The sequence below is a fragment of the Anabrus simplex genome, chromosome 1 (genome assembly GCF_040414725.1).
Source record: "Anabrus simplex isolate iqAnaSimp1 chromosome 1, ASM4041472v1, whole genome shotgun sequence".
NCBI lineage: Eukaryota > Metazoa > Arthropoda > Insecta > Orthoptera > Tettigoniidae > Anabrus > Anabrus simplex.
The window spans coordinates 345,084,205-345,372,562 of NC_090265.1; the positions used below are offsets into that span (position 1 = coordinate 345,084,205).

General features: G+C 38.7%; 1 protein-coding gene across 2 annotated transcripts; it reads left to right on the top strand.

Annotated features, from left to right (window-relative positions):
- The first annotated feature begins 45,142 nt into the window (after positions 1-45,142).
- Positions 45,143-188,270, top strand: LOC136865981 (general odorant-binding protein 19d). 2 transcript variants are annotated; one of them, XM_068226377.1, is made up of 7 exons: positions 45,143-45,244; positions 109,364-109,454; positions 132,799-132,863; positions 145,237-145,272; positions 163,777-163,891; positions 176,842-176,909; positions 188,173-188,270. In XM_068226377.1, exons 2-7 carry the CDS (start codon positions 109,373-109,375, stop codon positions 188,212-188,214), a joined length of 408 nt encoding a protein of 135 aa, XP_068082478.1. In that variant the 5' UTR covers positions 45,143-45,244; positions 109,364-109,372; the 3' UTR covers positions 188,215-188,270. The 2 variants fall into 2 exon arrangements, with proteins under 2 accessions (XP_068082478.1, XP_066998671.2); XM_067142570.2 differs by lacking the exon at positions 45,143-45,244 and adding an exon at positions 75,104-75,188.
- Positions 188,271-288,358: the final 100,088 nt, after the last annotated feature.

Consider the following 288,358-nt stretch of genomic DNA (forward strand, 5'->3'; position numbering starts at 1 on the left):
ATTTGACCAAAACAACAAAAGAAAATTTACATAATGGGGATAAGAACTCCCATCTCGAAATAAATCAGTCAAAGATTTCCGACCCATAGGTCTCATAAATTTTTTTAAAAAAAATATTGCTGAGAGAAAATAGAGGCTATATAGTTCAGGGAAAGAAGCCATAGCTTCTAGAACAAATTTACATCAGACGGGTCTCAAACAACTGAAGTCCAGTTTACAAGTTACAAAAGCCCTTTATTGGGCCAGGAGATTACCTTAATCTTAAATGTCTAATATCACCAACACTTGAAGCACCAAAAGCATACTGCTTTAAGAATAATGTAATACCTTCACCACCCTTATCTTATGGGGAAGCCACACATAAAAAATTAATAGAGGCCGAAGTCCATATTACAGTCATGAAAAGAAAAAGTTGTATATGTAAAGAAAGGCCGAGAACAAAGTATGGGAAATGGAGGCTGAGGCACTTAAGTGCTCCAGAATGAAGTCCGAAGAAAGCACCTAAATGGGCATAAGGCCTGATGACACAGAGGCTAAGTCATAATACTAGGTGACTAAGAGAAATGAAATTTGAAGTCCTAAGAGAAGGTAGATGAATTTAAAAAAATAGAAAAAGTCACCCGTAAACAAAATTTGAAGAAGGAAAATGAGGTGCGTCCTTGCATTTTTAAAATCGCCATTAGGGGTGATACCTTTAACTCCAGAGACTGTCTAGGAAACCTACATTTACATTAAAATCAAAAGAGAAAGCCCTGCATTAAAATTGAAGTAAACGCTGGTTGATTAGACAAAAGTTTACCTTTACCTTGTAGAAACCGCCTTCTTACACCAGCCCCTGCTTTTACATCTTCCCAGGGGAGAGCTGCTTAGTACATAGCACCCTCAACAATTCATAGTAGTCACACCCCTGGCTCAAGAAGCGCACAGCTTTTATAGGGGGCTGGCAGGTACCAGTAGTTTGAGAACGATGTCGTCGTGTCTTTTCTAATAGGTGATAGGCCAATGACCTAGCTGTTAACCCCCTTTAAACAACAAGCATCATCATATTCTAATAGGTGGAATAGAATTTGAGAATGCGGATTTTGATAGCTGAAAAAAGTAAACAACAGTGATGAAAACACCAGAATATTAAATAAACAATTGAAACACAATTAGGTTATCCAACCTTCAGACACAAATATTCTCAATAATTAGCTATAGTCTCTCGGCGCAAGGTAGCACTAGAAAATTTATGTTAGAGACATCCGGTCCCGAAAGGTAAAACTTCTAGGATATAAAATAGTTCAGTCAGTTCAGAAAAGATAACAGCACAATCAGAAATATGACGGCAATATAAATTTATGGAGAGGCCTAACTTATGGCACAGTTTTCATGGGCTTAAAAGTTTCCTGAAATTCCAAATTAAGTTTTAACATCAAACCCCAAGAAAATTTTGACTGAAAGTTTAGAGATATTAAGGACTTATTATAATAAATGGAACTTGATGTGAAGCAATGTAGACATAAAGGTTTAAAAATGAAAATAGACATGAATTAATAAAGCACTTTAAGGCATCCTACAAACTCAAAACTTGGTACTAGAGAAGTTGATGCCCTGAGGATCCCTACAGAAATCGAAAGGAGCAAGGCTGGGTGGGGTTTCAAAATTGGGGCTCAGAATGCAAGTGTTAAGCAATTCTTTCATGCAGTCAGATATATTTTTCCAAAGCAATGACCTAAAGTTTTCAAAGGCTTAAAAGTTTCTGAAAGTCCAAGTTAAGTTTTAACATCAACCTTGAGAAAATGCTCAACCCTCCGTAGCGGTTATTAATCATATTTATATGTACGTGGTTCTTCTAAGAACATTAAGATAAATAAACGTCCTTATACACACCAACTTCCATTTATCATCCTTAATATCTCAAAAATGTCCCTCAACACTTTCCTGGGGTTCAATCTTAAACATCAATTTGGGCTTTCAAAAAACTTATAAATCAAACCCAAACCCCACGGCACTTGCGCCCTTGAAAGGGCTCTGGCCTGCTCAGTCCATAAGCCCATGAAAACTACAGGTCATCCATCGCTTTGGAGAGAAAGATCTGACAGGGTGAAAAAATGCTTTCACTTGTGTACTTATGCTGAGCCCCAAATTTGAAACAATGCAGCCTGGCCTGCTTGGAGAATTTTTTATGAATTTTATGAGTTTGTAGGATGCCTGAAAGTGCCTCATTAATTCATGTTTATTAATGTTTTTAAACCATTATATGTAGATCGCTTCACATTCCATTTATTCCATTTATTAGTATCCTTAATATCTCACCTTCTTGGGGTAACGATGTTAAAACTTAAGAGTTTCCTGAAAGTCCAAATGAAGCGCATGAAATGTATACATCATTGCTTTGGATAAATATATCCGACTGGGTGAAAGAAACACTGACACTTGCGTTCTTACACTGCAGCCCAATTTTGAAACCCCCACTCAACCTGGCCCCTTCAGGGAATTCTGCCAATTTTTCTAGGGATCCTAAGGGCATCAACTTCTCTGTTATCAAGTTTTAAGTTTCTAAAATGCCTGGATATACTTCAATAATTCATGTGTATTTTCATTCTTATACTTTTGTACAGATCGCTTCACATTGAGTTCCATTTATTAGTAACCTTAAACTATGACTGACAGTAGGCAAGGGAGGCTAATAATTTCCACATCACTGTAGGAGTTCACCACGGAAAGCATATAACTATGAATGAGAACTGTTTTGAATCAGGGAAAAAAATATGGTTTATTATTGTAAGACAAAGAAGTACTCAAATCATCAAAGTAAATGTAATTCATTGTACACATACCAAACAAAGCACGGGTTCACGTCCCCTTGTCATTACTATATTACTACTTCTTGTTTCATGGAAGCTGGGATACGTTAGATCGTTGATGCAAGTAACAGACAAACCTTCTCTTTGGTCCAGAGATTGTTAATCTTCAAAATGTTATATAAGAGAAAGAAGAATTTTTGCAACTACAGGAACTTCTTCTGGCTATTACAGTAGGGCAAATTACGAGGGAGGATCAAATATAAATGGGATTTTATTTTTTATTTAAACTCATTTATTGAAAAACACAAGGCAATTACAATTTATTTTTCCACATAATTTCCTGCTTTGGAAATACATTTGTCCCAGCGTATGGGCATCTTTTTGATGCCCTCATCATAGAAAGAACGGAGTCGTGTTGAGCCCTTATTGAAGTGCTCATTGAATTAATCAGTCATTTACTCGAATGTACAGAGAATATTCCATTTTTATTAAGTGCTAGTAACTGGCAGGAAACATCTACATTCAGCAGCACATGTCGCAATTTCTGCAGGGAGCTTGGAGCTCGGATTTGTTTGCTAGCCAGCTAAGTTTGGAAGGTGGAATTTCAACATGACGCACACAAAGCCGAACAAGGGAACAATAGAATTCCAACGGACAACATTTCTGATACCCGGGCGAGAGGCTAGGGTCACTTATGAGAAATGTTTGAAGCAAGCGTCAGGTACACGATGCGTCGAGCCAGTGAAACGATAGAGCCACCGTCGATATGGCGAGGCATTGGTCTACGGGAGATGTGGCCCCAATCGAGGATTCATCGGCGTCTTCGAGGACGAGTTAATAAAAACGATGACCGCATCAGTTAGTTACCCTATTCGGCGAGATTCTGCGCAGGTAACATCGTAAGAAGAAGGGTTTTTTTTTATTTATGCGAGTGATGGTGTGGGGACTCGTAAGATTTTGTTGGAAGACGCTCAGTCTGCATTTGATACACTCAAGTTTTCTAATACTGGGAGAATGGCATTTAACTTACGATTACCAAAGGGAGAGAACAGTTCAATATAATCATTTCAAAACGCATAGTAGCCTGCCTGTGTAATAGTTTTCCGAATGCGTAAACTTTAACAAATTTCCATTCTAGGCCTTCTATAAATGGGAAATACTTGACCTAGTTACGGGAGTAGATAAGAGAAGCGGTTCCGCGACCGAATGGGAGCTGGTTTTACGGTCGGTAGAATTTACCCCGGCTGTAGTATTCTCGTAACCGGCCGGTTGATCTTGATATAGTTTCTACATCGTGAACGAGGGGATGTTTTAGACGACATCCAGAAGCAGAAGCAGCAACGGAAAATACGGCATCACCTTTCTACCCCTCGATGGAGACAAAAGGACTGATCCAAGTCTTTTCTGAAGGCAACCTTATCATCGATATGGCGGGCTAAAAGCTAGATGGGGTCGGCTGTCTCCCGAGGACGAGCGGCCATCAGTTAACATAACAGATGAGTACAGTGTTTAAATGTAATTATGTGAGTGTGGACGTGTTTAATGTTGCAAAAGGGGATAGGTTAGTTTGATATTTATTACCTGTGGATGTAGCTTTGTTTGGAAGGAGTGCGTCCCATTTAAAGTAAATGATAGGAAGCTTGTTAATGTAAATATAATTGTAACATAAATGTGGACCGTTTGCATGAGGTCGCAGCTTGCTTTCTTACATTTTATTCTGATTTATTTTGCTGAGTGGTTAGCGACATTTCTTTTACGAGTCAGTCTTTTTTTGCCTTATATATTTTTTGATTTGTTTGTTTCGATATTTGAGATGCAGTGTACGTCTCGGGGCTTAATTGTAAATGTAAATAAGGATTCAAGTCAGGAAGGACTAGATTAATATATTATTAATGGGAGCTCAAAGTGTACGGAAACATGCCGTCACGTTTTCTGGGATTTATTGCATGATGTATGAATGAGAGTGTGTAATACGGTGGAGTGTGGATCCACGAAGTTGTTAGCGTCATCTTCACGACTATTTTGTATATCTAGGTGGTAAATTAATTATTGATTCACGAATTCCACGAACGCAGTTTCGTATTTCGAGTTCCGAACATTGGAATAAAAATTCTGTAAAATATATTATTATTATTAATATTATTATTCATATGAGTTTCGCGCGATGTTGGATTGAGATATTTCAGTAACTTTCCGATGTTCAGACATGATCGATTGTCAATGTGGCAATTTCTTAGTTTCAGTTCATCATATTTATTACAGGGTTGGCCACTTTATTATTCATGTTTACTTTGTGCGCGAGTGCTTTACTTGTGACCAGCGCGGTGTTGTTTCTTTTCATGCGAGCGAATGTTAGACGACGTCCTCCATATTTCTTCAGTTTTACGCAACTTTAGGACATGAGAGATTATTTGTGTGAGTTTGAGTAAGAGGACGCGTTCCTCATCTGAAAGACCTGCATTTTCTTGATTGTGTGACTTGCCTCGCGTAGACTGTTGAGCAGCGTGTGTAAAGGGTTGGATCCTGTGGTTTGGGTATTGCTGCTTTATTTTGGGAGACGTCGATCTCCACTTTGAGTCATTCCGCCGTGTGTTGGCGAGGGTGATATGTTTGTCTACCGAGGAGAGTTTTATTGGAGCGGCCTATATTTCGTGATTTTATTGTTTCTGTCCATATCCCTACGGTTGATGTAGTTGACGAGAGTTTTATATCGCGACGTTTGTTTCGAATTTTCTTTTACGATATAACCGCGGAGGTATATTTTGTGTCATGTCATCTCTTCCAGGTTACAACGTTGAAATAGGTGTTGGAAGGTAAAGTCTACTCTGTCACTTTTTTTATTATTTTTTTAATTGATTTTGTATCATGTAATTTTCAGGAACCTGCGTTGAATAGGAAGTGTTGCTTAAAGTGTAATTAGGTTTCCTTTTATTTTCGTCGAGGCTTTAAGTGGATGCGAGTTGCGTGAATGCCGCATGCTTTCCTTGGTGAACCCTGGAAAATATAATATCATGGTTTTGTTTCTTTGAATATATACATTGCCATTTACATGTTTTGTTTGGCGTGGTTCCTATCCACATTGTTTGCTGTGCTCATGAGATCGCTCATAACTCCAGGATGTATATATGTTGTGCGTTGGATGTTTTACCACTCAGCGTGTTATATATTGTACAGTTAGGTAGTTCCCCTCACCCCTTTTGGGCATTAGATCACGTCTTCCTTAAGGTTAGTGACCCCACTGCAATGTCAAGTGTGCAGAATAGGGGAACGTACTCATCTAAAGGTGTTAACAAAAAATAAAGCCAGGAGCGTGGTGCGCGCACGCAAGCCCGTGTGTTAAAATTAATAAAATAAAATAAAATAAAATAAAATAAAATAAAAATTCAAGTATTGATTTGATATGTTCAGTATGTGTGTCGGCATACACTCTAAATTTGTTATATTTCCTGAATCTCAAGATGGACTTTATCCAGCTGGAAAGAAAAACCCCCATCTGAGTCATGTGATTATTTGATGCTTTAGTATTTTTTAAAATATTTATTTGTTTATTTTTAATAAACAGATTTTCCTCCAACACTGACGTCATGCTTCGCCTTGCTTTATCTGTAGTTTAACTGACCTCACCGTGTCCGTATTTAGTTATATGTTCCCCATCAAAATCCAGGTTGTATGCATTTTTAGGGCATTATTTTTATCATATTTCGGACTGAGCACATCTGGGATCGGCTGACTAGTCTGGGGCAAGTTATCTTGATGGTAAAAACGGGGACAGTGTCACCGGCCTGTTGCGCACGAAGTCTTCCACACTCTCGTCATCTTCAAATCATTGCTCTCTTAGAGCTTCTTTATGCGGTCCGAACAAATGGAAATCGCAGGGCGATAAGTCCGGGTGTAAGGAGGATGATCAAATGTAGTCCAGTGCATTTCCTGTAGCTTGGAGACTGAGCTATAGTATGGGGCCGCACATTGTCCTGGAGGAGGATGACGCCGAATCGGTTGGTCTTGTCTTTTGCAGCAATATGCAACCCTCGCCTTGTTCAACAGCTTGCAGTAGTAAGCAGCATTGATTGTTCGTCGCTCATGCAAACAATCAATCAGCAAGATGCCTCGCTGATTGAAAAAAATGGTTTCAAGAACCTTGCCAGCACGCAGTCTGGTCTTGGCTTTCACTGGTGCTGCCTCCCCTTTCCTTCGCCACTCCTTAGTGGCTTGTTTGGATTCAGGAATGTAGTGGTAGACCTATGTTTCATTGCAGGTGATGAGCCGACTCAAAAATGTATCACCTTATTCTGCAAACCTTTCTGTAAGCCTCTGACAGACCTCCAAATGTCTCAACTTCAGATTTTTGGTCAAAAGGCGAGAAACCCATCTGGAACACACTTTATAGAACTGTTTGTCGTTTGTGATGATTGCTTGACAGCTCCCATAACTGATTCCGACTTGTTCTGCAATTTTTGATACTCTCGCATGTCGATTGTCGTCAATAATTCCTTTAACACAAATGTTTTCGTCTGTAATGCTAGTCCAAGGGCGGCGATTGTGTTGCTGATTTTCCACATGTTCTCATCCTTCCTTGAACTTTTTATGTCAGGCAAATACGCGTCCTTGACAATGTTTGATCACCGAACTGTGCAGTCAATCTCTGGCAAATTTCCGCCGCTGTAACACCTTCACGAGCAAGAAATTTTATAATTATGCATTGCGCAGTGGAGGGGTGCACCTGTTGCTCCGACATCGTGAGCATTAGGGCTGGGACAGATACAACGCAACCGTTTCCGGAACACAACCGTTGTCGAATGAAACCGTTGCGAGAAAATAATAGTTGCAGTTGCGCTCTGCTGCTGCGTTCTTCGCCAGCACCGATCAAGTGGCGTTTCAAGTTTCACAACCGATACGTATACAAAACTGCCTTCCGCAATCATTGCGTTTCTTGACACTGGAGTTTTCCAGTGTAACTCACAGGTGAGATAGGCCGTTCTGGAGGGCTGCCCTGTTATTGAATGATGCGCCTGACGTCACCGAGAGCCATAATAGACAGTGCTACCCCAGATCTATGACTTGAGTGTTGTAAGGTGCAGTTAGTTGAGTATTTTTAGAGTTCATCTTGTTAGTTATGCTAACTAGCCTCCATTCAGTCATGAAATACAGAACTAGTGGATCTTTAGATGCCGTGACATTTATCATTTAAAACTAATACTAAAACATAACATGACTTCAAATTCGACTCTGTAATGACAGGCACACTCATAAGGGCGATCGTGAGTTGAGAATCAGCCTTTTACGAACAACTAAAAACATAGGTTTTAATAAAGGCATAATACTGCCCCAGTTTAAAGAAGGAAGAGAACTACGAGCATTATTCCACCTCTAGGTCGCAGAAAGTACAGTAATTTAAGATTATTTTGTTATGGATTTGTAAATTTTATTGATATTCGGATACATGTATTTGAATTTCTGTTATGTACGGTAGTAGATTTTCAAGCACACGGTAATTCTAAATTCTTCTAACCCACATTTCCAGTAGTCTGAATATATAACAATGTACTGTATAGTAGTAGGTTAGAAGAGTGTTAGAAACAAGAAAGTTATATTACTACTGTCGACCAAACTATTATGCTCATTCAAATGTTGTTTATGATATAACCAGTAAGCCTATAAAAGTCCAATTACACCATAATTTTCCTCGTTTTATTTTACGTTAGTCACGAACGTTTGTAATTTTAAACTTGTCCTTAAGTAATTTTTATGGAAAATGGAACGCAGGAAGTGCCCGTCTTTAAACGTGTTTCAACAATACAAGTTTAAAAAATTATTTCTCGAAACACGTCATCAGATCGAATCCAAATTTTAACATAATATACAATGTAATGTTTTATAGAGTAACTTTTTTATAAATTTAAGAATTGTATGTTGCCAAGGAAAAAACTGTCATCAATTTTCTAAGACAACTTTTTTCTCGCCTCAGGGTGGTTGGAAAACTACATTCTTGGTCGCGTTGTAATCTTTATATGTCCAATGGTTATGCTGTATGACTGTGAAATTCGTAAATGAATTAAAATCATTTATGCCAGTTTGTACTTATATTGGATATAATGATGTACATCACTGACTGACCGGTACAAGGGAAGACGTGAGGCGTTGCCGCGCACTCCCTCACTTGTTTGGTAGGAGTACGTTATTTTGCAACCGTTTTATACAACGGTTGTCTGCGCGCAACGATTTCGGCGACAACCGTTGTCTGAGCGCAACTGTTTTGCCCAGCACTACTCTCTGGTAACTGTATTGGTGGTGATCCGTGATCTCATTCCTACTCGTTCAATGTCCAGAAAATGTCTCCCATGGAAGAAGAGTGATACTAAAAGTACTGAACTAAAAGCAATGACTTTGCAGATATTTAGCGTGCCCTCAAATTTCATCAGGGGAAGGGAGGGTAGGGGGAGGGAGGGGAGGAGTGTCTAAGGTGGGGCTGAAGGATGCAGAAAGAAAGACTGCTGCTGAAAGGGGAATTTAAAAAGATTATAAAAGAAAGAATTATTTTTATCTGATACATGATTACTAAAGATGGAATTAAAAGGTCAAATAAAATGTTTGATTTCTCTGAAATTTCTTTCAGATTGAAGTTAGGATTGAAAAACTGTTCCAGATGGATAAAATTTTCCATAATAATGAACAGGGGGCCTTTTTATATAACTTTGAGAATTTTCATGTCTTGGTTGATATTAGTGAACTTATGGTTAGTATCACCCATATGCTGTCCGAATCCTTCAGCCCCACCTTAGACACGCCTTTTCTCCTTCCTCCCCTCTTTACCCCCACCCCTCCTCTCCTTATTTACTCCTTTAAATGGCGGTGAGTGAATGTCTCAGAATGGGTATTCTCTGTGGTATTTTAGTAATATGTGTGGTGTGGTTAATCAAGGGTTTGCTGTCTCGAACTGTGTTGGAATTTCTTCCGAGGAATTTAGTGGTGATATGGAGTATAGTGAATTTGCAATCTGTGATGACATAATGGCAAAATCAGTGAGATTGTGTTTGTGCACTACGTGGTCGGGCTGTGACCAGTTTACGCACACTACGGGGCCGGCTTCTTAAACTGCTGCGAGTGATCCACCTTCAGGTACGCAATGGAACTAAAAAAAAAAAAAAAAAAAAAAAAAGAAGAACTGATCGTGTATCAGGAAAGAGATGTCCGTGGTTGCAAGATAAACTGGCAAAATCATTCTTATTACCTGTCCAGTGTTTTGTATGAATTTATGGGAACAAATACTTTAGTCATATTTTCTGTTCCTGTTCTTTTCGACTGAGATAAGTAATTAAAAATTTTATACTTTCTTTCAGAATCAATCACTTTATTTTTCTTGGAATAACGTAATCGTAACCACATATACCAGCCTTCATATCCTTTACTTAGCTTAAGGGACTGCCATTCTGATGATGATGATGATGATGATGATGATGATGATGACAATGCTTTTTAAAAGGGGCCTAACATCTAGGTCAATGTCCCTGAATGGTATGAGTAACTGCCATTCTACTTAGCAACCCATTTGTGTCTAAAGCAGAACAAAACTTACCCATAGGCTTGAAAATATCACATCATTACTGTACTCTCAGAACATAATAGGCCTACCGTGAAGGAAAATCCATAAATAACTAGGCATTGTATAGACTACAATGGCTCACTTCTTACCAATTGTATTTGACTCAGATCAGTTGAAATTTGTCAAATCAGTAAGTGGTTAGAGCAATGATTTTAGGGAATAGCTCCCCTTCTAGAGTTTCTCCACCGGGCGAGTTGGCCGTGTGCGTAGAGGCGCGCGGCTGTGAGCTTGCATCCGGGAGATAGTAGGTTCGAATCCCACTATCGGCAGCCCTGAAAATGGTTTTCCGTGGTTTCCCATTTTCACACCAGGCAAATGCTGGGGCTGTACCTTAATAAGGCCACGGCCGCTTCCTTCCAACTCCTACCCCATCGTCGCCATAAGACCTATCTGTGCCGGCGCGACGTAAAGCCCCTAGAAAAAAAAAAAGAGAGTTTCTCCATCTAAAACTTGAATAATGTGCCGGAGTTGTGGCGCGGCTCACAATGGTTCAAGCACTTAGCGCAGGAGGAGATTCAGGTTTTAATCACGACTGCGGTCACATATTTTCTTGAAGTCTTACTCAGTAGATACTCAACAGTAAGGGGTTGTTGGTGTAGCATTGTGATGCATTATTCGCACATGAGAAATACATACCTTAAATTGCATCAGTAGAATAAGCGCCACATATATTTTTTTTCGAGAAAATCTGTTAACTGTGAGTATAAAAATGTTGAAATTTGGTGAGAAGGTACAATCTATTATCCTACAACACCAGGAATACCATGTTTAACTCAATTATGTTTGCTCAAATTTACACATAAACCTAAAGTTAAACGCGAATATCTCAAAACCAACTTTTGGCGCTTGGTCTAATAATGCATAACAGCATCCAATCAGTGCTACCCAAGTCGACTGTGACTGGCAATAAGACAGTGTCCTTCCATTATAATGAAAATATCCCAACTCAACTGTGACTGGCAGTAGGAAAGGGGGCCTATCATTTTAATGAAAACTCCCCAGCTCGACTGACTGGCGGTACAAAAGGGGATCTACCATTGTAATGAAAAACTCCCAACTCTGACTGGCAGTAGGCGAGGGGGCCTGTTATAATCAGAACTTGCCTCTTACTGACAGTGAGAATTATGACCTGTTGTTATAATGAGAAATCCCAACTCAGCTGTGCATGGAAGTACGAAAGAGTGCCTCTCATTATAATGAAGACACGCCAGTTCATATGTGACTGACAATATGTAAGGGAGCCTGCTATTATAATGAAAGCACCCCCAACTCGATTGTGACTGACAACAGGCAAGGAGACCTGACATTATAATCAAAACTCCCCAACTCAAATATGACTGGCATTAGGCAAGCGGGCCTGCCATTATAATGAAAACAACTCAACTTTGGCTGGTAGTAGGGAAGGGGGCTACCATTATAATGAAAACTGGTCAACTGGAATGTGACTGGAAGTAGGAAAGGGTAGTGATGGGCAACGCTCTCGCTCGAGACTCTCGAGACTCTCACGAGAATCTCGAGACCGATCCTCCTGTAGTGCAAGCTGTGCGACGTACCAGTAACTACGACTGTAAACTTGATAGTGTATCATTGGCAGTTATTGCGTGAAATAACGTTCTCACATAAAAACGTGTGAGCGAATACATCTTGTCAAAAGCCTGGAAAAGTACTGCGTGTTCAACTATGAACCCCTTAATACCATTAACGAAAGTGAAAACAGAATGTCAGTATCTTAAACTGTTCACGACTTATTTGGGGTGGGCATCTTAGCTGAATAACTATGCATAATTTGTGAATAACTGTAGATAGGATGTATGTACACCTACTTGGATACTAGAGGCGTGCATTATTCGAACCTGAGACGGGGAAGATGTGCTTTGCTACATATGCAACCCCCATTACACATGAGTGGAACGTGTAATCTAAAATGCTCGACTTCGCTCCAATTCTTTCAGCAGAGGTGACGGCAACGCTCTCGAGACCGATTCTTGTGTGCTGCGAGCTGTGTGACGTCCCAGTAACTACGAGTGTAAGCTTGATAGTTATCATCAGCAGTTCTCATGTGGAAACGTGTGTGACGATAAATTTTGTCAAAAGCCTAGGAAAGCACTGCATGTTGAACTATGAGCTCCTTAATACCATTAACGAAAGTGAAGACAGAATGCCAGTATCTTAAACTGTTCACGAATTATGTCAGGTGGACTTCTTAACTGAATAACCCATATAATTTGTTAATAACTATTATTAGGATGTAAACCTATCTGGATGCCTCAAAATCATTGTCGGCAGGGTAGCTTCTTGTGATTCAAACCGGGCCGGAGGTGTTCTGTGACGATTTCTCTTCATTGATATGATGCGTTTGTAAGTGCTGGATCAACCCAGAAGTATTTCTAGCGACGTATTTTACTTCTTTTGAATAAGCAACACAGCAGGCTGTGCTATGTGGCATCTCTTCAAAATAACCGACATCCACGACTTACGTTGCGTTTCGGACATCGTCTTCAAGTTGTCGCGTACAACGAGACACAATTTCACATTGCACCGTCATATATCGAAGTACTTAATTATGACGCAAATACTCTATAACATTGTAAGGAATTATTTCCTTCGTCACCAAAATATCGGTAAACACAAGCAGTGGTCATATGTTATTGAATGTGGGGTCTGATAACGATGTACAACTACCTGTCGAAAGAATTGGAGCAAACTGAAGCATTTTAGATTACACATTCCACTCATGCGTAATGGTGGTTGCATATGCAGCAAGGCGCATCTTGCCTCGTCTCGAGTTCGAATAATGCACGCCTCTAATATCCAGGTACATGTACCTAGAGTAGCAGTCGTGTACCTACCAGTGCATACAATGCCAGAATGCGTTTCCTTTATAATTATGTTATACTGCGTCAAAATAGACCTCGGTAGAAACGATCGCCCTAGTCGCTTGTTGACATGTATTTACGAAACTGAGAAGACCCGTGGTTGGCTATTTGCCTACTCGGCACAAACAACATTCAGCTTCGACTACCTGTAGGCCTACGACACGCTGCTCGCCGCACAATGCGGCGACAACGCTCTCGAGATCTCTCGAAATTTCTCGCGAGAAATAGTGCCTGCGCTAGTCTCGAGACGTCGTCCCAGACTGCCCATCACTAGGAAGGTGAGCCTGTCATTGTAATGAAATCTCCCCAAATTGATTGTGACAGGGAGCAGGCAACGGGGCCTCTGTTATAATCAAAACTCCTCATCTTGATTGGGACTGGCACTAGGCAAGGGGTCCTGCCATTATAAAGAAAACTCCCCAACTGGATTGTTAATGGCAGTAGGCAAGGGACCTGCCCTTATGGTTAAACTCCCCAGCATGTACTTTACATGAGAAACAACATGGGGGAAACTGCCTGTGGTGTTTCATAAAATCTTACTCAATATGTATATACTAATTTATCTAGAATTGCATAGTGAAACACAGGTACATGACCATATTTGTATCATGGGTTACTCCTTAAAGAATAGACTATCAAATACATTAATCCAATGATGGAATAATATGAGATGGGATCCCAAGATTAACTATTCTTCACGCAATTTGTAAGTGTTGACTAGAATTCCAAATGAAAAAAGACTAAACTTTTCTCTAGTTTGGCAAATGGGATAGAAGTACAAGTCTTTCCATTTCAATTACAATGGTGATAAAGATTATTTTGAATCAAATCATTATTTTTCTGACACCTTAAAAAAGAAGCCAGTATAGAGTTTGAAACTGGTGAATATCCGCCAGTCTACCTAATGTTACCATGGAAAATAATGTTAGAGGATCACCTGAGCAATGTACAGAAGAATGAGCATTCAGAGTTGAAGAGTATTGTACAGAGCACAAAATTTTTACATGAATGACAAATTTGTTCCAGATATAATACCTAGCCTCGGTGCCTCAGGTGGCAGCACGCCAGCCTCTCACCACTGGATACTGTGGTTCAAATCCCAGTCACTCCATGTGAGATTTGTGCTGGACAAAGCAGAGGCAGGACAGGTTTTTCTCTGGGTACTCTGGTTTTCCCTATCATCTTTCACTCCAGCAACACTCTCCACTAACATTTTATTTCATCTGTCAGTCAGTTATCATTGCCCCAGAGGAGTGCAACAGGCTTTGGCAGCCGGCACATTTCTTATCCTCACCGCTAGATTGGGGCTTCATTCATTCTATTCCTGACGCGGTTGAATGACTGGAAACAGGCTGTGGCTGTGGATATAATACTTAATATGTGACCCGCTGCGCGGAGAGGAACCCAAAGTCGGCAATGGAAATTTTACAGCAGAGCTGAACAAAAGTGTCTGTGGTGTAAAAATTGCATTTCTATGTTTTGACTACCTATGGGTCTTCTTAACAAACTAAATTATGCAGCAGTTCTAGTTTTTGCCACTTGTTGTCATGAAAACTTTATATAATTGGTAAGAAAATTAGTGAAAACTGTAATTGCGTCTTTCTCCAAATATAATTTTCTTAATAGCAACAGTCAGTAATTAATATCTTCTAAAGTATTGCATCTAGAAGCATGAACTTTTTTTTAATTACTCAATATCTTATCGTAATTTTAGAACCAAAAAAATCTCAAAAATGAAAAATCTGACTTCCACGCAGCCGGCCACATATAGCAACATTTCTGCAGCCAAAGGTTTGACAGCTCCAGATGCTTCATGAAAATTATATCCAAGAAGTTCATAATGAGGTAAGTTCATTTATAACTTAAATATGAATGGATGAAAACCATAACGGTATAAGTAGCATTTTGGTCATTCAGAGAAAAAGACATTTAAACATCGTCACCACTCATATAAAGCATGCTATTTGTAGTTATAGGCTACCACCCATCACTAGAGCACAGAATATTACCGCTATCACTTGTATCTCTTTGCTGGTGAAAGGATACATCCTCCCGGAGTTACATCCTGCACTCAACTAATTTTTTTTTTTAATGTCACTTATACAGTTATGGTTTTCATTCATTCATATGTCCTATGTTTACAATTAAAATATGAAAGTATTAATTTGTCTACCTTGTTCAGTACTATGCATTACAATTTACAAGATTGATTGAATATTTAAAAAATAGTGTATACGTGTTTCGGCTCTGTTGAGCCTTCATCAATACATGGTTATAAACATAAAATAATTATCAACTTGTTGGGATAAAATGTCTCTTTTGAAGGATTCCAGTGTTGATATTTAAAATTATATGTTTAAATATGATCCTGACATACACAGTTAAGATATGATGATAATAAAATGGGCTGCTTATATTGTTCATTGTCCTACCCAAATTCTTTTAAAATTGAAAACAACCTTCTTGTTTTGACAATATCCATTAGTTTCTACTGTCAAATACAGGATGAATTGTTATTTGGTAAATGATCTTCTTAATGGTAGACAGAGAATGAGTCTTGGAAAATATCAGACCTAGGAATGAATGAATTATGATAATTAGATTCTGAGGATAAAAGAAAATTCACAAGATGTGTAATATGTAATTAATAAACAAACTCACCTCATGGACCGGTGGAGCAACATGTATGAAGACCCAGTACATGCTGTAGTTTGGCACTACCTGAGAGTTTGGAAGCGGAGCGCACAATACCAGTTGCTTGGGTCCAACTTTTCTGAGCTCTCGGATGTACAGAACTGTGTTTCATAACATTGCTTGTTTAAGTAGGTTTACGATAAATGTCATAAGTGAGCTTTCCATTGGACTTTTGATTGTTAATTCTATATAATTAATGGTAAGATTAGATTCTGTTTCTGCTGTAAATTTAATGTATGGGTCTACTGTGTTCTGGTGGTCAAGTATAGTAGAACTGTTTCAAATTTGTTGGTCTATGATAGCAAAGGGATTGTCAACATAATATACCCAGAAATAAATGCCTTTGATTTTGTTATTGATCTTAGTGTATTCAAGGTTATTCATAAAAATTTCTGCCAACACTGGAATCCTTCAAAAGAGACTTTTATCCCAACAAGTTGATCTCTGCACATGGTAATGAGGGTATTTAGGGTTTGTAGTAAAAATGTAAAGGAGAGGGCATATAAGTCTCTACTAACACCCCTACTAGAGTATGGTTTCAGTGTATGGGACTCTCACCAGGATTACCTGATTCGAAAACTGGAAAAAAATCTGAAGGAAAGCAGCTCAATTTGTTCTGGCTGATTTCCGACGAAAGAGTAGTGTTACAAAAATGTTGCAAAGTTTGGGCTGGGAAGACTTGGGAGAAAGGAGACGAGCTGTTTAACTAAGTGGTATATTACATGTTTTAAATCTCATTTTTGGTCCGTATTGAAAATTTACAGTTCAAAAATAATAAAGGTGTTCTTTAATCCACCATCCGAGCTGTCAGTGGAGAGATGGTGTGGAATGACGTTAATAGACGAATATGTTTGAGTGGTGTCTTTAAAAGTAGGAAAGATCACAATATGAAGATAAAGTTGAAATTCAAGAGGTCAGATTGGGGCAAATATTAATTTATAGGAAGGGGAGTTAGGGATTTGAATAACTTACCTAGGGAGATATTAAATAAATTTCCAATTTCTGTGTTATCATTTAAGAAAAGGCTAGGAAAACAACAGATAGGGAATCTGCCACGTGGGCATCTGCCCTAAATGCAGATTAGGATGGACGGAAGGACAGACAGATGGATTTTTTTAAAACTATGTACTGATGATGGCTCAATAGAGCAAAACATGTATACAACATTTCTGTTATATTTCATCAATCTTGTAGATTGTATTGAACAAGGTGGACAAATTAATACTTTCATATTGTGATACTACAGTCAATATGGATCCCTAAGGCAAATTTTAACTCTTGTAATTATGTTTTCAGCTTGTACGTCCCCTGCAGGTGCTTTGTTGAGAGATAACCCTAGAGCATTTCAGTTCTAGTTTTCACACCCATTTACTTCATAATTACCATCTATAAAATTACATTTTAACATTTTTCTGTATCATAGGTAATAAGAGGCAATAAGATCATGTGCACTGCATGATGCTACTCCTTGCATGTAAGGATATATTGTTGATTTTTAAATACAATATTTAGAAGAATATATTTATATTAGTCTACCTGTTCAATACAACTCTGATGTAAACAACTTAAAACTAAATGGTTCATACACTCATAAAAATTAGTGAGACTTGGGCATGTTTCAACCCCGTATTGGTCATCTTCAGTTAATATACATGGAAACAAGACAACTTAAAATATCCGGAGTGAGAAATATGGACAAAATAACATGATTGATGAAAAAATGAAACATTTTTAAAAACATCATGCATTGTTTTACAGCTTTGCCTTGCTTTTGCAGATGATGTAGTCCTAATTGGTACTGCCCACTCAGCATTTGGACATTTATCCAATCATGTCTTCATGAATAAAAACCTTACAGTGCATACCAAGATCGTGGATTACCGTGCACTGCTTTACGGTTGTGTATCTTGAAACCTCTACCATCAGAAAAGCTACAGCACTTCCATCTGAAAAAACTTTGATCCATCTGAACATCAGATAGGAGGACTGTGTCACCAAGCTAGCAGTTCTTGAGAAAGCACATGCTATAAGCATTGAGGCTACCATCATTGGCCATCATCTCAGATGGATAGGGCACATCCGTCGCATGAGTGATACCAGGCTTCCTCATCAACTCAACTCCTGTGTGGTGAATTCTGCTCTGGCGCCACAAGTCTTTATGGCGCCCGTTTGAGGAATTTCAAGGGTCAACTAAAGCATACTATGAAAAGAGCTGGAATTGTCACTCAATCCTGGGATACGGTTGCTCAGAATTGTACACTTTGGCGCCATACTGTTTCTACGTCAGTTACTGTGTTTGAAGAGGAATGACGTAGACATGAAGAGGTTAAACGACAAGAACAGAAGCGCCGTCAAGCTCAGCCCTGTCTTTCCCCAGCCATTCCATGTGATTTGTGTGGATGTATGTTTCATGCTAAGATTGGGCTACTAAGTCATATGAAACATATTTACAAAGTGTGGTGAGTGTGAAAATGTAAACTGCTGAAGAATATGTTTACTCGGATACAAATTGCAGCCTACAAAGTATCCCAACAGCAGATGACCTCAGCGTTACCCATCTCTAGGATGAAACATTTCAAGAAGTAGCTGAAGCTGTAGTTCTCCAGATTTTCTGTGAAAAACGTGAAGTTATGATGTCTGGCTGTTACAATACCACTGCATTTCTCGATACCAAATTTGAAAAATCAAACATTGAGTTAATTTTTAAGTATCAAGGAGAGATTATTTTCACTTATCAATCCATCGATCTTATAGCAGGCCAAACCAAATACCACCACTACACTGCAGTATTATATCCTGAAACCCTATATGCTGCTGAGTGCTAGGCCCTCACTATCCATGGTGAGAGAGAGGAATCAAGTAAAAGAGAGGGAGTTACTTGACAGATCCTCAGCTCACATCAAAATTCTGAGGGCCACATATTGCCCAAAGTCTAATGTAGAGCTGTACTCTAAATTTGAAAAGCTCTTGCTTGTTTTGAAGAAGCACCAGCTCATGTTTTACGGTCATCTCTCTTGAATGCCTAACACCAGAATGTCACACAGAATTCTTGATCTTCTCATGACTTGGAAATATATCACTCTATGAGCAGCTGCAGTGAAGGAGGATCTGGCCAATGCCTCTGAGATATTGATTCAAGAAAGAAGTGAGTTCAAGATTTGGGTACACACCATGAAGAAGGAGTACTAGAAATCTTGCAAGGCACCATGTGTTAACTGTGGACATAATGGGCTGAGACAATGTTGTGCTTTTTGTTTTTTTTTAAATGTATAGTAACCTAGACTTATATATACCTTACATCGAAAGTTTTCAGTACCGGTAATGGTTACATTTTGTTATATTCATAAAGTCTCACGATTAAACATACTGAACATTAATTCTACAATAATATTTATAACTTGTCCATATTGAAGCAAATAATAACTGAGAAAATAGCCAGTAATGAATTTCTAATGTTTTCTTTCAAGAATAAATTCCAACTATCCCTGAGCAAATGGAAATTGCAACACCATGAAGAAGTGAGCATGCAATGCCTTAAGTGTGCTGGGTGGAAGATGTGAGGAAGTGATGCAGTGATAATACATTCAGGTACTACTGTTTGCAGATATGAAGACAGGGCAGTATAAGGTGTACCCTCCTCGAGCTGCAGTAGGTTACATTGCCGAGTCCTGCATGGTATTGTCAATAAGACCCTGAAACGTCCTGATGTACGAGGTTGAAATTTCACATGACGGTCACTCCTCAGGGTCTCTGATTTTGAATACGAAGTGATCTTAAAACAATATACCCCTAAGGGTATTGACTTGGTGGGGGGGAGGGCTATAAACATAAATATTCATATCTCTGAAACTGTTTGTTTGACATAACGAAATTGAAATTTCACATGATGGTTTCCCCTCTACAGTATGCCTTAGATTTTTCAAATAGGAAGTTTTCTTAAAATAATATTCATATTATGCTTGCTCCTGTATGTCTTAGATTTTAAATAAGAAGTGGTCTTAAAACAATACACCCCCTAAGGGGTTTTGACTGGGGGTTGAGGCCTGATGACAAAAATATTAATTTCTCTGAAATTATTTCAGTTACAAAGTTAAAATTTGACATAAGTCACAATGTCCTAGATTTTAAATAAGAAGTGAACCCCTAAGAGGTTTTAACTGAGGGCGTGGATACTGATGACAAAATTATTCATCCCTCTAAACCGTTTGACATATGATGTAATTTTACAAGATGATTATTTTTTATGTCGTAGGTGTCAAATATGTTATAATTCTAAATATTTCCCATATTTAAGAATTGTGATCATGCAGAAGTTGTTGAAGTTCTAAAACTAATCAAGGCTTCACCTTAGCTAAGACATTGGACCAAATTTCTGACTCTTTTTCATCATTTCCAACAAAATCCATTTGTACAACAGAGATACTGAAATAATCTTAAACTTAGTACATGACTGGAGGCAAAATTTTCAAGACTCCATACCATTAATGAAACCTATGTATCCTTGCCTGCGTTTAATGTCTATATTTTGAAAGATGTAAACCTCTCAAATTACTAATCTTACTTCCACAACGTTTATGCATAATATAGTAAATATTAAACAAAGTTTAATCGCGATTATTATCAGAGTAATTGCTGCTGCCCTCTATAGACACAAAATAATGCCTTAGATTTTAAATAAGAGGCCTTAAAACAATACACCCACTATGGGTTTTTGACTGGGACGTGAGGCCTGATGACAAAAATATTTGTATCTCTGAAACAGTTTGATTTTATGAAATTAAAATTTCAAATGATATCCTTGGTGTTAAATAACAGAAAGTTTAAAAAAATAACCTCTCAGGGAGTGAAATGGAGATTAAGATATGAAAACCAAACATATTCATCTCTCCAGAATCGTTTAACATACAAAGACAGAATTCCAAATGGTGGTATATATTTTAAATCCTAGGTGTGAAATCGAAAATATTTTGAAACTTTCCCCTTCTAAGTGTTTAAATAGGGTTAGATCTGGAAACAAAATTATTCATCCCATGTACAAATTTAATATTTTACTTGAAAATTAGTCTTCTGTGACTTGGAAATATTTTAAAAGCATTCTGCCCCTAAAACCAAACATGAATTCTTCCATTACTGTTATGATCTAAAACTTGAAGATGAAAGAACAAGAGGGCGACCAAGACTCAGGTACAAGGTCATGGTAAGGATTGACATTCAACAGTGAGGACATACTTTGGAAAGCATCGAAGAAGGAGAGAAGTTCAGAGACCGCAACTGGTGGAGAAGCCTCGTTCGCCGACCCATCGCTTAAGATGGAACGACGTGGGATATACGATACTGTTCGATGTATAAAGTCAACATTTCAAAGGTTGGCTGCTTCTACGTTACGTCCAAAATAAATAAAATAGGGTTTAAAAACATTCCAATTTTTTTGGGTTCAAGTGAGTTGGATTCTAAAATAAATTAAATCATTTTTCCAAAACCATTTAACTTACAAACTGAGGGTGTATTTTACAGGCTCGGCCAACAGTAGACGCTCCAAAATTAGAAACGTTGAAAGATAACGTTCGGTATAAATTGTATCTTGTTAGTATAGTCTAAATTAATTGTACTGTGCTATTTTGTTGTTTGGTTGTTGGCTGAGATAGACAATATCATCATTTTCATTTCTCCATGTACAGCTCCTGCTAGGTTGGGGTGTTGATGGTAATCCTCCACCGTTGCCGCTCCTTCCACCGCTCCTCTTCAGTAATTGTATTCCAGTCCAATCTTCTTTTTTCTTATACTGTTCTTGACAGAGTTGATCTATCTTGCTCTGGACCTCCCTCTTGCCCTCTTTCCCTTTATCTTAGCGTCTAACACTTGTTTTGGTATCCTTCCCTCCTTCATCCTCATAACATGTCCAGACCATCTCAACTTATTCTTCTCAACCCTGTCACTCAGTTTTTCTATCCCTATCTCTTTTCTGACCTCAACATTTCTTACTCTGTCTCTCCTTGTCTTCCCTACCATACTTCTCAGGAACTTCATCTCACTGGCCTGAATTTTACTCTCATCTCTAGCTGTCAGTGTCCAAGTCTCTGATTCATACGTTGATATAGGAGTATAGTACATCTTATCTCTTTACATTTCATAGGAACTGTTCTGTTCCACATTAAGTTCCTTACACTCTGGTTGAACGTATTTCCCACTTGTACCCTTCTGCTGATCTCCTTATCCAACCTTGCATCTTGCATTATTTCATTTCCCAAACATTTGAAGCCTTCAACAACTTCAAGGTTTTGTCCCCTGATACTAACGATTCCTTCTCTTTCTCCTCTTGTCATCACCACTGTTTTGCTATTCTCCACACTGATTTTCATACCGTATTTCTCAATATTATCATTTAAAGCCTCTAGTTGGATTTGCATTTTATATTGTTGACTCCACAGATCACTATGTCATCCACAAATAACAATATTTTCATATCCCCTCTGTATGTTGTCTTTGTTTCCTTTAAAATTTCATTTATAACCATTATAAACGTAAGTGGAGACAATACACTTCCATGTCTTAGTCCAGTTTGGTTTGTAAACCAATCTGTTCTTCCCACTGGAGTCTGGACACAACTGGAACAGTTTTTATACATTGCTTTTACTAGTTCCCTTGATTGCTTTCCACATCCTTTTCTTTCCAGGGTTTTTCACAGCTTTTCTCAATTAACACTTGTATGCTTTCACTTATCAAGCAATACCATAACTAGATCTTTTCGATATTCTCACTGTTTATCCATCAGTTGTTATTCGCAATTACTTGTTTCTGAGTTTAGAGTTTTCCTGGCTAATAGCTCACTTCAATTCACAGCAGTTTGTGTTTAACCTTTTCACTGCCAAGTTTTGGTGACTTGACAAACCCTCTGTGCTGCTTTTCTTTTTTTTAATAAGGAAGATGCACTTTTAGAGATAAATTTTTACTGATACTATTAATGGAATGCATGTCGTCCCCTTAGCCCTGCAGCCCAATACGGTATCGGGGATGAATTGAGATTATATTATACAGCATATTTTTACGGCTGGATGCCCTTCTTGATCGAAACCTCAGTTGAGAAGATAATGAATATAAAATTAATGATGGTGAATGAAACTGGGTAAGGAAGTGGAAGGAATCGGCTCTGGCTTATGAATAGGAACTGTCCCAGCATTTGCTTGGGAGTGCAAAAGGGATATCACAAACAAAAAACAATTAAAAATCTCAGGACAGCTGACGGTGTGGTTCGAACTCACTCACCTGCCGAATGCAGAGTTTGGCTCCATAGCCGTAGCACTCCACTCAGTGATATTATAACTGAAATATAATATAAAATTGTTGATCCAAGAACTTATATTATCAAAATCATTAACATTTGGGGAGAAATGAATTTATCTGAGGAGGGGTGACAATTCCGCATGAGATTCATCATTACTACTTTGTCTCGCACTTCCTTGTAGTTCAGTATCACCTCCTATATATTTTCCATCTTCATTATCAAGATATAGCTTTCCAGAAACACTATTTATGAGGAAACATTCCATTTCTTCGATAACAAGAGATGAATGTATACTTCAAGACGCCATGATGGCTACACATTAGCGGGAAAGATGTTCCACTCCAACAAAGCTGAAATAACATCAGATTGCTTTCAAAACACGCAAAATGGAGTGGTATATCTACCGTACAGAACTTCTTTGAGCATTTCTATGGAATTTCAAAGCATGACACTATATCCCGCTCATTTATGAGATTGGCGGAGGAGGCACGGCATTCAGTAACGTATATATACAGGTTTGGCGTTGAATGGGTTGCATAGAAAATATGTCCACACACCATGCAGCATAGGGAAAGGGATATCTTGGCTGGTTTTGACGAAGTTGTAGTCCTGTCACTTAATTTCTTCATGTCTGCGGAATTCTCGTTCAGAATATTGAACTGAAGCACAAGCAGTTTGCCGCCAAGTAAACGGTCCTCGGCAAATGTTTCCCAGATTTGTGGGTTTATTTCTGTCATCTTTAAGGTTTGTTTCAGTTGGTCTTTGAAGCATCTCAAGGGGACACCCTGTGGTCTCGAACTGGAGCCAAGTTCACCATAGAGGAACAAGATGTGGAAAACAGGCTTTGTGCTGCCCATGTGGCCTTTGGCCGATTATCCCAAAGAGTATTCGGGAATAAAGACTTTACAATTCATACAAAACACTAATGGTGTACCAGGTTGTAGTCATCTCTATACTTCTCTATGGCTGTGAAACATGGACCTTATACTACCATGACCTCAAAAAGCTAGAACATTTTCACCAGCAAAAACTACGCTCCAACATGAATATCAAGTGGGAGAACTACGCTTTCAGTGTTGAAGTTCTTGAGAAAGAATATGTTAAGAGTGTAGAAGCATTAATCATAGGCCATCATAGACAGCACGAAGCCTGTTTTCCACATCTTGTTCTGAAATACAGCTCTTAGACAAGATACTGCCAAGGTATGTGAAGTGGTCTACTTGTTCTGATGTCATTCATATGAGGACGGTTTGAAAAGTTCTCGGAATCACCGCTAGATGTCAGTGCTAGAGCAACGAGGTTCCCGCGCAATAATCACACATCCTTTGTGAGTGGACACGTGGTGCATCAGTGCTCTAGCTGCAGGAGTGTAGTAGTGACGACTCTTTGTTGTTGTTCCCGCGTAGTGATTTGTGACAATGGAAAAAACTGAGATTCGAGCAGTGATTAAATACTTTGTAAAGAAAGGTATGAAAGCAAAGGAAATTCATGCCGACTTTCAGAACACACTGGGGGCTCTGCTCCCTCATTTTCAACTGTTGCCAAGTGGACCAGCAAGTTTAAAGTTGGTCGGGAGAGCTTGGATGATGATTCGCGTAGTGGATGGCCAAAAAGTGTTACGACCCCAGAATTTATCGCAAAAGTGCATAAAATGGTCATGGAGGATCGTCGACTGAAAGTGCAGGAGATTGCTGAAGCTGTAGGGATGTCTTCTGAATGGGTATATTATATTTTAACTGAAGAATTGGGTATGAAAAAATTATCCGCAAGATGGGTGCCGGGGCTCTTGACATTGGACAATAAACACACCAGATTGGAAATGTCTGAACAAAGTCTGGCCCATTTTCAGTGCAACCAACAAGATTTTTTGCACTGGTTTGTGACTACAGATAAAACTTGGGTCCACTACTATACCCCAGAGACAAAACAGCAGTCAAAGCAGTGGAAACATGCTGATTCACCACCACCAAAGAAAGCAAAGGCAGTGCGTTCGGCCGGAAAGGTCATGGCCTCAGTTTTCTGGGATGCAAAAGGCATTCTGCTGATAGATTATCTTCCTACTGGCCAAACAATTAGGGGGCAATACTATGCAAACCTCCTAGACCAACTACAGGAAAAGATACGCGAAACAAGGCCTGGTTTGGCAAGGAAAAAGGTCATCTTTCATTAGGACAATGCTCCGCTGCACACAAGTGTTATTGCCATGGCAAAACTTCATGAACTGGGGTACGAATTGTTGCCACATACACCTTATTCACCTGATTTGGCACCATCAGACCTTCATCTATTCTTCAACATTAGATATATGGAACATTTCAATGCAGTCAGATATAACAAATTCTCAGCTATCGGCCAATACATGGTCGACTATAACCACAAATTCACGAATATCAAAACAGACATGGACATTCTCGAAATAGCTAAGAAAGGACCTCTAGTCAATATAATTGAGAACTTTTACATTCATTTGGATCAATACTTTAATGCCAACTACAATTTTAACGAAATAACTGAGAAACCCAATATTTTATTTGACCTTTTCATTACTTATTACAGAAAAAACAAATCGGCCGTTCAAAACTCTTTCTTTAAGTCAATTAAGGGTCCCCCGTCAGTACAAACACCATCACTTCCTCTCCCGTCCACTCCGTCTTGAACCTTTCCCAACCCTCCCACCTTCCACCACTTACGTCATTCCTCCCCTCCGTATTCACCTACCCCCTCTCCCGCTGATCTACTCCGCGCTACGCTCACTCCGTAAGTTGCATTCAATACAGCAAGTTTGTTCCACGCAGCGCAAGGTGAGTCATCGTTTATATTTTCCCGTGCCTCGCTCGTTCTCTATTTGATTACTCGCGTTAATACTAACTTCTTTCCCCAGGTTCATTGGGGTTCCGATTGAACTGAGACTACTTCTGTTTAACACAGCAAGCTTTTCATTCCACCATAGAACATGTCCAACTTTGTCAACTTTTAATCTTATGCTGGTCTCATCGGACAACTCTTCCCTCTACGCTAAAGTGGAACTCACATCTAGAACCTTCTAGAAGCATATAATTAGTTATAAATTTTAATTGTGCAACACAGGAGTAACTGTCAACCAAAGACTATCTCATCAAGAGTTTTTACGTGACTTCACAAAGATTTTACTTGTCAATGTGAACACTTCTGCTACTTTTATCATAATTCGCATATACGGTTTTTCACTTTTGTCTGTCATTCCACCACCATCCCATCCTTCTAGATCCTCTCTCATTTCTCCACATTATTTTACTTTATTTTATCACTATGTCTTTTACTGTTGTAATTTGGCTAGGCTGATGATGGTCCACAGTGGACCGAAACTAGTACCTGTTAATATCATTGTAATGTTTTTGTAAAACATCAAATGATTTTTTAGTATTGAGAAGGTGGAATATTACAATTTTGTATTTACTTTAAGCATAGTCTTAACTTAATACGGAACCTAACAATGAAGTTTATTACTTTGAACTTCATCTATTCCCCAAGCTGAAAATTTTCCTCGGTGGACGGAGATTTTCTACAAGAGAAGAACTGACAGCCGAATTGGAGAAGTATTTTGCAGGCCTGGAGGAATCTCATTTTTGAGATGGGATCAAGACATTGGAACATTGCTGGACCAAATGCATTAGTCTACAGAGAGACTAGGTTGAAAAATGAAAGCAGTTCCACCGAGATAAGATACTTAATTCTAGTTAAACGTAAGGAACTTCATCTTTTGGTCCGTATTGAACTGAGATCACAATTAAATTAGAATCTAGCGGGTTCCACCTTTTCAATACTAAATACAATGTTGTTGGATGGTATTTACAACATTATTTATTACAGAACATGTTTCGGTGTTCAACTTTTGACACCATCATCAGCTGTTCAGAAAGTGCAAAAAAACTTGGCAATCTAAACATTAAACAACATATTGTCATACGTAACTCCTTAATATACATATATACAAACAATAGAATATTACACTAGTTAAATCCTAAAACATCTACAGACATTAAGGAATGTGAAGACAACTCATCAAACAGACGAGAAATTTTATATATATGACTTACAAGAATTCTCTTGTTACATATTAGAGTTTTAATATAGCATAATTTACTGTAGATGTTTTAGGATTTAACTAGTGCAATATTCTATTGTTTGTATATATGTATATTAAGGAGTTACATATGACAATATGTTGTTTAATGTTTAGATTGCCAAGTTTTTTTCGCACTTTCTGAACAGCTGATGATGGTGTCAAAAGTTGAACACCGAAACATGTTCTGTAAGAAATAATGTTGTAAATACCATCCAACAACATTGTATTTAGTATTGAAAAGGTGGAACCCGCTAGATTCTAACTTAATTCTAGTACATTCCGAGAACTTTTCAAACCACCTACGTACAATGCACGTGCCCTGCCTATCTACGTTGATGGCCTATGACCAATGCTTCTACACTCTTAACACATTCTTTCTCAAGAACTTCAACTTCGAAGTCATAGTTCTCCCACTTGATATTCATGTTGGAGTGTAGTTTTTGCTGGTGAAAATCTTCCAGCTTTTTGATGTCATGGTGGTATAAGGTCCATGTTTCACAACCATAGAGAAGTATAGAGATGACTACAGCCTGGTACACCATTAGGGTTTTGTATGAATTATATAGTCTTTATTTCCGAATACTCTTTGGGATAATCGGCCAAAGGCCACATGAGCAGCACGAAGCCTGTTTTCCACATCTTGTTCTGAAATACACCTCTTTGACAAGATACTGCCAAGGTATGTGAAGAAGTCTACTTGTTCTATTTTAATTTTTGAGAAGGTAATGTTAAATTCTGGGGTGTTAGTCGCTGGTGCAGGCTGAGCAAATACCTTGGATTTTTGGCATTGATGGTGAGGCCAAAATGATCATATGACTGACTGTTGCAGTTCCTCCGATGTAAGAGCCAGTGATGTATCATCAGCATACTGCATTTCAGTTACCCTAGTAACACTGGTCTGTCTACATGAGTAAAGTCTGGCCAAAGTTGAAGAGGCCACCGTCAAAGCAGTATTTAATATCTACTCCAGGGTTGTTTGTTGTTTTATAAAGCATGACCACCAGATACAAGGCTAACAGAGTTGGAGCAGGTACACAACCCTGCTTCAATCAATGTGTGATTGGGAATGGTTCAGAAAAGTTGTTTGGATGGAGAATCTGTCCAGTCATACCATGATGCAGTGCTTGCACCAGGCCCACAAAATGCTCAGGACAGCCAAAGCGTCTCAGAACCACCCTCATAGAGAGTCTTTGAACCTATTGAAGGCATTTCCCAGGTTATAAAACACAAAATAGTGAGACTTCTGTTGTTCTCTGCATTTTTCTTGCAGTTGCCTTGTATATAAGATCATGTCAACAGTACATCTGGAGGCTCGGAAACCATATTGAGACTCTGGTAGTGTCCTATCAGAGATGACTTGCAGGCAGCTAAGCAGGATCCTTGCAAGAAGTTTACCTACAATATATAACTGAGAAATGCCTTGAATGTTGTCACATATACATTGTTCTGTTTTTTTCTTCTTGAAAATGGTGATGATATTGGCATTTTTGAGATCACTGGGTACTTTTTGGGTTTCCCAAATTGAGAGGATGAGGGGTAAGCCTCCACCTTGAATTAGTTCCAGAGAGATGTTGCCTGGCCCGGGTGCTTTCCTAGGTTTCAGCCTATCAAGTGCCACACAGAATTCCTGATCAGTTGGTGGCATCGCCATTTACGGGTGAGGGGAAGTTGTGGCACATCCCATAGAAAGTCATTGGCAGCAGTGGAACTTTGGTTTAAAAGAGTGGCTAAGTGTTCCTTCTTATGCTCCAGGATGTCTCTATAATTGGTAAGGGTATTAGCACCATCAACTCTTTTCAGAGTTCCAATTGAAGACCGAGATGGACTGTAGATCTCCTGTATTCCTATGTAGACCTTCCATAGGTTTCTGGCATCAGATATTCTTTGAACAATTATATTCTCAGCTGAATCAATGATAGTCCTTTGAAGTGTTCACCATTCTTGCTTAACGTCATTTGTGCATACTAGAATGCTCACCAATGATCGCATTTTGGAAGTCTGACGATGTGGATTTTTTGACAATTTAAAAGTGGCAAATTTATGTTAGGGCTTGCTTGGGTAATGCATAGTTGGTTTCTGATGGAAGGAAATTCTGAGTCGACAGATCAGAAGTTTGTGATCTGTCCAACAGTCATCAATACTCCTTGTAGTCTTGGTGATGAGAATATCTTTCTTGTCTTGCTGGCAGGTGATGATGTAGTCGAGGATGTGCCAGTGCTTAGATCATGGGTGCATCCGTGTGGTCTTGTAACTGTTAGGCTCAGTTTCTTCAATGAATGTCCGGCTCCATGGCTAAATGGTTAGCGTGCTGGCCTTTGGTCACAGGGGTCCCCGGTTCGATTCCCGGGAGGGTCGTGAATTTTAACCTTAATTGGTTAATTTTGCTGGCACGGGGGCTGGGTGTAAGTGTCGTCTTCATCATCATTTCATTCTCATCATGACGCACAGGTTGCCTACGGACGTCAAATCAAAATACCTTCATCTGGCGAGCCGAACTTGTCTTCGGATCCTCCCGGCACTAAAAGCCATACGCCATTTCATTTTTCTTCAACGAATGTTAAGTGTTAATACTGTTGTTAAGGAGACTTAACACACAATTTAACAAAATGGCCATCTCATGTTAACTCTAACAAATTGTTAATACTTGTGTTAAATTAACATTGCAGCAGCCCTGTGTTAAACCACTTTACAGCTACTAACATTTCAAAATGGAGCTTCACTGCTGTATGAAGACTTTTTATAAACTGAAGAAGGCATAGGATGACCCATACTTAAAAAAAAAAAGAAAAAAAAACTTTTTAGAGTTGTCAGAAGAAATATGTCTACAAAGATCTAATTACCAAAGCCGTAATGAACAAGGTACTAGAAGAAATTGAAAAGAGGTTAGAATTTCCAACAGATTCAAACTTATCAGTGTCTACCATGCAGCAGTTGGTTATAGTTTTTACAAGGAGAGGTCAAACCCTGTGTTCAATCGATTACAATGAGCTAATTAACGTACCTGTTGGGGGACACTCAGCAGTAACTCGTGTGTAAGGTTTTAGGTCAATACGCTTTTGTTTTTGAAAAAATTGAGGACAAATGTCATGAGGCAGGATCTGTTTTGGACCAAGTGGAGGTGATAGAACACTAAAAGGCAAACACATTTTACTTAAACATGTCAGATGATATAGATGTTGATTCCCATAAGGACCCTGAAATACTTGTTCCGAATGAGTAAATTCATAATACCAATATAGTTGGTCTGTTATTGGACATAATAAATTTTCCACCTAAATCATTCCTGGTTGGCAGCATTTCGCCCCAGTGTGCTAAGTTGGGCTCATCAGTTGGTAAATAGCACACCTACCAAGACACACGGCTAGTGCATACCGTGGAGGCCACTGCGTAGGCTACCTGGAGCCACCGGCAGTGCCAATGCACTATTAGAGACTTTATCTCTTTTTCAAAAATTGATGCCTGCCTAGCTATCAGATGATATAGATGTTGATTCCCATAAGGAGCCTGAAATACTTGTTCTGAATGAGTAAATTTATAATACCAGTATTGTTGGTCTGTTATTGGACATTATAAATTTTCCAGCTAACTCATTCCTGGTTGCCAGCGTTTCGCCCCAGTGTCCTAAGTTCAGCTGATCAATTGGTAAATAGGACACCTACCAAGGCGCATGGCTAGTGCATACCGTGGAGGCCACTGTGTAGGCTACCTGGAGTTTCTCATTTTAAGTACCTCGGAAGCACAATCTCCAAAGACAGCACTGTCAAGCAGCAGATACTCAGCAGGACACAGAAAGTGTCAGTTTTTTACAATCAAGTCAGAAATCTACTCTGGGACTGCAAAATACCACAAAAAGCAAAAACAACCCTGTATCACCTACTTCGTACAGATTCTCACATGTGGTTTTGAGGCATGTTCTTTACAGAACAATGACTTCAGCAGAATTCAGGCAACAGGAATGAGATTCAATAGAACTAAGAATCAAACTACTCAAAAGGACAAAATTTGGAATCAAGTAAACAGGAAGGTAACTGGCACTGAGACCCCTATTACCAGTGTAATAAAGAAGTGTAGACTTCAGTGATATTGGCACTTTATGACAATGAAGAGCGAGAGACCTGCTGGAAAATACTTCAAACTTACTGTCCAAGGAAAAAACAAAGGAAACACTGGATAGACACAGTGAAATCAGAGGTCTCAAATGGGAAGATGTCCCAGAACAGAAGATGTATGTAGACAGGAAAAGATGGTGAGCACTTGTACACTGCAACCCAGAAACTGGAGTTGGAATATGATGATGATGATGATGATGATGTTGATGATGATGAGTGAAAAACACTGAATAATTTAAAAGGAATGTTATACAAACATGTTGTCAGATAAATATTAAAATTATTGTTGAAAGTCACTTTATTTAACAGACAGTTAAAATCTTCATTGAGAAGTGAAAATATAGTCTAAATTTATAGTGCTGTACTATAATTCTTACCTGGTGGCCCCAGGTCAATCCCCATCCAGGTCAGGGATTTTTACCTGGATTTGAGGGCTGGTTTGAGGTCCACTCAGCCTACGCGATTACAATTGAGATGCTATCTGATGGTGAGATTGCGGTCCTGGTCTAGAAACCCAAGAATAACGACCGAGAGAATTCATTGTGCTGACCACATGACACTTCGTAATCTGCAGTCCTTTGGGCTAAGCAACAGTCGCTTGGTAGGCCATGTCCCTTCAGGGCTGTTGCACCATGGGATTTGGTTTGGTACTATAATTATGCTGTTTGGTTGTTGGCTGTGATAAATTATAGTGTACTCTCCTTACAGGTGGATAACATGAAGTACAATGTGGAACTTGAATGTTGATGTAGCCTGCATGCTCAGTCTTTTCTTATCTTTCAGATTCTGTTGTAAACCAGAGTACATCCTTTGCACATATACCTAAACATTCAAGTTCTGTATTGTACTTCACATTCTCCACTTCTAAGGAGAGTATATTTAACTTTATATATTGCTGATATTATGAATATTAAGATGGTGGGAATAATAAATGTTATGACTCTGTCAGGAAAGTCAGAAGAGTTGACTGACATGGAGAAAGTGAATGTTGCATGATGGGACTGAGTGAGGTCAAGTGAAAGGGAAAGGGAGTGAAAAAGTTGAGTAGAGCGTACACCCTATATCAGAGTGGAGGAGGTGAGGCAAAGAATGGAGTAGGAGTGATTGCTACCAAAACCCTAGATGAAATGTGGATGAAGTATACTGCGTTAGCGTCAGAATAATCAGAGTATGACTGAGGATGGAAGAAGGAGTGAAATATTTCATCCCAATTTATGCACTCCAAACTGCAAACAGGGAGGAAAATATAGAGGAATTGTTGGAAGAACTTGAGAAAGTAATTGCCGATGTGGAAGTAATAGTTGTGGAAGACCTCAATGAGCAGACTGGAAATAATGGAATTGGGGGGAAGAAGAAGTGATTGGTTTATTTAAATATGGAAAAAGAAACGGCGAGGGAGATAAGTTGATTTATTTTTGTGAAAGAAATGGAATTATTGTGGGTAACATTGGTTTAGAAACAAGAACTAGGCAAATGCCGGGGCTGTACCTTAATTAAGGCCACAAGCACTTCCTTCCCACTCCTTGTCCTTCCCTATCTCATCATCGCCATAAGACCTATCTGTGTCGGTGCGACGTAAAAAGACAAGTTCTTGAGAAAGAAGAATAGTAGAATGATCACTAAATATGGTTGGTGCGAAAGAAGGACATAAACAGTTATTGATTATTTTTTGCTTGAGAAAAAAATCATAAATATTTAATCGGTGTAACAGCACTACCAGGTGAGGCATCTGATGGAGACCTCAGAGTAGTGATAGCAAAACTGAAAATTGGTAAAATTATGAGAGTAAAAGAAATAAGACAGAAGAAAATAAAAGTATGTACATTAAAAGATAAAGGAACTCAGGAGAAATTTCTGGAGGAATTAAAACATCACATCCCTGTATCTGAAATGGAAAGTGTAGAAGAAGAATGGACCAAATTTAAAAATGCATTTGTACGCTGTTGGGAAAGATTCACACAAGAGTTAGAAAAGGATGTAAATGATGGGAAAAGGATGTTGTATGGATTGATAAAAAAATAAGAGAAAAGAAAAATCTACACAAAACAAGTAAACACTTTGGGTGCCATGTGCTGCCTTATGGCATCATGCTAGTCTTCAAATCTGAGATGGCGTGACGCCATATGGTGGCACACCGTTCTTGAAATCAGATTTAGTGTGACACCATGTGGTAGTTTCAGGCGATGCGCCGTAGAAAATCAGCTGTGACATCTATGCGCGTAAAATTGGTACTACTTGAAGAGCGAACTTCAGGGTGTATTCCAGCTATGTATTTCTACTGTGTGCCACCATATGGCACCACAGTATTCTTCCGAAGTCACTGACTGGCCAGTGGTCATTGTCACAAGTGAAAGTGCACCAGGCATTGTTTATTCCTCGTTTACGTATGAATTATCACTCAGTTTGTATAGTTGTGCAAAAATATAAAAAATAGAAGATATTGGTAATAATCTTGGTAGAAATGGTAAGTGACTTGCAAAGAAGAGAATTAGTGAAGTGGATATTTGTAAATTACTGATGGATTCTGATGGAGAGGAAGATGTAAGTGCTAATGGCAGTGAATATAATGATAGTGATGATGAGCGCAGTGACAGTGACAGCATGATGGATGTATCGAGTGATGCAGAAGATGATGGCGATACTAATAGTGATATTATAGTTGGGGATGGTGCTGGTGCAAATGGTGTAGACAATCATGTGAACAATGATGCCTGGGATCCTCGTGTAGGGGCACAGAAAAATATTCCATTTACAAGCCAGGAACATCTAAATCTTCAAATTGATACCAGTTTTCCTGACTGGTCCTAACAGACAAAGTTCTTGATTTGATGGTACTACAAACTAATCTCATTGCAAATCAAACACTAGCATCTATGCATATTAAGCGGTCTGATCGTTTGAAGGAGTGAGTAGATACTACAAAGGAGGAAATGAAAGTTTTTATAGGTTTGAGATTGTGCATGGGTCTTGTAAGAATGCCTTCATTATCAAATAGTGTAGCTGGTAAGGCAATGCCAAGAAATCACTTTCAGTTACTACTTCGATTCTGGCACTTTGCTCCCAATGATGTTTTAGCTGGACAGTTGCACAAGATTCAGCCACTGTTAGATATAATGCAAATGAACTTCAAAAGTGTCAAAACTCCAGGTAAAAACCTCGCAGTTGATGAATCAATGATTCCATGGAGAGGTGGTGGTGGTGATGATTATTGTTTCAAGAGTAAGTACAACTAGGCAACCATCCTCTCCGTGGAGAGGTCGTTTATCATTCTGGCAATTTATGCATGGTAAGGCACACAGGTACAGTGTTAAACAATTTAAGCTGTGCGACAACACGGGCTACACCTACAGAACTGAAGTATACGCTGGTAAGGGTACCTTGAATGCTCAGAATGCACTGAGCATGGCTACTCAAGTTGTAATGCAACTTATGGACCCATATCTGGACAGTGGTTGCTTTCTCTGCACCGACAATTATTACCCATCAATTGAGTTACCTGAGGTGCTACTGGATCGTAAGACACATTTTATTGGCACACTTAGGAAAAATCAAAAAGGTTTAGCAAAGGATGTTGTAAGTGCAAAACTTAAGAAGGGAGAACTCATTGCAATGGAGAATGGAAATGGATTGACAGTGATAAAGGGGAGAGATCAGAGGGACGTGCTGATTATGTCAACCAAATGTTCTAATGATGTAATTGCTACAGGCAAAGAGGACATGAAACATGAAGATGTGGTTAAACCAAAAGTGGTAATAACATACAATAAAATGAAAGGAGGAGTAGATATTGCAGACACACTTTCTTCATATCACACTGCAATGAGGAAAAGCATCTGATGGTACCACAAAGTTGCAGATGACATTCTTTTTGGTACTGCTGTTGTAAATGCACTGCTTCTCTACAATAAGACGTGGGCTACTGGACATCAAGAAATGTCTCTTGCGGAGTTTCGAAGGAACGTGGTCAGCACTCTGCTTTGTCTAACAAACTATCCTGTTTGACGTACTCCGAAGAGAGAGAACCACTACCTTGGGGAACCGAACAAGACGGAAGGACAGAAAAGTACCAGGTAAGTGTTATCAAGTTCAACATTATTGCACTTCTGAAGGATGTTAATACAAATTATAAAATTATTTTTTATTTCTTCCTTTCAATATTGCAGGAAAGCTTGAGGTTGGTGTCGAAGCTGTTATCAACAACTCCGGTATGGGCAGAAAGTCTAATGCTTATGTTGCAATGCAGGTATCACCGCCTGTCAATCGTGCCAAGACTCACTTTTCAGTGTTTCGATTTATCAGGAAACTGTTCATAGCAATATGTAATGTAATAATATAAGTACTTGTTTTTCATTTTACTGGGTTTTCATAAATATTGTGTTAGTTTGAATTAGCAAATAAATCTCCCGTATTTGAAATTTGTGTTGCACATTCCATATCAAAAAAATTCTGTGACACCATATGGCATCACACATAACTTTGGTATGGTGAGATAAAGTTTACTTAGTACATCATATACATATATCCCAAGATTATATAAACAGCCTACAATGCATACAATTGCTTTGGCGCCAGTGGAATAGTTAATTAATACTTTATTAATGGTAATACCATTTTACATAACAGTAGAGAAGAATAAACAAAACAAAACACACTAAAAAGAAACTTCAATGGAGTATAAGTAGAAAAATATGTACAGATATATACACAGGTTATATTACAAGTAATCACAGGAAAGTAATAGTCAATTCTGGAGATTATGTAAGAGATTTCTCAATTTTGACAATGAGCAGTTAAATATATTAATATCCACTTTGTTTAGAGATCTTGACATTCGTTCAATTGGCCCATTGAATGCGCAGTTTGTAGACAATGTATTCTTGAACCTTGTGCGTCTGTCTGGTACATGTACGTTAATTTTTGCAAGGAGTTGTGGACAATTCACCAAGGAATGAAGCAATTTAAAAGTGAAGAGTGCATCCAATAATTCACGGCATTGTGACAGGCTATGCAGATTTAAGGACTGTTGTAGGGATGTATAATCAACATTATCATATGAGAATCCTGCTCTAAATGAATATAAATGAAGAAATTTATGTTGTACTGAATCTAATTGAAAATTCTCTAGAATATCTAGTAATGCAACCCAATCTTTGAAATGCTTTCTTACAAATATTTTCAATATGTTCGTTAAATGATAGGTTATAACTGAATAAAACACCAAGGTCATCAACTTGTGAAACAGGAGTGCTACAATCAGCTCGGCACTCAAAGTGTTAAGGAGGAGAGTGGAAATGTACCGTATTTCTCGGAATCCAAGACAACCCTGAATGCAAGACGACCCCCACTTATTCCTTCAAAAATATTAAATCAGGCTTAAAAAGTTCTTTGTGAAAACAAGCGAACACTTCATATGCACCTCACAGACTATGTGTCATTTAACCAAGGTGGTTAATCTGTAACCAGTTGTAATTCTACTGACTTATACCACCAGTCATCAAACCTTCATGTACACCTATAACTATTACTATAAATGCTCAAAGTGTCTACTATTACTCAATGAGGTTTGTTGATCAAGGGATTCACTGTAGAAGTTACTCAAGACATTTCAGTTTTCTCCCCCTTTTTGCTACCAGCATAACTGTTATTCTGTCAAATATACTATATCTTCCAGGATTTCCCATAAGTAAGAGCTAGGTTCTCGTATGTCAGTAATAGAGCAGTAGCATGCGATTTCGTTGAAATAAATGAGTTCAACCTCGTTGACTGCAAGAATGGCAGGTAAATGGATAAGTAAATCTTGTTGAAGTTTCCAAGGCCAGTTGTACCTTCAAAAGAATGGACCCATGGAGTGACTCAGTGACAGTATATACATTAAATTCTGGTAAATTGTCATTCTTTTCCTTTTTATTGTGCAGAATTTTTGTATCCCAGAAAATTATGCTGACTCGTCAGACTGTTGATGTTTAATTACTTCATCAGACTTAAACATTCCCAAAAAAGAATAATTTTTCTCGATGTATACCATATGCTGAAACCTTCCATAAACCACATTCATTGAAGGTTGTCCTCATTCATGATGTGCTCTATTCTTGAAGTATAAATAATAAATCATTTTACATTGGAGGCATGATAGATGAGTGGCTTAGTCATTGCTTCTCACCAAGGCATTGGAATTTTGAATCCCGGCCAATGCATGTGGGATTTTTGAATTTAACAGTCACATAAAAGTACGAGCTTCTTTTAATATTACATTCTAAATGTATTATTCACCTGAAACAGCAAATTCCTATCTTGTATGCATGCTGTTTTAATGAATTCTGTAGTGTACGTATTACAGTAACTATATCACAATAGTCAAAGAAGTCAGACTTGGTGCTGTATGAGGCAAATTAACCAACTAGAGGGAAAAATATTGTAGATATGGTGCTGAACAAACCAGATGAGCTCTACAGGGAAACTGAAGTGATAGATGTTAGAAGTAATCACGGAGCAGTTTTGTCATAGTTAAAAATAAAGGTGATACAAAAGAAGGTCATAAAAGTAGGAATATTAGGCAATACCATATGGTTGATAAAAGAGGCATGGTGGAAATTTTAAAACGTAACTATGATCAGTGGGAAATGGCAAATAAAAATATAAAACAGCCTATGGGATGGGTTTAGAGACAACATAATAGGCAGCTTGATGTCTTTGGAGTGTACAGACTGGGAAAAGGTAGTGCTGACGGTGATTCAAAATTATTTGATAAGATAATCAGCTATGTGGAAAACGATAAGGAAAGGAATGTGATCGTAGTGAGTGATCTCAATTTACCAAATGTCAATTGGGAAGGTAATGCGAACGACAGGAAACATCACCAACAAATGGCAAATAAGTTAATATGGGAAAGGCATCTGATTCAGAAAGTGATGGAACCAACTAGAGGAAGAATATTCTGGATGTGGTGCTGGTAAAACCAGATGAGCTCTATAGAGAAACCAAAGTAATAGATGGTATTAGTGATCACAAAGCTGTTTTGGTGGTAGTTAAAAATAAATATGAAAGAAAGGAAGGTATTAAAATTAGGACTCTTAGGCAGTACCATATGGCTGATAAAACAGACATGAGGGAGTTTTTAAAAAGTAACTATGATCAGTGGAAAATGGTAAATAAAAATGTAAGCAGACTCTGGGATGGGTTTAAAGCAATTGTTGAGGAATGTGAAAATAGGATTGCACCTTTAAAGGTGTTAAGGAATAGTAAAGATCCACTATATTATAACAGGGAAGTAAAGAGACTAAGGAGGAGGTGGAGGTTGGAAAGAAATAGAGTTAGAAATGGCTGTGGAAGTAAGGAAAAATTGAAGGAAGTCACTAGGAATCTAGCAAAGAAGGCAGCTAAAGATAACATGATGGCAAGCATAATTGGCAGTCATACAAATTTTAGTGAAAAATGGAAAAGTAGTCTATGTATAGGTACTTTAGGGCAGAAACAGATTCCAAGAAGGACATTCCAGGAATCATTAATGAACAAGGGGAGTGTGTATGTGATGATCTTCAAAAGGTAGAAGTATTCAGTCAGCAGTATGTAAAGATTGTTGGTTACAAGGATAATGTCCAGATAGAGGAGGTGTCTAATACTAAAGCAGTATTAAAATTTACCGATGACAACAATGACATTAATTTACAGTAAGATACAAAAGTTGAAAACTAGAAAAGCAGCTGGAATTGATAAAGTTTTAGGGGATATACTAAACTAAAGACAATGGGTTGGATTTTAGTACCAGATCTGAAGTACTTATTTGATTATTGTTTGCATGAAGGAGCTATACCAGATGGATGGAGAGTTGCTGTAGTAGCCCCTGAGGAAAGGGTGATAGACATAAAGCTGATTTTTTTTTTTCTTTCTTTTTTTTGCTTTACGTCACACCAACACAGATAGGTCTTATGGCGACGATGGGACAGGAAAGGCCTAGGAATTGGATAGAAGCGGCCGTGGCCTTAATTAAGGTACAGCCCGGCATTTGCCTGGTGTAAAAATGGGAAACCACGGAAAACCATCTTCAGGGCTATCGACAGTGGGGCTCGAACCCACTATCTTCCGATTACTGGATACTGGCTGCACTTAAGCGACTGCAGCTATCGAGCTCAGTAAAGCTGAAAATTACAGGGCAGTCACTTTGACATCATTGCATGTAAGCTTTGGGAAAGCATTCTTTCTGATTATATTAGACATGTTTGCAAAATTAATAACTGGTTTGTTACAAGGCAGTTTGGGTTTAGGAAAGCTTATTCCACTTGAAGCTCAACTTGTAGGATTCCAGCAGGATATAGCAGATATCCTGGATTCAGGAGGTCAAATGGACTCTATCGTGATGTACATATCTAAAGCATTCGATAGGGTAGATCATGAGAGACTACTGGCAAAAATGAGTGTAATTGGACTTGACAGAAGAGTAACTGAATGGGTGGCTATGTTTCTAGAAAATAGAACTCAGAGAATTAGAGTAGGTGAAGCCTTATCTGAATTGTAATCATTAAGAGGGGAATTCCTCAAGGCAGTATTATTGGACCTTTATGTTTTCTTATATATATATATATATATATATATATATATATATATATATATATATATATATATATATATATATCAATGATATGTGTAAAGAAGTAGAATCAGAGATAAGGCTTTTTGCAGATGATGTACAGAGTAATAAATAAGTTGCAAGATTGTGGGCAACTGCAAAATGACCTCAATAGTGTTGTGAGATGGACGGTGGGCAATGGTATGATGATAAACAGGGTTAAAAGTCAGGTTGTGAGCTTCACAAATAGGAAAAGTTCTCTCAGTTTTAATTATTGCGTTGATGGGGTGAACTTTCTTTTGGGGATCATTTTAAGTACCTAGGTGTTAATACAAGTAAAAAGCTTCATTGGGGTAATCACATAAATATGATTGTAAATAAAAGGTACAGATCTCTGCACATGGTTATGAAGGTATTTAGGGGTTGTAGTAAGGATGTAAAGGAGAGGGCATTTAAGTCTCTGGTAAGACCCCAACTAGACTATGGTTCCAGTGTATGGAACCCTCACCAGGATTACTTGATTCAAGAACTGAAAAAAATCCAAATAAAAGCAGTTTGATTTGTTCTGGGTGATTTCCGACAAAAGAGTACCGTTACAAAAATGTTGCGAAGTTTGGGCTGAGAAAACTTGGGAGGAAGGAAATGAGCTGCTCGATTAATTGGTATGTTCCAAGCTGTCAAGCTGACATCAGTAGATGAATAAATTTGAGTGGTGTCTTTAAAAGTAGGAAGGATCACAATATGAAGATAAAGTTGGAATTCAAGAGGACAAATTGGGGAAATTATTCGTTTATAGGAAGGGGAGTTAGGGAATGGAATAACTTATCAAGGGAGATGTTCAATAAATTTCCAATTTCTTTGCAATCATTTCAGAAAAGGCTAGGAAAACAACAGATAGGGAATCTGCCACCTGGGCGACTGCCCTAAATTTAGATCAGTAGTGACTGAAATAATATTTTCAGCAAAGCGATAAGTGCACAGTACAATCTTCTATAATAGATATGTTCAGAAGTTCCTACTTCATCATTGGAATGCATATTTTATGTTATTCGTGTAACCATGTTCAAGTATTTAAGCTTTTTCTCTCTCCTGAAAAAAAGTGTTGTCCTGGTGTTGGGACGTTCTTGAACTCACAAGTTCATATGGAATCAATGAAAAAAAAAACCATGGTTTTTGAACCCACGAACATCAGAAAAATTATACTACTTTGCAGATACACATCGCCTCTTGAAACTAATTAGAACTCAAATCCCACTGTCGGGAGCACTGAAGATAGTTTTCCATGGTTTCCCATTTTCACGTGGGCAAATACTGGGGCTGTACCTTTATTAAGACTATGATAGGTACCTTCCCAATCCTACCCCTTTCCCACCCTTCTGTCGCTGAAAACAATAATAATGTTATTGGTTTTTACGTCCCACTAACTATTTTTGTGGTTTTCAGAGATGCCAAGGTGCTGGAATTTTTCCCACCGGTGTTCTTTTACATGTCAGTAAATCTACCAACATGTGGCTGACATATTTGAGCACCTTCAAATACCACCCGAGTGAGCCAGGATCGAACCTGTCAAGTTGGGCTCAGAAGGCCAGCGCTCTACCATCTGAGCAACTCTCTCTTGTGCCAAAACATTTGATATGATGTGTTAAACAAGTTGAAAGATCTAATTAGAACTGGTTTCTTGACACCGGCTTCTAATTTTCTGTTGTAGAGTTGTCTCGAAAGAACCTGTGGAAACTCTGAATTATTTGCCAGCATGTCAGAGATCATGTTGTGGAAATTCACAGCAGTGGATCCATCTCTAAGTTTAGATGTATCAAATTTCTGTCTGGATGGGGTTTGAAGATGCGTGGATGGTTTACAGCGAAGACTAATCCTAAGTCGAGAGAATAGTAGCTTGTTATCTGTCCAGCAATCTTCAACATTTTGGCTGTCCTGGTGATAAAGATATCCTTTGTATGGGCTTTAGTTAAAACAACAAGATAAAATTGTAAATACAATGTGTGGCTTTATTAACAGTAAACCCTGCAAGGTGAAAAAAGTTAAGCAAGTGTTCCAGGAAGCTATCCTAGTGACTATCTTGTCCTTGAAATATCTGATCTCAGAAGTTCAGAATCTAGAAATGAAGTACATTTTCTGTACTTGATGGTGGAGGAATAAAATATCTAAAATATCTAAAATATTTTACCCACTGACTGAACCAAGATTCACTTGAAAGTTTGTTTTACCATATCCGTTCTCGAAGAGGATTATGTGACCACCCTACCCTGCTGAATGTTCTTTATTGCCTTCAGTTTATTATTCTTGGAAATAATGCTGGTAAAGTATGGAAACAAAAAGAACACGCTAATAGAAACCAGCGATGAATATCTCTCATCACAAATGCTATGGAAGTATGAAGTAATGTGTTGTGAGTTAAAGATTCTTCTGTTGAAAACTACTTAGAAAAACGCACATATACTGTGCCAATAATTTTAGGTGAAACTAACACTGAAATGGAGGTTGAAAGTTTGAATTGCATTGCAGCTTAGATGGCTAAAGAAACACAAAATCACTCATTCACACATACATCTCCAAACAGACGTAGGAGGAACAGATCACAGTACATATTGTTTGGGGTCCTGGATTCAAAGTCTATCATGGTGGTCTTACAGAGTCAACACCTCCGTGGTCACAAACTGTATGAGATATAGAGAAATGTTTCTGATCTTATCACAAACTTACTCTCTGAAGAGGGTCAGGAGTAATACAAAACCTGGTTTCTTTAATTTGTGCAAGTGATCCTGTATTAAGTAGTGATCTGCTCATATAAAATTTTTAAACAAACATGAGGGAAAAGAGGAAGCAATCGTCTTTACATTAAGGAAGATAAAGTCAAGAAGATAAAAGGGATGAAAAACTTATCAGCTAAGGTAAGACTCATTTTATCATAATAGCACCGTTTGTTCGTTCTTTCATTTACTTGATTATTTATTGATAATATTTAAGACCCAGTTTTTGTTTCACTCAGAATGTCTTATTGGTTTTCAGTCGCGCAGTGTGTCCACTAAAATCCTATTAGCAATAACCATGATCTTACGATATGATTAACGGTATTGTATTGTATTGCATTGTACATTATTGTTTGTTATCCACTATTTCCAAAGTCAGTTTAAGCAGGTGTAGGAGACACATGACTGATATATGACTTTTCCAATTTGCCTTGAGAGCAATTTTCATTTTCTTATCCAGCTACAGCTGTTGCTCTCACCAGTAAGTAAATTTGTGTCCTCATCCTGGGGTGATGCATCTCTTTTCATGTACACCCCAGTTGAGTTGAGCTGTATGTATTATTTAAACCACATACCAGCCCTCCTGTCATTCTTAAATTTCTGACAGCACCGGGAATAAATCCCGGGTTTCCGGGGACGGCAGCGAATAGCGCTAACTCCTGTCAATCTTAAATTTCTGACAGCACCGGGAATAAATCCCGGGTTTCCGGGGATGGCAGCGAATGCGCTAACTGTTATGCTATAGAGGTGGATGTTGCTCTCACTGGGTGAATGCAGTGAGTATATTTCCTAAAATATAATGTCAATTGCAGATGAAGATATAATGTGTGGAATGATCATCACCATAAAATGAAATCTTGATAGAAGTCAAAGAAATATAGTAATTGGAAGTTACAACCTTTCAGAAGTTACCTCTGATTAAAAAATAAGAGGAAGTTGTAACAATGGTTGGAATATTGATCAGATCAGTATGGTGCAATTCAGTATTCAGGAAGTGAGTGGATTCAAACCCTACTGTCAGCTAATCTGAGAATGGTTTTCTATGGTTTCCCATACTCACTTCCAAGCAAATGGCAGGATAGTTCCTTTTGTAAGCCACAGATGCTGCTTTCCCACCCTTCACACACCTCAAATCACTGCAATTCATCTCCTGGCCTCAAAGAAGGCATTACCCTCTAGGAGGCCCACTGTACCAGGTCAGGGATACATACTACATTAATTTAGTTAATATACATTCATAAGTGCAGTCCCTTCATGCCATCATGACACCCAGATTTAAAATCTTTGTGACTCAAAGTGAAATTTGTGCTGGAAAAAGCAGACGGGAATATTTTCTCCTGAACCTTAGGTTTCATCTTTCATTTGTATTCCTCTAATACTCCATATCACTCCAGGCTTGTGCTGCAGGCCTCATCCACTGGCAAGTTCTTATACCTTGGTGGTAGTTGGGGTTCATCTCTTGTCTGGCACCAGGTTTAGTGAATTCCTTTTTATACTCATAGGTTGTAATTTGAGAGAGATGCATGGTGATATATGATTCAGATTTTGGCAGCAAGCAGTAATTACAAGAGGCCTGTACTGCACTTGTGCATAAAAGTTTGTAATCTTGTTTCTTGTGTATTACTGCTGCCATAATCCGTAACGATACTCAGTGATGTGATGGGATGAAAAGAGGAGAAATGAAAGAGTCCTAATCTAATAGATACACTAGGCTGATAATGCTAGTTATATCTATTTAGTTTGTGCTTTTATACCTAGTTGTTCTGTTACAATTATTCTTGATGTTATTCAGTACGGTACCTCGTCAGGGTCAACTTATGAAGAAAAACTGGGCGAGTTGGCCATGTGGTTAGGGGCATACAGCTATGAGCTTGCATTTGGAAGGTAGTGGTTTCGAACCCCACTGTCGGTAGCCCTGAAGATGGTTTTCCATGGTTTCCCCATTTTCACACCAGGCAAATGCTGGGACTGTACCTTAATTAAGGCCATGGCTGCTTCCTTCCCACTCTTAGCCCTTTCCTATCCCTTCATAACCATAAGACCTATCTGTTTTGGTTAAATGGAAAGCATGTTGTAAAAAAATATGAAGAAAAATTTGTGACTTTGAAATTCATGTTCCTACTACGGAAATAGAAGCCTAATTAAAATGTTAATGAGCCTCTTAATAGATGAAAATGCTGACAGGAAATCATGTCATTTTATTACCTGTATTCCAAAACCTGTTTGTAAAATAAGCTGAGGAAAGAAAAAAGAAAAAACACCTCTACAATTTATTGATTCTAAAGCATATCAAGACCTTGGCCTGTTTGGTAACTTCCTGTGAATATTACCCTGTGGGCACTCTACTGGAACCTACAGGAAGTTGGTGGTGTCACTTCAAGGCTAGAAACAAATTCAGTTACATAACTTAAATATTGCAAAGTTGGTTGTCTTTAAAAAGCACATAGGCCAGTTGAGAGTATTGTTGGAATTCCTGTCTCTGTATTCTAATGTTCTTAACAAGGGTATAAAGGGTATTTAAGAATTGGATAGAAGGGGTTATGTTTGTCAACTGTTTATGAAAGAGAAGTATTACAGATATTTCTGTTTTATTTATTTATTTATTTATTTATTTATTTATTTATTTATTTATTTATTTATTTATTTATTTATTTATTTATTTATTTATTTATTTATTTATTTATTTTTAAACATTTTTATTCATGATGAATACCTTACATATACATGCAGAGGTAGTAAAAGAGTGTGAATCCCACATAAGGTAAACTTGTGTGTGGGCTTCAAAAATACAATAGCTAGATTATGTACATCATGGCATCTAGTGAATATCATTTACTCCATTATCATTTTGGTGATATTGTACTACAGTAATTTTATGAACTGTTTTTCTGCATTTGGTGTAATAAACAGGAAGCTGGAAATGAGAGACATGGGTTAAGGAGAAGGTTGGTTTCTTAGTAGAGAGGAATAGTGTGCTATAGTTGATTTAAATATTATAATGGAAATTTATAAGTTGATCTACTTTGTAATAACTGATCACGTTCACAGGTAATGCATTGTATATCCATGGCCCTAGACAACTTTGTCCAGTTAAGTGTTCCGGCGTGGTATACTTATTCCAGTTCCGCCTTGCAGCCTGAGCATGGATCAAACATTTTCATTATTTTTCTTGAAAGTATTGAAATATTCTTTCATTTTTCTCTTAGAAGTTTTCTATTAAATATTTTAAATATAACTTGAGAGCAGTTGATCTCCATTTTCAGATGACTTAACATTTTTTTCAAAGACTTTGTACTGCTAACAGGACCTAATATATCAGCCTTCAATGAAATATTGTGAGTAAATGTTTTTTTATATTAACCAAAAAGTCTTCTGAAGCAAAATGATTCAATATTGTGATGAGTTCAGTATAATTTATGCTATTCAGCTGGTTAAGCATTAATTCAGAAGCTAAATTGCTTTGGGAAGGTAATTAGATCATTGATATGACTTTTCCTTATAGATAGATTTTTCTTTCTGAACTGTTTTCAAATGGACATGATAGTATTATAGTTTATGTCACGTAAAGTGAGATGAACAAAGGATACCTTCATATTTCAGGATGACTTAGTTCTGCTTCCCCATGACTATTATAATGATGCTGAAAGGTTTGAATTAAATTTTATCATTTATCTGTTAATTTTTCAAGAGATGGTGTGTGTTATATGGAGAACTACATCATTTTATCAATCTTACATTTGTATACTAATGCCTGTTGCTCACGGTAAAATTTTCTGTCAAACATATTGTACAATAACTTAATTTTGTAAAATTTCTGTTGCTCACGGTCAAATTCAAGTTTTATAAAACCTTTGATAAAACTTTTCATAAAATAGGACATGTTCTATTCCGTAAAATTAATTTTACGAAACAAACCAATCAGCGAAGCTGACATCACGATGATGCTGGCGCTACGTCGTGAGAAGATTGTGAAGCTTGATTGTAAACAAACACTTCTTTCTAAAATGACAGGATCCAGGTGGACTAAGGAAGCTGTTAGTGTTTTACTGGACGAATACCAGGAATATCCATGTTTGTATGAGGTTAAAACACCACTTTACCACAACAGAAATGCAAGGAGAGAGGCAAAAAGCACAATCGCCAAATTCCTATATGAATGGTCTTTTAACCTCAACTAATTTTCAACCAAGGACAGCAATCTTCTACCTTCTTCTCTTCTTTTGATCCAATTCCGAGTCCAGGATTTCCTGGCATTTCTTTTCTTCCTTTTTACCACTGTACAACATAAAATTGCAGCTAAAGCAGCAAGTTTTGTTTGTTGGAGCCATACTCTCAAACACACCATAGGTTGTTCTTGGTATAAAAGTTTATCGATAGATGGTAGCACATACACATTTAATTCAGAAGTGATTCATAGATGGCCATCGTGATGCTTCCACGGATTTTATAAAATAATTTTACCATGAGCAACACAACTTGTTTTCACCAAATTTTTATAAAATTAATTGTACAACAAATTTTACGAAACATTTTACCGTGAGCAATAGGCATAAGGGTTACCAGACATTTGGGTTTTCCTATACATGTCCAGTTGTTTATGAATCCAGAAGCATTTTCTAAACTGCTGAGGTATCAAATTAAAATTGCATTTTTAAACACACACACTTCCAGGCATTTTTATAACAAAGAATTTATTGCGGCCGAATGGCCATAATGATGAATGGCCATAATGATACATATATGTCATATTCTTTTTAGAATTTGATCTACATAGTAATACAGCATATTTCCTAGTTCTAGGCTGTCATGTCACTCCTTGCTATATTCCACTATTGACCTAGTTTGGTTTGGGCACGTGGTTACGTGGCAAGTTCCACATTTATTGTTACATAGTTCACTCACACGCAATTTTTATCTGGATCATGAAACTCTTTTCAGGAGCAAATCTTGTGGTGGAAACCATGAAAACCATGATAAAGATGGTGGTTTTTCTACAGAAGGAGAAATTGGTGTCAATGAAATGTTTCCAATGATCACAGGTATCTTACGACTTTAAAATATCAAAACAGACGATTGAATGATTTTTGGGTGATGTAGGTGATGTGATGATAATGTTCACATAATTTTTAAATTCATTATAACTGACAGTAATAAGGTAAGTGGGTAATTATTTTTACTTTTTATAATTATGAAAGGTGAGGAGCCTCCGTGGCTCAGACGGCAGCGCATCGGCCTCTCACCGCTGGATACTGTGGTTCAAATCCCGGTCACTCCATGTGAGATTTGTGCTGGACAAAGTGGAGACGGGTCAGGTTTTTCTCCGGGTACTCCAGTTTTCCCTGTCATCTTTCATTCCAGCAACACTCTCCATTACCATTTCATAGCATTTATCAGTCATTAATAAATCACCTTGGGAGTGGCGACCCCATCGTACTAATAGCCTATATATGATTCATTCATTACATCCCCGACCCGGTCAATGACTGGAAAACATGTTGTAGGTTTTCATTCATTTTCATAATTATGAAAGGTAAGGATTTTCATAACTATCTTCAAGGAAATGTAAAACTTATTGGAAAGGTTAAAATGGCAGGCATGTCAAAAATAGTACAGAAGCAATTAAATGTTAAATTTGCTATCATTCTTATTGTTAATATGAAATATTTAATTCGATACATGTATACAATGAATTATTTTATATCATATGACATGTTTCTCTTATTTAATCTTGATGTCCTAGTTTGTTCTAGTTTTCAGTCCAAGATGTGCTCGGTCCTAAGGATTCCACCTGATAACCTGCCTGTATATTGTATTTTAAAATATATCTCCTTCTTGATTTAATTCTTCTTGGTCTTTCTTCACTTGTTTTTCATTGTTCTTGATTTTTTAAATAATAAATAATCAGTGTTGTTGTTTTCTGTTTTCCTTTCATTGAGAAATCATCAAACATCCTTACACGTATGGCAACATGGATTTATTTTCCTTATGGTATATTTTGGTGCTTAATAAGCTATCTGGTGATACCATTTCATCAACAGTAAAATTAAATTCAATCCTTTCAACATTAATAGAACAGTCTGGTTTACTTTTGAGGAAGCAGAGTGAGGTCTTTGCAAAACACAGAGTTTTCCTACAGAATATCTCATACAGCATAAATCTGAAACACTATCATATCTATTATTCTAGTCTGTAAAAACTTCAATTTAAATATTTTCAAATGGCTGTAATGTGGATGTGATGATCACATTTGAAAGCTTATTCTGTCAATTATTATTGATAAATCATACATACATCTTCATTATAGACTGATATGTCTTTCAGTGTTCAGTCTGCAAGCCTCTGTGGATTAACTCGATGCCTCTACTATCCTCCAATACTTGAAAAGCTCTACTCAAGCTTATTCATCTATTAATGTCATTCCATAACATCTCTCCACTGACATCTTGGAACATATCACTTAATCAAGCAGCTTGCCGCCTTACTCCCAAGTCTTCCCACCCCAAAGTTTGCAACATTTTTGTAACACTTCTCTTTTGTCGGAAATCACCCAGAACAAATTGTGCTGCTTTCCTTTGGATACAATTCTCTTCTTTCATTTAAAATTTGGTACCATACGTTTCTAATGTACATACATTGTGTTTATCCTGCAGTTGCCATGTAGGTAAGGTTTGTCTTTTTTTTGACATGACATCTATAAAATGAGGTTACATACATTTGAATCTTATTGAAACAAAATTGTGAGCTCACACCAGGGGTTACAGCTCCAGAACAAAAATCCAGTCTGAATGGTTGAGGCATCGTTTGTTTGAAATTGTGGATAATGAGACGCTCTCACACTCGGAGGGCCTTGGTTAAAAATGTGGAGCAGAAGTGTGGGGGTGATTATTTTGAGGAATACAGTTTGGTGTATGATTAACAACTCCAAAACCAAAAGACATATAAAGGTGGTAAAGATGTGTAAATATAGACCATTTGATGCCTTATGTTTGCATATCAAAATTGTCTGAACCCCAAAAGAAAAGCATTGTAAGGAAAGGACCCAAAATATAAAGTTGGAATTTATTTTTAAAAATCAATGATTTGACCATCTAAGTATCAATTCTGACTCCTCATGTAAGATACTATTGAAAAGCTCTTTCTGAGCCTGAGACAATGGTACCACAACAGGGACCCCATGACTCTTGAGGAAAAAGTTGTGTGTGGGTCAAATATGTGAGAATTTCTTAGACTGTTTCATATTACCTTCTAAACATAAATTCCAACCCATAACATGTGTATTATCGAGTAGAAAATCATATGCCTGATCTAACAGTACAATTGTGATAAATGTAGGACAATTAGTGCAGAAGTTACATGGTGTATGAAATTTCAAAAATGACCAAATATTTTGAACATTATCATGTTTGGTATCATTGGAAGGAGGAATTCGATTAGGATTGAACTGTGCATCATAACACTGTACTTCTCAGATTTCAACTTCACAAATTATAATTGCACAGAATTATACAATTTACAGAAGCAAATGCCAGCTCATTGCATTAGTACAGAATGATGAAGTGTGGCATAGTTCATACATGCTTGAACTATATATACTAAGCTATCTGTGTCACTAGGTGACCAGCCCGATAAGTTATTTTGCAATAAATACCATTAATAACATAAGAGGTATAAAGATATAATCACTCTCCTACAGTTCCCAAGTCAAAGGAATTAATCAGTTGTAGCTAATCGCCAACTTGACCAGGCATTGAACCCAGGACCCTTTGAACTGAATGCTGCAACACTGACTGTTCAGTCAAGAGCTGGATGAACTCTAGCTATAGCACTATTCTGAAATGTTGGGATGTTTAAGCTGAGCAGCCAAACTCAGAAATACAATAGGATGTTACCAATAAGGGTAACATATGAACAGATGATACACAAGCCTAACAGACTATAACTATGAAATGTATAATTGAGCTGCCTAATATCAAACATGGAGATGCGCCACCTATATCAAAATTGGGTTAAGGATTGATCCTTATAGCATTTTTAATGCTCTCTCTGAATTAGTGGTCCGTGTCTTTCATAAACGAATATTTGTATGTAATTTTAACATGGAAATATGCAGTTTCTTTCATAATCGAACACCTCCAAACGTAGTTTATATCAAAAACGGACATGACCATTTCAGCCAATCATTACTACAAGTGACATCAAACTGTCATGGCGACCAGAGAATTTTTATCGACATCTTAAGGAAAAAAGAGGAGGACTTCTTTTTAATGTCCTATGATTGCCAAAAGAACCTCTTTTTGCCAAAATTAAGTGATCAGTCGGCTTATTATTCCAGACAACTCTACTATTACAATCTATCTATTGTAATAGGCACATCTCAAAGCAAACTGTGCCCTGATAATGTGTCTGTTTATACATGGCTGGAGAATGAGGGAAAGAAATCTTCAAACGAAATAGCATCAGCGGTTGTCAATGAGTTACGATCTGATGATTTACAAGGCATCACTTCAGTCAAGTTGATTGCTGATGGCTGCTCCGGCCAAAATAAAAACAGTAATATGTTGGCAATGTGTACAAAGTGGCTTACAAAGTATGCACCATCCTCTGTTGACAAATTAAAACTGGTATTTCCAGTTACTGGACACTCATATTTGCCTCCAGATAGGATTTTTGGACTCATTGAGAAAAGCCTTAAGAAGATGACAACCATAGTAAGTCCTCATGAATATCTTAAGGTGTTCAAAATGTACGGCACAGTAAAAGTGATTGGACAAATCTTGGAACCACTGAATTGGAAAGAACAAACACAGATTTATCTGAAACCTGCTAGTCAACTTCATTTCAAGATTTCACAGAGAATTGTACTCACGAGCACAAAAAGAGGCAATGTTGTAGTTAAAGGTGAGGTAGGCTACTATTTGGAAACAGGTATTGAGCGTAAGATCACGAAAGCATGACAGGTAAATCTAATGTTAATGAATCCTTTACTTCTGATATTGATATGAATGTAAACCCACAGAAACTTAAAGATGTTGACAAATTACTAGGAAAGCACTTCGAAAGTGATTGAAAATTAATGCCTCTCTTAAGTTGTATGTCGAAGTCATCAATAAGAACATTTGTAGTGAAAATGAACATGCTGTTATATTTATGAATGTGATTGTTTTGAAGACCCTTGTGATGAACCAGAGGTTATTTGCCCAGAAATACAGTGAAGCAAGAACTGAAATGAATGTTAAAAATGTTAACAAAGTATAAGAATAGCCTTATTTCTTTCATATTTTAATTATATTTCTTTTAAAATGGAAGTTTACTTTCGTGTCATCCTGCACCTTTTTTCCAAATATTGGGATAGCTCGTTTCAAAAATGGACAGTTACATGGATGTTTGTATCAAAAATGGACAAAAGCCAATCTCGGTTTCAAAAATGGACATCGTCATATTTGAACGTGTTTTACATTGACTTAGACTGAAATTCCTAAGTGCCGACCATGATTTTCTTGTTCATAGGGCTGGAAATATGGTACACACAAATTTTCACACATATAACGGGGGTTTAACATAGAGAAACAAAAATGTGGCTCTACTGAAAAATTAACAAAATGGCTTTTGTCCATGTTTGATACTAGGCACCTCAATTGATTATTTATACAGTAGAATGAGATGTAGAATAGTATACCAAATTATAAAATGTATTTTCTTTTACAAGGTGAAACAATATAACTCACACTTTAAAAGGCTCAGTTCACATGTTCACCTGTGCAAGATATATCAATAAAATGAAATTACTTACTTACTAGTGGGCACTACAGTCCACGTTAGTTATCTGTCTCCATTCATCTCAATCTTCGGCTATTCTTATCCACTTGAATGCCAAATTCTGGTGGTCTTCCACATCATCAGTCCACAATTTCCTGGGTCTGCTTCTTCTCATCCTGTCAAGCTTTCCTGTAAATATTCTCTTGACGATCCAACCATCAGGCATTCGCTATATATGCTTAGGCCCCCTTATTCTCCCTTGCTTAACTTTCAGCACAATGTTTATCTACCCAAACAGTTCTTGCAGTCCCGTTCTGTATTTGTTCTCATTCTCCAGCCATCTTCATCTCTCACTTCTCCAAGTATCTTCCCTTCTTCCTGTCCCACCTTAATAGCCAACCAACACCTCTTGCAGTTATACCCAACACTGTGAACCATACAAAACTATACAGTAGTTGTATATATTTTAATCTTGGTATTCATGCTAACATATCTAAATTTAAACATATTTTGCAAGGCGTAATAGAATCAATTTCCACTTATTTTTTAAAAATATATATTTTTTAAATTTCTACTGAAGTTTTGTCATCTGCGGGTATTAATGATCCTAAGTATTTAAGAATTTCAGCTTTTTTATATTTGCTTCCATTCAAACTTATAGCACATTTTCTTCATTCTGAGAAATTAAGAGATTGTAAATCATCCAGTATTTATATCATGTTGAAGTCAAACTAGAAAGGCTGCACATAACACTGCATATTCAAAGGAAAGAAAGAATACAGCTTTTAACTAAAAAGTGTCTGCTACCATAAATATCTAATCCAATGCTGCTTGTAACGAAGATTAATGTTTTGTATATTAATTCTTTGCACATTGTGCACGTTAAATAAATGATTATAGTAAACAGGCTAATATGGATAACTGGAGGAATACAAATAACAATAAATGATGTGCATTTAATACAATGTACACAATGGCTGATAAGCAAGCAACTGTACACTATCATCACATGGGTATGCAGCATAACTAAATGTAGGCAACTTATATGATGGAAGGGAACAAACAAGTGAAAAATTAAGTTATGTTGTTGTTGTTTAAGTCATCAGTCCATAAACTGGTTTGATGCAGCGCTCCATGCCACCCTACCCTGTGCTAACCTTTTCATTTCTACATAACTACTGCATCCTACATCTGCTCTAATCTGCTTGGTCTACCCCTACCGTTCTTACCACCTACACTTCCTTCAGAAACCAACTGAACAAGTCCTGGGTGTCTTAAGATGTGTCCTATCATTCTATCTCTTCTTCTCATCAAATTTAGCCAATTTGATTCAGTATCTCTTCATTTGTGATTCGATCTATCCATCTCACCTTCAGCATTCTTCTGTAACACCACATTTCAAAAGCTTCTATTCTCTTTCTTTCTGAGCAAGTTATCATCCATGTTTCACTTCCCTACAATGCCACACTCCACACAGAAATCCTTATCAGCATTTCTCGAAGTTTAGAAATGAATGCAAGTCTGAATCTAAATCTTGCTATACAATGTATGTCTCCAACTGTGAACGAAGTATTACTTCCAATCCACAGAAATTCTGGCAATATCTAAGTTCTAAAAGGTCATGTAAATATATTCCTTCAACAATGCATCTTAATGAAGTTACAGCAGATACTGTAGAAAATATTGTCAATCTTTTTGCTAGCCACTTTTCATCTGTTTATTCTTCTTATCAGAATAGTAGTAGTATGTGATATGATTATCCTTTCTCTGTTAATGTATCAGTTATAAACATTAGTAAAGCAGAAATTTACAACAAACTGATATCTCTGGAATTAAAGACAACTCTAGAACTTGATGATGTTTCAACTTACCTACTCAAGTACTGCTCATTTATTTTATGTAAAGCACTGTTTTATCTGTTCAACTTATCATTTTCCAGTGGAATGGAAGAAAGGATTTGTTAGTCCAGTTTGCAAAAATGGTGATAAAACTGACATAAAACAATATAGACCAGTTATAATTTCTTTTCATATTTCCAAAATTTTTAACTCAATAATTGTTGACAAAAATCACACCTCTCTTTAGAAACATCATCATTGATGAGCAACATGGATTCTTTTCAGGACAGTAAACCTGAAGTAATCTTCTTTTATTCTATCAGTTCCTCTTGGATGCAATAGAGAATCACTCCCAAGTACACTGCATTTATACAGATTTATCAAAAGCTTTTTGACACTGTCGACCACGATATCTTGCTGCAAAAACTAACAGGCCACGGAATTAATGGGCCTCTCCTCTCATGGTTTGAATCGTATCTTAAAAATCGCCTGCAGATTGTTAAAATAAGGAATCATTTTTCTGTGCCTATTATTGTTACCAGTGGAGTTCCTCAAGGGTCTCACCTTGTGCCCTTACTTTTTACTCTCTACATAAATGACATTAAAAATATACTTAAGAATTCTGAATTGCTTTTGTTTGCTGACGATGCAAACATTTTTATGCAAATTAATTGTCTGCTTGATTGTTTAAAACTTCAAGATTTACATCATCTGGAAAAGTACTGTATTCAAAATGGGTTGAAACTTAATCATGAGAAATGTAAAATAATATTGTTTTTTTAAAAACAAGAAGAAAATAACATTTCGGTAGAAATTTAGTAATAACAACATTCTAACTCCTGTCTCACAAGTTAATGACCTTGGTGTTTTATTCAGTTATAACCTATCGTTTAATGAACATATTGAAGATATTTGTAAGGAAGCATTTCAAAGATTGGGTTGCATTACTAGATATTCTAGAGAATTTTCAAACTTAGCTACCTATCGATTGCTGTATGTGTCTATGGTAAGCCCTATACTAGAATACTGTACACCTGTTTGGAACCCTTCTCATCAGACCTCTATCCATAGATTAGATTCAGTACAACATAAATTTCTTTGTCTATATTCATTTAGAGCAGGATTCTCATATGATAATGTTGATTATACATCCCTACAACACTCCTTAAATCTGCATAGCCTGTCACAACGCCGTGAATAATCGGATACACTCTTCATTTTTAAATTGCTTCATTTCTTGGTGAATTGTCCACAACTCCTTGCAAAAATTAACGTACATGTACCAGACAGACGCACAAGGTTCAAGAATACATTGTCTACAAATTGGCATAGAACTAACTACGCATTCAATGGGCCAATTGAACGAATGTCAAGATCTCTAAACAAAAGTGGATATTGATATATTTAACTGCTCATTGTCAAAATTTAGAAGTCACTTACATAACCCTCCAGAACTGACTATTACTTTCCTGTGATTACTTGTAATATAACCTGTGCATATATCTGTACATATTTTTCTACTTATACTCAATTGAACATTCTTTTTAGTGTGTTTTGTTTTGTTTATTCTTCTCTACTGTTATGTAAAATGATATTACCGTTAATAAAGTATTCTTCTTCTTATTATTATTATTATCTTGACGACAGTAATTCTTTCACTATGCTGGTCGTAGTAGCTTACCCGCTGCCCTATTTTCTTATTCGTTAGTAAACCAACTCCTGCATTTCCTCTGTTTGATTTTATGTTGATAATTCGGTAGTCGCCTGACCAAAAATCCTGTTCTTCCTGCCTACATACTTCATTTACACGAACTACATCTAACTTTAGTCTATCCATCTCCCTGTTCAGATTCTCTAATCTACCACAACGTTTCAAACTTCTAACATTCCACGATCCGACTCGCAGAATGTCAGTATCCATCTTTCTGATGATTGCCCCCTCTCGTATGCGGGACTAGTTTACCTCCAGACTATTTTACCCAGGAGGAAGCCATCATCAGTTCATCATTGATACAGAGAGAGCTGCATGTCCTCGGGAGTTAGTTACGGCTCCACTTTCCCGTTGCTTTCAGCCGTGTAGCAGTCTCAACACAGCTAAGCCATGTTGAGTATTATTACAAGGCCATATCAGTCAATCATCTAGACTGCCGCCCTTGCATCCCCCTTTCGATGAACCATTTGTTAGTCTGGTCTCTCAACAGATACCCATCCATTATGGTTGCACCTGCGGCTCGGCTATCTGCTTCATTGAGACACACAAGCCTCCCCACCGCGGCAAGGTCACATGGTTCACAGGGGAGGAATTAATAGATATATATAAAGAAAAGAACATGAAAAGGAGCATTATAGGATAAATACAATGAGAGAACTTCACATGCCCTGATGAAGGCCAATGTAATTTGGCGGGAAGTTCGACTTTGTTTCATAATAAATAGGCTTTGTTTTAGTAATAAATAAGTGGTTTTAATCCAGATAATTTTATATATATTTATATTAATTTATTAACTTGAGAAACCACAGTGGTTTCATCAACTGTATCTTGTTATCCTTCCAAGTGGTAAATGCATGATATCAGGCGTTTTATGCTTGTGCCTAATGGCAATGCGCGATTTCAGGCGTTTTGACAGGCTCTTTATTTTATTTCGTTATTCAAATGATTATTTTTCAAAATGTGCTAATTACGAGTCAAACAAAGGAGAAATATTCGTACATTATCATGAAATAGTTTGTATATTAGCATGTTACAATAATCAAATGTAAAACGTTGCCAGAGTAGCGTCATAATCCCATTGTCTTGTGCTAGCTGCTACATACTCATGTCAGCAATACTGAATCATTTCCTCGCTCTTCTGGCGGACTGAATAGCTGGCTAGCGAGATACATTTCATGTCAGACGTTAGAGAGAAATCTTGTTGTCGAAAGGGAAATGAAGGGTTGAAACCACTGCTCATTCATAAGTACAATATCTTCATGGGAGGTGTAGTTAACAAAGATAAGTGCATTTACCATGCCACTTGTTCCTGACCAACCGGAAGGTACTGGAAGCAACTTTTTTCAAATGTCCTAGATATGACATTATTTTATGCATACATCCTGTACATAAAGAACACTGATAAGCCTTTAGCAGGACGAGACTTCATACTCAGTATCGTTAGGGGATTGCTAAATAAACAGTTCCCAATTCGAGTTGCAAAACCAACAGGTCATACAGGATGTCCCTCTCATGCTCTCGAAAAACTGCCACAGAATAACAATCGCGTATGTGTTGTGTGCTTGCAAAAGTAGAAGAGGGAGAAGAAGAAGTCTACACTTTGGTGTCCAGGATGTAACGATGGTTTTCACCAGGGGTGTTACCATAAACTAGTACACTTCTGGAGGCCTGACAATCGTGGAATAAAAAGAAAGACCCATCTAAGTGACTCTGAGTGAAATGTACAAGTGGTAGCGTACAATTGTTTTACACATTGTTGAATATTTTTTCCAGCTAAGAACAGTATTACGAACTATATACTAGTCTCAGCTATTTACTATCAACTGGTGCTCATTTTGTATGTCATTTTTAAAATTTACTTAGATATAAACATATTATATATAGCAAAACGTTCGCGAAAATAAATAATATAAACAAATTCAATATATTTTTGGTCTTACATTTTTTGGATGATAAATAACTGCTTTAATATAATCATCTGCTTATTCCTTGTACTTAGTACTTAGTACGTATAACATGTCAACGAGTTTTAGCACAATTTATATTAAGAGTCTGCAACACCGGTAAAATATCTCTGCCACTACAGGGTAAACGACCACCACTTCGAGGGTTAAAGGGGGAATATTGTAAGTTGCATAATTAAATAATTATTGTAACTAATTTAAAATTGATAATATAAAACGCTGGTATATAGAGCCTATAAAAATGACCTAAGAAGAAAAGGAACCCAATGGGACCATATAAGTAATGGAAAAGAAGTGCAAATCAAGCCGTCTGTGTTTGTCCTGTGTTCTTAGTCTTTCACCACTGGTATTTATCTTTATATTTTCTTGTCTCTTCCATTTCCCTGCATTTATCTGACTTTCTTCTTATCCTACCCTTTCCACATCAAAACTGAAGTTCTGTCAAGATGGTACCCCCAGTGATTGTTGAAGTCTGCCTTTCTGATGAAGCTGAGTATCTTAAATGAGCTGGTCAGGGGCTGAGAAGAACAGGAATCGATAAGGAAAGAGAAAGAATTTAGAGATGGCAGTTTATGAAAACGTGGAGATTATCTTAGTTGATTTGTGATATCATTCCATTTCTCCCTGTTCCTAAACTGATCTGTCATTGTGTTTTTCTTGTTATGAGTTCCTTTCATTGTTCCTGTATATGACTTGCCATTGTGTTTATCCTGTTTCCTTTCTATATTCTTGTCCTTCTGTGTTCATAGTCTTTAAAAAAAATTCTTTATCTTTTTTGTCTCTTCCATTTCCCTGTGTTTATCTGGCTTTCTTCTTCAAAATAATCCCCTATACAGGGTGAGTCAGCTATGCCTGATGTTTTATGCTGTTAGGCATCCCACTGAACGATACTGGTGTCATTATGGTCTATTCTCCTTTGCCATATACCAAGCAACAATCGCCTTTAATTACTCACTACATCATTATCATTGCAAAAATATGTACCGTATGCGACAGACATTTACACAATACATATATACGGTTATGTAAAAAGTATGTGCCAACTATGAGCTTTCAGTATGGTATGAAATGAATGCTAAAAGCGATGGCATACTGATAGAAAAACGCGTGTACATTTCTGGAAACCTACTCACTGGAGTCGCTGTGGTGTCATAGGTTAAGTGCAGTGCTGTTAATACAGCTGCGTTTGGTGGGTGGGTTCGAATCCCACTTGATCCGGTAAATTTTTATCGCATTTTGTACTTCGAGAATCATCCACAGAGCCAATGCATCCGAATGCCCTCATGTCGTGGGTTATTTAATTAATTAATTAATTAATTTATTTGTCTGCCTCTGTGGTGTAGTGGTTAGCGTGATTAGCTGCCAACCCCGGAGGCCTGGAGGCCCGGGAGTTCAGTTCTCGGCTCTGCCACAAAATTTGAAAAGTGGTATGAGAGCTGGAACGGGGTCCACTCAGCCTCAGGAGGTCAACTGAGCAGAGGTGGGTTCGATTCAAACCTTAGCCATCCTCAACGTGGTTTTCCACTTCTCCTCCAGGCAAATACCGGGATGGTACCTAACTTAAGGCCACGGCAGCTTCCTTCCTTCTTACTTGCCTGTCCCTTTCAATCTTCCCATTCCCCTACAAGGCCCCTGTTCAGCATAGCAGGTGAGGCTGCCTGGACAAGGTACTGGTCCTCCTCCCCGGTTGTATCCCCTGACCCAATGTGTCTCGTGCTCCAGGACATTGCCTCTGAGGCGGTAGAGGTGGGATACCTCGCTGAGTCCAAGCGAAAAACTCACTCACTCACTCACTCACTCACTCACTCACTCACTCACTCACTCACTCACTCACTCACTCACTCACTCACTCACTCACTCACTCACTCACTCACTCACTCACTCACTCACTCACTCACTCACTCACTCACTCACTCACTCACTCACTCACTCACTCACTCACTCACTCACTCACTCACTCACTCACTCACTCACTCACTCACTCACTCACTCACTCACTCACTCACTCACTCACTCACTCACTCACTCACTCACTCACTCACTCACTCACTCACTCACTCACTCACTCACTCACTCACTCACTCACTCACTCACTCACTCACTCACTCACTCACTCACTCACTCACTCACTCACTCACTCACTCACTCACTCACTCACTCACTCACTCACTCACTCACTCACTCACTCACTCACTCACTCACTCACTCACTCACTCACTCACTCACTCACTCACTCACTCACTCACTCACTCACTCACTCACTCACTCACTCACTCACTCACTCACTCACTCACTCACTCACTCACTCACTCACTCACTCACTCACTCACTCACTCACTCACTCACTCACTCACTCACTCACTCACTCACTCACTCACTCACTCACTCACTCACTCACTCACTCACTCACTCACTCACTCACTCACTCACTCACTCACTCACTCACTCACTCACTCACTCACTCACTCACTCACTCACTCACTCACTCACTCACTCACTCACTCACTCACTCACTCACTCACTCACTCACTCACTCACTCACTCACTCACTCACTCACTCACTCACTCACTCACTCACTCACTCACTCACTCACTCACTCACTCACTCACTCACTCACTCACTCACTCACTCACTCACTCACTCACTCACTCACTCACTCACTCACTCACTCACTCACTCACTCACTCACTCACTCACTCACTCACTCACTCACTCACTCACTCACTCACTCACTCACTCACTCACTCACTCACTCACTCACTCACTCACTCACTCACTCACTCACTCACTCACTCACTCACTCACTCACTCACTCACTCACTCACTCACTCACTCACTCACTCACTCACTCACTCACTCACTCACTCACTCACTCACTCACTCACTCACTCACTCACTCACTCACTCACTCACTCACTCACTCACTCACTCACTCACTCACTCACTCACTCACTCACTCACTCACTCACTCACTCACTCACTCACTCACTCACTCACTCACTCACTCACTCACTCACTCACTCACTCACTCACTCACTCACTCACTCACTCACTCACTCACTCACTCACTCACTCACTCACTCACTCACTCACTCACTCACTCACTCACTCACTCACTCACTCACTCACTCACTCACTCACTCACTCACTCACTCACTCACTCACTCACTCACTCACTCACTCACTCACTCACTCACTCACTCACTCACTCACTCACTCACTCACTCACTCACTCACTCACTCACTCACTCACTCACTCACTCACTCACTCACTCACTCACTCACTCACTCACTCACTCACTCACTCACTCACTCACTCACTCACTCACTCACTCACTCACTCACTCACTCACTCACTCACTCACTCACTCACTCACTCACTCACTCACTCACTCACTCACTCACTCACTCACTCACTCACTCACTCACTCACTCACTCACTCACTCACTCACTCACTCACTCACTCACTCACTCACTCACTCACTCACTCACTCACTCACTCACTCACTCACTCACTCACTCACTCACTCACTCACTCACTCACTCACTCACTCACTCACTCACTCACTCACTCACTCACTCACTCACTCACTCACTCACTCACTCACTCACTCACTCACTCACTCACTCACTCACTCACTCACTCACTCACTCACTCACTCACTCACTCACTCACTCACTCACTCACTCACTCACTCACTCACTCACTCACTCACTCACTCACTCACTCACTCACTCACTCACTCACTCACTCACTCACTCACTCACTCACTCACTCACTCACTCACTCACTCACTCACTCACTCACTCACTCACTCACTCACTCACTCACTCACTCACTCACTCACTCACTCACTCACTCACTCACTCACTCACTCACTCACTCACTCACTCACTCACTCACTCACTCACTCACTCACTCACTCACTCACTCACTCACTCACTCACTCACTCACTCACTCACTCACTCACTCACTCACTCACTCACTCACTCACTCACTCACTCACTCACTCACTCACTCACTCACTCACTCACTCACTCACTCACTCACTCACTCACTCACTCACTCACTCACTCACTCACTCACTCACTCACTCACTCACTCACTCACTCACTCACTCACTCACTCACTCACTCACTCACTCACTCACTCACTCACTCACTCACTCACTCACTCACTCACTCACTCACTCACTCACTCACTCACTCACTCACTCACTCACTCACTCACTCACTCACTCACTCACTCACTCACTCACTCACTCACTCACTCACTCACTCACTCACTCACTCACTCACTCACTCACTCACTCACTCACTCACTCACTCACTCACTCACTCACTCACTCACTCACTCACTTTTTTTTTTTACTGTTCTAAGCCATTAGGGCTGCAGCACAGTAAGTGTTAGGATAGATGGCCTTCTGCAGTAATGCATGTTTCAACATGCCATTGAACTGCCATTTGGGCTCTTTGTAGCATTGTAGGTGTTACGGATTCACAGGCTTCCGTAATTAGGTTTTGAAGGCTTTCTGGTTTTACGGCTGCTGAGCGTACACTACATCCTTCAAATAGCCCCATAGGAAGAAATCCAGTGGCATCAAATTGGCCGATCTAGCAGGCCAGGTGACAGGTCTTCTCCTTCCAATCCATCGACTGGGATGTGTAACGTTCAGGTAGTTGCGAACATCTGCTGAGATGTAAGAGGGAGCTCCGTTGTATTGATACCATATGGTTACACACTCACCCAGGGGCACATCCTCTATCAGCAATGGTAGTTTGTCTTGAAGAAACTGTAGGTACCGGGCTCCTGTCAAATGATCCTCGAAGAAATATGGTCCAATTAGGTGATCACCCTATATACTACACCAGACATTTACTCCCCATTGTGCCTGAAATGCTGCCTGGCTTAGCCAGTGGGGATTTTCAACACTCCAGTAGTACATATTATGACGAATCACAGAGCCATTATTATGAAATCATGCCTCATCCGAAAAAACAATTTGAGATACAAACACTGGATCTTTTGCCATTTTCATCAGTATCCATGCACAGAAATCAACATGAGTTTTGAAATCTCGACCGTGGAGTTCTTGATGTAGTTGCGGGTGATATGGACAACAAAACTGGAATGCAATGTCCTTACAACAGATGACTGGCTGATGTTGGCCTGTTCTGCTACTGCCCAGATACTTGTGTGAAGATTCTCCTGGAAAGTGTCCAAAACCGTCTCAGCAGTTTCACTGGACGTAACTGGTACCTCTCTCACAGGACCTGTTCGGGAAAGTGATGAAGTTATACGCAAACATCTCTCCACCCTCCTAAAAGTATTTGTGTTTGGTTGTTGTCTGTGAGGAAATCTTTGCTGATACAGGCTCTGTGCTTCCTATGCATTCTGTCTTGCTTCACCATAGAAGAGGAGCATGTCAACGCGTACTCATCTGTTGAATACATAGCAAAGAAATGACCAGGACTGCTAGGCTACACCGTTGCCTACGAGATACACAAGGCCGAGAAATACAGCACACTAGACTCATCCTCGAGATACTTCGGGCAAGTGCTGCTTGAGTTCTCTTTACTGATCTGTTTCGCCCGCTCATTGCAACACATTCGAATATGATAAACTATAAAAATTCATTAAAACTAGTAATTTCAGAAGGCAGCAAACAGATATGAGATCAAAGATAGACCAAGAGCAATTGTTTGACTTATTTTCTACAACGTATTTCTTACAACATGCTTAAACGAAATAAGTAATTCACGAAAGAAGCACAGAAATCTGATAGCGGGTTTGTCACTTCTTACCTATTCCTTTAATTGTGCCTCAGAGTATCCGATAAGCAGATCGAGATTGCGGTCATAAATAACTTTGGGTTTAATCGCCCTTTCACCAATTATCAGCGATCCAATCTTTTCCTCCGCACATCTGATATTTTCACATTCGTATTGAAGCCGCTGTTTGGTGAGCGATATTATGCCCGTTACGCAAATATTTAGCTTCGTTTCACCGTATTTCTCTTTTTTCTTCCCGTAAAATTAAATTTGTGTTCACCTCTGTGGTCTAGTGGTTAGTGTGATTAGCTGTCACCCCCGGAGGCCCAGGTTCGATTCCCGGCCCTGCCACGAAATTTGAAAAGTGGTACGAGGGCTGGGATGGGATCCACTCAGCCTCGGAAGGTCAACTGACTAGAGGTGGGTTCGATTCCACCTCAGCCATCCTCGAAGTGGTTTTCCGTGGTTTCCCACTTCTCCTCCAGTCAAATGCCAGGATGGTAGGCCTACCTAACTTAAGGCCACGGCCGCTTCCTTCCCTCTTCCCTGCCTGTCCTTTTCAATCTTCCCCTCCCTCCACAAGGCCTCTGTTCAGCATAGCAGGTGAGGCTGCCTGGGCGAGGTACTAGTCATCCTCCCCAGTTTTATCCCTGACCCAGAGTCTGAAGCTCCAGGACACTGCCCTTGAGGCGGTAGAGGTGGGATCCCTCGCTGAGTCCGAGGGAAAAACCAATCCTGGAGGGTAAACGGATGAAGAAGAAGAAAATTAAATTCGTTCTAACAGGAATAAAGCTCCTAAATGACCAATTTTAGCATGCTTTTCAATTTGGTTTGCTTTTGGTCAAGTTCAGATACCGTAAAACTTTTTTTCTGATTTCATTACCCGTATGCTTCTTCTCAATTTACAGATTGTTTTCTGTAATCTGATATTTAATTTTCTCATCCGTATATTTTTTAGATTTAACAGAGATACTCGTAGACTTTCCTTGATATAGAAACGAGACTTGTACTCCTTTTTTGTTTGTGGCTGACGTATGAAGATATGGTATGTTTATCGTTATCTGAATCGGAACTTTACTAAATTTTGATGGCAATACATCATTTTGGGAGCTGGACGCTTCCTGCGTTTGACATTTTCCTGTTTGTGAACAGGATACACAATGAAAACAGAAGGAAGTTTGATTGATGTGCTTACACTGAAATCTATTTTATGAGAAGAATTGCTAGGAACCTAAAGAGATCCTACTATATCACCTTGCCTAGAAATAGTTTGCTTCCATTTCTCCCTTAAACCGCACTCGGAAGGGAAACTATGGAACGTCAATTTTCATGCTTTTTTAGTGTAATCCGAAACACAGAGAGGTACACAACAGTGCACCTTCTTCTCAACCTCAGAGACACTCACTGACAGAAACAATATTCGCAATAAATTGCACAAAATCAACACAGCATCATAATTACTCCGCATATCACAATGTTAAAGTCCGCCAAGAACAGAACGGAAACCTGACATCTAGCGGCCAAACCGTGAACACAGTCGGGCCGCTTTTTCAGCGACAAATCAGTAGCTATGTCCCGGCCTTGTATATCTCGTAGGCAACGGCTACACCAAGTGTCAGGCCACTACACATTCAACATGCATGCTATTGGTCGAATGTGGCACGAATGGCCTCTTATTTGATCCTCAAAGTTTAAAATGTGAATACAAATAATTATCACTCGTGGGATTCGAACCCACCTACCATGCAACATGCATCAACACGTCTGTGGTTAGATCACTACACCACGATGACTGTTGCCTCCAGTTTATCAGAAAACTTACTTGATGTCAAACTACCTCCCGCTTCATAAACTCACACACGTTTTCTATCAGTAGCCATTGCTTTTAGCGATAATTTCATATCCAATTGAAAGCTTATAATTGGCACATACATTTTACATAACTGTATGACAGTTTGATGTATTGTGTAAATACCCATTGCATACATGTTTTTGCAAAAGTCGTGCAGTGATGACGCAGTAAGTGCTTTAAAGGCGACTGTAGCTTGGTATGCGGCAAAGGAAAATCGACCATCACCCCACTGTGTGATGCCTAACAGCATGAAATGTCAGGCGCCGCTGACCTACCCGGTATTGTCCACAAAACATTGCCAATGATGTGAGAGACATCGGATACAAGTCACCTCACCATGTGTGAATTTTGCAGTCCCATGTTTCACAGCGTTGGTAATATCCTCTTTTGTCCCAAACCATCTCCCACTCAATAGTAGTCTCACCTTGGGGATGAAGTCAAAATCACACAAACAGGTCCAGCGAGTATGGTGGGTGATCCATTACTTCCCACCCTCAGCACTGAAGTTGCCTCCATACAACCTCTGCTGTATGCAGTCTGATGTTGACGTGGAGAAGGATGATATTGTTGAATAGATCCAGACATTCGTCCATGTTGGTGTGACATAGCTATCTCTGCAGGAGAGTTCTGTAATACATTGCTGTCACCGTTGTGCATGTGGAATGAAGTGACATGCTATTACGCCTCTGTCATCATAAGCCACAATAACCATCAGCTTTACAATAGAAGGGTTTTGCTGGAACTTCTGTCTTTGTGGTGATCCTGCATGTTGCCATTCTGCAGACTGGCGTTTGAACTCTGGTTCATATGCCCTGGCCCAAAATTTATTTGTCACATCCATTCTCTTATTCACGTTAATTCTTACAACGAGGTTTAAAAAAGAAAAAAAAAAGCCTTTCTTGACATTTTTTTTATTTGTTTCAGGTCCTAATTTGAACTGAGAACATCGTTCAGTACCCTGGAAACACGGCGTCCGCCAATTTTTCATTAAAAAGATCTTGTTATTTAATACTTAAAGAACGCGGCTGGATTCAGTCTGCTAAGTTAGAGAAGACATATGTTTTATTACGCAAAACACTGTCTGAAGTTCTCTCATGTTCTTTTTTAGTACTGGAAGTTGTTAAGTCTTTTGACTGGTTACGTTATTTTAATGACAGCCATTTTTAACCAATAGTAAAATGGTTTCTTAATTCTTGCACCGGTTACTCTAATACTCAGTGAATGTTCAGCAAGAAAAACCTTTCATACATATGTTCTTACAAAATTAAAATTATGCTCTTGGACTTTTATGATAGTGAAGCATTGGTTTCTGTCCTCGGCTTAATTTAATCTGCTCGCACATGGTTTAATGTTTTTAGATTCAGAGGACTTTTATCAAGAGGACGTATATTCAAAGTTTTAAGACAGTTGGTGCTATTTTTTAGGTTTAAGTCATAGGTTAATGTTTTATGGATCTTTATTTTTTAATTAGGTCTTGCCAGTTTTGTAAAATTTGTGTATACTTTATGCATTGTTTATTGTAACCTTGTCTATGTATATTTTTCTTATTTTTGGCTGATGATGATGATGCACACCAGCATCGAAACCGGTACCGAGTATAATAAAATGTTACAATTTTTCTTATAACTTTATATGGTGTTGAATAGGTGGACCTCTCTTGTTTCCATTAGATACATCCATTCTGCATGGAACCTGGCAGTCTCATTGCCCTGTGCATGTTACCTGTCCAGCGCACTGCTATCTAATGCTGTATCTATGTACAATGAGTGTCATGCTTTCCAGGATATATGACCATTGTATGGTAGCACCATGCAAATGTGAGGAAAAAGATAGTTGTCCTGACTTATGCTCTATTGCCTGTAAAAACTTAAATTCATAATTATCGCTGTGATAGCTTGTACAGATTAGAGCTTTATCAGACGTAAAAGACTGAAAAAATGTAATAATCGCAAATATCACGATTACTCATTGTGCATAAAATGGGCATGAAACATACGTTTATTATGTACAGTTTTCCTATGCAGCTACAGTAATATTGATGGAACACTTTGACATTTCCTGTTCTGGTCCACTTAATATTTATGTACCCCTATAGGTACATTAATCGAATAGTATAAAAGCCTAGAAGCACTTTCTGAATATCCCTGAACTTAAATACTACATTTCAAGAAATTCTGTCAAGATATTTTCCCATGATGTTTAAACAAACATACAGCAGACAGACAGACAAAAATTGAACTGAACCTATTTGCGACTTCTGTATATCTAATCCGAGATAAATACAAGGCCAGAATTTAATATCTATACAAAATAATTTTATTTATAAAGATAAAAAGTTGAAAATGTTTACTTCTTATTTGGAGGGTTCAGGTATTAGATTCATAATGACCTTCTCAAAATTGACTTGTGTTCAGGAAATCTGTAAGAAATGAAATGGTATTCAGAGAAATTTTTGATTGTGTGGGAGCTTCATATCTAAGATTTTTTGATTATACTGACCACATTCTGAACTGCAATAAACTATTACTAGGCCTAAATGCTATTTTCATAAAAACCCTGGAGGGATAGAGTGGTTAGCTCTATTCTCAGAGGTAACCTTGTCCTTATTTCTGTCCCAGGGTGAGTAAATTTCATGGCATCTTCAGAAGTAGGAAACTCATTCTGAATTTCCCATTTGACATTAATCCCATGTCCTTGTGAATGAACCAAATAAACCTTAACTGCTTTGGTCAGGTAGCCCTTGTATTGACCTAAAATACAGTGCAGTCTGTCTGCAATTGAATAAGAGTGGAAAAAATTCAGGATAATGAAATTAGTGACATGAGCAATGGACATTTCCAAAGAATAGACAGTAAGCAGATCCAGAAAAGTGAAAGAGAATGTGAGGTGTGTTGTACTAAAAACAGCAAGGGAGTATCTTGCAAAAGAGAGAGAGAAAAAAGGAAAACATACCTAATGCTGGTGGAATAAAGAAATTATCTTGTAAATGTCAAAGTGGCTTCAATCAAGAAATGCTACCATAGTCATTCAACCAGAGTGTTCTGGAATGATTGTTCAAAAGAAAACTGGATGATAATTGGAACCTAAAGGAATAATGTAAAAGGTCTCACAATTCTATGTCCATTTTTCTAGAATCTACAGATCCTCTTGGACATTGTACTGTTTTATATTGTGCAACCACACCTCTGTGTTCACCGGGTGGCATTGCTACCAATCTATCGACCAGAACCTCTGTAGGGGTCAGTCAGTCATTTGTATTTTTGTTACTGGTATAACACCATTGTTGACGGGGCTGAGACAACTTTTAGAAGGAGGTGCATTCAGTACTGTACAATACAGTGGTTATACTCTATTTATGCATCATGAAACTGCATCGTAAGTTACTTTTATGTATGTTCCTCTGTGTGAATACTGTTATTTTGAATGCTAAGTGTTCTCCCATTTTACTGGCCAACATACTGTTCATGACAGAGGATGTTCCTGGGATGTGTATACTGTTGACTTTGAGGAGACTGTGCTAGATAAGATTGAACAAAATGCTTCAAGTAGCACACAAGCCTTTGTAATTCAACTGTTTGAGAGGATCTCCATGAAAATCATTAATTCTGTAGGCAATGGGTGCAGGCAATAGGGCCCGATGACTATCCTGCTCATGTGCGTCTCACTCAATAGTTATTGCAGTGCTCATTAGATGAACATGATTTTGCATCACTTGTTTAATTTACCGATGAAACTACATTTACTCAGGAGGGAATGTACAATATTTGCAATGATCAAGTCTGGATCTTTAAGAATCAGTATGCTACTATTGTACATGGCAATCATTAAAAAATCTCTATTAATGTGTAGGCAGGTGTTATTGGGAATGACTTTACCATACCTTCTACCAAATCACCTGGACAGTAGAGTGTATAGGATATTTCTTGTGGAAATTGTTCTTGAATTACTGCAAGAGTGTCTCTTGCAATAAGACAGCAAATGTAGTTTGAAGATGATTGGGCTCCAGGTCATTACTTAAATACTGCATTTCAGAACAGGAGGATAGATTGGGGAAGACCCATTACCTGGCTAGCCCAATCTCCAGACTTGAATCATCTTGATATTTCTTTTGGGGTCACACAAAAAGCTCTGTTTATGCAATGCCCATTGAAGGTAAACAAGAATTGGTAACAAGGGTCCCTGTCATAGCTAGTGAGTTTCGCTCAATGCCAGATATTTTTGTACAAGTTAATCCATAGCACTGATATAGGAGGAAGACATTTTGAATATTTGTTGAGATTAAGAAAATTATTTGTAAGGAAGTACAATGCCCCATGTTGAGGGTCTGTAAATCCTAGAAGAAGGGACGCAGAACCATGCATCCTTTTTTAAGTCATTCCTTTAGGTCCCTACTATTGTCCAATTTTTTTGGGAAAACATTTTTAGAACACTCTGTATAATTGAGTATTTAAATAGAAACCATAGAATGATTGGAAAAACCGGGAAATTCTAGCTTTAATGGGCTGTCATAGAGAATCTTAGAAAGGGAACAAAAGGGAACATTTCTAAAATACTATATATTGTGATAATGCAACAGGAGTGGGTAAAATTAGGTCAGACATGATAAATATAGTGGCAAGCCAGAGATAAGTGATAGTATTAGCGTGGGATTTTGTAAAGGTACCTTCTGATAGGACAAAAGCAATATTTTCACCTATGAAAAGGAAGGAAGTTGTAACTCCTCCTTTTCACAGAAAGAGAGCACAATACAAGGTACATATAAAACAAGTAATGATTTAATAATCCAAAATAACAAACCTGAAAGAACGTCAACCGACGGTATACCAGGAAAACATTTTAAATTTCAACACCACATGGCTATGCAGGATAACCAACATGACAACTAGAGAAAGGATGTATGGGAAGCAGGCCGGGAAACCCTACAGAGGACAATATCTTACGTGACGTTGTAGGGAAAGAAACGTGAGAGCATTAACCCTTTTGTCTGACTTTACTGAACATATAGAATTTAAACCATGTATAAAGAACACCATTTAAAAGGATAACATGATCAATTAAGAAAAAGGTTAAATCGAACCACGAGGTTCCTATCAATGGTTCTTCAGAAAAGTAAATATCTACACAAAATTACAATTACATTTAAAAGGTGAGCATAACTTTGATGTTAAAATTTACAATGAAAATTTAACAGGGAGTATGACATAATTATAAACATCTTACAAGGCAAGTTGAAAAATGTTACAAGGAAAGGAAACAACAGAAATAAATTTAGCGCAGAGACCTATAGAGGGGCAGTCCTCTCCTAATACACATCAGTGAGGGACGCATAGCTCAACAGGAGTACACTAAATTGACGCGGAATTACTGGAGGCAACTCGGAAGAAAAATATTAAAGTTTACATTTACACAAAAGATTAACAAAAGGAATTGCCTCCAAAACAAAGGATATGCCTAGCTGACAAACTAAGGCATTACAAAATCAAAACGGTGAAAACCAGGGTCTAAGGTAAACTCCGAACAATGAATTTACATTTTAATTTAACACTTGAGAAAAGAAAACATGCTTACCCCGAGATGGCTGGAGTCGCTGAGCGGACCACCTTACAAGGTGCGTCCGATCGTTAAGACATATAAAAACCAAAGACACTGAACAGAGCCTTGCTCCTGCTGAGGAGCCAAAAGGCGGGAAATTGGGAAATACTCAAACAGCCAATCAGGGAAGCTACCTGTGTTTCGACCTGAAGTTTCACCAATACAATTTAGCGTTATTTTCGCCAATGGCATTACAGCACCATATATGGTAATGTGGAAAATATATTCTTGAGGTTTCGATTGCAAAACTCGGCGATTTCGTGATCGAAGCCTCCATGTGGCAACTACAGGGTACTACAGGGTGATGCAAAAAATGAGTTACAACAAACATATTACTGGAGATCTCCAATATCAGTGTCTTCCAACACTCATAATGATTATTAAATATCAATAGTTAAATATCAACAGTCTTTCCTGTAAGTCCTGAAAATTCTTTAAATCCACAAATTTCACAAAAATTAAAACATAAAAATTTACATGAATTTACACCAAAAAAAAAAAAAATCAATTGACTTCTTCAAAAATGTCAGTTCCTTAGTTTCTTTCAATGACTGTTTCATGACAAATCCAGAATTAAATGATTCCACCGATTCTATCAACTCACCACCGGCGACAGAAGTATGACTGAAACAACTTCTGAGGTACTTCTTTGATCAGTTTACTAGGCTAAATGTTAACATTTATTTATGCTTTAAGATAAATAAATGGTTATGATCGTATGTCTAAGGAGGGCATACAGTAGAGCATCAAAGGAAAATATTTTGACCATTCTGATGGATTATGGGATCAAGATTTGGTTGGTTGTTGTTTGGTTGTTATAAATAATCAAAGGCATATATACTGACAAACAGGCTGCAGTGAGAGCTGATAAGTACTTGATCCAAAATAATTGTGGGCTCAAACAAAACTGTAAAGTTTTAAATTATTATTCAAAAGATATAAAATAGCATTAATCAAGTTGGCTGAAAGTAAGTACCATAGTTTAGCTTGTGCCAATGATTACTGAATGCCAGGAATATGGAAATCTTACAATCTAATGTGTTGGAAATGGAAAAGAAATACAGGTACTAATGACATGGAAATCAGCATTTCCAAGTCAGTTTCAGTTAAGAAGAAATCTGAGAAGATTGAGTGTCAGGTATGGAATACAAAATTGGAGTAGGTGGGCCATTTTTTAGTAGTTATCAATCAATCAATCAATCAATCAATCAATCAATCAATCAATCAATCAATCAATCAATCAATCATGCAAATGGTGTATTTTTCCCAGTGGTAAATTCTTAAGAAATTATAAAATAATTGGAAAATACAGTATATAACTTGCACAGATATTCACATAAACCATAAAATCGAAAATTACTCATACTCTGGTCTCCTTCCCTGACAAAATCTCATTCTACCTTTGAAAGAATGCACATCTTTCCAAAAATAAATATTTTCTTCAATTATAGTGCCAATGACTTAACATTATTTTTGACTTGATTAAACCTACCCTTATAAACCCCTTTAGTCTTCTTCTAGTATCCTCCCAAGCACTTTCCCCAGTATATGCCAAGTACATGTCCCTCATTCTTGCTCTCAACCTCCTTGCTGATAAACGTCACATCTGAGTTTCCTTTCAATTCTACTGATACTGCTAGTATTTCTGTAGTCCTCCATCACATAACTAGCTGCTTTCCTCTGTACCCCATCCAGTTCATTAATCAAGTAACTTTGATATAAATCCCACACCCCTGAAGGATACTCCTGTTCAGATCTTATTAAATATACAGTACTATCTCTTTTATTCGCCCACTTGAACTGATTAACATCTGCTTTACTTGACTGCCTTTTTAACCATATCCCCTGTACGACTCCCCCAGTGAAATTTACCACCCACTGATGTGACTCTTAAATATCTAAAATTATCCTCAAAATTGCTTTTTTCCCCAGCCATTAGTAACTGCCCACTATTCTGCATGTCTTCTCCCCAAAGCTCCAATTTTTCTGAATTCAAATTTGTACTTTATCCAGATATCCTTATAATATTTTACACTCATCTGCACTGTTTACTTTTCTGCACCCAACTAAAGTCTTGATTTGTGAGGTCACTCCCTCTCATATAACATTTACATAAGTAAAGGTGCCAGTACGTCCCTTGCTACTCTCTGAGGTTCAGATAACGAACCTTCTACCCCTATCCACCATTTCCTGTCCTTTGTTCTTCACAAAACCTTTCACCTAATGTACTCTTATCCAGTTCTATTCATAACATTTTCTTAATAAATATCTTATGGTTTACCCAATCAAAGCCCTTAGACAAGCCTATTTTTTACACAAAACAGCTTATTTTTTATTTAGCATATGGCTTTTAGAGCTGGGAGTGTCCAAGGACATGTTTGGCTTGTCTGGTGCAGGTCTTTCTATTTGACGCCCATGGACAAACTGCATGTCTGGATGAGAGATGATGATGATTTAGAGAGGTGGTGAAACTCAGTGTTGGCACATAGCCTACTCCTGTCGAATGAGACCAAGGAATCTGCTCAAGGTTTTAATGTCCACCGGGCGAGTTGGCCATGCGGCTGTGAGCTTGCATCCGGGAGATAGTAGGTTCGAATCCCACTATCGGCAGCCCTGAAAATGGTTTTCCGTGGTTTCCCATTTTCACACCAGGCAAATGCTGGGGCTGTACCTTCATTAAGGCCACGGTCGCTTCCTTCCAACTCCTAGGCCTTTCCTATCCCATCGTCGCCATAAGACCTATCTGTGTTGGTGCGACGTAAAGCCCTAGCAAAAGCTTTAATGTCCCCAGCCAATGGATGAATCACCATAACAGCCTTGTTGGTGAATTTTTTTTTTCTTTTCACCAACAAGACTTGAACTGGCTAACCACGGTATCAGTCCATAGAAACTTGATGCCTTAACAATTATGGCCAGCAGTTGGGCTACAGTCCAGCTATTCAGGCATATTAGAGCTGGAAACCAGCAAGCTGGGGTTCACAAGAGTATCCTGTCCTGAAATCAAACTGCCCAGTGTTCATTCTCCCAGAATTGTGATATAGCAAGAGAAATTGTATCAAGACAGTAAAGTGAGTTCCCAATTGTGATATATATTTTCTTAACAGGAAGTTACTTGCAGAAGAAATTATCCTTACATTGTTCTTAACGGGGTGAAAGCTGGGTAAACCTGGGATATCATTCATATGATGGAGATAAAAAAATGAGATGATTGCTGGAACAAATGCGTTGAACAATGACAGATGTACATTTTAATGAAATGAAGAAAAATAAGATAGGAATTAGTAATGTCTTTGATTAAATTGTGCATATGAACCAGGTTTTGTGGTGTGATCATGTCAGATGAATGGAAGAGGATAGGTTATAATGTACTCATCCATTAGGACTAAGAGAAAGTTAAAGAGGTTAAAGAAGTTAACAGAAAGTTAAAGAGATTATAAAGGCAGATGAGGCTACAGTGGTAGTTACAAATAGAGGAGTGTGGAAGTGCTTAGTTCATTCACAGAGGCTTGCAGACTGGAAGCTTCACTGCATATATGATCTAGATATGTATCCATGATAATTTTCTTCCTAATATTTCTCTAAAAACATTTTTATTTTATTTGCTGCTGTAATTTTTATGATAGTATCCCTTACATATATTTCATGCTGAAAATAATTTCCTTTTTGTAGTGGCTATCAGAAGGTCGTGCCGTCTGAATAATAGCCTTACAACATATATACTGTGCTGATGTGTGAGAATGATATCCCTTATCTAGTGCCTTTGTTAACATCAGATTTTGATCCACACTGGTGAGTATATATAAAGTCACAGGATGAGGTTCCGCTTCCCATCTTTCAAAATGAAGACCTGCACTACGGGTGTGATTCTTGTTGTCCTTATAGGTGTCTGGTTTCTTGCTGATGTAAGCTATGGTGTAAGTAGAAGGATTAAGATAATTCATGTAGTATTAGCACTTATACTGGTGAAAGAAGAGAGTGAATTATTTGAACTAAAGAGCATTGTATACTTTTTTTAAAAATATTCTGACATTTTTACATAATAATGGGTACGGTAATACTAATGTAATTTATGTTGCATGACAAGCTGATTTTTAATAGAGATAGGTTTCTTGCATATTGACACATTTATTTTTTAATTGGCATTGCTGTTGTTGCATCATCAGTCGATAGACTGGTGTGATGCAGTTCTCTAAATTTTTCATTTCTACAGAACTACTTCATTCTACATCTGCTCTAATCTGCTTGTCATATTCATACCTTGGCCTACTCTTACTGTTCATATCACCTACACTTCCCTCTAAAATCAACTGAACAAGTTCTGGGTGTCTTAAGATGTGTCCTATCATTCTATCACTTGTCATCAAATTTAGCCAAATGGATCTCCTCTCACCAGTTTGATTCAGTATCTCTTCACTTGTGATTCGATCTACCTGTCTCAACTTGAGCATTCATCTGTAGCGCCACATTTCAGGAACTTCTATTCTCTTTCTTTCTGAGCTAGTTTTCATCCATGTTTTACCTCCATACAATGCCGTGCTCCAGATGAAAGTCTTCAAAAACATCTTTCAAATTCCTTTATCAGTGTTCAAAGTAAGCAAAATTCTTTTCTTAAGAAAGGCCTTCCTTGCTTGTGCTAATTAGCATTTTATGTCCTCCTTGCTTCTGCCATTGTTAGTTATTTTACTATCCTAGTAACAATATTCATATACTTCCTTTAAGACATTTTCCTAATCTAATATTACCTGCATCACCTGACTTCATTTGACTACACTCCAGTACTTTTGTTTTGGACTTATTTACTTTCATCTTGCACTCCTTCCCCAAGACTCTGTCCGTACCATTCAGCAATTTCTCCATATCTTCTGCAGACTCAGATGAAATAGCAATATCATATGCAAATTTCAGAGTTTTTATTTCTTCTCCTTAGATTGTGATTCCATTTCTAAATTCCTCTTTGATTTATTTTACCACCTGTTCTATATAACCATCAGAAAGGAGAGGGGACAAACTACAGCCTTGCCTCACTCCTTTCTGTATTTCTGCTTCTTTTTCAAAACATGTGATTTTTATCTCTACAGAGTGATTTTTGTACAGATTGAACATAATTCTTCTTTCTTGGTATCTGATTCTGATCACTTTGAGAATCTCAAATAGCTTGGTCCAGTCAGCATTATTGAATGTCTTTTCTAGATCTATGAACGCCATGTACATGGGCTTGTCCTACTAATTTGATACTCTAAGATCAGACATAAAGTCAGGTTTTCTTCATGTGTTCTAACATTTCTTTTGAAGCCAAACTGATTTTCTCCTAACTCAGTTTCAACTTGTCTCTCCTTTCTTCTGTAAATAATACATGTTAAAATTTTTGCAGGCATGAGAAACTAAACTAATGTTTCAGTGATTTTCATATTTGTCAACACTTGCTTTCTTTGGAATGGGCATAACAACATTTTGCCTAAAATTAGATGGCACTTCCCCTGTATCATACATCTTACACACTAAATGGAAAAACCTTGCCATGCTGGTTTTTCCTAAGGCAGTCAGTAATTCTGAGGGTATGTTAACAATTTCAGATGGCTTGTTTCTATTTAGATCTCTTAAAGCTGTGTTGAATTCTGACCTCAAAATTGGGTCTTCTATTTCATAAGCATCAACAGCCTCTTCTTGTTCCAGAATCTTATCATCTACTTCTTTCCCTTGATACAACTGTTGGATTTGTTCCTGCCATCTTTCCGCCTTGTCTACTTTCTCTAGAAGTGGTTTTCCATCTGAGCTCTTAATATTCATATACCTAGTTTTCTTTTATCTAAAAGTTTCCTTGATTTTCCTGTAAGGAGCATCTACCTTTCCTAGGACCATACAACTTTCAACATCGTTGCACTTAACTTTCAGCCATTCTTTCTTAGCTGTCCTGTATTTCGTATCTACTTCATTCTTTAATCACCTGCATTCTTTTCTGCTCTCCTCATTTTTTTGCATTCTTGTACCTTTGCTGTTCATCAATTAGGTCTAATATCTCCTGAGTTATCCATTGAGTCTTACTTGATTTTTCCTTTCTTCCTAACATTTCTTCAACAGCCCTACTGATCTCATTCTTCACGACTATCCATTTTTCACCTGTTGTGTTTCCCTTGTGCAATATGTTCCTTGAAACAATCCCTCACACTCTTTTCTTTCAACTTGCCTAGATTCCATCTCCTTAAATTCCTTGCACTTCTTCTTTTCTTCAATTTCTTCAACTTCAAAGAGCATTTCATGACCAACAAGTTGTTGTCAGGTCCCATGTCTGCTCCAGGAAAAGCCTTGCAATCCAACACCTGGTTTCTGAATCTCTACCCAATCATAATGATACTTGATACTTTCCAGTGTCTCCAGGTCTCATCCACATATACAACCATTGTTTGTGGTGTTTGAACAAGTATTAGCAAGAATTAAATTATGATCAGTGCAGAATGCTACCAGCCAACTTCCTCTTGTCCCAATCTTAATTCTCCTACTGCATTACTATTTTTACCCTTGGCCTATCACTGCATTCCAGTCTCCCATCACAATTAGATTCTCATCACCTTTTACAAAATACATTAGATCTTCTCTCTAATGAGGGTGGGGTTGAGGCTCTGGTCATGGGTGACTCACTGTTCATAAACTTAACCATAATAGCTATTGATCCTGAATTTGACTTGTCTGAACCTATTACAGAACTATTTAAAATAGGTAGACATTTTCTCACAGAACTGGAGTCTTTATCGTAGTGACAGGTTAGGAATAATGGGAGGGGGAGTATTCATACTGATGAAAGAAGAATTTGTAAGTACGAAAAAGTTAAGGATAAGGAACATGAAATTCTTGGTGTAAGACTCATCTTTAAAGATGATAGGCAACTTGATGTTTTTTTGGGGTGTACAGACCTGGTAAGGCAGGTGCTGAGGCTGATGTAGAATTCTTTGATAAGATAATCAGCTATGTGGTGAACGACACAGAAAGGAACGTTACTGTAGCGGGTGATCTCAACTTGCCAAATGTTAACTGGGAAGGGAGTGTGAACGACAGACTGGTGAATAAGTTATTATGGGAAGAACAGCTGAATCAGAAAATGATGAAACCATTTAGAGGGAAAAATATTCTAGACCTGATGCTGATAAAACCAGATGAGCTCTATAAGAAAACTGAAGTGATAGATGATATACTTGATCATGAAGCTATCTCTGTCAGATTTAAAAATAAATGTGTTAGAAAGGAAAGTATTTAAAGTTGGTCTGTTAGGCAATACCATATGGCTGAAAAGAGGGAAATAAAGAAATATTTAAGAAGTAATTATAATGAATGGAAAATGGTAAATAAAAATGTTAACAGCCTATGGGATGGATATGAAAACAGATATGTACCTTTAAAAGTGCTAAGGAATAGTAAAGACCTGTTATATTATAACAGGGAAATTAGATTAAGAAGGAAGAACAGATTGGAAAGAAATAGAGTTAGGAATGGTTGCAGGAATAAGAAAAGACTGAAGGAACTTAATAGGAAATTGAATTTAGTGAAAAAAATCAGCTAAGGATAACAAGATGGCAAACCCAATGGTCAGCCATGTGAATTTTAGGGAGCAATGGAAGGATATGTATAGATACTTTAAGGCAGAAACAGTTTCCAGGAAGGACATTCCAGGGATCATTAATGAACAAGAGGAGTTCATATGTGAGGACTTACAGAAGGCAGAGATATTCAGTCAGCAATAATATCATAACAGATCAGTACATGAAAACTCATTTTTAATTGAATTCATTTAGAATTTTAGTCACCAATATCACTGAAAAAAAAAGAACAAGTACAAATGTGTTCCTAGAAATGAATATTTATTTTATCCAAGGCTTTTTTGAAGACTGAAAAGGTACCAGGATTGAAATAGTATATTCTGGATGACACATCCAAGTTTAGAAATGATGGGCTTTTAGACTTCGTTCCAGTGAATGATCCTGAATAGAAGTCATGTCATGTGAAGGACATTGTTGTTCTATTGTGAAATACCACCAGATAACTAACATGATAGCATTACATCACCCAGGATTGTACTACACACTGCTCTCCTGCCAATAAATTTTGTTTGAAGGGATAAACTAGAATATTGCTAGTGTTTGACTGGACCCATGGAAAAGAGAGAAAATCTAGAACCTCTGATTCTGTAGGGAAATGTGGGAGTCATTTCTGATCCAGTATTCATTGATAGAAGAATATTGATATTTCTCAACCTTCATCACCACTGGTTTACAATTCCAGTATACCTGGCACTGTTGATAAGCCTCTTCCACTCTCCTCTGTATATAATGTTTTGTTCTTTATGAATGAATGAATGAATGAATGAATGAATGAATGAATGAATGAATGAATGAATGAATGAATGAATCAATCAATCAATCAATCAATCAATCAATCAATCAATCAATCAATCAATCAATCAATCAATCAATCAATCAATCAATCAATCAATCAATCAATCAATCAATCAATCAATCAATCAATCAATCAATCAATCAATCAATCAATCAATCAATCAATCAATCAATCAATCAATCAATCAATCAATCAATCAATCAATCAATCAATCAATCAATCAATCAATCAATCAATCAATCAATCAATCAATCAATCAATCAATCAATCAATCAATCAATCAATCAATCAATCAATCAATCAATCAATCAATCAATCAATCAATCAATCAATCAATCAATCAATCAATCAATCAATCAATCAATCAATCAATCAATCAATCAATCAATCAATCAATCAATCAATCAATCAATCAATCAATCAATCAATCAATCAATCAATCAATCAATCAATCAAATCTTGTAAGATAGGTGCTGCCGGAACAGACAGGTCCACCTAGTATGAAATGAACAAATGATCTTAAGATCCCTCCCAAAGACCAAGCAATACATCAACGGGAATGATATTCATACAAGACTGTATCAAGTATCTAGGATGTTCCTTCCTCAATTAAGCAGCAGCCTAAAACTAAGAAACAGCCTAATATTGTACTCTTTACAATTCCTTGTTGTTACATAAGACCCGAAGTCAAGACGCTTCCAGTTTCATTCAAAACAACGTTCTTGACCAGTCTATATATAACAATCAGGTTTAAATCTCCACTAGTGTTTGACAACACATTTCAACATTAGTTATGTCAAGAACTGAAAATGAAATATGTGGGTCAAATAAGCCCCGGTATCAAAATCCTTTTTTCTCAAGACTTATGTTAGAGGAAGAAGATCCATGTTAGTTTTAGACATATGTTAAGTTAGATAGAATAGGACTGACAAGTTTTAATTGTGTTAAAACACCATTAATTTGTTACCCACAGTTATGTTTTGTTCACATTAAAAAAATTGTTATCCTGGCATGTTAGTCTTAAGAAATTATTAACGTTTGTGTACTATACTATATATGGTTAAAAAGGTCCCAAACCTTGACCTAAAGGTTGTCTACAGGCTGAAGATGCCCAAATAATGGGTGAAACATGTACGTGACCTGGTAAGTCTACATAAATTCATATAGATTCAAATCACATTAAAAGTGGAAAGTATTGAATAGGTGGTTTTATTATATTATCCTTGAGATTCTATGCCTAAGTGGTATGTTCAACAACAATAAAGGTGTTTTGATTTAATCCACCTATTCAGTACTTTTATTTTCACTTATAGTGGATACATAAACAGACTATCAGTGAAATGGGACATGTTTCGCCTTCAATTAAGGGCATCTTCAGCCTAAAAACAATCATCAAGAGTACAACTAATATTAAAAGTGGAAGCTAAAAGTTTAGCCAGTTATTAAAATTCGGGACATAAAAATGTGAAAAACAGTTGTTTTAATTGGAATTTTAATGGAAGAAGTTTTAGTCTTCGACAAGATTATAGTCTAATCATTGACAGTGTTTCCATTAGCATCTTTATATATTGTATCATTTTTCACATTTTTATGTCCCGAATTTTAATAACTGGCTAAACTTTTAGCTTCCACTTTTAATATTGGTTGTACTCTTGATGATTGTTTTTAGGCTGAAGATGCCCTTAATTGAAGGCGAAACATGTCTCATTTAACTGATAGTCTATTTATGTAACCACTATAAGTAAAAATAAAAGTATTGAATAGATGTATTAAAATAGATAAACTTGATATTTCCACCTATTCAATACAATTTTAATGCTGTTATTCAATTACAACATATTAAATTTCACAGGACTAGTTTCGACGCGGACTTGCGTCATCTTCAGCTTTTTCGGAAAATAGGCAACCTTAAAATTCATGACATGTCTTAAAATGTTTGGCATGAAATCCAGTTAAATCTATCATGTTAAATAATGCAAACCTGCTCAGAGCCTTCATTGTTCATTGAGCGCGGCTAGTAATAGCATTGTCTCATGGCATTTTGAGGTGAGTCCTACATACAATCACTTTTCATTTTGCTGATTAGAGCCACAACACATTCAACACTGGATCGTTAACTGCCTTTTAATATATTTACAGGTTCCGCATTGAACCAGGAAACATTGGTTTCACAAACATCACAAGAAACTACTTTAATGTTTCCACCTCATAGGCCTAAGACATAGAAGATTTTATGCAGAAAATTCCATATGACCAACCTTCACGTTTTTCGAGATGGTTCAGCAGTATACAAGTTGTAGTGAAATGGAACACAATATTTTATCTATCGCTCAACAAATTTAAGGACTCCACAACTGCTTGATCATAAGAATATCATTTAACCAATGAACTTTTATCATACGACTGACTTGTCATAATAGTTTTTAATGAGTTAAGATTTTAATTATAGATTTAACTGGATTTCATGCCAAACATTTTAAGACATGTCATGAATTTTAAGGTTGCCTATTTTCCAAAAAAGCTGAAGATGACGCAAGTCCGCGTCGAAACTAGTCCTGTGAAATTTAATATGTTATAATTGAATAACAGCATTAAAATTGTATTGATTAGGTGGAAATATCAAGTTTATCTATTGTAATTCTTGGTTCAATACGGAAAAATGAAATTTCTTACGTTAACTAGATGTATTAAATTAAAACACCTTTATTGTTGTTGAACTGTAAATTTTCAATATAGACCAAAAATGAGATTTATAACATGAAATAAGTGGTATGTTTCGAGCTGTCAGTGGAGAGATGGCATGGAATGACATTAGTAGATGAATAAGTTTGAGTGGCATCTTTAAAAGTAGGAACGATCACAATATGAAGATAAAGTTGGAATTCAAGAGGACAAATTGGGGCAAATATTCATTTATAGGAAGGGGACTTAGGGATTGGAATAACTTAAAAAGGGAGATGTTCAATAAATTTCCAATTTCTTCGAAATCATTTAAGAAAAGGCTAGGAAAACAACAGATATCAGTATTGATTGATTGATTGATTGATTGATTGATTGATTGATTGATTGATTGATTGATTGATTGATTGATTGATTGATTTCAGATTTGGCACACTATCCCAACCCATAGCTTTTAACATATCCCCAGAATCTTATGAATTCCAGCTGCTTTTCTAGCTTTCAAGTTGTGTATCTTTTTGTAAATGTCTTTATTATCATAGGTATATTTCAAGGAAATCAACAGTATTAGGCACCTCCTCAATCTGGATATCACCCTGATATCCAACTACCTTTACGTAGTGCTGACTGAATACTCCTGTCTTCTGTAAGTCCTCACATATATACTCCCCTTGTTCTTTAATGATCCTTGGAATGTCCTTCCGGGAGCCTGCTCCTGCCTTAAAGTATCTATACATATCCTTCCATTCCTCTCTAAAATTCATATGGCTGCCAATTATGTTTCCCACCATGTTATCCTTAGCTGACTTTTTTGCTATATTCAATTTTCTAGTAATCTCCTTCAATTTCTCCTTACTCCTGCAACCATTCCTAACTGCATTTCTTTCTAATCTGCACCTCCACCTTAATTCTTTATTTTCATGTTATGATAGAGGGAGTATAATTTAAGAGAAGTCTCTGTGGCTCAGGTGGCAGCACGCTGGCCTCTCACCTCTGGGTTCCGTGGTTCAAATCCCGGTCACTCCATATGAGATTTGAGCTGGGCAAAGCAGAGGCGGTACAGAATTTTCTCTGGGTACTCCGGTTTTTTCAGTCATCTTTCATTCCAGCAGTACTCTCCAATATCATTTCTTTTCATTTGTCAGTCATTAATCATTGCCCCCAACAACTGCAACAGGCTTTGGCAGCTGGCACAATTCCTATCCTTGCTGCTAAATGGGGACTTCATTCATTCCATTCCTGACCCGGTCGCATGACTGAAAATAGTCTGTGGATATTATTATTTTTTATAATTTAAGACTTCCCACTTCTGCTCATAGGCTGCAGGAATTCCCAAGGGAGTGCCATATGGCTTATTTCAAGGTTGGCATGATAAGAAATCTTGAGAGTTGACGCAGCAGTTCGCTAGTGACTGTTGGACTTTTAAGGTGTATTGCTAGGTTATTATCGCGATGGTTAAGTGCACCGCAGTGCAGAGAATATTTTTGGTTGAGTGCTGTTTGCTCAAGAAGAAGAAACTAGTTAAAGGGTGCCTTCAAAAATTCTGTAGACAGTTTCCCAGTTCTACAGTACCATCAAAATGTTACATGCAACAACTCGTTCACAAGTGCCGTAGTACTGATTCTGTAACTAATAAGAAAAATACGTAGAAAAAGAACAGATCTTACACAGGAGAGGTTAGAAGATGTGCAGGCACGACTGCAAGTCAGTCCACATAAGTTGCTTCAGAGAGTGTTCAGGAAACTGGTATTTCACATTCGTCAGAAAAAAAAAAAAAAAAAAAAAAAAAAAAAAAAATCTTATTGGACTCATTCAGTGGTGAGTTCTATTTCATTTACTAGTTTATTTGTACTGAGCATGTATATAGCTGGTGAGTTCAGTTTCATTTAGTTTCTATAGGTGTTTCTTTTCCTTTGAGATGATTACGTTCGCTCGCCATTGCGGGCACTGTGCTCATTGTCACCACTTCACTGGCAAACTGAAACCAGCTGGGACGTGATTTGGATTAAAGAGGCTTGGCCATTCCGGAGCTGTATGAAACCATTGCTCTTTCCATTCCTCATAAATAACTCATTTTGACAACACACTCATGTGGAATTAAATATTTAAATTTTAACACTGATGATGGACCTTAGTGTCCAAAAACCAGTTATGAATTAAAATGAGTGTGCTGATACGACTGTATATGATTAATTATAATAAAAGTACTACTACTAAGAAATGGCTTTGATATTTTATAATCATTATAATTTGTTATACAATTTTACCGCCCAGAGATATTCATAATTTAGTCTTTTGTTGATTAGTCCATGTCAGTGTTGAGCACTGCTAACATGGAAATATTGCTCAGTTGTGTTAAATGGCAATGATGGTGTTTTTGTCATGATTGTCTTAAGGTGAAAAACCGCATGCTCTTCATCTCATATCGACAAGGAAAATTGTAAAGATGATTATCGAAATGAGAAAAAGTGAAGGAACATCATGAAATGGTGAAGAAGAACTCCCTTTACTTTGGTTGCCCTAACATAACAGTCAGAAAAAATATATATGTAAAGGCCTACAATATTGAAATTCCATAAAATTGATTACATTGGCAGTTTGTTGTAATGTGCTTTGTCTCTTCTGCTACCACTGATCTCTAATAGACCGTATTACTGTTGCGTGCTGATTAGAACAGCCTGCCTGTACGTTGGTGGGAAGTAGGTGGAGAGTTAGATAATTTTCTTTTTTTTAGTATGCTATTCCTCTGATTTATACATGTTGTGATGACTACTGGTACATAACAATCTGGTTCATCAGAGTGTTCCAGCTATTCGATCCCTCCTATGAAGCTCTAATAGGAATGTACAGTGTGCATCATTCATGGAAAATGACAGAGCAATGCTCACTGGTATCTGTGGCCAGGTCATTCCAGCTCTGGAACTTAGCAGTGTTAGAACGCCAGCATAGTACTCTTCGTGAAAAGTCAGAAACTGTGCCATTTTTTATTTGATTAAGCATTTTGTTTGATAGTATATCTTTTAAATGTGACACTCCAATCTGATAATATTGTATTCTGACAAGAATACTGGCATCATTGTAATGACCTATATCGAGTTCAGTTTAATATCTGTCTGTGTCTGTCACAGCATCAGGAGAAAATGGATGGGTGCATCTTTATGAAACTTGATATTTCATTTTAGAATAAGGTTGAGTCTGATCTTAGCTATAAGTTCTTCAAAATATTTCAAGAGACAGGATGCGGGGTATGCTTCAGAAGGTGCCGAAGGCATGAAAATTGATGCATCACTCTTACGGTTGGTTTTACAAGAAAATAGGTCATGTCATTTATTTTTGTTCTATACCTTTTTAATATACAGCCGAAACTAAGGGAAATATCAGAGGCAGTCATGTGAAAGATTAAGTCCAAGAGATGGTAACTAACTCTATAAACTGTAAAGAGGGTTGCTATGGAGATAATTATGGCAACATTTTAAAGGCTGTGTACGTCAGTATTTTTTTTTTTGGTAAATTAATACAGTACTTGGCTTTCTTTTATACAAAATAGTCCTGATCTCTCCCCATGTGATTATCAGCTTTTGGTCTCCTCAAAAATGCCCTGAAGGGTCGATGCTTCCTGTCAGACAAGAATGTGCAGTAGGATGCAGCAGGACACGGTGTAATACAAAACAATATAAAACAGCCAAGGATCACAAACAGCAAGGAAGTGAGTACATCATGACAAGCTGCTGACAGGAAGAGGCATGGCCACTTACGTGTTTCAGAATCGGGAGGAAGAATATGAGGGTTGAAAAGCTGCTGACAGGGAGAGGCATGGCCACTTATATATTTCAAAGTCTGGGAGGGGGGGCATATGAGGGGTGGATAAAAATGTAATCATGCATGGCAAGTACTACAGCTAGTATTATCATAAGCCTTTTCTATATTAAGGAATGTTAAGAACACTTCTTTTCCTTTTCCCCCAGTGCTTCACCATTGTTGGAAATATTAGATCTGTTATTGCTCTATTTCTAAAACAATATTGCTGGTCTTCAAGTTGTAGCTCAGTAATAGCTCTTAGTCTGCTCTGCTGTTCTCTGCATATAAATGTTTACTAAAGAAATTTAGCAAACACTCCCTCCCCCCCTCCTACTTGAGAGTTGCCTAAATGATGAAGTATAACAAAACAATAATAATATTCAAGAATGTCCAAAAGATTAGAAAGAAATCAACAATGACAAAGTGTGTCAATGAAGGTAGTTGCATAAAATGCTGATTGATGACCTTCAATCACTTCATTCATCAGTGAGTTGGAAAGTAAAAAAAAGCATGTCAGAATGTAAGAAATTTCCTTGGTGTTATGACCCTGTCCATGTGACAGTAGTTACTGGATTCTCATCCACTCTCTTTCTTAAAAGATGAAACTATTACACCTTTAGTTCTGCTATCTGGTATTTTCTTCTTCTTTCCAAATCGTGTTTATGACTTTGAACAATCACTGCAGTTCTTACAATTCAGATGCCTTGATGATGTTGGCATATACTGTACATCATCTATGACTGTTGCCTGACCTTTGGTCATGTTCTTTAGGATATTTTCTGTTTTTGCCCATGTAAGAAGGGGTTTCCTATCTTGAATATTTTCATTTGTGTTGCTTTTCTGTTGGTTGCACAAATTGAGCAAATTGGCAGTGTGGTTCAGGCCGTGTAGCTGTTTACTTCCATTCAGGAGATGGTGGGTTCAGACCCCACAGTTGGCAGTACTCATGATGGTTTTCCATGGTTTCCCATTTTTACACCAGAAAAATGCTGAGACTGTATACATTAATTATCATGGTCACTTCTTCCCAGTCCTATCCCATCATCACCATAAGGCCTGTCTGCATCGGTGCGCAATAGAAAACAGTGGAAAAAAACTTTCTATGCTGCTGACTGAGTTCTTTTTTCTTTGTTTATTTCCACATATTCTCTCTCTCTTCTCCTTTACATCTCATATGAGTCTTCTAGCCTCTTTGTCTAAGGTGACATAGTCAGTAGTAAGGGATTTTTGTTCTCCATTTCATCTGTACCTTGTGATCTTATCACTCAGTTGTTTTAAAAATAATGTTTGACAAGCATGTTGTTTTGTAAACAGAAGTAAAGGAAACATTCACCTTTGTGGTATTTACTTCCATACCCATGAGGACCAATCACTACTTTATACCCAGTCTTTTCCATTCTGATCTGAGCACAAAGATATCCCATTACAATGGTATTATCTTCTTCAACATGCCCTTCCAATTCTTCAAGGAAAATATTTCTCATCTTGTCCACATCCACTTAAACATTAATCATTTCCTCATATAAATATTAAACTACTAAGCAAAATATTAAACTATTCAATAATTAAAATATGAATAAAATCCTTTTTAATATATAAATGCAGGAAAAGATGACAAATAATTCAGAAGTCTAATCCTAAAATTGAATTCCTACTTCTTTGAGAACTGCCTTCAAATATGCTAGACAGCCAGGATAGGTTGATCAACAGAGGAAAGGTGTATTATTCACAAAATTAGTTTAAAATTATGAGAAATGAGTATATTAATACATACTAAGGTGGAGGTATGCACTTGTACACAAACTAAAAATTGTGCCATGTCCATGTTTTCTTCTTTTCCATGCCATCTGCCAGCTGACAACTTGGAACATACCACTTACTAGAGCAAGCCTTTAATGCAAGCCTTCCCAGCTCAAAATTGCAATATCTTTCTAATATAAGGGGTGATCAAGAAGTTTTTGTTCGACAGCCGTACATTCCTGAATTGGGATGCCAATCAGGCAAAATTGCCATGAGCATTGAGACACTCATCCCATTGATGCACCAGGTTGAAGATCCCTGTGTGGTAGAACACCGTGTCCTGTTGTGTGATGAAGTCCATAACTGCCTACTGCACATCCACATCAGACAGGAAGCACCGACACTTCAAGGCGTTTTTGAGGGGACCGAAGGCGTGATAATCACGTGGGGAGAAATCAGGACTATAGGGCGAGTGCTCGAGTGTCTTCCACTTGAGTTGGTGTAATGGATGACGCTGGCCTCCCAGATCAACCAGCGTCTTGTGTCAAAACGTGACTCACGCGGACCTTGGTGCACCATACCACAACGGTGATTTTTGACAGACATGCTACCCCATACACAGTCTTCATTCTTCGATGGATGTTCACTGTTATTTGTCCTTCAGAAGCCAAGAAGAGAATAACAGCTCAGTGGTCCTGTTTGGACACACCTTATAATAACATTGCCATAGTTCACATGGCCGCATTTAATGCAGTCACCTTGGCACGACATGACTGCCACACTAATCCCTTTGCCTATATGTCCATGCCAGGATTGATCGATAGTGGGAGGGAAAGTATAGTTACAAAATGATGACAGAACATAATGATGGTGCTTGTGAGTGTGTGGTGTGCGCATGCATGAGTGTCTTTATGAGGGCACTGATACAAGTGAATTCAGATTGCAGTACACTACAAAATCTTACATTAAAATACAGAACAAGAACAATGTGATCAAGTTCACCAGTTTTACAGTGAATGGTATGTTTAGATTACAATCTAAAATCCAACTTTCTAGGCTTCTTAGAAAATAGATTCAAGAGATCTGTTGGTTTTAAAATTATGTCTCTCTGAATGTTCAAAAGAGCCAACACTTTGAGTTTACTTTCACTAGTTTATTGTCAGTTTTCATTTATTTTCTTTTGTAAAACTTCCATGAAGGGGGGGGGGGGGGGTTCTAACCCCCAGTAACATCCCCCTTGGCTACGCCCCTGTGTGCATGCTTATATAGCTGTATCGGTGTCACACTATGTTGAATGTCTGCTGCAGCAATGTCCTCAAACGGAAACTTTTGTTCGCACCTTATATTGCTCTTTGTCAGAACAAATCATGCTGCTTTCCTTTGGATCTTTCCTGGTCTTTGAATCAGTCCTGGTGAGGGTTCTAACTGGAATCATACTGTAATTGGAGTCTTACCAATGATTTATATATCATCTCCTTTACATCCTTACTACTGAATCCTTGAACGTACCGTTCCATCGTTGGCCGCCTGCCTCGGCTGCTTTGGTAGAGCAATGTCATACATACTCTTGGATCTTGGGGTCGTTACAAGTTTTCTCTGTCACTTAATTGACCAAATGATAGGGTTCAGAGGAGAGCATAACTTCTTCAAATGAGGAGCAAAAATGTGATTACTAAAAATTGTATTCAAAGTAATCATGATAATTTGTTTATTAAATAGGCAAGAAATGTCAGTTAAATTTGTCACAACATGTTATAACACAGTCATGATGCGTAACGTGAGTGGTAAAGTTATCTTGAAATTGTTTATTATTGTCTACCGAAGAATGAAATGCAATGGAAGATTCGTGGACAGAATAGAAAAAGAATAGCAAACCTGAAAATTGGGCAACATTGATCCAAACAATAACTGAGAGTTAATCCATACAATCTGTGGAAAATCTGACATTCGACAAGTAGAATTTCAGATTTACATTTAATTAAGGTTATCCACCAGCCGACTATCCTATCAGATTGGTCCCCTGAATTGATCCTTAATCAAATCAAATTGACTATCAGTTGCTTTGGACAGGTTACAAAATATTACTTGAAAGTATGGTGTTCATTACAAGTTAACAGCAACTGTCGCAATCAAAAATAGAATTCCACCCTGCATTGTCATCTCATGACACCTTTAAGTTACAGAGGAATCCCAATGCTGAAACATGCATCGCCTCAAACAGATGTTCAGAAGGAACCAATAACACTTGATCTGATGGGATCTTATGTTAAATTGTTCTGAAGGACCTAAACTGTGAAATGCATGAAAACATTAATTCATTATGCTATTAGAAGAAATGCCAAACACTGAAGTTAAAGAAAAGTGATAAATCACTTGAAAATATTTTTACAAAACCAACTTTCTGGTTACGACACATTTAAGTTGTAAAATTAGTTCAAATACAAGTCCACAATATAAAACAAACAGGAAATCTTTCCAATTTTCTATAACTATGACTAAAATAAAAAATCTGTCTACATACACTTTTCCCATTAAACCAAACTACAAGTGATCGGTAGATCTACGTCTCACATAAATAATGTGAATAACGAAAAATGAAAATAAAATTTACTAACAGCCGACGAATCAAAACCGCATTCGTAGTGTAAATCCTATAAAAATCAACTAAGTGCCAACACATGGCACTATCATAATATACTGTATACCTGAACAATAAATCTTGTAAAGTGAAAGAAACAAATAGAAACGAAAGTTCATCGAACTTGAACGCACGCGGCTAAGCAGTAGGGATCAATTACCATTAGCCAAGTTTCCACATGGGACAACCCTTACATTCAATCAATCAATCAATACTGATCTGCATTTAGGGCAGTCGCCCAGGTGGCAGATTCCCTATCTGTTGCTTTCCTAGCTTTTTCCGAAATGATTTCAAAGAAATTGGAAATTTATTGAACATCTCCCTTGGTAAGTTATTCCAATCCCTAACTCCCCTTCCTATAAATGAATATTTGCCCCAGTTTGTCCTCTTGAATTCCAACTTTATCTTCATATCGTGATCTTTCCTACTTTTATAAACGCCATTCAAACCTATTCGTCTACTAATGTCATTCCACGCCATCTCTCCGCTGACAGCTCGGAACATACCACTTAGTCGAGCAGCTATTCTTCTTTCTCTCAATTCTTCCCAACCCAAAATTCATGCCACTACTGATTCAACACTCTTATGGGAGCACCTTCCAGCTAGTAAGAATTATGCCAAAACATGGCAAATAGCACCTGCTAATATCTTCTACACTCGTATCCACTACTGCAAACACTGACATCGTTCAAGTCGATTCGCAAAAATGCCTAACCTATGACTTGCCCATGTACAGACGGCATCCTAATTCTGTTGTCGAGTCAACGTTACTGTGTCTACTCATCATTAATGATAATTATAATACACGCAGCATCCTAAATCTATCATTGAGCGAACATTACGGTATCTACACATCACTCATACTGCCAGGTGAAATCGAAACTTTAACACAATGTCCGGATATTTAAATCTGATCCTCGTTGAAACTCTAACACATGAAGTGAAATTTGCTATAGAAATTAAATCTAATCTGGAAATATTACTGTGTCTATTTCCTGTGATAAAGCATGAAATTCAAATCAAACAACAGGTCCAAATAGTTTAATCCATTCCTCATTACAATTTAACCACATGTGGTGAAGTTTTCTAAATAAAAATAAAATAAAATCTCATTTGATATTACATAATATCACTGAAAACAATTATCACAACAATCATGATATTCACGGCATAACTCGAGTGTGAGGCTCCAACTGACCTGCCATGTCAATACTCCAAACATGTATCATCATAAACTGGCCAGTGAAGTAACTTCTTATCAACCTACCCAGGCTAAACTCTCATTCTAATAAAATTAATTTTCACACCCGCAATGTTTCTAGTCAGCGATGTTTTCATCTCGTAAAATACAGAATAGAATTCACTTTACAATAATTAAGTATTATCTTGACCGTGTGTCCGAATGTATTTTGTTCGTGAGGTTGGCTATCACAATATGCACTTCACTGGTATCAAATAGAACCGTCACCTAGACTTAACTGCTGTTACCTACAGTCTTACATAAAATAGTAATAATGAGAGAACATCAACTTGTACTTAAAATAGGCATTACAACACACTCTCTTGGATTTGACAACCCTTACATTATTCACGTTAAAAATTAAATAATTGAAAAAGAGGTTCAACCTATTCAATACATCCCTATGTATCCCCTACCTTCAATACGGAACAATGAAATTTTTATCTTTAAACTTACATTATTCAGTCGTTCTGGATTGCTACAGGACATCGCCTGTCTCAGAAATATTACACATCAACTTACACACCATGTCACAAAAATTCCTCTCCATCAAACTACAGGGCCTCTTATTCTTGGCATCCTGCTTATTCTATATCACACATAAACTACAGGCATACTCTGCCTTTAGCATCTTCCTAATTATTCTCATAATCCATTACAATCCATTTTCTTCTTGCTTGAAACTTTTTAAATACAAGTGATCCCATGACCAAACAACTTTATAATGATCTCACAGTTAACTTCTCAAAATTTTTCCAGACCTTAGGAGCAAAATAACATGCTGTGATTTTCTATATCACAAATACACGGTCACAAAATTTAAATTTCCCCAAAATGCCAAACTTTATTATACTTCACTGGATTTTGATATAAACCACAAATCTCGCTTACCTAACTGCTGAACGCATTTTTATTATAATCTCAATTTAATCCTGATGTGATTATTATTATTATTATTATTATTATTGCCGGCCCCATGGTGTAGGGGTAGCGTACCTGCCTCTTACCCGGAGGCCCTGGGTTCGATTCCCGGCCAGATCATGGATTTTTACCTGGACCTGAGGGCTGGTTTGAGGTCCACTCAGCCTACGTGATAAGAATTGAGGAGCTATCTGAAGGTGAGATAGCGGCCCCGGTCTAGAAAGCCAAGAATAACGGCCGAGTTGATTCGTCGTGCTAACCACACGACACCTTGTAATCTGCAGGCCTTCGGGCTGAGCAGCGGTCGCTTGGTAGGCCAAGGCCCTTCAAGGTCTGTAGTGCCATGGGGTTGGGAGGGTTATTATTATTATTATTATTATTATTATTATTATTATTATTATTATTATTATTATTATTGTTGTTGTTGTTGTTGTTGTTGTTGTTCCGAGGTATCTGTGGAACAGCAGAGGTGAAAGAAGGTGCTGGGATGAATAGGTCTCAACTTACGAAATTAAAGTTAATTTAAAATTTAACAAAGGTTATATTTTCTTTTCGAGATCAAGAAATAACAAGTACAACAGGAACTCAGTTATATATATATCAACAAGATAAGAATGAACAATTACAGTTTATTAATGTATTTTGGGCTTCGAGCCCCAGATTCACAATCCCTGGGCAATGAGCCCAACTTTACTTATGAACAAGGTTCAACAAAAGGGGCAGGACCCCAATCATGCCAAGGAGCACTAGCTCCCAATTACCAGTTAAGCCTGCTCGAGGCACAAAAACCAAATTTAAGAAAGAGCAACCCTCTCTCAAAGTTCAAGCCAATTCAAAGGCCACGCCAAACTCGACTTTCAAGCTGCCTTCCAGGCACACAATAACAGGGGTAAAAATACCCAACCTACTGAGGCCTATTCCATAAAGAAACAGTTCAATTACATGGCCCCAAAATACTAATTTGAGTGGAGGCGTAACATGCACTCCTAATACACCTTTTTTTTTTTAAACCTATTTGGCTCTAGGCCGCATACACAAGGGCTAATCCCATACTAAAGAGGTGACTTGTATGAGAAGACTTAATTACAATAAGAGAGGAAGAAATGGTTGTGAAAACAAGGTCACCTCAAAACAATAGGAGTGGGAGCTCGAGAGGGTTTAGCACTCTCTATCCCAATTTATAGTTAAAGAGACGGAATATTATACCAAGTGTCTTTTACATTTTAAAGGAAGGTTACATGATAAAAGTTTCAAACCTGCCCCGAGGGTTAAACTGCTGAGCTAGCAAGTAAAGAAGTTGTTAAAAGGCCATTACCTGATGGATGAACTGCTGCCTGAAGAAAGAGGCGCTTCCCACCCCCTGCTACATAATCACACTAAGAAAGATGTTACTGAAGTGGCCAGGAGACAAGAAAATCAGCAGTTTATATATCCTCGCGGAAAATTCAAGACGTTTCAAGAATGAGAACCCACACCCCCCTCAACTTTATTGGCTAGGGTCAAGCAACATATCCACATCGGAGAAGACACACATTATTGGTTAAAAATTAATTAAAGAAATTTGGGATTGGCTAAATTCAAAACAAGCGGAAAGAGAAGGGTTATACTGCCAACCCAAAAAACTGACTGAAAGAAATTTAACAAAGAACAAACTTATGAACACAAAATTTCTCAAAAAACAGTTCCTTCACTTCGCACCAGGGTGCACAATTGTAGTTCTTCCGTAGTGCCATCTAGAAGAGAATGCTCACACTTCTCACTACAGAGAAAACAAATATAAATCGAAAAAGACACAGTTCAGAACTCTTCAAAATTTACCATAGTGACATCTTCTGAGAAACTTTAGAATTAACATGGTTGTTAAAGTTCAGGCTTCCTCCAGTAGAGGAGTTCCAACTGGCACAATGTCTGAATTAGCGGCGTGGAGGTGTACCGCCCGGTACAGACCTCCCCCCCCCCCAAAAGTCCTTCCAAGGGGTAACACAGAAGAACACCAGATTTTGTTTTAAAACAAGGTCCAAGTTATGATGTTGATATAGAAATTAATTGCAGGAGGATTTACAAACAAGTTTCTTAAATTGGTTGGATCCAGTTTCAAAATTCTTTGTAGTAACTTTTGATGTAATGTCTTTATGCTTGTAGTAGTTGAATTCAGAAGGAAAACTTTTAATTCTTGAATGGAAAATTTTTTTTCTTTTAAAGTCCACCAAATATTGCAGTTGAATTCAAAAATGTAGTAATTGTTGATATGAAATGTCCATTTAGCTGATTAAGTACTTTAAATGTTGATTAAGTTTGACGGCCAGACCAGCCGCCGCTGCTTGTGTCCAGAGGAGGCCGCTCGGACTCCTCAAGTACCCTGAGATACCGCTCGCCCGCACCATGAGAGGGGTAGTGGTGCTGAAGCATGCCGCACACGCGGCGAGCGATTACAGGCCGCGGGCAAGTTGCAGAAGGTGCGCCGCACATCAGCCTTGGCCGGGAGGAGGGCTCTGGCTCGCCGTACACTGGTTGACCTCACTGAAGTAGATCGGGCCCGTGCTCTACTCCAGTAGCAGCACGGCGCCGCACGGCTGCGGGGGCACTGAAACATTAAGATCTCGGCGGCAGAATTTGTTGGACCATAATGATTTTCGGGTACAGTACTTGTGGTGGAGCTGAGGGGCCAGCGGCGTGGAAATCTTTATTTCATTTTAATTAGCCACTGGTGTGTGGTTGAGCAGGAGACGGGAGCGTGGTAATGGGCATGGCAAGGGCAGGATAGCAGTTTAACTGTTCGGGGGAGGTTGTACAATGAACATTAGGAAACAAAGAACATAATTCCAAGGGCAGAAGGCCTCAAAATGAAATAAAAAATATAACCTTCAGATTTCTTTCAAAATGTAACCAGAAATAAAACGAGCTATGTTAGTGCGGAAATTACACAGGTTTCACCTGGGACGTGAACGGCGTGAGAAAATCTACAATTATGCACGGCCCATGAAATCTGGGGGCAAGCTAGCCCGCGGGAACAAAGTTCTTGACCATCACCTGGTCACGTACCTTTAAATGGGTGGGTCTCCGTCCACGATCATATCTTTCCCTAACCTTTTCATGAGACACTTTAAGATTGGCTTTAGCCTTCTTCCAAAGATCTTTAATATTATCTGGATCTATTGTCTCAGGTAGAATATCACTAAGAGACCAAAGGTTAGAGAGCGGCGTGTTGGGAACAAATTTGAACATCAAAGAAGCTGGAGTAAACTTATGAGATTCATGAACCGCCGAATTCAAAGCAAAAGCTAACCAATGGAAGGACGTGTCCCACCTAGAATGATCGTCGTGATGATAGGCAATAAGGGCCGACCTCAGATTGCGATTGACCCGTTCAGCTAGAGATGGTTGAGGATAATAAGCCGAAGTAGTCACATGAGATATGGACAGATCAAAACAGAATTTACGAAAGAGATTGGATGTGAAATCTTTAGCATTATCAGACACAATATATTGACATGGACCAAAAGAAGCAAAAATGGAATTTAAACAAGTAATGGTGGACTGAGCGGTAGCCAGCTTAGTCGGGAATAACCAAGAAAATCTAGTAAAACCATCTACACATACAAGGATGAACTTGTTGGCGTTCCCCTTTGACTGGGGGAAGGGTCCTACGTAATCGATGTAGAGACGTTCCATTGGGCGTGATGCTTGCTGAGAAGACAGTAGACCTACCTTGGTGGACATAGTGGGTTTACTAAGCCAACATGATTTACAAGATTTTACCAATTCATGGATTTCTCCGTCCATACCCTTCCAGATGAACATTTCACGAATCTTTTCTCGGGTTTTGAAGATGCCTAAATGCCCCCCTAATGGGGTCTCATGGTAGTACTTGAAGATCATTGGTACAAGAACAGCTGGAACTACAACTTTCATTTTTTGATCATGCCTCGACGGGCACCATAAAACACCATTCCTCAGTGCATAAGGGACGACATGTTCCCCAGAAGAAAGGGTTTCCATGATCGGAGCCAGCGTCGGATCTTCACGTTGATATTTCCCAATATCCCTAAAGAGCATGGGAGCATCTGTTAAGATGGCATTAACCTCAGATAGTATGGACACGGGAGGTGAAGAACTATCATCCAGATCAGGCGTCTCTACATCATTAGAAAACATACGGCTTAGTCCGTCAGCAACCACGTTTTCAGTATTTCTGATATGCCTAACATCAAATTGGAAGGCCGAAATTCGGATGGCCCACCGGGCTATACGACCAGTACGACGCGGCCTACCTAAGACCCAACTTGAGGCTTGGTTATCAGTTTCCAAGTCGAACTTGACATGTTCCAGATAGAGACGGAACTTTTCTAAAGCAAATAAGACTGCCAAACCTTCGAGCTCATAGATGGAATATTTGGCTTCTTGAGCCGATAGAGTCCTAGATGCATAGGCGATGGGTCACCTCCCTAGTTCAGTCTGTTGAAGAAGGACTGCAGCTACCGCCGACGACGACGCGTCGGTTTGGACGATGAATTTCTTGGAGAAATCTGGCATGGCCAGAACAGGGGCGTTACACAGAGCTAATTTGAGATCTTCGAAAACGGCTTGTTGAGAAGGTCCCCACTCAAATTTGACGCCTTTCCTACGAAGTAAGTTCAAGGGCGCCGCTCTATTGGCGAAATTTGGAATAAATTTCCTGAAGAAATTCACCATACCAATGAACCTAGCAATACCTTTGATGTCCTTGGGAGGCTTGAAATCACGGATGGCCTGTGTTCTAGAGTGATCGACTGCAACACCATCGGGCGACACAATATGCCCTAGGAATGACATGGAGGGCTTAGCGAAGGCAACCTTGGACAACTTCACAGTTAACCCAGCCTTACGGAGGCGATTGAGGACTTCTTTCAAATGATCTAGATGTTCTTCGAAGGTCTCCGAAAATACGACGACATCATCAAGATAGTGGTACAAGTACTCGAATTTGATGTCAGAGAAGACCCTATCTAGCAGTCTAGTGAGTACAGCTGCTCCTGTGGGGAGCCCGAAAGGCACGCGGTTGTATTCATACAAATTCCAATCCGTGGCAAACGCTGTAAGATGTTTAGATTCTTCAGCCAGAGGAATTTGATTCTAGGCCTGATTCAGATCCAATATGGTAAAGAACTTAGCCTTCCGAAACCATGAAAAACAAGAGTGAAGGTCTGGAAGGGGCACAGATTGTAACACCACCTTCCAATTGAGAGCCCTATAATCAATCACAGGCCTGAAGCCACCTTGGGGTTTCGGGACTAGAAAAATAGGCGAAGAATACGCCGACTTAGAGGGCCGAATAATACCGTCCTTCAGTATCTGATCAATGATTTCTTTCAGCGCCTTCATTTTAGGTGGAGATAGCCTATAAGGTGGAAAACGGACAGGAATCGAATCCGTAACCTCAATCTTGTATTCAATAAGGTCAGTAACACCAAGAGTATCCGAGAAAACCTCTGGAAACGACTGACACAGCTTACGAATACTATCAGCCTGCTCCTCAGGTAGATGTCTAAGATCTAACAACATCTCATCCTGGGTAGGCGAAATAGATGAACATGATACAGAATTACATTTCAATAAGGGGATTTTACAATTAGAAGCAAATTTGAATGTGCACGACTTACTTTGTAGATCGAGCACTAGACCATTATGAGACATGAAGTCTGCTCCCAATATAATGGGGCAAGATAAGTGCTTTGCCACAAACAATTTAACTTTCCAACTAAATTTAGAAATCCGAATTTTGGCATACAGAAAACCCAAAGTTTCTAATGGAGAGTAATTTGCGGAAACATATTGAACCGAAGTCGAACAAAAATCAGGAAGACTACAAACAGTTTTCAATTTGGAGTACCATTCAGCCGAAATAATAGAACAAACACTGCCTGAATCTAATAAAGCTGTTACCGGTTCATTATTTAATTCAATTTTGAGAAAAGGCACAGGTGCGGGGGTATCTGCCGCTATCCTAAGACATTCTTCAGGACCTTCGAAAGATAAATTTGAAGACAGAGTTTTCCCTGGTAATTCGGCCGTTTTACTTGGGGCTGAGCCTCAGAATGAAGGATTGATCGACTCAGCCGAAGCCCCTAGTCACTTTTGATTGTTGTTCGAAGTTGAGCAGGAGGGAGTGCTGTTAGCATTAGGGCAGTTCTTGGCAATATGTGAAAACGCGCCGCATTTAAAGCAGCCTTGGGATGAATCTGCTCCATTATTAGTCCTACTAGATTTGATCAATGGACATTTATTGCGAAGATGGTCAGGCGACCCGCAAGCGTAACATTTACGGGGTGTGATGGGTCGGCGAGGTGGAGGCCGAAAATTACCAGATGATGGAGGGGGTTCTTGCGTATCTGACTCCTTCGGGTGAGACAGCCATAGCTTCTAACTCAGCGAAAGTTTGCAAAACACAAGTATGAGCGGTATGATGGGGAAATACCTTCCACTATGGCCTGAACAATTTGATCTTCAGGAAAATGAAGGGCAAATACCCTAGTGTAAAACTTAATGTCTTGGATGAAGTCTGCTAAATTTTCATCCAACCGTTTTACTCGATAGTAGTACTTTTGAATGAGCGAAGACCGAGCTCGGGCGGGGATAAAATTTGCCAACAGATGGGCATGGAAGTCTTCTATGGATGACTGTTCCGCAATTGCCCTAACTATTTTGTCGGAGAGAACACCCATTGCATAGGGATAGATGATTTGCAAAATCTGACAAGCAGAAAGAGAAAAAACAAGGGCATGATCCTGAAACTCAACTAAAAACCTTAAGAATGAAATTACGTCACTGGTAGAGTTAACCAAAAACTTAGAAATACCTCTGAGCAACATTGCTAAAGGATGGGGCAAACTGCTGAAACCCGGAGACGTAGTAGGAAGGGGCCTAAGTGGCGGAGAAGCAGATTCAGAAGGAGCATTATTTAACACAAAGGGTGGAATGGACGTGCGACGGTCGGACTCAGTTCCTAATGGGGCAGATGTTCGTTGTGTAGTCACCTCAGTACTACTTCCTTCCTCTTTAGAGGAATCCTCCACATTTACAATATTTACTACCATAGGTTGGTCGACTTTAGGGATAGCAGGTCCAGATAAAAACTGACTAACTTTACTAGACATTTGGGACAAGTTTTCGGCAAGGGCAGTAGCTTCCTTACCCTGAAGGTCATTTAACTTCAGAGACAATAGATCACACACCCTAGTATAAAAATGGTACAACCTGGCCTGTACTCTTTTGAGTTGATTAGGAGATGGATCACTTACTTCAAAAAAACTAACTACAGATGCTAGCTCAGTAGTATTATCATTGATCGTGGAGAGAGCGTCGTCAATCTCTTTCTCTCCCAAAGTCGGGATGGTAATAGACAAATCAAGGGAATCTTTTAGCTTATTGGAGTTGACTGCAACCGTGCCTCCAGATTGAACGTTTCTGAGAGATAGTTCATAAATTAATTCCTCTTTACGCAAATAGAAAGGATGGAGAACCTCGCAAGGGCCGGACATGATGACAGAAAATTTTTGAGAAAGAAAAATTTTAAAAAAATCCAGCAACTGAGAAAATTGTTAGAGTTCGAATCAAAGCAATGTTTAGCCATCAAAAGGGGCTAAATTGAGACCCATTCAACCACGCTCTGCTACCACTTGTTCCGAGGTATCTGTGGAACAGCAGAGGTGAAAGAAGGTGCTGGGATGAATAGGTCTCAACTTACGAAATTAAAGTTAATTTAAAATTTAACAAAGGTTATATTTTCTTTTCGAGATCAAGAAATAACAAGTACAACAGGAACTCAGTTATATATATATCAACAAGATTAGAATGAACAGTTACAGTTTATTAATGTATTTTGGGCTTCGAGCCCCAGATTCACAATCCCTGGGCAATGAGCCCAACTTTACTTATGAACAAGGTTCAACAAAAGGGGCAGGACCCCAATCATGCCAAGGAGCACTAGCTCCCAATTACCAGTTAAGCCTGCTCGAGGCACAAAAACCAAATTTAAGAAAGAACAACCCTCTCTCAAAGTTCAAGCCAATTCAAAGGCCACTCCAAACTCAACTTTCAAGCTGCCTTCCAGGCACACAATAACAGGGGTAAAAATACCCAACCTACTGAGGCCTATTCCATAAAGAAATAGTTCAATTACATGGCACCAAAATACTAATTTGAGTGGAGGCGTAACATGCACTCCTAATACACCTTTTTTTTTTTAAACCTATTTGGCTCTAGGCCGCATACACAAGGGCTAATCCCATACTAAAGAGGTGACTTGTATGAGAAGACTTAATTACAATAAGAGAGGAAGAAATGGTTGTGAAAACAAGGTCACCTCAAAACAATAGGAGTGGGAGCTCGAGAGGGTTTAGCACTCTCTATCCCAATTTATAGTTAAAGAGACGGAATATTATACCAAGTGTCTTTTACATTTTAAAGGAAGGTTACATGATAAAAGTTTCAAACCTGCCCCGAGGGTTAAACTGCTGAGCTAGCAAGTAAAGAAGTTGTTAAAAGGCCATTACCTGATGGATGAACTGCTGCCTGAAGAAAGAGGTGCTTCCCGCCCCCTGCTACATAATCACACTAAGAAAGATGTTACTGAAGTGGCCAGGAGACAAGAAAATCAGCAGTTTATATATCCTCGCGGAAAATTCAAGACGTTTCAAGAATGAGAACCCACACCCCCCTCAACTTTATTGGCTAGGGTCAAGGAACATATCCACATCGGAGAAGACACACATTATTGGTTAAAAATTAATTAAAGAAATTCAGGATTGGCTAAATTCAAAACAAGCGGAAAGAGAAGGGTTATACTGCCAACCCAAAAAACTGACTGAAAGAAATTTAACAAAGAACAAACTTATGAACACAAAATTTCTCAAAAAACAGTTCCTTCACTTCGCACCAGGGTGCACAATTGTAGTTATTCCGTAGTGCCATCTAGAAGAGAATGTTCACACTTCTCACTACAGAGAAAACAAATATAAATCAAAAAAGACACAGTTCAGAACTCTTCAAAATTTACCATAGTGACATCTTCTGAGAAACTTTAGAATTAACATGGTTGTTAAAGTTCAGGCTTCCTCCAGTAGAGGAGTTCCAACTGGCACAATGTTTGAATTAGCGGCGTGGAGGTGTACCGCCTGGTACAATTATTATTATTATTATTATTATTATTATTATTATTATTATTATTATTATTATTATTATTATTATTATTATTATTATTATTATTATTATTATTATTATTATTTCAAGTTGCAAGATATTAGACTGCATGCTTTCGACACAATCTGCCATTAAGACCAAGTCGTCAATCAAGTTTTATCAATCACTCACTACTGATCTACATTTAGGGCAGTTGTCCAAGTGGCAGATTCCCTATCTGTTGTTTTCCTAGCTTTTTCTTAAATGATTGCAAAGAAATTGGAAATTTATTGAACTTCTCTCTCTATTTCCAATCGAACCCCTTGAGTTAAAAACAAATTAAACCAAATAAGAGCGTCAATAATTTGTCCTAAATGAGCATTGTATCAGAATTCCAGTAAGTACAATTCTCAAAGTCCGCCTCTGTGGTGTAGTGGTTAGTGTGATTAGCTACCATCCCAGGAGGCCCGGGTTCAATTCCCGGCTCTGCCACGAAATTTGAAAAGTGGTACGAGGGCTGGAACAGGGTCCACTCAGCCTCGGGAGGTCAACTGAGTAGAGTTGGTTTCGATTCCAACCTCAGCCATCCTGGAAGAGGTTTTCCGTGGTTTCGCACTTCTCCTCAAAGGCAAATGCCGGGATGGTACCTAACTCAAGGCCACAGCCGTTTCCTTCCCTCTTCCTTGTCTATCCCTTCCAATCTTCTCATCCCCTTGCAAGGCCGCTGTTCAGCATAGCAGGCGAGGCCACCTGGGCGAGGTACGAGTCATCCTACCCAGTTGTATCCCACGACCCAATGTCTGAAACTCCAGGACACTGCCTTTGAGGCGGTAGAGGTGGGATCCCTCGCTGAGTCCGAGGGAAAAACCAACCCTGGAGTGTAAGCTGATAAAGAAGGAGAAGAACAAAGAGAAGAAGAAGACAATTGTCAAAATCTGTTCCTTTGCCATGATCAGGATTTGAATCTTTGTTATTGCGACCACAAAGCAATGTCCTAACCACTAGATGATCACGGCTACGGAGGACACATTTTTTCTCGGCTAGTCTTAGAAAATATAAGTGTTTTGCTTGCTCCACTTAGCAGTTCCGCTGGATTCTGTAGGGACAGCTACAGTTACTTCTCTTACTGTATGTTATGTCCCATGCTCTGATACTTTAAATATAAACAAATATTTGCCCCAATTTGTCCTCTTGACTTCCAGCTTTATCTTCGTATTGTGAACTGGCATAGGCCAGACTGCTTACTACATTTCCACCTTCCTGAATCCCTCCCTGCCACTTTATACCTTTCAGCAGATGATCCATGTCAACTACAAACAGCAAAGGTGAAAGATCACAGCCTGATCCAACCCCTGTAAGTACCCTGAACCAAGAACTTACTTTACTTTACTTTACTTTACTTTACTTATCCTGCGCTGCAGCCCTGTGTGAGCCTTGGCCTCTTCTACGATAGTCCGCCATCTACTTTGTTCCTGAGCGGCTGGTCTCCATGGGCGGATGTTCATTGCCCTCAAGTCGGCTTCAACTTCATCACTCCATCTATTACGGGGCCTTCCTTGTCAACGTCTTTTATCTACTCGGGATTTAACTACTTTTCTTGGCATTTGATCTTCCTCCATTCTTTCCACATGGCCAAGCCATCGCAGTCTCTGTGCCTTAATAAATCTAACTATATCCTTCTGGTCTAATATGTTCTGTATTTCAGCATTCGTCCTTATCCTCCAACCATTCTGGTCTTGAATTGGGCCATATATTTGTCTAATAATCTTTCTTTCAAATATTCTTAATTTATTTGTGTCATCAACTAAAAGGTTCCAGGCTTCTGAGCCACATGTCACTACAGATCTAATATTTTGAATTTTGTAGGTTTAGACAATAGACGAGATTTAAATAATGTAAGATTTGCATAATAGGCCCTGTTTCCAGCTATTATTCTACGATGTATCTCCTCACTTATTCTATTATTGTTTGTCAACATGGTTCCCAAATACTCAAAACTTTGTACATTCTCAAAATTATGCCCATTTATTGTCAGATTATCTTGACTTCTTCTGCCCTCTATAACAGTCACATGCATATACTTGGATTTACTGTCATTCACCTCCAATCCCATCCCTTTTCCTGCTTCCTCCATTTCAAGAAACATTTCCTTCAAATATCTATCATTCCTGGCCATTAACACTACATCATCTGCATATTTCTGGTATCCATTATTTTTTCAAGGACTTGGTTAATTGCCAGATTAAACAAAGTAGCTGACTCCTGTATCAAGAGCAAACTCATTTCCAATTCTTCCATCCACCATCACCTTTGTCCTTTCTTCTCCTAAAGTGATTCTGAACATCCTAATAAGTTTCTGTGGTATTCCTATTGTCTCCATATATTCATGTAGCTTATCCTTGTATATACTGTCAAATGCTTGTCTAAAATCTACAAACAACATATGTAGATCTATATTATGCTCATAGCATTTTTCCATCGTTTGACGTATCATGAATATTTGATCTGCTGTGCTCCTATTTCGCCTGAAGCCACACTGTACTTCATCCAATCTTTCTTCAGCATATGGAGTCAGATATTGTAGTAGGATATTTGAAAATACTTTATAGATGATATTCAGTAATGTAATTCCCCTATAATTAGTGGATTTGTATTTATTTTTCTTCTTATATATTGGGAAAATTATTCCTGTATTCCACTCATCAGGTATCCATTCTTCCTCCCAAATCTTAATAATCAGTTCATGTATCTCTCATAGCATGTCTTTGCTACTATTTTTAATCAGTTCACTTGTTATTCCGTCTTCTCCTGCTGCTTTATGGTTATTTAATTTTGCAATAGCATTTTCTACATCTTTCAATGTGGGGGCATTTATCCATTGTTCTGGTCCATTCTGCTCCATATGCCTTTCACTTTCTTCCACATCTTCTCTTTCCTTGTTAAGGAGCTCTCGGAAGTATTCGGTATATCTTTAATTTATTTCCTCTTCATTCTGTAATAGCTTACCTTCTTTATTCTTACAACCATTCAATCTTGGCTTATACCCCTTCCTTAAATAATTAATTTCATTATAGAATTCCTTTGTCCTCTTATGTAACCTTTCTGTCTCTATACTCTCTAGTTTCTTCTTAATCATCTCTCTTTTCTTCTTCTTACAGATGTTATTAGCTTCACATCTGCATTTTTCATAATTTTCCCTATTTGACCTTGTATCTCTTTGTAACATTTTTGCACTTGCTGCATTATTCTTTCCAATCGCTTCCTCACACTCCATATCAAACCAAATATTTCCTTCTAGCTATACCCAGTGTTTCTTGTGCCGCATTTTGTATGCACCTTTGAACTTTTGCCCACCTTTCCTCTATTCCAGATACTTGTCCAATCGTCTGTAAAGTATTATTCTTTTTTGACTGGAATTCATATTTTCTTTCTGGTTGTTGTAGTTATTCCAAATTCCATTTCCTTCTTTCCGTAGGTTGTCTCCTCTGTCCTGTTGCCAATTTTTGTCTCAGTATTGCTTTTACTAAATAATGATCAGAATCACAGTTTGGCCCTCTGCATGTCCTTACGTCAATAATGGATGTTGCATGCCTCGTCGTCACTAGTACATGATCTATTTGATTTACCAATGTGCTTCCTGGCATCTTCCACGTTCCTTTATGTATTTTCTCATGATCAAAGCAGGTGCTTTTAGTTATAAGACCACTCATAGTTGCAAACTGTCCCAAGTAAAAACCATTCTCATTTGATTCTTCATGTAGTGTATATTTCCCGACTATTGGTCTCATACACTCTTCCTTTCCCACTTTGGCATTAAAATCTCCTAAAATAATAATCATGTCATATCTTCGTTCCTCTTCAACGGTTTGTACTAACTCATCATAAAACTGTTCCTTCCTTTCCTCATCCGCATCTTCAATTGGTGCATGTGCTGATATTACAGTTATGCTCATAAACTTCCCCTTAATCCGAAGCTTACATATTCTATCTGAGATCAGTTCAAATCCTATTACACTCTTCTTCAATTTCCCATGTACTATAAATTCCGTCCTGTTCTTTCTTCCGGCCCACTGTAATATAGGTTATAATCTTTCTTTTCAATACATCCTTGCCCTTTCCGTCTTATTTCCTGAATCGCTACTAAGTCGTATCCAAATCTTTTTGTTTCATTTACAATTTCTTGCATTTTTCCAGTTTCAACATTGTTCTTACATTCCATGTCGCCATGTTTATATCCGCTTTCCTTACTCGTGTCTTCTTAAGCTTTTGTCATCTTTGTTTTCCATCCAGTTTTCTCTTAGAAGTCTTCTGAACAATGCCTTTTTTACAAGGTGAGGCCGTTAACCCCACGTTCAACCCTATCCACTGGCTGGGGACATCGATTTTGGAGCATCCAACTCCTAGACAGGTTGTCTTCACCACGGCTAAGGAGTCCCGTCTACCCTGTCTTACGTCCTCAACTAATTAACTGCAGTGAGGATGGGTTGCCTCTTCCGCCTTTTCCACCATTCTGAAGGTCTCTTTCTCTGCTGGATCTGCCGTTAAGTTCTTCACCCGTAACCCTGGGCATGGGTTCCACGTTATACCCTGTGGGACTGGGTGCCTACCTGAACTTAGCCATCCTTTTACACCGGCCTACTGGAGTAGAGGATGCCCACCCCTGCAATGTGGATGCGCCAGGCAGGAATTACTCTTGAGTCGGGTTAATGGTTGTGTATGGTACCACAACCAAAGGCACCAAGAACTTATTCTACCATCAATTCTCACTGCAGCCCAATTGTCAACATAAATACCTTTGATTGATTTTAACAATCTACCCTTAATTCCATACTCTCCCAGTATGGCAAACGTCTTTTCTCTCAGTACCCTGTCATATGCTTTCTCTAGATCTACGAAACATAAACACAACTGTCTATTCCTCTCGTAACATTTTTCAATTACCTGGTGCATACTGAAAATCTGATCCTGATAGCCCCTCTGTGGTCTGAAATCACACTGGTTTTCATCCAACTTCCTCTCAACCACTGATTGCACCCTCCCTTCCAAGATGACAGTGAATACTTTGCCTGGTATACTAATCAATGAGATACCTCGATAGTTGTTGCAATACTTCCTGTTTCCTTGCTTATAGATAGCTGCAATTACTGCTTTTGTCCAATCTAAACAACAACAACGACAACGACAACGACAACAACAACGACAACAACAACGACAACGACAACGACAACGACAACGACAACAACTACTACTACTACTATTACTACTACTCCCCCTCCTCCTCCTCCTACTACTACTATTACTACTCCTCCCCCTCCTCCCCCTCCTCCTCCTCCTCCTCCTACTACTACTACTACTACTACTGAGAGAGCAGATGGCTGTCAACTCTGCACAATTTACCCTGTCTTTTAAACATTACCACGTATTCACAATGAGAATGGAAATTCTCAGGTTCTGTTAACTGCTGCTTTCTGTACTTCCATTCATTGAAGCCAGTTGTTGCAAATTGGGATGTCCCTCTAAAAAGTTTACAAGGAGCACAAAAACAGATTGTTGGCTGCAGGAATAGACCAGATATTCACATTTCATAATGTCTTCATTTAAAAGCTTTCTTTCAAAGAGCACTTTTGTCAGAAGTCACTAATTGTCTAGATACATCCGCACAGAATCACAGAAATTGTCTTGATTTTGTCCACTTTTAGCATAGTAGTCTCTAGTAACATTATTCATAAGCCGAAAATAAGGGCAATCATTAGATTTAAAAATACCTTTCCTTGGTATTAGATCATCTTCATGATTTTCACTGACAGTTCTAGAGCAGACCAATGAAAATGCAACTTAAAGTAGGCGTACACTCATCAAAGTTTCCTTTGCCGGTACCATCATTGCATGGGAAGTTGTTTCCATTATAGTTTAGATGTTGTGGAAAAGAAGTCTAATTTTTATTTTTGTGAGAACAATTTACTTCTCTTCTTTTCTGCTAATCTGCGATAATTTGTGCCACTTACTGTAATCGTTCATGACCATTCATACTGTGTATGTAACATGAAAAATGCTTAATTGAAATCTAAAAAAATTGAATAAAAATGGCTTTCACAGACTTCTCTAGAACTCGTGGTATTATGGGTTATCCCTAGGTGTCATTGATTCACTGCCCGCTTGACTGTGTTGCAGCCTGAAATCTCCTTAATACCTGTATGCAGAACTGAAGGGGCTGTGTTTCATCATTGTGGTCGTATTTATAATATTATTACTGACAGCTTTCACATAAGCAGAACAAACATTCCCTTATTCATGCCAGGAGCCTTTGAATACATCAAAAGTGCGTGCATTCTAAAAACTTGTTTTCAAACGATTAGTTAGACCTCTTCATTTTTGCTGCCCCATAAATTTGCTGCCCTGTTCTCGGGCCCATACGGTCCATGCCTAAATAAGACTCTGATGATGACTATAGCAAGAATTTATTAACACAAAGTAATTAATTAAACCGATTGCAACTCTTTTATCTATATCATGCTTGCTTGGTGGCCATGATCACTAAGGCATCAAGTCTACTTGGATTGACACTGTGGTTAGCCAGTTTGAGTTCCATTGGTAGAAAAAATGTTCAGCACCAGAGTGTTGGCTGGCAGGGTAGGAGAGGAGGTGGTATAAAATTTATAATCACTAGATTGCGTGCCAAAAGCCTGTATTCAATTCCAAACCTTTCCAAAGTGTTATATGGAGTGAGGACATGACGCTGTTGGTAGTGATTTGTCCGTTCGATGGAGATATTAAGCATTGAGCAGACCCCTTGGTGTTATTCGACACAAGTAGGCTGAACTTGTCCTTGGACACTCCTGGCACTAGAAGCCATACACTAAATAAATAAATAATCTTTATTATAGGACCTTGAATTGATAATTGGCATTATGTTGCAGACAAAACCTTCCAAGTCCAAAATTAAATTTTTATTTACTTAGAAAATAACAACTTCACTTTTATTTTCAGTTATTCAATGCCCAGATCCTTCACATATTATAAGTTTTAAAAACCTAATATTATGTAACATTCATATTATAAATACAATATGGAAAGCATAGGTACATTTTTCCTTTCCTGACTTTTTTGTTGATTTGCGCTTGGCAGAATTTGCATCTAAATACCTGATATTTGCGAGCTTCAGATACAGCCATTGTCTAACTACAATGAGGTGTGCAACCAGGAACTTAGAACTACTGATTTTATCTGAATTTTGTGCTGCCACTTACCTTGTAAACACTGAACATCATTTTATTGTGACAAGTTCAAGTCCCTAACTTGTCATCAGATTTTTCAAATTCTTTGTCATAAATCCACTGTAGCGCATGATGAGAGGATACTAAATTTAACTGAACAGTTGTGGAGTTGAATGTATTCTGTATACCTTGTTCAATAAATTTGCAGCTCATGATATTGCAAGGTCAGGTGAGAGAGTCTTTCAAGCTGTTCTATCTACCCATCTGGATGAAAAGCTCTTCATTAGCAAATCCTTTTTAATCAATATTTCTTTTCAGGGAGAGGAAATGACAGAAAAAGAAAGTGAAATGGCAAACAAAGGAACCACATATGCAATGGAATGCATGCAAGAAACTGAAGCTGATATTGGTAAGTTGTATTATTTACTTTCTGTCATGCTATTGCAAGACAGACTTGTGGGTATTCCACACATAGTACCTCAATATTTTGAGGTATAGCCATCTCTTAAGCAATATATGCAAAGACATTACAGTATATTATAAGAAAAGTACGGTACCTTAATTGTATGGCTTGAAACTTGAAGCTTTAAAACTTCTAGCAACTATCTTATGAATAGCTTCCTTTCTTATATTTGTCCCCATTACTGATAGTTACACATTCTATAGAAATACAGGATTGCCTTAACAGAAAAATTTCTCACATATACATGGGTTTAATAATAATGAGTTTCTTTGTTTCTAAATGAAATAATAAGTACTCTTTAAACATGTATTTACTTGTATATTTAACAGTGTGGTCTTACGTATTGGTGCCAGTCACTTTTATCCTTTCCTTAGACTGCACCTATGCAAATATGTTAATATAACCTTTGTAAGACATACCCTAACATTTTGATGCTGTTATCCTTCACAACTGGTAATTTACAGCCAACAGCTGATATGTTGGTATCCATATTATCACTGAACATTTTTTTTCTCATTGACTATCCCTACTGTAATATGCCAATATTATTTCTTAGTAATTATAATTTAAATACAAATCAGGCACCTGATTTATGCCTTCAGGTAGTACTGTGACTGAAGATGCCTTCAATGAAAGGTGAAACATGTCTCATAAGGAAATAAAGATAAATTCCTAATTATTTAAAATTTTAATGTATTGAATAGGTGATATTATAAACTAATTAGCATCCTACGTAAGTGGTATGTTCCAAGCTGTCAGCAGAGAAATGGTGTGGAATGACATTAGTAGATGAATAAGTTTGAGTGGTGTCTTTAAAAGTAGGAAAGATCACAATATGAAGGTAAAGTTGGAATTCAAGAGGACAAATTGGGGCTTATATTCATTTATAGGATGGGGAGTTAGGGATTGGAATAACTTACCAAGGGAGATGTTCAATAAATTTCCAGTATCATTACAATCATTTAAGGAAAGACTAGGAAAACAACAGATAGGGAATTTGCCACCTGGGTGACTGCCCTAAATCCAGATCAGTACTGATTGATTGATTGATTGATTGATTGATTGATTGATTGATTGATTGATTGATTGATTGATTGATTGATTGATTGATTGATTGATTGATTGATTCTTTAGAATATGACATTAACTTATTCATTCGACTTTATGTGGTCAATAACAGCCTTGAGATCAGGGTTATCTTCTTGATGTTTAGAGATATCTTTGAAGAGGAAAGGAGAATCAGTTAACACAACATTAATGAAAGGTTCAATTGCACTAGAGGAAGGAAAATTAGTAGAATCGGCTTGATCATCAGACTCCTCAGAATAGACCATCTGCCATAACATTTTTAATTCCATGAATGTGGCGAGCTTGGAGCCGAGATGCAGATATCTCAACAGCCCGACGTGCAATGTGACCAATACATCTTGGTTTGGCTAAGACCCAACTCAACACCTGGTTATCGGTTTCAAGATCAAAAGGGGGATGTTCGAGGTACAAGGGAATTTCTCTAATGAAAAGACAAACAACTGCTAGTGCTTCTAATTCATATAATGAATAATTTTTCTGAGAAGAATTAAGGCTACATGAAGCATATGCCGCCGGCCCCATGGTGTAGAGATAGCGTGCCTGCCTCTTACCTGGAGAACTTGGGTTTGACTCCTGGCCAGGTCAGGGATTTTTACCTGGATCTGAGGGCTGGTTCGAGGTCCACTAAGCCTATATGATTAGAATTGAGGAGGTATCTGATTGTGAGATAGCGGCCCCGGTCTAAAAAGCCAAGAATAACGGCCGAGAGGATTCGTCATGCTGACCACATCATCTCATAATCTGCAGGCCTTTGGGCTGAACAGCAGTCGTTTGGTAGGCCAAGGCCCTTCAGGGCTGTAGTGCTATGGGGTTAGATTAGAAGCATATGGTATGGATCGACATCCATCTTCAAATTCCTGAAGAAGAACATCTGATGCACCCATAGAAGAAGCATCAGGTTGCAAGACAAAACGTTTGGAAAAATCTGGAATTGCCAGGACAGGAGCATTACACAGAGCAAACTTTAAATCAATGAACTTGGCATCTTTCTTTCGTAAATCATTTAAGAGTTCGGTGCAACGTAAAGAAAGAAAAAAAAAAAAAATCATTTAAAGGTGCAGTCCTGCTTTGCACAGTGTTTCAATAATTCGTTAAGATGCAGAAGGTGATCATCGAAAGATTCAGTAAACTCAACTACATTGTCTAAATAATGTAACACAAATTTAAATTCGACGTCAGACAAAATGCTGTCTAACATGCAAGTTAGAACAGCCGCACCAGTGGAAAGGACAAATGGCATACGTGTTAATTCATACAGTTTCCAATTTGTTTGCAAAAGCAGTCAGGGGTTTTGACTCTTCAGAATGTGGAATCTGGTAGCAAGCCTGGTTCATGTCCAGGGTTGCAAAAATCTTAGCATTAGCAAACCAAAAGAAACAAAACAAGAATTCAAGTCTGGTAAAGGCACAGATTGCAGAATAATCTTCTTGTTCAAAGCCCAGTAATCAACAATTGGTCCAAAACCACCTTGCAGTTTAGGAACAAGAGGAATCAGAGAAGAATATGATGACTTTGAAGGACATACGACACCATCTTTGAGCATTTTGTTGATGATAGCTGTAAGGCAGAGCTAAATGTATGGAGGGGAATGTACAGGAATGTGATCAGTGATCTTAATTTTGTACTCCAATACATTAGTAACACCTAATTTATTAGTGAAAATTTTAGAAAATTTATCGCACAAACTCTTCAGTCTACCAGCTTGTTCAACAGGCAAAGTATTAAAATTAAAGGTACATGAGTCGCATCCCCTACTCTGAATAGCACTGACATAAAGAAACGGAAAGGCAGGGGAATGTTTGCACAAATGGTGGATGATTCTAGAAAATTTTAAATAAAAGGCATTGTATTGCAGATCCAAAATCAAACCAGACTTAGTGATAAAATTTGCAACCGAAATGAATGGATGTGATAACTCTTGTAGAAACCAAGACATGTACTTTCCTTGTAAAATTACAAACTCAGATTCTCACCTTAATAGAACTCAGGATGTTCAGAACATTGGAATTAGCAGTGTAACATAATAATGAAACCAAGTAAGGAGGTAATATACACACAGCCTTCACGATATGAAACCATTCCTTATTCATTAACTTTACACTATTACTGGAATCTAACAAAGTACAAAGCAGTTCATTATTTACTTCAATACATGCATAAATTAAATGAATGGTGGCACAGAAGAAATACCACATGATTGAAGGAAACTTTCTTCTGAACTGAAAGGGTTACACTGTGACATACAATTTACATCAAAATTGGAAGAAACACTTGAGAAACAATTAGCACAAAGGCTGGAAGAAACACAATCTGATGTACACTAGGCATCAGAAATATAAGAGATATAGCCTGAAATACAATCAGCATCAGGAATTGAAGAATTACCTTTTGAAACAAATGTTAAACAGTAACAACTCAGGAACCACATGTAAGCTAACAGATATCAAGGGGATTCTAAGGACATTACCATGTAACTGAAAAGTTATTTTGAAATTGAAGATTCCCTTAATGCAGTGGGCTAGCCCATTCTACCAGAGACAGGAAAACAAGAAAATTATAGTGTCATGGGTTATTCTGCAAGTAATATGTTAAGGTTGTCAATTAAATTATATTGTTGAAGATGCAAGACTGCCCCACCAAATTCCTGCAACTGAAAAAGTTAAGACATGTTAAAGAAAATAAAACTTACATTATCCCATTACCTAGGCGAGAACTACCCTTCAAAGTGAGAGCTAGGGACTGACATGGCCACTTTCACAGAGGATCAAGATGAGAATCAGCAACGCTAGCTTTGCATGTACCCCACCCCACCCCACAGTTTGCATGTGTCCCCTTCCAGAATATGGGAAGCAACCAACCAATCATGTGCAGGATTCAACTGGAGCAGACTTTGCATATTCTTACCCCAAGGGTGGAATGTTCTCATACCCTCTGACAATTGCCAGAACACAGTTAAATTGAAATAATAAATATGGTAGTTCAACCTATTCAATACAAGTAAATAAAAGATGTAGAGGTTACATTCTTATTTAATTAAAAGTGGAAATGGTACCGGTTTTGACCCCAGTCTGGGTCATCATCAGCCGATTATAACTCTAAAAACAATGCATAAGTAAGAAAGAAGTTAACGGTCAAGTCCACACAATATCATTTGAAGAGGCGATATAAAAATGACAGGGGTAGGCACTGTAAAATTCAGACGAAGTGGAATGTAAGTCACTTAAAAGAAGTAATATGTAATCTTCCGAGCATTAGCACGGCACACGCAATGTTTGGCACTGTCTCACAATGTTCATGAAAAGCAGAGAACAGTTAAATGAGCCAGACTGCATATACCATCAGGCACAAAGTCACAACACAATCCAAATATGAACATCTAAAGTCATGAAGAAGCCGAAGACGAGCAGCTCAACCGAAGTAACTTGCAAGCTCCAGAAGATCGGTGCGGTGTTTACAACGTCAAGTGCTGTAGTTTCATATGCTGACGGAGATTGAAGGGTAGATTAATGATCAAGTATTTGCTTAGTTCACGAAAATGTACATATATATATATATACTTATAATAAGATTCAATATAATTGAATACGTAATTATGATCTTGAAGATTTTTAGAACAGTTGACGTGAAAAAACAATAGTGAATAGAAAAAATGGTAAAAAGTGCAATACCGGAAACAAATGAAAACGTGTATGCACAGTACGCTATTTCTTGAATATAAAAAAAATTCAGGTCGTGATTGAAGTAGTCAAAGTTGGCGGACGCAAGGCATGAGTTTAAATTTGAAAGTGAGGGCCCAAAATGAAGGTGGCAATTTTTTTTTTTTAGGTGAAAAGAAAAATAGGATAAGTTAATAAAGAAAGACGATTAGTGGATAAGAAAAGATTAAAAGGGTTTAAAGTTAAAAGGTGGTGAGAAAGAATAAGATAGGGATGAAGGAGGGGTAGTTTAGGGTGGGTTAGGAGGGTGGGTTACTAGAGGTAGAAAATGTGGGTAGGAACTTTGTAAGGCATGGAAAATTGAATTCAGGTTTTGAAATTTAGAATTTTTGAGAAGAAGAATTAGGAAGTCAAATAGGATGTTGGGTTTTTCAGAAATGTCGTTTAAGTTGAAATTTGAATTGAAGTATTGGTCAAGGTGAATAAAACAATTTTCAGTAGTGTTTAAGAGGGGGCCTTTGTTAATGATTTTAAGTATTTTCATGTCTTTTTCAATATTGGTGAAATTGTGCTTGGAGTCATGTATGTGTTGTCCTATGGCGGAGAATCTGTTGTATTTAATGGCGTTGATATGTTCGGAGTATCTGATGTTGAAGTTGCGGCCAGTTTGACTGATGTACGAGGAGCTGCAGTTGTTACTGTGATACTTTTCAATACGGAACAATGAAATTTTTATCTTTAATTGCCAGAACACTCTAACACTTTCCAGAGCACCTGAACCCAGTGGTCATCTTGAAGTAACATACGCTTGTGGCTCCTAAATCCAACTAATAAAATTAAAGCTGAATTCTGATCTTAATAAAATACCTCAAAATTAATTAATTAATTAAATGTTGAAATAATTTTTCTGTTAGATTGTGTTACAGTATTTAACAAATACGTCTTGATCAATTATTTGATTGAAAAGAAGTAAATCCTTTTGATTAGACATAATTAAATTATTTTGATTTTAGTCATATATAAATCCCCTTGGTTAAATCCACTTTATAAAACACAATTAAATCTTGTAACGTAAAAATACTATGCTACTATCTTGTCTTAATTTCTCTCAACAAATTTAAAATTAACACTTCAGAAGATAAAGTAACTCAAACCTGGAATTCCACAATGCTGGCAACATATATCAAATATTCTTAATAGTCATTGCAGAAAGTTACCAATCAAATACAACCAAAGATGACACACAATCAACAATGTTCAGGGAAAAGAATACAAGTCACAAAATTACAAAAATGTCAAACATGTAACAAAATATGGTGCATGCTACTTACAGACTCATTGTCCAGCGTGCTGGCCTTTGGTCACAGGGGTGCAGGGTTCGATTCCTGACCAGGTCGGAGATTTTAATCTTAAATGGTAAATTTCCTTGGTTCAGGGACTGGGTATTTGTGCTGTCCCCAACATCCCTGCAACTCACACACCACACATAACACTATCCTCCACCGCAGTAACACACAGTTACCTACACATAGCAGATGCCGCCCACGCTCATCGGAGGGTCCGCCTTACAAAAGCTGCATCCGGCTAGAAATAGCCACACAAAGTTATTATTACAGGCTCATTTAAATCAAATCTACTCAATTATTATTCATATTATTTTTAAGTTGGAGAGAATAAATCAAAGTACACACATATCAAGTGAAGAACATTCAAAATCATGCTTTTTCAATGTAACAAAGCTGAATTAATCATGACTGAAATTTAAATAGGTCACTTAAAGGATCTGATTCAATCATAACCCTAGTAATATTCACACTGTTGGAATGTGTTTATTTTCTCATAAAAGAATAATATATACACAGTACTGCCATAAGTTCTGTAAGTACTTTCAATGCATATACTGTAACTTCTTATTCTTCTTAATCTGTTTACCCTCCAGGGTCGGTTTTTCCCTCGGACTCAGCGAGGGATCCCACCACCACCGCCTCAGGGGCAGTGTCCTGGAGTTTCAGACTTTGGGTCGGGGGATACAACTGAGGAGAATGACCAGTACCTCGCCCAGGCGGCCTCACCTGCTATGCTGAACAGGGACCTTGTGGGGGATGGGAAAGTTGGATGGGATAGGCAAGGATGAGGGAAGGAAGCAGCCGTGACCTTAAGTTAGGTACCATCCTGGCATTTGCCTGGAGGAGAAGTGGGAAACCACGGAAAACCACTTCCAGGATGGCTGAGGTGGGAATCGAACCCATCTCTACTCAGTTGACCTCCCGAGGCTGAGTGGACCCCGTTCCAGCCCTCGTACCACTTTGCAAATTTCGTGGCAGAGCCGGGAATCAAACCCGGACCTCCGGGGGTGGCAGCTAATCATGCTAACCACTACACCACGGAGGCGGACTATACTGTAACTACTAAATAAAATTACGCAAATCCATTAATATACATATATTCTGAAAAAAAAAAAAAAAAAAGCTACTGGATGAACATATTCTTATTCAAAATGATCACCTTGTGCAGCAACACAACAGCGAAGACATTGAGGCCACTCATAAATAGCTTCATGAATCGTGTCCAATGGAATCTTTCTGGCAGCTGACGTGATTGATTTTTTAACATCTCAATATTGTGGAGCCAACGGCCATAGCCATGTTGAAACACCGGATCCCGTGAGATCTCCGAAGTTAAGCAACATTGGGCATGGTCAGGAGTTGGATGGGTTGCCACGCGCTGTTGGTGGGGGGTAAGGGAATGGAGGAGCGGAAAGGAACTGGCCACCCTACCGCACGTAAACTCCGGCTCAGGAACACCTCTGCAGAGGTTCGGACCTGCCTTCGGGCAGAACAACCCTTATCTAATATTGTGGAGCCATTTTTGACATGCTATTGCCTTGAGTTTCTGCCACAGAGAATAATCCAATTGATTGACATCCGAACTTCCACTAGGCCAGTCAGCAGCAGTGATGAACCATGAGACATTGGATGCCAATCACTGCTGCATCGTTTTTGCTTTGTGTGCAGGAGTGCTATCCTGCTGAAGAATCTACAATTTCTCTTCACTCAGCTTTGAATTGATATGAGGTATCACCTTTTCCAACATTGTCTGGTAGATAGCTGTAGAAGTCTTTACTCCACCTTTGCAAAAATGCATCTCCAATGCTCCATGCCAGGAAAGTACCCACCATATCATGACAGAAGCAGGGTGATGTCTGCTCTGCACACATGCACTTTCTCTCTTGCTTCCTCAGAGAACCATGCGTACACACGATCGTTTTGTTTGTTAAATGACTCTTCCACAGTGAATATTTTTTCATCTGCGAATAGGATGTTGCGATTCTGGCTCTCTTCATATGTCGTTAACAAAACTTGGGGTTGAACCCGGCATATCTCCTTTAATTTTTCAGTTAGTAAATGCCATGTGTATCTTTTATGTGCACCAACACGTAAATCATCCTTCAAAATACGTGTCATAATTCATGGAGATATATTCATTTCATGAGACAAAATTGCTTGTTTACACAAAGGATTGCGTTGAATCCTTGCATGAACAGCAATCACAACTTCTTTTCTGCATACACACCTAGGACGGCCCAATGTGACGCGGTCAACAAATGCACCCATTTGTTGAAACCGTGTTATTGTCCAAAACATAAATCATTCATTGACACAGAGAGGTTTCAGTGTAGAAAAAAATTCCTTAGCTCGCTTTCCGCAGTGAAATAACACCAATACAGCGATACGATTCTCATACACTCCTCACTCCATCTTTCACTGCTGCCTGCTGTTGGCACACTGCAAGCTGGTTACTGGTGGAGTCATGAAGGTGAACTTGCGGATGACACACACACACACACACACACACGCACGCATGCACGCACGCACACACATATAGTTGCAAGAAATCTATATCAAGTTTACATGTTGGTAACTAGTGTTCATGTGTATTATTCTTTGGAGTAATCAAGAGTCTTCTTTTCTTGCATTTTTTCTTTTTTGTACTGGTAACTGTGTAGACTGTAGACCTTGAGTGACAATCATAATAATAAAATATGTGTGAAGAAGCTATGGTGTTGTCATAATTTTTAGCCTGGAACCAGTATTATGTTGTAAAAATGAATAGAAATCAACACACATGAATAAAATCAACTTGATATAGTAGAAAAAGATAAATATTTCTATCATTTAAATATAAGCAAGTTCCATCTCTAACATGGGCAGGCATAATTCCACTAACATCCTCTTCAATCAAGTGCATAAAGCAGTTACATGAATAGTCCACAAACACATCACATTATGATCACTCCAAACTCCACAAATTGTTCCATATTACAGTAATCAAGGCTCAACGACCTATGTATCTTCCATCATTGTAGAACAAAAAAAAATAATATGAACACATGTCATGAAACTTTGCACACAAACACATGACTCCACTTTATAGGTATTATTATAAAATCATCTGTACTCCATGTTAGGAGTGGCCTAGTATAATTTCTCCTTTCTGAATAACATTCAGAATTGTAATTCAAGAATTTATCCTCTTCTCAAGGTGACACCTTAGACACTCAACCATGAAAGGTCTTTTGAAGAAGAATTCCACCAATTGCAACAAAAAATTGCAGAGAAGACAGCATTCGGATTTGGTGGGTTGTCATTCAGAAGATTGAGAAAATTACAATATGAATGATTGAAAAAGTACTGGGCAGTTCAGAGGAACCAAATAATACAACCTTCAAAAACAAAGTGAATATGCAACAACTCAAGTGGTCCAATGTGACCCATGAAGTTAATAATAATAATAATAATAATAATAATAATAATAATAATAATAATAATAATAATAATAATAATAATAATAATAATAAAGGATGAATCTATTTTTTATTAAATAGTAATTATTATTATTATCATCATCATCATCATCATCAAGATCCTATATTCTGCCCTACCAATATCTAAAGAAAATAATTTATAACTGTTATATTCTTTGTTCTGTCAGAACTAATAAATAAATAAATAAATAAATAAATAAATAAATAAATAAATAAATAAATAAATAAATAAATAAATAAATAAATAAATAAATAAATAAATAAATAAATAAATAAATAAATAAATAAATTCCGAAACTACCTGAAAAAAAAAGCAAACATGTAACAGAATTATACCTCAAAAAGAAACAACTTAATTAAAAATAAAATGACATGTTTCGTTTTTGAAAGAACATCATCAGATGTTTTAAACGTAAATGTTCATATATTTATAAATATTTTAAAGTCTGATTTGATAAAATGTAATGTTCTTTCAAGAATGAAACATATCATTCTACTTTTAATTGTTTCTTTTTCAGTTATAGTTATATCATACATTTTATTTATTAGATACTATCAAATGGAGTGATTTCAGTCACAGTATGGTTGATTTACCGTTTTTTGTTGCATAGCAATGAGTCGTCACTGCTTTGCCCTTCTGGGTGCATTTTAGTTTGCACTTGAGGTTATTTCTCTCACGTTCTGCACTTTTTATTACGAGCCAATTTTATACCTTGGAAATTGTACAGTGTGCGAAGTTCATGCATTATCATTAAGTGGATACTTTCGATTGTCACGACTGGAAGGAATGCATTATAACTACGGTTCTTAATTGAATCAACTGACTGAAGTGTTCATAAATGATTGCTGTGGCATTCTGGTGTAATTTAGTAAAAGTAGTGTTTTACTCACATTTTATTGAAAACTGATAGTAGTCTGGGTGATTTCAGACAATGCCTAGAAATTATTAGAGGCCGAAAGGAGCTACATGAACGTGTAACTATGGACCAAATATATCAGGAAAAGCCGTACATCATATTAAAAGTGGCAAGTTGTCTTATAAGAAAGTGTGTGATTTGTGTCATATACCTAGGTCCACCCTACAAAATAAAGTGCAGAAGATACATTTGAAAAAATTTGGGAGGACAACCAGTGCTAAATGAGGAAGAAGAGGAAATACTGAAACAAGGTGTTATCAGGGCTGCACACTGGGGATTTCCTCTCACTAAACTGGACATTAGATATTTAGTGAATGGTTACCTTGATAAATCTGGTCAAAAAGGGAAGAGATTTTCAAATAGTCTACCAGGAGAAGAATGGGTTCAATTATTTCTCAGGAAGCATTCAGAAGATCTCTCTGTTCGCCTTAGCAAAAATATAAAAAGAGCTCACGCGAAAGTGAACAAACAGCTGTTGAAATGTATTTTGCCAACATAAAGCCAATGCTGGAAAATCCCCCCCCCCGCCCCCCCCTCCCCCTTCCAGCAATATCACCAACTTCAATGAAACCAACATGTGAGATGACCCAGACAAGCAACAGATAATTGTAAAACAAGGGACTAATCTTGCTGAAAAAGTGATGGATTCATCAAAATCTAGTGTTTCTGTAATGATGGCAGTAAGTGGAGATGGGAAACTGCTCCCTCCATAAGTTCTTTATAAATTTGAGCATTTGTGGGACATGTAGCAAGAAGGTGGTCCACAAGATACCCATTTCAATAGAAATGAAAGTGGGTGGTTCGTTCTGCCAATATTCAAAGACCGGCTTTTCACATTGCTTTAGTCTATTTAAAGAAGATAAATATACGAACAGTGATGATCGGAGACAACCTATCGAGTCATGTGTCTTTCCAGGTCATCCAAAAGTGTGAAACAAACAATATCTCTTTCATTCTTCTCCCATCAAACAGCACCCACCTTCTCCAACCACTAAATGTAAGCTTCTTCAGACCTATGAAAGCAGCATGGCATATTAACTGAATAGAAGAAGTACACTCACGAGACCATTTCTAAGAATGCTTTCCCATCTCTGCTGAACCAGACATTATGTAAGATATCAGCAAATTCTGCTGATAACATAAAGGAGCAGGTTTTGAGCCACAGGCCTAGTTCCATTTGATCCAGCTCATGTCTTAAACAAACTACCAGATAATGAAGATGTTCAGCAATGCAGCACGGGGGCATGGACTTCCAGTTTCAAGCAAATGCTCAAAGAAGCTCATTACCCTCCAATAAAATCTGCTACTTCCCGCCACCTCAAATTGAATGTTCTTCCTGGGAAGTCGATTTTGAGCTGTGACTTCCGCCGAGATGAAAGCAGAGCAGAAACAAGTGATAGTGCTGGCAGCAGCAGTGAAAGTGAGTGCGATGAAACATACAGTGAAGGTAATGACCAACATTCTGGTGTTGCAATAAGAGGCTTTTCTAATTGCAGATTGTAAATACAAGTTGAACAACAAAGAACATACGGAATGTTGGCATGGCCACAAATGTTCGTTGAAGGGATATGGATGTCAAATTCTTGCACCTAACATCCCTCATGAGGATACAATAGCTAAAGAAAAAATTTGAAAATACTTCCAGCCCCAGTACAGAAGAGAGGAATGTTTATTTTCAGGGAAAATGTATTTTAGATTTATAGGCCATAACGGGCTACATGTTCATTGTATCAAGTTTTTTGCATTACCATTTGTATTGTGTGTAAGAAAAATGATTAAGAACTTTCAGTAGGATTTCTGTGCAGTTTATAGCTATTAATATTTCAATTTAGACCAGAAAATTTTACATTTATCTTCTTAGAAAATAAAGATGGCTCAGTAACATATTACATTAATCATTACAGTAATGTTAACCAGTTAATCATATTTTGGTCACCCCTAGAACACTTTAAATATCACTACACACAAGTAAAAAGGACATAGAATAAAAAAAGGACTATCTGTGTCTGAAATCACCTAATATGCTTTGAAACTTCGGACAGCGGTTTAAATAGCATGTGTGCCTGAAATCACCCTGATGTATATTTTTTGTTTTCAGGGTATTGTATTAATTGGATATATATTTCATTATTTGGGTGATAAACAATACGATTTAAAATTCCCTTCATGAGTTAAGATGATGAAAACCTCAAAACCATCCCATTTGACTGTAGTTTCTAAATTTATTTATAAATAAGTTTCAACAGACTGAAAAACCTAACAGTTATAAATTAACTGAGTTGAAATTGAAAAGAAATGGCTTCAGATATCACAAAGAAGATAAGTCGGGATAAATAAAAATTATTGTAGGGGCTTATGGTTATTATCTTTACCCTTTATAATGTTGACCTAAAAGAATAATTCTGATGAAAGACTTCACTCACAAAATGTTACAACATGTCATATGCAATCAGACAAATGGTTCCCAATTCCACGACCAAAACTACGGAAAAAATTTGAAATAGAAAAACTCTATAGACCTTGTGAGGCTAATTATTTACTTCTATGAGAGAGATATAGAAGAAGGAGAGATAGTAACTAGTTTATAGAGCACTTCAAATTTAGCCATCTCGTTCAGTCCTCTTGGTCACCTCACTGTTGCTCGCAGAACTTCATTATTGGGGTCAGGGCTCCATGTCCATATTTAGCCCTGCAAGATGTCCATTCAAATGAAGTAAAAGTCCACATTCAACTCCAATGTCCCATGTTAAAAATTCATTTTGTTGAAAATTATGATCAGCCGAAGTATAGCTTTTAGCTCCACCCTGCAAACTAAAATACACATGTAAGTAATGTGCTTCCACTATGTATAATTCAAAGTCCAATCCGACATGGATAAGACTTAACTTGTCTCTCTGAAGAACATTAAGGTTGTAAGAGTGAAACTTACACCTCAAGCACTTTTACTAACTCATCACATAATGACGTGCAACGGAATTGAACTGTCGTTGGTTGTTAATGACATCATATCAAACCTTCAAGAACAATGTGCAATATTTCCTTTTACATTCTCTTATAAAGCACTGAAATTTAAGAGAAAGACGCTTATTTCTACTTGCTACAAAAAAAAAAAGACTCACAAGATTTTTTTAAACAGGATGTAACATGTGGAAGTTGGCCATGACTCTCATCAGAGTGTGCAGCTATTGGCTGAAAGCAACTTCGCTTGCCAAGAGCTGTCGTTGGACACATGTACAGTGTTGGACCTGAACTTCTGAAAATAGCTGGTCACAATTTTGTGGCCGAAATGGAAGGATGCTCTCATGATATATGAGAATCAGAAACTATTCCCAAGGACTGGCAATCAACTCTTATACATTCTCTCCATAAAAAAATACAGTAAACTACAGATGTGTATCTCTTCATTTGGTTACCTATAAAATCTTGTCAAAAGTACTTCAAAGTCACATTGAACCTATTCTTGATCCACAGATTGGTGAATATGACAGTTTCCATAAAACATGTTCCTGCAGTGAACAGTTCTTTTCACTGAAGAGTATAATCAAAATCAGATTCTTCATGCCAAACGACTTATATTGACTTTTGTTGATTTCATGAATCAAATATATAAGATCAAATTCCACATCAGCATCAGCGCTACCCTTTCTAGGTGTGCACACCCCAAAAATATCAAGTTACCTATTATTTTTAGAAATGAGCCTTGCACTTAGAATTTCAAGTGATTCATCCCTAACTTTTCTCTAGAGTGCAAATTCTTCTTTCACAAGTAGGAAAACTCCCCCTCCTACCATTCCTCTCCTATGATAAACATTCCAGTTCCATGAGAAAATTTCTGCATCCATAATGTTGCTTCCAAGTCATGATTCAACTCTTATTACAGTATCAGGTAACTCTCACTTGACCTTGTGTAGTCCCTGGGACCTGTGACGTTTGTTATATCTCAGTGAGTGGAATGCTTTCTCACCAATTTACTCCCCCCACCCACTACCTTCCTACAGTCATGCCAGTCAGACTATGGTGAGAAGACGTGCACGTGCGGTTGCTTGGTGGGTGAGTATTTAAATACTCATGGTTCATGGGACCACACGAGATCAGTTACATAACTATCTTTATATTTTAATTATCTTATTCTTTTTTTATTAGTGAAATTTGTTATAATGGACCATTCCAAACCTGGACCCAGCTGGATAAATGTACGATCCATGGATTTTGAGAATGTTGTTGCTGATTGACTGCGAGCGGATGAAGTTATCCAACAAAATGTGTTAGACTCCAAAGAACAGATAGGTATCCACGTGCAACATGCTTCAGAAGAAGAGTTTTCAGACCAAGATGATGCCATTACATACCCAGTGATCACAAAACAGCTACTGAGGTAAGTGCTTCAGAAAATGAAGGCACAGAGGCTGAAGATAGTGACATGGCAAGTGAAGAACGTAACCAAAGAGGACAGTGTTTCTATTATGGTAAGAATAGATTCAGGTGGGCTCAAGCTGAACCAGCTAGAAATGTTAGGATGCCGTTGCATAATATTTTGAGACTGCTGACTGTTCGAAGTTCAGCACGGCGTAAAAATCTACTCAGTCCAAAAGAAGCTTTTGACCTGATTTTTGATGAGCGTATGCTTACAATCATTATGACAGCGACAAGTAGAAAGCTCGACCTGATGCAACAAACATTTTTCATAGCGATCACAGAGGTGATATGAGTAAGGTACGACCTCTCACTTTGATAGAACTTAAGGCTTTCCTTGGTCTACTAATTTTTAGTTCTGCTTTCAAATCAAACCATGAAAGCATTCTGTCCTTATTCCTTATTTTTGTGATTTGATGACTTTGCGACTAGTCACTTGCATAAACAAGAGATCCGGGTTGTGCTATCTCTGAAATTTTGAAGTTGTTTAACCAAAAAAAAAAAAAAAAAAAGACATTACCGACCTACGGTTCTGCAAGCTGTACTTGCACCTTGCAGTATGTACCCATGGCCAGTAGGTAGTAATGTTCGGTCTTTGAATGTTAAAAGCTTAGCATAAAATCGTGAAAAATCTTATATATATTCAACTATGGCAGTCCACATCACATATGAGTGTTAAGCTATTAGCCCCAGTTAAGAATTGCCGGTACATCTAATACACTGAACGTATGTTGAACATTAAAGCTTGAAATTTTCTTCACCAAACGAAAATGAAAAATAATTCATGCAGTAGAGGGTTAATAAGGACATAGATCCTGTTACTTAGAAGCCTATTATGATTATGGACTACAACAACACCAAAGGAGGAGTTGACTCAGTACACCAGAAAACATCTATATACAGCAGTAATTGGCGTACAAGAAGATGGCCGATGGCTGTGTGGAACTGAGTGTTGGACATTAGTGCTGTCAATGGTTTTATGATACACAAAAGCCAAGCAGGATTGAAAAAGATGTCACACCTTGATTTTCTGAAGCATTTAGCTAGAGACTTATGCGAGCTACACTTGAGAGAGAGAATGTACAACAAATATGTGGTGAGAGAAACATGTCTAACCATTGTCTGTAATCTAAAACTAAATCTAGATCCCGACAATGAGGCATCAGAGGAAAAACTGATCACAACAAATGTAAACATTGCTCAGTGTGTCCGGTGAAGAAGAGAACAAAAAACCGCTTACCTCTGTCACAATAATGTAAGTTACCGATCTGCTCAGAGCACAGCAAGAATGTTTGCAATGGCTGCGTCAGTGAAAAGAATGAGGACATACTAACCCTTTGCAGGATTTTCTTCTTTGTGTCTGATATCATTTAGAATTTCACTGTCATTTAGATCATACTTTTTTGTGTTAAAATGCATTACTTTAAGTTACCAAATATGAAAGATGGTATTTTTTTTCTAAAGCAAAGACTGAAACCTCACAATTTTAGTAGCTTGAATAATGTATAATTTTTTAAACTATTGCTTTATATTGCAATAATATGGATGTATTTACAGTTATTTAAATCAATAAAAAAAAAGTCCGCCTCTGTGATGTAGTGGTTAGCGTGATTAGATGCCACCCCCGGAGGCCCGGGTTCGATTCCCGGCTCTGCCACGAAATTTGAAAAGTGGTACGAGGGCTGGAACGGGGTCCACTCAGCCTCGGGAGGTCAACTGAGTAGAGGTGGGTTCGATTCCCACCTCAGCCATACTGGAAGTGGTTTTCCGTGGTTTCCCGCTTCTCCTCCAGGCAAATGCCGGGATGGTACCTAACTTAAGGCCACGTCCGCTTCCTTCCCTCTTCCGTGTCTATCCCTTCCAATCTTCCCATCCCTCCACAAGGCCCCTGTTCAGCATAGCAAGTGAGGCCGCCTGGGCGAGGTACTGGTCATACTCCCCAGTTGTATCCCCCGACCAAGAGTCTGAAGCTCCAGGACACTGCCCTTGAGGTGGTAGAGGTGGGATCCCGCGCTAAGTCTGAGGGAGAAACCGAACCTGGAGGGTAAACAGATGATGATGATGATGAAAAAGAAAACAATATCATTTTCGGAATACATATTTTTTATTTTCGTGGTCCGTGGGACCACACGAGGTTACTAGTGTATTTTCCATGAGGTCAATCAAAGGGTAAATATATATCTATGGTATTCAATTATTTAATTCTATTCCTTTCTTTACAATACTTCTATAGTTTAACACTAACAATTTAATGTTATTCTTACTTGACTTCCAGCTCCCTCTACTCTCTAAACAAACCTCCTAACTTATAATGTACCTTTGAGTTTCAAGTGAAGGCCATCTGAGCATAGATCTCTATCTCCTACCCTTCTATTAGAAGGCCTATGACGTAATCAACCAGTTCAGTCTTCTTGATATCCTCAAGGAGATAGGTTTGGACAACAAGACTAATTCCATCATCAGGCAAACTCTGAAAAACACCTATTCACATGTGAAATTTCGGGAGTAAATCATTAGATCAGTTGAGATAATTAAGATTGGTGTTTATCAAGGCAAAGGGCTCTCATCCATTCTTTTCAATTGTGTTCATGAAAAGGCCATCCATGAGTGGAGAAGTAGATTGCCCAATGATGGGATTAAACTGAGCACTGGATCCGAAGCAGTAAACATCAACTGCTTTGCTTTTGTAGATGGTGTAGTCCTAATGGCAGATGACCTCAACATCGCCTGCCTCCAGATTGAAACATTACAAGCGTTAGCTGAAGCTGTAGGTCTCCAGATATCTCTTAAAATAACTGAATTAATGATGTCTGTCATAATACCACTGCATTTCTTGATACTAAATATGGAAAAATCAAATACTGTATTTATTTTATCATTTATTTTAATACATCAGAGAAGGAAGCTTTGAAATATTGGGCTAAATTCATGGAAAGTTTTTCACCTCTGCAAACCCACTTATCAGTCCAGACCGATCTCTTTTTTTTTTTTGCTAGGGGCTTTACGTCGCACCGACACAGATTGGTCTTATGGCGACGATAGGATAGGAAAGGCCTAGGAGTTGGAAGGAAGCGGCCGTGGCCTTAATTAAGGTACAGCCCCAGAATTTGCCTGGTGTGAAAATGGGAAACCACGGAAAACCATTTTCAGGGCTGCCGATAGCGGGATTCGAACCTACTATCTCCCGGATGTAAGCTCTCAGCCGCGTGCCTCTACGCGCATGGCCAACTCGCCCGGTCAGACCGATCTCATGGCAGGTCAAATACTGCCAGTAGGGTAGTATGTCATGAAGCCTTATATGCTGCTGAATGCTTGGCTATCACTCACCATGGTGAGAAAGAGAGGGTATTCCTAGAAAGATCCTTGGCCCACGTCAAAATTCTGAGAGCAAATTTTGCCTGAGGTCAAATGCAGAGCTCTACTCTAAATTTGAAAAGCTATAACTTGTTATGAAGAAGTACCAGTCTATATTTTATGGCTGTCTGTCTGTCTCAAATGCCTAACACCAGAATATCTTGAAGAATTCTTATCTTCTCATGACTTGGAAATTTACTGCTCCATGGGCAACTGCAGTGAAGGAGGATCTGGCTTGTGTCTCTGAGACACTGGTTCAAGAAAGAAGTAAATTTAGGATCTGTGTACATGGATTAAAGGATCTTCCAGAATGATGGATGATGATCTAATGATGGAGATGTGTATGTATTGAATGGGAGGACATATTAAATTTCCTTTGTAAAATGAAAAACCATCAATACAGAATTATTCTAATATCTTGTAATGAGTGAGAAGATGGCCTATTGCAAAGTGGTCTGAAGAGTGAAGAACTGCATTCTTCACCAAGTGGAAGGGGTACTAGAAATGCAGAAAGGCTGATTGGTATTAAACGTGGTTGTAAGAGGCCAAAACAATATGTTTAAAAAATTAATAACAGAAGTTTTACATTTCACTAATTACTTCTGTAGTTTTTAGAGATGCTGAACTGAAAGAAATTTTGTCCTGCAGGAGTTCTTTGCATGCTGGTACATCTACAATGTTTGAATTTGCAAATTCCACTAGACTGAACCAGGATTGAATCCACTTTGATGGGCTCAGAAAGCCTGCTATCTGCTCAGCCTGACTTGAAAATGAAAATCCACAGCCTGTTTCCAGTCATTTGACCGGGTCAGGAATGGAATGAATGAAGCCCCAATCTAGCGGCGAGGATAGGAATTGTGCCGGCTGCCGAAGCCTTGTTGCACTCCTCTGGGGCTCAGCCCGACTTGCATTATTTTTGCTTGAATAAACATGAATGACATGGAAAGCAATGGATTTATTGTCTTGAAACATCCACTGATTTTGGTGAAGATAAAACTTTTGATGCTGGTTAGAGGAAGTTAGCTTGCTGTCCACAATTCTACATCTAAATTCCATGAACACCAAATCTACTCATATCACTGAGGCTTCTCCTATCCTGTAAATGTTCATAAAGAAAAGTGAAGTGCCTAAGAACCCACATAAAGAAAAATATAATTTAAGATCTGTATAAGAAGTGATTCTTATGATCAGAAATAGAGGCACAACTACAGCCATATTTGTACAGTTCTGTAAGTTGTGCAGAATGGATGATGAATTTACAAACATGGCAGACTGTAAAGGGTTTAATTGCCATTCTGAGGAACCATTTTATAACATTTATGAGTGAAATGACATGTGGAACAAGTGACTTTTCTCTTCTAAAACACTTCTCTTACCATCTTAATTATAAAATATGTTTGTTTGGAATGTTTTGTGTACTGAGCAGCCTCTAGTTAGAGAAAGCTGAATGGCATTTGCTGCTGTATATGACAGAATCTACACTAGCAGAAAATTAAATCCCAATACCAAAAAGACATTAATTTAGAGCAATGCACCTTAGACTAAGAAATTGTATAGGTAACATAATTATTTAATTGATTAAAGTTTACAGGTCACAGGTTGAAGTATGTGTGAGAAGACATGTGAGATGGTGGTACATTAATAACCACTGTAGTCACCATGATTTTGAATGCAAGCATACAAACATGCATGCATTGTGTCGTACAGGTGCCGTATGTCATTTTGTGGGATGGAGTTCCATGCCTGTTACACTTGGTCAGTCAAATCAGCTGGCATTGGATGATGTCATCTCCATACGTGCTCAATGGCTGAAAGGTCTGGTGATCTTGCAGACCAAGGCAACTGGTCGGCACTCCGTAGAGCACATTGGGTGACAGCAGCGGTATGAGGACAAACATTATCTTGTTGGAAAACAGCCCCTTGAATACTGCGAATGAATGGCTGTACAGTCGGTTCAGTCACCAGTCTGATATAGAAATCTGCTGTCAAAGGAAATCGCTGCCATGATCACAACTCCTGGTGTACGTTCTGTGCGTCAATGCTGCTGAGAGCTTGGTTCCAAGCACTCACCTGGCCTTCTTCATACCAGCCTACGGCCATCACTGGCACCAAGACAGAAATGGTTCTCATCTGAGGATACAAGAGATCTCCACTCTGCTCTCCAATGAGCTCTAGCTTGACACCACTTAAGTAACAGATAGCATTAATTCGGAGTTAGTGGCATGAACGCTACAGGACGTCTGGCTTGGAGCTGTCCCAAGTAATCGATTTGTTACAGTTCGCTGTGTTACTGCTACCAGCTGAAGCTCTAATGGCTGCTGCAGATAGAGTACAATCCACCATAGTAAATACAGCAGTCTTGCCTCTCCATAGTGGTCATGTGTGGCCGGATCCTGGACTTCTTGAGACAGTGCCATCCCATGACCACTGTTGTCAACACGATGCACTGTGGATGCATCCCTGTCAAGTCCTTCTGCAGAACATCCACCTTCTTGTAGTCCTATTAAAAAGTTATTGTAATTAAAACTAAGCCATACAATAGATGGCCCAACAAAGACATCTGTTTCTGAGCCATTTATAGAGTAAAACAGAATGTTGAAATGCAGTTGGCCTACATGGTATCAAATCAGGTCCGAACCTCCACAGAGTTGTGCCTGAGCCGGAGTTTATGTACGATAGGGTGGCCAGTTCCTTTCTGTTGATCCCTTCCCTTACCCCCCCACCAACAGCACGTGGCAACCCATCCATATCTTGACCACGCCCAGTGTTGCTTAACTTCAGAGATCTCATGAGATCTGGTGTTTCAACATGGCTATGGCCATTGGCACATACAAAGTGATGCCATATTATTATTACTTATATTTATTAATATTTTCTAGCAAATTGTGGCAAGTTATTGCACAGTAAATAACACAATCCCATGTATCTTTTATAACGTATATTCAGCAGTCAAGTAAGTTAGTTACAATTTATAGAACAATGCAAAGAATTGAAAGTTAACATAAAACAAAGGAAACATTAAAAATTAACTTCAGTGTGTACTGTGCCCTTTGATGACATCGTTCAGGAATCATCCATGGAATCACTGACAGAGTTGGATTGCTCTGTGGATATTCCCCACATGTATATGATAGATCTGAAAATTTTGATTTATCTAAGTACTCGATTTTTCTGTTTAATGAGCTTTACTTCATACTAACTGGAATGTGAAAAAATATCTATATTTGTTATCTGGGGGAATGCGCATTGGGCTGCAAACATCCAAATGCACTAGGTCACCCATGACCTCTCAGATATTTTCGAGAACGGTAGTCAGCTCACTTTTCCCTGCAAAATGACACTGAAGTTAAAATCCTCATTGACATTTTCGATTGTTATCCCTCGCCAACCTCCCTTCATCACGACGATAAAGAGAAGGCAGACTTCTCATGTATAACTGAGCTCCCTATCTTGCAGGCTTTGTCCAGTGCATAATCACATGAATGGTTAGAAGCTTTGGCAAATTAAATCAAGTCAGTACTGAAAACCAAGACATGGGACATGGTATCAAGATCTGTGGCCAAGTATGTGATTGAAAGACGAAGTTGTGGACAGCAATGGACATGTACTCCTGACTGCAACTCGTATGAACGGCCTGTATTATTTTCGATGGCAAAGTAGCGCCAAGTGCAAGAACATCACTGAGGACGAAATGGTAGGGAAATTTCCAAAGAAAAATTCCCTAGAATATTGACACATTTGACTAGGACATTTAAATATCCATAACCGCTGCCTTTTCCCTTAATATCAAGATGTGCACAACTGGCCAGGTTCAGTTTCCCAAGTCTCTCTTGATTGAGTGTCGCAAATGCATTAATGTCTTTGCATGTATGAGATGTGCAGTCACTGTCAACACACCAGGTATCACAACGTGCATCGTTCATAATTTGAAGCGCCTGAGTCATCGTCATGTCTCTCAGAACATACAAACACATATGGTCAGCACTATTGGCAGATTGTTCACCAGTTTTCTTTGGTGCTCTGGTCACTTTTATGATGACCTATTTTTCTGCAGTTTGTTGTTGTCCAAGAAATATTGGAAAATATCATTGATTTACAGTACTTTCCACCAGAGCAGATACTAACTGATTTATTGACTAAAGCTCTTACAAGAGCAAAACATCAAAGTTTCACTCAGACGATTGGTCTGGCAATTTGACCCTAACCTGTTTACTGGGTGTGCTGGAAGTGAGAACACACTGAGCAAGTTGGCCACGCGATTAGTGGCATATAGCAATGAGCTTACATTCAAGAGATAGTGGTTTTGAACCCCACTGTCAGCGGCCCTGAAGATGGTTTTCTGTGATTTCACATTTTCACACCAGGCAAATTCTGGGGCTGTACCTTAATTAAGGCCACAGCTGCTTTCTTCCCACTCCTAGCCCTTTCCTATCCCATCCTCACCATAAGACCTATCTGTTTCAGTGCAATGTAAAGCCAATTGTAAAATGAAAAATGGAAGTGAGAACAGCCTTTTCTGTATTATCAGAGGGAAGCACGGGTCATTAACCTATTTATTCATAGGTAGGTGTATATGTAGATTGTAGTACAATAACCTCTATGGATGGTAGTGCAATTCTTTTGTGTTGATATTGTTACATTAAATGAATCAATGAACTCGCATATATAATGTTACCATTGTTTCTATCACGGCTCATACATATAGACATGATATAGGTTTTTGGGTTTATGCCGTGTGAAGAAAATAAGGTGAAATTCTTTACGTTTTGCAGAGATCTTTGCTCTGTGTCATCAGAAGAAAATCTCAACTGTCCACGAGTAAGGCTTCTTTAAGAAGCTTCTTTAAGAAACCTTTCACCTTATTTTCTTGACATGTCATAAGCCCAAAAGCCTATATCATGTCACATTTATATTATTTCTGACTATCTTTTATATATATCATTATAAATTCCTTCAAACTTTAGTTGTTATGTTGCAGTATGTTACTGTCTCTATCCTACACCATTGTTTTCTAATGAGTTATATTTTCATTTCAGACACTTGCATGAAAACACTTGTAGATCCAATTGACTGTGCGGATGAGACATTCATGAAATGCAATGTAAGTCTTCATTGTTTTATAATGGATGAGTGAGAGAGAACGTAATTATGTATTTGTACATTTGATATATCATAATGAGAGAGAGAAAGTGTGTGTAATAGACTATAATGTCTTTAAATAGTCCCAAAATAATGGATGTGTGAGAGATAGGTAGATTATTTCAATGACTCTATAAATGACTAACTGCTGCACCCATTGATGACAGGTTAGTTTTGTACAATTACAGCAGTGCTGTCATCTGGCAGAGATGAGTGACAACTAACAACCATCAGTCACTGAATTGTTAATGTTGATTACTGTAGTTTTAGAAGCTCTGAACGTGTGCCTAACACATAAAACACTATGTTTTTTTCCACACCTCTTATAACTGAATAATTAAGAACAGAGTCTAACCATCATCACCTTGGTTTCCCTCTACTTCTCTTGCCCTCCAAGGCCTAGTCCACTATTCTCCTAGGTAACCAATCCTCCATTTGCCTCACATGACCTCACTACCAAAGTCGGCAGATATATACAGCTTCATCCATCAAGTTTATTCCTAATTTAGCTTCTATTTTCTCATTTTGAATATCCTCCTGCCTTTCTTCACACCTGTTTGTACCACCAATAATTTCACTATTTTCATGTCTGTTACTTCTAACTTATCCAGAGTCCACCCAATTTTCACTTCTGAATATCAACATTGGTCTGAAAACAAATCAATGTAGACAGTTTTGTCCAATAACCAGGCTACTGATTGTTTGTTACATGGGTGTGTAAACAGATAAGTCAAAATCTGTAACATTTATTGAGACACTTTAAATAAGTGTTATTTCAAATCCTACAAATATGTGCTTCTTATCATTATTTTCCAAATGTATCCAAGTATAATGTACCACAGTTTGAATTTCCAATTCCTATTGCATTTTAAAATAATAAACGAAAGGGTCTAAAGCTTTGGAGCTTTTAGCATTCTTGCAGTTGCCCTGTTAAAAATCTGAGGTCAATTAGGAAAGAAAATTTACTAAGGAATATGTTTGGTGAAGGAAACCTCTACACAGACCAATCTACTACACATGATAAACCACAGACTATCAATATGTCCGCTATTGCCTTCATATCGATAAACTTATGTCGTTGCCATGCTCATATAACTATGGTACCTGGTCTGGAAGTAAGATATACGCAATTTTTCACAAATAATTATGCAAATATATGAACACATCTTACATTTTCCTCTCTTATCAGGCATTTGAGAATCTAATTTCTTGAATAAGCCATGAGATTATATTATATCTTGTCTGTCTCCCAAGTTTCTTCTATTTTCATCCCACTGATTTTGTTATTGTCATAACTAACAAGTACCCATGGCTCTGCCCATGTTTATTAATTCAACTGCTAGATGGTTTTACACCACTTATTTAAAAGCAAAAAATGATATCATCACACATCGTTTTTATATACATTTCCTGAAATATATTATTTTATTTTTATTATAATATTGTTACTTTCAATGCTTAAGATACCTAGTTGGTGGATGGCACAAACAACATAAAAGGCCATATTATATAAAAAAACAAACTAATTTTTCATTATAGAGCTTCCAGACAACTTTGTTAAGTGTCCTCCATCTGGAGCTAACATGTATAGAGTGTTTGCCTTTTCAACTCTTGAACAACCCCTGTACAGTTGACACTGGAAGAAGCACCGTTTTCAAAAATAGAGTTCTACAACTTTAAACAATTGTTCTTGTGCCCTGTTGGTGCATAAAGGGAAACTCAAACAGATGGGGAATTGCAGACGTCTAAACTGAAATAGGATATTCGAAGGGATAATTTGAATCTGAGGAATGAATACTACCTCGCGTGCAGCATGTCCATTTATGATGGTAGCTTCAATAATATTCGGTATCACTTTCTTGACTGAGAGTCATGTTTCATTGCAGAGGGAAGGAGGTCTTATATTCCTGAGAAGGATAATCAGGGCCACAATTGACTGCTCCAAGATGTTCCAGGGTACTACAGGTAACTCCAAAGTGTTCAATAGCCCTGTAGTGTAGTTGACAGACTTGTATATCTGTAAATGTCACTTGTTGATGACGCTAACAGCTTCATTTCTTGGAGTAAGAATTGCTTTTTGACCCAGCCATGGGTGATTACTGAAATGCTGTGCTCATCTACAGTGTGACAAAATTTTCAGATCTTTGCATGTCATAGATTTGGCTGGGCATTGCACACATACAGACAGACGAACACTTCTGGATATCACAGATGGAATAAAAATGGCTTCCTGTGCCTTGGAGTTACAATGGCGTTTTGACTGTTATATGTAGTACTATTCCTTGTTTATTATTATCTATCTTATGTACTATACTTTTCCTCTAATGTCTGTGCATCCATCCCCTGTCCTGTTTCTCTAGGGCAGGGATGGCGAACCTTTTCCAACTAGTGTGCCCTTTTAAGTCTGGTTTATTTTTCTCAACTGCATACTGTCCCACTTGTTATTTTCCTTTGGAATGGCTACAACCACCCCACCCACCAACCCACCCACAACCCACCCCCGACTTTCATCCCTAATTCCAAATTATGTTCCATAACATGTTATTACATATACACTGTAAAATAATACATTTCATTGCATATTCTGTGGTCGTATTTTGCCAATACTGCAACAATACATTTTAATAGGTAATTTTTAAGAATACCTAACATTATATTTGTTTAAATAAAGCGCCCATTGTAACACACTTTGTCATTAAGTATTATTGGATATAGAAATCAAAAATACTAATATTACCGAAGGACTTTAAGTGAACTGTCATTCTCAACTTTACTGTGAAGCTTGTTGCTGAATCTTAGTAGCCATGTAATTTATATTTTTTAATATAATGTCATTGGCTTTATGTCCCACTAACTACTTTTACGCTTTTCGGAGACACCAAGGTGCCGGAATTTAGTCCCGCAGGAGTTCTTTTACGTGCCAGTAAATCTACCGACACGAGGCTGGGTATTTGAGCACCTTCAAATACAATCGGACTCAGCCAGGATCGAACCTGCCAAGTTTGGGTCAGAGGACCAGCGCCTCAACCGTCTGAGCCACTCAGCCCGGCTGCCATTTATATAAGGTTCTTAACTTGTTGTCCTCAATAACACACAAGAAGCAATTAGGTCTGAACTAAGACAGTTTCTAACAGTTGACTTCACAACGTTCATTGCATAAAATAGCTGTTCGCAGGCGTATGATGACCCAGACGAAGTAACTAACGCTGTAGCATGTTTCTTCATGGCCGAAAATATTCACCATCAATAGCACACTCAATTTTCACCAATTCCTCAGCAAGTTATAAGAATTTGTTCACCGTTGTACTGCTTTCTTGAAATTCAGTCAACTCCATTTCTAAACTGTCAATATCTAACCTCTCAAAAAATTGATCTTGAACTCACTCAGTGGTGCAATATGAGGTTTTGAAATAAAGTGTGAATCTCGAAGTTGGGATAATCTCTTGGCAACTATTTGTCTTAAAAATTCAAAACAATAAACAGTTACACACCGCGAATAATTATGCGATGCTGGCAACTACACACTAGCCAAACTTCGCTAATTGACTGATGTGGGTGAGTGAATGGTTCGTCGGATTCATCTGATATTTAGGCTATCTCACTTGACTTCTGGACCTATCAGTGTTGAACTGTTGCCATAATGCACATCCGAATGGAACTAGTATTTAGATTTTAGACACTTATTTCTTAAACCTGAAACACTATAACTATACCATGCATCAGATATGTTTTGTATAGTCTATAGTAAAAGACGTAGATAAAAATGTTAATATGTGCATGTGGTGTGCCACCGAAATCATGTTCATGTGTCACCTAGTGACAAGCGTGGCATAGGTTCGCCGTCTCTGCTCTAGGGGGTCAGATGTGAAGTGAGATAATCTTTGTAGCGAGCTTTTATGACCAGATGTCCTTCCTGATATTAACCTTATCAGAGGAGTTAATGAGATGAAATGAATGATGTGATAGTATAAATAGAGAGTGCCGGCACATAGCCTACTCCTGTTCGATAGCACCAAGGGGCCTGCTCAATGCTTTATGCCTCCATATGACGGATGAATCGGAATCAACAGCATCATATGCTCTTACTCATATGAGCACTGTGGAGAGGTTTGGAATTTAATCTAGTGATTAGAAATTGTATACCGTCACCCATCCTATTCTGTTGGCCAACATCCTAGTGGTGAAAATATTTTTGACCAAAATGACTCAAACTGGCTAACCACGGTGCCTCACCATATAGACTTCATGCCTTAATGATCATGGGCATGGACTTAAAATGGCTCCTTGACTTGTATTAAGTTACCTGTCTTATGCACGTTGCCTAGCGGCAGTGAATCTTTGCATTTAATCCTGGTGACAACACAGTGGATTATCATATCCCAATACATGTTTTTTGCCGGTTTTTCGTTCATAACTCACTAACAAATACCAAAATTAAAAATCCATCTTTGAGGTGCATTTGGACCCCCTTCCATCTACCAGTGTTAAAAATTTCAGATCTCTGTGTGCTGTAGATTTGACTCGGTATTGCATGCGCACACATCACACAGAGACAAACACTTCCTTTTATTTTACTCAATAAATACTTATGTAAATTTTTAGGTCGATATTTTGAAATAAAACATGTGACAGATCCCTCTGAGAAAGTTCGTGAAAAATTTCATAAAATTCCCTCAGCATTTTTGACATGATGTCATTTTGGAAGACAGACAGACAGACAGACAGACAGACAGACAGACAGACAGACAGACAGACAGACAGACAGACAGACAGACAGACAGACAGACAGACAGACAGACAGACAGACAGACAGACAGACAGACAGACATTAAGATATACATGTTAAACAATATTGTAAATTATATTAACCTTTAAATAGTTGCACGAGAATTATTACAGAATTAGTCACGCATGGAAGAAATCTCTAGATTCAAGAAAATGTTTTGTTTTAGTCTTATAGCTCATCATATTTAGAATTGTCCCTTTACATGATTGGGGACCAATTTTAAAGCAAATTCACAATATGTTACATGATTTATTCAAATCAAAATAACAGTGTTGTAATAAGGGACAAGAACCAAGCATTACAATGTTATAACCATGGGGTTTACTTCATACAAAAGGAATACACCATAAAGGTCAAAAAAAGAACGTTGAAAGCAGATGTAAGTTTAGAATAGAAAACTAAGACATCATCTGGGCCCAAAATTGCAGCAAAAAGTTTAACTAAATCACATACCGTACTGTCTAATTGAATATAGTGAGAAATCATTCTGGAATTTTGTTTTAAATTGACTGAAAATTATGTGCACTTGTCAAACTTTGTGTCAAAAATAGAATAATATAATTTCCGCACTGTTTTCAGACCAACTTTGCTTTACGGGAGCGAAAGCTGGGTGGACTCAGGATATCTTATTCATAAATTAGAGGTAACAGACATGAAAGTAGCAAGAATGATTGCTGGTACAAACAGGTGGGAACAATGGCAGGAGGGTACTCGAAATGAGGAGATAAAGGCTAATTTAGGAATGAACTCGATGGATGAAGCTGTACACATAAACCGGCTTCGGTGGTGGGGTCATGTGAGACGAATGGAGGAGGATAGGTTACCTAGGAGAATAATGGACTCTGTTATGGAGGGTAAGAGAAGTAGAGGGAGACCAAGACAACAGTGGTTAGACTTGGTTTCTAACGATTTAAAGATAAGAGGTATAGAACTAAATGAGGCCACAACACTAGTTGCAAATCGAGGATTGTGGCGACGTTTAGTAAATTCTCAGAGGCTTGCAGACTGAACGCTGAAAGGCATAACAGTCTATAATGATAATGTATGTATGTATGTTAAGGAAAACACAGGAATGCCCACAAAGTAGTCACTGATTCAATCATGTTTACATGGAACCTAAGTTCATGCCATGTATGAAAGTATTTCACTTCATTCATCAAAAATCCCATCTTCTTGAAAATTCCCATTGTTTACTCAATCCGCACAGTACATCATTCAATGTTCTGTGCACAGGAACCTTTGGCAGAACATACATGACACTTTGAAGAGCTGTTCTGTTCGCAAGTATAAAAAGCGCAGTGCCCAATTAATTGGTATGCATTTCCAGGGAACTTATTGTTGTCTTCAGCTGTTGTGCAATGTAGGGTAATGGGTTTCGCATCTTCCAATAATCCATGCAGAGTTCACGAGACAAATTCTTCAGGAATGCCCTCCGGGTTTGTGTCATATATTCCATTTGCCAGGAAAATTATATAGGCATTTATTTCTCCAGTGCATATGAGGGCAATGAAGAGTAATAGAGGCCATCTCTTAACCCTGTTTACATAAAAAATTGGAATGATGACAAGGTCATTACAGGATTGCTCACTTTCTGAAGAGTGCCTGAATTCTAAAACATTATCCTCATTTTCATCTGATAAACCTCAAACATCTGATTTATCCATGATTTTTTCGAGTAAGTTTCTTATCTGTTCCTCCTCCCGTAAATCTACCTTGCTACAAAAAATCTAACAAAAAATGCCGTTAATGTGTGACTTATGAGAGAAAGACTTTGCATTACGCTAATACATGCGCAGATTTGTTATGTATAAGATTAGAAGAAATACTCGGCAAACAAATCAAATACGTATAAAATGTTACTTACCAACGACCTTTGGCAGGAAATCACATTTGTAAACAGGTAAAAAAAGAAAATAAAACCACACACACAGAAAATATATAACCATGCTTATTAGTTGTGCATGGAGGAAATGTTGGGGCTCAGACAACAGTCTAAGAAATGTCCCTTCCCTGCCACAGGAGATAAGCTGCAATGATGAATTCCACACAGGGCGAATCCAAATGAATGAGGAGGAAGGTATAGTGGTGGACAGCTTTGCCAGTTGCATGTGAAGTATAACAGGCCCGGAAGAAATCTCCGTGTGTGACTAATTAAAGGTTAAAATGATATTTTAATGTTGCTGATTCATATCAGGGCTTGGAACTTATTTGATCACATGTGTTTATTATTGTATCTTGCTAAATAATTTGTCTTATTCTGGAGTCAGTGCTGTTTCCTGAGACTTGATGAAAGCATCAACTTTTGAATTTCTGTCATGATCTAATTTTTACAGATAAAGTACATTTTACTTGATGTCTTTTCGAGATTGGTGTAGCATCATCTGCATAGTAATAATAGAGAATACATGAACATATCTGGTTATTTCCTCTCTTATACCAGAAAATAATAATAGGTAACACACAGTATGCTGATAAATAATGAACAAATGAGGGAAAAATAAACAAATACAATTAACAAGGACAACTAACAATTCCAATTCGATAGTTATATTTTTATCGCTGACTTTAATATAAATTCAAATAACGTGACACAATCTGCAAACTTCACTCAATTGCTTTTCGAAATCTGGGCCATGAAGATTCCTTTCCCTTTCCATACTTGTCCTATCTCAAACTCTACCCCTGACACCTTAATTCTTTCCCCCTTCTTTTCCACTAACCTTTCCATAGACAAACTCCTGGTTGATTCCAATAACCTCGCAGCTTTCCTTACCATTCCCACTGTTTTGTATACAACCTGAACCCAGCATTCTAGACCTCCACCTACTAGAAGATACTCCCAAACAAATGGGACTAATTACCGAAACACGATCAATGATCTCCTTCATGACTCCCCTCCCCCCACCCTTCCCACTCTACTATCCCTCATAGCTAAAGTTGAACATGCTCTGCAAACTGCTGACACTCTCCACATACCCCATCATTCTTATCATCCTACTAAGCTTCCCATCCCTTCAATAACTCTATCTCTCCTTAAAGTAGCTCATGATTATTATCATTCATACTTACGAATCCACGACCCTGTGACTTTACTCGCCCACCAACGGACACTCTCGACATGCTTGCTCTTTTATTAAAGCTATAAAGAAAAATCACTGGAGTGATACCTGTAACAACCCGTCTGACATGCACAACTCATGCAAATTCTGGACACCCACCCCTCCTACTACTGCCAGAGAAAAAGCAGATGTTTTTGCGGACTATTCTTTTACTCTGTTTTCTTCTTCATCCTCTCCCCATTACAACCATCCTGATGAACCTACAATTGTACAACATGATGACCCCTCTCTCCTACATATTCAACCTTTCTTTCTCCACTTTAGAGTTGTAGATTTCTCCCATCCTTTAAATGCTCCGTTCACCCCACAAGAAATTCTAAACTTCAACCACCATATATGTAACACTGCTCCCAGCTCCGATCATATCACCTATTGCTATATTCGAGAAGCCCCCATCTCCCTCATTTACATTTTATGTATTATCTACAAAAACATATTATATACCGGCTTGTACCCCGAACACTGGGGCCAAGCTGTTATACTCCTCTTTCTTAAAACCCAAAAAGACTCTCTTTGACATTCGATCATACCAACCCATCTCTCTCCTGTCTGTACTTTCCAAGGTTTTCAAAGGCCTTTTTATGTCAGAGAATGTCCCATTAATTACAATCCCTTCATATCCTACCCGACTCAAAAGCCGGCTTCCGAGATCATTTCTCCACAGATGATCACCTGTTCCATATCACTTCCTCTCTGGACACCTATCTTCACACTCACCGCCCTGCTGCCTTAGGCCTTTGATACAGTCTGGCATGAAGGTCTTGTTTACAAACTTTCACACTTGCCTTTACCCCCTACCATCCTATGCCCATTATTCAATTATCTGAAATGTAGAACTGCTACAATATCTATTCATGGCACCCATTCATATAGATTTCCCATTAATTCTGGTGTAGCTCAAGGTTCTCCTCTTTCCTCATTGCTTTATCTCCTCTTCACCTATGACATTCCCCATCCTGCTCCCCCCAACCCTTAGACTGTATCAATACACAGACGATCTTGCTATTCTTGCTCTTGGACCCACCTTCACCTCTCTTTCCAATAATCTCCAAACGTACCTCAATACCCTCAAAACATGGCTGAATTCCTGGTATAACATTCCCCTTTTCAAAATTAAAATACTGACATACCGGTACCTTGAAATTCAGTTTCAAAATAATTTTAAATGGAAACATTATTTAGCTTCCATTCATCGTAAAGCCCTTTAACATTTCTGAGCTTTTCGATCCCTCACAGGTTCCTCATGGGGACTAAAACCTCATCACATCCTTCTACTTTATAAATCCTTCATCCGCCCCTTACTTATACCTCCCTGACCTGGATATCAGCTTATCCCACGGAATATGCTCGACTTTAACGACTTGTGATATACATGTTGATTCCCATAGGGAGCCTGAAATAGTTTTCCCAAATGAGAAAATTTATAATACCAGTGTAGTTGGTCTGTTATTGGACATTAAAGTTTCCAACTAACTCATTCCTGGTTGCCAGCGTTTTGCCCCAGTGTGCTATTTACCAACTGATGAGCCCAATTTAGCACACTGGGATGAAATGCTGGCAACCAGGAATGAGTTAGCTGGAAAATTTATAATTTCCAATAACGGACCAACTACATTTGTATTTCACGACTTGACCGTCATGCTATCAGAATTACCTGTCACCTTCCTCTTGTTACCCCCTCAGCTAACTTTCTACCTTACTACAATTTCTCCAATGTCTTCACTCATCTCCCTTACGCCTCAAGTATCTCACTAATGGTAACCTACATAATAATCCCGTCATAAAAGAAGCAATTACATTGTCTCCTCGAATCCTTCAAACTGTCTACTTCTTCCCCCCTGCCACTCCTTAACTTCCACTCACCTCTCCACACCACAATCAATATCATAAACATGCTATCCCCTTTAATATATTGCTCGAGTTCATTGCTCCTGGCTGCGGTGGCACTTATCTCCGCCACACACCGATAACAGCACCAAAAGCACCCTCACTGTGTCTTATCAATGCAGTTTTTTTTTTTTTTTTTTTTTTTTTTTTCTTTTCAGAAAGCAAGAATTAGCTTTTCAGGGCCATAGCAAAAGTATGGAATCAGACAACACTGTTATTGAATATTTCAATTCCCTAAGAGAATTTGATCACTTACTTGCCAAGAGAGTTCTACATTATTTTGTGGTACATCTCCTGCAATTAAAAACTACATAAAATCTGCAGTTAGTAGAATTATGATCAGCAAAATAAAAACCAAAATACAAAATGCTCCTTTCATATATATTATTATTGACAAAACAAGTGCCTGTTGGAATCAAAGCACAGTTGCGATATAATCTACTGTTTTTAAGACATAACTGAAATCACACTATTCACTAATGAACACACCAAAAATATAATCTGCCTACACCTCTTAACAATGTCAATGGAGAGCAATACAAATTCTGATAACTTGACACAAACGTAATGCATAGTAATGACAAGTCTCATCTGCTGGCGATTCAGATGATTGTGCTGCCACTGCTGGAAGAACACACTCTTCAGTTGGCTTGCAGCTGGAAGGAGAAGAGCACACACTTCCGCTTCTATATGATATGGCAATGCTAAGGAAAGGTGTATAGGTTTCACAAATGTCAGTTCAGGAATAACTGCTGCAAATTTGCTTCAGCATGTGGGAAATGTTTTTACAGAGTATAATATTGGCCACAAGTAGATTGCACAGACTTATGATGGTGCGATAGTAATGGCAGCAAATGGATTGAAAACAAAAGTTAAAGAAAAGTAAGGAAAGTACCTGCATGCACTTTTTGCCCATTGTTACAGTCATGTTCTCCGTTTGGTTTTGCAACAAACCATATCATCCATACCACAGTGTTGAATCAATTTCAAGACACTGCTTTTGTTTCAGTATCCCCCAAAAGATCAGGAAACGTGAAACAATTAATGAGCAAAAAACTTCTGAAAGTAACACAGACCAGACAGAATTTTACATCTTGGCTTGTACACAGTAAATGAATACCAAGAGCAACTCATTGCCTTCTTTGAAAATGTGGGGGTAAGTGATGACTGAAGAAGATAGAGATGCAGATACCGTTGTGCAGGTTCAAGGATATTTTTACTTTTTTAAGACTGTTTCAGAATATATTTCTGCTTGAAATTTTTTCTGGATGTAGCAGAATGCTTATAAGAAGTATTCATGTTCAAAAACACTATAGTTAGGTTCAGACTTGGTGGATTTTCTTCAATATGGAATTATTTGAAAACTGGGCCTTCTTCAGACAGTACAATGGAACCATCAATCAAATGAAGAAAAGGTGATGTTGAGTTGAAATACAAGCAGCTTTATAACTGCGTTCTAGATCGGCTGGAAATTAACGATAGATTTTCTGACTGTTGACATGAATGAATGAACTTGGTTACCAATAACGTCCAGAGACAGGAAGTTGTCTGATACTGGTGTAAAGGAATAGGGGGTCTCAGTGCATCCCATGAAAAAGCTCAGGACATAACATCTCTACTGGCCTATCTCCACCCAACCGTGAAAGCAGGTACCATAGCCTCCAATTGTACATGCACCTGACTATCGATGTAATAAACTAGGGATCTCACTTCATCAGCCCAGATGACCATTCTCCAATCATTCACAGTTCAATATCAACAATTTTGTGCCCACCTTATGAACTGTTGTCAGTAGAGTACAGGTATCTTTGTGGTACGACTGGGTCTTCTACTCCGCAGTCCCATCCACAGAAGTTTTCGCTGAACCATGTGCTGAAAACATTGCCCTGGTCACACTGTTTTATTTCTCAGCGATTTCTCAAACTGTTGCCCTCCAGTCACTTCAAGCAATGTGCAACAGCTTCACTGCCCTCTGTTAATCAATGAGACACTGTCAATGCATGGCTTGAGGACATGTCATTGTTTGCCCATCTTTGCATCACCTTCGATACATGCTAACAAGAGCAGCATGACTGCAGCCACCAAGTCGTGCAGTTTCAGAGATTCTGGTATGCATATCAAACTCAGAGAAATAGCCATTCTGATGCCAGAGACACAACTAACAGAGAGCCTATAGACCTGCCCTGCATATACCATGCTACCAGCATGCCTCATATATGTCTCTGTTTCAAGCACAATAAATGTTCTCAGGTCAGAGTGGTCACAATGTAATGACTCATTGATGTATAACTATCCACTCATATGTATATTTGTATGTATTAATTACATTTATTTATTTATTTATTTATTTATTTATTTATTTATTTATTTATTTATTTATTTATTTATTTATTTATTTATTTATTCAGCTATCCAGAAGTTTCCAAGCATTACATACAATTGCATGTTTGAACATTCTGTATGCAAAATATTTGTAAAGATATTATAACCACTTATAACCACTTGCAAGATAACATGTGACATAGATGGTATTTCTCTTCCAGTGCATGGTGAGCTGTATCAACAAGAAAATGGGAACTGTAAGTATCAGTCTATAATAACTAATTATGTATTTTTATGTCATTATTAATAAGTACACTAGTGTATGTTGTTGTTAATGACCAGACACTCATATGCACTGGCTTAACTGGCATTGCTCTGTTGACAGTATGATGTAAATCTGCCGACTGGTATTACAAGGAATAATTTCCAATAAGTATTGGTACATGCCCCCAGGTATTATCTTTCATTCCTTATGTGACATGACAAACAGTTCTGTAGACATCTTGGGGTCATCTAGTCTTGCTGGCAACTGCGACTGCAAATTGTCCTATGGTTGCTCAGTTGGGTTTCGGGGTCAGCCATTCGATTTAATTCAATCCTATATTAACAAACCACTCAGTTGTGGCCTTTACATTATGAATGAGTGCATTGTCATGTTGAAAATTAAAAGGTCAAGTTCCAAACTGTTGCCACAAGGTGGGTAGCATAAAATTGTCCAATACAGTATGATAGATATTCATGGTTTGAGGAACTAAAACCAGTGGACCAAAATCAAACCATGAAAAACAGGCTCACACCATAATGCTTCCTCCAACAAATTTCATGATGGGAACAATGCAGTCTGGTAAATAATGTTCACCTAGCATTTGCTTGGTCCATGCACATCAATCAGACTACGACAACGTGTAGCACGATTTGTCATTCCATATGATGTTCTTTCATTGGAGTCCAAAGTGACATCTTTTGCACCTCTGTAATTGATGGCAAACATTCAGTTTAGTGATCCTTGGTTTATATATCACAGTTTGCACAAGAAATCCAAATGCAAACACCTCCCAATGAATGCTATGAGTACTGGCATCACTTCCAGATACCAACCTAAAGTCCGTGACCACGGTTTCCAATGAAGCTTGCTGGTATGACTTCACCACCTTGACAGTTACCTGTCTGCTAATTGTTTTGGCTTCCCTGGTTGAGGTGTTTTTTAAAATTATTTTTTATAACTGTGTGGTGTTTTAATTTCACCACTACCTCACTAACTAATGAATGTAGTATCTGAAACTTGCCAGAAATCTCACGGATGAAATAACCAAATTGGTTTCAACCTCACTGAGCTCTCATTGATCTTTCATGCTGGCTGCTGTAGCTAGTTCACCTTTCTACTGAACACTCATGACCCTATATAGGCTCATGGCATGCTTGAGTGACACACAACACAACACACACATCTCACAAGAGATCCTCAAGCCTACTGCAGGAGACACGCACAGGCTTTTCTTCTCCAAGTTGGACTATACTTACGTCCACGCATCCCTTCGTCTTTTTTTGCGGCCGGGTGGCCATCATCTATAGTTGCTACCCAGCTGACTCCCCAAAACATAGGCTGACACCTCGTTGGCTGTCACCATGTACACCTGCGCTATCTTAGACATCCCTCCAGCCATCTCCGAAGATGATATCTACACCGCCATCCGCTCCGTTGGCTTCCGCATTCATGACGCCTACCGGCTATTGGACGGCACCAATAGCCATCTCCACTGATTCTTTTCTCTACATACCAACGTTGGACGACCAGCAGTGCCTCATCGTCGCCAGCGTATCCGTGCATAACCGCTTCTACTCCGTAGAATCTACTCCTCCATCCATACTTGCCCAACTCTTCGCCGACCCTACCACCTTTCCCGTCATCAACATGCCGTCAACCTTAACCTTGCAACAACCCACATCGACTTCCTCTTCCCTTTCCCCTACAACAACTATCACCACCACAACTTCTGCCACGACGCATTTGTCCTCCTCTCACATACCGACTACATTTGTCACGACTTGCCACCCACCGCTCATTATGACCTCCTGCCTTCCACTTTATACATTTTCTACAACGGTAAACCCCCTCCCTCCTCATAACAACACCTTGTTATCCTCCGACTCAACGCCGCTATCGCCTCAATCATCGCTTCAAGACAACGTCGCAGCAGCACCACCGTCATCAATGCCCACGCAGCAATCCACATCTCATCATGGTCTTCCCAGCTGTGTGATCCGTGGACTCGACCCTTCAATCTCCAACCAGGACATTCTACAAGAACTTGAAGCCGCCAGAATCCCCGCCTGCCGTGCGTTTCACATTCAGATCAGTTCAGGACCAACGTATATGGTACGTCTCCTCCTCCCGACTATCGCCGACATCCAGCACCTCATTGCCACCGGAGCCCCCATCTATGGTCATCGATATAGAGTGGAGCCTTCTCGTTCACCATCAGCACGCTCTCAAAACTACACCATCCGTCGTCGCCCACTGACCTTTTCCGACTCTTACTCACTTCTCTTGCAACTTTCTCATCGGTGTTTCATCTCCTTGCTCTTCAACTCCATCACCCCCATGCTTAAAACTTCTCTTCCTTCAGTTACGTCATGTCTCTCTTAAGTCATGTATTAAAACCATCCACATGCACCTCCCTATTCCACAATTCTACTTCCCATCTATCTAACTTTTCCTCTTCGAACAGATACCCTATCATTTATCACTTCGTTTACCCACCTTCCTTTTCCAGACATCTCCTTGACCCGCCCGAATCTCTTGGCCAGAGCGAGGGCGTCACCCTCTAGGTGGCCTGCCCCACCCCTTCAGGGTGGGGAATGAAAACGAGAATAGTAGTAGTAGTTGAGTGACATACAGGCTCAGCCTATTTTACTTTCTCCAGGCATGTGGACATTGATGACAATGTAATGTATCTGCTTACCTTCATAAATGTTTGTTCAAAGAGTGATCTGAATTGTCTTCATCATCATTATGAACAGAGACCACTGTATAGCATTAAGTGAAAACTTGTCTTTTACCTGAACTTGTGCAAGCAGACTTATTAAGTGAGAGAATGTATAATTGTAAAATATCTAATGGTTTTTGGCATTTGATTATTATTTATTTATTTATTTATTTATTTATTTATTTATTTATTTATTTATGTTTGCTTTCCTTTTGGCTATCTGTGGACCATATGTGATAACTTTCATACTGATCCGTATTGGCAATTAATCAACATATAATAATTTAGGAAAGGGTCCACCTATTCAATACACATGTGTTAAAATGATGTAAACTATATTATCATGGCAACATCATAGGGAGAGGGCAAGTTGGCCGTGAGTTTTCATCCGGGAGATAGTGGGTTTGAACTCCACTGTCGGCAGCCCTGAAGGTGGTTTTCCGTGGTTTCCCATTTTCACACCAGGCAAATGCTGGGGCTATACCTTAATTAAGGCCATGGTTGCTTCTTTCCTACTTCTAGCCCTTTCCTATCCCATCATCACCATAAGACCTATCTGTGTTGGTGCGATGTAAAGCCAATTGAAAAAACAATACATAGGGATTAGTTTCGACCTTACATTACCAGGTCATTCTCAGCTATTACATTAACCATAAATTAGCAAATTATTGAATAATGAACACTGAAACACAAAACATTTTAAATATGTAGTGAAACAAAATACTTTAAAATCTAGGGTCCTTGATGACAAACATATAAATATGCAGAGTAAAACCATTGTCCTCCCATTCTTTGCTTTGCTATATTCTTGTATAAATATGGTAAAATTGTCTAATTGAATGACACTGTGTCAATGTGTAGCATGAAAGATATTGGCAAATTATTGAATATTCATGTACTTCAGCTTCTGTTTCTCCTCATAACAGCACATCATCAGCAAATACCAGGGGATTTGGTGTGCGGCTCCATAGGTAAATGGTTAGCATGCTGGCCTTTGGTCACAGGGGTCCTGGGTTCAATTCCCGGCAGGGTCGGGAATTTTAACCATCATTGGTTAATTTCACTGGCACGCGGACTGGGTGTATGTGTTGTCTTCACCATCATTTCATCCCCATCACGACGAGCAGATCGCCTACGGACGTCAAATCAAAAGACCTGCATCTGGCGAGCCGAACATGTCCTCGGACACTCCCGGCACTAAAAGCCATACGCCATTTCATTTTTCAGGGGATTTGGTCTGCTGTCCATTTTCTTGATAGAATTTATGATCTTGTCCATTACTATTATGAATAAGAGTGGCATTACTATTATGAACAAGAGTGGTGATAAGGCACTTCCTTGTTAGACACCTCTCTTTGTCTCATACCATTTTGATCGTTCATTGTCTATCTGAACACAGCTGTAGCAATTCTTGTATAGCATCTTCACTTTGTTAGTCAGGTACTTTGGCACATTGAGGTCTTCCAGGCATTCCCAGATCCTGTTCTGAGGGACACTGTCATAGGCATTTTCAATGTCCAAAAATGTAATCACAAGATTCTTTCCATGTACCCAGTACTTTTCTGTAAGCATTCTTACAGCAAAATTGAGATCCATAGTACTTCAATCTTTCTTGAATTTGTGTTTTTCTTCCTCGAGCAAAGGTTCCACTGTCTTCCTAAGTCTCATTTCAATGCTCTTTTCAAAAGGCTTCAGTGTGTGTGATAACAACATTCTGTCCCTATAGTTTCCAAATTTCTGTCTGTTGTCCTTTTTAATCAGTGGGATAATGATTCCTTTTCTCCAATCTTCTGGGATTTTGTTTTCTTCCCAGGTCACTGAAAGCACTCTATATAGGCAATTTAAGCCTGGTATTCCAGCTGCCTTTATCATATCTGAGGTGAGATCATCGAAGCCCAAGGACTTCTTGTTTCGCATGTTCTTTAGTGCTGTTTCGACTTCAAGCCCTATTAATTGGGGTTGGTTTTTCTGGATTTTGTCTAATCTACAGTTGGTGGTAGTGTTGTCTCCATCTCCATTTAACAACATGCTGAAGTACCTCTTCATTTCATCTCTGATCCCTTCCTCTGTACTTATCGAACTACCATCATTTGTTTTCCAATGCAAGGATCTTTCCATATTCACTTCTTTTACTTCTTACTATTTTATATAGTAACTTCCTACTTCCTTGGCAATCTTCCTCTATCTTGGTAGTAAAGCCATCCCAGTATTTTTTCTTTTCTTTTTGGATTAGTTGTTTTACAGCCAACTTCTTGGTCCAGTATTCCTGTGCTCACTCTTCAATTTCTACATCATTTCTTCTATTGCCCATTTTTTGTTTTACTTGATCTAATTTTCTTTTTAGCATGTTTCTTTCTTTTACTGCTGTTTCCACTCAGTCATTTCACCAAAGTGTTTCCTTCTCTATTGGTTTTGCACTTGTTTTCACACAGATTTCCTCATCTTCTTTTACAAGAGTTTCTCTGAACAATGTCCATTCTTCTTCTACCCTTTTAATCTCAGTTTTGGGTAATTTTGTTGTTATTGTTGCTTGGTATTTCTCTTTCTTCTTTGAGTCCTTCAACAACCAAGTCTTGATCTTTGGCATTTTCATGCACTTAGCTTTGGGGACACGGATATCTTCAAGATCAGCTATTAACCCCTTCAATGGTGGGTTCTGGCAGACCTCCTGTGCAAGAAAGGTGGGTTGTTTTTTTTTTTTTTTTGCTAGGGGCTTTACGTCGCACCGACACAGATAGGTCTTATGGCGACGAGGTGGGGTTTTTTTGGAGGAAATTATTTATTTTTAGGAAGCAAGGAATGAGTAACAATTATTAAGGGAACACATTCATATATTATTCAAGGTTAATAAAAACTTACTTTACACTGCATTTACACTTTTCTTACAGTAGGCATGTGACATTGTTTCATCAAATATTGGTGTTTTGAGAATACTGTCCTTCAAGAAATACATTTTTATTTCAGGCTTTTGTATTATTCCCATCAACAACACTAAAGCAATAAACTGCCAAGTTTCATAAGAGTTTGTTTCTTTCCAAAACTGTGCCCTTGTATGCGGAGATTTCTTTACAAGATTTTCAATGCACTTTTAGCATACAAACTTGTTGCGGTCACTATCAAATTTATAACTTCATCCATTATAAACAGTTCAGAACAGTCAATTACACTAACCTCTGGTAATGATCCAACATTAACACCAGGATTTCCCATAAATGGAGTTATATTAGGTTGCACACTATCCCCTGGCTTACACTTTTTCCACACAAATGTATGTTCAACATTTCCTACCATCATCTTAGCTTCTGGCATAATATCTTCTTCACTTTCACTAGAAATACTAAGAAGGTCATCATCCGAAGAATCAATAGAATCATGATCACTATTATCTGAAATACTAATGTCACTTAGAGATTCATCTTCAAAGTAGTTCCTTATTTTGTCTTCAAACATCTCTTCCGTTTTGCGCTCACCATTTCTGTTTACCTTGTCAGCTGGCCAGAGATTGTATATGTAAAGTAGAGAAGATAAGGCATATTGTTTTTTCTTTTGCTAGTGGCTTTATGTTGCACCGACACAGATAGGTCTTATGGCGACGATGGGATAGGAAAGGCCTAGAAGTTGGAAGAAAGCGGCCGTGGCCTTAATTAAGGTACAGCCCCAGCATTTGGTTGGTGTGAAAATGGGAAACCATGGAAAACCATCTTCAGGGCTGCCAACAGTGGGATTTGAACCCACTATCTCCCGGATGCAAGCTCACAGCTGCGCGCCTCTAACCGCATGGCCAACTCGCCTGGTGAAGGCATATTTTAGACCAGAGACTTCATGAATACAGCTGGAAACCCTCCTGCCATCTGTTGAGAATGCTGGAAAACATTTTACAAAGAGATTACAGTACCCGAGAAATTATTGGGCAATCGCGAAATGAACACTGCAGCTAAATGATAATTTTTCGGGCGGTGACGTTATGGGGAAGCGTGTGCCACCCGAGAATTTCTCGGGCGTGCCACTGAAGAGGTTAATCACTAGTCAACAGCCATTTTGCATCTGGAATGTGATATATAAATTAGTATGTATTTTGGTTTGTAGAATCCAAATCTACCTTTCAAAATGTTCTAGCACGTAAGATTTCTGAGTTTTTAAGGGCTTCTTATTGTTTACCATTTGTGTGTCGCTGTTTACTGTTCTTTTGTTTAGATGTCTAATTTTACAATTTTTGCTTTTTGGTGCCGTGTGTTTAAGCAGAGATATCAGTGATCTGATGATGCACAACATAATGATGGTGCACAACATAACCCACTGGAGTGGCAACTATTTATTGACTCCAGTAAAACCAGTTTGAAAGTAGCACTACTCTATAATGGCAATATATTCCCATTGGTACCTTTGACTTATGCAGTAGACAGGAAAGAAACTTATGAAACCATGGCATTGCTGCTAGAGGCAATCAGATATAAAGACCATGAATGACAACTTTGCTGTGATTTAACACTTGTTGCACTTCTTACAGGTTTACAGGATGGGTTCATGAAATACTGCTGTTTTTTGTGCCCATGGGATAGCCGTGACACCAAGAACCACTATACAGTCAAGGAATGGCTGATAAGGAAATCATATGTTACTGGAAAGGCAAATGTGAAATTTTGACTCCTCTTCTACTCGTGTTCAGCCTTATGAAGAACTTTGTTAAAGTTCTGGATAAAGGAAGTCGGGCCTTCAATCATTTGACAGAAAAGTTTCCTAAATTGAGTGAAGTAAAGCTGAAAGTAGGTATATTTGTTGGACCACAAATAAGAAAATTGATGAAAGATCTAATCTTTGATACCAAACTCCAAATATTGAATTAACTGCTTGGTTCTCTTTCAAAGCAATTGTGAAGTGCTTTCTCAGCAACAGAAAAGATGAAAACTAAGTTCCCATTGTGAATGATCTGTTAGACATACTCCTTTTGTAAACTAAGTGAGGTCAGTACCAGGTCGACCAACGGTAACCACCCCAAGCAGGACTGATATCTGGCCTTAACCGCCCGACGAAATTGGAGTGCACCTGCAAGACAATTGTCAGCGGAGCTTGCAGCCATCTCAGGGGTTGCCGTTTCCCGGCAAAGTGTGTACCGGAGGTTCAGAACAGCAGGGCTGTTTGCCTGATGTCCAGCGGTGTGCATCCTGCTCACTCCAGCACAGAGATGGGCCCGTTTACGGTGGAGCCATCAAAATTGAAACTGGACCATGAATGAACGGAGGCATGTGCTCTTCACAGATGAATTGCACTTCAGTTTGCAGAACGATTCCTGCTGCACATTAATCTGGAAAGAACCGGGTAGCCGATACAACCACAGGAACATCGTGGAACGGGACCAGTATGGTGGTGGTGGTGGCGTCATGTGTGGCACAGCATCATATTGAATGGCTCTATGGACCTGCACATATTCATAGGTGGTCCAAGGAACACTGTTAACGCTCGGAGATACAGGGATGAGGTACTGAGACCACATGTTTGACTCTTCAGAGGTGAGGTTGGTCCAGACTTCCTCTTACAGTCGGGATAATGCCCGACTGCACCGCACTGCTCTGGTGGATGAATTTCTGGCCGGGCTGAGTGGCTCAGACGGTTAAAGCACTGGCCTTCTAACCCCAGCTTGGCAGGTTCGATCCTGGCTCAGTCCGGTGGTATTTGAAGGTGCTCAAATACGACAGCCTCGTGTCGGTAGATTTACTGGCACGTAAAAGAACTCCTGCGGGACTAAATTCCGGCACCTTGGCGTCTCCGAAGACCTTAAAAAGTAGTTAGTGGGACGTAAAACGAATAACATTATTATTATTATTATGAATTTCTGGCTGGGGAAGACATTCATCGCATGGACTGGCCAGTGAGGTCTGCAGATCTGAATCCTATAGAACATGCCTGGGATGCATTGGGGAGGCGAATTTCATCCCGTCAGCCTCCACCAAGGACCCTCCAAGACCTTCACTTTGCCCTTTCGTAGGAACGGGATCAACTGCCACAAGAGCTCTTGGACCATCTGACAGAGAGCATTCCACGTCGCTGTGAAGCACATGTGGCCGTTAGGGGTAACCATACACCCTATTAACAGCATATTTTGTTGTGGAAAACATTGCCAAGTTTTGTTAGTTGTTGTCAAAGGTGTACCTTAGCTATCAGAACCTTTCTGACACTGTTTATTGGACAAGTTGTGTGACATATGGTGTGTGAGTCAGCTTCCGCTTGTTCAGCAATCCGTCTGACATTCTTATCAGGTGGTATGGCCTTGTTTAGTGATTATGCTTTTGGACACTAGTATATTTTATGACTCTCCCTCTTTTGGTACCATGTGTTTTGTATGCTTAAGTTGTTTCACATGCAGAAATCAATGTTTTCACAACCTTTTCTCGCTTTACCAACTTGGGCACTCAGATCACACATAATTAAGATGTTCTCCTGCATATTGTTCTTCAAGTTTGGTGGTACATCCTGTTTTAGGTGCATGTATTTGAAATAAAATGTGATGCACATTTCCATTTTGTAATCTTGTGATCCTGTCCTTCTCTTAAGTGACATTCGCCTGTACATCTAAATCTTTGTGAAGAAGGAGACCAACTCAGTTTTGGATTCACTCATGTTCCCACTCCAATATATCATATATCCATTTCTCAGAGATTTCTCTCCACAGCCTTTCCACTTTGTATCACTCAACCCCAATATCTGAAGCTTGCATCTGTCCATAAGGTCTACGAGTTCTTCACATTTGTTAGTGAGAGTGAGGATGATGAATGTTCCAATTCTGAGCTGTTTCTTGGGTAATAACCTGTACCTCCCATGATCTTCAGGTTGTTGGCCATCATAGTTTCATGAGATACCGTACTTGAAGAGTTGTCATGTCCAATAATTTTAACACTTTTACATCCGAGGCTTGTTTTAGTTGTGAAAACAAACTTTCATTTACGTCAGTGCAGTAGGCTTGCTAAGCCTAACAGTGCAGAGAGTTTTCTGTCAGGGTAATCTCCTTTAGCCTTTGTCAGTCCCCTGCCACATCTACAAGGCAGCAGCACTTTGATGAAGTTATGTGTCACTCATACACATAGGCTTCATCAGGCCCCCTAAGGAAGAATTCCTCTGCCCTTAGCCATTGGTTCTCTCATAGTTTGTCAGGTTTGGTACTGGCCTACTGACTCTTGGCCAGACAGTTGCAGGATATAATGTGTAACTTTTGCAATTTATTGAAATACAGAACAGATAAACGTTGACTCAACTAAGTGAAAATAACAAGGATAATGGGCGCCACCTGCAAAACAATTGCAGGAATATTTAATGGTGTAGAGCAACGAGCCACTCTCTCTCTCAAGGCGACGGTCATCAGGCTGACGAGGCTCCAGACTTGCTTTGTAACCTTACCTGTTTGCTATATAACCCCTGAAATTAAATTTGGGTAACATGCCAGGTTCAGCCTTACTCCACTGACAAAAGACTCACTTAAAGTTTGATTCTATGACTTTACTCCCAGAATAAGAACTAATATGTGACAAACACCAACAAAATAAACACTTATGCAACCCACTTAGTGCTTGCTGTTTACATAGAGCTAATATACACAATACATCCAACAAAATCATCTCTTCACGAGATTTACTCGTTTGCCGTCTTACAAAGGCAAATTACACATCATTAAAATCTTCAATAAACATAGAACATCATTATACTTTTAACATACCTCCAGGTAAGAGCCCCTTCGCACTCCACTGTTACCGTGAATTCTAATCTGGTAGAGAAAAGTACGACGACTATTTTTCTACATATGGATGCAACCTTCTTTACTAACAGCATCCCTAACCTTATTTACACTTCTTCGTCGTCTTGAATTCTTTATAATTGCTGGCTGGACAGAAAGCGTTACATGTCCGGAGGCAAGCAAACAGCAAAATTCTCCACCAACTGAAGCTGCATACTCGGGTGACAAGTTCCAAACAAACACTTTCTTTTACAGAAAGTCCACTGCAAAGCCGGTAAGTCGTTGAGATTATACCATGTTCACTCCGTAACAGATACTCCCAACAATAGCAGATCGTATAGTAAACTGCGCAAATACGTCGCTCCCGCAGACCAGTACAAATGAGAAACACACAGTATCAGCATCCGAGTCAGAAACAGAATCAGAATCAGAATCAGAGTCAGAATTAGAATCAGAGTAACTCGCCGCACACGCGTACCCACTTATATGTGCTTGCTACACGTGGTTATCGCGTCCTGAAAAGTTCACTGGTAGCAACGCTCACACCGGCACTTCTTCCCGCGTCACTTTGTCAACCCAAACCTCGCTCAAAACAAAGCCCTCGCATTGGCTATCGAGTATATGATGTGACATAGACCGTCCACTCATGTATGTCCACATAGATTCACTCCAATTCTTCAACCGATACAACCTGCCGTACCCCGTGTTTTCAAGCCACCTGTTGCAACACATCCAACTGACTTCAACCGTCCTTCCCGATATAGTCGCAGTTTTCCCGGTTGCACAATCCTTACGGCTAGGCCATATTTACAGACTCTTACCCAAACGGAAATTTATACAAAATATAATGATGAACATATGCAATATTCCCTAACTATACATTCTTCTTATAATATTACGTTTTTACATGGTAAATAAACAAAATTACATGATTTTAACCTAACACACTATATACAAAAATTTCCTAACCTAAAAACTCGGGGATCGTACATACGTACGGTTACAATACCTCCCCTTGATTTGTGAAGATTTTATACAATACATCTGAGCAAATCACAGTCTTTTCAGTACAGCAGCCTACACAGCCTGTCAAAGTCACTCAGGATTTAAAGAAAATTCACATATTCTTCTTAACATACACAAAACATCTGAACTTACAATACTTCACCTTACATACCTCTTAAGATTGTGAATATTGTGTGTACCAATCATGTCACCTTTGTTATTCAACAGGTGATAAGCACATTTGCCAACTTTCTTACCTACTGTGTAAGGTCCCTGATACAATTGAAAAAACTTATGAATTTCTTTGTTGTCTGCAGATGAAATGTGTGGAACCTTTAGTAACACCTCCTCCCCTACTTCAAAACTATCTCCATGATGCCTCCCCTGCTGCATCATTCTCCTATCAGCTGACTTCCTTAAATTCTGCCTCGCTAAATCAATCACCTTTGAAGATACCACTTCTGCTGAGGGTAGATCTACCCTGGTTGCCAATCTCACACAAAAACTCTCTTCCCATTCTTTCACACACAACTTACACAGACTTACATTCGGAACACATATACATTTCACAATCCAAACATCCCTCCTGTTCTGAAAACACACCACAATCGCACCTCTTTCATCAATACTCTTCCACACTTCAATGAAATCATTCGTACGATCTTCAGCATCAGATATTCCACTCAACATACGTTTGAATCGACCTCCTGTTCTCTCATACACATTGTCACTCTCTTTTTTTTTTGAACTTTCTACAAATACCAAAAAGCTTTCCAACACAATTACTCCTCATAAAATCTTCAAACCCTGAATCCCCATAATATTCACAACCACTCTTATGATTCTCATTATGCACAAAATGTGACCTAACCTCCACTTCACAAAGAATTTCACCCACAGCATCGACAGTTTTCCTCCACTCATCCTTATCGGACATACCAGCTTCAATCACCTCAAACTCATTCACACAACCCTTGTCATACTTTCCTTCACTCACACTCTCTCTCTTCCTGAAATCACTACTATCACTGAACTCGAGATCCCGACCATTACTACTAAATTCTCCCACTTCCATATTTTTCATCGCTGTTCCCACTCGCACATCATTCATGCCATCAACACTGTTGCTCTTGACCCTCTTAACGGAAGTTTCATTAATCTCAAAATCATCACTACTCAGACACATTATCGACGTAACATTAATCTCCTCAATTACACCATCCTCTACAACATGATATGTCTTCCTCAAAGACTCCTCCTCCACAAAATAATCTTCATCACCTTTACAACTAACTTCCTTTTCAATTTCTGCAACTTCCCAAAGAGCATCAATTACCACAGTGTTATCACCATCAATTTTAGCACATAGTAGGTCCTCCGACAAATCCTCCTCCTTTTCTTCACACCCCTTACCCCCAAAATCCCTCAAATCATCACCTTCCCTCCCTACATTATCAATTCCTTTCTCCACACTACTACCCCAATCATTATCTGCCGTGCAATGCTTATCAATTAAATTACTTACCTCCTCCCCTACATTACTAATTTTATCACTTAATTCCTTCCCCTGATTACTAATTTGACTACTTAAATTATTCCCTTGATCAATCAATTTGGCCAACTGCTCCAATACTAACTTCATAAACTCATTATTACCCCCCATGCTACTTTGATTTTGATCACTACCTTCCCCTTCACCCCCCATTACAATTCCATACACTTTTTCCATAGACATATTATCACTCTGAAAACTACTTTCATCAAACTTTGTGTGCTTGTGCCACAACTGCTCTCCTCATCATTAACTGACATACTTCCTTTATGCACTTTTCTCCTTCTCAAATTCATTACACTACTATTACTCTTACTATTATTCATATTCCACTGATAAAACATAGAACTCAAAACATGACAACACCGATACATAACTCCTGACACTGGACCAAATGTGCCTACCAAGGTCATATAGCAAGTCTGGATCTCATTCTGCCTCACGTTGGCGGCGCCAATTGCAACTTCTGCAGACTACTGAAATACTGAACAGATAAACGTTGACTCAACTAAGTGAAAATAACAAGGATAATGGGCGCCACCTGCAAAACAATTGCAGGAATATTTAATGGTGTAGAGCAACGAGCCACTCTCTCTCTCAAGGCGACGGTCATCAGGCTGACGAGGCTCCAGACTTGCTTTGTAACCTTACCTGTTTGCTATATAACCCCTGAAATTAAATTTGGGTAACATGCCAGGTTCAGCCTTACTCCACTGACAAAAGACTCACTTAAAGTTTGATTCTATGACTTTACTCCCAGAATAAGAACTAATATGTGACAAACACCAACAAAATAAACACTTATGCAACCCACTTAGTGCTTGCTGTTTACATAGAGCTAATATACACAATACATCCAACAAAATCATCTCTTCACGAGATTTACTCGTTTGCCGTCTTACAAAGGCAAATTACACATCATTAAAATCTTCAATAAACATAGAACATCATTATACTTTTAACATACCTCCAGGTAAGAGCCCCTTCGCACTCCACTGTTACCGTGAATTCTAATCTGGTAGAGAAAAGTACGACGACTATTTCTCTACATATGGATGCAACCTTCTTTACTAACAGCATCCCTAACCTTATTTACACTTCTTCGTCGTCTTGAATTCTTTATAATTGCTGGCTGGACAGAAAGCGTTACATGTCCGGAGGCAAGCAAACAGCAAAATTCTCCACCAACTGAAGCTGCATACTCGGGTGACAAGTTCCAAACAAACACTTTCTTTTACAGAAAGTCCACTGCAAAGCCGGTAAGTCGTTGAGATTATACCATGTTCACTCCGTAACAGATACTCCCAACAATAGCAGATCGTATAGTAAACTGCGCAAATACGTCGCTCCCGCAGACCAGTACAAATGAGAAACACACAGTATCAGCATCCGAGTCAGAAACAGAATCAGAATCAGAATCAGAGTCAGAATTAGAATCAGAGTAACTCGCCGCACACGCGTACCCACTTATATGTGCTTGCTACACGTGGTTATCGCGTCCTGAAAAGTTCACTGGTAGCAACGCTCACACCGGCACTTCTTCCCGCGTCACTTTGTCAACCCAAACCTCGCTCAAAACAAAGCCCTCGCATTGGCTATCGAGTATATGATGTGACATAGACCGTCCACTCATGTATGTCCACATAGATTCACTCCAATTCTTCAACCGATACAACCTGCCGTACCCCGTGTTTTCAAGCCACCTGTTGCAACACATCCAACTGACTTCAACCGTCCTTCCCGATATAGTCGCAGTTTTCCCGGTTGCACAATCCTTACGGCTAGGCCATATTTACAGACTCTTACCCAAACGGAAATTTATACAAAATATAATGATGAACATATGCAATATTCCCTAACTATACATTCTTCTTATAATATTACGTTTTTACATGGTAAATAAACAAAATTACATGATTTTAACCTAACACACTATATACAAAAATTTCCTAACCTAAAAACTCGGGGATCGTACATACGTACGGTTACAAATGTTTAATAATCTTGTTACGCTGGCTGACTGGTATCTGTGGACAAAAGTGGCTCAGAAGATAGGCTTGTATAGTTGTCAGTATGGATAAAATATATTAGTCAAAATAGGTCTGAAGGAATAAGAAAGAGAGAGAATCAACTACAGTTCTATGAAGAATAGAAGAAGAGAAACAGCCTATGTTGTATTATATTCTACAAATAATAACTCATAAGATAACACATCAAGAATTTAATTCATTGTATCATTGTATTTTATGCTACACATTGACATATCATCATTCAACTAGATGATTTTACCATTCGTGTACAAGAATATAGCAAAGCAAAGAATGGGAAGACAATGGTTTTACTCTGCATATTTTTAAGATTGTCATCAAGAACTGTAGATTTTAAAGTACCAGTATTTTTTTTCACTACATGTTTTAAATGTTTTGTGTTGCAGTGTCCATTATTCAATAATTTAACCAATTTATAGAGAATGTAGTGGCTGAGGATGACCTGGTAATATATAGTCAAAACTAGTCGCTACGATGTTTCCATGATAATTTAGTTTACATCATCTTAACACATGTATATTGTATAGGTACCGGTAGACCCTTTCCTACCTTATTATATGCTGATTACTTGTCAATACAGATCAGTATGAAATCTGTCACATATGACATTAAAGCTAACCAGGCAAGAAACCTAGAAAATAACCAAAATTAGCAAGGATATTGATTTTCTGAAACAGTATACGGTATACCAAATAATTTAACTCCCAATTTTCTGAAATGTAATAAAATGAAACATAGATTTACAGTCCATACTGCTAATACTCAATTAAAACCCAATAAAATATCGCTTAGATATGAAATTAGGTTCCTATACAGGAAGAAAACTTATCTTAATAGTTACCTAAATTTCAGTGGGATTTCTTTCAATTGTATGTCAGTCATAAGCTGTGAACTATCATGTCTCATAAACATGTTTTAGATAAAAGTTGAGGAAATTGAAAAATTCAGTATCCCATCCTAAATTCGATCCCAGGACTCAGACAACTAATAATGTGTTATGTAACTTTCATTCCTCTACTATTAACTTGACCATATTTCCTCTGAATGCTATTGAAACTAGTATTTTGGGCAGAAGTCACAAGCATTGCCCCAACTCCTCAAAACTCAACAATATTATTACTACCGGTATAGATATCCTGACATGATCATGTATCTTATTCCATCTTGTTCCAGAAATATTATATTCTACCAGAGACCCTAATACAAAAGAAACTGTCTCAGCAGAACCAAGGAAATGTTAGGGAGTTTCTGATAGGCTAACGGATATTAGGAAACCCAGCAACTCGCTTTAAGCGCGCACTCCTGCGTGGGCGTGAGCGATAATTATATGACAGTTTAGAGCAGGGCCTCTCAAACACCCAAAATCTCATATGTGCAAACTGAGGTGCAGAGGTCCTGTGCACCGTGCATCGGTCCCACTCGGCTAGGACCAGCGTGTCGTCTCGGGGCGACTCGGCTAAGCTTGGCTCAACTCGGCTTGGATTTGGAGTGCTATGGAGCAAGTGAGAAAGAGGGAGACAGGCAGAGCAAGCGAGACATGCGTGGGGAAAGAGAGAGACAGTGCTATTGCTCCAAATCGAGGAGTGGGGGTCTGCACTCTGGTCAACCAAGCGAAGTCGTCTTTTGCACTGTGCACAGCGCATTGCACTGATGCATGCACCCTGAGAGGCCTGGGTTTAGAGAGAGTACTGACATTCCTACTGTGTTACTTGCTGGCCAGTTACAGATATTCTCTAGTTATGTGAAGTACTTTGTATTAGACTTACTGGTGGTAATACATACAGAAGCATAGTTCTTCTTCACCTCACTCTGCATCACATGCTTCAGTTGTGTTTTGGACAATGAGCAGATGACCCAATATGATTTATGTAAACAAAAACTCAATTACAGGGAAACAGTTTCTAATTTGAAGAAACTTTTTGTTTTTTTGCTATTTGCTTTACGTCGCAAATAGGAAAGGCCTAGGAAGTGGAAGGAAGGGGCTGTGGCCTTAATTAAGGTACAGCCCCAACATTTGCCTGGTGTGAAAATGGGAAACCACGGAAAACCATCTTCAGGGCTGCCGACAGTGGGGCTCAAACCCACTATCTCCCGATTACTGGATACTGGCCGCAATACATTTGAAGAAATAGGTGGTTGAATAGGTGGTTTTATAAGTATTATTATAATATTTGTGATAACATCGTTACAACACTAGAAGTAGAAAGGTTAGTCAAGCTAGCGCTGCTGGAACAGTGTGGCGTACTTAACACGCACCGTACGAGTAAAACACGATCATTTCTTCGAATAAATATTTCAACAGGGATAGTAATACCCACTTGACCGTCTTTTGGAACCATTCGATTACCGTACTAACATAACAAAGCATTGACATCAGCTAGCTTTGACACCTCAAGATTTTGTCATTAACAACGTCTCCTCTTTTCTATGGCTTTCTGATATATCAAGCGTACATAGTTTTTAACACACTTGATACGTTCACACTTCTGTTTTAAACACATTTGACATTGGCCTTAGTATCTTGAACTCATGTTATGGGAGTGGAACAAACATCCCCCTTGGATGAATGTGCTTTCACACTCAAGGCCATCATAGTCCTAATGGTGTATAAGAAGAGGATCCATTTTGGTTTTAAACGCTCGCATATTCGAGATTAACCACATTATAGTCTTCTAAACTGAATTTTCAGTATTCATAACAAACTTTTTGTGCGTTGTCCTTATTTTAGATGTTCTTGTTTAATATTTTATGAGATCATTGTTCAAAATTTTATTCTGTAGTTTATAAGATTAGAAAGGTCCCATATCCAATAACTTTAAGATTGATATAGGGTGATTATGCCCATAAAAAGAAAAGGGGTAAAACATGTACCTTAGACTTTTAAGTATTATGTATAAATTTTAACCACATAAAATAGTGGATTGTATTGTATTGAATAGGTGGTTTTATAAATATTATTATAATATTTGTGATATACATCATCTTCAATACAGAACAAAAATGAGAATAGTTACTTGTAAGTGGTATGTTCTGAACTGTCGATGGGGAGATGGCGTGGAATGACAGTTGTAGACGAATAAGTTTGAGTGGTGTTTTTAAAAGTAGGAAAGCTCACAATATGAAGATAAAGTTGGAATTCAAGAGGACAAATTGGGGCAATTATTCATTTATGGGAAGAGGAGTCAGGGATTGGAATAATTTACCAAGGAAGATGTTCAATAAATTTTCAAATTCTTTGTAATTACTCAAGAAAAGACTAGGTAAACAACACATAGGGAATCTGCCACAGATCATTGTTGATTGATCATCTTTGCATACCTCTTGATCTTGTCAAAATCTTCCATATCTCTCTCTCTTAACATTCAAAAACAAATGACCACCTCTACCATCACCACCATCAGTATCATCATAAGGCAAAGTTGATCATAGCTATTTATATTTTATAGATGAATGAAGCAGGGCAGTTTGATAAAGAAGCAATGGAGAAAATGAAGAGTGATGTAACCAACGAGAGAGCACAGGAAGCTGGTTCCATCATCATTGAGCAGTGCATGTCAGCAGGTGAGTCCTTAATCATTTTAAAGTAACTTACATTGAATACATGGACACAGATGTAATTTAGGAACTATTGGTCGGTATAGTACGTGAGCAATAGAAGTGCTGGGCTTGAGGGGAATGGAACATAATTATATTATACACATAATTAACCTTCATTTTCATTAGGAATAGACAAATGTAGCGGTAATTGCCATCCGCGGTTCATTAATAGTATCGTGTTGCATATTATTTGTTTCTTAATTCCTTTTGTATTGTGTGCAAAAGATTTTTTCATATTCCATGCTCATATGATTTATTAGATAGTATTCTTTTATAATCTGTTGAACAATGATGGTAAGTTGTGTGTTGGTAAATGAAGTATACTTTGTCCTAGTGGTAACTGTAGAATTAGAGAAGACCGGGCGAGTTGGCCGTGCGTGTAGAGGCGCGCGGCTGTGAGCTTGCATCCGGGAGATAGTAGGTTCGAATCCCACTATCGGCAGCCCTGAAAATGGTTTTCCGTGGTTTCCCATTTTCACACCAGGCAAATGCTGGGGCTGTACCTTAATTAAGGCCACGGCCGCTTCCTTCCAACTCCTAGGCCTTTCCTATCCCATCGTCGCCATAAGACCTATCCGTGTCGGTGCGACGTAAAGCCCCTAGCAAAAAAAAAAAAAGAATTAGAGAAGTTATAAAATAAAATAATATCTGTAATCATTTAAATTTTGAATTGGTTCTTGGTCAAGATGACTGTAAATCTTGTTTTACTCAGAACAGTCCTGTATTTTACATTTTACTGTTGGTTTTCAATTTTGTCTTCTTTTTTACAAATAAAATATACTTTATTATAATATTTTGATAGCAGATGACAATGTAAAGTTTAATGACCTTGTATATACATAAACTTGTTGGGAAGATCAAAGAAATTGTTCTCCTTAACCACCACATTTTCTCTTTATTTCAATGACAAACATCATTGAGCAGTGCATGTCAGCAGGTGAGTCTTTAATAATTTTAAGGTAACTTACATTGAATATATGGACACAGATATAACTTAGGAACTATTGATCAATTTAGTGTGGTATGTGAGCAATAGTGATTAATTTTATGTTGTTGGGTAAAATTAAAAATTCGAATACTGCAAAGTGACCAATATTTGACATATCTTGTAATTCATAACTAAATGTAACCTTTCATAGTTATAGTTGCAATTACAATATTAAACAATCAGAATAAAGTAGTTGCTTTTATGGTACCACATTTTAAAAAAAGATTTCGAGAACAGATGTCCCATTTTGGACCTTCAGAAATATGGTCACTCTGTTTATGGTATAAATTCCTGTAATTTTTTGTTCTGGTATGTAAAACACAGCAAAAACATGTTGACCAAGTAAATGGTTCTGAGGGTCAGGATACCAGTACCAGTTACTACTGAATAGGATTAGCCATCATAGCTACATAAAAAAAAAGAAGGAATGGAAGAGATTCTTCAGAGAAAAACATTTCCTCACATCCAAACAGTTTACTGAGGTCAGCAAGGTTTTAAAGGTCACAACATCAAAAGATACTCCACAACGTAGTTTTTCCAGTCCTACTTACAATGGGCTGATCAGTCATCAGAACTATGGAGTTTCACTTTGAGTGTATATGACAGACCAGAGACCCTATGTCCTAGCATTTGATCAGGTGTCATGAATTCCAAGAGAGATTATTACAGAAAGTGGGTAGTGTTAGTTGGATAGGCAAGTAGGAATGGATTTAATGAGTTATGCATTTAAGTTATTCTAGAGAACAAACAAAAGATTTTAGACTCTATAGAACTACTTCTAGTACCATCCCTATAATAGAGCAAGCTGTAGTTCGTGTCATATTTATACAAAGCATACAAGGCTGAAAGATGGCAAGAACGCATTGAACAAATATATGAAGGGAAAAAGCAGATGGTAATGTATTTGAATTAGAAGAGGGTGTTGATGATAATGAGATGAGAAACCTAATTCTTAGGTCAGAACTTGATAGAGCATTGATGGATAGAAGGAGGAACAAAGGACCTTGTATGATGACACACCTTCAGAATTACTGGCTAGCTTGGGAGAAGTTGGCACAGCTAAGTTATTCAATTTAGTCAGATGTGTAAGGAGAAGGTTATTCAAGTTTTGAAAAGAATGTAGTAATCTATACTCGTGTAGATTTTCACTGTCAGTGTTAGCAAACAAATAATGGACTTCTTACAGGATATTAGGCAATGTTGATATTGTAAATACGTCAGTGTTTCTCATACTCTTCCAATAGCCCTTCTTAAGTTGACCTGACACAAGTAGAAATGGGTGCCTATCCTTTTATATCAATGAGAAGGCTGGGTGGTGATGTGGTTATCAGCTTGACTCTCTTTCAGGTTGGCTATTCTTACATCATCTACTAGTGAGCACAGTTCATCAAACTCTGCTAATCTGCTTCCTCTCTCCTTTCTTGTTGAAAATTTATCATAATTTCAGCCACAATAACTTCAATTGAACAGATGAACATGATACTGGCGAGTGGGTTCTTTATCAGGATCAGATCAATGACCTAGAAAATATAGCACCATATGATCTTACATCAGAGAAACGGACAAAAAAGCAGTGAGCATTGATCAGAATTTCTTCCTCTGCCCTTAATTCCAATAAATGGAAGGAGCCTAACTTTTGCAATGCAGCATGTGTTCACCAAGACTGCAGCTTACAGCTTCTATTACAGGATCAGTAGTCAAAGAGGATTTCACCAGGCATTGTATCTCTGTGGACAGTGATGTGAACTGTGTGATATACTAGTCTGCCTAGCAAGGACTGATTTACTGGCATATTATGCAGATACAGGAACTTTATATAACCATTATATGTACATAGTGTGTTGCCTTTCTTCATCAGGAGACACAGAGAAAATGAAACGACGCAAAACAGGTTGCTAGCAACAGGTTCCTTTCGAAACGCGTTGAGTGTGTTTTTATAATTAATTACACAGCATAAGCCCAAAAATATACCTCATGAAGAGTTATTCCTTGTCGAGGTACATGATGAAATGGTATTATGGAACTCTAGAGGTTAAAGATTTCTATGAGATGAATTATGATCCAATGAAGTGAATATAAATGCAATGAAGCTTAATACGTCGTAGGAATAGTGTTATATATGAAGAGGTTATAATATGAAGAGAAATGGTTATGTTGATGTTATAATTGATTGAATTGCATGATATATAAAAGTGAATGGAGTTATATGAAGGAACTGAAATGAAGTGTTAGGAAGATAGTTGCAATGAAGACGTGATGAGGGATGCTAAATGTAAATATTCATATTATGGATCAATTATGAGAAGCAAGTACATGGATTGAGTAATGCTTCGAGGGAATATCGTAAGACAAGATAGGCATGGCAAAACCAAACGCGAATATCAGAGTAGATGGTTTCTGCTATATTAAAATAAAGCTGTGTTGTAAGGAAATGTCCATAGTAAATATCATACAGAGGTAATACACAAATTGAAAGATGAGATGAGTGAGTAGCTGTGCAGAATAACATAGACGTTAGAGATAATATTGAACTATCATATTAAAATTGAGAGGCGTCACTTAGCTTAATTTGTCAATTAAAATAAGGCTTCATGTAAAGTCAAACATGGAATATGAGGATGAAATTATGGCTAATTAAGAACTAGTAGAGTTAGTAATGAGATTTAGATTATTTTTATTTTTGAAAGATACTGGATGACTTTGCGATCACGTAAACATAGTAAGACTAGGATAGTAGGTGCCAGGATTATAAGTGGCAATAGGGATTAGTAACCTTAGCATGTCATTCAACGAAAACAACAAAGATGAAGTGATATTCATAAAACAATTTAGATTGCGTGACTTGAAAGAAAACATTCAAAGAAGAATCATGTGGTATATTAATCAGTGATATGATTGATTTTATTGTTTTTAATTTTATTTTTATGTAAATAATGTGATTGATTAACTTAATATTTACATATCAAAATGAAAATATGTGAAACGAGTTGTTAGCTCATGTCAGGATTGAAATTTAATTTTATTAAGCCAGCGCTGACTTAAATGAGAAGCATGCCTAGTGTTAATTTATTTTATGATTTATTGGATGAATATTGAAAAAAATTACTTTCTCTTTTCTTCAGAATTGAATTAGATAATAAATTTCTTATTATAGATTTTTATATGTGTGTGAATAAATGATTTATTTATAGGTAATATGTCGTAGAATAACTTAGTCAAGTTGATTTTTGTGATTTCTTATGGCACTTGCGGTGATGTGGTAGGATGGAGACGTTCATTCGGAACTGAATTATTTCGCATGCGGTCAAATTTCTCTTTTGAATTCACATTAAGCCGAGTTATTTTCATGAAGATTGACCCTGAGAGATTAACGAGCTGTCGGAGTATTTTTATTTGTGTCATACCTGGACGCAGGATGGGCACACTAGAAACTTATATGCCTTCTCCTTCACATCCTTACTACAACCCCTAAATACCCTGATAACCATGTGCAGAGATCTGTACCCTTTATTTATGTAATTACCGCAATGAAGATCTTTGCTCATATTAACACCTACGTACTTACAGCGATCCCCATAAGGAACTTTTACCCCATAAACACAGTAATTAAACCTGAGAGGACATTTCCTATTACTGAAACTCACAACCTGACTTTTAACCCCATTTATCACCATACCATTGCCTCCTGTCCATCTCACAACATTGTCGATGTCTTTTTGCAGTTGCTCACAATCTTATACCTTATTTCTTATTCTATATAGTATAACATCATTCACAAAAAGCCTTACCTCTGATTCCATTTCTTTACTTATGTCATTTATACATAGGAAAACAAACAAGGTCCAATAATACTGCCTTGAAGAATTTCCCTCTGAATGGTTACAAGATCAGATAATGCTTCACCAACTCTAATTCTCTGAGTTCTGTTATCCAGAAATATAGCCACCCATTAAGTCACTCTTTTGTCAAGTCCTATTACACTCATTTTTTCCAGTAGTCTCCCATGATCTACCCTATCAAATGCCTTGGATAGGTCAATTGCAACACAGTCCATTTGACCTCCCAAATCTAGGATATCTGCTATAACTTGCTGGAATCCTACAAGTTGAGCTTCAGTGGAATAATGTTTCTTAACCCTCCATCGGGTGCAGCTGGCCTGAGAGGCCAGGAAAACACGTTCTGGCATGCCCTCCCTCCACCTCACTCCGCAGCAGGCCGCCCCTACGAATAGTTTCCTGACTCATGGCAGTGCATAAGACACTGTACCTCAGTTGACTGCCTGTAACTTTCGCTGCTTGTGAGGCCGACTGCGCCTGATTACGTCATAATTTTGAAGGTGAGTTTTTTCAATATATTTTTATTGCAAGGGTTCATTTTACTCAAAATAAGCTTGTTCTGTGTGAAAATTCATCAATATATTTAGAAATAAGTGCTATTCTGAACCTGGCCTCTCAGGCCGAGTGTGCCTGATAACGTTATATCGATAACTAATTTAAGTATTTATATCTTTAGTTTCAGATTTCCTGCTGAAATGGCCCAAAAAATGTATGATGTCTCCAACCCCAAGGATGTTGCGGAAATACGAAGCATCCTCCTTGAGGATAATGGTGATGATCCTGCTTTAGCTGAGGATTTGGGTGAAGAAAGCGACATTGCTTCTGAGGACGAGGTTGAAGAATGTGAAGTGGACTCAGAAACTGAACAGGAAGGAGGAGGGACTAGTGGTGAGAAAGACGAAGGAGAAGAGAACATATCAGATGCCTTTTTTCTTGGAAAAGATAAACAGACAAAGTGGACCAAAAAGCCATCTCCGGCTGCTGTTCGTCGTGCACAATGTCACAACATCATTACACACCTTCCAGGTGTAAAAGGAGATGCAAGAATTTGTAAAACCATATTAGAATGTTGGGAATGTTTGTTCAATACAGATATTTTGGAATTGATTGTCAAATATACCAACCAATATATTGACTCAGTCACAGCCAAATTTACCAGAGATAGAGATGCCAAGAAACAGACCTCATAGAAATTAAGGCATTAATTGGTCTATTGTACCTGGCTGGAGCTTACAGAGTGAACCGTCAGAGTCTGGAGGAACTATGGGGAACAGAAGGAGATGGGATTGAAAAATTTGGCCTCGTGATGAGTATAAAACGGTTCAAGTTCCTCATACGTTGTATTCGTCTTGACAATCGTACCAGTCATTCACAACGGAAAGAATATGATCGACTTTGCCCAATCCGTGAACTGTTTGATTGTTTTGTTCACAACTGTCAAAAAAACTACATTCCGGGAGAAAATGTCACAATCGATGAGATGTTGCCAGGATTTCGTGGAAAGTGCGGTTTCAAACAATACATACGATCTAAATCCACCAAGTATGGGATAAAGATATTTTCCCTTGTTGATGCCAGAATGTTCTACACCTACAATATGGAAATTTATGCAGGAAGACAGCCTGAAGGGCCATATAAAGTAAGCAATAAGCCAAGTGACGTGGTCAAACGATTGGCTGAGCCTATTTTTGAGACAGGGCGTAACATAACCTGTGACAATTGGTTTTCAGACATTGATCTGGTAAATGATATGAAAGAGAAGAAACTATCATATGTTGGGACAGTAAGAAAGAATAAAAAGCAATTGCCATCCAGTTTTGTCAATGTCAGAGGGAGGGATCAATATAGCAGCTTGTTCGGATTCAACAATGGTAACACTTTGATTTCATACATACCAAAGAAAGGGAAAATGTAATTCTCATTTCATCACTTTGTGAAACTGATGCCATTGATCAATCTACTGGAGTGCAGAAGAAACCAGAAGGGATTACATTCTACAATATAACCAAAGGTGAAGTTGACACAGCTGACCAAATGTCTGCAACTTTCATTGTGAGCCAGAACACAAGATGCTGGCTGATGGTCATTTTCTTTGCCTGTCTGAACATAGCCGGCATAAATTCCCAAGTGATTTCGATTGGAAATGGACTGGAAGCACTAAGAAGGAGAATCTTCCTCAAAACTTTGTCTCATCAACTAGTGATTGGACATCTAGCCCGGCGAAGTCTGAACACAAGTGAATGCCTACTCAGCTGCAATTGCGCTTCAAAAGGTTTTTGCCCCAAAAAGAAAACGTGAAACGTCTTCCTCCATACCTCCCAAAAGACGCAAGTGTGTTACATGCATGGCTGAAACAGGATTCAGAAGGATGACAAATTACTAGTGTCATAATTGTCATGAACCGACCTGTCTAAGCCACGTAAAACGGCTGTGCCAGACCTGTTATTCAGCTGCTGATTCTGAAGATTCATCGTAGGTTTCTGCTCACATCTGCGGCAAAGAATGATGGTCCCACGTCAGAAGACAGTGTATTTTACCTTTGTATTTCAGTTCTTTTCTTTTATAATGTTTAATTCATCTAATTAAAAAATTTCCTTTGTGATAAGTGATCAATTTTTGTTGTTTTAGTGTAAGCTTTATTTCATGTAATAAACACTTTCTTTCCCGTTAGTTTGGTATATTTTCCTTCCTTGGATCCTAGAAAAGTATTAGATCCTAAGCAAACTATTAGGTAGAGAGGAGGGGTTAAAATGTATGGGTGGCCTCTCAGGCCGGCTGTGCCTGATTTTGTTTCGTTCAGAGGTGTGCCCAACAGAGGGTTAAACCCGAACTGCCTTCTATCAAACCAGTTATTAATTTTCCAAACATGTGTAATATAATCAGAAATAATGTTTTCCCAAAGCTTACATGTAACACATGTCAAACTGACTGGCCTGTAATTTTCAGCTTTATGTTTATCACCCTTTCTTTTTTCAACAGGGTCTACTATAGCAACTCTCCATTCATTTGGTATAGTTCCTTCATGCAAACAGTAATAAAAAATGTACTTCAGATGTGGTATTATATCCCAACCCATTGTCTTTAGTATATCCGCAGAAATGTTATCAATTCCAGCAGCTTTTCTAGTTTTCAACTTTTGTATCTTATTGTAAACTAGCTGCAGTAACCCCCCCTCCCCCCGCCGTTGACAGGACAGTCATATAGAATGTGCAGTTATGTAACTCCCTAGCTACTTTCCGCCAATATTCAGGCATGCAGTAATCCCATCTATTGGAGATGAGTGGAAGCAGAAGGGACAAATCCCATCACAGCAATGGTCAGTATGTTACTGTTGATCAGTTTTATGAGCTCTCGATATTATATGCCTTCACAGTTTCCTTCCAACTCTGGGATATTAGAGCATCTAAATGTAAAGGCAGTCCTTTCTTCTTTCATGACTTCCTCTTGCCTTATTCTTCAAGCAATCATTCCTTTATGATCTTTTTCTCGTTAAAAAAAAAAAAAAATCATCTTCACATTTTGCCTTGTCGATGTGGACTGATGATCACGGGATTTACCCCTCAAGACAGTCATGACAAAAACCATTGCCAGTTAATATGATTAAACAATATTTCCATGTTAACAGTGATTGGCATTGATATGGACTAAGTAACAAAAGTCTAAATTCATTATTCTATTATCATAGGCAGTACGGTAAAACTGTATAAGACATAAATAATTGGAACTTGTACTTCTATAACTTTTGTTACAGTACTTAATACTTTTCGATAGAACCAATAACATAGGAATTTAAAAATTAAATTTTAGGCACCTTCCTCTAAACTACCATTTTATCCAGCATGAATAACAATTATTTATATCCTAGACTGTAGCACCTTATTACCAGGCTTTACATACCAATTTTCATTAAATTCTGATCACCCATTTTCTCGTAGTTCGGCGTTGATATGGACTGAATAAAAAATTAAAATAAAAAAAATAAAAAAAAAGGAAAAAATTGAAATTCACGAATATCTCTGTTATCATAGCTGGTACAGTAAAAATTTATAGACATAAATGATCAGAAATTTAATTCTATATAACTCTAGCTATGTAGTATTTATTGATAGGACCATTAATAACATAAATATTTGAGAATTAAATTTTAGGCCTTTGCCTAAGCTACCATTTCACTCAGTGTGAATACAATTATTTACAGCCTAGATTGTAGTGCATCATTCCTCAAATTTACATACCAATTTTTATTAAATTCTCTTCAGCCATTTTCTCATGATGCCTGCACATACAGACAGACAAAAATCACAGAAAATTAAAAAGTGGATTTCCTTGTTACTCTGGACACGACTGCTACAGAAATACCATTCTTTTTAAATTCTGAGCAATGTACAGACAAAACTCTTATTATATATATGTCTTTGTTATTATAAATAAATTTTGATACTTCATTAGTATTAGTTACTTTTTCTGTCTGGGCATTTTCCTTGTAACCAACAATCTTTACATACTGCTGACTGAATACTTGTGCCTTCTGTAGATCCTTACATACACACTCCCCTTGTTCATTAATGATTCCTGGAATATCCTTCTTGGAACAAGTTTCTACCTTAAAGTACCTATACATACCCTTCCATTTTTTACTAAAATTTGTATGACTGCCAATTATGCTTGCCATAATGTTATCCTTAGCTGACTTCTTTGCTAGATTCAATTTTCAAGTAAGTTCCTTCAATTTCTCCTTACTTCCACCACCATTTCTAACTCTGTTCCTTTCCAACCTGCACCTCCTTCTTAGTATCTTTACTTCTCTGTTAAAATATAGTGGGTCTTTACCATTCCTTTTCATGTTCAAAGGTACATACCTGTTTTCACATTTCTCAAAAATTGCTTTAAACCCATCCCAAAGTCTGTTTTCAATTTTTATTTACCATTTCCACTGATCATAGTTACTTTTTTAAAACTCCCTCATTTCTGTCTAATCAGCAATATGGTACTGCTTAATAGTCCTACTTTTACGACCTTCCTTTCTATCACATTTATTTTTAATTACAACAAAAACAGCTTTGTGATCACTAATACCATTTTTTACTTCAGTTTCTCTATAGAGCTCATCTGGTTTTACCAGCACCACATCCAGAATATTCTTCCTTGTAGTTGGTTCCATCACTTTCTGATTCAGCTGTTTTTCCCAGATTAACCTATTTGTCATGTGTTGGTCATGCTTCCTGTCGTTCACATTACCTTCCCAATTGACATTTGGTAAATGGAGATCACCTGCTACAATCATGTTCCTTTCTGTATTTTTTCCTACATATCTTATTAAATCATTCTGATTCAGCATCTGCATCACCCTTTCTAGGTTTCTGTACTCCCCAAACATCAAGTTGTCTATTATCTTTAAAGATGAGCCTTACACCTAGAATTTCATGTTTGTCATCTTGAACTTTTTCGTAGCTTACAAATTCTTCTTTTACCAGAATGAATACTCCCCTTCCTACCTTTTCTCTCCTGTCTCTACGATAAACACTCCAGTTCCATGAGAAAATTTCTGCATCCATTATATAATTTCTCAGCCATGATTCAACTCCGATTACAATATCTGGTAAGTACGGTATATATTTATTAAATTACTTTATTCTATTCCTTTCTTTACAATACTTCTACAGTACAACATTCTTCAGAGAAAGACATTCCTTACATCCGAACAGTTCCCCGAGGTCAGCAAGATTTTACAGGTCACAACATCAAGACAACCTTAACAGTCACAACAAAAATATCCTGTCAGTTATGCTCAGCTAAAGACCTGCAATGATCTCAGGACCTACCAGTATAGGCTCATATCATACTCCTGTTCCTCGGGAACATTTACATTAGGACCACCAAGTGCATCATTTGCATCAGGCTGAAGGAAATTCACCATCATTGTCACCTTGTCCAATCTGAAAAATCAATGTGATCTAATAAGCTGGAGTCTATTTCAGTAGCATTTGTGGTCAATCGAAGAAAGTGTCATCTACTGTAGAAGATTGGTGGAAAGTTGTATTTTTTGATGAAAGCTATTTTGAAATTTGTGCTTGGCACATTCCACTTGTTCATAAGGAGCAATCACAGAAAATATCACCAGCTCATATTCAGCTACCACCTAAACATCCACTAAAAGAAATGTACTGGAGATGATTTACTAGCAAGAGGCCAGGACCTGTAGTTCCTGTTAAGGGAATGATGAACAGTGTACAGTGCAATGATACCATTTTAAGCTGATCAGATGAAAAAAACACAAAATTCATCTCTTAGAAGTGGTCTTGTTAAAGGGAACTGTCAAGCTACCACCACCACCACCACCACCACCACCACCATTACTACTACTACTATTACAGTACAATGCACATAGCAGTATGCTGTAATTAATTATGGTGTTTTAATGTAAATACAAACACTGCACATAATTACACCTGCAGCACTGTATAGGACTTTAATGAATACTGCAGTATGTATGCTCCACATTGTTGCCACTGTCTCTTCTTTGTGTCTTTATTTGCATTTTTCTTCCACTCTTTCAAGTTATGGTCATGATTTATAACTGTATTTTGAATTTGGATATTCCCACATTTAAATTAATTCACTAAATCGCATTGTGATTGCCCTGTTTCACTTTCTTTAATCATAGAAATTCTTTCTTCTAGAGAAAGAACAAGCATTTTTCTCCTTGACATGATGATTTGGAGGTCAAATCTTTGAAGACAAAACAATCACTAGTGCATTTCTTAAGATTTTGACACAAAGTACAGTAGTTCCCACGTCCTTACAAAAGAAGAGGAGGTTACTCATAGTCAGTTTCTTACTGCTGAGGGTTTAACACAAGCAGTTGCAGATCAAATTCTTACAATAAAGATGTTTTCTAGTGGCCTTGATTCTGTATATGGCAGATGAGGGGCTGAAAGTACAGTAGTGTTAGGAATCAGGATGAATCAAAATACCAGCCCAACACAAGCTGATACAAGCAACAACTTACCATTGTCACCACCATGTACTTATACATGCAGTTTTCTGTATTTCTGAGGAAATATATTTGATGCTATAAAAGTAGTTTGCAATTTGAGGTTGCAAGCCAAAGGTGGTCATATTCAAGGGGCTAGATAAGACATTTTAAGCCAAATATTAGTGGTTGTTGGTCAGAAAAAGGGGGCGGTCATCTTATAGATACAGTATAATAAATCCATTAGCCTAATGGAATAATAATTCCATTCTTGAGGGCAATGGTTATGAAAAATCCTGGTGTTGGTCCCATACACTGGAACCATGCTCTTATGCCCTCTTCTTTACATCCTTACTACGACCCTTAAATATCCTCATAACCATGTGAAGAGATCTATATCTTTCTTTACAACCTCATTAATGTGATTATCTTTGACAAATGAAGTTATTGGCAAAAAAAAAAGTGGAGGGCCTTGAAGACCCTGAAAATGAAGGACACCTTAGGCTTGTAAACCTAATACTGTTAGGATTTGAAGAGAACAAGATTTTCACTAACTGGGGTCATATATGATAGAAAGCAAGGTGAGGAGCCTGGCACAGCAAATGGAAGGAATGCCACACACAGCTAGGTGTCCTGTAGATACCAACACTTGGTCCCAAGATGTTTAAGAAGAGAATGGCAAAACTGGATAGATCAACAAAAATGATCATGATTTATGTTCCCTTATCATGTTCTGGTTTCACAATGAAGAAATAAAGAATATTCATGCAAAATTGGTGGAATCCATGCAAAAACATGTCAGTACTGTTCTAAAAACCAAAGTAGGTTACATCAAGTAGTTGCATAACTTGCTTTCTGTTCTTTTTATTAAAGGATACCTTTTCTATATCTTGTTTGGATTAATTTGCATGCTACTGTATGTTCATTGCATTCAACTTAGTCAACTAATTCTTTCTTTTATTTCTATTTTGTGTGTTTTTTTTCTTGTGTTGTAAAATTGTATTACCATTAATAAATTATCATTATCATCATCATCATTATAAGGATGATATACTGCCACTGAAGCAAATGAATCCTTTTGCAACAGTAGTAATAATAATACATATTTTTATTTCAGTTGAAACAAAAACCGATTGTGATGCTGGCTGTGCCATGCGTGAATGTGCCAAGGAAAAATCATCATTGGTAAGAAAACTCTTCTTGGCTTAACTTCATTGCACTCCCCACCCTCCACCTAATTGTACTAAGGCCCACGAGAGTTGAAGTCTGACGTTTAGCGCCACTGGCGTAAAAAAGTTGACTAACGCTGCTCGAAAATGGTCTGTTGCTATGGCAACAATAACAGCAATGCCACATTTAAGGCTGCTATCGCCACATGGTTGGCTTGCTCTCAGTCGCCTTTGTTATATTATTCGGAGTGGCACTGTGTTAGCTGTGTTCATTGTTGCTGGTTTATGCAATAATTTAAGTGTTTGTTTCCTGAATATTATTTTAGTTGTTAGTTAATTTTTTTTGTAAGGTAATCAGTGGGTAGTTGTACAGTTCTATTCTCTATTTAACATGTGTATTCATTGAGGTAGAGGACTTGTCGTGCTGACCACACGACACCTCGTAATCTACAGGCCTTCGGGCTGAGCAGCGGTCACTTGGTAGGCCAAGGCCCTTCATGGGCTGTAGTGCCATGGGTTTTTTTTTTTTGATTCATTGAGGTACCTGTCAGTTTAGTGAATATGAAATCTCATATTTATCGGCAATGGCGTGTTCTATCTTAAATGCCAGAATTATTAACACGAGCTTAGGAACAGGTCAAAGTTTATTGAATTGAATTAGGCCAACATAGTTGATTAAATATTCAGCCTGTATGAAAGGATGATACGCCGCAGACTGAGGTAACTATGACAATGCAGCGTACTTCGTAGTTACTGCTTTCACCGCTATGTCAGACTTCAACTCTCATGGGCTCAACTGTAATATACTACTACCTTCTACCCATCATTCATGTGTTAGTATTTATACAATTATTGCAGTACAATACATAGTATTGCCCATCAAGAAATTGATGGACATATTCTGTATGATGAAACCGGTAATATTTCTATAGTAAATTTCATAAGATCTCATGCACTCAAACTTCACTAGGTCAAGTCTTTTCTACAGGAGGGAGAATATCTGTCAGTTGATTTCCCATACATCTGCCACTGATTATATTATTCATTGTACAATTCCTCTGTATGAGCCTTTGGCTTGTTGGAATTAATTGTGGAAATAAATATCTATCTCACAGTGGTTAGATGGTTGGGCTGCAGTGAAATTTTGTCATTTTTTTCTCCGATAGTAGAGATTAAAATATTTCTATGTAAAGAAAATCCTGTGGACTTCCTGTCTGACAAGGAAACTAACTTTATTGGCTGATGTTGCTCTCCATTTTAATGAACTGAATAAAAACTTCAGTCAGAGGTTGTGGGTTTGTTTCCCACTGATGTCCGGTCAGCCATATTTGGTCTGTACTTAACATCTCTTCGATATGTACTGAAAATGACCTGACATGCTGAAAATGTATTTAAAGTACAATGCAGTCGTGAAAATTAAATATTCATTGAATTAGCCCACAATAGGTGACTTGCCCATACTCTACAGTTATGATAGCAGTAGTGCCAGACCTATACTTTAGACACTTTTTAGCTGAATAGATATGACCTAGGGCACTACAATCCAATTAGTAAGAGCATCCAACATGAAATTGGAAGGCTGTGGGTTTGGATCTCACTGGCGTCCAATTGGCTCTGTACTTAACAGTTCTTGATATTTACTGTATGTACCAAACACAAACTAATACGTTGAAAATTTATTTAGAGTACGGTACAATGTGTTTGTGAAAATGAAATAACCCTGTATATTTTTTTATGAACAGTTTAATATTTTCTTGTAGGTCACCGTTGTGAACCAAAATTCTTCCCCATAGACAGCTAAATTCACATCTTAAACACATATGACCATATTGTACAAAACTGCCTTTTAATCACTGTGTTGGTAATAGACACTAAAAACCATTAAGTGCCCCTGTCAGAGATTCAGTTGTTGAAGACAGTAATGCAGCAAGTGGTTGAAAGTGCTTCTACAAAGTAAGTCAGTTGAAAATTGATTTAATTGCATGAATTAATATTTTTCATCCCTACTTTTTCACAAGATTCATGTGATAGCATACTCTGTGCTTCAATAAAACTTAGAGCTCTTCAGCACTTTATTCTAATGTGGCTACTTCATTTCAAGAAACTACATCCTGGTAATGAATGTATAGTTCTCCAGTGGCTGCTCTGCTAATATGGTGCCCATTGTCTTTTGTTATCAGTTCAGGAAGATTTATAAGGATACGCCAGAGGTCAGGCTCAGATCAACAATCCATTCTGTCAATACATCAAATTCATATGTTCTATGATGCATTTTCTGGAACTTCTTTTAAGAACCTAGGTATATCTGCTTCAGTTTGTGATGCTATCGAGGTCATGAATCACCATGATTTTGCCCATTCTATATCTGAACTTTTGAATTACTTTGAAGAGAAATGAACTTATAATAAGGTTTGTGAAGTTAACATTGATGCTTTCACTGCCTATTCTTCTAGACATGATATGGGCTTTTGGAAACAAGGTGAAACTTTTTACATTTAGTAGAGAACTTTGCTCCGCGTCTTAAGAAGAAAATCTCTACTGTTCCCGAGAAAGTCTTCTCCAATATTGAGGGTTTGTATTTAAGATTGTTTTGCCATTGGTGCTGTAGTGGTACGCTCGTTTCTCACCAGGTGGCTCGCTGTATGCTCACACAACGCTCCAAGCAGCAGCTGACGAAAACATTAAGCTCCATTTAAGATGTTCATCACACCATGTGTGCGTGAGGAGTAACACAGAGGGCATCAGACAAATCAGGGATGAATGTGGTAAAAAAAACGTAAATAGTTTCAGCTTGTTTTCTTGACACGGCGTAAGCCCGAAAGCCCATATCATGTCTGCAAGGTTTGTGAAGTTTGATATCCTTTTCATGGTGATGAAACAAATAAACAATCAGTTACTGATACTTAGACTTCTCTAGACTCTTTTAGGTAAACAAGTCATATAGACAGGATCAAGAAAAGAAACACATAATAGGACAAATAACAGTAGGTCAGTATGGGAAGAGAGAGCAACAGAAAGAGGAAACAAGGATAAACAAGAAAACATAAATGGACAAGGACAATCTCCACATCTTCATGCAATGCCGTCTTCAATTAGATACGCTCTCTCCCCATCAATTCCAGTTCTTCTACATCCCTCTCTTCTCAGGCCCCAACAAGCTCGTTTCTGCTTCCAAGCTTCATCAGGAGGATCGGCATCAACACTCATTGAGCATCCATCTTGACAGATCTTCAGCCTTGATATGGGAAGTGTAGGAAATGAAGAAAATCCAGATAAGTAAAAGAAAAGAGAAGAAACATAAATACAGGTGGTAAAATATTAGGAACACAGGACAACCACAAAAGGAGGAAAAGATCCCAGTGGGACAATAAAAGTAGTGGAAAGGAACAAAGAAGTTTCAAATCAAGTCATATATAGATAGATAGGAACAAGAAGGGAAACACATAATAGGACAAACATAGTAGCAGATGGGGAGAAGGAGAAATTGAAAGAGATGACAAGGACAAATATGAAAACACAAAAGGATAAAGAAATTTCCACATCTTCATACACTGCTGTCTTTAAAAAGATAAGTTCTCTCTTCAAGAAACCCAGTTCTTCTACATCCATTAATTCTCAGCCCCTGACAAGCTCGTTTTTGCTTCATCAGGAGGGTGGGCATCAACACCCACTGAGGATCTTGCCAGATCTTCAGCCTTGGTACGGGAAGTGTCCCACTCTGACCTGTCATTATGTTTGTCCTATTACGTGTTCCTTTTCTTGTTCCTATCTATCTATCTATCTATCTATCTATCTATCTATCTATCTATCTATCTATCTATCTATCTATCTATCTATCTATCTATTCTTGAACTAAGTGCTAACAGTCTGTTTTACAGCACCACACTCGCAAAATGGTGAAGGTCTTTTCCTCCACTTGTACAGGAGATCCCCACATACACTGTGATTGGTCCAAATTCTATTTAATTTTTACCAGATTTTTCTAGGTTGAATGAACCCTGGCACCTTCTCAGTTATGTAGGGCATTTTTGAACTCTCTGGAGGGACAAACAGTTTCCAATCATGAGACCATCTCTCAGCTAGATTGAATTTGTTAGCTACAAGGTTCTTTGCTGTGCAGATAGGTGGATGTCTTCAACGTAATCGTTTCACATGTAGATCGGCAACGGCACCATGAATTAGTTGTTTGTTGGTCTGGATCTTCCTTATTCTCTTATCAGAATGTTGTATCGCCGCAAATGAGGTGGAGGGATGTGGTGAAGGAGGGTGTTATTAAAGTAAACTGCAAGTTCCCTTGTTGCCATTTTACTGTTCAGAAAAAAACAAGCAACTTCGGTCTTAGTAGTACTTGGTTGAAGTCTCCACTTTTGGAAGTTGTCATAATTTTTCCTGTAAGCATGTGCATGGTGTTATTCAGTAATTGTACATCTATTAATCTTACATGAAGACTGTTTATCCACACCAGACCACAATACTCAGTGTAGAATAAACTAAACCTAAAGCTGAGCAACAGAGAGTAGTTGCACTGGCACCCCAAGTGGTACCACGTAATTTCCACAGGATGTTGTTTCTTGTCTTCATTTTGGCAGCAGTCATTCGTAGATGTTCTTTGAATGACAGTGTTCTGTCCAGAGTCACACCCAAATATTTACGATGTCTGTTGTGGTGAAGGAGGTTGTTATTAAAGTAAACTGCAGTCCGGCCCCGCAGTGCAGGGGGCAACGTGTCCACCTGTCACCCGGTGGCCCTGGGTTTGATTCCCGGCTAGGTCAGGGTTTTTTAATTGTAAATGATTAATATCCCTGGCCTGGGGACTGGGTATTTGTGTCATCCTCAATGTTTCTTTCCTCACATTCAACACTTTACACTTCCGCCATTTCCAAATATACGCAGGTTCACAACATATCATGCAAAGTAGGAGCAAAATATCTCCTTAGGTCGACGCCCCGAATAAATAGAATTAAAAAAAAAAAAAAGAAAAGAAAAAGTAAACTGCAAGTTCCCTAGTTGCCATTTTATTGTTCAGCTGGAAACAAGCAACTTCAGTCATAGTTGTACTTGGTTGAAGTCTCCACTTTTGGAAGTTGTCTCCCAAAGGAGAGAGATCATTTATCAGTATCACTTCTGTTCTCTCAATTGCAGTTTCCCAATTATCAGCATATTCAAACTTCCTGGATTTTGTGGAAGTAAATCTGATATATACAACCTGAACAAGAGTGGGGCAAGCACTGATCCTTGAGGAAGTCCATTGTTTAATTTATTTGGCTTGCTGATTTCACTGCCAATGATAACCTGGAAACTTATATCATTCAACATGTTGCTTACAAGATGAGCCAATGTCTTACAAGGGATAACCTGAAGTAGTTTGTAAATAACACCCTCTCTCTCCAAACGGTGTCATAAGCTGCTTTAAAGTCTATGAATGCCACAGATGTTTTGGGGCAATTCTGGAACCCAGCCTCACTGTAGTTGATTAATGAGAGTGCTTGGTCCATGTAGCTCTGTTGTGATATGAATCCTGCTTGTTCTATGGAAATTACCTCAAGCACTTTTGAGGCGATTCTGTTCAGGATTAGTCTCTCAATTAACTTGTAGCATACACTCAACAGTGAGATAGGTCTTTAGCTGTCTGGTCTGTCACTGGGTTTCCTAGGCTTCAATATGACAATGATCTTCATCAATTTAAACAAACGAGGTGGTTTGCCAGTCTGAACAATATTAGTGGCTAGCTTGGGTAGCCAAAGACAAGCGTGTTTGTCACAATTTATCAAGAATTCAGGATGTATTCCATCAAACCCTGGTGCCTTACCGCTTTTGACATCTGTCAGAGCTGTGTCATTGTCCTTGGTGGTGAAGGGTCTAGTATATTCTGAACCAGAATTGCTTTTAGGTTGGCCAGCTCTTTCTTGATATATCTTTGTATGTTTTCTGTCTCTAGCTGTTCAAGACACAGAAACTATATGGGAAGCAACCATTTTTGGAGTGATAGTTTGACTTCCACAAGCGATTAGGGTACCTCCTCTGAGTTTTCTGAGGAGTGACCAAGCATTTTTGCTGGATTTACTGAAGTTAATAGATTCCACAGTTTCAACCCACTTTTCCTTACAAGCATTCTCAAGGCTACAAAGTAATTCTTCTGCAATTTCTTGTTCAGCACTGGCCAAGAACTCTTGGTACAGCTTTTCACTTGTGTCAGTTCAACCGGGAACATATTCCTTCCTGAAACCTCTTGGAATGAGTTTTTTGGCTATGAAAATTACAGCTCCATCAAAACTCCCATATTGTCACTTGTTGGGGGTATCCATCAGACATATTTGTCTAGTTCTTCTGAGAAAGCTTTCCAGTCTAATTTTTTGAAGTTCCAGCATGGGTGAGGATATGAAATCCCGAGAGGAATCTGTATTCCAACTTCAAGATAAACTGGGCGGTGTTGACTGTGCAGAAAAGCTGGAAGAACTTTCCACGTAGCACACAAAGGCCGATAGTTGTTGTCACTGGATACAAAAACCAGGTCTGGGTTATATTTCTGTTTCCATGCAGCTGATCTAAAGGTGCCTCTATCTTTAGCATCGAACACAAGATGGATGTTATGTTCCTCAGCCCAACTCATGAGATTTTCTCCATTGACATCGGTGGTAGCATGCTTCCATTCCTCATGATGGCTGTTAAAATCGCCTACATAGAAAGCAGGATGGTCATGCACCTGAAGAACTTGAGGTGGCCATTTAGACACTAGAGGCTTATAAATGTTAATAACAACAACCCCACCGATCTTTATGAGAACTGTATGAATATTGTCATCATTGTTAGCTTTTAACAGTGAAACATAATCAATGGTACTCCGCACATAGGTCGCTACACTATATGCATGGTGGTATGTTTCGCTGATTATATCGTATCCTGGTATTCACCCTCTTAATCGCAGTTGGTCTTCATCTGCAATATGAGTTTCCTGAATGACAACCACATCAGTTTTTTCACATAATAAGAATTTCAACAAATATTGGCACTTGGATTTACTTGTGCCTTCTACATTTAGTTGATAAATTCTGAGTGTAGGTCCTATACACTTTCTGTTGGCTTGTTGTTAGTTCAGAAAAGAACATTTTGCATCATGTTTCTTAATTTTCATGTTTGATAGCCAGGAGATTACAAGGATAGTCTGACTGCATGATCGCTATTGTTCGTTTAGCACCACCTGGGGGTCATGTGTAGGGCAGTTTAAGGTTATACCTGATTTGACCCTTGTTTGTTCCTTTCCAGTACTTCTTTAAGGTTAACAGGTCACCTCACAGGAGCACTATTTAAACGGACTCCTACGATTGGTTATCAGTGTACATTGCAGTTTAGCAGGGTGCTTTTATACAATGTAGTCACTTGAACAGTATCCAGCCCTTGAGAATCTTGCAAACAATGTCAGAGAGAAGTATAAACATAAAAAGAAGAAATATTTCCATGCAGGCCAAAAAGGCCCTTGGAGGAGTAGAAGGTAAAGGCTTCCACTATCCTAAAACTTGGCACTAACAAAGGAACTCTTTGGATTGGACCCTGGAGATTTCAGTGAAATTTGGAAGAATGGTCACACTTTTTTGGGGCCAAAGACGTTTTTACCACTCTCTTAGTACTGGAATATTTTTTTCCAAAAATATTCTGTACTCTCAAACTATTTAAGATATATTCTTACAAACAATTCAGTCCAAATATACATTATAGAGCAGTTGTTACGCCTTAACTGTATATGCTGCGATTGGTTTTAAATGTTTTTTCAAAATATTGTTCCCATCAACATCATCATTCAATTCCCTCATCCCTCCAGCCTCTGCCAGGTTGGGATGTTTTTGGCAACTTTCCATCCTTAACTGCATTCCAATCCAGGTTTCTTCTGTTATACTATTCTTGATAATTTTCAACCACTTTAGTTTGAGTCTCCCTCTTCCCCTCCCTCCTCCTGTCTGTGTCTCCAGCATCCACTTTGGCATCCTTCCCTCTTCCATTCCCTTAACGTATCCAAACCATCAAAGTTTATCCCTCTCCATTCTGCCAAGATGCTTTTCCATTCATCCTTCTTGATGTCCTCATTTCTTACTCAGTCCTTTCTTGTCTTTCTTATCATAATTTTTCAAAAATTATTTTCATCGCCCTGGATTTTATTCTCCTATGTTTTTGGATGACTATGTCACAATACACACAGTTGTCCACTCACCATTTGAATGAAAGAAGAAATGCATGAAACCTTTTAGCCAGAATCTCATTATGTCATGTTATCATTGAGTCGTGGATATCGGTGTTAATGAATCAAGTCATTTACCTTAACCTTGGCACTGTTATTTTAATCACAACTAACTGCCAGTTCATATGTTGTATATCATAACTGCAATTCAACAAAATGTTTTACCTAATTAGTGTTAAGACTATAATTAAGTACAATTAATTGTAAATACATCAAAATCATAACTTAACTTTGAGTCGTTATAATGGCTGAGGATGCTCGGTAGAAGGGCGAAACATGTTCCAACTGTAGTATTATGTCAAGGATAAAATCCTGACAATAAAAACTTTTTATTGTATTGAATAGGTGGAAAGAAAATCAATATTTATGTTATTTTATGAGTGGTATGTTCCAAGCTGTCAGTGGAGAGATGGCATGGAATGACATCAGAAGACGAATAAGTTTGAGTGGTGTCTTTAAAAGTAGGAGAGTTCACAATATGAAGATAAAGTTGGAATTCAAGAGGAAAAATTGTGGCAAATATTTGTTTATAGGAAGGAGAGTTAGGGATTGAAATAACTTACCAAGGGAGATGTTCAATAAATTTCCAATTTCTTTGCAATCATTTAAGAAAAGGCTAGGAAAACAACAGATAGGAAATCTGCCACCTGGGCGACTGCTCTAAATGCAGATTAGGGTTGATTAATTAATTAATTAATTCATTAATTAATTAATTCATTCATTCATTCTTCTGGCAAGGCTTTTACTTTGAATAACTGTCTACAATATGTACTTTCCACCAAGAAGTAATCAATTATGGTACTGTTTTTGTCCTTCTGTTTGTTTTCCCATGCATATCTTGTAACCTTTCTACTATTCTTCCTTCTGAATCACGTATTGTCTACACAACCCATTTTTCACACAAAAAAACCACCAACTTCCCTCCCTCTTTCTACATCCAAAAAGTCCAATTACTTCTTCTGTTCTTTTCTGTCACATCTCACCATTGCATTAAAGTCTCCCATGACAGTCACATTCACATCCTTTATTGTTCTCTCCAGTGTCTTCCTCTCCACTTAACCTTACTCAATCCCATCATAGCCATATTTTCTTTTACCATAAAATCAATCACCTCTTCTGAATTTCCAGACAGTGACATGAGGCTGATTATTGCCTACTCATAGTTCCCTCAGTATAAGAAGGTATATAGTGCTAGTAAATAAATATTATTTAATGGCAGAATGGCTATTACCATTAAGTTTGTGATGTCTTAATTGATCATCAAACCAAGTTTCATTGCAGTTTGTCTGTTCCAATACAAACAGTTCTCTTGTAAGTGGAATAGATGAGTTAATTCTATGACTGGCCATCTTTGGTACCGTACCAGTACTTACTGTAAAATGAATGAACCTGAGGAACATCTACTTCTCCCAAAGTGAAAATCCCATTTCTAAATATTTTGTCTTTCCAATAGGGTATCAAACACACAACCTTATAAATGTACCAAGCATGACTTTACCACCTTGGCTAGGCAGCTCCTGAAATATATACACCTGCAACAGAAATCTATAAGCTATTTCTATAACTACAAATTGTTTAGAGACTTCCATGAATCTTGTCCCAAAAGATAGCCTTCTACTTTATCAGATAACAGAATAGTATTTATAATACACAATTTTATGAGGAGTTAAGCATAGGATGTGTCATCTGAATTTTCCTTATATAATTTGCTATATTGTATGTTGCTTGTACCTAGGATTACAAACTGGCCTTCTTTTGGGCCATTCAGAATATATATGAGCCTGTCAGAAAAAAAATCTTTCCAGACTCTATACTATTACAAGATATTAGAATCATTCTGTATTGACGGTTTTCACTTTTCAAAGGAAAAATTAAGTGTATCCTCCTAATTCAATACATCATATAATTCCATCATTAGATGGAGTAATCAAATTCAAACATGTTTTGACTTGTTTGAGCCATCTTCAGTGAAACAAAGGGGGGGGGGGTTAAAGTAATTTACATAATACAAGGTAAAAATGTGCCAAAAAACATAATGAAGTAACAAATGAAAAAACATAAGAAAAGCATGATGGAAATAAAAACAGTACAATGTACAATATTTACATCATCATATGGAGCAATGAACAATTTGCTGCAACAAAATTCAGTGAAAAAAAAAGGGGGTTAAAACAAAACATAATTGAATGTAAAAACTGTATTAACCTAAGAAGAAAAGAAGTGAAAACAAATGATATAGCTGGAAACAAACAATAAGTGCACATAACGAGGTTGCAGATCTCTTAGTCTAAAAAATGTAGTTTTGTAACAATTCAAAACAGGATGAAATCACTGTGTCGAAAATTCAGGCCGAAAGTCTGCCTTTGCAGAAACACCATCACATCGAATGGCTAGGAGGGGAGCGGGAGTGAAAAAGTTTGAGAAACCAAGTCTGAGAACAATGTACTGTCTGGAATGATCCAGTTTAAGGGGAACAATTTTAAATTACATTTCATCAACCAATTTGTTTTATTAAAATCCACATTTTAGTAAATTATGATGCATTCAACAAAGCATAATCATTCTGCACAGTGAGTAACTGCATAATATTTGGTAAAAAAGGAACACACACATTGAATCATTTTCCATTATTGGGTCAAGGTACAATTTCTGTTTCTTTCTCTTCCTATTCTTCTTCCTCTTTAAATCAGTTGAGGTTTTTCCATACATGGATGAAGCTAGCTGACTTTGGGAAAGAATCATGGATAATAAGGATTATTGTAGTCTGCAAACACCTGACAAAATGTGAAGATATTTCTGTTTGTTTTAAATTATGAGGGTAGACTTTTAAAAATGTATGTTTTATGTGTATGTGTTTGTTCATAATACTTGGGAAATATTATTACACTTATTATTTTGTTATTTATGATTATTATTGTACAGTTCCATCAACTATTTCCAACCTCTATTTTATCTGTGACAAAACTTCTATGAGAGTTGGTAATCCTACTTATACCCCTAGATAAAATATAGATACTAGATATGTCTCATAATTTGTTCTTCTTTCCAGGTGAATGAAACTTGTCATGCTGTGTATAATATGTTTGGTTGAAGAAATAAACTGTGTACTATGAAATATCAAATAAACAATATGTTTGAACTGCACAAGTGTTTACTTAGTCTAATATGGACTCCTTTGATCTTTTTTCACCCAATAGTAAATCTAAAGCATATATATTTATTTGAACCCTGTGGCACCAACTCCTTTTGGAGGGCCTTGGTGGATTTTGTTATCCAGCCAAACGGCGTTGGTGTGATGGTCATTGTGACTACTCCATCAGCAAAATTGCTTGGCTTCCTTGACCGAGTGTTCTGCACCTCATATCAGAGAGCTCCTCAGCTGAACTGAACTATCCCACCTCAAGTTGTGAAAGTACAATGTTTTTGATGTTAGTTTAAGTGTCACACAATGTCTAGTTCACATGCACAATATTAACTCCTTATGGAGAACCTTGTCCATAGGAGAATGATGGATTGTGTTTCTTTGGAAGGTGAGAAGAACTTTTGCTTGTAAACATGAATATTGGAGTTAGAAGTTGCATTTCACAAAGTGGTCATTGTCAGAGTTTACAATATGATCAAAGCAAACTTATACACTGTGAGCAGAGAATGAAGAATGAGTTACTGCACTGATCGTAAAAATAGTAAACATTCAGAACTATAGTATGGATATTCCATATGTGTTCTTCAAGAGTGGTTGTACAACTGATTGTTCTGAATGTTTTACTGCATGAAAGGGGTTCACTTTCAACTTAGATGGAGTCAACTTTTGTGATGAGCACAGTTACTCGTTCTTCATTTGTTGCTCATGGTGCAAGTATGTGTGAAAATTTTATGAACTCTGAAACATGTACCATGTTACATTACCTTAGTTTACAAAACTAGCAATGAGTAATAGTAATTCACATATGGTATACCTATATTTAACTATGTAGTGCAAATTGCACATAAATTAGACTAATTACCACAAATGTTAGAATAGGTTATAGGTAAATATCTTGTGTACAGTATAAAGATCAAAAAGTTACCATTATGTTAAAGTATTGTGAGTTTAGGCATTGTGCAAGAGTTGTGTACATGGTATATTTTGATACCAGAAAGATGCCCCATGCTGGACTTATCTGATGACTCAGAGGCAGCTATGAACTCTATACTCAATTTAGGGTGTGGTCCTCTCATGAACGAAATCAACAGGTCGAGGCTATCTCAGGGGCCGCTATTAAAAGGCACATGAATGTGAAAGGAAGCAATATAAAAGGCAAGGCAAATAGGCACAGAGTTATACGAGTTATCATCAGTTTGATGTGGTGAGTTAGTTTATTATTTATTATCGTCAGCGGTTCAGTCCATGGTGTATGTATAGCATTGTTGATAACTTTAAGTGAGTGGTTCAGTCCACTAGTTTGTACTCATTTCTTCAGAACTTGTAACTCTGTATGAGTTGTAATCAACTCTACTGTATGCAGTTGGGAAAGTTGTATGATGTGTTTGGTTAATCACATATAAACTCAACGTGGATCAACAGACTATTTGCTCACTGTGAATTAACACAAGAGGAAATAATGACTTTAGGAGTAGCAGCATTGCAACATACTGGACAATACATGGAGGCCATCCATGAGGCCTACTAATTATGTCTACATGGCAGTAAAGGTGACCACAAGGAAAAAGAAGTGAAAAGTGGAACAGATGTAAAAGTATCTACAGTGCATAATGTGTTACACTGGTTGGGTAAAGAACATAGATTTTATAAATTTGAATATATAGATATTTTACTCAGTTGTTCTTTTGTGTAAGAAGCCTAGTTGCATGCTCCTATAAATTCTATCATTTTCAGAGGGCATTAGGTAAGGTCCAGCAACAGAATACCAGATTTTTAGTTCATGTACAACACCTGAGATGAGATTTCATTGTTCTGTTATTATTATTATTATTTCTTCTTCTTCTCCTCGTTTTGGTCTTCTATGGATTATGCTATTTCAACTGCTTTCTCCTACTATCTTTCACATTTGTCCAATGTTCTTCTTCGGTGAGAATCCCTCCGTTCTTCGCTCCACTTCTTGCCAGTTTTCATTTTGGGTTTTGGCTGAAAACTCTGCACTTCCCCAAGTTTTTTCTTCAAAGAGTATCATTCCAAGATGTCCTCATGTGAGATCCCCAGTTCTTGTAGGTCTTTTTACAACTCTATAAACCAGATCCCTTTGGTTTCCTTTCCCACAAAGAAGGCACAGATTCGATTGGACAATCTTCCAGAGCTCATTCGTGTTAAGTGGCCATAGAAAGAGATTCTTCTTTTGCGTATAGTGTCCATTATCTTATCCACGTGTAGATACAGTTCATCATTGTGTCGTCTTCTGTACTCCGCTTGTTCTTTGACTGGGCCCAAGATCTTTCTTAAAATCTTCCTCTCTTTAGCTTCCAGTTGTTCTGCCAGGCCTTTCCTATTCATCGCAAGGCATTCTGATGCATGTAGCATATGGTACAGTAGTGGCTGAGTTTGGCCTTGAAGGACACTGATCAGTTATTGTACATGTCTTTGGTTAGATATTAAGCCATCTCTATTTTTTTTTTATCCTTGACAGAAAAGCTTCCTTTTCACAAATGTTGGGCTCTATCTACTCACCCAGGTATTTGGATTTCTCTACCTTCTTTTTCCTTTGTTCACCTTAAGTTGCTCGATATGAACTGTGTTTTCTCAAACAAAATCTGAAGCCCTGCCTTCGCTGCTTGTATCTGTAGTTGACGGATTTGTTGTGTGGCCATGTCAAGAGAATTAGAGAGAATTGCAAGGTCATCTGCAAAGGCTAAACAGTCGATTGTCAGGTCCTTGTTCTTATAACCTAGTCTGGCCCCATTCTCTACACCTCGTTACACAATTCTTGACACCACTCACGAATAATTTTCTTGAGAACACAGTTGAATAGCAGAGGTGAGAGCCCATCTCCCGTCCTTTACCCCTGTCCATATTTCAAAGGACTCAGAAATCTCTTCCCTGAATTTCACTTTGGAGGTCGTGTCCGAAAGAGTTTTCTGAATGATTGTTCTTGTCTTATTATCTAAACCCAACTCTTTTAGAACCTGGATCAGGGTACTTCTTGAAGTCAACGAAGGTAACTATGAATTTCTTACTTCTCAGTTTCATGTACGATAGAATTGATTTTAGATTCATGATATTCTCAACACAAGATCACCCTTTCCTAAACTGTCCTTGGTATTCTCCCAGTTGATGATCTAGCTGTGCTTCAGCTCTCGTCTGAAGTGCTTTTGCGAGAATCTTGTATGCTATTGAGAGGAGAGATATGCCACGATAGTTGTTTACGTCCTCTTTGTCACCTTTCTTGTGCAGGGGGTGAATTAGGGCCGATGTCCAGTTTCTTGGCAGTTTCTCTGTTTGCCACATCTCCCGGCTGATATCGTAAGTTGGTCAACTGCTTTATCACCTGCATATTTCCTAAGCTCGGCAACTACTGAGTCCTCACCTGGTGTTGTTCTTAAGTGATCAAATGATCTGCCTGATTTCTTCTCTCTTTGGTGGACTTGAGTCTGGATTAACGGGCATATTTTCTTGAAAGGAAAATTTTGATGTTGGAGCCTCACAGTCGAGGAGGGACTCCAAGTATTTCGCCAGGATCTTACAGTTGTCTTTGTCACTGTAAGCAACTTTCCCATCGGAATTCCTAAAGTGAAAACTGGGTGGTGTCTATTTACTGAGATTTTGCTTGAAGGTTTTGTAGAAGTCGTAAGTGTTGTTCTTTTTGAAATCTTGGTATATCTGTGCCAAATGATTTTTGTGGAATGCTCCTTTTTCCCTCCATATGGTTTGTCAGCCTGCTTTACCGCGATCAGGAAACACACTCTGTTTTCTTCGTTCTTCCATTTGTTCCATTGCAGCCAGGCAAGTCACCTTTGGTTTATGGCATCATTGCATTCATTGATCCACCAAGGATGCTTCCTCGATTTTGTCAGAGGGATGGTTTCTTTTGCTGTTTCAATTATAGCTTCTTTGAGTTGTTCCCAATTCTGTGGCTCAAGTGATTCAAGTTTCTGACTGAATTCTCTTTGAGTCCTTAATTTTTTTTTTCCACATCAAACCTGTTTATTTTTTCCTCCTGAAATCTCTTGGTGCAGCTTGGAATAAGATTCATTTTTATCTTTGAAATAACAACAACAACAACAACAACAACAACAACAACAATAATAATAATAATAATAATAATAATAAGTAGTTTGCAGATATCATTTGAGAAAACAGAAGTAATGACTAACATCAAAGAGGCTCCAACAAAACTCCATACAAAATACGGGGACATCACCCGAGTAGACAAATTCAAATACCTGGGTGAGATCATCATGAAAAATGGACTGGACAAAGAAGCACTTCAGGAACGAGTACGCAAACTGGAAATAGCCTACCAAACATCCCGCACAATTTACAACAAAAAATGCCTTTCCCAAAACACCAAGATACGTCACTATGAAACAGTTCTGATGCCAGTAGTTCTATATGCAGCTGAAACCTTGTCACTAAATGCCAACAAAGGACTCCTTGAAGAACTGGAGAAAAGAGAATGCAAAATTGTGAGAGGAATCTTGGGATCAAAGTACAGAAATGGAATCCACCATAAGAGATCCAACAAGGAAGTCTACAGCAAAATAGAGAAAATTACCAACACAATCAGAAAAAGACGGGCACGATTTTACGGTCATCTGAAAAGAATGGACGGAAGAAAGTTAACTAAAGAAATCTTTCACTTTTTGATTCAAACCCCAAAACCACAATTCCCTGGTTTAGAAATACCAAAGAAGACCTGCAAATGCTACATATCTCAGCTGAAGATGCCCTTAACAGAGATCTCTTCCGCAAGAAAATATTGACGAACGGGCTAAACCGAGATGAGCAACCAAAGAGAAGACACGGTGCCCCTTGGACAGAGGAGCGTAAGCAGGCCCACTCACAAAGAATGAGGGAGATTTGGGCTCTAAAGAAGGCCAAGTTCAGTGTCAAATGCAACAAGACTTAACGTGGTCCTTGATGGCCCCAGCAATTGATATATAATAATAATAATAATAATAATAATAATAATAATAATAATAATAATAATAATAATAATAATAATAATAATAATAATAATAATAATAATAATAATAATAATAATAATAATAATTTTATAAATTATAAATTTTATAAATTATTATTATTATTATTATTATTATTATTATTATTATTATTATTATTATTTATTATTATTATTATTATTATTATTATTATTATTATTATTATTATTATTATTATTATTATTATTTATTATTATTATTATTATTATTATTATTATTATTATTATTATTATTATTATTATTTCCGTGTCTGTGCTGTAGTAGTTAGTGTGATTAGCTGCCATCCCTGGAGGTTTGGGTTTGATTCCTAGCTCTGCAATGAAATTTGAAAAGTGGTGCAAGTGTTGGAACGGGGTCCACTCAGCTTCGGGAGGTCAGCCGAGTAGAGATGGGTTCAATTCCCACCTCAGCCATCCATGAAGTAGTTTTCTGTGGTTTTCCACTTCTACTCCAGGCAAATGCCAGGATGGTACCTAATTTAAGGCTACGGCCGCTTCCCTCCCTCTTCCTTGCGTGCCCCTTCCAATCTTCCCATCCCTCCACAAGGCCCCTGTTCAGTATAGAAGGTGAGACCTCCTGCGTAAGGTACTGGTCCTTCTTCCCAGTTGTAAACTTTGACCCAAAGTCTCATGCTCCAGGACACTGCCCTTGAGGCGGTAGAGGTGGGATTCCTCGCTAAGTCCGAGGGAAAAACTGACCCTGTAGGGTAAACAGATTAAGAAACAAAGATTATTATTATTAAAGTCTGGCTCCATGACTAAATGGTTAGCATGCTGGCCTTTGGTCACAGGAATCCCGGGTTTGCTTCCCGGCAAGGTTGGGAATTTTAACCATAATTGGTTAATTCCACTGGCAGGGGGATGGGTATATGTGTCTTCTTCATTGTCATTTAATCCTCATCATGACGCACACGTCGCTTACAGGCGTCAATTTGAAAGACCTTCACCTGGCAAGCTGAACTTGTCCTCGGACATTCCTGACACTAAAAGCCATATGCCATTTCATTATTGTTATTACAAATTTGAGGGATCCTTTGGTGACCTCTAGTGCTCATTTACCTTTATTCTTATTAATGAAAAGAATCAGCACATTACAAATAATGACCGAGAGTGGGGTAAGTAAAAAAAGTAAAAGTTTGAAACTCCGATCACTTAGTAAAATGCAACTCTTATCTCCTACACACCATTTTCCTATTTAGGGACAGACTTCTCACACCACTAAAAGGTTTTCTTCGTTGTTGCTTTATGTCGCACTGACACAGATAGGTCGTATGGCAACGATGGGATGGGAAAGGGCTAGGAGTAGGAAGGAAGTGACCATGGCCTTAATTAAAGTACAGCAACAGCATTTTTCTGGTGTGAAGATGGGAAACCATGGAAATCCATCTTCAGGACTGCCGATATTGGGGTTTGAACTCAATATCTTCTGAGCATAAACTGATAGCTACATGACCCAAACCACACAGCCACTTGCTCGGTACTCAAAGAGAAACTTTCCCTCATTCTCATTGGCAGCTAATATTGTGTATGTAAACTAGATATTGTACTCATGGGGGTCGTACATAATACTTAACCTCAACTAGTCAGGGTGTCTCTCCATCAATCTCTTCTTGCTTCTATAAGACTCTTTGGGATCAGGCAGGATCAAAGATTGGATAACGTCCTGGACTGAGGTAATACGATCAGTTGACATGGTACGACAGCCTGAGATGTTTCAAGTGTCTCTCATGCAATGGCATGATGATGGTATCAGGCAAGAGAATCAAGGTAACTATCCTACATGGATATACATGACTAGCAAGATACCCGTGCTTCGCTATGGTATTATAATGCAATTTATAATTGAATGCTTAATGTCTTATATATATACTCCACCGAAATTCGCAAACTGACTCGTTTTCTGAGAGAATCCGCCAAAATTCGCGATCTGACTCATTTTCTAATAGATTACGGCAAGTTTCCAGCAATCGATTTCATACTTCCCGGGCTAGGTCCAGGTATTCCACCCGGTCAGTTGAGTCCCTAAATGTTTGCCATCTTTTCCTATAAGAATTTTTAATATGGATCAAATCCTTCAGGAGATCCGGTGTGGTGTCGTCTTGGGTGCCTTGGCGATACTGAACACACGGCTGGACTGCATTCTTAGTCATTACCCGTCCAGGACCCGTTTCCAGCGCGGCCTGCACATTTGACAAGGGTCCAGAACATTATTATTATTATTATTATTATTATTATTATTATTATTATTATTATTATTAATATTATTATTATTATAGATGTTCTGGACCCCACAGCAAGATGCAAGACCGCTACTTGGCAGTAAATTACATCTGCTGCCATTGTCATTGTTGACAATGTGTCCAGCACCATTGTCGTGCGTAGGCAAGTGTGCGGGATTTCTGCGATATGAATTACATACTGTACTTCCGTGCATTATTGACCTTATTATAGAGGTGAACAATTGGAAGGTCAATCTCATTCCTATCGTTTATTTCAAATGTGTTTAAATTTGTCGCACTTCTCTGGGGCAATGACTAATAAATGACAAATGAAATGAAATGATATTTAACAGTGTTTCTGGAATGAATGATGACAGGAAAAACCGGAGTATCCGGAGAAAACCTGTCCCACCTCCATTTTGTCCAGCACGAATGTCACATGCAGTGACCGGGATTTGAACCACGGAACCCAGTTGTGAGAGGCTGGCGCGCTGCCACCAGAGCAACGAAGGCTCCTTATAAGTACCTCCTTTTACACCTTATCGCCATTAAGTTTATTTACCCCCCCCCCCAGAAAAAGAAGGCGTGTTTCTTTATGTTTAAAGGAGATTCCAAACACCAATGTTCACGTCTATTACCTTCAGTTTTGAGATATAAGTATCCCCATAAAAATAACTAACTTTTTTTCACTTCCTATCACACTCCTCTCCCCCCCTCTCCCACTAAGTGAATTTTCCAGCAAAAAATACTTGTTTCTTTAATAGTAAAGGATCTTCTAAATACCAATTATCATGACTCTAACTTCATCGTTTTTTATTAATGTGTCCTCATGAAGGGAATTCAACTCCTTTTCACTCCCACCCCCCAAGATGGTTTCCCCCCCCCCCAAAACGTGTTTTTCTTTGTTTATAAAAAGAGATCCAAATACCAATGTTCATGTCTGTAACAACTTTAGTATTTTTTAGAATATGTATTCTCATAAAATTAAGTCAATCAATTTTTCAGTTCTTCCCCCCCCCCCCCTTCATTGGATTTTCCGAGAATACGTGTTTCTTCATTTTTAAAGCACATTCGAAATATCAAATTTCACGTCTGTAACATCTTCATTTTTGAGATATCAGTAGCCTAATTAAAAGAATTCAACACCATTTTCAGTCACTTTTACCCCCCTCCCCCACCCAAGTGGTATTTCCAAAAACTAAAAATACACATTTCTTTATTTTTAATAGAGATTAAAAAAATACCATTTTTCACTTCTGTAACATGTTAAGTTTTTAGATATACCGGTACTGTATAAATTCTCATTTTAAAATATCACCCACTTTTTAGTTCCCCTTATGAGGAGTTTACAAAAACAAATCACCTGTGTTTCTTTACATTTACAGGAGATTCCAAATACCACTTTTTACGTCTGTAACATTTTATGTTTCTCAGATATTCTGTAGATACAGTCTTACAAAAAATGCACCCCAATTTGTCATTCCTGTTTAACCGCCATTAATTGGATTTTCCAAAAACAATAAAATACGTGTTTATTTTTAAAAGAGATCCCATATACTAATTTTCAGTTCTGAAATGTCTTCATTTTCTGAGATATATATATCCTCATTAAAGGCATTCAGCCCATTATTCACCCTTTTACACCCCTCCTATTGGGATTTACAGAAAACAAAAAAATACGTGTTCCTTTATTTTCAGCCCATTATTCACCCTTTTACACCCCTCCTATTGGGATTTACAGAAAACAAAATAATACATATTCCTTTATTTTTAAAGGAGATTCTAAATATCAATTTTTACATGTGTAAACTTTTAAAGTTTTGAGATATAGATACACTCGTTTTAAAAATTCACCCCCTTTTCACCCCCCACTATTTGGATTTTCCAAAAGCAAACAATAATGTTTCTTTATTTTTAAAGGAGATCCCAAATACCAATTTTCAGGTCTGTAATATCTTCAGTTTCTGAGTTATAAGTATCCTCATTAAAGGCATTCAACCCATTATTCACCCCTCCTATTGGGATTTTCCGAAAACAAAAAATACATGTTTGATTATTTTTAGAGGAGATTCTAAATACCAATTTTTACATCTGTAAACTTTTCCATTTTTAAGATGTAGATACACTCATTTTGAATATTCACCCCCCTTTTTACCCCCCATTATTTGGATTTTTCAAAAACGAAAAAGTATGTGTTTCTTTATTTTTAAAGTAGATCCCAAATACTAATTTTCAGGACTGTAATATCTTCAGGTTCTGAAATATAAGTAGCCTCATTAAAGGCATTCAACCCATTTTCACCCTTTTCCACCCTTCCTATTGGGCTTTTCCAAAAACAAAAATACATGTTTCTTTATTTTTAATGAAAATTGTATATACCAATTTTTGCTTCTGTAAACTTTCAAAGTTTTGAGATATAAATATACTCATTTTAAAAATTCACCCCCCTCTTCACCCTCCCATTAATTGGATTTTCCAAAGACAAAAAAAAAAAAAAAACGTGTTTCTTTATTTAGAAAAGAGATCAAAAGTACCAATTTTCAGGTCTATAATATCTTCAGTTTCTGAGATATAAGTACCGGTATCCTAATTAAAGGCATTCAACCCCATTTTCAACCCCTTTTCATCCCTCCTATTGAGATTTTCTGAAAACAAAAAAATACGCGTTCCCTTATATTTAAAGTTCTAAATACCAATTTTTACATCTCTTAACTTTTAAAGTTTTGAGATATAGATACACTCATTTTTAAATTTCAACCCCCTTTTCACCCCCTTAGTGACGGAATATCCAAGAACCCTCTCCTAGCGAGCACCTACACCTTAATATGAATGTATCCCCAAAATTTCATTTCTTTATGTCCAGTAGTTTTGGCTCGGCGATGATGAATCAGTCAGTCAGTCAGTCAGTCAGTCAGTCAGTCAGTCAGTCAGTCAGTCAGTCAGTCAGGACAAGTTATTTTATATATATAGATATGCTAAAAATTGCGACCTTGGTCTGGTTTATTTACAAACTAGAAAATGGACCCATGGTTCGCTACGATATTCTACACTGTATATGGATATCAAAGCAAATTACTGTACACGCAGTGAATAAGACTTTTTTTGTAATTGCGTGTCTCTTAGTGTTATCTAAGAAACAGCATGGGGAGGTCCTCATACGTTGTTTCCAATGTAAAGTGGGAGTTGTAGTGTTGTGATGATAATGACAGGTTCACTTGCTACTGCCATTCACAATCGAGTTGGGAAGTTTTCATTATAATGGTGGGCCCTCTTGCCTTCTGCGTGGTCACAACCAATTTGGGGAGTTTTCTTTATAACGGCAGGTGCCCTTTCCTACTTCCAGACACATTACAGCAAAATTGAGTTGTGCTGTTACCATTATAATGACAGGCACGTTTTCCTAATGCCAGTCAGCTTACTGCCAGTCACTCTCAAGTTGGTGAGTTTTGATTATAATAGCAGGCCACTTTGCCTAATGCCAGTCACATATTAGATGGGTAAATTTGTTTATAATGGTGAGCACCCTTTCCTACTGCCAGACGCAATTGGGTAGGGGAGGCCTGAAAAAAATTGCATGCTCCCTTGCTTTCTGCCATTCAAATCAAGCAGGGAATTATTCGTTGCAATGGTAGGCCCTCCTTACTAATGCCAATTACACAGGAGTTGGAGAAGTCAAGGGCTCTCCTCTTCCGGATTGTATCTGAGGTGTTTTCCATCTTGAGATATAATACTTGGTTTCCTTTCTTTCTGTATGATCCATCCTCTGTTCTTTGGGGTCCCAGTATCTTCAGAATCTTTCTTTCCACTAGTTCCAACTTCTTGACCAATCCTGTGGTGTTTTTTTTTTTTTTTTTTTTTTTTTTTTTTTTGCTAGTTGCTTTACGTAGCACTGACACAGATAGGTCTTATGGCGATGATCGGACAGGAAAGGGCTAGGAGTGGGAATGAAGCAGCTGTGGCCTTAATTAAGGTACAGCCCCAGCATTTGCCTGGTGTGAAAATGGGAAACCACAGAAAACCATTTTCAGGGCTGGCAACAGTGGGGTTCGAACCTACTATCTCCTGAATACTGGATACTGGCTGCACTTAAGTGACTGCAGCTATCGAGCTCGGTCAATCCTGTTTTTATCAGGTTCAAACTTTCAACTACATATAAAGCCTCCAGGCAGATCGCTGTCTGGTAGTGTTTGAGTTTTGCATTGATCAATATATTATTCTTGTATTTTATTAATTCAATAATTAATTAATTAATTAATTAATTCACATAATGTATGATCATTCTTTTCACCGATATGCCAAACAGGCAGTTGAAACACTGCCAATAATATATTTTGATAAAAACTAAACAGGTGATTATATTTATTTTCAGTTTTAGTGGTTATTGGTAATTATATCAAAAAGGAACTGAATTCTCACACATTGTAGATTGTTATTGGTGGAATATATTGAACTTGATTGTATCCCAAAAAATTCAAACAAGAAATTAATGAATAAATTATCTATTTATTGAGATATATACATTGTGCTTTCTATTAGAATTGTACTGTATATGTGCAGACATATGTTGTACTTTAGCTGCCGAGATATCAAATACTCTGTATAGGTGTGTGTGTACAGAAAGACCCATGAGTTCATGGTGGACTAGCAGATATGGTACCGGTATATGGAATGTGAGAACTGGAGTTTGAATCATGGAAGGAGAATAATTTTTACTGAGTGGAAGAACATAATGTAATATAATACATGTGAAGAGGCAATGTCCAAGGTAGCAGGTGACCAGTGGAGAGATGTGGAAGGTGTCGTGACGAACTGCAAATGGAGATGTGGGGACTTGGAAGCAAAGCAAGAAATATCAGAAAAAGAAAGTTGATATAAAAAAGATAAATCCTAAGTAAGAGGAGAGCAGGGGAGAAGTTAGGAAATTGGAATAAGTGAGGGAGGAAATGTCAGAATATGGTGTAAATTGGGAGTAGCATCTGTAAGGTAAGTGACCTGAAAAGTACTTTCTTGGTGTTGTTTCAACTGCCTGTTTGGTGTACTGGTGAAAAGATGATTGCTCTTTATGGGTAAAAATAAATAAATAAATGGCGTATGGCTTTTAGTGCTGGGAGATCCCAGGATGGGTTTGGCTCGTCAAGTGCAGGTCTTTTGATTTGACACCTGTAGGCGACCTGCACGTCATGATGAGGATGAAAATGATGCTGAAGACAACACATACACCCAGCCCCCATGGCAGAGAAATTAACCAATGATGGTTAAAATTCCCGACCCTGCTGGGAATCAAACCCAGGACCGCTGTGACCAAACGCCAGCATGCTAACCATTTAGCCATGGAGCTGAACTCTTCATGGGTGATATACTAAGTCTCATATACCTAAGACTACGTATGTGAGAACATGTGATATTCGTATCCAATCATACATGAGAATAAACTTGGCAATTTCTGATCTGTTGATAAAGTTACAGCCAAGAGTGGGTTAGTGGTTGGGGACACGTCATGGCCAGAGGATCAATGGAGCCATTACCCCAGCTGTCTTAATTACAGGGAGAACTCTATCTCGGTTTGTTTAAAAGTTGGTCATTGAACCCTGCCTTGTGGGACAGGAACCTTACAGGTCCCCTGTGAAACATGTGACCTTGCCACGGTTGGGAGGCATGTGCATCCCAATGAAGCAGATAGCCGAGCCGCAGGTGCAACTATATCCGATGGGTATCTGTTGAGAGACCAGACTAATGAATGGTTCATTGAAAGGGGGTTAGCAGCCTTTCAGAATTTGCAAGGGCGGCAGTCTAGATGATTGACTGATATGGCCTTATAATAATACTCAACATGGCTTAGCTGTGTTGAGACTGCTACACGGCTGAAAGCAACAGGAAACTACAGCCGTAACTAACTCCCGAGGACATGCAGCTCTCTCTGTATAAATGATGTACTGATGATAGCTACCTCCCGTGTAAAATATTCCGGAGGTAAAATAGTCCCCCATTTGGATCTCCGGGTGGGGACTACACGAGAGGGGGCGATCATCAGGAAGATGGATACTGACATTCTGCGAGTCGGAGCATGGAACGTTAGAAGTTTGAATCGTTGTGGTAGGTTAAAGAATCTGAAAAGGGAGATGGATAGACTAAAGTTAGATGTAGTTGGTATAAGTGAAGTGCGTTGGCAGGAAGAACAGGATTTTTGTTCAGGAGACTACAGAATTATCAACACAGAATCAAACAGGGGAAATGCAGGAGTTGGTTTAATAATGAATAAGAAAACAGGGCAGTGGGTAAGCTGCTATGACCAGCATAGTGAAAGAATTATTGTCATCAAGATAAACACTAAACCAATGCCTACCCCAATCGTGCAGTCTATATGCCTACTAGTTCAGCGGATGATGAGGAAATCGAGAGAATAAATGAAGAGATAGAATATTTAATACAATATGTAAATGGTGACTAGAATCTAATTGTGATGGGAGACTGGAATGAAGTGGTAGGCCAAGGAAGAGAAGGTAATACAGTAGGAGAATTTGTATTGGGACAAAGAAATGAAAGAGGATGTCGGCTGGTTGAATTCTGCACTGATCATAATTTAGTCCTTGCCATTACTTGGTTCAAACACCACAAACGTCGGCTGTATACGTGGATGAGACCTGGAGACACTGGAAGGTATCAAATAGACTTCATTATGATTAGGCAGAGATTCAGAAACCACACCTACCCAGCTTGCTGGAAAGGCAAACCAGTGATGATGATTCAGAAACTAGGTGTTGGATTGCAAAACTTTCCCAGGAGCAGACGTGTACTATGACCACAACTTGTTGGTCATGAAATCCATCTGAAGTTGAAGAAAGGAAGGAATGCAAGGAGATGGGATCTAGACAAGTTGAAAGAAAAAGAGTGTGAGTGATTGTTTCAAGGAACATGTTGCACATGGACTAAATGAAAAGGCTGAAGGAAACACAATAGAGGAAGAGTGGATAGTCATGAAAACTGAAGTCAGTAGGGCTGCTGAAGAAATGTTAGGAAGGAAGAAAAGATCAACTAAGAATCAGTTGATAACTCAGGAGATACTAGATCTGATTGACGAACGACAAAAATACAAGAATGCTAGAAATGAAGAGGGCAGAAAAGAATACAGGCAATTAAAGAATCAAGTGGATAGAAAGTGCAAGGTAGCTAAGGAAGAATTGGCTGAAGGAGAAGTGCAAGGATATTGAAGGTTGTAGGGTCCTAGGAAAAATAGATGCTGCATACAGGAAAATCAAGGAAACCTTTGGAGAAGGGAAATCTGGGTGTATGAATATTAAGAGCTCAGATGGGAAGCCACTTCTAGGGAAAGAAGACAAAGCAGAAATATAGCAGTTGTATCAAGGTAAGGATGTAGATGATTTGGTTCTTGAACAAGAGGGTTTTGATCCTGATGAAATGGGAGACCCAATTTTGAGGTCAGAGTTTGACAGAGTTGTGAGAGACCTAAATAGAAACAAGGTCCCTGGAATTGATGATATTCCCTCCAAATTACTGACTGCCTTAGGAGAAGCCAGCATGGCAAGGTTATTCCATTTAGTACGTAAGCTGTATGAGACAGGAGAAGTGCCATGTGATTTTCAGCAGAATATTGTTATACCTATTCCCAAGAAAGCCAGTATGGACAAATGTGAAAACTACCACACCATTAGTTTAGTATCTCAGGCCTGCTAAATTTTAACTCGTATTATTTACTGAAGAATGGAAAGACAAGTTGAAGCTGAGTTGGGAGAAGATCAATTTGGCTTCAGAAGAAATGTAGGAATACATGAAGCAATCCTGACTTTACGTCTGATCTTAGAGGATCGAATTAAGGACAACCCCATGTACATGGTGTTCGTAGATCTAGAAAAGGCATTCGATAATGTTGATTGGACCAAGCTATTTATTCTGAAGGTGATGGGGATCAGATACTGAAAAGGAAGAATTATCTACGATCTGTATAAAAATCAGTCTGTAGTGATAAGAATCGAGGGCTTTGAAAAAGAAGCAGCAATCCAGAATGGAGTGAGGCAAGGCTGCAGTTTGTCCCCTCCTTTTCAATGTATACATAGAACAGGCAGTAAAGGAAATCAAAGAAGAATTTGGAAAGGGAATCACAATCCAAGGATAGGAAATCAAAACCTTGAGATTTGCCGATGATGTTATTTTATCTGAGACTACAGAAGATCTCAAGAAGTTGCTGAATGGTATGGATGAAGTCTTGGGTAAGGAGTACAAGATGAAAACAAATAAGTCCAAAACAAAAGTAATGAAGTGCAGTGAAACGGAGGCAGGTGATCCAGGAAATATTAGATTAGGAAATGAAGTCTTAAAGGAAGTAGATGAATATAAAAAACATTTAAGCCCTTTAGGCTTTTTCAATCGTGAAATTACCAGCGTTTCGCCCCAGTGTAGTAGTGGGCTCATCAGTTGGATTGCTACACTTTTCCAAGATGCTGGCGGCTAGTGCACTGTTGAGAACCCACTGCAAGCCTCTTATGTAGGACAATGCAGTGATGGTGCACTAGGGGAAGCATGTGCCTCCATTTGTATAAATGCCTGCCTTTGGCCTTTATATAAAAAATATGGTTCCTAAAAGGAAACCATTATTTAATTTCATCGATTGCAAATGTTAAAAATATTTAAGCCCTTTAGGCTTTTTCAGTTGTGAAAGTACCAGTGTTTCACCCCAGTGTAGTAGTGGGCTAATCAGTTGGATTGCTACACTTTTCCAAGGCGCTGGCAGCTTGTGCGTCATTGAGACACCACTGCAAATCTCTTATGTAGGACATTTTTTTTTGCTATTTGCTTTACGTCACACCGACACAGATATGTTTTATGGCGACGATGGGGTAGGGAAGGCCTAGGAATTGGAAGGAAGCAGCCGTGGCCTTAATTAAGGTACAGCCCCGGCATTTGCCTGGTGTGAAAATGGGAAACCACGGAAAACCATCTTCAGGGCTGCCGACAGTGGGGCTCGAACCCACTATCTCCCGATTACTGGATACTGGCCGCACTTAAGCGACTGCAGCTATCGAGCTTGGTGTTATGTAGGACAGTGCAGTGATGGTGCATTAGGGGAAGCATGTGCCTCCACTTGTACAAATGCCTGCCTTTGGCCTTTATATCAATGCTTTCTCAAAATCGGGAGTTTACAGAATCAAATGTAATAATTGTAATTTTTCGTATGTAGGACAGAATGGGAGGAGTTTCAACATAAGATATTCGGAACATGTAAATGCCCTGAGACACAACAAATTCTCGGCAGTTGGGCAACATATGCACGACTATAATCCTAGTTTTACCGACATAGTACAGGATATGAAAATCCTTGAGATAGTAAATGAAGGACCCCTTCTAAACATAATGGAAAATTGTTACATACATTTAAATCAGTATTCAATTCAAACTCTAATCTTAATGACATTTCGGAGAAACCTAATATTTTATTTGACCTTCTCATTAAGATAATCAGAAATGTTGAGCCAACAAATCAGAGCCTGATCTTTCGCTCCATTCATGGTACCTTCCCGCAACCACCACCCCTATTCCCTCACCCCTTGGCCCTGCCTTGAGTTAGCCCCTCCTTCTTCCCCTCTCCCTTGCCTGCTCCCTCCTTTTATCCTACTCCGCCTTCCCATTTACTCCTCATTCACACCTACTCTCAGTCATATCCTACTAGCCACGCTCTTCACACCGCTGCGCAAGGTGAGTCACACATATTACTTATGCTATTTTTCCAGCCCCTTGTTTCTCAGAAGTCCTCGCATTAATTTCAGCTTTTATTATTCATCGGGTCAAACTCGTTCCATATTGAACTCCGAGTCTTTACCACCTAGGCCTTCGAGCTAATCTGATCTTCAAGTGCAACATTCGCCTACTGCATGAAGAATCTCTATGTAACCTATTTCAACGACTGTAACCAGATAAGAACTGTACTGTATTTGACTTTATTTACAACATGTGCACAAATTAATCTTATATGGTATTTACTTGTTACTTATACCCTGAACGAGGTCGAAACTAGTACCATTTTTTAAAGTAACTTGTAATGTAACTCACATTGCAAAAATGTTGTATTGAAAAGGTGGAACTGTCAAAACTTATTTAAAATATTAATGTAATCAAAGTTCAATTCAGACCAATCAACATGAAATTTATAATCATACAATTAAGTAATAACACCATAAGTCATCTTCTTATCTGGTTACCTAAGAATCCCTGTGTATACATTTCTGTTCTGTTACCTCTTTCTTAAATCCATAACTCATATCATTACAGTTTAGTGATGGACATTTCATTCTTCTAGTACATCCACTTGGTATTTACATATTTGTCCTCCACGGCTGTCCTCAGTTATTATCCCATTTTCGATTAATGTTTACTTTCTTAACTGATTATTTCCTTCATTAATTGTTCTGTATGTATGCCAGTGCTAATCCTGAAACCTGAACACTCTTTCCTTTGAGGAAAAATTCCAAGCTGTTCAAATGTGTAACATTTTTGGCCCCCAAAAATCAAAATATGAAGGCAATTTTAATGACGGTGCAGATCTTTGTTTCGGGGTAATTGGTGGTAGAACGATAAGTCACATCACAAAACAGATAGCACAATTGTTGCTCAATTTGGAGAAATCTACAACTATGGTCCTATGACTTTCTGTCGTATCTCGATGCTTTATATGTTAGATAGAGCTGCATTTCTCACTTATAATCAAATCTCTCCAACTCGATTGTGGATGGCATTAGGAAAAGGGGCCTGTCTTTATAACAAAAACTTCCTTTCTGGATTGTGAATGGCAGTAGGTAAGTGAGCCTGTTGTTTTCGCCAAATTCCCCAACAATGGGGCCCCATTAAACAGCAATCATCATCATCATCATCAATTCCCCATTGTGCACCTTACAACAGAAACAATGTCTGGGGTCTTCCCCAAGGTGTTTCTCGGATAGTGCTAAGAGACATGCAATTTAATATAATCTTACTTACTGCGTGTACAGTTATATACGTAGAAATCCATATACAAGTTACAATACCGTAGCAAAACATGGGTACATTTGCTAGTTTTTAAATAATAGTGTTATATTTCTCTGAATTTGATTTTTAAAAATATTGTGTACTGTAAAGAAATGTATTTTACCTTCCCAGCTGTTGGTCATCCGTGACTGGGTCAGAAGAGTATTTTATTAATCCATTCATTCATTCATTCATTCATTCATTCATTCACATAGTATATGATCATTCTTTTCACCGGATGCAAAACAGGCACTTGAAACATTACCAAGAATATATCTTGATAAACACTAAACAGGCGATTATATTATTTTCATTTTTTGTGGTTATTGGAAATTATATTGAAGAGAAACTGAATTTTCACACATTGTAGATTGTTATTGGTGGAGTATATTGTCCTTGACTGAATCCTGAAAAATAAAAACAAGAAATAAATGAATAAGTTACCGTATCTATTTATTGAGATATATACCGATATATCGTGCATTGTATTGCAATTGTACATATACCTTAGCTGCCGAGATATCTAATACTCTATATAGGTGCATTTGTATAGAAAGACCCCATGAGTTCATGGTGGATTAGTGAATGTGGTGCCTGTGTACTAACTGTGAGAATTGGAGTTCGAATCAAGGATGGAGAATAACTTTTACTGTGTGGAAGAACGTAATGTAATATAATATGTGTGAAGAGAAAATATCCAAGGTAGCATGTGACCAGCGGAGGGATGTGGGTGTCATGACAAACTGCAAATGGAGATGTGGGGACTTGGAAGAAAAAAGAAACATCGGAAAAAGAAAGTCAATATAAAAAAGATAAATCCTAAGTAAGAGAAGAGCAGGGGAGAAATTAGGAAATCGGAATAAGTGAGGGAGGTAATGACAGAATATGGGTGTAAATTGGGAGTAGCGCCTGTAAGGTGGGTGACCCGCAAAGTACTTTCTTGGTGTTGTTTCAACTGCCTGTTTGGTGTACTGGTGAAAAGAATGATCACACATTTTGTGTGATATACTAGGCCTGATATTCCTAGGACTGCGCATGCGAGAACGTGTGATATTCATATCCAATCATACATGAGAATATACTTGGCAATTTCTGGTCTGTTGATAAATTTACAGCCAAGAGTGGGTTAGTGGTTGGGATCACATCAAAGCCAGAAAATCACCGGAGCCGTTACCCCAGCTGTCAAAATTACTGAGGGAACTCTGTCGGTTGGTTTAAAAGTAGGTCATTGAACCCTGCCTTGCAGGACAGGGACCTTACAGGTGCTTATCCCTGTTTACACCTGCATTCCCATATTTCCTCCCTCACATAATCCAATTTCCTAATTCATCCATTGCTCCCCTCTGACTATGGATTTCTCTTGTTTTTATCATCTTTCATTTTCTGATTATCTTGCTTTTCTTCCAAGTCCCATGTCTCCATATGCAGTTTGCCAAGGCACCTTCCATATCTCTGTGCTGGTCACATGCTCCCTTGGACATTGGCTCTTCACACATATTAAATTGCATTATATTCCTCCACTCAGTAAAAATTCTCCCTTCAAGATAGTATATTTATTTAACTGACATTTGTTTTATCAACATTTGGTCATCCTCCATGTACAAGGAACACTCACAGCACACATACAAAAATATAAATATTGTTAGCACAAAGTACATATAGGAAATGAAAACCAAATCATCTACATTCTTCAACTACATCCCTTCAAGATTTGAACTCAGGCTCTCACAGTCTGTGCACCGACACTATACCCACTAGACCCCCTGGATCTCATGATGTATTCTTATATATTAGTGTATGCATAAATTTTTACCAGTTTCTGTGGTAAAGAAAACACGTAATTTTCAAGGGAACACTTTTTTTTTTGTTTATTCAAGATATTGGTCATCAGCTTCTGCACACTTCATCCATCTTTCAGGTAAGTTATAAATACCATGCAAGAAAAACTGCTTGTCTTTTGTGGCAAACCATTCGTCGAGCCATTTTCCAACTTCCTCGAAACTGCTGAAGTGTTGCTCTGTGAGCACGTGTCCCATTGATGCGAAGAGGTGACAGATGGCACCAGGTCAGAGCAGTACAGCGGGTGCAGAAGGATGTCCCATCCAAGCGATTTCAAGATGTCTTTCACTGGTTTTGCTGTGTGAGACAGCAAATTGACGTGTAACAAAATCACTTTGCCATGTCTTCTGACCCATTCTGATCGTCTTTCAATCAATGCGTGATTAATTTAAATAATTTGTTGGCGAAAGCACTGTGCATTAATGGTTTTTCTGGGCTTCAAGAGTTCATAATACACATTACCGCTCTGGTCCCACCAGACAAAAAGCATGGTCTTCTTGCTGAAGCGATTTGTCGAAACCATGTCTCACATGTTCTAATCGATGGATCGAGTTCACCATATGTTTCAATCTACAAACAATGACTTTCCACAGTCTTTTCCTTTTGTTCAAATAAGAAAAGCAATCCATGCCAAAAAAGTTTTTCAGGCACAAACGTCGACATGATTACTGAACAGTACAACAGACACTAGTGTTTGGTGAACTTAACTTGTCTGTGTTCGTAGGTTAATGTCAGACGAACGAACTGACATATGTGTCAAATTTATATCTCTTAGTGAAACCAGAAATGTTTTATGCATACACATGGTAACCACACATACGGTATATAGAGCACTATATTCTCGTTAGCTAAAATATATGCAATTGCAGCAGAATGCGTGGTGTATATACATAGGTCGAGTCATAAGTCATGGTAACTTTTTTATTCCTCACAAACAGGAGACAACACAGAAAATCTAAGATATGCATTTGGAAACGTATGATATGTACCTGCGTATGATGCCACTAGATGGTGTATGTAAACACCAATGTGGGTCTAAGTATGCCCCAAGTTCACTATGTGAGTGAGAACATCACACTATGGAAGTCAACAAACAAGAGGTAAGGTAAGGTAAGGTAAGGTAAGGTAAGGGTTATTCTGCCCAAAGGCAGGTCCGAACCTCCGCAGAGGTGCTCCTGAGCCGGAGTTTACGTGCGGTAGGGTGGCCAGTTCCTTTCCGCTCCTCCATTCCCTTACCCCCCACCAACAGCACGTGGCAACCCATTCAACTCCTGACCACGCCCACTGTTGCTTAACTTCGGAGATCTCACAGGATCCGGTGTTTCAACACGGCTACGGCCATTGGCACAAACAAGAGCAACGATCGTATATTAAAATAGCAGCTCTCCATGGCAAAAAGACATGCCAATGCCATGCAGAGCTGTGAGAAGCATTAGGAGTGCATGCCATGCCCTATACCTGTCCTTTGTACGTAGTCTTGTGTATTTGCTGTCTATACCATAATAAAACAATGTTTACCAATGGCCTGTGTTCTGTCACTTTCCTATGAGAATCTCCTGCAGTCAGAATTTGTCTTCAGGCACTATGCATAAGTACATGCCCAATATTTCCAAATGCATATCTTAGATTTTCCATGTTGTCTCCTGTTCGCGAGAAAAAAAATAGTTGCCATGACTTATGACTTGACCCTCGTATATGTCAATTCATAGACAATTTCTACATTTATTTCTTGTATGCACTGTTTTCGGGATGATATCAAGGACAACATATTCCTTCAATAACTGCACGTCGTCACAGTGCAAATATACCGGTTATCTGACAATACTCTTCTCATCCATTATAATCATGGGCACTCATATGACAGTTTGTAGGGATGGGGCCTAGATCTGGGGGTATGTAGTATTTTTAATATTTTAGAAGATGAATGGTGCCTTGTATTCTGCGGTAGCATAACACCCACGGTATCCTCTGCCTGTTGGTGGGGGCGGTACTACCACTTCTACATAATACCGACTTCTAAATTGTTTTCTTGAAAGAAAAACACCTGACTACATTAGACGTTTTCCTTTCCCTGAGAGCTAGAGGGGGGGCCACGGCCCTCCTTGCCCCTGAGCGTGGGCGCTCTTGAAAAAATAATGAATTCCTTTAAGACTTGTCACACCTACCAGTAATATATTAGTAATGTATTTAAATTTATTCTCAATTCTATTAATTTTTGTACTTTTAACTATTTTAAATATCTCAGTATTTTATTTAAGATTTTGATTAGTATGTGGTTAAGTGGAAGAGAGGGCCTCGAGCCCTAACTTCACCGCTGAAAAAAGGCATAAATAAATAAATAAATAAATAAATAAATAAATAAATAAATAAATAAATAAATAAATAAATAAATAAATTTGATGTCCATTACAACATTTTTCGTTGTGTACTCTTTGCTATGATAAGATGTAAGGAAAATCAGTCAAATATATTACACTGTAGGAGTGAGTAATACCGGGTGAGTTGGCCATACAGTTAGGAGCGCGCAGCTGTGAGCTTGCATCTGGAAGATAGTGGGTTCGAATCCCCCTGTCAGCAGCCCTGAAGATGGTTTTCCGTGGTTTCCCATTTTCACACCAGGCAAATGCTGGGGCTGTACCTTAATTAAGGCCACAGATGCTTCCTTCCCATTCCTGAGCCATTCCCATCCCATCATTGCCATAAGACCTATCTGTGTCGGTATGACGTAACCCAAAATAGCAAAAAAAAAAAAAGAGGAGTGAGTAAATACGTCATGCAAAGATACATTCTTACGGTGTGTTACGGTAAGTTTAATTTTCCTCTACACATTTGCATAGAAAAGTGATCACGATTTTTTTTCTGATGGACTGTCTAAACATATGTGGCTTGAAGGGGTGTCCATTCCTACGCGATATTGTTTGCACAGACGCGGTGTGCATTTTCACAAATTGTATATTGTTACTGGAGGAATACATTGACCTTAAAAGAATTCAGCCAAGAAATAAATTTATGAGACATATATACCATGCATTCTATTGCAATTACACATGTTTTAGCTAACGAGAGACTTGGTGATCTATATAGGTGTGGCTGTATAGGAAATCGTCATGAGTTCCTGGTGGTTTAGCGGATATTGTGGTGGTGTATGGGCGATGATAATTGGAGTTCAAATACTAGAGGGAGCTGAAATTTTTACCGAGTTGTAGAATATAAAGTAAAAGAATATGTGTCAATATCCAAGGCACCATGTCATCAGCCAAGATACGTTGAGGGTGTCATGGAGTCATAGGTGTCATAGAGATGTGGGACTTGGAAAAAATCAAGATACTTCAGATAATGGGAGTCAATAAAAATAAGAGAAATCCAAAGTAAAAAATATCAGAATACGAGTGTAAATATGGACAGCACCTGTATGGTAGGTGACAGAAAAGCAGGGTTCAATGACCTACTTTTAAGTAAACCAGGAGCGTAGCCAAGGGTGTTAACAACCCCCCTCCCCCCATGGAAGTTTTACAAAAGAAAATAAATGGAAACTGACAATAAATAAGTAAAAGTCAACTTATAGTGTTGGCTCTTTTGAACATTCACTGAGACATACGGTAATTGTAAAACCAACAGATCTCTTGAATCTATTTTCTAAGAAGCCTTGAAAGTTGGAATTTAGATTGTAATTGAACATACCATTCTCTGTAAAACTGTTGTGTTGACCTTGATCATATTGTTCTTGTTCTGTATTTTAATGTAACTTACTGTTAGATTTTGTAGTGCACTGCAATCTGAATGTCAACATAATTCACTTTTACCAGTGCTCTTATAAAGACACTCATGCATGCACACACCATACCCTCACAAGCGCCTTCATTATGTTCTATCACAATTTTGTAACTATAGGCCCTAACCCTCCCCCCACCACCCCCAATCGGTCGATGATCCTGACTACGCTGCTGACTTCTATAATATCATGCTTGTATATCTACTGTCAAGTAATTAGGATAAAAATTAAATAATTATGTAAATAACTATTTGAATATGACAATAATAATACAGATCACATGAGCTACAGATTAAAATGACTTCGCAAAATAACGCAAAGTCCAAATGTACAGTAGTGCGCATCCATTTGCATGTGATCACTTACAACCAATCAGTAACCAGAACAAAATCTTGGATTTCTGGTCTGTTGATAAATGTAGGTCCGTGGGTGGGCTAGTGGTTGGGAACACGTTGAAGGCAGCGGTTGGCCAACCCCAGAGGGGAAACCAGAGCCATTACCCCAGCTGTCTAAAATACAGGGAGGACTCTATGTCGGTTTGTTTAAAAGCAGGTTATTGACGCCTGCTGTGCGGGTTGCCTACCTCACAGCTGCTCCCCCCCCGCCGTTTTCAATTCACGCCCAGAACAACTTCCCTTACTCATATCGTATTTCTTCTGAACCATTTTCTTGATATTGTTATTTTTCAGAATTCCTTCCTTCGTATTTTCTCATCCACCATTTTTCAGAAATTTGCTTCTAAGTTTCTGAAGCCACTCATCTGTTCCTATTGGGTGCTCTGCATCTCTCACTTACTTGGTACTCTGTCACTGAAAGTTATATTCATTTACTGTTCAGTAAAAATTCTCTGCCCGACTGGGATTTGAACTCCAGAGCTCAGTATCTATATGCAGTGCATTACCCTAAGACCTTACATCACTGTCGGACGTTGGTATTGAGATACTGGGTAATGAATTTCTAAAGAGAAGGGAGCTAAAATGGTCCATTCACTCAAGTATAAGTACAATGAATTTGATTTAGTAGGTGCAATGGAGTAAAAATATATACATAATGAACGTATTGACTTCAATAAAAATTAGCTATTTTCTATTCAGAAAATATCTCCAGCATACTATGATTCGAGTTCCACCATTCTGCATCACTGTCAGATGCTGGTAGTGAGATACTGAGTAATGAAGTTCAAAAGAGAAGGGAGCTAAAAACTCCATTCGCACTGATAAGTGGAAGTATAAGGGCGGGGTAGTTGTTGGGAACACATCAAATACAATTGTCATCCGACCCCAGCAGTCTTAAATACAGAGAGGTCTCTACGCCGGTTTATCCAAAATACGTCGTTGACTCCTACTGTGTGGGTTGCCTACCTCATACGCGCATGTTTTACTTTCAGTTCAAACCTTGAACGCAGTCGTTTACTCGTATCGTATTTCTTCCTGACCACTTCCAGGACTTTCCTTCTTCAGACTTGTTTCTTCATGTTCTCACATCCATCATATTTCAGACATGCGTTTCCACGTTTCTCCAGTCCTGCATATCGACAGTATGACATAATCTATTCAGCCCTTGTGTCTAGCTTCCTATTGACTGCTCTGCTCCACTCCCTTCATGACATTCTCTTACTAAATGCTATATCCATTTAATATTCAGTAAAAATTCTCCACCTCACTTGAATTCAAACTCCACCATCCAGTATCCACACTCCAGCGGGTTACCCCGAGACTATACGTTACTGTAGCACAGTGGCATTGAGATCTTGGGTAATGAAATGCAAACTAGAGTGGGCTTAGTAAGAACCATTCACACAAGTACAACACTTTTGGTTTAGTAGGCACAACTGTAATAATATGTTGAACTGAATAAGATCGAATTATTAGCACTATAGCAAAAACATTTTTAGAAGTTCTAATTCGCTATCAGTATTTAATAACCTGCAAATCTTTCTTTCTTTCTCAATCCGTTTACCCTCCAGGGTTGGTTTTCCCCTTGGACTCAGCAAGGGATCTCACCTCTACCACCTCAAGGGCAGTGTCCTGGAGCATGAGACATTGGGTCGGGGGGATGAAGCTGGGGAGGAGGACCAGTACCTTGCCCAGGCGGCCTCACCTGCTATGCTGAACAAGGGCCTTATGGGGTATGGGAAGATTGCAAGGAATAGACAAGGAAGAGGGAAGGAAGCAGCCATGGCCTTAAGCTAGGTACCATTCCGGCATTTGCCTGGAGGAGAAGTGGAAAACCATGGAAAACCACATTGAGGATGGCTGAGGTGGGAATCAAACCCACCTCTACTCAGTTGACCTCCTGAGGCTGAGTGGACCTCATTCCAGCCCTCCTACCACTTTTCAAATTCGGTGGCAGAGCCGGAAATCAATCTCGGGCCTCGGGTGTGGCAGCTAATCACGCTAACCACTACACCACAGAGGCGGATATTAACTGCAAGTTCTGTTCTAAAAGTAAATGACATAACAGAAAATTACCGGTATAATAGGGAGTCCATTAGATGCTAATTAAGACCCGTTGTATAGTCTACAAAATAATTGGATGCCGTTATGCATCAGTAGACTAAGCGCCATTTGACGAAAATTGAGATTTTAGCGCCATCTTGTAGAGAAAGGCTTGAACTATTTATAAAAAATTCCCCACTGCATTACAAGAGGCGGTTAGTTGTTAGTAAACAGAAAACCTAAGCGACAAAGCGGGAATCAGTAAAAATGTATATTGCATCAGTAGACTATGCGACGTTCCAGTTTGCATCATTGGACCAAGCGCCACATTCCTCACATTGCGCGCGGATGACAGCGAAGGAGCCCGCGTTTTCGACAGTGCTGACATTTTTACGTGGTGATACATTGAGTGGTTTATCAAGTGACGAAGATAAGCGATGTATCAAGTACTCCTAAAAGTAAGGAGAAGGACAATGCTACTAATGCAGCTTGCTAAGAAGGTTGAGTCTGAGAATCATTCTCTACAATTTGATGGTGAATCTCAGGAAGTAAATCTAAATAAGTCAAGACAGGGACGACCACGGGAAAGTAGAGTTCCCTTTCACCAGGCATTAATATCTTTTTGGCCAAAAGGAAAACCTATCTCTGAAGCCAAACTAAGAGACTTTGGTTCGCTGATGCACCTAATACCTGCAGATGCCAAACAATTTTACGAGAATCTTCAAGCAGATTCTGACATCGTGGATGACGTAGATAGGTTTAATGGAGATCCTGATTTCGAGATTGAATGAACTGAGAGCAACAATATTATTACCTATCCAGTGATTTGTGTGTATTTATGGGAGAAAATATCTTTAATCACATTTTCTGTCTCAAGCAGAACAAAACAAGGCTTATAAATATCACGTCAATACTGTACTCTCAGAATATAATAGGCTTATCGTGAAGGAAAATCCATTCAAAAATTGTACAGACTACAATGGCTCATGTCTTACCAATGTATTTGACTCAGATAAGTTGAAATTCCTCAAATCAGTAAGTCGTTATAGCAACGACTTTAGAGAATACCTTCCCTTCTAGAACTTCTCCGCCGGGCTAAGTGGCTCAGACGGTTAAGGCGCTGGCCTTCTAACCCCAACTTGGCAGGTTCTATCCTGGCTCAGTCTGGTGGTATTTGAAGGTGCTCAAATACGACAGCCCCGTGTCGGTAGATTTACTGGCACGTAAAAGAACTCCTCCGGGACTAAATTCCGGCACCTCGGCATCTCCGAAGACCTTAAAAAGTAGTTAGTGGGACGTAAAGCAAATAACATTATCAGAATTTCTCCATCTAAAACTTGAATAATGTACCGGAGTTGTGGCGCCGCTCGTGGTGGATCAAGCACTTAGCGGGCCTTTTCAGACTGTAGGAGATTCAGTTTTTAATCGTGGCTGCCGCCACGTTATATTTTTTGAAATTTTACTCAGTAGATACTCAACAGTTGAGGGTTATTGGTGTAGCATCGTGATACATTATTCGCACTTGAGAAAAACCTTAAATTGCATCAGTAGACTAAGCGCCGTTTCTTCAAGAAAATCTATGTAGTGCGAGTATAAAAATGTTGAAATTTGGTGAGAAGGTACAATCTATTATCCTACAACACCAGTAATACCATATTTAGCAAAATTATGTTCGCTCGAATTTACACATAGAACCAAATTTAAACGCGATTATCTAGCAACCAACTTTTGGCGCTTGGTCTAGTGATGCATAACGGCATCCAATTGTAGTACGAGGATGATGATGATCATGATGATGATGATGACAATAATAATAATAGAACACCTCAAGGTAAAATACAGCGTCTCATTGACCTAACCAAGATGTGAGTCGTTATGGACTCGCACCAACGTCAGAGCAACAGTTTTTCAACACCTCACATTCTATGCTAGAGTGGAGAGAAAAGAGGACTTCATTAAGATCAGTTCCAGATATCAAGTTCCTATATATATAAACATAAATAAACATAAATGTCTATACATTTCTAAATATTTGAGTGTGATTTTATGGAATCTGATGCTGTTCTTTCAAGAATGAAACATGTCATTCTATTTTAACTTGCATCGGGTTGTGACTTTGTGTGATGAACGTGATTGATATCTTCCTCTATACTAAGACTTCACATGTCACACAGACAGGATTCGTGAACATAGCGCCTTGACTCTGCGTATCCATCTACTCCTTAGGTTTTGAATATATTTGTGAAGATGTATAAACCTAAATAGTGTGATTGTGATTAGCTGCCAATCCCCCAGAGGCCCAGGTTCAATTCCTGAATCTGTCACGAAATTTAAAAGTGGTTCGATGGCTGGAACGGGGTCCACACGGACTCTGGAGGTCAACTGAGTAGAAGGGGGTTTGATTCCTACCTCAGCCATTCATGAAGTGGTTTTCTGTGATTTCCCACTTCTTCTCCAGGCAAATGCCAGGATGGTACTTAACTTAAGACCACGGCCGCTTCCTTCCCTTTTCCTTGTCTAACCCTTCCAATTGTCCCATCCCCCTCGAGGCCGCCTGGGTGAGTTACTGGTGCTCCTTCCCAATTGTATCCCCTGACCCAAAGTCTCACGCTCCAGGACACTGCCCTTGAGATAGTAGAGGTGGAATCCTTTGCTAAGCCGAGGGAAAACCAACCCTGGAGGGTAAACAGATTAAGAAAGAAGAATATACAGTAAACCTAAAACACAAACTGTGTAAGTTACTTTGGGCTCAGTTTTCCTTCATCCTGTTCATTCCCGTTAAAGTTGTAGGTTCGTTGTTGGGAGAATTTCTTATGCAAGTTACATGTGACGATCTTGGTAAATATAGGTAATTTATTTGTTATGAGATAATTACTAGTCACAGTTTTTATTAATTTATATTCCACAATGCATTTCAGAGCTTATACTCTATCATCAGGTAGTGAAATAATGACGTTTAATTGCTGCTGTGCCGGGCTGAGTGGCTCAAACGGTTAAGGCGCTGGCCTTCTAACCCCAACTTGGCAGGTTCGATCCTGGCTCAGTCCGGTGGTATTTGAAGGTGCTCAAATACAACAGCCTCATGTCGGTAGATTTACTGGCACGTAAAAGAACTCCTGCGGGACTAAATTCCGGCACCTCAGCGTCTCCAAAGGCCAAAAAAGTAGTTAGTGGGACGTAAAGCAAATAACATTTTTATTATTAATTGCTGCTCTATTTAATACACAGTTGTTTTCTAAGAATATTATACTATTTTATTGAAGACTAGGGACTATGTGAATTATGAATTTGTTACATCTATGTTGAGTCAACTATAGGTGTGTGTCATCTGAGAAATATTCAGTTGCTACTGAAGCTTAGTTTTTAAATATTTCTTCCTTTTTTTCTTAATCCGTTTACCATCCAGGGTTGGTTTTTCCCTCGGATTCAGTGAGGGATCCCATCTCTACCTCCTCAAGGGCAGTGTCCTGGGGCGTGAGACTTTTGGGTTGGGGGATACAACTTGGGAGGAGGACCAGTACCTCACCCAGGCTGCCTCACTTGCTATGCTGAACAGGGGCCTTGTAGGGAGATGGGAAGATTGGAAGGGATGGACATGGAAAAGGGAAGGAAGTGGCCGTGTCTTTAAGTTAGGTACCATCCCAGCATTTGCCTGGAGGAGAAATGAGTAATTATGGGAAACCACTTAGACAATGGCTGAGGATGGAATCAAACCCCCTTTACTCATTCAACCTCCTGAGGCTGAGTTCCAGCCCTCATACCACTTTTCAAATTTCATGGCAGAGCCAGGAATCAAACCTGGGCCTTCGGGGGTGGCAGCTAATCACACTAACCACTACACCACAGAAGCGGACTTCTAAATATTAATTTTCAATTTTATCATTGAGTATGTGTTAAGGATCTATTAATTGATGCCTATAAATTTCTAGATTTTCTAGAATGTTCTGTGTTAACCCTCTTGGATGTATCTGTAAAACAGTGAGAGAAATTTTTACATTTGATACTTAATGACCTGTGTCATGTAGATGTCCACTAACTGCTGATTTTTCATGCTTACATGAATTTTTCACGCTTACATAAATAAAATAATGGTTCATGGTGTGGGTTACTGTAGTTACGTCCTAGTTTGTGAACCATAGACGGACCGGATGAGTTGGCCATGCGGTTAGGAGCGCGCAGCTGTGAGCTTGCATCCGGGAGATAGTGGGTTCGAACCCTACTGTCTGCAGCCCTGAAGATGGTTTTCCGTGGTTTCCCATTTTCACACCAGGCAAATGCTGGCGCTGTACCTTAATTAAGGCCACGGCCGCTTCCTTCCCATTCCCAGGCCCTTCCAGTCCCATCATCGCCATAAGACCTATCTGTGTCGGTGCGACGTAAAGCAACTAGCAAAAAAACCATAGACGGCTAGGAATACACAATCCACCAGGGTCCCTAACCCGTTAGAGGAGAGATCCTCACTTGGACTTTGTGTAAGTTGGGTAGCATCCTGCTTCATGAATTTACAGAGCTCAGAACATTTTAAGCAAGCCTCGGACCTATGGGAGCAACAGAGTCCCACTTTCATTTGACAGATGAAGGTCTCCTTGGAAAGAACTTGGCGAACGAAATGGAATTCAATGGGGAGCTATCAATAATAATGATGGGGCTTATAGAAGAAAGAAAGTAGGACTGGCTGAGTCAGCATAGAGTATGCATCTGGATGTTCTAGGAGTAAGTGATATTCTGGTAAGGGGAGATAACGAAGAAGAGATAGGAGATTATGAAGTGTACTTGACGGGTGTTAGAAAGTGAAGGGCAGAGTATGGGGTAGGGTTGTTTATCAGGAATGCCATTGCATGCAACATAGTTTCTGTTAGGCATGTAAATGAGCGAATGGTGTGGGTAGATTTGGCAGTTGGAGGAATTAGGATGAGAATTGTCTCATTGTATTCACTATGTGAGGGTGCAGATTAGAAGGAAGTTGACAAGTTTTATGAAGCATTGAGTGACATTGTAGCCAGGGTCAACAGCAAGGATAGGATAGTACTAACGGGTGATTTCAGTGCGAGAGTCAGAAGTAGAACTGAAGGATACAAAAAGGTAATTGGTAAATGTGGGGAAGATATGGAAGCTAATGGGAATGGGAAGCGTTTGCTGGACTTCTGTGCTAGTATGGGTTTAGCTGTTACGAATACATTCTTCAAGCATAAGGCTATTCACCGCTAGACATGCGAGGCTAGGGGTACCAGATCTATAATAGACTATATCTTAACTGAATTCGAATTCAGGAAATCTACTAGGAATACATGGGTCTTCCAGGAATTTTTTGATGATACAGACCACTATCTGATCTGTAGTGAACTAAGTATCTCTAAGCCTAGGATAGAGAAAGTGAAATCTGTCTGCAAACGAATAAGGGTAGAAAATCTCCAGAACGAGGAAATTAGACAGAAGTACATGGATATGATTAGTGAGAAGTTTCCAACAGTAAACAGTAATCAGGTTCAGGATATAGAAAGAGAATGGGTAGCATACAGGGATGCTGTAGTAGAAACAGCAAGGGAATGCCTAGGAACAACTGTGTGTAAAGATGGGGAAAAGCAAACATCTTGGTGGAATGATGAAGTGAGAGCAGCTTGTAAACATATAAAGAAGGCTCCAAACAAGGGCCAATGCAGACAGGGAATTGTATGTAGATGAAGGAAATAGAGTGAAACACATAGTTGTTGAATCCAAAAAGAAGTTGTGGGAAGATTTTGGTAATAACCTGGAAAGCAGCAGAGATTCCTTTCTGGACAGTGATAAAGAATCTTAGGAAGGGAGGGAAAAAGGAAATGAACAGTGGTTTGAGTAATTCAGATGAACTCATAATAGATCCCAGGGAATCACTGGAGAGATGGAGGGAATATTTTGAACATCTTCTCAACATAAAAGGAAATCTTCCTGGTGGTGTTGTGCACAACCAAGCTCATGGGGAGGAGAAAAATGATCTTGGTAAAATTATGTTGAGGAAGTGGAAAGGATGTCATCATAAAGCAGGATGAATAGATGAAATTAGACCTGAAATGGTGAAGTATAGTAGGAAGGCAGGGATGAAATGGCTTCATACAGTAGTAGGACTAGCATGGAGTGTTGGTAAGCTACCTTCAGATTGGACAAAAACAGTAATTGCAACCATCTACAAGCAAGGGAACAGGAAGGATTGCAACAACTATTGAGGTATCTCATTGATTCGTATACCAGGCAAAGTATTCACTGGCATCTTGGAAGGGAGGGTGCGATCAGTGGTTGAGAGGAAGTTAGATGAAAACCAGTGTGGTTTGAGACCACAGAGGGGCTGTCAGGATCAGATTTTCAGTATGTGCCAGGTAATTGAAATATGCAAGGAGAGAAATAGACAGTTGTGTTTATGTTTCGTAGATCTAGAGAAAGCATATGACAGGGTACCAAGCAGAAAGATGTTCATCATACTGGGGGATTATGGAATTAAAGATAGATTATTAAAATCAATCAAAGGCATTTATGTTGAGAATTGGGCTTCAGTGAGAATTGATGGTAGAATGAGTCCACTGACCCGGCCGGGAATCAAACCCGGGGCCGCTGGGTGACAGGCGGACGCATTGCCCCCTATACCGCGGGGCCAGACTCTTTTCAGACCAACTTTGCTTTACGGGAACGAAAGCTGGGTGGACTCAGGATATCTTATACATAAGTTAGAAGTAACAGACATGAAAGTAGTGAGAATAATTGCTGGTACAAACATGTGGGAACAACGGCCAGAGGGTATTCAGAATGAGGAGATAAAGGCTAATTTAGGAATGAACTCGATGGATGAAGGTGTGCGCATAAACTGGCTTTGATGGTGGGGTCGTGTGAGGCAAATGGAGGAGGATATGTTACCTAGGAGAATAATGGATTCTGTTATAGAGGGTAAGAGAAGTAGAGGGAGACCGAGATGACGATTGTTAGATTCAGTTTCTAACAATTTAAAGTTAAGAGGTATAGAACTATGAGGCCACAGTATTAGTTACAAATAGCAGATTGTGGCAACATTTAGTAAATTCACAGAGGCTTGCAAACTGAACACTGAAAGGCATAACAGTCTATAATGATAATGTATGAATGTATGTACAAATAAAATAAAATGCATATTAATATTATATAAGCACTTTCAACATCGTAAGACTCAGGGGCATAGCCAAGGGGAGGTTACTGTGGGGGTCTAAAAGCCCCCCTCGATGGAACTTTTTCAAAAATGAAAAATACGGAAACTGGCAATAAACAAGTGAAAGTCGACTCAATGTGTTGTCTCTTTTGAACATTCACAGAGACATAATTGTAAAACCAATAGATCTCTTGAATCTATTTTCTAAGAAGCCTCAAAAGTTGGATTTTAGATTGTAATTTGGACATACCATTCGCCGTAAAACTGTTCGCCTTGATCATATAGTTCTCGTTCTGTATTTTAATGTAAGATTTTGTAGTGTACTGCAATCTGAATATCAACTTAATTCACTTGTACCAGTATCCTTGTAAAGACACTCATGTTTGCGCACACAACATTCACAAGCCTCAATTGGTCAATCCTGGCTATGCTACTGAAACCAACTGACATAGAGTCCCCACCCCCTGTATTTAAGACAGCCGGAGTAATGGCTTTGGTGATCCCTTGGCTTTGATGTGTTCCCAATCACTAAACCGCCAATGGTCGTAACGTTATCAGCAGAACAAATCACCAAATTCTTCCTCACATATGACTGGATACAAAATTCATGTGTTTGCGCATGCACTGTCCAAGGAATATGAGACTTTGTATATAGCAAGAGAGCACTTGTCCACCTCTGTGGTGTAGTGGTTAGTGTGATTAACTGCCACCCCCTGCCTGGGTTCGATTTAGGGCTCTGCCACAAACTTTGAAAATTGGTACGAGGGCTGGAATGGCGTCTCCTCAGCCTCGGGAAGTCAACTGTGTAGAGGAGGGTTCGATTCCCTCCTCAGCCATCCTCGAAGTGGTTTTTTGTGGTTTCTCACTTCTCCTCCAGGCAAATGCCAGGATGGTACCTAACTTAAGGCCACGGCCGCTTCCTTCCCTCTTCCTTGTCTATCCCGTCCAAGCTTGAATATTCGTACATAGATATATGCAGCAAGTTATACGAGTACTTCAATAGCTGAAACTTTTATATAATTTCATGTATGTGCTAACTTAATGATAATGGAATGTTTTTTATGTGCCACATGCTAAATAAATTAATTCCCATTCCCCCACAAGGTCACTGTTCAGCATAGCAGGTGAGGCCGCCTGGGCGAGGTATTGCTCCTCCTTCCCAGTCGTAACACCCCGACACAAAGTCTCACACACCAGGATGCTGCCCTTGAAGTGGTAGAGGTGGGATCCCTCGCTGAGTTGGAGGGAAAATCCAACCCTGGAGGGATTAAGAAAGAAAGAAAGGAAGATTATTTTATTATTATTATTATTATTATTATTATTATTATTATTATTATTATTATTATTATTATTATTATTTAATCCATTCACCTTCAGGGATGGTTTTCCCTTGGAGTCAGTGAACGATCCCACCTCTACCACCTCAAGGGTAGTGTCCTGGAGCATGAGACATTCGGGCGGTGATGCAGCTGGTATGGAGGACCATTACCTCGGCCCGGTGGCCTCACCTGTTATGCGAACAGGACCTCGTGGTGGGTGGGAAGATTGGAAGGGATAGACAAGGAAGAGGGAAGGAAGCGGGCAAGGCCTTAAGTTAGGTATGATTCCGGCATTTGCCTGTAGAAGAATTGGGAATCTACGGAAAACCACTTTGAGGATGGCTGAGGTGAGAATCGAACCCCAGTCTACTCAGTTGACCTCCCAAGGCTGAGTGGATCCAGTTCTAGCAATCATACCACTTTTCAAATATGGTGGCTGAGCTTGGAATAGAACGGAGTCCTTCGGGGATGGCAGTTTATCGCACTAACCAGTAGACCACTGAGGAGGACCTATTTAATACGATATCCCAATATATCTATATAAATAGTGTTGTAGGGGGTCTGCTCTCCGTAACTTCATATATTATGCCAATTTTTCAGATATTTATCCAGTTTAGGTCAACTTAAGATCATATCAGCAGTTTTTAGCTTTCGTGTCTGTTCGCCTACCCATCTGTCTGTCTGTTCCCCCCACAAGGCGAAACGGGTTGATAGATCTCGACCAAAGTTCATATTTCGAGTATCCTCATCCAGAAGCTGGTTTTGATACAGATGTTGCCATAAGTATCGTACACCCGTGCTGACGAACGGCTTGTAGCATTGAGTCAGCTGCTATACGCTACTTGATGGGGCTAGAGTACAATACATTCCTTTATTTTTATACATCTATGATTTGAACAAAATGTGTACACATCCTCTAGTATTAAAGAAATAATGTCATGAAACACAAAAAGTTATTGTATCAAAAGTATTCATACACATACTGTACTACGTTTGTTTTGAATGAACTGAATGCAGTTTCTCTCCAGGTTTTCAATATCTTGTTGGGTTTCCCTTCACTTTAATGACAGCTTGAAGATGCCGTGGCATTGATTCAACAAGTTTTTTAGTTACCTCATTGAAAATTGAGGCCCATTCTTCCTGCATAGCTTTTACCATGGTAGCCTTGCTCGTAATATTTTGTTAGTAACATGTAGGTGACATAGCGTTCTACGTCTTCATGCCAGTGCGATCTATCATGACATCTTGCTACAAACACAAACATGACCAGATCACATAGAAGGGTTATGGATGACAATTACTATATTTTAATCTCACATTCATGAAAAAAATGTATTAGGGCCTCTGCTATTTGAAGTGCCGGTCGATATGCTAAACAAGAAACACTGAGTGGAAAATGGAAACCGAAAGATATTAATTGTGAATGGAGAATTTGTTGTCATTCTAAACAGGCCTATTTAGCGCATTGTGGCTGGAAGTTCCAATATTTCCACAGATACACAAATTGCTGTCCATAATGTGTAACCGATACAAATGCTCTGGAGTACAGGCATGACTTAATCTTTATCTGATTACTAGACCTGGGATTTTAGGCTCTAAAAAAATTAGTTTTAGGCGCCTAAAATAGGCTTTTAAAACAAGTAAATAGGCTTTTAAAAGAGAAAATAGGCACTTAAAATATGTTTTAAAACTGTGTGGATAGCAGGAAATGGACTTTAAAATATTACAATATACACTTAAACTGTAACGTGATACTTTTTTACTTTAACAAACGTGGTATCCCTATTCTTAACCGAAATAACTGCAAAATTAAGACAGAATAAAAAAGACATTTATCAAAAACAATATAAAAAAGTCATGTGTCAAAAAGAGTTATGGATTATATGATATGTCATTAACAGTACTGATCTAAAACCTTAATACTAAATTCACTGTACAAAATTACAGCACTGTAGGCATCCAGTAACGGTGTAAACGCGAATGGAGTATGTGTTTATTATTTGTGAGGAACATTCCTACAGTACTTTCATTCGTAGTTTGCTTTACAGTACATAACAGTAATCTTCTCCAAATTTTCCACGTCAGGCTGTGTCTTTTGTCTGTTAAGATCATTTTGAAAGCAGAAGAAGAGCGCACCACACTCACAGATGTTAGAGGGGCATAGGAAAATTTACCTACATTTTTCAATGGAATTTCACTTGGTAAGTCTACCTTTTCCCCATCCATTACCTGATGTACCCTTTTCAGCACTGAATAACCTGGGTTCTTCTGCAGTACATTAGACCACTTGTCTCTTATTTTATCCCCTACCTTAACCCTAGTACTTTGTCTGTTATTCTCAGCTTCCTCGATTACAGAAAATTGCTGTTTGAGACTGTTTCTTTTTTTCCTCCGTATTTGTAATGGTGACTGGAAGAAATGAAAAAATTACCTGAATATACGCATGTCTCTCTGAACACTGGAACAATCATTTAACAGCTCTTTGACAGACGACACACATGCAGAGTTGTCCGTTAAAGGCAAATTGTCTAACACAGTCATGATTTCCTCAAGATGTTCTGCATAATACAGGGCAGCTTCCATCCGGGAACCCCAACGGGTGATGATTGGCTGTGGTGGAAGGGTATAGAGGGGAGTTTCTTTCGAAAGATGGCTATTCTTGATGGAGCCTTACAGAACACTTTCTTCATTGTTGAAATGAAAGTATTTACTGCAGGAAACTCGGCCCTAACTGTTTCTGCGAGTCTATGCAAGGCATGCGCTATGCAAGTAACATAGAAAGTTTTGAGGAGAGGTGCAGTGGCAATCATGTAGGAAGCAGCATCAAGGACAAGGAGAAGGACTTTAGAATCTTCGACACTCCCAGGATACAACAGTTGCAACCCCTTGTTGCTGAAGTATGCAATGCTTTGACTATTGACTTTCTCAAGCTGTTTAGAGCAACGAAGTTGAGCGGTAGATGCCTGATTGGGTTCCAGTTTTTCTACTATAAGGTTAGCAATGTACCTGCCCACAGAGTCGGTGGTTTCGTCCATACACAACCATATGCAAGACTCAACAATATCCTCCCTGATTGACAAAATGACCTCATTGTAACAAATATCTAAGTAGTTTTTCTTTAATGTAGATGCTGATGGGATGTGCTGCTTGGTGTATTTCTGTAAAAAAATTCTCTGAAAACCAGATTATGCACAGTATTCCAGGGGATATTTGCTGCAACTAGGGCTCTACACATATCAGCATAGAAACCATTATGGGTTGTAGGAGATATAGTTTGTGTGAGCAGAGTCTATCTAATGTTACTTTTCATGGCTGCTTTCGCTTTGTGACTGGCAGTATCTGCATGCTGCCGAAGGTGGCATTTTTTCTCATGTGAAATCTAAAACACAATAAAGTGATGTCAATTAGAGACTAAGATGAGGAATAGAAAAGGTGAGGTATTGAATAAAATTTGTAATTTTGAACTATTTAAATTAAGCCATTATTACTCTAAAGTTAATTAAGAACAAGAACACTACAGTCCCTGAAGGGCCTTGGCTTTCAATAACGGTTGCTGCCCAGCTCATGGCCTGCAGATATTGGGTGGCATGTGGTCAGCACGATACATCCCTCAGCCGTATTGCCTTGCCTCCATGCCCCTGCCCACTGTAGCTTCTCAATTGTCCTCACGATGCTGGGTCAACACCGTTCCAGACCTCATAGATTTCTAAATTACTGCCGGTACTGGAAATCAAACCCAGGTCGCCTGACTAGGTCTCTACAATTAATTAGAGGAGCCAATATCGAAACCTTCATTTTAGATTAATATGAAATTTCAGATATATGCACATACCTGTTTATTGTAGTACTGCCAGAAAATAATCTTCCCATCAAAAGTCATCCGTGGAAATTGTACAAGCCATTGTTGTATAAGCGCACTCTTAGATGATTTCGTTTTAGGCATGATGAACTATATTTACTTAAAAAGGTGTTCTTTCACTGGTGACTTGACACAGTATGTCCCTTCTTACTACCTGCTTATTGTTCTTCCTAGATAATCCTCCCCCTCACCCCGTCACTCGACACAGTACGTCCTTTACTATCTGCTCATTGTTCTTCTGAGCTAATCCTCCACCTCCAAACTTCACTCAGTATTCCTTTGGTGACAGTTGTCTGGGAAGAGCACATTTCTGTGAAGAACCCACCCTCTGTTGTTCTGCTCGTTCCAGGGATGTCCATTGTGTGATTGTAAAAATTACATAAGTTGAATTTTAAATGTAGAAAATAGGCAATTTTATGCACTAAAATAGTAAAATAGGCTCTAAAGGTCCAAATAGGCATTTTAGGGCACTATAAAACTATATTAATGTAAGGGATTTGTCATGAAACGTCAACATATTTTTAAAAAATCATGTTATTTCGTAAGGAACGAAATAGACATTTGCCTTAAAATCCCAGGTCTACTGATTACAATAGTTATATGACATCTGGTGTATGAACCCAATGAGTACCATGGTTTTATTAGTGTTGTAGGGTCAGTCTGAGTAATTTTGATCTGCGTGTAATTTGGACCGATTTTTTTTTTGGTTATTAGCAAGTTTGGTCATCCCCCGTCTGAGACAAGGTCAGCAAGACAGCCAAGGGTAGCTTTCTTCCTGGAAGTTGTTTAGCTAATGGACTTAAGGGTGAAGGGGAAAGAGAAAAACGATCTTAATACTCACATTCCTTGTAATATATACTTTTTTTTTTTTTTTTGCTAGTTGCTTTACGTGGCACTGACACAGATAAGTCTTATGGTGACGATGGGACAGGGAAGGGCTAGGAGTGGGAAGGAAGCGGCTGTGGCCTTAATTAAGGTACAGCCCCAGCATTTGCCTGGTGTGAAAATGGGAAACCACGGAAAACCATCTTCAGGGCTGCCGACAGTGGGGTTCGAACCTACTGTCTCCCGAATACTGGATACTGGCCGCACTTAAGCGACTGCAGCTATCGAACTTGGTCCTTGTAAGATTATACAGTGATAAGTAAGTGTACTGTGAAGTAGTTATTTCAGCCAAAGGGGTGTTTAGCTTTTATAAGTACTGACAAAATATCCCCTATATCTAATTAACATAGTTTCATTCATACATTTTAAATACTTTGCATATTTTTCAGTTTTTTATTAAATCTTTGCATGTCGTGTAATTTGGACTGCCCGAGAGTGTGTAATTTAGACCATGGAAACAATTTTAATAATGTTGTTTTTTCGTAGTTTTACTGGTGATTCTAAAAGAAGATGTGTTATAATTGGAGGCCATCCCCACGGTTTAGGAGTAGCATGCCTGTCTATTACTTGGACGCCTCGGGTTCAATTCCCAACCAGATGAGATTTTTTTATCTGGATCTGAGGGATAGTTTGAGGTTACTAAGTCTACGTGATTAAAATTGAGGAGCTATCAGATGGTGAAATGGCAGCACTAGTTTAGAAAGCCAAGGAAACGGTCAAAAGGATTCGTTGTGTTGATCACACGACACCTCGTAATCTGCAGGCCTTCGGGCTGAGCAGCGGTCGCTTGGTAGGCCATGGCTGAGCGACCAACACAGACATCAACACTACCCAAACATGAGAAACTACTCACTACAGACGCAAGAAAAAATCAAATACGGTTTGCGTTGTATGTGACAAGTATTGTGATGACGACTGGATTCAGTGCAATAATTGCAAAAAGTGGACTCATGAAAACTGTGCCAAAATTCAGGATGAATTGTTTTATCATTGTCCTACATGCCAAAACTGATGACCACTATTCATAGTGTCATATTTTATTGCTTAGTATTTCATAATAAATACATTAAACAACTTACAAGTGTTTATATTTAACAGTCCAAATTACACGATCACCTGGTCCAAGTTACAAGCTATTGGTCCAAATTACACGGACTTCCCCTATTTTCGGTATAGAAGAGATGTTTACCTCTATACTGAGCCAAATTCCGCCATTGTTCATTCCATTTTTGATGAAGAAAAATTTAGCAGCGTGATGTAGCCACAAAGTTGCACGCAAAATGCTGTCAACTTGCGTACGCTGATTTTTATTTACAATTAATTATTTACACATTAATCAGACATTAATCAACTGCCATCACAAACAGAACACACACATCAACAAACCACCATCTTTAACAACTGCCTATCACGAAGCACATGCAGTTTGCAACCCTTCGAGCATACACACAGAAAGAGAAGGCGCTGCCATCAGAATACGGCGCCAGGATAAAAATCAGCTGATGTTGGGCACCTATGGTGAATAATGCTTGTACTGTCAGCATCAGCGAGAAATTTCAAGTAACCATTGTCGACATACAAGGAGTTTTCTATATAATTGTAATTACAAACATATAAAAGCATGTATTTTTGTAAATATGATAAGTGAAGTACACCAATTTGAAGGAATATGGGAAAAATGGTCATATCTTGTGTTGCTTACAATTGCAGTCAGAGATTTGAAAAGGGGGGTTAGATATCTTTTCACAGCTAAGGATTAAAATCTGCAACCGAAAAGATTACATACCATATTTAGAGAGTATAAGTCACAAAATGACTTTTACTCTTCTCCCTTACATGGATATTAACATATTTACTTGTGCCATTATGACGGAATGAAATATTGTACGTGTAGTTTAACTCTGACTTATACTATTTAGACCAAAGGCCGAAATCCCTTCCAGGACTCGCATCGTGGACTTATCTTACTTTGAACATTTTCTAAATATATTTCTGGGCCTCATAGCATATCCGTAAGTCATGCACCGTGACTGTGCGGCTGAGCTGGATATCTGGAGATAGAAGGTTTGAATCCCAATCCTGACAGTGGCCATCCTGAGAGTGGTTTCCCTCGGTTTTCACACACTCTTTCTAGGAAAATGTGGAATGGTACCTTGTTTGAAGTCCTGGGGCACCTATCCCAATCCTAGACCCTAAAAACTAGTTATACACACTAGGTTATTAGACAAATTCAACAAACAGCTAAGTATACCTGGATGATGGCCAATATGTCCCAAACCCCTCAAAAGAATTGACAACATCATTTATTTAATGAAAGATGGCCGGGCTGAGTGGCTCAGACTGTTGAAGTGCTTGTCTTCTGAACCCAACTTTGCAGGTTCAATCCTGGCTCAGTCCGGTGGTATTTGAAGGTGCTCGAACACGTCAGGCTCGTGTCGGTAGATTTACTGGCACGTTAAAGATCTCCTGTGGTACAATATTTACGTGTTATCTTCTTACAATTTCTTCATCCAGCCTGAATCCTGTGAATGATTTCTTTGTCGACTCCTCCATTCTCCATGATGTATGAGCCAAGATACATAAACTCTCTCATTCATGATAGTATCCTTATATTCCCATCTCCCAAACTACATGTATTGTAAGTCAGTTTTCCTTCTGCTAATCTTAAGTCATCCTTCTTCAACGACCTCTCTCCATTGCTCCAGCTTCCCCCCCCCATTTTCTTCTTGTTCTCAACTACCAACACAATATCATCAGCAAAGAGCATGGACGAGGGGGTTGGATTAGTCTCCATCAGTAATGTCCATCACCATTTTCACTTGCTTTTCTGGTACACCTTTCCTTCTCATGCATTTCCATAGCCTTTCTTTGTACAGTATTATAATTAGATGCAGATTGATATTGCACTTCCCCATATTTTTCTAACAACTGTCATAGTGCAAACAGTGCATCGGTTGTTCCTTTACCTGGCATGAATCTGAACTATTCTGTTCCTATCTTTCTTGTCTTCATCTTCATTCTATTATCTGTTCACAAATCTTCATGGTGTATGATAGTAGCTATATCCCCCCACCCATGACACAACAGCTTCGAAGGGCCTTGGCCTACCACGGCTCAGCCCGAAGGCCTGCAGATTACAAGCACGATGAATCCTCTTGGCCGTTATTCTTGGCTTTCTAGATCGGGGCCGCTGTCTCCTCGTCAGATAACTCCTCAATTGTAATCACGTAGGCTGAGAATACCTTGAACCAGCCCTCAGATCTAGGTAAAAATCCCTGACCTGGCTGAGAATCGAACCCAGGGCCTCCGGGTAAGAGGCAGGCATGCTACCCCTACACTGTGCAGCCGGTTAGTAGCTTTATACCTATCATAAATTACTACCAGGTAATAATCTTCATTAAATGCTGATATAGTACAATATTAGAATATTAATGCACTACTTCTGGTGCCAGCTTCACAGAAGATTGGTGACCATCATGGAGTTATTTTTTTCCAATTTTGTGGTTCCCATAACAGGGTTGCTGTATCATAGATATTGAACAACTGTTGAATGTTCTGTCCTCTCCACATTTTTCTCTTATCTTGCATTCTATGATCAGTTGTATCAGGCCGTATTTGTGATTTTGGAAGATGTGACCAGAATAGGTTACTTTCCTATATTTTGCAGGGTTAAGATTTGGCATGATTTGCCAACAGAGTACCTCCTCATTGGTAACTTAAACATTCTGAGATACAGCAACAATTTTCAAAAGCCTGTACTATTATGAGGAGTATCCTGAGATGCCTAGCAGCTTGAGTTTCATGACCTCTTCAGACTAGACTGAAAAGAGTCAACATGATGAAGATGTAGGAACATAAAAGAATCAGTGCACTATTCGTATGGCGTAGTATTTATTTCAGATTACAGTAGGTACCATATGATACATTATAAAATTGAAACAAAGTTTTGTAACTACTGTATTGGCTACATTTGTCACTTGTAACTTAACCCACACGGGACAATACAGTTCCAGAAAGTTTGCTGACTGCAGATTTAGCTAGAGTTAACACAGCCTGGACATTGGGATTCTGAAAATAAAAATCACAGATTTGAAAGATATGCAACATTAAGCATAATGCACTGGAAGAAAAAGCCTGCTTATCTTGAGGGTTCCTTGATGTGGTTTACAGATGGGTCAAGAGCAAACTTGGCAGCAGGTTTGGAGATACCAGTATGTGGAGTTGGACCAGAAAGAAGTAGGTATAAGTGTCTCCTTAATCCTGGAGTATGCATATGAAAGCATAAAAAAGCTTTGTAGGCAAACCAATTCTTATATTTTCAGACAGTCAAGCAGCACTAGGTAGGGCTTTATTGAGTCCCAAAGTGACTTCAAAACTGGAAAAAGAATGCCTCAACGCACTGTTCAACCTTGGAGAACACAATTATGTCAATCTTTTGTGAGTTCTGGGTAACAGAAGCATTGATAACATGAAAAATCTGATGAACTTGTTAGGATCAGAATCAGCTCTTGGAATACCTAAGTGTTCTATTAGGGTAGTTATTGGGAGTTGATTCAAGGATGAACACCTCAAAGGGTGCAAAATAACAATAGGTTTCAAACACGGGGAACAGTTTATTAAAGGAACATGTAAGAAAACAACGGAAATGCTTTAATCAGCACTTGCTTGTGGGAGTCCACTTTCAAAAGAAAAAAAAAGAAAACTAGGTATACCTCATATAATCTGTGCATTAGAGACTCTGGTGCCCAAGAGATGTGCAATGTATTTGGGAATACAATCATCAAACCAAAGGAATTAAACACAGAAGCATTACTGGGACACTATAATTTAGATAAGAATACAAGAATAATGGACTGGTGTTAACTCCAAACAAGGTAGTACAAAAGCCAATAGGCTGCAGTGCATCCAGACTCAGGCCAATGCAGAGAGGCCCTTGTTATAAAAGTAAAATAAAAAAAGGCCTTATTCTTATAGCTCCTCACTTATATCGACAGGATGTGAGAACCCCTGTTTCAACTGTCATGTCAGGTTTTTATATGCTTGGGTAAGCTGAGAATCAAATCCTGGTCTACCAAGGTAGAAGCAGAAATGTTACTCCTACACCATGAGTGTGTACATCTGGATGGTCACTGCTTTTAATGGCTAAATGAACTGTTGAATAGGAAATAGATCATCAATAACATGTTAAGCATATAAAAGACAAATGGTGGCATACATATTGTCATATAGGCTGTTGTTACATACTATGAGATGAGATACAGTAGTATACAACTTTGGTGAATGAATGAATGCCAATCTAAAAGTCAAATGGATAGGACCAAGTGATATATATATATTCTTTAAGGAGTTAATGACACTGAATGAAAGCTTAAAGCATCCTCTTTCGTATGCTGGAGACAACCATGCAGCATTTCTATCAGTCACCACTGATCTGCATTTAAGGTAGTCACCCAGGTGGCAGATTCCCTATTTGTTGTTTACCTAGTCTTTTCTTAGATAATTGCAAAGAATTTGGAAATTTATTGAACATCTTCCTTGGTAAAGTATTCTAATCCTTAACTCCCCTTCCTATAAACAACTATTTGCCCCAATTTGTCTTCTTGAATTCCAACTTTATCTTTTTGTTTTGATCTTTCCTACTTTTAAAAACACCACTCAAATTTATTCATCTAGTAATGTCATTCCATGCCATCTCTCCATCGACAGCTTGGAACATACCACTTAGTTGAACAGCTCGTTTCCTTTCTCCAAAGTCTTTCCAGCCCAATATTTGCAACATTTTTGTAATGCTACTCTTTTGTTGGAAATCACCTAGAACAAATTGAGCTGCTTTCTTTGATTTTTTTCCAGTTTCTGAATCAAGTAAAATTGGTAAGGGTCCCATACACTGGAACCATACTCTAGTTGGGGTCTTACCAAAGACTTATATGCCCTGTACTTCAGCAGAAGGAAAGGAATTATTATAGACACGAGATGATGACCATACTAATGCAGATTAACCTAAGGTTCAGCGAAGGAAGAAAATATACTTTACAGTCAGTGACATTTATAAAATATAATCCAGTAATGCTAAGAATGATTTCTTCTTTGTTATGTTTGATCAGTTATCATCTGTATACAACTTTGCATTGATTTAGGTTCCTCGTATCAAATAATGGTAAATATGGACATTTTAACTAATGGTAAATATGGAAATTTTAATTCAAACTGTACTATCTACACAGAAGTGTTGCACATTCTGTGTTGCCATATTGTATAATATTATGAATGTGAAACATGGAAATTCAGAATAATTAATATATTCATCATAAAATAATTATAAACAGACATTCTCTTTTATTATTAACAAAATGCTCATCAATTATATTGTGTGTAAAGGGTAAATAAATCCATCTTCTAAAACTCCAGCCAAGGAAAAGGTTCATACTGTTAGTAAATATGTTGTAGGAATGTGTCAAATTTTTCTCTGTTTTTCCTCAAAATCATGTTAAAATCACTTGGTTCTCTTTAGCGCAAGACCATCCAATTAACTTAGCATTTAGCATCAATTTTGTATAGTTTCATCACTCAAAGTCTACTGTATGTATGGACTAATTGTGGGTAATGACAGCAGGCTGTTTAATTGGTCAAAATTTGTAATTAGATTTTGAGGAAAATAGGGTTCTCTTTTTGGATTCAAATACAACACTACTCCTCTCTACCTCTCCTCCACCACTAGCCTCTCTTCTCTCTGCTTTCTTATCTCTTCCTAACTCCTATACAGCGCTTATAATTCTATAACATTACCACTTATAGAACTTTGCTTAGAGACTAATGAAGACTAATCAAAATATCACCTTTTAAAAATGTATCATTCTAATTTAATATACTTTCTTTACCCAGTTTGAAATATCACCTTTATATAGAACTACTGTTTATTTCTCATTTAATAACTTCTAGAATTAAATTTCATGTTTCATGCTATCTTTAGGAAATTACATCTGAAAGAAAACTTAATAAATAATTGTAATGGTACTTACCAGTACATAGGTCTTGTATGATACTTTTAAGAACAAAACTGCTCTCTCACATGGATCTGGCACTACACCTTTAATAATTGTAAGAGTGAATTAGAAGATATTTGAGTACACATTACTTCCAATAGATTTACAACATAACTCAAATATTTATTTATTTAGCATATGGTTAATATTACATCACAACAATTAAACAGGAAAAATAAAATATTAATCCCTTTGATGATTAACTGAAATAAACTTACTGCTCTTGGTGATAATGGGTTCTAAGTTGTTCACTACAATATTCTTTATCACCCTATTTGGTATCATATTTGCTCCCAGTCTGAGGAGGTCAACCATGAACTCCCCATTATCTTCCATCTGAAATAGTCACACCTTCAAATAAGCACAAAGGTACAATTTACCTATATTTACCTATAAGTTTCAAGATATAGAGACAAGATTACTGTTCATCATAAGTATTGTAATGAATATCACAACATTTTAACATTATAACAAAGATATGCAGCAGTGATTGGCTTGTAACGTTCATAGCTATGCATCATGAAAGCAGCCTTACAGTGATGGAACATGTTTAAACTCTTATTTATTAACTAGCTGCACATACTCATCATTGATGAGTTCAAAAGGATCAAGGTACAACTACTTTAATGTTGTATTACAGGATAGTACACCCAAACATAGTTTACTAGAAATACCCCAACACTTTCTGGTAGACAAAATTTTTTAATGGTAACCTGTGATGTGCAAATAAAAAGTGTAGCTCTGCCGCTGAAGTGGGAGCAGGCAACATATTCATGGGAGAAGTAGCTTAAGCGTATGCCAGTGCCTGCAACCTGAATCATCTGTCCTTGAGATTTGTTGATCACTAAGCAATCGTTTACTAGTGATAGATTGATATTGACAAGGTGTATAAGTCACTCCTAATACTCCAGTTAGTATGGTTCCAAGTTAAAGAAATCAAACACACAAATGGAGAATCACAGTATACTTTACTGCATATCCACAGTACAGTAGTGCAGTAATAGTAAAAATTAATAAAGTAAAAATTTTTTAAAAAAAATTAATAATAATAATAATAATAATAATAATAATAATAATAATAATAATAATAATAATAATCAATTAAAATCCATTGCTGTAAAATCAATAAAAATCAACAATTAGTTACATCTTTAGGAAAGTTACACTGTATTAGGAAAGTTATACTCCAACTTATATGTGATAACAAAGACATTCCATTAAAAATTCAAAACTAACAAGGGGAGTGTGTATGCGAGCTTCTTCAAAAGGCAAAAGTATTCAGTCAGCAGTATGTAAAGATTGTTGGTTACAAGGATAATGTCCAGATAGAGGAGGTGACTAATACTAAAGAAATATTAAAATTTACCTATGATAACAATGACATTTACAGTAAGATTCAAAAGTTGAAAATTAGAAAAGCAGCTGGAATTGACAAGGTTTTGGAGGATATACTAAAGACAATGGGTTGGGATATAGTACCATATCTGAAGTACTTATTTGATTATTGTTTGCAAGAAGGAGCTATACCAAATGAATGGAGAGTTGCTATAGTAGCCCTTATTTATAAAGGAAAGGGTGATAGACATAAAGCTGAAAATTACGGGCCAGTCAGTTTGACATGCATTGTATGTAAGCTTTGGGAAAGCATTATTTCTGATTTTATTAGACATGTTTGCAAAATTATTAACTGGTTCCATAGAAGGCAGTTCAGGTTTAGGAAAGGTTATTCCACTGAAGCTCAACTTGTAGGATTGCAGCAAGATATAGCAGATATCCTGGATTCAGGAGATCAAATGTCTGTATCACGATTGACCTATCTAAGGCATTTGATAGGGTAGATTATGGGAGACTTCTAGCTAAAATGGGTGCAACTGGACTAGACAAAAGAGTGACTGAATGGGTGGCTATATTTCTAGAAAATAGAACTCAGAGAATTCGAGTAGGCAAGATTTATCTGACCCTGTAATAATTAAGAAGGGAATTCCTCAAGGCAGTATTATTGTACCTTTATGTTTTCTTATATATGATATGGTATGATATATATGATATGAGTAAAGAAGTGGAATCAGAGATAAGGCTTTTTGCAGATGATGTTATTCTGTACAGAGTAATAAATTACAAGATTGTGAGCAACTGCAAAATGACCTTGATAATATTGGGAGATGGACAGTGTGCAATGATATGATGATAAATGTTGTGAAAGTCAGGTTGTGAGTTTCACAAATAGGAAAAGTCCTCTCAGTTTTAATTACTGCATTGATGGGGGTGAAAGTTTCTTTTGGGGATAATTGTAAGTACCTTTGTTTTAATATAAGGAAAGATCTTCATTGGAGAAATCATATAAATATGATTGTAAATAAGGGGTACAGATCTCAGCACATGATTATGAGGGTATTTATGGGTTGTAGTAAGGGTGTAAAGAAGAAGGCATATAAGTCTATGGTAAGACCCCAACTAGAGTATGGTTCCAGTATATGGGACCATCACCAGGATTACGTGATTCAAGAACTGGAAGAGATCCAAAGAAAAGCAGCTTGATTTGTTCTGGGTGATTTCCGGCAAAAGAGTAGCATTACAAAAATGTTGCAGAGTTTGGGCTGGGAAGACTTGGGAGAAAGGAGACAAGCTGCTTGATTAAGTGGTATGTAATACCAACATAAATGGTCCATTGTTGGATGTTATACATTTTCCAGCTAGCTCATTCCTGGTTGCCAGCATTTCACCCCCCATGTGCTAAGCTGGGTTTATCAGTTGGTACTTTGCACACCCACCAAGACACATGACTAGTGCATACCATGGAGGCCACTGCATAGGCTGCTTGGAGCCACCGGCAGTGCCAAGGCACTATGAGAGACTTTGTCTCATTACCAAAAATTACTGCCTGCTTGGCCATCGGATGATATAGATGTAGATTCCCATAGGGAACCTGAAATATTTGTCGTGAGTGAGGAAATTTATAATACTAATATAAATGGTCCATTATTGGACATTATAAATTTTCCAGCTAACTCATTCCGGGTTGCCAGCATTTTGTTCCCCCGTATGCTAAGCTGGGCTCATCATTTGGTACTTAGCACACCCACCAAGATGCATGGCTAGTGCATACCATAGTAATGAGACAAAAATGAGACAAATTCTCTCGTAGTGCATTGGCACTGCCAGTGGCTCCAAAAAGCCTACACAGTGGCCTGCACGGTATGCACTAGCCATGCATATTGTTGGGTGTGCTAAGTACCAACTGATGAGCCCTACTTAGCACATGGGGGGCAAAATGCTGGCAACCAGGAATGAGTTAGCTGGAAAATTTATAATGTCCAATAACGGACCATTTATATTGGTATTATACAATTACTCATTCGGGACAAATATTTCAGGTTCCCTATGGGAATCCACATCTATATCATAAGAGGTATGTTCCAAGCTGTCAGTGGAGAGATGGCGTGAAATGACATCAGTGGACGAATATGTTTGAGTGGTGTCTTTAAAAGCAGGAAAGAGGACAAATTGGGGCAAATATTCATTTGTAGGACGGGAGTTAGGAAGTCAAATAACTTACCAAGGGAGATGTTCAATAAATTTCAAATTTCTTTGCAATCAATTAAGAAAAGGCTAGGAAAACAACAGATAGGGAGTCTGCCACCTGGGCGACTGCCCTAAATGTGGATCAGTAGTGATTGATTGATTGGAAACTGCAGGCATTTAAACTGAAAAGCGTGATTGCAGCATGTGGTTGGTCGCTGGCAGGTGAATGTATCTGGGCTATTATCACTGCCGGGCAGTCAGTGGGGAGAGGGAGATTTCAGAAAATTTCATTCAGAAATTTTTCACATGACAAAGCATTTTCTAAAGCATTTTCCGTCATTCAATCTTTCTTCTTAAATCCAATATTAAGGGAGATATTTCAAAGGTTGTACTTCACGTTTCCTTATAAGATAGTGTTAAAATTTTAATTTTGAAACAAAAGGTACTCTAAATTTTAATTGAAATCTACTTTAAGCTAAATGCCAAGTTTCAACAAAATATCTTCAGCAGCTCTTGCATGATATCGGAACAATCAGATGTACATAAAACATGAAATTATTTTGTTTTTGCCATTCATTTTCAAAAGATTTGGTAGGTGAATGCAGCAATAAACCAGTACTAATAAACATTTAAAATACTTAGCTATTGACTAATATTTGCATCTGTGCTCTTTTTTTCAATAAACTTACACCACAAATTGAATTTTTATGTAAAACACAAAACACCAACCAGAGGGAAAAATATCCTGGATGTGGTGCTGATAAAACCAGATGAGCTCTATAGGGAAACTGAAGTAATAGATGGTATTAGTGATCATGAAGCTGTTTTTGTGGTAGTTAAAAATAAATGTGATAGAAAGGAAGGTCTTAAAAGTAGGACTATTAGGCAGTACCATATGGCTGATAAAGCAGGCATGAGGCAGTTTCTAAATAGTAACTATGATCGGTGGAAAACGGTAAATAAAAATGTAAACAGACTCTGGGATGGGTTAAAGAAATTGTTGAGGAATGCGAAAACAGGTTTGTACCATTAAGGGTGGTAAGGAATGGTAAAGACCCACCTTATTATAATAGAGAAATAAAGAGACTAAGAAGGAGGTGCAGACTGGAAAGAAATAGAGTTAGAAATGGCTGTGGAAGTAAGGAGAAATTGAAGGAACTTACTAGAAAATTGAATCTAGCAAAGAAGGCAGCTAAGGATAACATGATGGCAAGCATAATTAGCAGTCATACAAATTTTAGTGAAAAATGGAAGGGTATGCCTAGGTATTTTAAGGCAGAAGCAGGTTCCAAGAAGGACATTCCAGGAATAATTAATGAACAAGGGGAGTGTGTATGTGAAGATCTTCAAAAGGCAGGAGTATTCAGTCAGCAGTATGTAAAGATTGTTGGTTACAAGGATAATGTTGAGAGAGAGGAGGAGACTAAGGCCAAAGAAGTAATAAAATTTACATATGATAACAATGACATTTACAATAAGATACAAAAGTTGAAAACTAGAAAAGCAGCTGGAATTGATCAGATTTTTGGAGATATACTAAAGAAAATGGGTTGGGATATAGTACCATATCTGAAGTACTTATTTGATTATTGTTTGGTCGGAGGAGCTATACTGAATGAATGGAGAGTTGCTATAGTAGCCCCTGTGTATAAAGGAAAGGGTGATAGACATAAAGCTGAAAATTACAGGCCAGTCAGTTTGACATGCATTGTATGTAAGCTTTGGGAAGGCATTCTTTCTGATTATATTAGACATGTTTGTGAAATTAATAACTGGTTTGATAGAAGGCAGTTCAGTTTTAGAAAAGGTTATTCCACTGAAGCTCAACTTGTAGGATTTCAGCAAGATATAGCAGATATCTTGGATTCTGGAGGTCAAATGGACTGTATCACGATTGACTTGTCTAAAGCATTTGATAGGGTGGATTATGGGAGACTACTGGCAAAAATTAGTGCAATTGGACTAGACAAAAGAGTGACTGAATGGGTTGCTATATTTCTAGAAAATAGATCTCAGAGAATTAGAGTAGGTGAAGCTTTATCTGGCCCTGTAATAATTAAGAGGGGAATTCCTCAAGGCAGTATTATCAGACCTTTATGTTTTCTTATATATATAAATTATATGAGTAAAGGAGTGGAATCGGAGGTAAGGCTTTTTGTGGATGATGTTATTCTCTATAGAGTGATAAATAAGTTACAAGATTGTGAGCAACTGCAACGTGACCTCGAAAATGTTGTGAGATGGACAGCAGGCAATGGTATGTTGATAAACGGGGTTAAAAGTCAGGTTGTGAGTTTCACAAATAGGAAAAGTCCTCTCAGTTTTAATTACTGCGTTGATGGGGTGAAAGTCCCTTTTGGGGATCATTGTAAGTATCTAGGTGTTAATATAAGGAAAGATCTTCATTGGGGTAATCACATAAATGGGATTGTAAATAAAGGGTATTATCCGCACACTTTATCTTGGTGCATTTACACTCTAGTGCTGAATCGGTCGACCTCGGCGATCTTCGAGGTTCGTACTGGCAACCTTTGAAACACAAACTATGAATCGCTTAAGCATCGTTGTGCGACATCTGGCGTACACTTTACGTACTAGTACTGTTGTTGTTTACACAACAAAGCCAAAGTATAGAATTCATGCTAGGAACAAGATTCGCATAGAGAAATGTTGTATAATGTTATATAATGTGTATGTGACACAGTTGTTGGCTTAAGATGATAACGGTTTAGAAATTTCATATCGATCGATCATATTTTCGATTCAATTCAGATTTCATTTTCATTCAGTTGCCAGCACCAGGCAGCACTATCAATACCAGGACAGCTCCCTCCGAATACTCAACGCCGTACACAAATGCACCAAGATAAAGTGTGCGGATAATACAGATCTCTGCACGTGGTCATGAGGGTGTTTAGAGGTTGTAGTAAGGATGTAAAGGAGAGGGCATATAAGTCTCTGGTAAGACCCCAACTAGAATATGGTTCCAGTGTATGGGACCCTCACCAGGATTACCTGATTCAAGAACTGGAAAAAATCCAAAGAAAAGCAGCTCGATTTGTTCTGGGAGATTTCCGACAAAAGAGTAGTGTTACAAAAATGTTGCAAAGTTTGGGTTGGGAAGAATTGAGAGAAAGAAGACGAGCTGCTCAACTAAGTGGTATGTTATAGATGCTGATTCTCATAGGGAATCTGAAATATTTGTCCTGAATGAGTAAATTTATAATACCAATATAAATGGTCCGTTAATGGACATTATAAATTTTCCAGCTAACTCATTCTTGGTTGCCAGCGTTTCGCCCTCGTGTGCTAGGGTGGGCTCATCAGTTGGTACCTAGCACACCTACCAATACGCTGGCTAGGGCATACCGTGGAGGCTACTGCGTAGGCTAACTGGAGCCACCGGCAGTGCCAATGCACTGAGAGACTTTGTCTCATTACCAAAAATTGATGCCTGCTTGGCCATCAGATGATATAGATGCTGATTCCCATAGGGAATCTGAAATATTTGTCCTGAATGAGTAAATTTATAATACCAATATAAATGGTCCGTTATTGGACATTATAAATTTTCCAGCTAACTCATTCTTGGTTGCCAGCATTTCGCCCTCGTGTCCTAGGGTGGGCTCATCAGTTGGTACCTAGCACACCTACCAATACGCTGGCTAGTGCATACCGTGGAGGCCACTGCGTAGGCTAACTGGAGCCACCGGCAGTGCCAATGCACTGAGAGACTTTGTCTCATTACCAAAAATTGATGCCTGCTTGGCCATCAGATGATATAGATGCTGATTCCCATAGGGAATCTGAAATATTTGTCCTGAATGAGTAAATTTATAATACCAATATAAATGGTCCGTTATTGGACATTATAAAATTTACTCATTCAGGACAAATATTTCAGATTCCCTATGGGAATCAGCATCTATATCATCTGATGGCCAAGCAGGCATCAATTTTTGGTAATGAGACAAAGTCTCTCAGTGCATTGGCACTGCCGGTGGCTCCAGTTAGCCTACGCAGTGGCCTCCACGGTATGCACTAGCCAGCGTATTGGTAGGTGTGCTAGGTACCAACTGATGAGCCCACCCTAGCACACGAGGGCGAAACGCTGGCAACCAAGAATGAGTTAGCTGGAAAATTTATAATGTCCAATAACGGACCATTTATATTGGTATTATAAATTTACTCATTCAGGACAAATATTTCAGATTCCCTATGGGAATCAGCATCTATATCATCTGATGGCCAAGCAGGCATCAATTTTTGGTAATGAGACAAAGTCTCTCAGTGCATTGGCACTGCCGGTGGCTCCAGTTAGCCTACGCAGTGGCCTCCACGGTATGCACTAGCCAGCGTATTGGTAGGTGTGCTAGGTACCAACTGATGAGCCCACCCTAGCACACGAGGGCGAAACGCTGGCAACCAAGAATGAGTTAGCTGGAAAATTTATAATGTCCAATAATGGACCATTTATATTGGTATTATAAGTGGTATGTTCCGAGCTGTCAGCGGAGAGATGGCGTGGAATGACATTAGTAGACGAATAAGTTTGAATCGCGTTTATAAAAGTAGGAAAGGTCACAATATGGAGATAAAGTTGGAATTCAAGAGGACAAACTGGGGCAAATATTCATTTATAGGAAGGGGAGTTAGGGATTGGAATAACTTACCAAGGGAGACGTTCAATAAATTTCCAATTTCTTTGAAATCATTTAGGAAAAGGCTAGGAAAGCAACAGATAGGGAATCTGCCACCTGGGCGACTGCCCTAAATGCAGATCAGTATTGATTGATTGATTGATTGATTGATTGATTGATTGATTGATTGATTGATTGATTGATTGATTGATTGATTGATAAAATTTGTAATAAATATGGCCATAGAATTAATTGAGAAATACTTTTTAATTAAAGCATAATGTTGTTGAATTCCACTTTCTCATTTCAAACTCAATTCTTTTACTGTAAGTGAATTTTTTCTCAGTAACATGTACAGTATATTACTTTTTTAACCAAGCCCCATAGTGCTGCAGCACTGATGGGCCTTGGCATACCATGAGACCAGTGCTAAGTCCAAAAGCATGCAGACTGGGGTTTGATTGATTGCATATGGCCTCCAGAGAAGCCTGGTGCAAGTCTTTCAAATTGACACTCATGGGCTGTGCATTGGAGTGGGTGATGAAAATGAGGTAGGGAGAGAGTGAAACCCAATGACAGCACATAGCCTACTCCTGTGGAATATCTGCTCAAGGTTGAACATCTCCATCTAACAACAAATCACTGTCAACTACATCATATTCCCTCACTCCTTATGAATACTATGGTCAGCAGAACTGATTCTCACAGCTGTTATTCTTAGCTTTCTAGACCAAGGCCACTATTTCACTCTCAGCTTGTAATGAAATTATAAGGCATGGTTGTTCCTACAGTGGATCTCAGATCCTGAAAGAAATTCCTGTCTTGGCTAGTTATTGAACCTGAGCCCTCCAAGTAGGAGGCAGGCTCACTATCCCCGAACACTGTTTATTTACCGTCTTCAATATTTTGTCTTTTGTTTCTTTCTCAAAACTAACATAATATTGAGTAAATTAATTTTTACAAATAAATTTCATGGCCTTTAAGAGCTACTGGACTAGAAAACACTTATTAATATTACAATCATATATTGATATTCTATGGAGATATTTGCTGGCATAATAGCAATTTTAAGATCATAAATACCCAAGTCCTAATTATAAACTGTGGTTGCTTCTCCTCCCACTTCCATGCCCAGTATCTCACATTAAATGGGACAACAGATCCTCTTTCCCTATTGCAACCCTAATGTACAATCACATGTCAAGTTCAGTTAGATGGTAAGAGGATTGATTCCTCTCAGAGTTAAAGAACGAAGCTGGTCTTAAATAAAAAAATGACTAAATGATTAAGAAAACCTAGTGGGAGGAACACATCATTCTTTCAACTATAATTATCATTGACTATATTTACTTTTCTTTGATCACTTGTTAGTCTCTTGGCAAAGATCTAAGTGTGGTAGCTGTCCTTACAAACTTAACATTCAGAGCATGATGAATTAAGAATTTTTGCATCACTTCCTTCTTAGTGTATGCAGGGAAATTCAAATATCTGTAGTATCAGACTAATTTCTAATTTTCTTTTTTGCAATGTGTTTTACGTCGCACCACCACAGATAGGTCTTATGGCGACGATAGGATAGGGAAGGTCTAGGAGTGGGAAGGAAGCGGCCATGGCGTTAATTAAGGTACAACCCCAGCATTTGCCTGGGGTGAAAATGGAAAACCATGGAAAACCATCTTCAGGGCTACCGACAGTGGGGTTTGAACCCACTATCTCCCCAATGCAAGCTGTTAGCTATGCGATCCAAACCGCACAGTCACTTGCTCGGTCAATTCTAATTAAAGATTATTGAAAATATGAGATTGTTCTGTTCTTGTAACATAGAAGGCTACTTACAATACTGAATCTGTTCATCAAACAAAACACAAAGCATTTTGTACTATTGTTCAGGTCATCAGAAGAGGCTGGGATGTTCTGGATCATGATGATTACATCTCCTGAAAATGAACATGGCATAATAATGTATTATGTTATTCATTTGTTTTTTCTACCTTTCTTTGCCTTTTTTTTTTTTTTTTTTTTTTTTTTTTTTTTTTACATTCTGATGATATCATAGGTGTGATCTGCATTGCAGATGTTGACACAGTTCAGTTTTATGGTCAGATGCTCCTCATGATGCCAACCTGATGGGATGTTTTTATGGTGGTTGACAGTATGGTATGAAACACAAACACTCAGTCCCTGATCAGAGGTATTAACCAGACATGGCTAAATTCCTCAGCCCAGTATGGAATCAAAACCAAAATCTTCTGAATAAAGGCCACTATGCTGACTTTTCAGCCAATGAGCCAAAATAATGATATAAAAGGACATGTCTGTCTGGCTTCTTGGCAGAATGATCAGTGTACTGGCTTTTAGTTGAGAAGGTCCTGGGTTCAATTCCTGGCTCGGTTGGGGATTTTAACTCATCATCATCATCAATGTCTCACTCCAGTTGCCCAGGTGTAGTTAACAAGCCTCCTCCACTCCATTCTGTCCTTCCACTTTTCCACCACATCCAATCCAGCTTCTCTAATGTCCTTCCAGATTTGTTCATCCACCTTCTTCTTGGTCTTCCAACTGGTCTCGTTCCCTTAACTCCTCTTTCCAATTCCCTTCTTGCTACCCGTTCTTTTCCCATTCTTTTTACATGTCCGAATCATCTCAGTCTCGCTTTCTGTATGTTCTGCACGGTTCTATATTTAGCTCTTCTCTGATTTTAATATTTTGAATTCTATCTCTTCTTGTCTTTTTAACCGATGTTCTTAAAAATTTCATTTCTACTACTTGGATCTTACAATCTTGTCTCTTATTAGTTACCAGAGTTTCTAGTGCATATGTTACAATTGGTATGAAGTACTGTTTATATAATGTTAATTTCGTTCTCTTGGGTACTTTGTCATCCCATAAAAGCTCTCTGACTTGATGATAAAATGTTCTACCTTTACTTAGTTTGTTATTAATTTCAGGGTTGATTTCATTACTTCCATTTATAATGCTACCCAGATATGTAAACTGTTCTACATTCTCTAACCGTTCTCCGTTTATGTTCACTTGGCTTCTCTTTTTCTCTACAGTTTTATTTTTACTAATTACCATTCCAAACTACTCCATATTTTCATTCCAAATGTCCGGTCTCCTTTGTACATCCTTTTCTCCCTTTCCCCAAATCACCACATCATCTGCAAATACCAAAGCATTCACTCATCACTACTGATACTCTGTTTTACACGTTTTATGATTTCATCAATCAATATAATAAACAATGAAGGCAACAGTGCACTTCCTTGCTTGTGACTTTTTTTTGTATAAAGTGTTTCAGATTCATGACTCCCCACTTGACCACTTCTTTTACTCTCATGATACAACACTTTTATCTTGTTAATTAATGATTTTGGTACATTCCTTTTCAGTGGGCATTCCCATACATGTTTCTTCTTAACTGTATCATAAGCTTTTTCTAAATCCAAAAATACGAAAATGACATCCTTGTTTCTTTCCAGATGTTTTCCCATTATCGTTAGCAGTGTAAATATCAAGTCTATTGTTGATCTATTCGATCAAAAGCCATATTGTTCTTCCTCTAACTGTGTTTCTATTATATCCCTCAGTCTTTTGTCTACGACTTCCTCCATTATTTTTAGCCCATGTGGTAATAGGGTTATACCTCTATAATTTTCACATTTCTTCCTATTTCCTTTTTTGAACAATGGTACAATGCTTCCTTATTGCCAATCTTCAGGTATCCTTTCATCCTTCTATTTGGCATTGAGGGCTCGGTATAGCCACTGTAGTCCAATGCTTCCTGCTACCTTAATCATATCAGCATTGAATTCGTCTTTACCACTTGCTTTACCTTTGGTCATTTCACTGCCTTTTCAAGTTCCAACCATGTTATCAGGTTCTCTTCTTTTTTTCCATCTATTATTTCCATTTTTTATCTCCTTCTTCCTCCGAGCAGTCATTCTCACTATAAAGTTTTTCAAAATACTTTGCCATCCCTTCTGAAGACCCTTTTCGTCATGTACTATGGATCCAACTTCTCTCTCTAACACCTTGATTTTTTCTTGATTTATTCTTTTCGATTTTATTACTCTGGATAATAGTTTCTGATTTCCTCAACTATCTTGCTCAATTTTGTTGGCAAACTCTCCCCAACATTTCTTCCTTTCTTCCTTGATACTCCTCTTTACTTGTAGTTTCAATCTTTTGTACTCCACATGTAACCTTTCTACCTTATTCTCATGCCTCTGATACATTTTTTGCTTTTTCCTTATCCATTTCTATCTTTGCCTTGTTCTTTTCTTATTTCTTTTTTTATTTTGTCTGTACACCACCGTGTCTCCTTTCCCTTAATCTTTGCTTTTGTTTTCCTGCATACCTCAATTGTTGCTTCCACAAATGTCTGCCTTAAATTGTCCCACTCTTCTTCTCCACTTCGTATTTCCGTGTTAGGCAACTTCCTTTTTATCCAATCTTGGAATGCCATTCTTTTATCCTTCTCCTCCAATTCCCAAATCCTGATCTTTGTTTTCTTCTTCGGTACAATTTTAAGGATTTTTACTTGTTTTAATTCCAAAATTAATAATTTATGATCAACTCCCATATTTTCACTGGGGATTATCTTCGTATTCATGACATATCTTCTCCATTCTCGGTCTGTTATTATAAAATCTATGAGTGTTCCATACTGTCCATCCCAACTATATCGGTTGATCTTACGGCTATTCCTCTTCATAAACCATGTGTTCTTTATTATCAGGTTATTTCTGATACAAAAGTCAACAGTTTCTCTCCATCTTCATTTCTATTGCCATACCCATGTGGGCCCAGAACATTCTCATATCCCATTCTATCAGTTCCCACATGGACATTCAGATCTCCCATTATCACGATTTCGTTTCCAACGATATGTGCTGCGAGTTCATTAAGGAAATCTTCTTTTCCTTCCACGCTACATCCTGTCTGCGGAGCATACATCTGTACTATCTTCAATAGTTCCTTGTTTACATGTATGTGCATTATTACAATTCTTTCATTTACATACTCAACTTCAGCTATTGGTTCGACATTTGATTCACTACAAATCCCACTCCCACTATGACTGGTTAATTCCTCTATTTTGAGGCTGGGTGTTCATGTTTGTCTTACTACACACCCTCATTTACAAACTACACATCACATTACAAACCACGGCAGAAACTCAGAGTAGAGAATACATCCCTTCACATCAGGAAACACTTCTGGCCATAGAAACAGGCTAAATGCATACAAGCTACCAAACCCGGGCAACTGGGAACAGACCAGAGAAGAATACAGAATGACGTGCTTGTCTTTGTCTACTTTCCTATTGTTCCTTTTTTCAATGCTGACCTGTCATTGTTTTAATCTCATTGTGTGTTGGTGTTCCTTCTATCTTTGTATAATTATATGACTTGATTTGTTAATTGTTTCTTCCTTTCCATTACTTAGTCCCATTAAGTGAATTGTTGCATTGATCATTATCAGTGTACTGTTTTGTCTGTAAACACTTCTTGAAAAATTCCATCAGGTTTAACCCTAGACCGGGCACGCTGGTTGGTTTTGTCAACCAGTGCGCTATTTTACGCTGTAATTCCTAGAACTGTCAGTCTTTCACCACTTCGCAACTAATACCTTTTCTTTCACTCTTGACCTTCACTTCAGTCGAGTTTCGACAACAGTGGAAGAGATATGTGTGTAATTATCTCGAGCAAACTCTTGGAACCCAAAGCTGGTTGACAAAGTCAACTGCGCGCCTGGTCATGTAAGTAAAATCTATTTATTTAAAATTTACTTTCTTCTGTACTTTTTGGGTAATTAGGCAAAGTCAGGTGTAATTACATGTAGTATATTTCTATTTTAGGTCTCATTTTGTCAATGATGAAGACATAGCTGATATTTTGAGCCAGTTGTCCAATAAAATAGAGGACTCTGCCTCGGATTTTTAGGATGGGGAGCAGGAAATTATAAACGTATCAGATCAGGATCATAACAGTGATACGGTGCAGGAGGCCGATTCATACCGTGAGATCTATGAAGATGATAATGAAACAGAATTTATCTTCGGGAGAGATCGAGGAACAATGTGGTCCAAGATGGACTTTTCAAATCTTACTTCGAGCGTCAAAGCGAGGAATATTGTAAAAATACTGCCAGGACCGGAAGGGGAGACGAAGAAGGTATCAACAGAAATTGACTGTTTCATGCAGTTGATTTACGCTGAGATGGTTGATGAACTATTATACTGGACTAATTTGTACATTTCTAGGAAGCGGGAGAAAGTGAATTACAGCCGTGAGCACGATGCTAAATTTTTGCGAATCGCAGTGAAATTATGGCATTGCTCGGGCGATAAGGTGTGAAAGATTTCTTGGACATGGCAACAAAGTTCATTTTTCATCCAGCCAAGTTTTTGTTATTATATCTGATCGTGTCATTGTATAATTTTCCGACTTGTTGACTGAATGGTAAGCGTACTGGCCTTCAGTTCAGAGGGTCCCAGGTTCGATTCCCGACCGGGTCGGGGAATTTAACCTTCATTGGTTAATTCCAGTGGCCCGGAGCTGGGTGTTTGTGCTGTCTCCAACATCCCTACAACTCACACACCACACATAACACAATCCTTCCCAACAATAACACGCAGTTACCTACACATGGCAGATGCCGCCCAACCTCATCGGCGGGTCTGCCTTACAAGGGCTGCACTCGGCTAGAAATAGCCACATGAAATTATTATTATTGTATAATTGTGCAAATATTACAATATGACCATTATTTTAATTTAATTATGTGTCTAGTACTTAACTCATTTTAAATAGGCGCAGTATTCATGTCCCTATCAGAATTAGTTCACGTGTTCATGGTTATCCATTTTAAGTACATTCATATTAATCACTAATACAAGTTTTTAATTTTATTTGGAGAATAACATTGAAACAAAAGATAAAACACCGTTAAATGAAATGTTCATGCGATAGGAAGCCTGTAAACGACTAAAAACGTAACTGGTTGACAAAGTCAACCACGCGCCCGGTAGTGTGACAGAAATTGGCGTGCCCAGTCTAGGGTTAAGGATGATACAGTTTAATATAGGTCAGAGAAGAAGAAGAAGAAGCCATTCAATTATTTTTCCACTTACGGACAGGAACTTCATTTTCTGTGGCACATTCCATCACGGTGGATAGTACAAGATCCTTAATGGTGCTCATGTCCAGAAGTTGAGCCTGAGTAACATTTATATTCATAGATAGAAATATTAACCTGTTATATTAGTGATAGTAATGAACTGTTACACTGATTGTATATTATTTGTAACTTACCATTGATCCAGAGCTGAGCAGAAGGAAAATGGTAAGACCACATACTGAAAACGTCATGATGTCTCAGTTCTAGAAAGTGCCTCACAGTGGGGTCCCAATTCGCTTTATATAGAGATTTCTGGAAAACACTTGTTTAATGATGTGGCTTACCTAATTTTAGCATGCATAATTTATTTTCTATAGTGTAACATATGATTAATGTTATTATTTGAATGGCTACCATGACCTTCATTTCACAGTACATTAGGTAGACAAAACTTATTATTCATTTCAGATAATAGAGGTTACAAAAGAAAATGGAATTTTTATTTTTTTCAGTGAGATTTTCCAGCTCTGTTTATATATCAGTGGAGGAGTGTCAGTCTATGGATTACAAGATCACAGGTTCAAACCCAACAGAGGTACATGGATTTTTGGAGGATGGAATAAAGTCCATTCAGAGCTCCCTGTCATACAGTCCCTTTCTTCTTGCTGGCCTTTTCCCCAACTTCTTGGGGTTGGCACTTTATGTGGATTTTATGCCAGTTTTTCAGCCAGATGCCCTTCCTGATGTAAAACCTATAACTATTGCAGGTTTCTTTAGTAGTAGGGCTATGATGTGTTTGAAGGAAGAGTTGTCTATTAAGATGAAAGACACCCAGAGGAATTAACCACACCCAGTTAAAATCCCTGACATGGCCAGAATCGAAATAGGGCTATTTGAACCAAAAACCACTATGCTGATCATTCAGCTGCAGAGCAGGACACTCCATGTTATACAATGTCCACATGTAAATGTTCTCTAGTGACAAGTTTGATGTTTACATGACAAATTTAATCAAAACTTATTAGTAGGTCACCCAATAGAATTTTAGTTCCTCTGTCATTTGACTAAAACAGAAATTGACCTGGAAGCAGCATAGACAGTGTCAAATCATAATGTCTGCACATGGTAGCTGAGGTATAATAATAATAATAATAATAATAATAATAATAATAATAATAATAATAATAATAATAATATATTATATTATATTATATTATATTATATTATATTATATTATATTATATTATATTATATTATATTATATTATAATTATTATAATTATAATATTATTATTATTATTATTATTATTATTATTATTATTATTATTATTATTATTATTATTATTATTATTATTATTATTATTATTATGTCCGACTCGTTGGCTGAATGGTCAGCATACTGGCCTTCGGTTCAGAGGGTCGCGGGTTCGATTCCCGGCCGGGTCGGGGATTTTAACCTTCATTGGTTAATTCCACTGGCCCGGGGGCTGGATGTTTGTGCTGTCCCCAACATCCCTGCAACTCACACACCACACATAACACTATCCTCCACCACAATAACACGCAGTTACCTACACATGGCAGATGCCGCCCACCCTCATCGGAGGATCTGCCTTACAAGGGCTGCACTCGGCTAGAAATAGCCACACGAAATTATTATATTTTATTATTATTATTATTATTATTATTATTATTATTATTATTATTATTATTATTATTATTATTATTATTACGGGGTTACCCATGGACCAGCAGAGGTGAAAGAAGGCGCCGGGGTGAATGGGTCTAACTACACAATCAAAGTTAATTTAAAACTGTACCAAAGGTTTTACACTGACTGACAGAGCAAATGCAACACCAAGAAGGAGTAGTCAGAACCTTATGCCAATTGCAGGGTAGACTGACGTCACTGAGGTATGCTCATGATGTGAAATGCGCCGCTGTGCTGCGCACGTAGCGAACGATAAATGGTACACAGCGTTGGTGAATGGCCCACTTCGTACCGTGATTTCTCAGCCGACAGTCATTGTAGAACGTGTTGTCGTGTGCCACAGGACACGTGTATAGCTAAGAATGCCAGGCCGCCGTCAATGGAGGCATTTCCATCAGACAGACGACTTTACGAGGGGTATGGTGATCGGGCTGAGAAGGGCAGGTTGGTCGCTTTGTCAAATCGCAGCCGATACCCATAGGGATGTGTCCACGGTGAAGCGCCTGTGGCGAAGATGGTTGGCGCAGGGACATGTGGCACGTGCGAGGGGTCCAGGCGCAGCCCGAGTGACGTCAGCACGCGAGGATCGGCGCATCCGCCGCCAAGCGGTGGCAGCCCCGCACGCCACGTCAACCGCCATTCTTCAGCATGTGCAAGACACCCTGGCTGTTCCAATATCGACCAGAACAATTTCCCGTCGATTGGTTGAAGGAGGCCTGCACTCCCGGCGTCCGCTCAGAAGACTACCATTGACTCCACAGCATAGACGTGCACGCCTGGCATGGTGCCGGGCTAGAGCGACTTGGATGAGGGAATGGCGGAACGTCGTGTTCTCCGATGAGTCACGCTTCTGTTCTGTCAGTGATAGTCACTGCAGACGAGTGTGGCGTCGGCCTGGAGAAAGGTCAAATCCGGCAGTAACTGTGGAGCGCCCTACCGCTAGACAACGCGGCATCATGGTTTGGGGCGCTATTGCGTATGATTCCACGTCACCTCTAGTGCGTATTCAAGGCACGTTAAATGCCCACCGCTACGTGCAGCATGTGCTGCGGCCGGTGGCACTCCCGTACCTTCAGGGGCTGCCCAATGCTCTGTTTCAGCAGGATAATGCCCGCCCACACACTGCTCGCATCTCCCAACAGGCTCTACGAGGTGTACAGATGCTTCCGTGGCCAGCGTACTCTCCGGATCTCTCACCAATCGAACACGTGTGGGATCTCATTGGACGCCGTTTGCAAACTCTGCCCCAGCCTCGTACGGACGACCAACTGTGGCAAATGGTTGACAGAGAATGGAGAACCATCCCTCAGGACACCATCTGCACTCTTATTGACTCTGTACCTCGACGTGTTTCTGCGTGCATCGCCGCTCGCGGTGGTCCTACATCCTACTGAGTCGATGCCGTGCGCATTGTGTAACCTGCATATCGGTTTGAAATAAACATCAATTATTCGTCCGTGCCGTCTCTGTTTTTTCCCCAACTTTCATCCCTTTCGAACCACTCCTTCTTGGTGTTGCATTTGCTCTGTCAGTCAGTGTATGTATCATTTTTTGAATTTTTGAATTTCAAAAATCAACAAATAACAATGTAACAGGTACCAGTAACAATAAACAAGTCTAGGAAAGACAAGATTGGTGGTATAAACAGATCTCGGGCTTCAAGCCCTCACTTTACAATTCCTGAGCTACACGCTCAACTTTACAAAGATCACAACTTTACTTAAGGGCAGGAATCCCCTAATACATGGAGCCCTTGCTCCAGCAATTACAATATCAGGCCTCCCAGAGGCACTTTTACGACACTAGAAAAAGACCTAACGTGCTCTCAGTTCTCAAGTCTACACAAGGCAATATCAGAAAATTACAATTACTTGCCATCAAGGCACTACTTACAAAATTTGAAACAGGGGTATCTAGTACCAAAGCTATTGGGCCGTAGTAGAAAAGAACAGGTTAAGTAAATGGCCCGAAACACAAATAGAATGGAGTCGTGTATCTGCACTCCAAGATATGAAGTCTGAAAACCTAAGGAGCACTAGGCCGATTAAACAGGGGCTATTCCCAAACTATGGAGGTTACTCGTATAAGAATAATTTAAGACATTACAGAAAGGAAGAAAACCAGTTACAAAACGTAGTCACCTCAAACCAATATGAAGGGGAGCTCGAGAGGGTACATCACTCTCTATCCCCGAATTACAGTTAGAGATTTTATGAAATTTTTACATTAGCCGGCAGAACTTACATTTTAGAGAAGTTGGTTACATAATTAAGGTTTCGGACCTTTCCCTCAGGTTAAACTGCGCAGCTAGTAAAAAAGTAAGATGTTAGATGGCCATTACCTTGCTGAAGAACTGCTGCCTGATGAAAGAGGCGCCTCCCACCTCCTGCTTGACACACACACTAAGTTAGATGATGATCATTTGGCCAAGAGACGTGAAAATCCACAGTTTATAAACCCTCAGGGAAGGTTCGAGACCTTTCATGAATAAACTAGCCACACCCTCTCAATTTTATTGGAGAATTTAAAAGTTACACTCAGAATCGAAGAAGAAATACGGGATTGGTTGGAAATTAATTACAAAAATTAGGGATTGGCTGGATTCAAAACTGGCGGAAAGAAAAGATATATATTGCCAACCCCAAAATAAATGAACATAAATTAGTAAAAAACTTATGAATACAAAACATCTTCAAAAAAATTCCTTCACTTCACACCAGGGTGCATGATCATAGTTTTCTAGCAGTGACATCTATGAGAGAATGTCCAAACTTCTTGATGAACGGAAAACAAAAACAAGTTGAAATTCACATAGTACTGGAAACTTCACAATAACAAAATTACGTCGAATTACAGTAGTGACATCTTCTGAGTAAAGGTTTAAGTAGGTCTAGTTTCAAGTTCACTGTTCCTCCCGTAGAGTTCTTTTAGGCGCAAGATTTAAATGCGCGGCGTTGGGGGTGTACCTCCCGGTACTATTATTATTATTATTATTATTATTATTATTATTATTATTATTATTATTATTATTATTATTATTATTATTATTTATTATTAGAACGTGAATATATTAACTTGAATGGACAAAAACTGTTATAATTTTGCTATGTTTAATAATGTTTTTATTTTAGTTTATATTACTTTAAATACCCTGTCAAGAAAGCCAGGCAATTTGGCTAGAATGTCATCACACTGACCACGTGGAACTCCATTTTCTACAGACCATCTAGCTGGGCAAAAGTAATTTTGCCAGGCCAGGGCCCTAACGGGCTATTGCACCACAAATCTTTTTATAATATTATGCATTTTGTTTGATGACTGGAAACTTCATAATCCTCATAAATTTCATACTGCAATCACAGGACTCAAATTATATACTAATACAAAGAAAATTTCTTAATATTTACAGTTGATAATAGGTAGCTGGAAGCTAACATCTGGTTTTACTACTTTAGTAATTAAGCACAAGTAGTCAATCTAACAGTCTAGCTGCTGCAAAAGATTGAAAGATTAAGCTGTTAAATCTTTGCCATGATGTAATTCCAGAACATTCTCAATGCATTGAAACTGAAAGATAGAAAGGAATGGAAAATGATGCAAGGAATCCTTGGCCATCTCATAGATGGAGGAGTTTGGAGGCAGAGGGTAAACAAAGAATTATACAGTGTGTTAAGCAGATTCAGATGTCCAACATGGCACTGGGTTTGATTCCTGGTCAGGTAACTGATGTTAACATCTTGTCTCTAAACACATCTTGAAAAAGTTCCATCAGGTGTAAGGATAATACAATTTAATGTACCGGTATGTCAGAGAAGAGAAGAAGAAGAAGCTTGAGGACTCAATGTTTGTTTACATCTTCATTATACAACACACCACACTACTAACAATCACAGAAACACGCAATATTATATACGTCCCTCAACATAGCATTCATGTCCGGAAGGGCATCTGGCCGTAAAACCAGGCCAATTCCACACAAAGTGACAACTTCAAGAAATTGGGAGAAAGGCCAGAAAGAAGAAGAATGGGCAGATACTAGAACACAAACATCTTGATAAAGAGACTACCAGTAATCCAGTTGGCTGGTTATGTGATGAGGATGCCAGGGAAGGCATGTAGGGCTGTGATGAAAGGAATACCTGAAAAAAGTTGACCCTTTGGCAGACCAAGGCTGTGATGGTGAGATGAGCTGGGAAAAGACCTCAACCACTTGGGCAATGTGGAAGATCAATGGTAATGGAAGCAACTTGTTAAGGCAGCTCATATTCTCATGATGATGAGATGGTAACAGGTAGAGTTCCAACATTTATATGAAAATAAGACAAGCAATGTGGATATCACATTTCTTCCTTCCATTTTTATGGGTAAAATTACACCTCTTGACTAAGGAGGAATATGATCAATGACGTATTTAGCATATACAGCAGTTCACTGTCACCATGCAGAGAATTCTACCAATTTCAATTATTTAATGTTCACCTCCACATTGTAATGATTAGTATTATTAACTGCCATCCTCGGAGGCCTGGGTTTGATTCCCAATAATGCCAGAAATTTAAGAATGGCAGGAGGGTTGGTGTGTGCTTAAAATGGTACACACAGCTCACCTCCATTGGGGGTTTGTCTGAAAGGAGCTGCTCAATCTTGGGACGAAGATACGAGTTTGTCTGGCTCCTGGGTTTCATTCCCAGTAAGGTCAGGGATTTTAACCTTAAATGGTTATTTCCCCTGGCCCGGGAACTGGGTGTTTGAACTGTCCCCAACATCTCTGCAACTCCCGCACTACACTACACACACAGCACTATCCCCCACTACAAAAAATCACACAGTTCCCATACACCTTTGTTATAGGGTCTGCCCTACAAGGGCTACACCAGGCTAGGAATACCACACAAAGTTATTACTAATGATTTAATGAGTTTCTTCCCTAACATTTTAAGGATTAATAACTTACAGCAGTGTGAAATACTTCAATTATGTGGTGTGGTGACATCATCAACAGCAAATATTATTACGAGCATAAGTAGCTGGATATTCCCATCATTGGCAGGTTGATAGTGATCGAGGAACAGTGCACTACATTACTGTGGGATAACTGAGAGAAGTTTTGTTTAATTCAGATTTGCACAAATAAAACAAGAAGAGATGGTAACATATAGCGGACCATGTCTGAAACAATTTAGAGAAAGAATATATAAAGTTGGACACTGAATGAAAGATTAATCCTTCCCACAAAAATACTATAAAGCACAGCCTAAGTCACAAAAATTAACATAAATGCAATAATGACAAATCTATCACAGTCAGTTCAAGCCTCAATGGGTAGAGCTCAACTATATACAACTCCATTCAAAAGACAAGGTACATGCTGAATTAAAGCTAATTGATCTTGTTGCTAGCTAACCAGTGAGGGCTCATGACAATCTTCAGAATCATGGCTCTCATTGTAGGTAAGAAAGGTTGAGAATAAGGTAGAACTCTATAGGAAGGTGTGGGCAGAAGATAGGTACTACAATAAAGCCTGCCTCAGCGGAAACCCAATGGACTATAATTTTTCCTGCTGTACACAGGATTCTGGTTCATGAAGGTGGTTAAAAATAATATAAAAATCATAAGTGCATACCTCCATTAGATAATCCATCAGTATATTTATACGATTTTGTGTGGTAGTAGATATAATAATGACCGAGCTCGATAGCTACAGTCGCTTAAGTGCGGCCCGTGTTCAGTATTCGGGATATAGTGGGTTTGAATCCCACTGTCGGCAGCCCGGAAGATGGTTTTCCATGGTTTCCCATTTTCACACTAGGCAAATGCTGGGTCTGTACCTTAATTAGGGCCACGGCCACTTCCTTCCCACTCCTAGTCCCTTCCTGTCCCATCGTCACTATAAGACCTATCTGTGTCTGTGCGGCGTAAAGCAACTTGTAAAAAATATAATAATGACTGATGAGCCATGCTAGTATGGAATGTTCATAAAAATGATGTTTCCCATATTGCAAAGAGCTTGTATCGGTCTCACCTCATTTGACTTAAGTTTTTCCATGATTGTGCCAGAGAGGGCAGCTTCCTCGGTCATGAGCATGGAAGATCATTCTTTCGGCGAGACAGTAGTTTTATCTCTTTGGAGCGATTCTTTGCATTGTTATGTGTGTGGAGTGTAAGCATGGACCCCACGCAGATTGAAGGGGCGTTTTTATGCCATAAATGGTTTTTCAATAGATTTAAACTTGACCCGTACTACCATCCTTCTTGTTACTTTGATTATTGATATTACAGGTATGGTAATCCTTGTATTAATATTATTTCTATGGTGCTGTTATGACATTCTTCGCTATTGTCCATAATTGATTGATATGCATCCTCTGCTCTGCTGCATGAATGAGCTGAGTGCTAGTTGTCTTTATTGTGATTGAATTATGATGTTAGTTGGGTCTCTGATTGATTTTATTTATGTGCACTACATTATGAATTTTCTCACCATCAATGAATGTATGCCCTGCGTGTCGACGCGGAGTTCCATTCATGTCGTACGGAGCATGTGAGCTGATGGGTTTGTGTGTGACCACCGGGTCTCTATTATCCTACTGCTAATTGCCTGTCCCGTGCACGCTATCTCTGACATATGTGAGACCTTCTGTGTGTGACCATGAGAGTCATACTATATGAGATTGTGTTCAACTGATTAACTGGAGCAACTGCTCAGATTGTTTGCTGATACTGGCAATGTCTGAATGTTTGGGTTATGCTTGCGAGTGAAAGGAGAGAACGTATGACGTATTGGTCAGCTAATTTTATATTTTAATCTTGTTTCTGAGCCTCATGTTTCGCTTGCTGACACGGTGATATTTATTTTGCCTTGGTTTCTATCACAGCCTTTTGCTTGCCCACGAGGCCACCATGTTATTTTCTTATTCGGGCTATGGGTATGCCTGTGATTCTCTTTGGGTTTAAATTTTATTCCTTTGGTCCGGAGATGTTACTCTGTGCTATGTTGTGATCTCTCGCATCTTATTTTTACCTTCTCTGGACTCCTTTTTCTTCTCCATGCCGCGTGGGAGCTTTGATCTGTGTGGTAATTGTTGTGACGATGTGGAAGTTAAATAGACGCGTATATAATGATTTCTATTAATCTCGCGGAAAGAATGACCGAGTTGATCTGTGTGGATTGTATTCACATTACCACATTATGTAGCAAGATTGCAATTGAGACGGTCTAATGAATAATTTGAGCTTGGTGTTTGTAAAAGCTCTGCTCACGTGTTAGTGTTATGACTTCAATTGGATGAGCTCTGCACAAGTACATATCCTTTGTTTTTAATTGATGCTTGATTTCTTGTTTCTTTTTGATTTTATTATATCAATAAACCCTCATTTAAATATAGTTGGGATTTTATTGCTAGTAGCTTTGGTCTCATTCCTGTTCTCTTTTTTGAAATGAGGACCGTTTCCAGTTCAGGACTGTGTTTGGCCTTTCCTAGTCGCGGTCCACACCTCGAATCTTCTGACGTGTGTGTTTTATGGTGAGGTTGGTTGTCGGTAAGGGAGGGGCTGCGGCTCACTGATCATACACTTATATACATTTGTTCATCAGCTCTAACACAAATCTGTTCTTGCCTAGAACCTCCTCACAGTAGTACAGTATATACCCTTATTTAATACACATTGCATGTTTTATAGACATAACACCACTATTAATAGTACTACTGTAGTGTACTGTCACTTACTTCTTCCAGTAATCCAGAATTGTACGCTGGTCACACAGATCTCAATTAAAACACGAGCATGGCAAATAATGTCGCACAATTCCATGTCATTTTTCGTTAGCAAAATAGACTGAATGTTCTTTACGGCTGATAGGGCATGTCGGTAGGACTTCACGTTATATATACCATCTTCATTGTCTTCTTTCTCATCTTAATTTCTGTCAATTTCTGTTTCCTTTTCTTGGGGGTGATAGGTGATGAACTCTTCAGTGTTTTCCAACACCGCCTCTGTCTCAACTTATAGATCAATGGCCATTTAATCTTCTCCACTGGCATTACCATATTACTTTTACACTGATCAATAGTTTGTTGTAGCAATCAGTATCTCAGCCATCTTAGACGCATTTGGAATACACATCTACTGGAAAGGGGTAGGAAGGAAATGTAGGTTACATATTTTTTCCATTGTGGTAAAAAAATGTCCTTCTGTTTCCGCATCAGACTGGTTCTGCTAAATACAGGTAAATGTATATGAATATTAAACCATCCTTTACGGGACCGGGAAAATTTTCCAATATGGACAGTTTTCCGGTTGATAAAGTTTCCACTAAAGGCAGGTCTTTATTTTCACCTACATTTATAGTTACTGTATGTCTCCATTTTGAAAGTGAAAGTAATAATAATTATTGCTATTAGTTTTATGTCCCACTAACAACTGTTACAGTTTTCGGAGATGCACCTTGCCAGAAGTTTGTGCCACAGGAGTAATCTGAATGTTTAAAATTGAAGATTCTCGATCAGAAGAATGAAATTAAAGTTCTTATTGAGAACATGTTTGATCAGTAAAGTGTCTACTTGTATACCTTTTAAACATGAAGTATTAAATTGCTAAGTGCGAAGAAGGTTGCAGTCCAGTTGCCTGCTCTCCGTACGGTACAACGGTTGTGTAGTAGTGATATCGTGTGCGGTGTGCTGGTTGCTGGTGTTCTTTTGTGTATATAGTGAGAGTATAGTGAACCATGGCTGCCACCAGTGGGGGGTCTATGTCCCTCACAGGCGATCAGTTAATTGCGGATAAAGAAATCGAAGTGCCTGTGGATGATGAATCCATAGATAATGATTCTTCAGAATCTTCTACTGCAAAGCAAACCAAATCATCAACAAGTAATCAACAAGGGCAACAACCCCCATCAAACAAGGAACATTCTTCTGATTAACAGAATACTCAACGCAGTGCTGTAGCTCCTTCTACTACTATACCGGAGTATTATAATAAGTTTCATTACGGTCCTTACACAGTATTCATGGAATCAACTGCTGAGAAAAATATAGGCCAATTACACCCTATGGCCCTAGGACGACGGTTCTATGAACAGGATTTAAATGTAAAATCACTCCAACGTAAAGGCAGAAATCGTATTCAAGTAACCTTTCACACAACAGCCCAGGCTAATGCCTTTTTACGTAACCTTATACTAGAGACGCTAAAAGTCAAAGCATACATCCCCTCTTCTAATGTCCTCCGTGTAGGACTCATACGCGGTGTTTATAAAAACCTCTCAGATGATGAAATCCTCCAACAACTTGAAACACCGGTGCCCATTAAAGCAATACAACGACTTAACCGAAAAGTCGTACAAAACGACACGACCGAGTATTTACCTACAGGATCAATCAAAGTCATATTTCATGAACAAACCTTACCACAATAAGTAGCGCTATACAAAGTGTATTTAGACGTGGAGCCCTTTATTTTCACACCTATCAGATGTCGGAAATGCCAAAGATATGGACATACGGAAAAACAATGTAAGGCACAAACTCACAGATGTGGTAAATGCTACCAACAGCATGCCACCAATCAATGTACAGAGCAGTTCATCAAGTGTGTCTATTGTAAAAGGGAACGTTTGACAGGATCCTCAGAGTGTCAGGAACAAAAATATCAAGTACAATTGAAAAAATCATGAGTACAGAACATATTTCATTTGCAGAAGCGACAGCCAAAGCTTCACTCCCTGTATATTACCCGGAACAAAACTCTACCCATTTTCCTTCATTATCTCACGAGCTTACCCCATCTCCTACTGAAAACCCTAGAAAAAGGAAATTTACACAGGTGGTAGTGCATTCTCCGCCTCCTTCTCCTGCCCCAGGATATGATAAACGGGGTTATATGTCCATAATTTGTAATGAAAATACTCCTATAGAACGACTTCCTTTTCACAGAAACTTTACTGGAGGATATAAAGGGGAGTAAAAATGTTTTTTTTGTTTGCTAGGGGCTTTACGTCGCTCCGACACAGATAGATCTTATCTCGACGATGGGATAGGAAAGGCCTAGGAGTTGGAAGGAAACAGCCGTGGCCTTAATTAAGGTACAGTCCCAGCATTTGCCTGGTGTGAAAATGGGAAACCACAGAAAACCATCTTCAGGGCTGCCGATAGTGAGATTCGAACCTACTATCTCCCGGATGCAAGCTCACAGCCGCGCGCCTCAATGCGCACGGCCAACTTGCCCGGTAAAAAGGTTTTGCATGGTTTGGTGAAGAATAGTTTACAAAATAGGGATGATACAAAATTTGTAAAAACTGAAACAGGGCAGATATTGAAGCAAAGAGATGACATGCTAAAAGGATGGGAAGAATACTTAACCACACCTGGGCGACTGGAGTGGGACATTGATGATGATGACATCTCAGAATTGCTAAATATTAAATACAGTGAATTGGTAAATGAGAAGGAGCAAGAAGAAACAATGAGGAAAGAAGAAGAACAATAAAAGGAGATATTGATGTTAGAAATAGATGAAGCCATACAAAAGATGAAGAGCGGTAAAGGAGCAGGAGTGGATGATGTAACTACGGAAATAATAAAAGCAGCAGGACCAATAGATTATAGATTATTTAGAACAATCTGGAGGAAGAAAGAGATCCCAGAAGAGTGGGGAAAGGGTTTAATTATCCTGATATTTAAAAAATGTGATAAAAAGGAATGCAATAACTACAGAGGCATCACCCTTATTGCCCATATAGCTAAGATATTTGAGAGAGTATTGGAAGGAAGACTGTGGAGGAAGCTAGAAGGAGAAATGGAAGAAGAACAGTATGGTTTTAGGAAGATAGATCAATGTTTGACCTGATCTTTATATTAAGACTTATGATGGAGAAAAGATGGGAGTTTGGAAAAGACATAATGATGACATTTATTGAATTGAGAAGGAAAAAAACAAGTTAACAGTGTGGAAGTGCAAATGATAAAAGCTATGTACAAAAATTCTGTTAGTAGTGTGAAGACTAGTATCTATAGGAAAAACAAAATGGTTTAAAGTTGAAACTGGTCTCCAACAGGGAAGTATACTATCCCCCATACTATTCATCACAGTCATGGATGAAATTCATAAGAACATCAAACAGAGATTGGGTAGACAGGCAACAATAGCCATGTTGTTTGCAGATGATATAGCGATATGAGGTGAGGATGAAATGGAAGTACAAAAATAAGTGGATGTATGGAATCAAGAGATAGAAAAATTGGGATGAAAGTAAGCACAGAGAAAAGTAAAACAATAGTGATGACAAAGGGAAGGAAGGAAGGAAGGAAGGAAGGAAGGAAGGAAGGAAGGAAGGGGAAAGATAAAACTGAATGGTAAAATTCTGGAAGTGGTTAAAAGTTTCAAGTAGCTTACTTGGGAAATGTGGTCACAGAAGATGGAAAGATTACCGAGGAAATTGGAAAAAGAATACAACAAGCAAAAAGCTTCTACCAGAGTGTAAGGGGTATTTTATGGAAGTAAGATGTCCCGAAAAAATGTAAGAAAGTAGGTATTATATTCAACCTATTATAAACACATTCTACAAGCTGTATCTGAAAAGTTCGGTGGATGGTCTCATGAAATAAAGACAACGTAAGTTACACACAAAACTCCTTTACTAGCCTTCAAAGTAATCTCTGTTAGCTACAACACACTTTTGATATCAACTGTAAAGCTGCTGGAAGCTGGCAGCAAACGCTTCTTTTGGAATATCCCAGAGAACCCTTGTCATGCGTTGTTGGATACATGCTACACTGTCAAACAGGTGGCCTTTCAGGACTAATTTAAGATGGGGGAACAAAAAAATCTGCCGGCGCCTAATACGGAGAATTCAGAGGGTGTGAAAGAACAGTCACCTGGCGTTCAGCGAGAAACTGGGTCACGCGGATCGTGATGTGTGGATGGGTATTGTCGTGGAGGAGCTTCCACTGTCCACTCCGGTACAGTTCAGGCCGAACCCGTCTGATGTTTTGCAGTAGCCATTTCAAAACTCCCTCGTAGAATACCGCGTTGACAGGTGTCCATTGGGGTACAAATACATGATGAATGATACCATTGCTGTCGAAAAAGGCGATCAGCATTGTCTTGATCTTGGACTTTGTGCGCAGACCTTTCTTGGGAGGCGGAGAAGACGCTGAACACCACGCCACTGACTGTCTCTTGGTCTCCGGATCGTACTGGTAGCCCCACGACTCGTCTCCTGTAATGATGGTTTTCAACACCTCCGGAATTTGGTCACAAACGTCAATGAAATCTCCTGACGTTTCCATCCGAGTTTGCTTCTGCTCGTCTGTCAGGTTGTGCGGTACAAACCGGGCACAAATCTTCTGCTTTTTCAAATGTTCATGAACAATGGTCCTTACACTGTCCTTGCCTACACCCACTTCATCTGCTATCATTCGTAAGGACAGTCGCTGATCATTCGCAAGCATCTGCCGCACTCGTTCGATGTTGTCTGGAGATGTGCTTGTGGTTGGTCGACCCAAACGCGCCTCGTCCTCAACACCTTCCTTTCCATCTCGAAAGCGTCTAAACCAGTCTAAAATGCACTTTTTACTCACTACTTGAGCGTGGTAAACTTGCACTAACATTACGTGTGTTTCCGTTGCCGTTTTGCCTAGGTGGAATCAAAACTTCATGTTAACGCGTTGCTCCGTTTTTCACATGATTGTGCAATGACACGAGTCCTCACAATGGTTCCAAGCAATGTGTTACAGCGTTCAACTTCAACTCCGTTTAACTGTGTTGAGTTGACCGATAGGGAGCACTTGGTGTCATGTCTCGCAATGCATGTGCGTGAGCGCATCATCCGAACTAGCACGGTGTACAAACTAGGCGACCATTCACCGAACTTTCCAGACGCCTATGCAGCTGGATCGTGGACTGCAACAAAATGAGAGGAGAGTAGAATACAGGCAGTGGAAATGAAATTCCTAAGAGGTATCGAGAGCAAGACTGGAAAGGATAGAATTAGAAATGAAGAAATAAGAAAAAGGACAGGAATCTTGAAATTTCAAGACAGGATAGAAACAACAAAGCTAAAGTGGTATGGGCATATGATGAGAATGGGAGAAGAGAGAGTGCCAAGGAAAGCTTTTTCAGAGAATTTAACAGGAAAGAGACCACGAGGAAGAACCCAGAAGAGGTGGACTGATTCAGTGTGGGAGTGCATAGAGAAGAGGGGAGGAAAAGATGACAGAGAAAACTCCCAAGTTTTCACCCCGGTTATTGGACACGTAAGGTCACATCCCCCCTTTCCCACCACAAAGATCATTATTAATTCTATTGGGAGAATAAGTCACTTGTTTCAAATAGTTCCTCTTTTAAAAATAAGCATGTGTTTTTATTGATTTTGTAGTTTGTACGCCTTCACAAGCATGGCAATATAGCAATGGGCACACAGGATGCAGACTTGCTGACACATTCTTTTAACAACATTCAATACCTTCAGTTAAGCAAAGTGACAGTGGGGCTATGACAAATTCCATTGGTGTAGGGTACACATAAATCTGTGATTTCTGACTGTAGTACTGTCGTAATTTTAGAGATATAGTTAATTCTGCATTTGCTAGATAGTGATTGGTTTTCTCACTCTACTTGCTAGATGGTGATTGTTTTTAATTTATTTTTTCTTATGAATGGCTTTATACCTTTGATTAAAGGCCTAAAAGAAAAAATAACAAATGTGTGTCTGAGCTGTTTATAGTAAGAAATTTTTGAACTGCTCCGCATACCGGAGGAATGTGCCCTTTCTTCCCCGAGGGGCGAATTTTTCTATGTTCGGCGATCGATTTAGGTAGTAGGTCTCACATCCAAATTTTTCAAATTTACAAACATTTGGAACCTTTCCAGTCCAGGCTTCGTAAGGAGTTCGTCCACCCAGTTTACTTGTGGGATATATGTTCCTAATGTACTTCGTGGTTGCAACAGCCTCTGCCCAGAAAGAAGGAGGAAGTCCGGACTGCATTAATAAACATCTGGCCATCTCGACGAGTGTACGGATTTTCCTTTCCGCTACTCCATTTTGTTTCGGGTTACGCGGAATCGTCAGGCGTCATAGGATCCCGCAGCTTTTTCAACAGTGCGTCGAATTGCGAATTCACGTATTCCGTACCAATGTCAGACTGCAAAATCATCTTCGCGTTTTTTGTTTTTGCAAACGTTTTCTGAAGTCCTGAAACTCATTAACGACTTCATTTTTCTGACGAAGAAACTTCACTTCGCACCATCCAGTCGCATCAACGACGAATGTAACGAAGTAACGCGGGTTTCGATTCGAGGAAACCCTCGTAGGGCCACAAATATCGGAATACATCAATTCGCCTGGTTCCATTCTCCTATCGGACTTCTTCGGAAAAAGGAGTGCGTGTCATCTTTCCTTTGAGACAGATCTCACATTAAAAATCCTCTTCAGTGTCGATGACTTCGATTCCCTCTATACTTTTATTCACTGCCTCACGTAAATCCGTTATGTATAGATGTCCCAATCGAATGTGCCAGTCCATCATAGACCCTCTGCGCGTATCTTCAGCTCGGAAAATTTTTCCCTGTTCTTCGGTGTACGATCCATTAACGAAATAAAGTCCGTCTTTTCTCTGTGCAACAAATAAGGTGCTATCGTTCTCATTTATAACTCGAGCGGATGTTTTGTCAAACACTATGCGGTGACCTCTGTCTACGATCTTCCCGACTGAGAGTAGATTAGTACGCAGATTAGGTACGTATTAATGTATCGCATAGGTTGAAACTTTTATCACGACCATCAACGCTCATTGACATTGTCACAACACATTTTGCACTTATTTTCTTCGTAGAACTGTTCGCTAACTTTATATCGTCAGAAACATCGGATTCGACTTGTGAAAAATAGTCCAGATTTTTACACATGTGCGATGTACAGCCGCTGTCGAGGCACCGCACTGTGTCTGCGTCGTGGTCCGTCACGAACTTGCACGAGTTCAGTTCTAATGCAATATATAGTGAGGTACTTCCTTCGGCCTTGTGAGCATTGTCATGATCATTTTTACTCGATTTACACTCCTTCGCCTCATGACCTATCTTCTTACTACGATAACAACGAAGAGGTGTGGATCCTCCTTTTCGCCTTTATCGACTTTGCATGTGAGCTTTCTATAATCTTGTCCTTGCATTTTCGTTCAACATTCATAGAGTTTTGCATCATGTTGTTCCGGCCACTGTTCCTCGCGTCACTTTCTTCGACAATTTTTATGCGTAATACGGGCTTTGGAAGTTCGTCGCGAGATTCTATCGCGCACCGAAAGTATTCGAAACTGACTGGCAAGCTATAAAAGACCGACTCCAATCCTCAGACCTTAATGCTACTCTCGATCGTTCAAAGAGGGCGAATCGAGTAGCCGGAATTGTTGGAAAATTGGGTTTGTTTTGGTTTGTTTTTGTCGCATGCAGCCGGTGTAATTTTATGAAAGTTGACGATAAATGTTAGTTTCTTTGTAGAATACAGGTGTGCGAGTGTATTTATATGAGTCAGTGGACACATACGATCTGTAATTATACGCAGTAATGTGAGAATATCCTTATTTTGATCCTATTTTTTACCCATTAAAGAACATGAATGCACTAGGTGGACCAGGTTTTAGTCTAACTATGGCATTGCCTCTCATACAATTATTCTTAAGTTTCCTACGGAAAAGAACATTAAGATAGAAATGGATTAGGAATACACATCGTGATTATTTTAAAGTCCATGACAAAACTGTAGCGTGCATACATCATTTTGAGAATAAGTCTGAGGTTAGGGAAGCCATTTCTCTACTTCCAAACTATTCGTGTTCCAAAATATTAATTTAGATAGAATATAATTGATATTGTGTTATTCCATCAGTGTCTATGTGCTTCAAAGTGTCGAGTGATTTAGATGCAAGTTTATTTTACAATAATCTGTGCTTTGCCTGCAGAAATACTTGGCTGGATCTTGGAGTATAACAAAAGTTATAAGTGTGACAGTTGGAGCAATCTGTATATTGTTACACAGAAGAAATAGTGACTAAGGGAGGGATTAGCTGGGTTTGTAACGTAGAGTTTTACTCTACCAACACCTTCCGATTCATGTTGTGGTTATCTGTTATCAAGCAGACTGCGCCGAACTGAAGCTCGTACATGTGGTCAAATATCAATGTTTAGTCAAAGGAGCTTTTGCACTCATGTTCATTAATGGGTAAAAACCTATTATATCTTTAGTGTCTGAACGTTTCATTACTAAGGTTACTATCATTGTGTGAAATGTTGCTATGCCATATGTCAACATTATGTTAGCATTACTAGGGCCATTCATTGGGTTAACATAATCATTTCGGGTGTACTTGGGCTGAGTGACTCAGACGGTTAAGGCGGTGGCCTTCTGACCCCAAGTTGGCAGATTCGATCCTGGCCCAGTCCGGTGGTATTTGAAGGTACTCCAATACGTCAGCCTCGTGTCGGTAGATTTACTGGCATGTAAAAGAACTACTGCAGGACTAAGTTTCGGCACTTCGACGTCTCCGAAAACCGTAACAAATGTAGTTAGTGGGACGTATTGCCAATAACATTATTTTTTTCGGGTGTACTTCCTACTCGTTGGGTGCTGAATTTAAGAAATTGTCCACCACTTCAAAATAATAATAATAATAATAATAATAATAATAATAATAATAATAATAATAATAATAATAATAATGTTATTTGCTTTACGTCCCACTAACTACTTTTTAAGGTCTTCGGAAACGCCGAGGTGCCGGAATTTAGTCCCGCAGGAGTTCTTTTACGTGCCAATAAATCTACCGACACGGGGCTGTCGTATTTGAGCACCTTCAAATACCACCGGACTGAGCCAGGATCGAACCTGCCAAGTTGGGGTTAGAAAGCCAGCGCCTTAACCGTCTGAGCCACTCAGCCCGGCCCCCCACTTCAAAACTAAGGCAACAAAGTGTGTTTCACAGTTCTCATGAGAGCGAATAAATCGAGGAATTTCGTACCTTAATTTATTTTGAAACATTCAAAATGATGTTAGAAGTATAATTTTAACAGTTTTGTCATGTATTTTCATCTATCCAGCGAAATGAAATCTAAGAAAAAGCGTTATTCGACGAATTGAAATTTCTAAATAATCAGCTTGTTGGTCTCTTTTCTAGCAGAATATATGTGATTCTTGTTGGCTAAGCGTTTTCATACGTGTAAAAGTGATTTTCCCTATGATGTTACATATATCATGTTAATTTACCGCCGTTTATATATGTATGTGATATTTTCGTGTTAGCCAATACCAGCAATCCGGCTACTTCGGCCGCCATGTTTTTTTATATTACGGTCTGAGGATTGGAGTCGGTCTTGGCTATACAGAAGTAATATGGATAACAAATCATCGTTGATTGCCACGTCCATACCATTGGGCTTGTCACGGCGTCGAAAAATCTCCGCAAATGATCGCGTACATCCCCTTCTTCACTCATTCTTTGAATCACGATCTTCTTTAATAATGTTGCTTTCCGTGCTGGCCCCTTCCATTGGTAAATCGATTCTAGTTTCAGCCACAGTTCGCATGAAGGGACACAATCTTTTACCTGTTTCGGTGGCGTATGCTGGAATCATGACGTAGGCTACCACTAGACTTAGGTTAGGTACCCCTTTTCGGAAGTTGGTTTAGTGAACGTGAAGCCTTTATATTGTTACTTCCCCTGGCTTGGGGACTGGGTGTTTATGTCGTCTTCTCCATTCATTTTATCCTCATTAGATCACCTCCAAGCCTATACAGATGCCATGCACCATTATTATTATTATTATTATTATTATTATTATTATTATTATTATTATTAAATAAATATGTTGAATTTTACAGCGGTCGTACCCTTCGTTCACTGGTTTATTAGCTTCCTCGGGAGATCAGTGGTGGTGTCCGAGTCCGAGTCAGCAGTGGAAAGGTAGCAAGGAAATCCATATTGCAATACTTAGTTATCTTTTATTTGATAATTAGAACATGATAATATTAAACAATCGAATAACACAACATGTTTACTTTGAAATGCATTTATTTATTTCTGCTTCCCCCATTTGGAGGCTGCCAAAAAGACAAAGCTTACATAAAAATTTGAGTAATATTTACAAACCAAACCAAACCCCATGGCATTACAGCCCTTGAAGAGCCCTGGCCTACCAAGCGACCGCTGATCAGCCCGAAGGCCTGCAGATTACGAGGTGTCATGTGGTCAGCACGACGAATCCTCTCGGCCGTTATTCTTGGCTTTCGAGACCTAGGCAGCTATCTCACCGTCAGATAGCTCCTCAATTCTAATCACGTAGCTGAGTGGACCTCGAACCAGCCATCAGGTCCAGGTAAAAATCCCTGAGCTGGCCGGGAATCGAACCCGGGACCTCCGGGTAAAGGGCAGGCACGCTACCCCTACACCACGGGGTCGGCTTAATAATTACAAGGGCCGTTTAAAATATGTCGATAAATGATAGGTATAGCATAGTACAGCCTACTTAATAAAAATAAATTGTGTTAATCAAAAATTTTGAGATCCATGAGGAATTTCTCATAGTACAAAGATATAGTTAAGAAATAGTGGCTTTTGTAGCTGTCTGTTCCGACAAGTAGTGCAGCAAAAGTATTCGTCCACTTGTACTTCACACGCACTTGGCTCACAGAACAAATAACTCTTCAGTATCCAGTTGAATTTCTTTTAGCAGCAATGACGGCTTGAAGCCTCTTCGACATGGTCTGGACTAGTTTTGCCATGACTTCTGGGTCTATCCTCTGCCACTCTTCAAGAAATGGTGGCTTGAATCTTTCCTTACTTTTTCCTCTTTTGCTGCAGTCTCTGTTTTAGTTCCGCCCATAAATGCTCTTATGGGGTTTAAATCTGGCGTCTGGAGAGCTGTTTGCACCACAAAAGGAGTATTGTAAAGCAACCAGTGCTTAACAACCCAGGCAGTATGTTTAGGGTTATCTTTTTGAAGTAGTAGTCACCAATAACCCTCATTTTTCGACAGTGGGATTCAGTTGCTGCTTTAAAATGCCCAAATATACCATCGTGTCCATTGTTGCAGGTATTATCTAGAAGTCATTTTCATCAGCCTCCGACATACACCCCCATATCAGGGGCTGAAGATTTTTCTGTGGATTTCTTCGTCCTTCCTTCTCCAAACACGGCGCTTTGTGGACGTATCAAACAAGCTGAATTTACATTCATGGGTAAATAAATACTCTTCTCCAGAATGTAAGTGGCTTGCTAACATATTGTTTTGCAAACTCCAACTTTTTCCGTCCGTTTAACTTACTTGTGCACGGCATCTGTTTGCTTATACTTTCATACCTACCAATCATATGTTACACTCATCTTGCAATAATGGTGCTCATGTCTGCCACACTTCATGATTCTACAACTTCTCGCAGTACAGGACTAGAAACATGCTGATTTTGAGGCATGGTGCGTAGTTTGCGTCTCTCTTCACGTTGTATGAGCTTCCTCGGGTGTCCTGTTCTAGGTTTATTTATCACAGTCGAAGTGGTTTTGAATGTGTGAATGGTGCCTTCCAGTGGCGTATACTGAGGGCTACCAAGGATGTCGGTGAAGCCCAAACCTCAACTGAGAATGATGGAAGTCTAAAGCACCTTATAATGTAAGCATCTGACACATTGTTCCATTTTCAAAACTTGAAAGCAGTGAGAAAAAACGTAAAAACGTCGCACGTATTTCTGAGAGCTAAGCATCGGAGACTGATATCGCAGCCCAGACTTTTGTCCCTCTCCCCTCTACACACTCATAGCGGCTTGCTGCTGTATATTAGATAGGAGCGTGGGCCGGGGGAATAGGTATGCTTGGCTTCGGTCCGTCAGACCGCCGCTACTAGCTATCAACCCATGCGTTATTCATCGTATATACTTCATCTCATACTTCTGACTTAAATCATATAGATAACAGACTGCTGGTACTTCACTCCCGTTTCCTTCTACATCCTTGTAGGAAGAAACGGTAGGGCTGCTGCTATAGGAGCAGTATAGTTTTATTTTTATAGGTACAACTGCTAAAATGCAATCTTTCAGGTTCTGTTTTGTTGGTTGGAATCGAACCCGTGATCATGGATCAGACACCACCACTTATCTCCCGAAGAAGCTAATAAACCAGTGAACGATGGGTACGACCGCTGTAAAATTCAGCATTTTTATTTAATAATAATAATAATAATAAAGATAATAATGGTGCATACCATCTGTGTAGGGTTAATGGTTTCCTAATGAGGATAAAATGAATGGCGAAGACATTATAAACACCCAGTCCCCAAGCCAGGGGAATTACCAGTATGAGGAGGTTGATTGTGATAATTGATCCGGGGCCATCGGACCAAAGGCAAGCATTCTATCCATTTAGCCACAAAGCCGGGCTTTAATTTGCTAAACCTTCGGCTACCATATCCACTGAACAGGGGTTGAGCATTGGCAGCAGCAGAGGCCAGGGCAATAGCTTGTGAAGCAGATTTCACTACACAGCAGGCTTCTCCGTTGGCTATTGGTTGCAGCTCAAAACGCTGGAGGCTTGACGTTCACTAAACCTACCATCGAAAAGGGTGTACGTATGTTTAGTCCTCAGCCCCAAGGCTGGTTGGATTCTCAACAGCTCAGCCATCAGCTGTCATAAATGGCCTAGGCATCACTGAAGAGGCGTACTAGGGAAATGAGGAGAGAGGTAGTTTCCCGTTGCTTTCCTCACCGAGCCAGAAGTTGCTATTACATATCAGTCTGCCAAGCCCACTGAAATACATGCACCAACTGACCCTATGAGCAACATTTTCACACAATTCATAGCAGGGACCGGCTGCATAAGGAATGGCATTACTAGTATCACTCATACCTCAGTCACTTTCGTCTTGTCAAAGCCAAGGATAAAGCTGAGACGGATCAATGAAAGTAACAATATTGCTCTAGCCCATACCAGAAGACATAGTGCACCGTAAACACTACGTCCTGCCAGCAAAGACATTCGAAAAGGGTAACCTAAGTCAAATACTTTAATACACCAATACCGGACAGCTCTATCTCAACAGCATTGAGTGGAGTGCGAACAGCGACGGTGGTGACATCTAGCGTGTTGGTGTGAACTGCATACTTGTCGATGCTACAGTTGAGAGGAATGCACTACGCTCATTGGAAATATTTTTGTTAAAATAATTGAATAATCATAATAATTAAGAAAGAAATTTGAAAATATGAAATGCCTCCTTCATAAACCTCCAAACAAGCATTATTTTAGCCGTGCCTTTTGCTATGTCTTAAAAATGATAAAGCAGATTTTGTTTGAGGATCCACCCAGCCTCTGGGGGGAAATATTTGAAAACTACTTTCTCTTCTTTCTAGGCTTTTCCCAATTACCTAGCGCAGAATTTTGTATGGACTTAGCCTAGTTTCCCGGGCGGATACCTTTCCTAACAGCAATCATATGTGGAGGGATATATACCGTCCTCACTATTGCGTGGTTCTGTGGTCGTTTTTTGTATGATGAGTTGTATATACTTGAAGATGCGTATGAATACGAACACAGACCCGTAGCCCTCGATCTACAGGAATTAACAGACGCGATTGAAATCTCCGACTCAGCCGGGAATCGTACCAGGGCCCTCTGATCCGAAGGCCAGTACGCTGACCATTCCGTGGTGATGACTATTTTAAGAGGAAGTACAACTGGCCAGCCATCCTCTATTAACACCAATCAGAAGGGAAATGGAAGAGGTCCAACATTTCGAAGCATGACGGTATCATAAAAAAGTGGGGGGAGGGGGGGCATGAAGCACCAACCATTCAGCCAAAGCGCCAGAGGGGGCAGATAACAGCATCCATGATTTATTAAGATTTTGGAACAGAGAAGCTGTAATTAAGGAACGGGAGATTTGGTCCATCATTTTGACTTCTTCTTCCCGAACTCTACAGTGGAACTAACCTCGCTTTTGCTATACTTTGACTGTTCTGTTTTACCTCTGAAGACAGAAATACATAATATATATATATAACATATTGGGGTTACGCGAGTGAACTACGACGTTCCTGACAAGGAAGAAGTGTTCAGAATTTCCCCAAGTCTCTGTCACAAATTTATGCATGAAGAATTACCATGCACTTCTTCTTCTTAATCTGCTTACCCTCCAGGGTTGGTTTTTTCCTCGGGCTCAGCGAGGGATACCACCTCTACCGCCTCAAGGACAGTGTCCTGGAGCGTGAGACATTGGGTCGGGATACAACTGGGGAGTAGGACCAGTACCTCGCCCTGGCGGCCTTACCTGCTATGCTGAACAGGGGCCTTTGTGGGGGATGGGAAGATTGGAAGGGATAGACAAGAAAGAGGGAAGGAAGCGGCCGTGGTCTCAAGTTAGTTACCATCCCGTGGGAAACCACGGAAAACCACTTCCAGGTGGGAATCGAATCCACCTCTACTCAATTGACCTCCCGAGGCGGAGTGGACCCCGTCCCAGCCCTCGTACCACTTTTCAAATTTCGTGGCAGAGTCGGGAATCGAACCCGGGCCCCCGGGGGTGGCAGCTAATCACACTAACCACTATACCACAGAGGCGGGCATTACTATACACACGTATTAAATTAGTTGGACTGGTGCTCAAGCCTATGCCAATAATACACTGAAATAATTATCTTACGCCGGGCTGAATGGTTCTGACGTTTGATGCGATGGCCTTCTGATTCAAATTTGACAGGTTCGATCCTGGCTCAGCCCGATGGTATTTGAAGATGCTCAAATACGTCAGCCTCGTGTAGGTAGATTTACTGGCATGTAAAAGAATTCCTGCGGGAGTATATTCCGACACCTCGGAGTCTTCGAAAACCGTAAAAGTACTTACTTAGTGGGACGTAAAGAATATTATTATTATTATTATTATTATTATTATTATTATTATTATTATTATTATTATTACTATTTTCTTATAGTAAAAAGAAAGATGATTGGATTCGAAACTCATGGCCTTCAATTTTCAATTTCAAGACTACCGCGATAACCATTACGCTACAGGCCCACACGTTTTCGATTGTGAAATTTATGGTACTGTTTAACAATATGGACCCTCAAGTTTGAATATACTAAGAGTGCCATATTGGTTAATATTATTGGTTGTACGTCCCATTAATATTTCAGTAGAGTATTTGATTGATTTTCTTAATATAAGGGGCATAGAGCATAACCTCAACACAGATGCCAGGTCATTACTTTTTTAATACTTGCGGTCCTTATCAGTTCCAATGCCCATTATCTTGCTGGGTAATATGTTCAGTGCTAACACTTTTCTTGGAATATAACTGCAATGTAAGATTATTTAATGACAAACACTGATACATTATAAACAACACGAAAGTGCGCCAAGAATCATACAGATGGCCATATGTTATTGAAGAGTTGGTCACACCAGGCCATGTAGGTAGCAGCACCATCGACTTTCTCCCTGAAAACAGCAAGCTGGCCGGTGTTGTCATATTAAAGTTTTGCCTAAGTCTACTGGTAGCCCACGTCTTGAAAAAGCCACTGACATTCAATCAATCAATCAATCAATCAATCAATCAATCAATCAATCAATCAATCAATCAATCAATCAATCAATCAATCAATCAATCAATCAATCAATCAATCAATCAATCAATCAATCAATCACCACTGATCTACATTTAGGGTAGTCGTCCAGGTGGCACATCCCCTAGCCTTTTCTTAAATAATAGCAAATGATATGGAAATTCATTGAACATCTCCCTTGGTAAATTATTCCATTCCCCAAACCCTCCTCCTATAAACGAATATTTGCCCCAATTTTTCCTCTTGAATTCCAACTTTATCTTCATACTACTTTCCTACTTTTAAAAACACTACTCAAGCTTATTCGTCTACTTATATCATTCCACGCGAACTCTCCACTGACAGCTCCAAACCTACCACATAGTCGAGCATGTCGTCTCCTTACTCCAAGTCTTCCCAGCCCAAAGTTTGTACATTTTCGTAACACTACACCTTTGTCGGAAAACACCCAGAACAAATCGTTCTGCTTTCCTTTGAATCATTTCCAGATCTCGTATCAAGTAGTCCTGGTGAGGATCCCATCCACTGAGGTCTTACCACGCCCTCTCCTTACATCCTTACTACACCCCCTAAATACCCTCATAACCGTGTGGAGAAATCTGTAACCTTTCGTGACAACCTCCTTAATATGATTTCCGCAATATACCTTGCCCTGTGCTATTCCGTAATATCTAGTCAAACAATCAGCAGTAACAACGTTAATATTACGGGGAATTACCTCCAGAAGACCAGAGATGAATGCTAGTCGAGATGTGATGCTCGCCAAGTCAGTTATTTCTCTTCTACCAGACGTAAAGTTTGTAGGAGCTTTAATATACTTTAACTTGCCTTGTGGGTGAGGGCAGTAGAATAACACCACGATATCTCCTGCTTGTCGCAATAGGCAACTAAAAGGGGCTCCAGGGACTCTTAACTTGGGAGCGTGGGTTGGCGACCACGGGGTCTTTAGCTGAGCCCTGGCATTGCTTGTACCAGGCTCCTCACTTTCATCTGTCCTACCCGACCTCTGTTGATCAATTGTTCATTTCAGACCCCGACGGTAATAGGTCACGAGGTGTAGGGAGTCTTTCATTTTCATGCCCGTAGTGGACTTTGTCTTTCTTTGGCCGATACCTTCCTTTTTCTAATTGTCGCATCCCTTCCACTCCCCCCACCCCCCTTTGATTAGTCTTATCGGAGGATGATTGCCCAGTTGTACGTCTTCTTAAAACAACATTCACCACCACCGCTGTGACAACAATGGTGCGGCACCACATACCTTGATAGCCTTGCAGGCGGCCATGCACCGGGGGTGACTGTGGCTCTTGAGCGGCAGTGGTCTAGTGCCGGGGATGTCTTGGTACAACAGCGACAGGGTAACCAGTGCCTAAAGGAGATATGGGATTGCCTGATGGGTTTAGGGAGGTTTCTCATAACTTCTCCTTTACGGAGGGGTGGAAGTAGCTGGCAGAAGACTAGCCTTTGCACCTCAAGTTTTTCTGTACTCTTGTACTAGGCTATGTTCCTGCGTTAGTACTCGCTTGTCGGTCATTTATCCAAACAGGTAGGTCACCACGGGCTGTGAGGCGGGGCGGAGCCTCACGGCACCCCCCCCAAAAAAAATACCAAATACACATACTAACACAGCTCTATTCTCTTTATCTCACCTAGAAAAAAGTCAAACCTTGTCGAGCTGGGCTGAGCGATGACCGTCCGACCAGGCTTCCAGTGATTTCCATCGCTTCGGATCGTTGATGAAGCACGAGGATGAACGTCATGACGTGGCTTCAGAAACTGGAAGCAAATTTCTGTCTTGCCAACATCGATGCCTTGATGTAGAGGAAAAAGAGCTTGGATAAGAATAGTGAGTATGTTGAATAGCAATGTGTACTACTATGTATTCTTTTATCTGCCTGTAAAATAAAGTTTCTCCGCGCAAGATCTTGTTTCCTTATTTTTTTAAAGGTACAATGTACTTATAACGTTACATGTTACAAAGGCTGCACCACTCTTAATAATAAGCCATACAAAATACACCTTGGGATGTACAAAATTTCCTGTACTTGCGGCTAGGTATATATTGGCCAAACATTCCGGTTCCATTGGTAGGTACTCGTATCAGGGAACACCACCGTAATATCCGTCTCAACCAGCCAGACAAATCAGCAATAGCTGAGAGCGCCCTATCAACGGGTCATGCTGTCGCGTTCCGAGATGTTCGACTACTACTAACATGTTTTCATTCCTTCCTTGAAGAAGGAGGTGAGCCTCTTAGACGGTCACGTCGTCTCTCAGACCGGGAGATGCTTGGAGAAAGTGAGGGGGTAGGCGTTCGTTGCCTATACTAGGAACTGTCTCGGCATTCACCTTAGTGCAGAAGAATGGAAAACCACGGAAAACAATTTTCAAGACAGCCGAAGGTGGGGACCAGCCCCTCTCCGTCCCCCGAATTCATAGGCGTAGAGCCGTGGCCATCCCTCCTCTGCTCAGTTGGCCGGTCGGAGTGCAGAACTGTCGGACCACGGACCAGCCGTGTCCGCTTGTGGGCCTAGACTCACCCTGCATACGCCGACTAGATGTTCGAGCTCTTACCCACACTAAACACTATAGGTCTGGGTATATACGGGAAGCTGTGGAAATATGTACGTATTTCAACAGGGACACTCTTTGTCACTTAAGTAATATGTGGTTATCAGCCATTAAGGATTTATATAGGTAGTTCTCTTCCCTGTCCTTTCACTAATATTATTTCTTTCCGATTTTTTCCAAATTCGTATTCTCCTCATCACGAGATGGTTCACACTGCGCACAGGGAGCCATCTAGTGGCGAACGAGAGTACCATTTTCTATAGACAACGGTAAAGCATTCTTAAGTTCAAGTTATTCGGCCTTCATTCATTTTTAGAGAATTCTTGCTCGTAAAGAGACGAGATTATCTTTCGAAGACGCAGAGCAAAGTTCTCCATGAAAAAGAAGAAAAATGCTTATTATCGTATTTACATACAATCTGTTATTATCTATGTAATGTCATCATCATTCATTGTACAAAATTTGAATCACCAGTACACTCTATTTCCACGAAAGTGTCACACACCCCATCACATCGCGTCTCGGGGGACACAACGACCTCTCTAAAGCGGACCCAGTTATACGTCTACGCATCACTCCTTCTTTTTGTGCGGCCGGGTGGCTATCATCTTTAGTCAGCTACCTCGCCGCCCCCAAAAAAGCAAATAGGCTGACGCCTAGTTGGCAGTCGGCCTTCCCATCACCATGTTCACCTGTGTCATCCCAGAGATCACTTCAGCCATATCAGAAGACGACATCTGCATCGCAATCCGTTGCACCGGCTTCGTACTCCATGATGCCTACCGGCTATTGGATGGCACCAGCTGCCTATTATCTACGCAGATTCTTCTCTACTTATCCACATTAGACGACCAGAAACTCTCCGCTGACCCCCTCGTCTCCCTGTAGTAAACACGCCACCTACCACGACTCTGCAACAACCTACATCTCCCTCGTCCTCTTTTTCCCCCACGACAACTATCACCACCACGACCTCTACCACGACAGCTTATTCCTCCTCTCATATACCTATCACTTTTGTCACGACCTACCTTCCATCGCCAATTATGACCTCCACCCTTCCCATTTCTACACTTCTCGCAACAGTTAATCCCGTAACACTCCCTGACAACCCCTCGGCATCCACCGCCGCAACGCCACTGTCGCCTCCATCATCGTATCAAGAAAACGCCACAGCAGTAACAACGTCATCACCGTCCACGCAGCTCCCCACGTCTTTTCACGGTCTGCCCAGCTGTGTGATCACCGGGCGAGTTGGCCGTGCGCGTAGAGGCGCGCGGCTGTAAGCTTGCATTCGGGAGATAGTAGGTTCGAATCCCACTATCGGCAGCCCTGAAGATGGTTTTCCGTGGTTTCCCATTTTCACACCAGGCAAATGCTGGGGCTGTACCTTAATTAAGGCCACGGGCGCTTCCTTCCAACTCCTAGGCCTTTCCTATCCCATCGTCGCCATAAGACCTATCTGTGTCGGTGCGACGTAAAGCCCCTAGCAAAAAAAAAAAAAAAGAAAAAAAAGCTGTGTGATCCGTGGCATCGACCCTTCGATCTCCAACCAGGACATCCTCAGTGAACTTCACGTCGTCGGCGTCCCTGCTCGTCATGCGTTTAGAATTCAGACAAGTACAGGCCCGACGTATATGGTACGCCTACTTCTACCGACTGCAGACGACGTTCGCAACCTCATTGTCACCGGTGTCAACATCTACAGCCATCGATACAGAGTGGAACCTTCTCGCTCCCCACCTCAACCATCTCACTATCCATCCAATACCACCTACCGTCGTCCCCGGCCAGCCCCTCCTCCAGTTCCACAGCCTCAACCCATTAGTTCACCTCCTCCTCCAACTAATTTCTTCTTTTCGCCACCACCGTCCCCCACTGGCCTGTTCCGACTCTTACTCACTTCTCTTGTTACCTTCTCGTCTGTATTTCATATACTTGCTCTTCAACTCCCTCATCACCCCCTTGCTTAAAACTTCTCTTCCTTCAGTTCCGTCGTGTCTCTCTTAAGTCATATATTAAAATCGTCCACATGCACCTCCATATTCCACAATTTTACTTCCCATCTATTTAAATTTTACTCTTCGAACACATATCCTATCATTTCTCACTTCGTTTAACCACCTTCCTTTTCCACACATCTCCTTTACCCGCCCGCATCTCGTGGCCAGACCGAGGGCGTAACCTTCTAGGTGGCCCGTCCCACCCCTTCAGGGTGGGGAATGAAAACGAAAAAAGAAAAAAACGAAAGTGTCGTCGGTAGATTCGGAGTAGGTTTCGGCCCTTGGGTTCCGTCCCTTAAGAGGCCACGGCTTGCCCGTGGTCCAACAGCTCTGTACTCTGACCGGACAACCGAGCAGAGGAAAGTTGGCCACGGCTCTACCGTGGCTCTACGTCTCCGCATTCGGGAGACAGTCCTGGGCACAGTGCCGGACTTCACGCCTGGCCCCACTCGTCGGCTGTCCTGAGAATGGTTTTCCGTGGTTTTCCATTCTCCTGCACTAAGGCGAATGCCAGGACAGTTCGTAGTATAGGCCACGGCCGCCCACCCCTCACCTTCTCCGACATCTCCTTCACCGTAACAAATCTTCCGGCCTGAGAGACAGCGTAACCGTCTAAGAGGCCCGCCTCCCCCTTCAGGGGAGGAATGAAAACGTTTAGTATTAGTAGTAGTTTGGTGGTTACTTACACTAATGCCTGTATTTCATGTACATCATCCTTTAATTGGTCAGTTTCATTTGTAAATGATCTGAAGGAATGCAGTTTATCAAGTTTCTATTGACTCAAGGGGAAGTATAACTGGGCAACCACCCTAGGCAAAATATAAAAAGTTCTAACAATGCTTAGAATGAATGTATTGCCCAAAGAAATACAAGCACCATAAAGGGCTTGACAACGAAAGACTCCCCAGGCCTCGGAAACCTAACATCATCGGGACAGAAAAAGAACAACAGTTGACCAAGGGAGGTCGGATAAGAAATATGAAAGCGAGTAGCCTGGCACACATAACTGGAAGCAATGTTAGGCTAATGCTACAAAAATGAAAGTATCTGGGACCCCTTTTAGTCGCCTTTTACGGCAGGCTAGAGATACCGTGAGTGTATTCTACCGGCCTACCCACAGGGGAAAGTAACATTATTATTGCTATAATTATTCCTGTCCTATTACTAAATTTTATCAGTCAGCCCGTACCGTAGTTAGGTCTAGTTTTACGGCTGAACATCCTTCCTGACGCCAACGCTGTGTGGTGGGACGTCGTCAGTATTACGTGTTTCTGTGGTGTATCGTAGTGTGATGTGTTTAGTGCATATGAAGATGATGATGATGATAATAATAATAATAATAATAATAATAATAATAATAATAATAATACCAGGGGTTCCCCGGCTATTTAAACCACGCGCCTTCTCTAAAGCCATCTATGCCAACGGATGTGAACTTGTAAACTCCTAAAGAATTTCGTCTTTCGCAGTTAGATGGCTATAACATCGATTTGTTAGCTCACTAGAACTTAGGAAATTTCATTTTTGTTATTAGTAAACCTTTTTCTAAAGATTGCTTTTGAAAATGTACTGAAGTTGTCAACACTTCAGCTGGTTCCTCTTCTACTGTAATCTAACTATCAGGTGCTTGTAAATATGTTATCTAGCCAATCAAAACCGGGGTTGTGTACAGGAATCCAGCCTATCAGCAAAGTGTAGTTCAGTTTAATCGGGAAGCTTTCCCTTACAGAACTACATAAGCAGGGCACTTTAGGGCCGTCTTGTCTGAATTGCTCCAGTGCCTGGGAGTTTGACTTGACTCAGGCCTAGGAGGCAGAGGCGCGGCCTGCTTGAAGAATATCCAGCGATACAAGGTAATGGCAGGATTTTCCTAAACATGTGACAGTGCCTGCGGGTAGTTTGAGGGGAAGGTTTTAGCCGGTTTCTTTAAATGTAATTTTGTAAACTGGTGGTTTAAATGTAGGATTTTAGGCCAAGTCTGAGGTCTGTGTTTCTATTCCCTACCGGGAAATATATAATGTAAGGGAAAGAAGGGTGGTGACCCTCTGCCGTCTCCAATTCAATCTTGCAATTGGGTGACTTAAGTTTTCAAACTCTAAATTTTGTAAATCTCGTCTTGGCTTTAAAGGAACTCCTTTAGTCACCCTCTTGTAGTATGGGATAACCTCTCTATCTTTGGGCCGTAATCCCACTTAGGTTTTTAGTAATTTCTATAAGGAGTGTTGGAGTTTCGCCTCCTTGCCGTTTGTTAATGGCCAGTTATGTGTAACCTTTTCCTTTTTACTCTTAAGGCCATGTATTATGGGTAATTATGCCCCTGTTTATTCTGTATTGTCCATAAGGCAACTGTTCTTCGTTGCAGCTCAAAACGGTTAAAAGGCTTGACATTCACTAAACCAACCATCGCAAAGGGATAACCTAAGTCTAATGGTAGCCCACGTCTTGGACTCTGCATACGCCACTGGTGCCTTCTGCTCTTGATCGTGGTATTCCTGTCTTCTCAGCAATTTGTCGTTGGGAATGTCCTTCTTTGGGGATTTCAACAATTCGCTCCCGTTCAAAGAGATGTTTACGTACTGCTCGCCATGTTATGATGTCTCATCACAGAGAACATAGAGGCCGAATACTTTTGCGTTGCCGTTTATTACGCTATGTTATGTTCGTACATTAATGGCTTATTTAACAGAAATGGAGGTATCTATAAAATAGATTATGATATAATTATATTCCGCCTTAATGTTACTTTGCTAGAGACTATCTTTGGGGCTTCGTGAAGGCACTTTGTATGCCCTTTCACCGAAATGTTTATCACACCAGCAGGTGGACGGATACTTTTTCAAATATATGCATATATACTGTAGATAGATTTACATGTAACCTACGAGTTGGTGACTGTTCGTGAGAACCTGTTTATGCACATTTGTGCGAAATAAATCATTTATTATTTATATAAATACTCATGTATCGTTCCCAATGTTGTTCTTTTATCTAATACAGTAGAACCCCGTTTATCCGAAATAAAGGGGTTGGAGCCACTTCGGTTGACATGGTTTTTTCGGATGACACATGGTACATATTTTGGGAAGTTAAATGTCGAAATAAAAATGCATAAACTCTGTTAAGCAAAGGTGTATACTGTATATTAACATTAAAATGTTTACATAATGTCACTGATTGTACAAAATCGGTGATTTTCTTCTGAATTTTCTTGGTGCAGTGCTGTCGTGCAGCTATGTCGTGCCCCCCCACCGTTTAATCAGCAATACATCAGCTGGTGTAGATTCATTGCTTTGTTCAACAAAGCGCAAAGCAATCTGATTTAATTAAACATTTTTGTGCCCGTATCCAGTAATCGGGAGATAGTGGGTTCGAGCCCCACTGTCGGCAGCCCTGAAGATGGTTTTCTGTGGTTTCCCATTTTCACACCAGGCAAATGCTGGGGCTGTACCTTAATTAAGGCCACGGCCGCTTCCTTCCAATTCCTAGGCCTTTCCTATCCCATCGTCGCCGTAAGACATATCTGTGTCGGTGCGACGTAAACCAAATAGAAAAAAAAATCCACACATTTTTGTTACTACTGAACCTAATACTGTATGCAGTAATTGCATTACATTACAGTAATTAAAGCGTGAGGTACTGTATTTTAATAAAAATTCGAAATCAATCTTACCTCCAGTGCATTAAATCCATCATCCGCTGTAACTCGATTCTCAGCACTGCTATTGTCAACGTCGGAGTCGTCTGCATAGTCTTCATGACGAATAATTCAGTAATAATAATAATAATAATAATAATAATAATAATAATAATAATAATAATAATAATAATAATAATACAGCAATAATAATTCCTGCTTGTTCAAGAAAAATGTATCATGGAACGAACTGGAGGATAAGAAACTGTTTTGTTTCATGCTACACGTACATTCTGGCATACGTCATAATATCAAAATAGGGTTTGCCTAGTAGCTCTCTGCACATAAGGTACACCGGGGTAAGTGGAACCACATATTTATATAGTTGACATTCTATTTGCAAGTGTACATTGATTTGCCATTCAGTTTTATTAACATTTTATATACTGGTTCAGAAAAAGATGCTTTAAGTTCAGATGAATTAAAATGCAGACATATTTTAATGGACTCCATTCTGGAACGCGGAACATAAATCTTGGTCAGCGTTTACACTTGCCCCGATGATTGGGGGAAGTGGAACCCAAGGCCTGTTAATGTATCATATATCACAGAAATATCATTGGGTTAAGTGGAAATAATTCAATGTGACATAAAATACTAATAGAAATGTAATTTCTCCTTTTTTCATACATTTCATATATTTAACCAACATTATAAGAATCAAATGAGATATCAAATTTGAATTGCCTCGCTTCTCAAATGCTGGAGGTGGTGGATATTGAAAAATTCCTCAGGTTGAATTATACTCTTGTCCTCAAATGTTGGGCCAATGAAATGTTGATGTTGAGCGAATTCTTCGAGCAAATTTCACTTCCAGACATGGCTCCTTTTCCGTCAGCTGTCCAACATACATTTTGGTTTTTTTCTTATGACAAAATTCTGCAAGAATCCAATCACCCACCTGCGCTGTTGATAAATTTCTCTGCATTACATTTATGAAGTTATGTTCTTCATCCACTTCTTTGATCTCGTCCTTCAGTTCAAAAACCTCCAAGTCATTTGTGCATTCTTCAGCATTATATTCATCACTACTTTCCTCATGATTCACTGTTGTCTTTTTTGTTTTTTCACTTGTTTTTCATATTTTATCCTTTTACTTTCTTTCAGCTTTAGAAATGCCCCCTCTGACGTGATAACTTCTGCCCCTCCACAGATTCTTTTTCTTCCATGAGTGACTCTTGCTGCTTGTTTTACTTGCTCTAGAAGCAACTCTTCAAACGAGACCCTTTGTGTGCTTGATGTTGATACTAGGGAAGCAGTATCATTTGAATCAGATGTTGATGGCGGAGCTGGGGGAGTTTCTTCATTAGATACTGATAATGGCAGAGCTTGGGGAATTTCTTCACATGACACTTTTGATGGCAAAGATGGAAGAGCTTCTGCAAGGATTATTGTTGATGACCGATGAGTTACATTGCTTTGACCTTGTTGCAAACCTATGATGGAGGTTGAGTTTTACGAACATGTATGCACCATTTCTGAAACAAATGGAACACGTGGTTTGAATACTAACTTGATGGGGGAAGTGGAACCTAATGGGTTGCACTTACCCCAGTGACAATTTAATCTGTGGCAAGAGGAACCTATATTGATTTCACTCATAGTAACCAAATGTCATATACCACACTATTACAGCATGTTAACCGTAACCAAATCTCTACACTTCTTGCCGTAGCAATCGTAAAACCATATGTCGCACTAGCTCACACTAGGAGTGTAAATGACGCACATCCAAAGTGTAGTGTATTAAGCTTTACTGCCGAGAGTTTTGGGTATGTACCGATTCCCGCGTGTTATTAAAAGTAGCAAGATGAAATTCTCGCAAGTAGCGCCACTTCATATATATTCTTCATGCGACTATAGCCATGGGTTCCACTTCCCCCGAATTTACACTTACCCTGGTGTACCTTACAGCAAGAGAATTTCTAATATCGACGGCTAAGAACGAGAGGGTAAAAACAAAATATTAAAATACAATTTTGCCAGAGCATTTCGGTTAAGCCGGGTTTCGGTCAAGCGAAGTTCGGTTAAACGGGGTTCTACTGCATTATGCCTTCTTGAAAATGTTTCACTATTTTAAACTATATCTTGCAAATCTGCAATTCGTTTGAGCTAAGTACAATTCGATATAATCCTGTAGTAGTCTATTCGATCGCATAATTCCGAATCTTTAAGAAATCCCTTCATCTATTTGTCAGGGAAGGAGCCGGCATTGTCTTGGCGCTGAGGCATCTTGGGCTAGCACATTACTGGGTTCAGGCTGAAGGAGATGGATTAGTTTTGTTTAGATTGTGCTCGTTCGACCGGCTTTATGGATAGAGAGGCCCCTTCAGGTTTTTATTCTTCAGGTGTTTGCTTTAATACTACCCACCAATTTTGTTTCACCTGAGAAATATTCGAGCTTTCAAAGAGCTTTAGAAACGTTAGTCAGAGCTGCGAAGTTTAAAAAAATTGGTTAATCCAGAAACGGGCTAATATGAGCCGAAATGTATAATATTAAAAAAGCAAGTAACTACCGGTACGTTATCGAAGAATGTTTGGATGACAAACATGTACTCCAAACTACGCTGTTATGAAGTTAACGGTCAAAAGGCCTGAAGTGAATTATTAATAAAATCGCAGATCTCCATTTTGACCGTGAATGCCCTATAAGATGTCGCTCCAATCGAACTTTGGAATGAGTTATATACCGTACTGCTTTGCTGGTCTTTCCGGTATGAAGTCTTTGTTTAGCAACGAACAAACAATAATTTCAGAAGTCCATGAACGTCCATAATTGATACATATACTGAACATTTCTATAAGGAGGTAAGTTTTTTCTTCTTAAATTTCGTAAAAACAGCGAGTAATTTATGAATACCATAGTCTAATTCCAATCGTAACCGAAGGACAACTTCAATGAAATACTCGTATTTATGGTTTGATAATGATAGGTACATAATTAGAAGAACGATAATTATTTTATACAACACAATTATACAACACATTGTAGGTTATTGTCAAGTATATGATTTTATTATGATTATTATTAATATTGTTGTTGTTGTTGTCACCAGTATAATGTGAAATCGTCATCGTTACGTCTGTATTAAGTGGCATAAGTTAGTTTTTGCTAGTGTTACTAAGATATGAATGAAGAGTTGATGGGTGTGAGGACATTCAGCCTTTTTTAGACCTGTTATGAGGGAATGATTCTCATCGCATTTCTCCCTAAAACAATAATCATGTGAGCTTGCATCCGGGTTCGAACCCCCACTGTCTGCAGCCCTGAAGATGGTTTTCCGTGGTTTCCCATGTTCACACCAGGCAAATGCTGGGGCTGTACCTTAATTAAGGCTACGGCCGCTTCCTCCTCATTCCTAGGCCTTTCCTGTCCTATCGTCGCCATAAGACCTATCTGTGTCGGTGCGACGTGAAGCAAAAAAAAATCACCACAACCATCATTAAGAAATCCTGCCACGGGAGGAGACTTACAATCGGGGTGGGGATGGGGGAGGGAAGATTCATCATGACTGTCATGCCTGGTTTGATTTTGATTGAAGGAAAATTACAAAAGTTGGCCCAATGACTGGCTCAGTGTAGTGACTGAACAGTCCATCTTCATTTAGTATGACTAACGTTGAGTGCCAAGAAAACACGCTTCTGAATAACATGCAATCAGAAATGAAACGTTACAACTAAATTATCCCAGGTCGTATCCGCTGGTGGCGGTGATTACTGTTTTACGAGGAAGTACGACCGGGCAATCACCCTCTATTAACACTAATCAGAGTGAAAAATGGAAGAGGTCCGACACTTCGAAAAACGAGAGCATCGCCAAAGAAAGGGAAGGGTCGAGAAGGGCGTGAAAATGAAAGGCTCTTTAGGCTTCGGAAATCTAATACCGTCGGCGTTGGAAAAGAACAAGAGTGAATCAACGGAGGTCGGATAGGAAAGATGAAGGTGAGGAGCCTAACACAAGTAAGAGGAAGCAATGCTAAACTCAGCTAGGGGAACCGTGGTCGGCAATCCACGCTTTCAAGTTGAGAGCCCCAGGTCACCTTTTTGGTCTCCTCTTACAACAGGCGGGGGACACCGTGGATGTCATTCTACAGCCCTCACCCACACGGAGAAAGTTCGTGTCCGATGTTTCGATTATTATGACGATAGGTCTTATCTCACACACATCCGAAAAAGTACTTTTGAGTATATGGAAAAATATTTATTTATATATAAATAAAATAACACGTGCTGACAGACAGACAGACAGACAGACAGACAGACAGACAGACAGACAGACAGACAGACAGACAGACAGACAGACAGACAGACAGACAGACAGACAGACAGACAGACAGACAGACAGACAGACAGTCGATGTTTAAAAAAACTACGTTCTTCTTTATTTTTAAAGATCACAAATACCGATTTTCACGTCTGTAACATTTTAAGTTTTCTTATATATGAGTATTCCCATAGACATAATTCAGCTGATTTTTCAATTCTTTCATCCTCTTAAGTGGATTTTCCGATAAGAAAATAATACATGTTTCTTTTTTTTAAGGGAGACCTCTTCCATTTTTCACTCTGATTAGTGTTAATAGAGGGTGATTGCCCGGTCGTACTTCCTCGTAAAACAGTAATCACCGCCACCAGCGGATACGACCTGGGATAATTTAGTTGTAACGTTTCATTTCTGATTGCATA

What these genes read in the sequence shown, in the direction of transcription:
- LOC136865981 (XM_067142570.2), top strand. Translation starts at nt 75,114, where the DNA reads ATGAAGACCTGCACTACGGGTGTGATTCTTGTTGTCCTTATAGGTGTC. An exon ending in TTGCTGATGTAAGCTATGGT is followed by an intron (nt 75,189 to 109,363) that starts GTAAGTAGAAGG and finishes ATTTCTTTTCAG; the next exon opens with GGAGAGGAAATGACAGAAAA. An exon ending in CCAAGGAAAAATCATCATTG is followed by an intron (nt 176,910 to 188,172) that starts GTAAGAAAACTC and finishes TCTTCTTTCCAG; the next exon opens with GTGAATGAAACTTGTCATGC.